Below are 282,157 nucleotides of genomic sequence, written 5' to 3'. Positions count from 1 at the left end.
TGCCACACTCCTAAGCTGCCCCCACAACATAAACGCAGCAAAACTATTAACCTGCAGCAGGGCCTCAGTCCTTTGAATGGCATCTTACACTGTGGGTACAGAAAGGGGAAATCTTGTTAGAGATGTGTGAGCATTTAACTTCTGACACTTCTGGTAAGTTTTCCAACTGATGTACTGGTAATGCGTTTCTTGTGTACATCCAAGATTTATAATCTTGGCCCTGTGATAGGCACTCTGTTCCTTCTAATCATTTGAGCAGGCTGAAGGGTTGACTGTTGGTGTGAACTGTGGGCTCATGTGTTACCTTAAGCTGTTTTTAATTGCAAGTGTTCCTGCCTAGAATGACATGCTTGTGTCAACACAAAACAGGCTTGGTGCAAGACTCACAATGGAATTTGAAACACTCTGTAGTGCAGAAACATGGGAATCCATGAGCTTGATTTCAAATCCTTCCAGGCAAATGCTTTCTGAGAAGCCTGCATCTGGTTTTCTAATCCCCCTGAAGTTTGAGAGTGTTCAGATCAAGCTTTACATCAAGCCCGTGCCCTAACACGCAGGGCCAAGTTGATCAAAGCTGTATTTGCCAACATACCCCTAGAGAGAACAGTGCACCTCTGCTGCAAAATCCTGGTTGTCCAAAGCTGGAGGGGGTGGTGTCAGTTTTACTTTTAAATGGAAACTGAAAACAAATCTTTACAGCTTACTGTCACTTAAAATACAAACGGCTTAGCAAAGCACCCATTCAGTACAATTTCTCCTCAAATAGTAAGAACTTTGAGACAGACAAGACTGATCGCAATTAAAGGTACAAGGTAAAAAAACACCTTGATTTATAAAGTGCATGGAAAATGGCTTGAAGAGTCAGGACTGACGGAATTTTGGAACTGTACAGGAAGAAAAATCATCCTAATCGGCGTTATAAAGACTTTTTGGTTATCCTTATAAAACAATTCTACAAAGGATGGGTTTGCTTCCACAGAATTCTATTAGTTTCATCTTTATTGAATACAGTGGGATATCTCCCACAAGCATAGTAAAAAAAATATATATTAAGCCTGAAGTCAAGTGATGTTCTTCACTCAGCCATGGGAGAAATTTTTCAGTCCAGTAAGTATAACTTCAGAGTGAAATAAATAAAAAAAGAGAAACTAATCAGGGCCATGAATCAGCCTCACTGGGGAACAACAGGGCTATGCAGAACTCTATCTAAATTGCTGTCAGTGTTAGAAATCCAGCCCGGGGAGCTCACACTGCTAAGCACACACCGAGCAGGGCAGACAATTTTCTGCTGCCCTCTGCAGGAAAGTCTTGGGCCTTGTCACCCACAGTTGGGCCTGCACAGGATAAACCGGCTCACTAAAGAACCAGGGAGTTTTCAGAGGAATTTTTATTATTCACTGGTGTATTGTTACTTCAAAAGTAATCTGCACTCAATTTATCTTTATGAACACTGCATTTATAATTGCAAATCAACCTTTTCACTTGAGATGATGAGCCAGTTACTGGCATAACTGAGGAAGTGTTGATAGACATATTAATCCCTAGGTTACTCCATCATATGGGACTAAAAGACCAGGCCCTCTTTTTTGCAACCTTAACACTACGCTTCCACTCTGCTTTGACTGCTAGGTACCAAAATATAACCAGGAATTGAAAGCTAGCCAAAGAAAAGCTCCTGTCTTACAAGCTCTTGTCCTCCTGTGCTCTCTAGGAAAATATTAAGGAAACATCACTGTGACATTCACTTCCTCTTTCTAAACTAGTGCATGAATTATTTTGGTCCCATACACTGGATGATTGAAAAAAATAACCCAAACCAAAAAACCCAAACATTGTACTGTGCTCCAGTTCAGTGTCTAAACAAAAAGCCATGAAAATATTTTTGAGATAAAAGCGATTAATGAAACATGAGCATGATGAAGGTTATTTTTACTCAGGTGATCAGCCACTCAACCCACTTATATACTTCATTTGAGAACATTTCCTTTAACTCCAGAGCAAAGGTGAGAAGGATGTGGTTCTCGTTGCAGCTATTCTCTTAGGGACTCTGTGGAGGTATTTTGTGTTCCCATCTCCTCATTTGCCACAACACAAACAGCAGAACAGCATCAGGAACCTTAATTCAATACTGTCTGCAGGACACAGAGATTATATACTGCAATATATATATATATATATATATATATATATATATAAGCAGAGATATTTTCTTTGTCACTGCACACTTGATGTTGCATGAGAATGTAAGAAAGGGAACTGTGGGATTCTAGGGTAATATGCCCATACACAAGAAGGTCTGACATGGAGAAATCTTTGTTGGGAGGCAGCCTTAAACACCCAGCATTCCTACTAGATGAAGCAGGCCCCCCTATAAATCAACACGTGTATTTGCAAAATGTGTATCGTTTGTAATTCCATTATGCTGAAATACACAAAAAACACAAAACAACTCCTTCTGTACTTGCCACAGCTAATTTTGTTAAACAGCAGTATCAGAATCACAAATGGACATTAGAACCATATGGAAATACAACAGAGAAGCTTGAAGGAGGGAGAGTTTTTAAAGCTATCCAAACCAATCTGACAGCATCAAAATGAAAAGGAAAGAAAACTACAAGTTACACAGAAACACAGGGATCAGCATGTCAAAACTGACAGAAGCCTGGCAAACAAGCTGAAGTTTAGAAATTAAATATTTCTCCTCAGGCAATTAACTAGTAACATACAATACAAAAAAACCCTCCAGAAATGCAGTGACTCCTTACAGCCAGCACCCGCACTCTTGTCTCCAGGGCAAGGGTGGTCAGCTTGTGAACAGCTCAGAAACAGTCTAAGCAAAACCTTGGAAATGGTGTCGCATTTCCGGCCTCAGGCCCAACTCTGCAAAAAAGCCAAGGGACTTGACACAGCTCAATAGGTGAGGAACATAATCCAGCTCAGAAGCCAAATTTATTTCTGACCAGGGTCAACCTCATTCATCAGCATCATCAAACTGGCCCTTCTCAACTGTTCTAACTTGTGGTGGAAAAGCAAAGCAAGGTGTGTGGTGACAGTCTGGGTTGTAAAACCAATCCTCTTTCCATACATAAGAGCCGAAAAGATTATTTTCCTCAAAGCTTCCACAGGAGAGACCATCAGCATCTAAAGAAGATAAAATAAAAGGTTTAAACCATGGGAGATACTCAGGAAAGTAGTGGTGTAGTGTTGCAGGTTATTATGGAGGTCTATGGCATCTTCCAGTTCATTATTTCAATTTGATCTGCCAGCATTCATGAATTAGACCTAAAAAAAAAAGCAAACAGAAAACTGAATTTGTCAACATCTTCATTTTAAGGAAGGTTCATGCCACACAGACAAAACAGTTTTCCAGAAAGTTTAATGATACACCTGGGACTCAGAATGTCTGGCACCAGCTCTTACAAGGCATGCAGGTTTTTTGCATTTTCCCTGGGAATAAAAGGCTCATAAACCTATTACTTTTATTTGCCCTCCCCCTCCCTGCTGTTTTCATAACACCATCCCAATGAGGAGTCCTCAAAACACTTTAAGAACTGGGTCACTGGACAGAACGGGAGGGTGGGGTCCTGTAAAAGCTCACTCTGAACATTTCCACTAGGCCAGAATTAAGCCTAATGGGCCTGTATTTAACCAATCTAGCACAAAAATAGGGCAAAGTGTTTTAACAGAAGCATAAAGATTTCTAGCCAGCAGACACTGAGCAAAGAAAAAGCCAGAGCATGAGGAGGAGAGGACTCAACACAATATCCCACATGTCAGCCTTCCAGCAGTACTGCCAAACAAGCCACCACAGCAAGATCTTAAGACACTTTAAAAAGCTGTAAGATGACCAATCAAGCACATTTTTGTATTTGTAGCTGTTAACAACTCAGACACTTGTACTCAGTATCCTTCAGAAGCACCTGAATCCAACAATCACAGCTGCCTTAATTTGTGAGGATTTAAAGAGCTACAGGTGGGATGAGCAAGTTCAATATAGGGGGAAAAAAAGAACTTGTGACAGTTCCAGTACAAAATTCAAAAGATTCCATAAATTTGAGCATATAAGAGATTAAAATGAAAGCTCAGAATGGAAGAGAGGGAAAACCTCCAAAAATGGAACAGTCTTTTTCTCAGATTACCCGGTGTAAAAACCAACACTGTATTTCCATTTTTAAATAAGAATGGTTTTATAGAAAGGCTGCAAAAACTTTCCCACTTTCTTCCATTATCAAACAATGGAATTTAAATACAAAAGCTTATTTTAATTATGGTATTAAAATAAACAGAAAATTCATATTTCCTAAGCAAAGAAAATAGTATTAATTACAAAAAGATACACATTAATGAGAAGAAAATGAAAATTGTACTATTCTGCATCAACAAAGACACAGCAGGTTATCAGTGACTGCTGGCTAAACTCTGTCCACCCGTTCTGTGCTAACAACCAGCCTGGCCAGTGGGAGGTTGAGACTCTTTAACATGTGAGTCACCATAAAAACAAGTTACAAACTGGAGGAATAATTCAACTCTAAAGGTGTGAGTGAAACTCCTATTCATTGCCACTTTTGTCCATGGGACAGATCAAGTGCACAATCACTTAGGAGGATAAAGCTTCAAAAATCCAAACAAAGTGAAACAAACAAAAAAACCCTCAAAAAAACTACAGTAAAAGCAACAAACCATACTCAGAGACTGAGCACTGTTCCAAAGAACTCTGTGCTCTATAGAGACATTATAATGAACAGCCTTAAATTTTCTTGAAGAATTTTTACACAAAAAAAGTTACATTCCTGCACACCAGGTACTCTTCTCTTCTGCTTCAGAATAACAAAGACACACCACTGAGAACTTGCTTCACCAGAGAAACTCAACAGAAACACGGCATTCTCCTCCTTACCATGCCATTCCCTAAGAATTCAATTGAAGCAAGAGTTTCACGTGAACTCCACAACACCACCTAAATTCCGTATTTGACAACAAAACTGTGCATTACATATCCATGACATCAACACAAGAAGAAATTGCTTCCCAAAATAGAACACAGAGTTACTAAAACACATTCTCCTGCAAAGCACCTACCTCCAACCACCTACTACCCAAAACTCAAATGAAGCCCAAGTAAGTGTGTACTCACCATAAGGACCATATGTAGACTCCTCCAATTCTTTATCCCAGTCCTCCACCTCATACTCAGATGCATCTTGCTGCCCTGGAGACTCAGGTACATTGGAGACTTCACTATCCCACACATCCAGGTCAGCATATATATTGTACCAACCATTATCAGTAGAGCCACTGACATCACCTTGATTGGGAGAGGTAGAAGCAGATTCACTTTCTTCAGACTTGCCATCAGGAACATTTGGAATATTCTTCACCAAACAAGCTAAAACCAGTAGAAAGTGCCAACAGATACACTCAGAAATTAAACAAGAACAATGAAGTGCTCAGCACACAATAATTCAGAGAGGTACACAAATGCACTTTGTGACTGCTAATCTTATTGTAATGCATGCAGTTTCCTATAGATATAATATACGTATTATATGTAATATCACTACAGAGCTGCTTCACATTTCAGATGCTTGGGAAGAGTAGACATAGCCTTGCACCACAGCACCAGCCCAAATCAGGATTTTCCACAGACTCCTGTTGGAAAATAAATCTTTAAACTAGGGCCAAGGACCCAGCAGTCTTGTTTCACATCAGGGATTAAAAAAAAAAAAAAATTGAAAAACCATGGTTCTAGTTTAAAAAAACCTCATATTGATTAAGTATCTGCATGGAAATAATTTAGTGCAGTAAGTAAAGAGGCATTTCCCATCCACCACCAAAAGGTTTTAAGTATATGTCTCAAGTAGTGCACAAGTTTCAATATTCACGACCTGCTTTGTTTTGTCCTACCTTTTCTGGGCTTCCAGATCATAGTTTCTCTATTATTAGGAAGCTGTTTCCCCCCAGAGTTTGAAGCCTCAGTGACAGCAGCCATCACCTATGAGAGAGTTTTAAAGAACGCAGTAGCACCTTTCATCGATTGCTCACGAAACAGCTACCACATTTTGAGTGTTCCCAAGCCCCTCCATTTGTTCCGTTGATGAATCAGAGGTTTAAAAACAAACAGGCTTTCACTTTAGAAGGCAAACCTGCACAGATATGGCTAATTCTGCTGCTGCCATTGGTCACCCCTAGCATTAGCCAACACAGAACAGCCCATCTCCTCACTCACCCCCACAACCCCAACCCAAGACGTGCCCCTTTGGGAACCGCATCACACTGTAAAAGCATCAGAGGTAATGAAGACACAAAGAACGGAAAAAGTACTAACACTGAATCAACCACTCTGTTGGAGCCCACGCGCCGAAGGGAAAGGAGCGAGTCGGACCCTCCAGCAGCCCTGCGGGGCTGGACCAAGATGGATGGAGAGCAGAAGGAAACCCTCAGCTGCTCTGAGGGGCGCACAGGGAAAGGGACGGCGTCTTCTCCTCTCACTTCCACTGAAACAAGGGGGAACCAACGGTGGGTGCGGGAAGCCGGGGCCCGCAGGGGCCGCGGCGGTGACGAAACCCAAGCCCGGACTCCAGGCGAGCCCTTACGGCAGCCCCGCCGCCTCCGCTGCCCGCCCCACGCTCCCCAGGACCCCCGAACCTTCGGAGCCGAGACCGCTACCCCGCCTGAGGGCACAACTGACCGCCCGGCCGTCAGCACCCCTGGGCGACGTCAGGAGGGCGGGCCCGCGGCTGTGCCCGAGGGCCTGGGTGCGGCACCGGGGCGAGAGGCTGGGAGGGACAGCTCCCGCTCCAACCTCCGTGCTTGCAACGCCGCGACCGCCCACAGCGCCCAGCCGGCGGAGCCCACCGTGCACAGCTTCGGAATCACAGACGCACTTAGGCTGGAAAGACCTCCGAGATCATCGAGTGCAACCATGACCTAACACCACCATGTAGTGGAGACTGCACCCTGGAGAAATACAGACAAAAGAGCTCTGAGAAAGGCCCTTTTCATTCAAGAAATTGTAAATAAGGTATCAATACCTCTCATGGCTGGGTGGAGTTTTGCCCTTGCCAAAAGATAACAATTTCCTTCCGGCCTCGTGGTAGCAGCATGCTCAAAACAGGAAGAGACAGGAAGCACCGTGGCTGAACAGCTGTGGCAGGTGTCAAGCACATGTGGTTGCAGGGAATGCATATCCCTGGGGAGAATGGCAAAGTTCTGCAAGGAACCAGAACAGCTGAAGAAAAAGGGCCCACTTTCTGAAATGATGGAGTTACCAGCTTTGTTGGACTTTAAAAACTCCAAATTTTGCATTTAAAAGCTTTTAGTTGTGCAACTGAAGAAGCAAGAAGTGGTTCAGGAGAGGGAGTAACAGTGTAAGGGGCAGGGAGAGTATAAGTGATTATCCAGTAAGAAAATCTCAGTGTCAGACATGAGGTGGGAACTAGTGGAGAAGGAGATGGCCTGGCTAAAAGCTTGGTAAACACAAAAGCAGGATGTACTTCAGATCTGGTCAAAGAAGGAGCAATCTTACCAGACTGCTGCTCCAAACTTTATTCCCAGCTAGTTAAGTTACTGGAATTCATTGCTTGAGAGGAGCTGCAGTTTCTACTTGAGTACAAAATCAAGAAATATTTCCCTGTATTGTCATTATGTCACCCTTCTGTCACCGGGAAATTGCACAAAAGAACACTTGCAGCATGTTCTTGTACTTTCCCTACATTTCTCTATTGGTCCAAGGATAGCATTTATGTTGATTTCTCAGGTTTGTGGCTCTGTAAACAGCCAAGGGCAGCACTCTTTCAAAAAACATTACCCGTTTTTTAGGCATGGTGGACAGAAAGTTGCTTTCTGCTCTCACCTCAGGGACATTGCTAATGGATCTCAGCTCCCCTCTACACTTCATCACTCTCACGATGCAAACACCAATGCAAGGTGGCTGCAGAGGCTGTTTCTCTTTTTGTTGTGAGGATGACAGATGATTTCAAGGCTAGGAAGCAATAAATACTGTATTTTTACTGATTTCTGATTACCTAATGAAAAGCGTTCCACTCTTCTGATTCAACTTCGTAAGATAAAAAGACACAGGTGTAGTTTCCATGGGGTTTGGTTTTGGTTTTTTGCATTTAGGTGCAACATTAGCTTTCCAGAGTGTAAAAACTGATGCACTAGAACTATCTGAATGTTTAAGTAGGATGAAGAGTTTGCTCTCGGAAGTCTTGATGAAAACACCCTCAGAGGTTCTCTGACTGGACTTGAACCTGCCCCTGGCAGAATCAACACTAGAAATTACTGCAACAGAGATGATTCTTTTTTGTCACATAAAATGTGAAGAAGGTAAACTTTAATAAAATCCAGGAACATATTTACCTTTGTACAAAGAAGTGAAAAAATGCAGAGTCATTTTATAACTATGTCTAGTTTTTCATAAATGTCCAGTTTGCAATAAAGTGTATTTAGAAACAAAATCTTCCACCAGGTCTCCTTGCAACATCTTCATAGCTCGCCAGTGAATGCTCCCACAGTTTTGTGGTTTGCCTTTGGGATGACTTAGCTCCTCCTTGATATAATCCAGCCAGAGGTCTTTAAAAAAAAAAATGGAAGTTCTGGTTAGATTTTGACTAGATATTACTTAACAAACCAAGCCTAATACCAAGCCTAACTAGAAACTCTCTTTTTCTAAGTGTCTTGATATTAATGCAATAAGGTTTACTTTGTGAAACTACAATCTCTGCACCTTGAGGAGCAAAACCCTGGGTTCTATTCCCAGCTGGAACAGTCATGTCTTCAGAAATAATCCAACAATAACTGAGCTGTGTACTTTCTTAAAAGGAATATTGCAGAAATCTTGATTATAAATATATAGCTCCATACTGTTCATAAATCCAAATTAGAAGTGACACACATCTCTTATGCCAGCGTCAGAATCTGATTTGCTCCTAGTTGTGCTGAAGCCATCCCACTGCCAATGATGCTGGGCTGACAGTGAAGGGTCTCTGCAGTGTCCTACACTTAATAGCACAGAAGAAATAAGCTCCACTCTGAATGACAGCAAGCACAAGGGCAGAACAAACAGTTACCTTTTGAAATGGATGGAAATAAAAGAGGCAGCAGTGAATAAATGAATAAATAATAAAAAATAGAATCCCTTTACCAGTATTTGTTGAACCAAACTCCCTCAAGGCACGTTCATAGTATTCTCTCAGATGAAGCATTTTGCAGGATTCCTAACAAAGGAAGGTATTAAAAGGCCATTTATTTTGTCCAGAAGTGAATCTGCAGCGTGATTAGATTCTGACAAAGGAAGAGAGTCATGGCAATTACACGCACACACTGCTGAAGATTTAGTTACCATGGAACTTGGGTTTGTATCACATCCTGTGAATCAACTACAAACATGAACTGACCACAGACTAACACCACTACTCTGCTTCCTATTTAAACCCCAAGTTAGAACTGTATTTTACAAATACAAGGCACTAATTGGATAGTCAACAACTTACTTGCTCCTTTTCTATTTGGATCATCTTCCTGAAGAAGTCAAGTGAAAATGGATGATTTTCACACAGGCTGAAATAAAATAAGTGACTTTAGACTTAAGGACTTTTAACATATACCCTAGAACAATCAAGTCTGAAGATTTTAACTTTTACCTGGTAAAGAGTCTTTTAACTTTCTTATAACCACCATTTCTGTAAGTCCAGTCGAGATACATTTCTTTCATAGTCACAGATTCAGCAGGTGTTGTGGCATGTAAGGATCTCTGCAAGTTTAAAAGGAAAAAAAACCAAAACAAAAAATAAACCTATCATATAACCTACAATTAAATGGCCCAATTAGTGCTTCTCCCTAGTTAGGCATCTGAGAGATGGAGATCTCCTAAGTCTAAAATACATTTCTCCTCCAGTATTCCATATAGCTGGAATCTAAAATACATTTCTCCTCCAGTATTCCATATAGCTGGAACTGGCATTTCCATAAACCCATTCATGCAGAGGGTTTCACAATACTCTACGAACAGCTGTCAAGCTTCCACCTGAAATATATGTTTTATGTTGTAGATGGGAGGGAAAAAAAACACAATGTAAAATGCCAGGCAAAGAGGAAACGTTTTGCCCTATGCTGCTGAGGAAATACATAGTGAGATTAAAGTCCTGGTTCTGATCTTGACTTTTCTGTAACAAGACTGATGTTTTCACACAGATTGGAAAATTCTCTTTTCCATGTTCAGATAGGTATGTGAAAACAGAGCAAAAATTCTAGACCACAAAGTAGGAGTCCGTCATTGGTTGTGCTTACAAACATCCATATGCCTTAGAAGCATGGGAATTATATTTGTGCCTGTAAGTCTATGTCCAACTGGTTTTTTTAGCAAACACAGTTTTGCTTGAAATGTTTGATATCAATACATCCATGAAGGAACTTCATTATAAAGCATTTATTTCATGTTCCATCCACATTGTTCCATTTTTATTTACAGACATAAAAGTAGATTTTGATTAGCCGAGTACCTGGTAGAGAGCTTCTGTGTCCTCCCTGCTCCTTTTGCCCTCACTCCATTCCACCCAGAGGGTCCACAATGGCAAAGTACCCTATAAGGTCAGCAAACACATCAAATGACTGAAATACAGTGACACTGATTTACAGAAACAGACAGCAATAAGCCATCAGGTTCTGTACTACCTGCCATAAAAAATACCCTTTAGACACAGCTCTTGGAAAGACAACTTTGAACTGAAATCACTTCTCATTTCCTTCCTAACTTACAGGACAAATCATCCTTAGCTGGACAGCTGTGTTGCAAGGGATGAGAACCAAGTTTTGCATCACTGAGCATTGAAGTACACAAAGGTGACTTCCAAGAACAAGAAGGAAAGAAACCTTCCTCTTTCTTCACTCATTGTGCCCGGGGTTTGAAATGGAACAGAGTAGGAGAGCACACATCTAATCAAGGCTGGAATACCACACAGGCAAATGGTGTATCAGGACAGTGAAGAAGGGGAAGCACATTTTTCCTTAAGACACAAATACCAGCTCACTGCTAGGAGAACATGCAAAATGTCACCTGTAAGCATTCAAACTTTAAACATGTGAATTTTAAGTGAACTGACAATTCCCTAATACTCAAGAGTGCAATTTGCATGTGAAACATCAAGTTCTTATTTCTGACCTTAAAAATGGTTAAGGACTTTAAATGCCTTGTAAACAAAAAACAACAACAAAAAAAATCACACCAAAACGAACAACAAACAAACAAAACTAAACAAAAAACCCACACAAACAAAAAAACCAAACCAAAACAAAAAAACCCGTAACAACCAATCATCAGAGGTTTCTGGCCCAAGACTAATGCATGCAAGTCCATTAAAGCAGCACAGACCTTAGATTTCACATGTTTAATGGCTTCTTCAAAACACTGGGTCACATCATCCCTCTTCAGCTGGATCAGCACCTGCAGCCTCATCTGCCACATTTCCACAGACTGGCTGAAGTGGCTGGTTGCAGCTTCTGCCACCTCCACAGCCTTCTCAGAGAGGCTGGAGTCCAGCAACAGCTGAAGCTACAACACAGCAGACACAGCTTTGTTAAAAAGCAGGGCTTTGAACCAATATTGTCCCTCTTTGTGTCTACTCAAAATGGCAAAGACAGGCACACAAACAATGCAGGAAAGTCTCAGCATTTATTTCTTCTGTATCAGTTCTTACCCAGTGCTTATAGAGAGCTTCTAGCAGCAAACTGGACTCATGGGCTTTGCTGAACACATTCAGTGTCCTCTCCAACCTCTAGAACCAACAGAGAAGAAAAAAGAAAACAAGCATTATTCCTATGTATACCAGATCCCAGCATTTCAAGAAGCCCACTGAATTGTGTCATGTCATCGAACTACACATTATGCGTCTAATGTTTTAGGTACCTGCAAACATTCCAAGATCAAGTGGAAATCTGAACATTTACTTCTCTTCCTTAAGGAGCAAAGAACAACACTGCATTGTTCTTTTAGTGTAATGCTAGGGAACCAAGCTGCACAGGATAATTAGTTAATTGAGTCATACCTAAGCAGAGATGCATAATTAAATTACCCTCATGCCAGCACCAAACTTTGCTCAGACTTATTTGCAAAAGTCATTTTAATTCACCCTTTTCTTTGAACAAGCACAGGTTTGAAGGACCTGTCAGTGAACTTTTAAGATCCTTTTCAACCCAAGATATTCTATGATTCCATGACTAACAAGTCTGCAGTCTTAGCTTTCATCCAAAGAGGTCACTGCACTTTACTGGCAAGGCTGATTTATGCCCAGGTTAATCATGTTCAGGCAGGCCATGTGTGAGCGTGGCAATAACAGTGATCCCCCTAGATGGACACTGAATATTTTTAATGATGGCCACAGGTAAGTATTTTTGATAAAATGTCAAAATATATTTGCTTCTTGTCTGAGGTATTACAGAAGTCAGTAAAAATAGGGATGATTTGTTTAGTATTATTTCCTAATAAACTTTTACCTTTTGCTTTAATTCTTCACTGTTGGTTTTTCTGTTGTACCTCTCTAAGCAAAAAGTGATGTAGCATTTCCACATGTCCTCTGTAGAAGCAAAGGCATAATATCACACTTTACAGAACCACAAGAATAAGAACAAATATTTGTCTTTAAGAAATACAAAGATACAAATGATACAAAGTGTTAATGCTAACTTTGTTTTAAAATGTTGTATTACAAAAGAGGCGCTAAATTTATAACATTAACATTTTTAAATGGCTCCCCAGTCCAAGCCGCAGGCAGTAACTCTCTGTAAAGAGCATCAAGCTCTTAGTTCAGCTGAGACTTTTAAAGATCCCTTCCAACCCAAACTGTTCTATGGCTTTAAAGGCTATACAGCAGTAAGTTTGAGACCACTCCACAAATAGCCCCTCAACAACCTCTTTTCAGAGTAAGGACAATGCCAGATGTTGAAGCTGGATATCCACTCCACTGGCAATTCAAAACCATTGCTTACAGCTAACCAGCAATATACTCGCACTTTCAATTAAGCAGCTCCTTCAGGAGCATAAATGCATTGGAAAATAACCCAAATAACACATAAAATAGATCCCAAGAGGTAGCATCTAAAAACTGCTTGCATTCTCTTAGGTATGGTAGAGCCTGCCATCACTTTCTTCAAGACTTTTACAAGCTACTCAAGTACCAGAAATAAATGTTAAAATGCAGGCAGAACATTTCACCTGTTGGGACTGCTCTCACAGCTTCGTCAAAGACTGCACAGCACTGTTCCTCTCTCTGGGCCATTTCTGAGACTTTCTTCTGTTTTGTGGTGTGTTCTGTGGGCTGCAGGGACCCCAGCTCCAGCTCCCGGCGGGCCATGTAGTCCCATGTCAGGGGATCATCAGCATATCTGGTCTGCAAACTAAACACAACATGCTTGTAACAGCCCACAGCCACCATTCTTCATCTCCAGGTATGTTTAAGAAGGTTGTTATATTGGTATAGAAATGTAGTTAATTGCTAAGTAACCAAATGCTGGAGAAAAAACCATTTTACCTTTCCACAAGAGAAAGACAAAATATTAGCTTTTAAAAAAATACTATTTAATATGGATATTTTCCAGAAATAAAATGACCCAGACATTAACAGGGAGCTGTTAAGAGAGATCTTTCTTTTGAGAGGAACAACTGGAGAAATAAAAGATGCAAAATCCCTATGAAAGTACACTAGGAAAATCCACGGTTCCTGCAGTGAATTTACAGAAACTAAGTGCAGTAATTATTCAGTGACAACTGTATTTTATTTAAACTTTTCTTAGTAGCTTTTTAAAGCCCTTTCTGAAGTTAGATACAAGTATCCTTTTCTAAAGATCATGCTTGCTTTATTTTTTGTTTTTCTTAAACGACTTTACATAAGTCTTAACACTATTTCCCTAGAGGAACAGCCTTTAGTTCTTAAAATCCTGTAATCCACTATAAATCAGAGACATTATGAGAACATGTTTCTTAAAAACCAAACCAAAATAAAATAAAAATACAACATAAAGCCACAACTCACCTCTCAAGGATTTCTTTTTGCAAATCTTGGGTAAAATCAAAGAGCTTTGCAATAGAGAGCACAGCCAGCTGGAACTCAACACCTACATTTTAAGAGGAGAAAAAACTATGAAGTGGAGTATTTGCTAAATTCCTCAACATATTACATCAATTGCACTTTGCATTTCTGTAGCTTGATTTCACTTGCAAATTTAATTAGCACCTCCTCTACTCCCTCACTTGACTCTGCCATGAAAACACAAAATGCTCCACACTCAGGACAGATCTCTCCAAAGCTGCACAAAATACGTGTCCATGAATCGTGTCCATCTTGTATCTCCAGAACTTACCTTTGAAAATGCCAAGTGACATGACTTGACATATTCAGATCATTGTGAACCCCCATCAGCCATTACTCACACCCTACTATTTTTAAGTGCTTACAAATCATTTGTATGCTTATTTTTTCCAGTATTTCTCCAGCAAATTAAATTAAGCCAAATCTTTCTGAAATTTCCTCTAATGTCCTTTTCCCCCACTAATTTTCAATGTTCATTATTGTATTTTGCGCAGTCTTCTAAAATACGTCCCTCTATCATGATTTCTCAAAGATATCTGCTACTAGTTTGCAGTTATTTTACCCAATTCTCTCAATAAAATAGCTGAGTCTTATCAAGCCTGCTTAATTTAAAATAATTTAATCTGGTTTATTATTAGTCTGAATTCTTACTTCTTTGCCACTAGTTGTGATCTAATGTTCAGCAAAGTAAGAAAGGTGTGTAACTCTGAAGTGTCCTTTGTTTTTCTTTTTTAATCAAGTTTTGAGACTGTAACCCAGCACTAGGCCTCTTCAGCCCTAAAGCCATTGTGCTGGAAGAGATGTCAGCCTGCAGGAAAGACATGGAATCAGAACTACCAGCACCATTAATTTATACTCTGCATTATATAGGTTCTCCTGAAGAAATGGTGTATTTGAAGAAAGGCTCTTAGTGTGTGCATTGAAGCTAAGTCTATCAGCATTGCCTACTGCAGAACTGAGTTAAAGATTACAATTTTTTCATGAATAAGTACAAGAAATGTTCATTCACCTTTAATTTTCTGAGAAGCATCCCTATAGACTATGCGAGCCATTTCCCCATTGAGAATTTCTTCAGAGTAATTGAATTCCCCCTGAAATATCAAGCATATCATTGAAGAAATTATTGTCCTTTCTCAGCCAACATTTTTGCAAACAGGGAAAGAAAAATCAGAAGATATTAATGTTTTTCTTCATGCAAGTCTATTTTTATGTAATTTGCACAAGTCAACTATAAAGAAATGAGATAGGAAGTTTGACTATTTACTTTTCAGAAATTACTGTTAATTTTAAGACTGGGGAATGTAATAAAAGATTTTCAAATGCAAAGAAAAAACAGATGTATGAAGTATATGAGCTGAGCATCAGCAAATACTTGAAAAGCTCCACACAGGTGCAGGACAGGAACAAAAACTTTCTCTAAGCCACTGTCAAGTTAACCATTAATCCAAAACTGTGAATTTCAACATGTAATACACAAGCAGACAATATCTCGTAAGTAAGTTTAGTTGACCTACCAGATCCATCTTTGCTTGTTCAAATTCTTTCTTCTCCTTCCTCTGTTTCTCAGCGTGCATAAGCTCCATTCTGAAATACTGCAAGAGTGACAACAAAATGAAATTACTGTGGGGATAAATCATAAAAATCTAAGTCCACAAACAGGGTAAAACAAGCTCTGAGGAGCTACAAATAAGGACTTTGCCACATCCCACATATGTCCTAGAGCCTTGGTTTTTGAAGGCTTGTGCACCTACCACTATCTGCCCTGTGTATTTGCCCAGAAATTTCCAACAGGTAGCAGTGATCATTTTTTAGTCATTCTTTAAACCTTAACTTGCCCCCAAAGAAAACCAAGTTCCTCAACAAAGACTGGGGATGCCAGACTGAGCCTGACAACTATGTTCTGGCAGAGTTTAACAGCACCGTAGAAAGGAATTTTGGGGTTGGTTTTATTAATATTTTTGACATTTTCCTGCTGATGGAAAAACAAGTTTTTCCAGTTGTGTCAGACAGATCTGGGAAACGTGCTGAACGGATTTGCTCTGATTGATCAAGTAAGTGGTCATAGAAGAAAAACAGGAACTCACTTCTTGATAAAGTTTGGGGCACTCTGGATGGAAGCGCAAAGCACGAAGGAACAAGTGCCTGGCATTTTCTGATGACAGTCGTGTCTCCATTTCCCACTTTGCTGCCATAATCCACAGTGCTGCAACAGGTGACACAAATAAATTTATTTAACCTCTCAACATGAGCTCAGCACCAGAATAAGACTGATTATCTCCCATGCAAAACTGTAAAGCAGACAGGCAGATCCAGGAAGTTTAATCTGGTCTACAGATCTAATGATGTCTTCAAAAGCCAAAAAGCAGTCATGAGCATTCAACATCTCTCACTTCTGATACATCTACTGAGTCCCCAGTCCACCTGGGAATTGGTCATTCTGACCTGCTTCACATTCTTCCCATTGCTCAGCAGAACCCCTGTCAGAGCCCTCCTCTCTGAAGCAGCAGCAAGGCAAAGAACAGAGAGTAGGAACTTCAGCCCAACAGCTTGAACCGAGATCTACAAGAACTTAAACCAACACCATACAATCTATGCTGAGGCATTTATTCAGCACTCACCATTTATTTTATTTACCTGGTTTATTGGAATGAATGGCCAACATGGTAGAAAACACCTTACTGAGTTGATGTTTTGCATTCTGTAAAAGAAGTAGTTTTGTTTCACCCACTCTGGTACTGAATTGAACCCCCAGCACCGAAGTTTCAGTAGGAAAGGTTACTAGCTGTAGTACAATTGCTCTGAAAAAGATGCTTCTCTGCTACTTTATCTTCAGTAGAAAGTTTCTCATACTTACTCAAGAGTGACCAGCATTTAAATGTCACCAGATTAGAGTAGCATGGCTAACTCAACTTTTCTGAACCACACAGCAAACACAAATGTTGCCTAAGTCCCAAACCCATTGTCTCACTGCCCCTTTCTGAGATACAGATTGTATTTTCTTTTGGCCACCTTCACTGCCATGCAAGGTCACCTTCTTCAGTACAGAAATGACAGCACTTGAATACTGGTAATAACGTGAAGCCTTGCACAGATAAGTGTATCAAGTACAGAACCGCCAGAATTAGACTTTCCAGGATAGCCACTACAATAAATATTTGGAACAGAATCACAATTCACAGACAAGTGAGTCACTCATTCCAGAGAAGGTATAACCAATATTATGGCTCTCACAAACCAACTGGTACGCCAGATTTAATGCAGTTAGCCTCACCTTTGCCCCTGCAAGCACCAAATTTCATACTAATTCATTCTCAGTCAAACTCTACATTTACATACATCAGTGAAAATCCCAAGCAGCTCCAACAATACTATCAAAATTATTTCAGTATTACAGCATGTAGCAGTTAAGTTTGTACCCCTATCTTTAAATCAAGTTGTAGATGTGTGAATAAGCACCAATCCAGTATCTCAACCTGGGTAAGATCAGGATTTGAAAACTCACCCACTGCTTGCAAAATGCAACATGCGAAAGCCAGAGCTGGACATCATCCTGTTGGAAATCAAAAGAAGAAGAGAATCAATCTCACAATGTACAAAATCATTTGTACATTGACAAGCAAACAACACACCCTTGGTACAATGACCTGGTGTGAAGAAAGAAAGAATTCTGAACCTCAGTACGAATAAACTTACTTTCCATTTCCCTGTAGCTCGGTTGAACAGGCTGTGGACTCTATGCAGAATAGAGTGCTCAATTTCATCCTTCTTAAATGGATATCCAATGCGCTACGAGGAAAAAAATACTAATTTTATTGTAATAGAAAATTTGGCATAAAGTATTTTGTACTCTTAAAGTGACAAACTTACTGCTCTTCTTTTCTTGATCAGTTCCAGCAGATTAACTTCATACTAAAAAAAAAAAAAAAAACATTTAAAAGCAAACGATGAGGCACATAACAGTAAGGCATAGTAGTATAAGTAAGTATAGATGATCAGGTGAACAATAAACATTACAGTCAGGAACACATAAGCCATAATTTTTGGCTGGGTCACTACATTTCGAAGACTCCTGGCCCTGCACAGGGAAGCCCAACAATCCCACCCTGTGCCTTAAAGCATTGTCCAAACACTCCTTGAGTTCTGTCAGGCTTCTGGCCATGACCATTCCCTGTGGAGCCTGTTCAGTGCCCAACCACCCCTTCAGGAACCTCGTCCTAATACTGAACTTCTTAATCCCACTTAACTACAGTTTGCATAGCACATCAGGGAACTGGGGGGTCTATATCCCTGGAGAGACAAGAAATTACAGGAAGAGGTCACAACACGAGAGAAGCCTGACCCCAAACTCAGGCACCAACTCCTGGCTACGCTTCCTGCTCTGGTGCCAACAACCGCTCACAGGTGAACGACCAGGTGAGGAGAAGTCTCCGTTTTCTGATCTGTTTGCAACGTGGGTAACTACACAACTAGCCGGGTCTAACTGAGCTGGGTCTGCATCGAGACTCCTGCCTCGCTCTGCCTCTCAGTGAAGCCTACCTGGATGTAATTAATGAAATCCTCCTTCCGCAGCGCTCTCCGCTGGATTTTGTACTCTAGAGCCGAGGCTTTCCTCAGGACGGCCCTGCGGGAACGGGAGATCAGCGCCCAGAGCGCTCCTGGACGCACCACGTGCGCTCACCTACCGGCCCCGGCCCCGCTTACCGGATCTCTTTGCGTGTGAAGAGCCCGACCCGCTCCAGCTGCTCGAGCTCCGGGACGCGGTCCTCCAGCCGCTGCTCGATGCGCTCCGCCATGACCGCGGGGGTTCTGGTGTGTCTGGCACGGCACGGCACGGCACGGCCGCCGCCGCTTCCGCCTGCTGCCGCCGCCGCTTCCGCGGCCGCTGCGCCGCTCTGCCGCCCCCTGCCCGGCTGGCGGGGCCAGAGCTGCAGAGTCTGTACAGACTCGATCGGGTTGGAAGGGACCTCTGGAGATCGCCCAGTCCAACCCCTCTGCCCAGGTAGGGTCACCTGCAGCAGGGGACACAGAGGTGGGTTTGGAATGTCTCCAGAGAGGGAGACTCCACGATCTCCCTGGGCAGCTGTTCCAGTGCTCTGCCACCCTCCACGGAAAGAAATCCTTCCTCATGTTGAGGTGGAACTTTTTGTGTTTTAGTTTATGACCATTGCTCCTCGTCCTGTCGCTGGGCATCACCTCAAAGAGTCTGGAACCATCCTCTTGGCACCAGCCGTGGAGCTGAACACGATGGCATTGACCAGGCTCAGTGATGGGACATCAGCCTGGAACTGCTCCAGCACTTTGCTTCTTGGTGGGATTCCTCCAAGACAGATGGCTCTTTGTCACTCACATGGTACCGTCCTTCTTTACACCTTCCAGATTTTTAAGAAAAAATCGTCTACTGTGAGGGTGGTGAGATACTGGCACCAGAGAACATGTGGATTCCCTATCCCTGGAAGTGTTCAAGACCAGATTGGACAGGGCTTGCAGTAACCCAGTCTAGTGGAAGGTGCCCTTGCCCACAGCAGAGGGTTGGAACTAGATGATCCTTAAGGCCCGTTCCAACCCAAAACATTCCATGAGTCTATGATTCTGAGAAAATTAACAATATAACCAGGCAACAGTAAATTTTTGTTTCTGAACTTAGAGATGTTCCAGAAAATAAAAACTGAGATGGGAAATAATTTATTGAGAGAATTGCTTAAATGCATATTATCCACAGCAGTATCTGTTGCTTATGCTTTGCGTTGTCACTGCTGTCACTGAGCTGGTCAGCCACAGTGCCAACCCCACCTCTAAACCTACCCTGTCACAGCCATTGTTCCCTCCTGGGGGAAAAGGCAGGAGTTTGTCTCTGAAAAAACAAGTACAAGGGGAAGAGGCAGCAGACTAAGGGCAAGAGGGCTTCTGGCACAGAATTCATACATAATAGCAAAAAAAAAAAAATTAGTGATTTTTCCCTTTACAGTCGAAAGTTTTAACAGGTGTTGCCAAATACAGAGTGAATACTTGAGCAATTGGCTTTTGTTAAAAACACAGATAACACTTTACAGGAACTATCAAGAGCAGTGGTAATTTTTTTTTCACCTGCTGTGACTTGGATTTGTGGTGGCTTTTCTCAATTTTGGGACCAATTAAAAAAACCTAATTCTTAGTGGAAGAGGTTTAGCAACTTTTCACTTTGACAGGAAATAGTGACATGATTTTCCAAGAAGTAACCAAACAGGAAAGCTACCAGGAAATGGAGAGGCACCATCCAGTCACAAGACCAAGAACTACAGGCTAGTGCTGCATTCAGAAGCTGGTGGCCTAGGCAGCTCTGGATTGCAGCTTCCTTGTGTCATGGGACCCCTTACACACCCCACAGGGACAAAGGCAGTTCCTGATGGAGACTGTCCTCCTTGGAGACTCCCTTGTCCTACACTGAACCACCACAGGTCGGAGGGGGATTGGCGTGGCTGTCCCAGCACAGCCATCCCCACTGGTGAGCCAAAGCCTTCAGTTCCTTGGGACCTAAAGTTCAGTGAGTTCACCTCCCATTGAGTTCAGCTTTCAGTAAAGCAGCACAGCAGTTCTTCTCAGTGGCGGTGGAAGAGTGTTATTCATAATCACCAGTAACTTATTAATTATATTTGGTTTGATATTTTGATATGCACCAGCTCAAGCTGATTCTTGTGCAAGTCCACAGATTTTACTAAAATAGCCCTTAAGGAGGACAGCACCAGGCATCACTGAATTGCTGAGCAAGAGTGTGATTGGATTTACTACACTGGATTTTCATTTTGTTTGAGTATTTTTGCGTCTGATTGCATGATTTTATACTTTATAAAAACATTCTGTACTTAGAGCTAGTCTGTCATGGTGCATGTAGATCCCAACATGTAAATGAGAACACCACATGCAGTGTAGGAGTTACGAATTGAAAAGGTAAATGTCAGCCATTACCCAAAAACCTCTAGAAAATTCTATTTCTAGCTTTTTGCTCTCCTCTCTCTTCAACCATTCAGCTGAAAATCAGCAGTAACTGCAAAAGAGAGACACTAACATAAACAACAGAGTCTTCTGAAACTTTGATCATTTGGTCAGTCTGAAAATACTGTTTTCTGTGATCAACCTACAGTGTTCTGCCACCTGCAGTCAGTCAGGGACTTTGAAGCTCACCAAACCATCCATGACTGTTCTAATGTAGATGGTAGAGAAGTGTGTGTGCCCTCAGAGGCCACAGCAACCTCCACCTTGAATGTGTCTCCAGGAGAATTCAGTCCCATGCACAGATCTACCAACAGGTCTGAGAGTTCCCCACACAGTGATAACAATGGGTGTCCAAAAAGGCCTCAGAAGGCATTAAATTTCTTGCTAGCACTTGTCAAAGCACCACAATATCATCCCATAGAAGCACATAGGCACAGCACAAACCACTCTGCAGGACCCATCACTGTGGGACTCAAAGGATCAAAGAATGGTGTGCACCAAAACAATAGACTCCCCAAGTTTCTAGTTTAGGGGCCTAGTACTTCCCACTCAAAAACACACAGAGTGAGTAACAATAAGATTTAAAATACTGAACTTCGTTGATGACCTCACAGGATTATTTACAAAAAAAAAAAAAAACCAGATCAAAACCCAATCAAAAACATTTTCTGTTCCCCCAGATATCCTTCCTTTCCTGTAGATGGAACAAGGACAAAAATAAAAATGCCTTTCCTTTTCTTCCCCCAGCAAAACAATCCTTAGAACAATTAACATAACGGACTGTCAAAAGTGCTCATACCAAAGTGACAAATGCCATGAGTGGCAGGCAAGCCCAGCCCGACCCACCAGAACACTGCATGCTGGATTTGTCATGCAAATCAAAATGGAACCTGACATGCTCTTTGTTCATTTCCCTTTCATAAAATCTACTTTAAATGCCTCCCATGTGCCTTGTTTTGGAAGCTGACATTCCAAATGCATTAGTGCAAATTAAGGAGGGATCCATTACCAATAAAGACATTGTGATACAGAGAGTTTCAACAAATCTTATTGGGAAAACTGGAGAAACAACTGCTGCAGCTGGCAACTGTAGGGTCCTGCAGTTTGCTGCTTTTCTGAAGTCTCTTTAGAAAAACTCCATCAGTAGGTCCTTGCGGAGAAGTTCTGGCAAGCTGTCACAACTTAATATTTATAGATTATGTCTGCAAGCAATAGATACGTTATGAATTAGGAATAATCACAGTGGTTTTCCATTAAGTTTTGTCTATATTAAAACATTTAATGGTTAATGTGCATAAGACAAATATTACAGATTGATTTATATCTATCTTTTTTATTTCTGCTATTTTACTACCTGAGTGCAGAAACAATTATATAGCTTTCTAGAAGATGCCCCCAGATGTACAGTATTTTACAATTAACAGGTACTTTATGAAAATGCCTTTTAAACAATGAAAATCATGTTATGACCTCATGAAAAGAATTGGGAAGCTTCCACTGACTTCAGCTGAGCCAGTGGTTCATCCCCTCGGGATATATTTTTAACAAAGCCCTCAAAGCATTTACTGAGCCTGTGGGACTTTGGTTTAAAAATATATGAGCACATCTGTTAATAAAACAGTTTGGAATTTACTCTCAAAAATAAACTAACCCAAACTTTGGACTACATTAACTTCCTTAGTTTTGTAATTAAAATAATTTACATGATGATTTGGTTTCACCTCTGCCAAAACCAGCAGTCAATCTGAATAAATAGTGGTTTCATCACTGCAATTCCACTCTGAGCATCCAAAAATTTAGATTTAAGTCTTTGCAGTTGGTCAGTTGGACTATTCCATACCAGCATTAATCCTGGTACATGTCCTAGACAGATGTTATTTTTTCCATTCTGATAGAAAATTGCTTGTCTTTGTGAATGCATTGCTTTACTCTTGCAGCTTGCTGGCACTTACCCTGTGACTTTACATCTGAATCCCTCCTGGAATTTCATTCACTCACTCTTCTCTTTTTTCAGCTAAAAGTGGTAAAAAAACCACAAAATCAACAAATACAAACATTTTCGTTTAATGCCTTAACAGAACTATTATCTGATACTTTACATATCTCTTTAAAAAGGCAAAACCTTTACTTTCTTCTCTGCATTGGCTCTGAACTAGAATTTTTATTAATCAGATTTTTCCTCCTACTTATTTTGAGGCATTCTGTTTTGCCCCAAGATCTGAACATCTGTACACAGGGAATTTCCAATGAAGGGGAATGATGCCTCTGGAATTGTTTCCTTGCCAATTCACATCTGGCACTCAGTATAAGATCCATCTGCTTATTCAGGATCTCCAGGGGCTTGCGCAGTAGTGGCTATGAGTGTGCCTTTTAATTTGATTTTGTCATTTGGCTGGTTGGTGAGTAGCTGACAGTCTGTCTAAATGCAGTAGGGCAGTTACAACTAGTCAGTCATCATGTCCTAGATGCCAATTCATAACCCAGTGGAATGCCAGTCATATTTCAACAATTTAAAACTATATCAGTCATCTCCCCTACACACTCCCAAAATGTCAACACTACAAAATATATTGCTTAATTATCTTTAATTTATTTCTTGTCTTGTTGCCAGAGGTCTGGAGAGCAAAGTCATGCTAAGCTTAATTTACCTCACTAACCTGTCTAAGTTTGAAGGGTAGGTGAAATTGTGGCATGGTCTTTGGTGACCTATTCCATAAGTAGCAATTTAGGTAAAGATAGAACTTCCTCAGAGCAAAGCCTTGTATCTTTTAAACACAAGCATATTGGTGCCAGTGCCAATTATACTGGTACAACAAAAACCATAAACTATACCACATATAGATTTATTTCTCCTTCCAAAAACTGGGATTAGGATTGGTCACAATTTGCCTCCTACTGTGTTTCGCACATCCTTCTATAGAGATGTTTTTAGCATGGTAAAAGTACTTTGACCACAGTCATGACAACAACCAGTAAAACTACCTCTGGAGTATGGATAATTCAGATTATAGTGTGCAGAATCATATCCTCCCAAGCACCATTCCAAAAACAAGATAAAGTCTTGTAAAACACTTCTGAAGCAACCTCTGGCATATGAAACCCCAGATAACTCTCCTATGAAACACCCAGATAGGTTTTCCCATGTGTGAATTTTGTGTTTCTGTGCTAACTGGGAAACACTAGGAAAACAGATCTTATCCTTTAAGTAACTGGTGATGATAAAATTCCAAATTCTCACTTTATTAACGTGTACTTGGTTCAGTCACAAAAGAAAGAATTGGTCCCTGTTAAAACTTATCCCTTACTTAAAGCTGAAATTAATTTGCTAACTAATTCAGTTGAGGTTTTATTTTACTATCTACTGACATGTTCTTTGATCCTCCAATATTTTTCTTTTTGAGTGATTGAAGATTTCATTCTTGCACTGTCAACAGACCTTTTGTTCAGAAACTTCTATTTACATCTGTAACTGACTTAATTTTCAGATCTTCCCACCAGTTTCTCTTTGATCTCTGCATTTCTGAGTTTAATCATTAAGTTTGCATCTGAAGTGTTTCAGTTGCCATATCTTTCACAGTTTCCGGGACTCAATTAAGAGAACACAAATCCTGAAAGTTCACTTAGAATAATTTTTTCATAGTTTTGCGTACTACACATACTGCATCTCTGAAATTACAGAATGAACTAGAATGATTCCTGTCCATTTCCATGTATTAAGTATTTAAATTTCAAGATTTAGCATGGATTTTTCCTGTGTAGTGTATATTTCTGCCTTTACAGTTTAATCATCTTAAGAGATGTCCTACCTTTCTAGAACGAATCAATCTATTGGGCCCAGGCTTTTCACAATGCTTTTGAAGCAAGTAGTTTTAGTCCACTATCTCAATTCTAATGACGAACACTTCTGCTAAAAAGCCACCAAGCAAAAATAAATCATTAACTGAAAATCAGGAAAAAAAATTTCACTGTAGAAGAGTCATGAAGAATACAATAAAACATCACTAAGAGAACTCCAAGAAACAAGTCCTAAGCAATACTGACTACTAATTATCACTGATTCTTCACCATGTGAAAGCAGAAGGCAGGTGACTCCCTGGTGCAAAACATCCTGTGCATTCACTTTTCACTCCCTGCAATAACTCAAGACATACGAGCAACCTGCTGGCTGAAAGCTGTGCATTGTGGGTGCATTAAGATTCCCCGAGGGCCAAGTTCCTTGAGTGCTGTGCTCCTGGAATACATTTCAGCAGCTCTGTACAAAAGCAGTCCCCAGCCAAACACGCGAATGAGAATCACAAGTGGCTGCTCTGTCAATCTCACACACACCATTCATGGCTACACATCAGAACACTTGGGTTGCTGTGTAGGATCCGAGCTCTTCCCTTTGCCATGCTCCACAGTGCTTCCCTTACAGGAAAGTTTATTTTCTCTTTGCTGAGTTCCCTGCTTAATAAAGCAGGGCAGCACGTACACTAATATGCAGAAAAACAAACTGAAACTGAGAGCTTCCACTCCAACAGCAGCATGATCTTGCCTTCACCCGTTCCTGTGCTGTTACTCAGAAAGCTGGAACTGCTCCCGTGCCATTACCCAGAAAGCTAGAATTGCTCCCTTTCTCCAGGTGCAATATTATGTAGCCTCAGTTTACAAGAGTCTGGGAGAACACTTAGAGGGAGTTGACTTTTGTTTTCCAAGCAGGTAGGGAAGAGTAGCTTATCGAATGAGTTCCATGGCCAGTTACTGTTGATCTACATCAAATCAGACTGAAAATAAAGAATATGAACTGAAAAATGAATTAATAACTATTGCAGATGAAGTGAACTCAGCACCTAGTGAAGTTTATTCATGTAAGTGAAAGAAAGGGGTGCCACTGAAATGGGTCTGGTTTTGGAGTACAGTGACATAGATGGGACCTTCCCATCTACACACAAGGTTCTAGAGCATTTGTGTGTCCTCACTTCTCTCATGGAAAACTTGGGTTTGGGGACAGGGTGTGAGAAGGAGAACTTGGATCCATGAAAACAACAAGAAGCAAAGTTTGGATTTAACCAAAGAAGTGGAGTGTATAAAGTCTTTTCCAAAGTGGATGCCCTTGAATCCCACTGACTGTGCTCATTAGCTCAAGGCCAAAATAAAGAAACACAGGTACCCAGAACAGTCACTGTGGATTTGTTATTCTCAACGACACCCTGAACACCCAACTCCAGTGCCTTACCAGTGGGGCATAACAATGCTTCCTAATAAATACTGACCCTGGATTTCAGGATGGCCCAAATCTGGAACCAATACTTAATGAAGACTGACTAAAATTTTATATTCAGCTCCTAAGCACTCTTTTGTTCCAAAGTTTCATGTAATACAGATTTCCCAGAAGATAAACTGATCTGTAGTAGTATTTAGTTAGCTACTAACCATCTATATAGACAGATCCATATTTAAAGATGTGAGGAAAACAGTATAAATATACTGACAGAACCTTCATTTATACTGAGTTCCAAGTACACAAGTATTTATTTCTGCTTTAAAAAAAAGGATTTTTGGTGAATAGTCTTGTGCTGAGACACAGTAATTTGGAGGACTGGAAGCTGGAAAGTTAAGTAGTGTGGCCATAGGGGTACTACAGGCAACCAACAAAATCATGTAACTATGAAACAAAGCAAAAATCCATAAAGTGCTATAAAATATGCATGTTCTTTTACATATATGTCTGAAGGGGCAAAAATTGCTGCAGTTCATCCATTAAAAATGACAGGAATGCTGGGCACACACAGACTGCAAAAAGCTGTAGGAAAAAAGAGATTTACAAGTAGCATATTCTTTCAGTCTGCAGGAAACAAATCTGATCTTTTGGATATCAAATGCAAATCCCACTAACAGGATGTGAAAACAAGAATGGATTGACCATCTCAAGACTGAAAATCTGACATAGCATGAAAGCCCCTCTGCCACCAACTTCTGCTTTCATTTCAGGGTTTTATTCCAACAGCACTCCTGGTTTGCAATTGATTGTTTCTTCCATTTATCATCTTAAACTTATTAAACTGCTTTTTTTTTTTTTCCTCCATTCTGTTAGGATACTTTTTATCTTTATGGGGAAAAGATACAGTATCATAATCTTCTACTGTTTTGATTTAATGTATTTATGTCAATTTCAGTGAGGTACACTCTATTTCCCTGCATCTTTTTCAGACTACTTTATTAGAAAACACATTTTCAGTGCCATTTGCTAAATACGGCCAACTTTCTGTTACCTGATATAGATGTACACAAGAAAAATGTTTTAATTTTTTGGGTTTTAATAAATGCATCTGTAAAATCTATAGGGGTCTATATTACCTGGCAGATCAGGGCCACAAGAGTCTCATGCCATAGCTCATGTCTTCTGAAGACACTGTTATGATTTCAATCTTTCTAAAAAGAAATCATTTCTTTTTCTTGCTTTTAATTGTGCAAAATTAATAAAAGTTACTTGCTATTTTGTGCCCTGTGCTCTTTCTAGCCATGCATTCTGTGAAGCTCCAAACATAGAATGAATCACAGAATCATAGAATGGTTTGGGTTGGAAGGGACCTTAAAGATCATCTCCTTCCAACCTGTGCCATGGGCAGGGATGCCTTCCACTAGACCAGGTTGCTCTGAGCCCCATCCAGCCTGGCATTGAACACTTTCAGGGGTGGGGAATGACATTTCAGAATTTTTGAGGACTGTACCTCATGGATACTCTGTGCTCCTTAAGGACATACGAACAGCCCAGGGCAGCAGATCTAAACAAGTTTAAAAATGAATTCTCTTTACCAACAAAGAAAAACAGGCTCAAGCTACCAAAGCTCTCCTGTTTGGCAGCCAGTCCTACATTTCCAGAGGGCTCAGACATACATGTGGAGTTGTACTGTCCTGTCTTACTCAAGGCAGGAGTCACAGCCCTGGTTCCTCTGTTCACAAGCAGATCTAACTCAATGCCAGAGATTAATTGCTGAATTATCTTTGTTACTCCTGCTTGGAAGACTGCCCTCTGTCTCCTCCCAGTTCTGAAATTTAGAAGGATGAGACACCAGAAGCATCAGAGGCTTGGAAGCAGTTGGGAGGAAACAGGAATAAATTAGTCAGTAAACAACTTTCAAGGACTGAATTGCAGTTATACAACATTGAGGAGCCTTTCTCACACATGCTTCAATATTGATACATTCTGTCATTTATAACAGGGTGACACTGACCTCAAGCTCAATCTCTGATCACCTAAAGATACCCATAATTTGGGATACTCCTGCTCTCTAGCCTGTAAGTCCAGCCTGGCAAACACCAAACATCAGAAACATCACCGAGAAGTCCCAGGTATTATGAGCAAAGAAATTACACATAAGGTCCTCAAAAATGTGCAGTGCATCAAACACTGCTGCTGCCAGGAGTGAAATACTGGCATGAAATGAAATATTCAGCAACAACAAGTGGCTGTAGAGAAACTGAGTAGGAATTAGAAGATAAAGAAGCTGGAATACTAAGCAGAGACAATTATGATAAGCAGGACAAAACGTGTAACAGTATTGTTTAGAGGAAGAAAACACAACATAGGCAAAGTGGTGACAACAATGAATTTATAAAAATGTAACAAAATTAAGGCTCAAGCAAAACACTGAAAAGCTTGCAGGTAAACCATCAATGTCTGATGAGGGAAGGAGGGGGAAAACAGATAAGAGCAGAAAAGATCTTTCCAGAGCAAACATGGAAGATAAATAGTGCAGCAGAAAAAGCAAAAAGAGGGGGATAGTAGTCAACAAAGACTTGTTTATCTTAATGTTTGGGGTGTATATACATATATTTTCTTTAAACATAATAAGGTTAATAATGGACAATTGAGACATCACGTTAGAATCCCCCTCTATTGATAATGCAAGGTACATTTACAACATGACTGACTTTGATACATGGTTTTCTTCTTAATATTTATCACTAAGTTCATTTTTCTTAACACTAGAAATTAGAAGATAAGCGGAGATGGTGGAGTCCCAGTACGACAGCTGGATCTGCTATCAGAATTCAAGGCTGTATTTCACACATAGACCATTCTTACCCTACCCTGTACAATTACCCCGGAGAAGTTTTGCAAAGGAAAGCAAACAGAATGGAACGGCTGCCGAAGCCTTTTGTGTATGAGCTGCCGCACTGCTGATAAGGACGTGATTAAATGGAGCCGCTGTTGAATTTCCCCACGGCGCGGCTGGACTCGGTGTTTTCTCACACACGAAGTGCTGCCCCGAAAGCCGGCCCCGAGCTCGGCGCTGCCGTAGCTGTCAAGGCTCCGGCCGCAGCCACAGAGGCATAACCTGCACTTCCCTGGGGACAGAGAAAGGTCGAAGGAACTCAAACACTTTACCTCAGAATTCAAGTCTCTCTGCACCTATGGGCAACTTCTTGTGCCATCCTCCGAGGAAACCTCACGGTTAGCTAAGGTTAAAGCTACAGGATAGCAGCAGGACCTCATGGCCGACCCAGTATAACCACTTCTACCACAAAACCGATACCGATTTATACCCGAACTTCTATTTTGACAAATTTAGCTCTTGAGCTCTGCGGGAGGCCTCCCAGGCGACAGGAGCATCAGCCACCTGTGCGGCCGCGGGAGGTGGCATGGGCAGCCCGGAGGAACACGCAGAGCCGGGGCGGCACGGAGCGGCGGGGGTCGGGGCAGCCCGGGGGCTCGGGCGGAGCACTGGCGGCGGGGGGCGGGGTCCGGCGAGCAGCCCCTCAGGCCGGCGAGGGCCCCCCCGTCCCATCATGCCCCGCGCCGGAGCGCGAGCGGCGCTTTCCCGCGAATTCAGTTCAAAGGCGGGGGTGGGGGGGCGCGCGCCGAGGGCGCGGACCAACCAAACGCTTCCAGAACCATCCGCGCGTCATGCGGGGGCGGGGCCGGCACTGGCCAATGGGACGGCGCGGCGCCATTCCCGCGGCCAATGGGCGCGCGCGGGGGGCGGGCGCGCGGCGGCGGTCGGGCTCGGCGGCCGCGGCGCTGAGGGGAGCGGGGCGGAGGAGACTTGGCGGAGTTGGAGCGCGGCGCGTCCCCCCCGCCTCACGTACCCGCCCCGGCCGGCCCTGCCTGCCCCGCTCGGTCTCCGTCCAGCCGGGGCCCGCCCGGGGCCACCCCCATGGCTCCTCAGAAGCACGGTGGAGGAGCGGGGCCCAGCTCGGGCTCCGCTGGCGGCGCCGCCGGAGGAGGAGGAGGAGGAGGCGGCGGGTTCGGGGGTTCCGCCGCGGCGGCGGCTCCCGGCGGCAAATCCGGCGGTGCCGCGGGCGGCGGCGGCGGCGGAGGAGGCAGTGGGTACTCGGGCGGCTCCTCGGCCTCCTCGGCAGCGGCGGCGGCGGCAGCGGCGCTGCCCCCGGTGAAGAAGCCGAAGATGGAGCAGATCCAGGCCGACCACGACCTTTTTCTTCAGGCCTTTGAGAGTGAGCACCGGGTCGCCGGAGGAAGTGGGGGCCGGGCCGGCGGGACCGGCCCGGGCCGCCGCGGAAAGGGCGGGAGGAGGAGGGGAGGGCTTTGAGGAGCGGGGGCTTCCGGGGGTAAACACGGTCGGGGGGCGCAGGGGGGGAGCGGGGCCGGGGGAGGCGAGGGCCGGCGGGGCCTGGGCGGAAGCGCGGGGAGCGGGGCCGGTGTGCGGGAGGGCGGCGAGAGGCGCCCGGGGCCCGCGGGGCGGAGGGCGGGGGTGTGTGTGTGTGTGTGTGTGTGTGTGTGTGTGTGTCCGCGCCCACCGATGAACTTGGTTCTCAGTAGCACTTCCCATCAGGCTTTCGGGGCGGCTGGTTCCCTTCCCTCCTCCAGCAGCCCTTGGAGGCTCTGGGCAGTGAGGGGCGAGGGGGCCCTTTCCTCTTTGGCCTCTGCCGTTCGAGCTCGTTTCAGGGGCAGGACGCGATTAAGACTTCACTGTACTTGGTTTTTCTTTGTCTGGCAATAATTTTCCTGTAGTCGAGGTTTCGTATTGGAAATTGACCTTTGCGACCCAGGCATCCCCCCTGTGGCAGTTCCAGATAGGAGGGGAATCCCCTTGAATGCACTAGAAAGTTGTTTGTGAAAATCTGGTTTAAAAGCACAGTGGAGCAGTAAACTTAAATTGTACTAAAAGATTTCTGTGCAGTTGCCAGGCTTTGAAGGAAATTTTTAATGCCCTACTTGAAGACATGATCCTGTTTTGGGATTGGTGCTGTCAATGCTCACACTTGCTGTAGACAGTGACAGTGTTGGAGTTTATGGTGTCTCGAATAATGTGTGGCCATTTGAGTCTCAGTCCTTTTAACAACACTCTGTGTACAGCAAATACTGTGCTGCAAATGGGTCAAGTGGCAAACTTAAGTTCTAAGAGGTTTTCTCAGTGTCAATGCCCGAGGTGGAAAAAATTCTTCTGCCCGTGGCTCAGTGTGTCAGATAATGAAAGCACAGAGCTGTGGAAGTGGGGGTCAGGAGGAAGCTACAGTGTAGATGTACGTATTTATGTACGTATATGTTAACCCTGTAGTGCAAATATCATGGGAAAACTGCAGTTAGTAAATACTGTATTTAAAAAATCCTAACACGTGTAGTATTGAATCACATTCTTCCTGACTGTTTTTGTCCCTTTTCAAGGTCATATGCTAGGAAAAGATAAAAGATTTATTTTAAGCTTTTGCTGAGTAATACAGACTTGTGAAATGTATGTCTCTGCAGGTTGAAGAGTATTTCAGAATTTTTCCACTTGGGAAAACTAAAGTTGAAGCAGCAATGTGTTGCCTTTAAATTAAATTACATCCTCGTGAATGTAACAAAATGTTTTCATACATTAAGAAATTATAATTATGTCATGGGGGTTTTGAGACTAAAAAACCTGGGATGTGTTTTTCAAAGTTGTGACTACTCTGTATTTTCACTTTGTGGCAAAGTGCACATTTCTTAATTTCTTTCTTTTACCTTGATTTGAAAAATACAGATGTTATTATGATAATTTGCATTAAGCAGAATTTTACTGGCTTTCATCAGCCTTCTTAAAGGAAATACTGTGATCCTTTTAAGATTTCGTTCTCTATCAATAATACACCTCTTTAATAATGGATTCTATGGGGTCTTACATTCATAACTGTAGAAATAAGGCTTAATAATATCTTTTAAAAGGGGTAAAGGGTATAAAAAACTGTCCTTTTCTACTTCTAATTGCAGAATAATACAAATAGCTGGAAACAACAAACTTTGCAGCTATTTGAAATAAATGTTTTGCAGTCATATGAAAAGAAAATTATATATTTCTTTAAAAATAAACTTTGTTTTCTTTTTGTGGGAAATGGAGACAGCGTTACCAGCCTTAGCATGGTCATCAATACATTGACCATTCTTTTTTCTCTCCACTTGATGTGTATTACCAAGTCATTTATAAGTTTCTTGCTGATGTTACTTAGTGAAGTTGGCTTTTATTTCAGTTTAAATAGGCTGTATTTCAGCTTAGTTTGGAATTCTTGTTAGAAATAACCTGATCCAGGCAAAACCCTTCTTGTCATGATTTAACTGAATTGGTTAAAACTGAACCGAAGGTCCTCTTCTTGTCTGTAGGCAAGTCTTGATCCTTTGAACATTAGTTCTCGGACCTGTTTGAGGTGATGCTGTGCTTTAGTGTCCATTTTGTGAACAGCTGAATTATCTTCCCTCCTTTTGCACTTGGAAACAGTAGCTGCTTTACTAAAAACAACGTTAATTTCCCACCTTAGAATGATCTATAATGGATCATAGTCAATCGGCAGTCCCTGTTCTTGTTTCAGTACCTGCTGCAAGTGACCTTGGTATTTGCCAGAACTGTAAAGCAGATACCAAATTGTCTGACTGTGTAAATGTATTGTGCTATTTTGGTATCATAGCAGATGGGTTCATTAACTTCATGAAGAAAACTTGCCTATATGACCATAGGTTGTGATACATTGAGGTATTTATTCTGCCCTTTCATGATACAAGGCCTGTAAGAAACACATTTTGTGGAAAGCAAGAGCAGTCAGAATTGAGTTGTGACCCCAGATTTGTAGTACCTTAAACAAGAAATTGCTTTGTGTTGTAGAGTTGGTGAAGTAACCGTGAATGTAATAACTTGGAGTTACTTGGACATTGTGATGCTTCACTTAATGACTTTTGTGATAATTATTTCAAAGTAATCACCATACTAAGTTAGATACTTTTTATCATTAGAAGATTGTCTTTCTGGAGGTGTAAGTTACATTGGATAACACGTGTTCCTTTTTTCTTAGAACCAACACAGATATACAGATTTCTACGCACCCGAAATCTAATAGCAGTGAGTAATTGGTTTTATCACTCCTTTACTTTGCACTTGTAGAAAATTCTAATTAAAGGATAACCATTGTCTATTTTTTCCCCCCTGCAGCCAATATTTTTGCACAGAACTCTCACTTACATGTCCCACAGAAACTCCCGAACAAATATCAAAAGGTAAAATTGTTTTTGTAAAGTAATCCTAAAATGTTCACCAAGTAGCACAAGTCCAAAAAACAGTGGAGGGTGATGTCCTGTTTTCTTTTTGAAGAACATTAAAATGCATACTTCAGTGTACAGTTGATTTCTGAGACCTAAGAGATTTTTTGCAATGTTAAGTGTATGTGTAGCTTTATCCATGTGACTGCTGTCAATACTGGAAGTATTCAGATGTGGAAAACTATCTGCAGAATCCTAACTAATTCTCCCATGTTGGTTTTCTCTTTTGGAAGAGAACTTAACTAAAGAAAAAAAAAACTAAACAAAACTGTATTACATCCCAACTCTTGTAATCAATGGTGCCTAATCATAATCACATGAAACATTGTATTTTAAACTGTAACCTAACCACTTGTTTTTGAAAAAACCAAAACCCAAATACAAAACTATTGGCTTTGTTAGTTAGTCATGAAAGAATCCAGTAATTATTTCTGTAGTTATTTTAAAAGCTGGAAAATAAAGGAGGTCTGTTTATAGTATTTTACAAGAACTCCAGCAAATACTTTAAAAAGGTTGCTTTGAACTGGATACACCTGAGAGATGGGCTTCAGTTTTGATACTGCAAAATAGTCATTCCTGTCGTGTGAGGTGCTACAGCTGCCTGTCAGTGGACCTGGAAACATAGAAACACTGCAGAGGGACAAGTGCAGTGTACATTATTAGCAGAATCACAAGGCCCTTCCAGTTACTTCCCCTTCACTGAAAATCCTTTGTTACAGTTTAGATTTTTTTTTTTTGTAACCTGAACATTTAGTTTAAAATATTTTAGCACCAAAGTTCTTATCGCTTAGAAACAGTTGCTGTGGGACTTAAGTACAACAAATATGCAACAAAATGTGATTATGCAGACAATTCTAATTTAAATTTGTATTTATATCTAAGGGAAGTAATATCTGCATGATCTGTAGATCAATAGAATTTGCATATTTTTATTTAAATTAGAGGAGCTATTTATGGCATTGTTTGATCTCTTGGATATTGTTGAATGTTCTTGCTATGAGTTTTAATGCCACAATATAACTGCTTCTTAAAACTGAATCCATAACATACAACTTCATATACTTAGGACAGGTAATGATCAGGTTTGGGGTTTTTTTTAGACTTGAAGTTGTAGCTTACTCTTTCTTATAAAAGTTACCAAAATGAATTTTTTGCTTATTTTAGAGTGAGTCAGAGCAAAATTTAAAGAAATTATTTTCAGGGTGTCTTGTTTTTTGTGGTTTGGTTTTTCTAACTAGAATTGTACTACAGGAAGTTCTTGCTTATAATTTAGATTAATTTATTGTTGATTAAAATGTGTATGTTACTTGAAAGTGTTCTGTTGGATATCTGCTGTACTTGCTGGGAAGCAAGAGACAATTCTTTGCCTGTGCATTGTTAGCCACTGTTCCAAATTCCAGTTGATTCAGCTGCACAAGTAATGCTTGGTTTCTGTTGGAAATGTACTGATTTTTACCAGTTCCCTTAATGTTTTGTGTTAGAACTGTGAGTTTAGCTGGGAGATGTTCTAATAACACAGATTACAGCTGTTTCTCTCAATAGTTCTGACAATGCTGACTTACTGAAATCATGCTGGTAATCAGGTCTGGGAAGATCAAGTAAAATGTTTTGGTATGTTTTCTCTATAAAAACACAATAATGCAATAGAAGTGAGCAAGCATAGTTGAAAGGGAAAAAGCCAGAAAGTAATTGTGAAGTGTGTTCCCCCCTGGGTTCTCTCTACCCTTTCCATGCTCAGTTGGTACTGTGGCCCTTCTCTTTCAGTGTAGTTAAAACCACAGAAGTTGTAATTTAAAGGTAGTTTGGACTGAGAAATTGGCAAAAGAGTCTGAACTGCACTTCCCGTGGGGGTTAGCAGGATCCATGTTTGCTGATCTGTGCTGGTAAATACTTACAGATATCCACAAGATCTGAATCACTATTCTTCATTCAATAGAACTAGTTAAGATCTTGTTGTTTTGGTGAAAAAGAGACTTTAGAAGAGGGAAAATATCTGAACTAGAGAAGATCATCTTGAAGTTTATATTAAAAAAAAAATCTGTGTTCCCGGTTTCAGTACTGTGAAAATGTTAGTAGAGTTCTTTTTGCAAAGAGGTCTGTTCTGGAACTGCGTCACTATTAGCCTGCTTATGTCGACTATACGTGTATATTAATTTGTTCCCCTAGAACTCCTAAATGTTGCCATTTTTAAATTGCTGATAATTATTTTGATGGCCATTTCAGTAAACAGTTTATAAGTAAAATATAAAGAACTAATCTCCAAACTTTATAGAACTTATTTAAAGAACAACAGTAACTATAGCTCTGCATCTTTTACCTCCAGCTCTATGATAGTCTGAGAAAAATGCCAGACAAATTTATCACTTGGACTTAGGGAACTAAAACTGCATTTTCACAAGGAAATTATCTATTGATATTGCTCCACATGTTTAATACTAAGAAAGTGTTTAGAAAACCTAGAATGCTTAGATCATAGGAAAATGGTCATAAGGAATAGTTAATGGCCATGTGTCAATCTGGGCTAAAAAGGTATTGAAGTTGTTGCTTATTGGAGAGGTGATGGGCTTTGGTCAGCTGATACTTGATGGAGAGCTGAACTGGGCTTTGTGTCTCTGGGTCTGTCTTCAGGTGTTAGTATATTATTAGACCAAATGATGGTGTTGGAAAGAAGTTACTAACTGTTAATAAAATTACTTCACATACAGTATTTGGAGACAGTATTCACATACAGTATTTGGATAAAGGAATAATTGGCAAAACAATGGCATGCTATGATGTGACTTCTAATACTTTGCTAATTATTACTTTCCTTGTCTGGAATAAGAGTGGGTGGAGAAAGGAATGCACAAGATGCACATACTTGTTACACAAGTAAATGCTGTCTTGAAAATCCTGAGTGTGAGGAATGGTTATTACAAGAACTTAATTTTGTCTGTTTTGCATGGGAACATGGTAAAATAAATAGTAATTAATTTTAAAGGAATTTCTGCTCTTACAAGTTAACTTCAAAGGCAAATGTTTTTTATCAGTTGCTATTTTTAGTTTTTCTGGAAGATTTTTTTATTAGCAGGACTCTCGTGTTTTGACTAACCTGAGTCTGGATTTAGCAGAGGTTGTGCCATGTTCTTTTTTGGATCAATAATGGTCACATATTAAATACAAGTTGTGTCAGATGTTAGTATCTTTTATGGAAGATTGTTAACTTTCCCCCATTCTGGGATCATGTTTGTCTCCTAGCTGGTTTTTGGCTCGTATTCCAATCATGACATAACTTTGCTCTAAATCTGTTTTAAGCAATTCCTCAGTCTGCAGAAAGCCCTCTAAACTTACTGTTCTGCAGAACAGTGTCTGATTTTGATGAGCTGGAGCAAACTGCACGCAGAGACATTTTTACCTTCGAATCAGAAACTTTTAATGAATTGCTCTGTGCTTAATGTCTCTTGATTTAAAGCTGAGGACAGCAATGGTCATTTTAATAATCCCATGTTTTAGTGTAGGTGAGTCAGTTCTTCAGTCTGTCATATGTGTGAATCTTGGGCTGAGTAGAGCTTTGAATCAGTGATTGTTTATTACACAAATCATAATTGTTTTTCTCCTTGTTATCTGAGTGCAGCCCTGTAGTTTTTGTTGCCCAGTGTTGCTGTTTAGTCACCACATGATGTGTAACTCAATCATTCATGAGCATTACGTGCTGACTGTGGACAGAGTGACATCAGTGTTTCTTCAGTCAGGATATTTCTGTAGACAAATGCTTCCCACTTCCCCAGAACAGGGTGGTGTTGTTCCCTCTGCAAGAAACCCAGTGTTCGGCAACTGTTTATGTTCTTCTTACTCCATTTTTCTAAGGTATAAATGTAAAGGAAAGATGCCCTCAGATTCTTGAGTTGTCACTGTAGTCAGGTGCAATTTTGTGGGCATCTAGATCCAAGGATTAACTTGCCTTTAATGAAAAATAGAAAGACTGTTTTGTAACGTGTTGAATAACTTCTGCTCATGAGTGAGCTTTATGTAGCAATGAACATGAAATTGTATGTATGGTAGAACAGGCTGAACATACGAGCATGAACAGACTGATGTCAGAATTACAGAGAGGAATGATTTGAAGCGATTATTCTCTATGACATTTTTGTCATTGGTTGTCATTGTTCCCTGTTTCCTGTGAGTGTGCTCCAAAGGTAGCTTCAAAATTCATTGCTCTTTGCATTGTGTCCATTTAATAGAAATGTGTTGAGAAGTGAGGTTTTGGGTTTTTAATTGGGCTTTTAACTCTTTTGTCCTACAAGGTTTTAAGTGTTTTTCATTATTATTATGACCAAGATTAAAATAGTAATGACTGAAGGGCTGACGCCTCAATTCCTGGTTATGTATAAGTGTCACTAAAACAGGAAGATTTTCTTTGACAAAACTGAAATGTGGTTAAACATGTTCATTGCAAGGATTTCAATATGTTGCTGTTAAATGAAACTTCTTATGGCAGTAGGATTACGTTTGCAAGGTCTGGGTTTAATTCCTTGTGTTATTTTTGATAGTGCTTGAGAAGCAGTTGTGTCGCTTATAACATGACCATGATACTAGGTCTGAAGAAGTATATATGTGTCTAAAGGGTGTTTCCTGAAGAGAAGGCTAAAACAGTATATAATAGACAGTTTTAGATGGAAAACCAAGTCAAAGCTCGGGCTGAATAATTGTTTTTGCTGTTAGTTGTGGGTTATAGTGGCTGTGTAAAACTGTTCTTTTTGCTTTTTCCTTGCAGGAAGACATTCAAAGTAGATGACATGTTATCAAAAGTAGAGAAAATGAAGGGAGAACAAGAATCTCACAGGTACTGTCCTTCTGTATATTTATGTGTGTGGGCACAAATGAGCACATGCATGGGCTAAATCAAAAGTACTTTCGACTGATCAAGTGCAAGTGATAAAGAGTTATTACTAGAAGCAAGGCACTTACTGTTTGAAATGTTGCTTCCAGAATCTTAAAATGTGTGTATGTATGCTGGTCACTTAACTTGGAGAAAAGCAGTATTGGGATAAACTTTCAATATTTGTTGTGGCAGCTCTTAAAATGTGTATAGAAACTTTAAATAGGTATTTGCCTTAACTTTGTTTTTAAGAGTGTCAGTTGTGTCAGTAACTAATCTGTGTGCGTTGGAATTAAAAGTAAAAAAATGAGGTGGATTTGGGAAAATATCATAAGTTTTATTACTTGGGGTTTATGTTGTTGTATACTTGCTATTTTTAACCTTTTCCCACAGTGTTTACAAATCATTAGACTGCTGCAGAGGCAGCTGTGCTAGATACAGTGTAGTCTGAAACAAACATAAGTTTTGTATTCTAAGAGGTTTTATGGATTTACCATGTATTATTTTTCTTAATTATATTTTGCTCCATGTATTGTGGTTAGTTGCTTTGTTGAAACAACATAGAGTATTGATTTGTGTGTGTTGTTTTTTGTGCTTTCAAAACTATCCAAAATGTGCTTTAGTGTGGAAAAGTAACCTGGATGAATAATGCAAGTTGGTGTAGATATAGTCCTTTGAATGCTCAAGCTGTTGGGCACTTACATTGATCATCTCGGAGCTCTTGGAAATGTTTGTGTTAAAAAATAAGTGTGGAGTGTCAGGCTGTATCTGCCTGAGAAATGAAGGTGCACAAAATTGTGTCTGGTGGTGTGGTGGGACAGATGATGTTTTGTTCAAAGTGTATTTCAGAAATACTAACTGGTTTTGAGACAGTTTTTAATCTAGGTTTATAAATACTTGCTTTAAACTGAAATGTGCTCTGAATTTTGCAATTTGAAGTAAGATGGGTCTATAGTCAGCAGAATAGGTTGTGAAACAAACAGATGCAATTATTATTTTGATTGCATATGTTATGAATTATATAGACTTGATGTAACTGATAATCTTTATTTCTAAAGATGAAGGTTCCCCCTGCAGATTCTCATTACCAAGATTAAAATACTTGTTGGTTTGGTTTTGTTTTAATTTGTACCAAGCCCATGGTTCAGGGTGAAATTCTAGACAATTCCACCAAAACTGAACTCTGTTGCTGATGAATGTCCAACAAATGTGTTTACATGCCTGTGAAGGCAAGATCTCCTGTCTTCAGGCAGTGTTTTTCTACTGTAGTGTTAAAATTTTTTTTTAACATAATAAGTCATAGAGTACCCAGAGAGAATGAGTCTGTAAAGAGAAAACTGGTGTTCAGTTCTGCATCAACTGCAACTGCTGTATCCAGGCAGTTTCCAAGCTAAAAGGATGGACTGAATCATTAGAGTTCTGTACTGAACATCAGTGAAGTGGTAGCTGTGAGAAGAAAACACTTATTTATTCTAACATTTCCTTTTTTTTTTTTTTTTTTTTCTATTTAGCTTGTCTGCTCATTTGCAACTTACATTTACTGGCTTCTTCCATAAAAACGGTATGTTTGCCAATTAATTCATTACACTATTAATTCGTATAACACCTTTGAAATTAGTAGAGATACGTGAGGGGAATATTTGAATCTTTTTAATCTCTGCTGTTTGGATGCAGGCTTTAATTTACTTGTTCAGCCTGTCTCATTAGTTATAATTCAGTAGTGCTTTAAAAATGTTGTACTGTAATTGTGATGTTAAGAAGGTAAGCCTTCAGGGTTTTAGTCAGAACAGTGATTTTGAGAAATACTTTAAGTCATTATCCATTCAAACTGAAATAGACCTTGAGGAAAGTGATTCTTTCCTGAAGAATGTCATTTTCTGGGAGAGTATGTCTTTGATGTTTGAAGAAGCTTTAAAAAACCCCACAGCCATCATATAGTTGGAAGATTACATGCTAGTTTAAAACAGAAGTGTAAAGAAAAAATTTTGTCAAGTCTAGAAATAAAGGGAAGGCCATGTCAATGATTATAAAAGCCATGGAAATAATAGTTTAGTGACTTGAAGTCATTCCATGGTGTCTTTCAAGCATGTAAGAATTTGCCTCTCAAAATCGGAATATCGGACTTCATTGACCAGAATGAAGAGTTCTACTGCTCTGAGAGCAAAAGCTGTTTGTCCATTAAAATAAAACAGTATTTCTAATTTTTTGGTTGGCATTGCTGGCAGCAGCTACCTTGAAGATTCCAGGCTCTAGGAAATTTATTGTGCAGTCTCTGAAACCAAATCTTAGTTTCTAAGACTTTTTTTCAGGTTCTTTCGAGAGTCCTTTAGCAGCTATTGTGCATATATTTAACTTTGCATAATATTTGAGGTTGAAGGGGGGTAATTTTGTTTTATTTTCTTATCTGGTAGCATCTAGATCTTAAATTTCAGGTTTGCAACCTGTAAAGAAGAAAATTGGAAAAAATAATTTGACTCATCTGTAATTAGTGTATTCTGACTGTCCTTAAATCTACCCATAACATTTTTCTCTGTTATAAAACATAGCACACTTGCTCTTTCAAACTTTAGAGATCAGCTATGCCTTTTAATCTGCTAATATGAGAATAATTAGGATATATTCTCAAGTGGAAATTTGTAGTAAGTTTGGGGAGAGTTGAAACTAAGAATGTGGTTAAAGGTCTTTGTACCTGGGAGGTGCCTGTGGTTAAAAAGTAATTATAGATGGCTTTATATTGTTGAATAGATCTTCACTTTTTCAGAATTGAAAATACTTTTCTGTTTAGATAAGCCATCACAAAACTCAGAAAATGAACAAAATTCTGTAACTCTGGAAGTACTACTGGTGAAAGTTTGCCACAAGAAACGAAAGGTAAAAATTATTTCACAAACTATTTATATACATTAAAGCAAAATGTTTACCTGCTTCTGGAATATCCAGGTAACATTGCCATATAGTGATGCCATATAGTTGAAATTAGTCTTTAAATTTAAGAACTAGTGTATTCAAGTTGATTTCTATTGGATTTTGCACAGCTTTATGAGAAATGAGTTTTAAAAAGCATTTAACTTTGTTGATTGAATTAAGCTTGTAAATCACATCCACTCACTGTGAATTTCAGCCACTCCTGGTTTTACCTCAGTTTTTGTGTGTCATGTCATTAAACTGTTCATTCTGTTGTGATGTCCAGAGGCTTAAGTAAACCAGGCAATCACAAAATCATAAAGTAGTCTATGCCTTTTAGAGGTTAGGAGTAAAAAGAAACAAATTGTAATTGTTTTGAATTCCTCAGTCATCTGCCAACTCTTGTATCTTTCCTTGCTTTTTCTGTACCTGTGTTTTTTATTTTGATCATTTCAATTATTGCAGGTTTTAGCTACCATGAATCATAAGCAATTTTTTATTTATTTTTAAAGCATCTTTGAATTTGCTTGCAGTTTTAGCTGTGCTTATTTCACATCAGTTGGCAAATTATCTTCCCAACTATGAGAATATGGGAGGCTCAGTAATGCTTCAGGTTTTTACCAGAAAGGGAAAGATTTGCAGTCAGAACTATGTGTTCTTCCCTAAGAATGCTAGGCTGATTTGACATGTTTTTAAGAATTGATGTTGGTTTTTTTTGTTGTTGTTAATTGTTATAGTATGGATAAATATGGTGAGATCAGGAGGTGCTGATTGTTATTCCAAATGTTTTGCTTCAAGTTTCATATTTAGGCCATCTTGTCTTGTTTTCCCAATTCTACACAATGTTCGATGATCTCTTTGAGAGGTACTGAATATAATAAATCCCAGATGAGTGCTTCTTTATCTCACAGATAGCACAAAGTGCATTTTGAAATATTGCAAGGAGAAGATAGGAAGCCCTTGAAATATATATATATATATATATGTATCCTAAACATTTAATTTCTTCAGGTAAATAGAATTAAATTAGTATTAATGACTGTTTAACAATCTAAGTGCCTCATGTTAGTGTTACTTTAATCACATAGAGAAAGATGGCTGCTGCCAGAAGGAGTTATAGAATGCCAATTTTATTTACACTTACAAATATCTGGGTTTGCATTTAAAATCTGGGATTGCTCCAGATTTTTTTATTTATACCTGTTACAAGGCTTATTTTCAAAAGTTGGCAGAACAAGTACGATTAATAAATGACGTCAATTTAAATAATGTCTTTACTTTGAAGTCTAAAAACCCAAACCTTATCTTTCTTGTTTTGCTGCAGGATGTCAGTTGTCCGATAAGACAGGTTCCTACAGGTAAAAAGCAGGTGCCTTTAAACCCAGACCTCAGCCAAATAAAACCAGGCAACTTCCCATCACTTGCAGTTTCCAGCAATGAGTTTGAACCAAGCAACAGCCATATGGTGAAGTCTTACTCATTGTTATTCAGAGTCACTCGCCCAGGAAGGAGAGAATTTAATGGACTGATCAATGGCGAAACTAATGAAAACATTGGTAACTTCAGCCTTTAAATCTGCTTTTGCAAGGTTTATCTTGTAAGCACATATAGAGTCATCTTGATGTGCAGTGTAGGTCACAGTGTGACAAGGGCCAGTAAAAACTGAGTGATTGAGCTTTTATTTGTTTGCAGTTTCTTTTTAGGGGCTGAAATTCAGCTGGTAGCTAGAAATTGTGCTTCTGGTTTTTGTAAATTTAACACCAGTTGTTACTAATGTGGTGGTGAAGGTGTGAGGCAACACTGTTAAAAGGTGAATAGTGCAAGAGAGCCCTGTGGTCACTGAGAGTGTCATTATTCCTCTACCAACACTGGTCACTACTGACTCACTGTAGGTGCTATCAGTATCTCTCAGCAAAACTAAATGACAAGCCAATAGAGAAAATACCCCAATAACAAATTTTTAAAAGCTATTTTCTTAATCTTACTGAGTTGTATTACAACACAAATGTTTCAGCCTTGGAAAGTGCATGTAGAATGAAAAACTTTATCACTATTTTATAGCCACAAGAGGAGGAAGATCAAATCCCAAATTCTTTATGCTGACAGAATAATAGGATGAAACTATAAATACATGAGATCATACCTAAAATATGATTACTGTTAAGCTAAGTGCTCTTTTTATTGCATTGTCCTTCTCTATTGTATGGCACATCTGACACCATCAACAGCCATATTTGTGCATAGAGACTGTCTGATCTTTTGAATCTGTGCTTATATAATTATTGAATACCATATTTATGTGCAGATGTCAACGAGGAGCTTCCAGCTAGAAGAAAAAGAAACTCTTCAAATCGTGAAGATGGGGAAAAGACATTTGTAGCACAAATGACTGTTTTTGATAAAAACAGGTGATATTATTAAAAACAATTCTATTAATCATTAGAAATTTGTTTGATAATAAACTTAATATGTTCTTTCTTACAGTGTAGGTTGTATTTGGCTGCATTTTAGTTGTTATTTACAGTAAGAACTTCAGCTTGTTATGTTTTTTTAAAAAACCTGCAGGTTTCATAACACGTTTTATACTGAAACCCATTCAGTGATTATTGTAAATAATTCCCATCTGTGAACTTGAATATTGTCCTGTTAATTTGCATCTGTTTGTCTGTTCCTTGCCAGTTTTTGACAGATGTACTTTCTGGTGTTCTGTTAAAGATCAGTGACAGCATAATTTAAAAGAAAAACAAAGAAAATGTCTCTGAAATACCCTTACTGCTTACATTCTGTTGCGTGCCATAATTTTCTCCATGCCCAGACCGTTGCTGATGTAGTCACAGGTCTCATTCTGCCAGCAGCTAGAGAGGATGTAAGTTCTCCATTACTACAGGACAATCAAACAAATTGTTAAAATTGTAACAGGCTTACTCTGTCATGTAGTTTAGTTATTTATTATCATGATACTACTTAAAGTATTTCAAAGAAGGTGGAGCGGGGTGAACTCCTGTGTCAATAGCTCCGAGCACTCCAGATCTAGTTCAAAAGATAAGGACCAGACCATTTCCTGGGTGGACATTTTGGTTGTTTGGTTGGTTGTGCTGCAAAGGATCATAGTGCCAACAGCCAAAATACAGTACAATGAAAATAAGACCTCTTTCCATGGCAAATGCAGGTCTCAGGTAAACGTAGGTATTTAGATGATTTCTTTATCAATAAAAATGGAGCTTGAAGAAAAAGCTGCTTAAACCAGCTCCAACTAATTCTGACAAAATGGTTATTTATCCAAATAGGGTTTTAGAAGTATATTTTGAGAAGAGTTTGGGTTTTGGAGAAATACCCTTTTCTAATATGTATCTTAGAAGTCTTGACAATATTTTGTTCTTTTCTATTACTTAATTCTACTGGAGAACTTGAATATGTTAAACATGATACAAACCATTAGATGGTTTTGTAGTGATGATAAGCAAGGACATTCTCAGACATGCTGTTGTATAAATGAGACTGATTTGCAGCAGAACCAAATCATGCATTAAAATGTACATATATGTTTGGTTTAGTCTTTAACATTTTTCTTTGTTATGGATGATGTTTGCCTAAGATTCAGACCTAGTCAAATAAATTTGCCCGAAAATACGCCTTTAGGTTCATGGAAATTTAGTTACTGTGAAATAGTGCATTTTAATAGGCAAACAATAAAAAAGAGCTTTTTTGCACATAATGGGTGTTTTGTCTTGACAGACGCTTGCAACTTCTGGATGGGGAATATGAAGTGGCCATGCAGGAAATGGAAGAGTGTCCCATTAGCAAGAAAAGAGCAACATGGGAAACGATTCTGGATGGGAAGGTATGGATTGTTTTAGTGGCCAAGAGACCTGTCTTCACAGGAAATAATTATCTTTGGGAATGTATGGACATACATTTTAATTTAGCTCTCAGTTTAGAAAGCTTTGGCTACACTGGATCCTTAATACAAGTAGATGGCAACTACTGTAAGTATGGCAGCTGTTTCTTTTCAGTGACTTCTGAATTTCTGACCTAGAAAATCAAGCAGTTTAAGTGCTATTCTAACAAGTTGGACATATCAAAAAGGAGCAAACTGCAGAATATTTAAAGGGGAAGAAAGAGGAACCCAGACCTTTCACAGGTGTGATTTTATGTACATACCTTAAGAGAATGCTGATAAAATGTAGTGATGAAGAGGATGTATCAGTGTAGGAGGAAAGGTTGAGAAATTGTTGACTGAGGTGAATCAACAGTCAGTGACTCTATGTACTTACATAGTCATGCTCACATATCCTGGGAGAGTATGAGTTGTAAGTGATTGAAGAGAAGAAGATTCCAGATAGTTGCAGAGTATTTGTATCTCACCATGATCTTATAATTACAAAAAAAGCAGAGATGATCCAAATAATATAGTAAAAGTACAGTTATAGGCTCAATTATCCTGACCAGCCTTTAACTGGATTAAAATAAATTACATCAGTCTACATTTTGTGAATATTTTCTCATTGTTTTTGTGAAGACACTTACTCTGCTGGTGTTTTGGTTTTTTCTATTTCCCTCACTCTCCAGCGGTTGCCTCCATTTGAAACGTTTTCTCAGGGACCTACGCTTCAGTTTACTCTTCGTTGGACAGGAGACACAAATGATAAGTCTACAGCTCCTATAGCTAAACCTCTTGCAACACGAAATTCTGAAAGCCTCCCTCAAGAAAACAAGCCCAATTCTGTTAAGCCTACTCAGACTATAGGTAAGCAAACTTTGGTTTTGCTGCTGAATAATCATCTGCTTAGCCCTTGTTTGCTTAGGGCTCATTGGTGCAGCTGCTTCAGGTAATTCTCAACAGGAAAAAGCAAAATTGAGTGGGCTTTGTTGTATCCTGTATTTTGTAAATTTTTTAAGGTTAAAAACTAAACATCAGAACAATATTGAAGTGATTATATACAATGCTGGTAAATCCTGCTGTGAAATACATTGGGAAAAATCCATCGGTAAAAATCCATCAGTAGGATTTTTGGGATTATCTGGTTTGCCCTACTCACTCCAGTTACTGTTCGTAAGTTTCTGGATTTATAGGTGCCCTGGTTTCAGGCAGAATACAGTTAATTCTCTTCTCAGTGGCTGGTATAGTGATGTGTTTTGGATTTAGGATGAGAATAATGTTGATAACACTGATGTTTTAGTTGTTGCTAAGCAGTGTTTAGACTAAGTCAAGGGCTTGGCAGCTTCTCACACCACCCCACCATCAAGGAGGCTGGGGGACACAAGGAGCTGGGAGAAGATACAGCTGGGAAAGCTGACTCAAGCTGTCCAGAGGGATATTCCAGAACGTACGGCTTCATGCTCAGTATAGGAACTAGAAGGAAAGTTAGCCTAGATGCCATTTTTATTTTTTCTCACTCCCAGTTGTTTGTGACTTTGAATTAGAACCTGGTGTTGGCCGGTAAAGCTCAAGGACATCTGGAAAACTTAAGTTGTACAGAAAACAAAGGCTGCACCTGTTGTTTCAACAGCTATGAACACATCTAGGCTCTGGATTGGCAGCCAGTTCACTTCAGAGTAATCAGCATGTCCAAGCTTGTAACTAGATTGGGACTCAGATTAAGGAATCTTCTAGGTCCCTGTTGTAGAAGTGATTATCTGGAGTGCAGTGGTTCTGTCCCCAGGCTTAGTCCTCTGGAGTGTTGCAGTGAGGCACTGCTAGTGAAGAGTTGATAGTGCTTTGGAGAACTTGTCCAAAATGGCATTTCAGTCTGAGTTTGGTGAAGTTTTGGAGCTGGAGTAGTGACAGCAAGGGAATTATTGTTATGAAAAAAGCACTGCTTTTCCAAGCGTAGTTTTTATGCAGTTTTGTTGCAGTAAATGTTGAGAAACGTAATGGTGAGACTTCCTAAGAGTGGTGATTCTTTTAGATCTTTAGTGTGATAAAAAAGTGAGAGCAAGAAGAATTTTACCCTACCTGTGCAGAAACCCATGTCTAGAATGATCCCTAATATCCTCAGCCAACCTACAGGCATCTTTCTCTTTGGAAAGAGTACAAGAATATTTAAATAAGACTGATTTCTGTTTCCTGAACCAAGTATTTTACCTGAGCTAGGGACTGCAGACACTTGGGTTTCTTGCATTAGGATGAATGGCTGACAGTGAGTACAAACATGAAGTAGTTCCAACAGAACCTGGGAGGTCTTCAAACATTCGCTGTAGAAATTGTTCTGCTTTCTCTTTTCTTCCTTGTACCAGGCTTCCTTGTGTTTTAGAGTTTCTTGGAGACCTGTATTGTAATTTGTTAGGCTGAGGTTTTATCCTCAGACTTGCAAAAGAAATGAGAGCTGAGTTAACTAACTCTAGAAGGCATATGGTAGTTTACTGTTATAAATGTAGAGACAGTAGGAACGTGGCAAGACTGCATTGCTAATGTAACCTGGAACCCACTTTTTCTTCCATCAGAAAAGCTAAATATTCCAGTAAATTGATAAAGTTACAGCCAGAGCAACCTTCCCAAATAGTACAGCCAACTCTTACACACAAACATACTGTAGTGTAATGTGCAGCATTGTAGGGTATTTATTATGGTTCTGCTGTTTGCAATGTCTGAATACCACAAGAGTGAAAACAGTAGGAAACTTCTATCAGAGATTCTGATAAAGACCCAGTATTTTCCCAATGGTACATAAATTTGGTCTTGTCATTTTTTTTTGGCATATTTCCCAAGGCAGACCAGTGGAATAAAGACATCAAAGACTTTCTAAATATGGCAGCTTAAACTTTGCTGTAATTACAAAGTTCTGAAAGTAACTGAGCCATGGAATTGGGATTTCTCTGATGTGGTGCAGGCTAAAGTATCAGACCTCCTCTCTACAGAAAGAAGATAAAATTTCCATTCTTCTCCAAAATACTAAATACAAAATAAGTGCATCTTCTAGAAGTTAGGTTTTCCCATCTTTTTCACAACTCAGAAGCAAGCAGGGTCATTGTTTGGTTTCTCTTGAGGGCAGATTTATAAACCTGCTTAGTTATGTGGGGTTTCTCATTGATTATATGAAATCAAATACTATTACATAGATTAAAGTGTACAGAAGAGATTCAGAAGCAACTGAGCAGTACCATTACACATGCAAATAGTAAGTGTTCAAGGGTTAAAGTTTCAGTTAAATATTTTGTGTGTTTACTTACATTTCTGCTGTCTGTTAAGAGATTGGTGGAACTTCTGAAATCGAATTTGAGTGATGTGTTTGAATGCAGCAATCTAAAGCAGGGATGGTTTTAATTTCCCAGCCACACCTGCTTTTAGCAATATATAAAGAATTCTCTGCTTAAATGGAGTAAGAAAAAGGTTACTTTTTACCTGACCATTTTTAAGTTCTTCGAAGGATTCTCCAACACTGGAGATAACCTTGTGTTAGAAGTGGGTTTGCCTGTAGGTTTGTGAAGGAAGCTGAGCATCCAGACTTCCTTGCTGCTGTTAGGAGCTACTTAAATCAAAGGACAATTGAGTAGCCTGTGTCCTTCAGCAGCAGTGCTCTTCTCAGATTTCCATACTTGGGTAAGAAACAATGTTTGTCTGTTCCTCTGCACCAAAGAAATGTGTGTCTACATGTGGTTTTTTTCAGCTGTGAAAGAATCCTTGCCAACAGACCTTCAAACAAGAAAAGAGAGAGATGTTTTAAATGAACCTCGACAGAAGTTGCGAATATTTTACCAGGTATTGAAAATAATCATTAGAGGGAAAAACTAGAATCTAAATATTGTGTGGAATTAAAATGTTTGCTTCGGAGCTGGGTGGAAATTTCCATTTGCCCTTTTAGTGGATGCCTTAAAGAGTCTTAGATTCACAGACCGAAAGCCATTCCACAGACTACTCTTTCCAGAAGTATTTTAGGAAACTAATCTTCCTGGGGGCACATCTGATGTTCCGAAAGACAAAGGACATTCCTTGTTAGACATCTGGAGGGAGACAGGTGGGTCTCCTATAGGAAAAAAAATTCTTGAAATACCAGTGTTTCAGTACACTGAGCTGATGTAGTGTTCCTAAGATCTAACTATTGCTGTCAAGGTCTCCTGTAATGATGTCCAACTTGGTTTTGAGGGTTGGAAGTTGATGAATGAAACTCATTTGGTGCTAATTCTGCTCTGCCTGTTCCTTTGTTTGCATCAGTTCCTTTACAACAACAACACGAGGCAGCAGACTGAGGCCCGCGACGACTTGCACTGCCCCTGGTGCACACTGAACTGTCGGAAACTCTATAGTTTACTCAAACATCTTAAACTCTGCCACAGCAGATTTATCTTTAATTATGTTGTAAGTAATTTTTTGTAGTTTAGCACTATGAAGCACTGTGCAGTCTGTCACAGATACTACAAGTGCAGGGATTCTGTTTCCATCTTAGTAAGTTGTAGGACTGTATCTACAGGTTAGAAGCTGCTTTCTGTGAATGTTTTTGTGTTACGTGGAGGGGAAATATTGTGGGTTTGATTTTCTTTCTTTATATATATAAAAGTGCTGACCACTGGAGGCTGAATTCTGACTGTAGCTACTGCTTTTGCATCAATGTGCTCTTTGATGTAGAAAGCAATGTAATTAGGTTGGAAGTCTCTTGAAGCTCTAGGAAGTTCAGAAGTGTACTTGCTAGCAATCTTTTGCTGATATTTTCCTTAATTTTGTAATTAGTTCTGGGTGGTTTTATATAAAACAGTAAAATAGTACAGAGCAAGGAAGCTTTAGTATAATTTGCTTCTAGAGATTAAAAATTATTTGGGTGTTCTGAGAGGAAACTTGGAGCTATATCAGGTTATTGACAGGTGATATTTAAGGTATTCAGAATTTAAAGGTTACTTGTTTAAACCTCTTCATGCATTGTCATTACTGTCTGAGTATTTGCAATTGTGCTTCAGTATCATCCAAAAGGTGCTCGAATAGACGTGTCCATCAATGAGTGCTACGATGGCTCCTACGCAGGAAACCCCCAGGACATCCATCGCCAGCCTGGCTTCGCCTTCAGCCGCAACGGGCCCGTCAAAAGAACTCCAATCACACACATCCTGGTTTGCAGGTAGGGAGCTGGGAAACAAGCTCTGTGTGGGGATCACAGAATCAGCTAGGCTGGGAAAGACCTTGGAGATCATCAAGTCCAACCTATGACCTAACACGATCAACTAATCTATGGCACTGCGTGCCACATCCAGTCTTCTTTAAACACCTCCAGGGAGTTTAAACACCTCCACCACTTCCTTGGGCAACCCATTCCAGTGCCCAACTACTCTTTCTGCAAAGAATTTTTCGGCCTATAAACCAGATTTGTGAATCTGTAGGTGCATATACACAGTGCTAAATTTCACTGTTATGAGTAACTAAAATGTAACTGAAGAATGATAATGTCACCCATGATTTTTCTATGTTTTTCCAGATGAGATAGCTATTCATAACAATGTAGCTCTCTTTAACTGCTGTACCCTAAATCTTTTCTTCCCCAAAAGGTGAAGTTGGAGGGTTGGGTCAGGAGCTGTTGGGTTTTTAATGGGGATTATTTAATTGCTAGAGATTTCCCCCCTCCCAACATTTTTGCAAGCTAGAGCTTAAAATAATTTGTATTAATCACTTACAGTTCTCAGTATTTGCATCTCTGATGTGATGGTGACAGCAGTAATTTCTCCTTTGCCAGGCCAAAGCGCACGAAAGCGAGCATGTCTGAGTTCCTGGAGTCTGAGGACGGAGAGGTGGAGCAGCAGCGGACGTACAGCAGCGGGCACAATCGGCTCTACTTCCACAGTGACACCTGTCTGCCCCTCCGCCCCCAGGAGATGGAGGTGGACAGTGAGGATGAAAAGGACCCAGAATGGCTTCGGGAGAAAACCATTACTGTAATTATTCCATTTGTACTAAGTTATTTTAAGTGGATTGTGGTTTTTAGAAGATGATCTGCAGTTGTTTAGGGAACAATGGGGCATATGTTGCAAAATTTCTGCATTTTAAAAGCAGAAAATTTTGCTGGAAAACTGTTGATGGAAATAAATGGAATCAAAGTTTGTTTTTTCAAGTATGCCTTCAGTTTGCAAAGTTGGTTCAGTCCCCTTGTGTTCGAACAAGTTTTCGTTGTTTGTGGCTGCTTTTCTCCTTCAAAGAGGAGATGCTGAAATCAGGAGCACACAGTTTGGGCTATTTATAATAAGGATATAATTTATCATCACAAATCTCTACATGAAAAGACATTATTTTTAACTTTTTTGACTGCAGAACCTGAATTTTTTTATATGTATTTTTGTGTATAAGTTGAATTTTGGGTATGCTTTCACTACTTGGCAGCAGACATGCAGTTCTGATGGGTGTGTTTGTTTCTTTTCCTATCCTTCCTCCCAATCTCCAGCAAATTGAAGAATTTTCTGATGTTAACGAAGGAGAGAAAGAAGTGATGAAATTATGGAATCTTCATGTTATGAAGCACGGGTATGTTATTCTGCTTAGTTTTGATACAAATAAATTATAGGATACATTTGGTTGATCATTTTGCATTGCAATTCACTAAATACTTAAAATTTAGTTGTCTCAGTTGTTCAGGAAAAGGTCATTAAAGGATAATTTGTAAAGCTTTTCAGAGTTTAAGCTTTTAAAGAAGTTCTTGTGCCTAGTTGCCTTTGGGTTTTGAAAAGAAAAAATATTGGACTCTGTAGTAGCTGCTCTCTGCAGTTACATTGATAAATCATGTTGTAGAGTATCTTTTTGTTTTTGAAGATGTTCTACTTGCATAATGACGGTTGTCTTATTTGACAGGTTTATTGCTGACAATCAAATGAATCATGCCTGTATGCTGTTTGTTGAAAATTATGGACAAAAAATCATTAAGAAGAACTTGTGTCGAAACTTTATGCTCCACCTGGTCAGCATGCATGACTTTAACCTCATCAGCATCATGTCCATAGACAAAGCTGTGGCTAGGCTCCGAGAGATGCAGCAGAAGTTGGAGAAAGGAGAATCCGCCTCCCTGACGGATGAGGAATCTTCCGAGGAACAAAGTGGGACAGCAAATGGATACAGTGAAAATACCATGAGAGAGAGGATTTCAGAAGTGGAAAGCATCTCAGGTGTCACAAAACAGAGCAAGAAGCAGAAGCTCTGAAGTCAAAAGTCAATTGTCATTCAACGGACAAGCATTGAAGTGACATTCTAGGGTGCATGAGCTCTATAAAGAATTACACACAGAAATACAGAGATTCCAAACAGGCACTGCTGGATGGAAATAAATGATTTCAACAAGGATATTGTTTAAACAGGGTTTTTATTCAGTTACTTATGCAAGTACTACATGTATATTGGTTTTGGTGATGTAATGACAATATTCTAAGAGTTTGAGCATGAAGAGCAATATAAAAATCTTTTTGTAATTTTAGTGTAATTAGTGTCTTAAGAACTTTATGGAATTTACATAATTTAAGTATATGTAAAACCGTTTTTATATTAAGATTTTTGCATCTGTATCTGGCTGGTTTTCCTACCATGAAGTTGTGAAACATTAGGGAAAGGGGATTGGGATACAGTTTCTGCTTTTCTTATTTAGAAATTCTCCAGTTAGCTTTTTGTGAAAATAGCGTCTGACTATTTACAGTTTAACCTTGATCCTTGTATTTGAAATCATTTATCAATTGATCATGTTACAAATCAATTTTTTTTACACTAAAAATTATCAGAGTTGGTGAACTTAGCACTTCCTTAGTCATGTGCCTGTTTGGAAAAGATCTTGGCTTTTCACGTTCCAGACACAGTGAAGTACCACCTTGGCTTTTTGAGGTTAACCAGCAGTTTGGGTTTCGTGGATAATTCTGATGTATTGATCGCCCAGTGTACCATTTTAAACTTGAACATTTAGCTCCTTTATATTTTTATTACACATTTACACAGCTACAGAAAGGATTTGGGTGCAGCCCCTCATGTGTGGGGTCACCCGTCCTGGGGTGCCATGCTAAGGCCGGAGCCGCATGTCCATCTGCAGGCACTGTGTTGCCAACTTCCCGGGAAGTTCTTGCCTCAGCACAGACTGCAAGGCCAGGCCGTGGGTTTAGCTTTGGCTTTCAAGATGCCACTCTTGAGGGAAAAATGCACTGTAAAATTGGACCAGAAAATGTGTTGCACTTCTTATGTAAGTATTCTGTGATGTATTGTATTCAATACAGATACTAAGATGCTGACTAAACTATATTTGAGCAGTTTTGCACTGCTGTTAACACATTTTATGCATACGTTTACAGATTTTTTCCAATGGAAAGTGGTTTCACTACTGGTACAGTATCAGCACCGAAGGGTTTTATTCCAGCAAGCACTGTGGTTGAGTGACATCACCTCAATTTTTTATTATCCTTAAAATATTTCATTTTTCATATTCTTTATTTATAAAGGAACAATGCTGCTGTAAATACAGGTATTTTTTGTTTTTTATTTCATTCCATCACTATGAGATGCAGTTCCCTATTTGTTGAAGGGGTATATAAGCTTTCTAATGGTGTCTTCAGAAATTTATAAAATGTAAATACTGATTTTGATGGTCCTTAAGATGTGTTTAACTGTGAGACTATTTAACTAATGGTGTGGATGTGATTTGTCATCCAGTATTAAGTTCTTAGTCACTGATTTTGTGTACAAAATAGGAAAGAGGGAAAACTGCAGCTTTTCATTACAAACTTCTTGAATTGCCAGCTCTCTGAGTTTTAGCAAACTCTAATTATGCCTCTGAATATCATCATGCATTTCTCTCTGGCTTTAATTTGCTAAAGCTGTGCACATATGTAAAAAAATAGATTATTTTAGGGGAGAAGTAGTTCTAGAATTATTGCTTATGTCATTTCTTAAGCAGTTATGCTCTTAATGCTTAAAAGAAGGCTAGCATTGTTTGCACAAAAAGTTGGTGATCCCCCCAAAATAGTAATGAAATTACTTCTGTTCAGTAAAGTTTGTATGTCATGTCAATTTATAATAAAAGCTGAAAAAAAACCCTTGTTTTCTATTTATAAAGATGCCTTTTCTATTTGTACCTTTGAAGATGCCATGTAAGCTGGTTAAAAAGAATTTGAACGGTACAGTAGATGTAAAAACAAAAAAAAAAAACCTCCCCCCCAAAAAAAACCCAAAACAAGTTAAGCTGTTTAAATGAACCATTGTTTTTCATTAAATGTTTTATTTGAAATCAGCTTTTGTACATGAAGTTCAGTAATACAAAATTTGCCATGATGGGTGTCCAGTCATTCCATGTGCAGAGACCTCAAGCAGCACCTCTATAAACTCTTTGCATGACTTTTAAAATTTGGATATATGTTCTTCCTTTGCCAGATTGTTACAGCTCTATTTAAGGTATCTCCATAAATTTCCTGGCTAAAACCCTGATTTTAATAACTTTCATTCTCTTTTCTTGGGGTAGAGCTGAATACCTGAGATAGATGTGCAAGTTGTACTTTACTGTGCAGAACTGCAATTTATGGAAGTGCAAGTGACACATACCACTTGTGTTGGCAGTAACAGAACTAAGATGTGGTTTTACATGCAAGTGGCTAATTTTTCAGACATTTTTAAAAGTATTTGGCTTATATGAAGTCAAGTTTAAATTGGTGTCAGTTTAAAACCCCATTCATCTGGGACTGCAGAGGATGGATGCTCCAGGTATTGTGGGACAAAACAAGTCAGGAATTGCATTGCTTGGCCAAGTAGTGACTGTGGAATGGCAGCCACTGGAAACCTTTTTCCATGTTAGGATTCAGATCCTGAAATGCAGGATGTGCCAGCTGGGCTCTGCAAACTACCACAGGCTGCCATTGAGCTGTGTGTTCTTGTCTCCAACATTGTCCAGATTCTCCTAATCTGGCCTTCAGTGTGCTCACGGGAGGTTTTAATGTTGTTTTGCAGTTGGTGATCACAATGAGTCTGTGAACCCCAACTTGGAACCTAACATGATTTCAGTATTAATTCAGTGCATTAACTACTCTATTCAAAAATAGGTGAATTGTTAACCTTCAGCCCACATTGCTTGGAGTATGTCTTGAATGTAGCCCTTGAATTTTGAGGGGTGGTGTAAAGATTCACTGCCTGGAATGAAGCAGTTACCCATGATTTGAACTGTTCTAATTTACCTAATCAACAGAACACAATTCCCAAACCATACAATCCCCCAAACCAGAAATTTGATTTCACCTTTGGGAATACAGGACCCATTCTGTGAGGGCAATTTTGACAGTGTTGTTCCAAGTTAAATACTTCTTCATTCACAGAAGTCTGGTGCCATCATTGACAAGTGGAGATGTTCCCTGTTACAAATCTGGCTGTGGTTTCATATCCAAGAAAACAACGGCTTTGGAGTGGGTAAGTCCTCCCTGACTAACCTGCAGTTTTTAGGCTGCTTGATTTGAGAATGACACTGCAGCTCTGGAGGAGAAACACTTGGCATCTTGTCATGAAGAAAGTTCATGTGAATGGAGTATTTATGAGAGAAAGCTGCCAAGTCAGCAACTTCACTTACTGGTTTCACAAGCTGTTTTTCCTTTAAAAGAGACCAAAGAGTGGGAACAGGCTCCAGGTAAAGCAGAACTAAGGGAACTAAGTAAAGCTGTGTGTTAGTCCAACAGGGACTTCATTTGAAGGTGATTAAATACCTCTGCTGCTGGCCAAAAACTACAGATGTGTAAGAGTTGCACCAATGAATGCACCAGTAAGAGATGCGAACAGTAAAATGGAGATGAGACAAATCAGCCATGATGGAATATTGAGGGAAGTAGTTCATAGATGCTTTAATAAATTTTATTAAAAGAAAGGGAAAAATATTTTTGTAAGATATGTCAGTTAAAATCTGGAAATAAAGGTAAGTGCACAGGTGGGAAACCTGGAAATAAAGTGTTTGGGACTTCTGAGGGACAGAAGATTAAAAAAATGGGGAATAAAAAGGGGCTAAGCTCTTAAAGATGGCTGCAGTAGTCTAGAAAACATTTCCTTGTATTATTAGACTGCTGTAGTTCTCAGTTTTATGCCCCAATAAATAATTTCCTAGACCATACACAGTTGAGGGATAAAATTTTTATTTAAAAAAATTCAAATTTCTCTTGACACGCAAGTCTTAGTTGAGGTAAGTGGATGTACTAGTTTAGGAAAACAACTTTCAGGATTGGGTTTCATAAGCCATTAACACTGTTGCTTGCAGGAGGCTCCAAGAGCTATAGGTGCAAATTGTACAGGAAGTGTCAGGTTTTCCATCCAGCTGAACGCTGCTGCAGAAGAACAGAATTTACACCTTTTAGTTCAAGCCTCTTCCACTTCTTTGCATCCTTTGTTCCTTTAGTGCTCAGGTCTCTTGCCCTGAGACTCTTCACTCCTCCCCCATTCACAAGGTGCAGCAGCTCCAAGAGGTGGCTGAAAGTACCTCATTTGGAATTTGGACAGCGAGGCTTGTGCCAAGTTCAAATAAAAAACAAAAACACCACAATAACAATGAAAGAAAGATTGGCAATCTGCCCTCGTTCAACACACAGCTAAAGCTTGAAGGCAGAAAAACTTCTCTTGCCCTCCTCAGCTCTCCCAGGCAGCAGTAGGGGTCTCCCATGGCCCTTCACAGTCACCTTCAGCTGCTTTTATGTATATTCTGAACAACCTGACATGGCATTGCCACCTCTGTAAGTACCTGGATTCAAGGTTTAAGCTTTTTATTTTCTAATATGTAAGTATCCTGCAGAATCTACAGTCTGACCAGCCCCTCCAAAATAAAGGGTACCTGACCCGTTGGTACCTCAGAAATGTGGATAGTCACAATTTTAGTTTCCATATCATAAAAGTACTAAGTTACAATTAGTACCTGATACCTGAAGTGTGTAAATAAAACTGCCAGCACTACTATGTGGAGCAAGATTTAAGTTAGCTGCTATCTGGAGTGCCAGCCTGACCCTCTGAACAGGACTGACACTTTCATCTACTGAACCTTATTGTAAAAGTACTGAAAACACTCTTCACAGGAGAATTAAAGTAACATTGAAAGCACAGGATAAGATAGTATTCTCTTTTTCCCTGACACTGAACTAGTGAAGCTTGAAAAACTGACAGTACTGCAGGGCCTTTGTTGCTAACAGTGGATGATCTGACCTGCAGCAGTTCAGTCTTCCTCACTTCATGTCTTACAGCCAACTCCAACCTAACTCTGCCTTGTGCAGGTTCTTTGCAGCACCCATCTAAATCCACACGCATTTTTTTTTCTTGTAAATGGTATAAATACCAACAGCCATTCTCCTTGTCTGAAGTTCTTGTACCCCTGCTACAGCTGCTTGGGGAAAAATTCAGGCAGGATGGCTGATGTACTGACAGTGTGAGTATGGGCAATGTTAATTAATTGTAAAATAAGCTTTTATGCTTTAAGCTTATTATGGTAATATAGAGGGCTAATGTAGCACATTGCCACTGAAGGAAAGGCAGTATGATTGTCTAGGCTTTATAAAAATAATGCTATTCTAACATGATAAAATATATTTAATTTTAATTGAACATGAGGTAAGAAACCCCTCAGTGAGTGTTGCTTTTAAATATTCTTTAAATCCAGTAGCATTGCAATCTTTTGACCAGGAATAAGCTCTCTTTTGAGACTGAGCTTATCCATTGTAGTTGCTCCTTAGAGGAAAAATATGTAACTTTATATAATTTCAGAACTCCAAGTCATTTAATTCACAATATTTTTTATCCTATCCTATTCTATGGAGACAGCTTAATTACCACCCTCTCTTCAATTCTGACTGCCCCAGGTTAAATCTGTGCAGGCAGGGTCTGCCTGAAGCCCACTCCCAAAGCCCATCTCCCTTACTCCAGGTGGAGCTCCAGCAGCAGGCACAGCTGCGTCAGCCCAGTCTGTCTGCAGTACTGGGACCATACACCTGCACTGACTGCACAGCGTTCCCAGGCAGAATTTGGGATTGCCAGGAATCCTGCATATCACAACAGCCCTTGTGTTGTCAGACAGTAAGAGAAGGTTGTCTCTGCATGTTAGGAGGGCTCTGAGGAATCACAGCTGCCAATCCACAGGTTGAGGCCAGGTACCAAATCACTGAGACTGTCTCTGACACAGGATCCATGTGAATTGTAACCAGGGAAGACATTCAGAGAGGTTCAGGATAATATCCTGTGCGGGCTTGTTGGTCTGCTTGAGGCAGCCTTGCACCGTTGATGTAAGCATCACCATGCAGCTACTCTAGAAAACATTCCAAGTGACAACACAGAAAACAGTTCAAGAAGTATTGAAATAAGGCACTTAAGTGAGACAGGAACAGGCTGGCTCAGATGTCCCTGCTCCGGAGGGACAAACAGTACCGTGCGCGGAGGAAGCGGCTGCCACAGGTGGGCCCCACTGTCCACTCAGACTCCTAAGGCAGAATCGTGCACAAGGAAGCAGAACAGAACCTTGCTGCTCTAAATACTGTGCTCTGAGTGGTATAAATACAACTTTGGTCCATTACCACCCCTAAAATGCTTACAGAGCAGCAGTTTTAAACAAAGTTAATTCTACACAACGCACGTACCCTGAGACGAGTACAATGAAATACTGACAAAAATCAAGTCTGGAGGAAAAAAGGGAAAGGTCTGATGGACTGCTTAAATTAATTTGCCTACACAAATGCTTGTGTCTAGCTTTTTCCAGAGTAACAAATCCAATGTTTCACAATTATTGTTTAAATGAATCCAGTATGAAGTACAATACAGTGGAGTTCAAGTACTATAAAGACAGGGGTTTGTTACCAGATTGTTGTCAAACAGCTGGAAACTCAGCTTTTAACATTACAGCAAGAACAAGAAATCCCTTTACTCACTGCTAAAACACCAAAACCTTCCAGCCTGGGTATGAAAATGAACATCCAAAATACAAAGAGCCACAGCATTGATCAAGTACCCAGTCAAAGACCACTTCTCTGTTGTTAGAGCTGATGGTTACTCGAAGCTTGAAGTTTCCTCCCTCGTTGCTGCAGGGTCCCAACTGCACAACTTCCATGTCAAATGTCACAGTCGAGCCAGAAGTAACAGCAGGCAGCTGGTTTGTCATTTCTTTTCCATTTACAAATACTGCCCCTGAAACAGCCAACAGATCTACCAGTATTTCTCATTTTCTGCATGTACTAACAAGCAAGATCATATCTCCCCATTTTTTGCAAGTGAATAGGGAAAAAACGCTGCTGCATTTCTTTTGTCGCATGGAACAGGCTGCAATAACTGCAAGCAGGAAGAGGAGATCTGTGATCTCACCAAAGATTTTTAACTGCACGAGCAGCACATACATAAAAGTTGTTCATATGTTATGCAGGGATCTAAAGCGCCAGGGGCTGTGGGGTTTGGGGGGGAATTCTGTGGTTCAGACTCACCATTTGTGCTGATGCACACAGCTTTGTCCCGCTGCAGGGAGTCGTAGCCATTCCGCTGCTCCACGCACACTCCCAGGCTGTCCCGTCGGTCTGGCTGGCCCACGGTCTCAATTCTAACAAGCAAAAAGTTAAGTCAAAACCTGAAGCTTTAAATCAAAACATACCATGAAATCCAGACAGTAATAACCTGTCGCACCAGACCCCTGTACTGCATTCCATGGCTCTCAACAAATTCATCCAAACTTCTGGGGAGATCCCCAAAATTCCTACCAGCTTTCCCAAGAGCTCCACTGAGCAATACTCTGTTAATCTGTACAAAATATGAACATGCTTCCTGCAAACTTCCAATGGTATTTAATACTATTCTCCACTGTCACATCCTAGAAATGGTCTTTTGAAATGATTTCCAGTTGTCTGAAGCAGACAGTGTGCTCAGCTAGCCAATTAGCTATATCAGATTACTGGTCAGCATCATGTATTATGACAAGACAGCAGTAGTTTCAGCAGGGATTTAATAAGCATTACCAAAATAGGTTTTTTGGGCCCTGCCATGTTCTGCTGTAATGGGATGAGGATGGGGTGTTGCTTAGGGGGTGTGTTTGGTTTGGGCTTTCGTAATAAATCAGCTTGGTGCAAACCAAGCAATGCCTAGAAGAGCATTTACATGTCTGGCTCAGCTGTATTTGGAGTTTTAGTCTGGGGAAAGAATCTCTGAAGAAAATGCAAACAAGTTTTGCAAATGACCAGGGACTCAGTTCCCTTTGGGCCCCAGCAGAGGAGCGAGGCTGCACAGTTCGTATGCTGAAGGGCTGTTCTGGACTTGAGTCCTTTCTCTAGTACTGCCACCTCTCAAAGGTACTAAATCCTGCTTTACAGAGAGCCTGAGTGACTCAGGAAATTCAGATGGTCTTTCCTAGAAAGTAAAGCAGTTGCTATTTTCATTGCAGCTTGAGAGAAAGAACAGACTGATACATGGTTGTTGGCAAACAAGGGAAAACTTCAGCAAAGCTTTCAAGAACCAGCAATTAAAGGAGGCAGTGGACTGGCACAGAATGGGTTAACTCTTTTGAGGCAAACCAGGAAGATAAAATTGGAACCATGTTTTACTTTTGCACTCCATTAGGTTTTTCAGTCCCCTGGGAATGTCACTAAGAGAGCAGTAGCCTTGCACTGTAAAGCGAAGGGAAAACAATTATTTAAATCTCCAAGAAGCTTTTACTTTGGAAGGGATCCACAATGTTTTCCCAAAGCAACTTTAAAGGCAATTTCAAATTGATTTTGGTGCACAACAAAAATGCCACACAACAAAATCTCTCTGCCACTGCAGCCCAAACACTGAACCCAGTGAACCACCACCAGTTTCCATTTGCCTCAGAGCACAGAAAGGTCCATCTGTGTGGGATCACAGGCACTGCCTCACGGTCAGCTGTCAGCAGAGTTGTGCTGGGTTCCTGACAAAGCCAGTGTGACCACCACAGGGCATCTGCTGGGTGAGCCCGAATCACCAGCCTGGCCAGAAGGACTGTGGCTCCCCACAGCAAACAAAGCTTAAGAGATGAAGGGCAGGTCGCTGCGGAGAAATGTTCCCATCCCTAAGGGCAGCTCCCTGGAGGCTGCAAAGAAACAGGAGATTTGACCTAATGCAGTGATGTTTTCCTACAGCTTGGCCAAATGCTTCACCTCAGGACAACTGCCACAGTTTATCTTTAAAATGTAGATACAAACCACTGTGTTTATCACAGTTTCACTTCTCACTGACAAGCTGTGCCTGGGTCCTGAACACAGAGAACCCCCAGAGCTGCTTGTGAATAATAACTTGTGTTCCAACAGCTGGAGAAAGTCAAGCTCCAAGTACTACATCTCCCTGCTCAGGAAAATCTCTCACACTTCCAAACAAGAAGCTACTCTTGGACCTTGGAAGGGGAACACAACCAATTCTTGAGGCTGTCTTCAATCTCAAGATTCATGTCACGATAGTTCTTGTGGACACGTCCTCTGCCATCCTGAAACAATCTCCTCTTGGAGAGAAGTCCATAACCAAAATGTGAAGTAAAAACATTTTCATATGCTACCAATAAAAAATGATAAAAGGCACTGGACTGAGAGAGAACCTCAAGGGAAACCTCAAGGTTCTGCCTTTAATTTCACAGGCATTGCTGAGCCAAGAGAAGTAAAATCTAGCAATAGATTTCAAATGAAAGCTTTAGATCTTTTTATCTATCTCAGACACGGCAACTGAATACATCCTCACACTGAAACCATCTGAAGTTAACATAATCTGTTATCAGGAAGGGTTAAATGAAACACCATGGAATAAGTCATGAAAGTATCATGAACAGCCCTTTTTGATTGCCTTTGGGGGTTGCTTGCTGTACAGCAAGTAGTTTTAGTTAACCAGGGAAAAGACGAAACAAAGCTTCAGAGTCTTGAGGTCTGTAATTACAACAGACATATCCACAAGGACATTCCTCATACCCTGTTAAACAGCATCATCTCAGGGATAGGACTACAGGCAGAAAAACTGCCAAGGTTTTTAATCATGTTCTGTGTCAAATGGAAAGCTTGAAATTCACAAGATCCCTTCTCCACTCTGGATCTTCTAATGCCAGTTTCAAGCATTAGTAGTCTGACCAGCACTATTTATCTCAGATGTTAAAGGCATTGCTGCCAGACTGTCATCCCCACAGCCCATCCGTGTTTTCATGTCCAAAGTCTTCAGAGCCAGTGAATAGTCTGGGAAGGAAAGTAACCCCTGGCCCAAGGTTAAAAGGAACTGGAGGCAAAGCGCCACTGACCTCAGCCAGTAACAGCTGCTACAAAACATCAGGAAGTTCAACATTCCACAGATCTGATCAGCATGGGCTATATTTTACCATCCCTCAGGAGTTCACTCATCTCTTTTTTATATTTTGCAGGTCCTACAAAAACATCAGGTGTTTTCCTACAAAGCCAGGAAGCAGAACTAAAGGAAGGTCAGATGCCACATAGAGACACTACCTTGACTGGAGCTGAGCTGATTTAAAATTCAAGCACGCCTCAGGTTTACACACAATTCAGATGTGACAGCTCACAGGGGATGCACCAGCCACCAGCCACCCAAAAAGGACTTGCCTGAATGTTAATGTTTGCCCACAGAAATAAGTAGGAGCTTTGGAGTAGAGCACACCACACGATTGAGAATCATTCCGAAGTGCTATGTTTCTTCGGCTGCTCAAGCTGTAACCCTCCAGACCAGTTGTCCATTCTTCAAAGAAAACAAACAAACAAGAAAGAAATTGTGAACCTCAACTCGCTCCTGTCTGTGCAAAATCAAGCCAATCCCAATGTCTACTCAGTCCACCTCAAGCTATGTTAATAACAGGGGCTGGTTTTGCCTTTTTCTTATGGAGAGATTTGTTTTTCAAATAAATTGCAATTACAAAAAGTATTTTCCAGCTCAGAGTTCCCCAGGAGTTCACTCTTTGCTGCAATCCCTGCCAAGTCTTATCGTAGGCAAAGAAAACCCTTCATTACCCACTGCGCTTACAAATTTTTAAGTTAAGAGAAAATTTAAATTTTTCTCTCTCCAAGATAAGAGCTTGTTGTGAGCTGTACATCATCAAAAATGCTTACGTTGTGGTGTGGTGAGGGAGAAGGGAAAAATAATGCTTTTCTTCTGGCTCACATGCTTTCCAAGGCTAAGGAAGCAGTGAGCCACCTGTGAAAGGTTCACTGAGTGTCTCCCAGCCAAGGAAGAAAAGAATGAATTGTAGGACAGAGGAACAGTTCATCACATGTCACATGCACACCCCATAGCTGGAGACATCCCCCATCACACAAGCACAGCTCCATCCAGCTGCAGCCCCCCCGGAGTGCTGATGAGAAGCTGAGGGTTCAGGATGACCAATACCGTGGGGGACCAGCGTGGTGCGGCCAATCTGGGGGACACTCCAGGGGCTCCACTCCTGCCGCCCGTCCCCGCGCGCGCACACCCGGAACTGGTAATCCACGTTGGGATCGATGTGCAGCACTATGAACTCTGTGTCCGAGCCCACATACACATCCTCAAAGTGGCTGGCAGTGCTCTTGCGGTACTGCAGCCGGTAGTCCTGGGGTATGAAATCATCATCCACCTGCAGGAACATTTACTACATTAATAAGGATCCCCCTGGTTTTCCTCTTCTCTCTAAAGGGGCACATGTTAGGACAGCACTGCAGGTGATCAGACTCACAAGGTATTTCAGAGCAGAAAATGTGCCTTGTAGAGAATAACATCAGTGTCTGAACTAACATCAGTGTCTGAACCAACAAAAAGATGTATCAGAATTATTACAGCTAAAACATACCTACAGAGGAAGAAACATTCAACAGAAGGCTGTTCATTCTAGCAGAGATATAAAAAGATCCTTCAGCCAAAAGCTGAGAACAACTTTGCAGAAGAAATTCTGTGCCAGTTTTTAATAGCAAGGGAAAATGACTGTTGTCCTTCATAAACTGTTCCAGGGAATGATTTACAGTTCTTTGATATCTCTAAGTCCAAAGATATTTACACACACACACCCCCCCCTCAAAAAAGCCCCCTTCATTATCCCCCAGGCACAACCAAACCCAGGAAATTCGTCTATACCACAGTAAATCAGACCCCACCTGAGAGCAGTGCCTATGGTTTAATAACCTGAGTCCACATCCTTTACAAGTCAAGGGTGGCCAACAACGACTGCAAGTTGCTAGAACAACAAAAGTTTGTTTGATGCTGCCAAGGAGGATAGAGCTGTCCAACAACAACTAAACCACATCAGATCACAGCAGTGGTTTACTCAAAAATAGTCTCTGTGTGTCAAAGAGAAAAGCTACTCGACTAGCTAACACCAATATAATAATATTTTCTCTTTCAACCCACTGCATCTCCCTAGGAACACAAACATGCTTAGGGGTAAAAGCATAAGAGAGCAGGTCCAGCCTCATCCTGGATCTGCTGAAGCAAGTGTCACTGCCAGGCAGACTCAAACCCCAGCACCAACCACACCGTCACCGGGCTACCTTGCCTTTAAATGACACCATTACCATAAAAAGCTCTTCTCAAGTTTCTAACTCCACACTGGAGTGGACTAGTCCTTTGAAAGCAGTAGAGAATTCAGAAAGAAGGTGGATTATTTGGGTTCCTTTAGAAAAAACCTCAAGTCTAGAGGATTTTCCAACAGGATATTTTACCTACCTTACACCATCGGACTAAAATACCTCCAGGCTTTTCCACAAATTCCTCCAGCTGTACAGGTGGGCGAGATGCCACAGTTCCATGTCTGAATATTTGATTTTTCAATATAGTAAGGAGGCAGTCATCCAGCTGGGCAGATAAACAAGGCACATCAACCAAGGAGGGCACTTCTGGTAAGCTGAGAAAGGAAAGTTCACTGCAATGAGAGGGGCCAGCTTCTACAAATTCATATTTCATCCATACACTTGAATCTGTGCAGATTTGCAGAGAGAACAGCTGCAGAAATTGGCACGTGCACTCCAAACTTAAAAGACTCAGAAAACATTGTGTTTTCAGCCCTAACCAGACTGCCTGTTTGTCAGTAAATACTCTGAAACACAGGCTGTTCTATGGGGAGTGGCTTCATCCTTTGCAAATAAACAGCCTTTATTTCCACAGAACATATGGAGGGTGAAAATCCCTTCCATTCTCTAAGTACCAGCCCCAATAAGAGTCTGTGAAACAAACAGGACAGCAGCACCTCAAATGAATCTTTTGAGGCAATGGAGTGGAAAGCATTTGTTTCAAAAGAGAAAAGATCCTCTTCAAAGAAGGGCACATGTGCCACTGCCTCAGATCACCTCAGATTGTTGGTGTCTTACCTATCTAGCTGAATATGTAAAGCTTTTTTTGTAAAGTTGCAAAGTTTCTCATTCTGTGTTCCCACATCTCCATCGACTGCACTCTCTCCTGCAACCAAACAGTAAAAATATTCCTAATGAGACAACGTCCACAGAAGGCATTCTTTGCTTCAAAGAATAACCAGTTCTGACACGAACAACCAATTAAATGTGAAGCATTCTCAGCACTTTTGCTAGTCTTAGCTAGAAAATACAATTACAGGTAACAATATAAAGCCTATCTAGCAACTTTTGAAGCTCTCAAAGCTACCTGTAGACACACCCATAACAGATGTAATAATTTGCCTCAGGTCTCAGACAGGAGCAGAACTGGGGTCAGATGATGCCAAAAGTCAGGGTTAATAATCCCTTCCTCCACCAGCTTTAAATGAAGAGAAAAGCAAAGTACCTTCACTGATCAGAAAATAAAAAAGCAGACACTTGAAAGCAAGAAATAATTTCAACCATTGTTCTATTTGCTACAATCAAAATGGCACTATTGTCACAATGAAGGAAATAATCCATGCATTGAAGTGTGGAGATAAATACGAACATTTTCCTAAGCTTTCCATATAAAGTAGCATCCCACACTTCATCTTACAGAGACATATGCTCCAGTCTCCTGACTTTAGGATAATTTACAACTTCAGCAAGTTCAGTCCTTTTCCAAGTGCAGGATTACGCACGTTACAAATCTCTGAAGGAAGGCACACATCATAATTGGCAGCAGGAGATTTAATAACCACGGAGGCTTAACTCCTTTCTGACTTAGCTGCAATGTGTGCTTGTCCTGCCCATAGCACTCAGTGATGCTCCAACTCAGAGCACCCAGGGGATGGGAAGTGCAGCAAGTCAGCTTCTCATGAGACTCCATAGAATCTCACACAAAACACAGGCAATCTTTGCCACCACCCTGACTCAGTAAGGTGAGACTTAAAATAAAACCAAGGTGAATACAAGCTGTCCTAGAGCTGTGGTGGTAGAAAAAAACCCCAACAAATTAATCCTTTAAACACTGTCCCTGCTCCTGTGAGCAGGAGGCACTGAGCTCCCAGGCCAGCACAAAGCTCAGGGCTGAGGAGGAACTGGGAGCTTTCCCACCGCTGGGACATGGCTCAATGTGCTTTAGCTCCCAGAGCTCATGCTGAAAGAAAGTTAAAGTTGAGACACGAGAACAATGCAAGGAAACTGCCAACACACTCATGGCTCAGACATGCCCTCAGTAGGTTCTCCAGGCTGGGGAAAACAGGCAAGAGTGACATTCCTTTCTGCCGAGATATTTAGCATCAGTTGGGTATAGTCTGGCCCTTGCAGTAATATTCCACATGGCCATTTTTGTCTGCCTCATCTTCAGACTTCTTAGAGAAATTTTCCCCATACAGTGGCCATATCATTCCTCATGTTCCCCACCAACAGCAAATATAATCACACTTAGGAGGACAATTTGTTTATTTCAGCTGCTATTTCAGCAAGACAGAAATAACTTACTTCACCAAAATAGACACTTTGCTATGGTGGATACCACCATATATTTTATTTCAAAGTAGCCTGACATACTTTTCTGTCTACCCTGGAGAGCTACAGAATGTCTCTGTAGTGAAATAATTCCCAAATAGGTACTTCCTGCCTTTTAGGAGAGGCTACACTGACATACATACAACCTAGGATCGGAGTGAAATGTTGAAATACGGATTTGTAGGAGATAATATTGATCAGCTCTTCACTACATCTACCCAATTCTTAACATTTAGTTTGAGATAAGTCCAAAATGAGCCAAACACACTGCTCATAATTCCAGACTTTTGACAGACCCACACTGGAAGGCAGAGCTAAGACTTAGCACCAGGTCCTGCCTCACCTTCCCGGAGCAGATCATCAGCCGTGCTGACTCCGTGCTCTATCAGCTTCTGGCACTCATCCAGGGGCTTGATGCTCTCTTGCTCTATGACATCCACTTCCTGCAGTAGGGACATCAGTCGCTCATCCAGAAGCTTCTTTAGGGTCCCTTTCAAATCGCTAAAATGCTGCTCAAGCACATCTCTGGTCAATGTTGCACTTTCCTTGATCTGAATTCAGGTAACAGGAAAGAAGGATTCAGGATAAAGGCAAAGGCCATACACATCTTTTATTTTTCTGAAGCATCTCATTTGCATTTGCTGCAGTAAAGCTGCAAGTGGAGTCTGCTTTAAAAAATTACCGCTGGCAGTTAACAAATTAGTGAAGTCATTTTTAGTAGATGTACAGCAGGGAGGGAGGCAAAGAAACCAGCCTGGACGAGGGGAAGAGCATATTAACTAAACAAAATACAAACTGGATTACGGGTGCTTCAATCAAGGAATTTTTCTTGTCAGAAAAATCCAAATGCTTTGTAGATCTCCTCCCTGCTGCCCCTCAAAAAAACCCCACTGCTGTAATCCTTCTCAAAAACCACCTGCCATCATATACAGGTAATCCCCCTTGCAAACAAAAACCTATCAGACTTTTTGAAAACTATCTAGGACCACTTTTCCAAGCCCTATCAGTTCACTGGATTTTTAAAATCCTCGGCTTTCTTTTCAATTTTGTTCAAACAGCCCCCCTTGGTGACAGGACAGGCTGAACAGCAAGTCTGTTTTGATTCCGGAAGAACCCGACTCCGGAAGGTTCTACAAGTGTTTATTAAAATGTCAGCAAACTTGCTGAATCTGACTTTTAGGGAAGAAAACACACTTGAACATCCCTGAGCTAAAGATGCAAAAATCAGAAGTAAACATCTCCCTGTGAACAACTTTTCTAAGTCACACACACCAGGAAATGCTGCAACGCGCTCATGGCCTTACACGTAATTTCTAGATCTTTAGAAGTACAGACAACCAACACAGGAAGTTCTCTGGTTAGGTAAAATAAATTTCCTCTTCAACTAATATTCATGAAGCTCTGCAGCTGCCACACAGCTCTGCTTCCCCTTTCTTGTAATTTCAAAGCTTGAGGAAAAAAAAAGAGGAAGTATTTAGCTTTGTGAAGGGGTGGGGCAAAGGAAGGCAGAACAGTCACTTCTCCAAGCTCTTTACCTCCATTACAGGCAGATACAAATTCAGCAGCTCAGCTCCAGGATTAGATACTGTTCATCATGCAAAAGAGGAAATGCAAGTCCCTGAACACACAGAGCTCGGTGCAGTTTGCAAAAAATCATGTCCCATTGGTCCAAAGGAAAAAGATGCAATGTAAGTGATCCAGATCTATCACATCTGCCCACCAGTCCCCAAATAATAAAGCTGCCACTACATGAACCCCAGTCTAGCACACTCAGCACTTTGGGAACACAGGGAACTCTTGGATGTGCACAAAACAGCAAGTGGTCCTGAAGATGGAAAGAGAGAAAACATAAACATGCACACAGTAAAGAAATTCCCCCCGAGAGGAAAAGGAAAGGTGAGCTAACTACACACTCACTGCACAAAGGCACATGGGCTGCCTCTCACTGCACTTGGAATTGCCAAGCAACACTTTGAGATGACAAGGTTTGGATTAAAGACAGCCATGAACAATTCATTTTCTTAAGCAGCCTGTGGTTTCAATGCTGACTAATTAAATGTCCAATGATCACCCACATGCACGTGGGAGCAGGACACTCTCCTAGCAGATTTACAGCAGGTTTCTACACTAACGGGATCTGCTTCAGAAAAACTAACAGGTCAACACAGAAACACTTGCTGAGTTTGATTTTGTTTGGGTTTTTATTTATCCGTTGCAGAGCTGAATCAAAGACAGCAAGGCATCACTTCCAGTCTGCAAAACCCCAAATGCTGAGAGGCTGCCTGAGCAGAGGAGCCAGCCCTGCACTATGGCTCTCCCTGCCCACACTTGCCTATCTCCTCCTGCATCTCCCGGCGGGTGGGTCACAGTCCCAATGGAAACTCTCCTCTGGCTCCAGTGCACAGCTGCAGACAAACCAGCTAACCCGGAATGCTGGCAAGCCTCCTGCCTGACCCACGGAGTACGTGACCCAGGCACTGTGGTGCATGGGGACAGCAGCCTTCAGCACATCATCCAAACCAGGGAGCAGCTTGCCCAGGCAGGTATCCGATGCGAAGATGGGTATAACATTCCCTATTAAATCAGACTTAGCATCCCAGCTACTTTGGAAAATGTAGTTCCTTAAGATTTTATTCTTGCCTGGGGAACCTTCCTGTCATCCCAGAAAATGAGGCTTAGCTCAGTCACAGACTTCAGCTCGCATCCCCCTCCTCCGACATGTCCCACATCTGCCCACTCCCTCGCCCTCCATCTCCGGCACCCAACGAGACCACAGGCCGGTCCCAGGGCTCTCATCACCCCTCGATTGGGCGGGGCTCCCCCTCCTCCACCCTCCCCACACCTGAGCCCCATCCCGGCTCTCCCAGCGGACAGGAAGCACGGACAAACACCGGGCCCCCGGAGCGGAGCGGCCAGGGCCAGCCGCCGCCCCGAAGGGGTCCCTGGTGCTGGGCCCCCCCCCACCGGCCGCGCCTGCGGGCACCGGGCGTAGCCCGGGAAGGGCTCTGGCCGCTCGTCCCGGGACAGCTCCGGACAGCCCCATCCCGTCCTACTTCCCCACCTGCTCCCGCGCCTGGTGCAGCCCCCGCAGCCGCTGCTGCAGCTCCCGCCGGTAGCTCCGCGCCGCCTCAATGCTCTCTCGAGCCTCCTGCAAGAGGAGGCGCACCTCGGCCTCGGCGGCGGCGGCCTCCATGGGCAGCCGCGGCGGCAGCGAGGCGGGGGCGGGGCGGGGCGGGAGGACCTCGCCCCCGGAAGGGCCGCGCATCCGCGGGGCGGGGCGGGAAGCGCGGCGGGACTGGGAGCGGGGGGTGGCCCCAGGGCACGGACCGGTGGCCGGTGACGTCAGCGAAGGGTGACGTCAGGGGCGGGCAGAACACGCGCTGCCCGCGTGACGTCACGGCCGTGGCGCGAAAACCCGACTGACAGCGCTGAAGGCGGGAGTGGGATCAGAAGGGGGCGTGGCCTCGGCGGAGAAGGGGGCGGGGCGAGCTGCACCCGGGTCTCCCGCATCACGTGACCGGAACAGACGGGCGGCCGTTGGGCAGCGCGCGCGGGTCACGTGGGAGCGGCCAAAGGCCCCGCCCCCCGCCTTCCGCGCGGAGGATCCGAATCTGGTCCCGCGCGCGCTTTTACCGCCCGCCCGGCGCGCGCGCCCGTCAGGCGGCGCCATTGGGGCCATGGCGGCGCTGCGCGGCCTCCGCCCCTGAGGACACTGCCTGGGGCCCAGAGCTTCGCGCCCCCCCCACCCCGCCCCGAACGATCCGGGAGAGCTCCGCGCCCGCAGCAGCCGGGGCATGGTGGGCAGGGTCACCGTGGCCGCGGCGGCCGCCTCCTCCCTCCTCCCCGGGAACGACGGCGACGTTCAGGTGGGGACGCCGGCCGGGGGTCGCGCTGTGAGGGTGGAGAGAGGGGGTGCAGCTGACGGGCGGCGCTCCTTTGGCGATCACTCCCTTTGGCGTTCGCCCTCTTTGGCGCTCTCCCCTGACACGGCCCGTCCGGTGTAACCAGGGGAGGTGTGAGGTGCCGCCCGCCCCCGGGCGCTTTTGACGGTCCGCGTAGCCCCGTGGCCCGGGCTGTCATTAAACGCTTTCGAAGGGCTTTGGGAAGAGGGGTTTTCTGCTTCAGAGGGTGTGATTTCAGAGCAGTTCAGCTTCTAGTAAACTAGGAGTTATAAAAGTCTTTATAAACCAAAGTCTTTCTTGGAGCTGTAGAAGTAAATGCTCTTTTATGGTTTGAATCATTATACGAGATAAGAGTTCTCTTGTGTTCATTTTCTTTAAGTACTCTTAAAGATACAGTATCTTCCTAAGATACGTCAGATATTTACAGCAGGATCAGACCTGTTTAAGTGATGTTGGAATTCCCTCTTAAATGCTCAACAGATGCTCTGGGGAACATGTCAAGGTCGATCATCTGAATTGAACTAGACTTTCAGACTTCCAGTATTGTGAAATCTCTGCAAAGCTATTCTGAAGATCTTGTGGTCCCTTTCAGTTTTGACCATCTCAAGGTTTCAGAACAGGATTTCTATTTATTTGAAACAGCAGAATCTTTATTTCAGGCTTATATGGCCTTTGAAAGCATGGAGATAAAGTTGAGGCGTGCACAGTCTGAGCACATTAACATGAATTTTTTGTTTTCTGAAAAAGTACTATATAAGTCATCTTAAGTTTTTTTAAAACTAAGATTCATGTTGTACCTTTTACAGCCATGCAAGAAGCGGCGAGAGGAAGATGCTTCTGTAAAAACAATCACAAGATATTTTTCACCATTAGCAAAACCAGTGGATAAAGCATTGTCATCACCAAAATCCAACAATATCTTGGATTATTTTAAAAAGACATCTGCAACTGGGAATGCTGCATTCCCAGTTGGAGCTGGAGAAAGTAAAACACTGTTGGATGCTGATGACAAAGAGTGTAAATCATCTTTCAAGCCAACTTTAAAGCGGAAGAGAAAAGGGAAGAAAGTTAATTTAAATAATACGCTAAAAGAAACAAAAGAATCTGAGAATGACCATGAAATAGAAATTAGTAGTGATGACAGCGGAATAACTACAGGACTGCAACGAGACAGTAATGACTTTATTGCTTCTTGTGCTCTCGTGGACCAAAAATGTGCAAGAGAATCAGCAGAAGATAATGTGCAAAGAGAGAACTTCCCAAACACTGTCCCCCCCAGAAAAAATGCAGAAACCTTTGGTTGTGAAACAAAGGGATCAAAAAATAGGGTAAGAAAATCAAGGAAAAGGAAGCACAAAGTAAATACTGATTTGTTTGAAAGCTCTTCATCAGAAAAACAGGTGAATGAAATGTGTAAAAAGGAAACTGAAGAGACAAATACAGTAGCAGAGTGTGGTGATGCTATTGGTGATTCCAGTTTTGAGGTTGATATGGATGATGGGACATCCCAGGTAAATAATTGTACAATAACAGTGTCATTTGAGGACTTCTTGAGAAGTCAGGGAGAAAATAATGTTGAAGAAGACACAAAGCCAGCAATGGACACTTCTGGTACAGCAAATGAAATGGACAAAAGTGATAGTATTAGTGACCCAGAAAAGTGTGAGGAGTCTCAACAGCTGCCATTCAGAACAGTGACTGTCCTTGCACAAGTTCATTCCATTCCCCCCAAATTACCTCCATTAAATAAGGAACAAAAAGGCTCTAGGAAAATAGCTTCAATTTTTTTGAAGCAGAAGGGACGTGTAGGGGAAAAAGAAAGCAGCCCACCCCTCTTGGACACTGATCAAACTGAACAGGTGGCTCAGAAAAGAAAATCCAATGTCGTTATTGAGGAAGAGGAATTGGAGCTGGCTGTACTGGAGACTGCAGGATCGGATTCTCTGAAGCCAAAATGTACTCTGGAAGAAAAGCATCAGTTTATGAAGGCTTTTAGACAACCAGCAGCAGATGTAACAAAAAGTGGAGTTAAAAAGGCACCTGGAAAACAAAAGCAAGCTGCTGCTAAGTCTTCAAAAGAAAAAGAAGGATCTGAAGATGTCATTCCTTCAAATAAAGGATTGGAAAGTGGGATACGAGAAAATTATGTGGACAAACACACACATTCTAAACCTAAAAGCAATAGAACTAAACCCAGAAGACCTAGGAAGGTTCAGAAAAAAGGAAACAGACGGAAGAAGGCTTCAGAAACTAAGGAAACTGATGTCTCAAACACTAGCAATTATAATGGAGAAGAGGATTCAGGTGCTAGGGTTATTACTGTGGAAAACATCTTAGATGTAATAATTCCATCAAGTCCAAAAGTGAGTGAGTTAAGGAGGAGCTTAAGGCAGCAGAAAACCAAAACATCAGCAGATGTTACACCTAAAAAGCCCAGGGCTAAAAGTGCCTGTTCTGCAGATGAATTAGGTGGCTGCCCATTAGAGACTTCCACCCCAAAAGCACGCAGGCAATCCTGCAAGAAAAGCAACATGTACAGAGCTGAGGTGATTATTGTGCCCTTTGATGGAAACAGCCCAATAAGGTAAACGTTTTAGAGTATATTCTACCATTTTGCCCATTAATTGTATGCAAATATTTTGAAAATAAGACATAATTATAAATTGATTGTATACCAAAGTCGCATGGATACTGATCATGGTGGGTAAAAATAGAGAAGAACCAAAGCTGACTATAAATGTTTGCACTAAAGACATCCAAAAAACCCCCAACCAAGCAACCAAACAACAAAAAGACCTCAACCACCAGTTAGGGGCTTGCTTCTGTTTACAGCACTGTATTTTTAGAGGCTTTTGAAAATGATATTGAGAGTAACATTTCCTTTTATTAAACAGTACTAATTTCATAATACTTTTTTCCCTAATTAGAATGAGGTTTACACGTATCAAAGCAGCTACAAAATCAAATAAAGTTGAAGCAATGAGAAATGAAGAGTCTCGCTCCAAAAACACAAAGGTAATTTATGTAACCACTGGTGTCAGTCTTTTGTCATTTCCTAAATGGGTATAATTGTGGTCTATTCAGTATTATGTAATAGTCTAATGTAATACAGTATGACAGTTCCCAGCTGCTCAGTGGAAAGGGAATATTACTCTGATTTATGATAGAATTTGCGATAGTTTCTTCTACTTTAGATTTTAAAACGTTTTATTAGTAAAAATCCACCTTTCATAACAGAAAAATCCCATAAAATAGCATGCTCCTGTGCTGCACGTTCTCAGGATGGGATGTAGAAACCACTGGACGTGGCACTTTGTGCCATAGTTTACTTGACAAGATGGTGATTCGTCAGAGTTTGGACTTGATGATCTCAGAGGTCTTTTCCAACCTAAATGATCCAGTGATTTGTGATAGTGTTTGGGCACAGCAGAGCAGCTGGGGCTTAAGAATGTCACCGCCCATATTTTATTTGTTCCATGGACAAATTGAGGATCTGCTTGCAGGGCTCTCACTCCCTTTTGAAAACTGTTGATATCATCTTGGTTTGCTTCTCCTTTCAATTATTTAATTTTCTTTTTGATACCAATGAAATTTTGCAACGATTACATACTTACATGAAAGTGAAAAATTATGTTTATATGCAAAGTACTTAGGGAAGATAGCACTATTAATTGGTATTTCAGTTCTTTTGTTTTTTGTTAACAGATAAATTCCACTTCTAAAAACATATCCAAAGCAAAGCAGCTGATTGAAAAAGCAAAGGCTATACAGCATAACAGATCAAAAGTGAATGAAGACTCAGCTCCTGTGAGGCGCTCGTCTCGGCAGCGAGCTCTTGCTGAGAAGAAAAAATTAGAAGAAAGAGATGTAAGGCTATACTGGGGGGAGGGGGAATATTTTGATATATTTGTGATTGATTTAAGCTACACAAATGATTTCTACTTGATTCTTTACATGAAATGTTTGCAAACTAAGGTAGATATCTGCAATGTATTGTTAATAAAGGAGGAAAAGTTGTGTTTCTTTTCTTATTTGGTTTGCTTTCCTTCTAGGAATCAGTAATAATTCTAGATTCAAGCGTGAATAGTGTCACTACTACAGAGCAGAGTGTGAAGGAAAAGAAACTTCGGAGCTTAAATGATGTTTTGGGGAAGAAGTCTAAAAACTTGAAGGTTGCGAAGAATTCTAGCGGTAATTGGGTTTTACTGAATGTGTTTATTTTTTATTATAGAAACATTTAATACTATTGATGATTGTAACTTTATTTTATAAAGCTGCCTTTTTGCAGTACGTTCATCTTTTCTTCTGATTTACCTGGATTAATAGTGCAGAGGTTATTTACATGTGTTGTTTTGATTTTTCTTCATTCAGGGAAAACTATTTGTTTGAAAAACTGTCTAGTATACCATGTTTTGTTGTCTCTCCTTTTTTTTCCTAATTTTAGAAAATAACATCCATACTAAGGAAATAATTAGAAATAAAGCTATAATGAATTTTGTTAAAATACTCAACTTTCCCTTAAGAAAAGGAGATTCCCTGATGTTAAATGGAACATACAGGTGGTGAACACAGAAGCAAGGTTAGAATCTTGTATCAGTGCTAATCTAATTTTTTTTTTTTTACCTTTTTAAAGGGAAACTGAGATATCCACCTTCCTTCCTAGGCAAAAATGCTCAAAACTCTGCAGGTGAACCAGTCATGATCTTTGATGAAAGCAGGTATGTTGTCAAGTGTGCAGTTACTTAAAAATCAAAATACATTTCAAGGTTACTTTACCATTCTCTCATTTGACAGATTTAAATACACTTACTGATGTGCTATAAATATTCATGACTTTTATACTGATTAGTATTTTAATCTGCTTGCAAAATTTTAGGGGTGTTTTGGAGAGTTCCTCAACCATTTTAGAGCCATATTACATGTGTGGAAATGTAGTTGATGATGGACTAAAAAAGGAATCTAATTGCATATAAAAATACGAAACCAAAGATAATTTTTTTAGATTAAAATTTTTAACACAAAACTGAGAATTAAATTCAAACTAATTACATTAAAATAAATTTTAGCAGTTCTAACAGACTATTTTTAACTCAGGTGGAAGAGAATGTGATTAAATTCAGCCTTGCATAGCTGGAAGTTCTAATAATTCTTTCTTTTTTTTTTTTTTCTATTTTCATTAAAGCCATGATGCATCTGAAAATTCTCAAGATGATGATCAGTTCAGAGCAAAACGTGAATTCCTGATGAGTGGATTGCCAGAATCACTGAAAAGGCAGATTGCAAAGAAAGCAGCAACAATGGAAGCATACTCTCTTGCAAGTTCCTGTTTTAAGACTGTTGTCCATGTACAGCAGAAGGATGACTGTAAGCCTTTTTTATGCTTTTGGGTTTTGTTTAAATGTATGTAATAATTTGAGGAATTTGTGCAAAAAAGAAAAAACTTGAACAGCTTAAGACTGGAATAGGTGGGAGTTTCCTCTTGTTTTGTGTCTCGGTAAGAAAACAAAACTTAGAAGGTTCAAGTGAGATGTTTTTGAATACAAAATGTACAAATTAAATTGATGCTAAAGTAGTCTATACATACACGGGTAAGGATGCAAAATTCTTAATATTTAGTAAAAAGAAGTTGATCTGTTAAGTTCCAATTTGGAGAATAAAGATTGTATTGGACTGATTCGGGCAGAAAACATTTTCTTCTGTCAAGGCAAAAAGAGAGAAGACCAGCCTATTTCTTTTCCCTAGAATAGAAGCTAACTCTTGTTTTGTTTTTGGTGGGGGTTCTTTTGTAGGTTCTCCAATGTGGAAACTGCAATCACCATCATGCCCTGTATTAACTAAGCTGAGGGAACTGAGTACTGAAGTCACCAACATCACAAAAATCACACTCTCACTTGGTGAATTTTCCACTGTGAATTCAAAACGAACTGGAAGTTGTTCTGCACCTGTGGTTAGTACTTTAAAATTCAAGTTGTTTTGATATTTGTTTGGAGTTACATTTTTAAAAAACCCTGTAGTTTGAATCTGTTTCAGTCCTGTAATTTGTTTAATTTTTTTAAAATTTCCTTGTGTGTGAGTTACCCATTTTGCATCTTAACATCAGACAGTTCTCATCAGTTCTTAACAGTTTCTGTTAATCTCTGAATTTAACAAGACACTGCCAGTTTAAATTATGGAAAGCATTCTGTGTAAAGTTTTTGAGTAATTCTCTGTGTGTGTATTCCAGCTTTCAGGCCACCGACCAGCTTTTCCTGATGTATTCAAGAAAGATTTGCTAGACGAGATTGTGTCTTCTAATTCTCAATTTCCAGTGAGAAAATACTACTACAGGTTCCTGAAAAAGCAAACGGAACGCTTGGCTTTGGAAAACAGTGCACAAGGTTAGGAATCTATGTAGGGAAAAAAAACACTCTCACTCTCACTGGCATTAAAAAACAATGGGGAATTTTAAAAAATACACTACTGAAGGAATACTGTTGCTGGAAATAAATTGATCCTCACATTTTAGGTTATTTTGACCAAATTCTTCAAATATGGCTTAAACAAATGTATAGTAGTAAGGGACATAGCCTGAAATTTTAAAAGGATGCAATTTCTTTTCTTAGAAAGCAGAGATGGCACTGCAAATCTTGATGTAATTCAGAAACAACCTGACAATTGGAAGGAAACGAAGAGGAAAAGGAAGGAAACAGAAGACCGCAAATCAAAAAGAAGAAAACAACTTGAAGGTACAGAGACAGAAATGAAATCAAGAGTTCCCAGGAACCTTATTCCTCCCATATCTGGAGAAAAAAAAGCAGGGACAGGACAAGCCACACATTTGGAAAAAAATAAGACCCAGAAACCAGATGGTGTGACAGAAGACACTGAGTGTTTATCAGATCCAAGTGTACCTTCAGGTAACTGCATTTCCTGTCTCATTTTAATCTTTGCACTGGGGAAGTGTATGTGTGATGTATGTCAGCTTTCCACTGTGATGCTAAAATCGTATCTAGTCCTAGTACTTTGCTAGACTTGATCGATTCTTTTGCATGAAGAACTATTTAAAAATGGATATTTTTTCTGTAGGTGTGGAAAAGGAAGACATGCTCTGGACAGAAAAATATCAGCCTCAAGATTCCAGTGAACTTGTAGGGAACAAGAAAGAGATTGAAAGGCTACACAGGTCAGAAGTGGGAACATGGATCCATTCTTAAAATAACTCAAAACCTCATGTTACTTGATAATGCTCAAGTACTGAGAGAGTAGTACTTGTCTGTACTTCCCTACAAGCATCCTAGTCTGACCTTGCTGTACTGCCTCTGCTTTTGACAGGAATTTAGCACTGAAATCCACCTAATACATTGTGCTTTCAGTTAAATTTTCTGTGTGGGCTTAAGTTACTGGTGTGGCTCTTACATAGAATTTAAAGATCCATCTGACAAAACAACACTAAATTATGAGGGATTAAGTAGTTCACCAAATGACTTGTTTTTATACCAATCAGCTAATAGAATGGAGAATGAAAAAGGAAACATTTTCTACGAAATAATCAAATCCTGAACATTTTTTTGCTTTTATCTGAAAGGACTTGATAGGTTTCTGTGGGATAACAAGTGGCTGATGTCCACTAGTTTTATATTCTGTTTCATCTTAATCTGGTTTACTCAATTCACCAGCAGTTTTTATTCTTGTTTCGTTCCTTCCTTTTATATATCCTTGTTTCTTTCCTTCCTTCCTTTATAGTTGGTTAAAAGAATGGAAAAAGAGAGCTGATTTGGAAGAAAAACGAAATCAGAAAAGGGAAAAGGAGGACAAAGAGCAAGAAGGTACTGATAGAATTAATACAGCTTCTCTTTTGTTAAACGTAGGCAAAAAAATAACAGTAATCCTTTCTTTTCTTTTTAATAATTCTACAGATTCTTTAAGCAGCCTTGACTTTAAAGATAGTAAATCTGATACTGAGGAAGAGATAACCCTTTGCAATACAGTTCTGATAACTGGCCCACCAGGAGTGGGGAAGACTGCTGCGGTGTATGCTTGTGCTCAGGAGCTTGGGTTTAAGGTTTGTGGAGTTGTTTCCTCAGTGCATTTTTCTTATTTATAACTAATGATACAAAAGCATTTGTAATATAAGATGTTTACACTTTAATTTTTTTTTTTTTTGTAAATTAAATACCACTGCAGATATTTGAAGTCAATGCCTCTTGCCAGCGTACTGGGAGACAGATACTGTCCCAGCTGAAAGAAGCTACTCAGTCTCATCAAGTGGACAAAAAAGGTGTTAATGCACACAAGCCTTGCTTTTTTAACAGTTGTAGCACCAAGTCACCAAGTAAGTCTCACGGTTCTTATCTGGGGTTCTTTGTTTGCTTTGAATTATGGGGTGGGTTTTATGGAGGGGAGGAGGTAGTTAAAGACTGAATTCCCCAAACAAATTTTAGACATCAGTTGTTTTTAAAAAGTTAGCAGATTTACCTTATCTGGCCATAATGGTAAGAAATGCTCTGTTGGTTAACACAACTACAAACCAAATTAAATAATGACTTTATTAAAATACTAACTCTTGATTACATTATTTCTGCAGTGGTGGAGTAAGTGCTGTGGCACTTGAATAGAAAGTTGAACAGAAAGCTTTTCCAATAACAAGAGAAAAGGAAATTAAGCAGAAATCAGCTGTAAACTGTATCAGTAAACCTGTCATTTACTAGATAATAAATGAGTTTTACTTGAAATTTTTTTGAGAAATATCAGTTTGACATTGTATCTCCAGATGAAGTTAAATATTAAATTTATCTTGCAGAAAAAATGTATTCTCCAAAGAAAGTTATTTCTCCAAGAAAACCGCCACTGTCACCAAGAGGAGTAGGATTACAACAAAGCTTGCCCCCTAAAACACTTGCAAACTACTTCAAAATTTCCGCCAAACATAAAGGTAATAATGAAGAAGCAACATCTGAAGAAAAAAATAGAGGTAGATATCCCTTTTTAATAATTCATTACCTTTGGAGATGGAAATGCTAGACTGTGTATGTGGAGCTGTGTGGGGAAATAATAGATTTTCTTAAGCATTTGATACATGGGGGACTTTTGAAGTCAGTACCTGGAAAGCTTTAAATGGTTTCACTCTTCCTTCCTGCTCAATTATTCATCCATCTGCAGGAAATACTCAGAATTCACTGGAAGTAAAGAAAGATGCTCAAATTAAGTCAATAAACAAAGAAGAAGGAGGAGAACACAACAGGAAAAATGCAACATCTCTCATTCTTTTTGAAGAGGTAAAATTCACATGAAACATAGTGTGATTGTATTCACAGCTTGTAACTGCTGTTCAAGCTATTGATACTTTGTTTTCTGTAGGTGGATATAATATTTGATGAAGATGCAGGATTTCTAAGTGCAATAAAGACATTCATGGCAACTGCAAAGCGACCTGTAATTCTTACCACCAATGGTGAGTAGTGTTTGTGACAGTAATTAGGCTTTACAGACAGAAGAGCCACTTTTAATTAGAGGCTGTAAATGGTGATGGTTGAATACTGCTCCTAAATGCAAAATTAAATGAGTGGGGACTGTAAAGCAAGTATTTTAGTGTTTGAATATAGCTACTGGCTGCTCTAATGGTTAAAGGAAATAACTAGGTTTGAACATAATGTCATGACAGTTCACTGATATTTCTTTATAGACCCAACATTCAGCTTAATGTTTGATGGCTATTTTGAAGAAATCAACTTTAAAACCCCTTCCTTGGTAAGTCTGTGTCTGGAAATGCGGGTACATCCTAAACAAGTAATTGTCAGCTGATTTCAGTTTGAAATTTAAATGTTCATGTAGGTTTATACATTTCTGATGTAATATATCTATTTGATCAGATACAGACATGTCTTTGAAGTTTATGTAAGCACGTGTAGGATGTATTTATCTTTACATGTAGAAGCTGTTTTACTATCATGGAAGATTTATTTTCCAAACAGTTTAGTGGTACTGAGAAGTACAATAAGAACATCACTTAATCACTTCATTTAGTTTTTAGAATGTAGTTAGATAAATATCTGATAGCTCTTATCTGAAGGTTGGTTATGCCAGTATTGGTTCATTCATTAAAAAGTATTGGAGTTATTTTAGAAATATTATGGGTTATTTCTTTAATGTGAACACTAGTGTTCTGTGTAGCAAATAGTTTTATTTGCAGCTATGTATTAGATGAAAAACCTAAAAAAATGAGAATCAGAAGGACATAACTTTTGAGAAGGGGAAATTGGTTAATGTGAAACTGAAAACCTGTTGGACTTCCAGGCAGTTGCAGAGTTAAAGGAAAGAATGGAAGAAAAACCTTTAATATAGTTCAGTAAAAGCTGATCACTGGTGATGAGAAGCAAGGTGTAGGTAGTCTCAGAACCATAAGCAGAATGTGTTTGTGTGTTTGTTTTAATCAGCTGGATTTCTAAATTGAACTTAATTCTCTGACATAAGCTACACAGATTGGGTATTTTGCTTTTCTGTAAAGGTTTTAATCTAACTGTAATCTAATTTAATAAACTAATCTTCTGTATTAAAAGGCAAAATGCATTGCTAGCATAAATAGAATAATTTGCTCCTGTGTGACTTCCTGCAGTGTGATTGGCAGGACTTGTTTCAGTGGTCTGTGTGTAACTCTTGTTTAGATAAACTCTGTGAGCTATCTCCAAGCTCTGTGCCTGGCTGAGAACCTACGGACAGATGTGAAAGACCTGGCTGCTCTCCTAGCCACAAATAACTGTGATATCAGACAAAGCGTTCTGTACTTACAATTCTGGGTTAGAAGTGGAGGTGGATGCTTGAAAAAGAAGTGTTTGGCACCTTGTGGTATGTTGATTTAATTTAATCCTAAATAAATATCCATCTAAATTTGAATTTGACTCAATCGAAGCATTCTTAGATGTGTATGAATAAATGGTAACTTCTTATAAGACTCCTAAATATTGGAAGGGGGAGGGGATCTAGTATTTTTTAGCTACTTCAAAGCCTTGTATTAATGCATAAGGAACTAAATTTTCAGGGTTTTATTACTCATCATTATGGTACTTACTATCTCCCTTTCATGTTCTGAGTAGCAAAACAGGGCAAAGAAGGGAACCAGTAGTAATTTTCCTTCAGAGTTTGCAGTTCTTTATCCATGTAGCTGAGTTGTAGGCAATTCATGTAGAAGAAACAGAGCTGAAAAGGGTAAAAATGGGACAGCTGGCAAGCAGGCAAGGGTAGGAACTTGATCCCAAAGGATTCAGGAAGAGTTTAGGAGTGTGAGGGAGTGACAGGGAGAGATAAGTGAGGCACAGCCTCCTTCAAACGTTACTTGGGAAGCAAAAGAGCGGGTTGGTAACACTGCCAGCAGTGAACTGGGCATGGGGATGACTCATTTCAGCTGCCCCATTCCTCCAGCACCACAGCAAGAGGTGACAGTTACAGCATCCTTTGTGACAGGAATTGAGGAATTGAAATCAATTTCACAATGCAGTTGTTCCCTTTCAAGTAAAGCCTGTTATCTTTGTGCAGAAGGAGAAGGGACAAGGAATGCAGATAATGTCATTGATCCTGCAAAGTGTAATGATTCCAAGGCGGATTTTTCTCAAGCCGATGACGCACATCTTCAGGAGTTTCCAAAATGTGATACAGGCTGTGTAGAGACGTTGCTTGGCCTTAAGAATATCCTGTTGCCTTCAGAAGATTTGTTTACATTTCTTAAGGTATTTTTGTAGTTGACTAGTTAATACTTTTAATGATTGCCAGATAACTGAGCGTAACCATCACCAGGAATAGCATCATCTTAGAAGCGAATCTTTGAAAAGGTTTGTTGTAGAAATTATAGAATTCCATGGTTACTAAGTACAATCTGAACTGGGATGGTCTCCTGCAAGCAAAGCAGTCCCTCACCTCATAAGCACAAAGCCAGGAGTGTGAGATTTTCTGTAATAACATTTTTATTTTTAAAAAAATATATTTATATATATTGATAAATCTTTCACAATTATTTTACAGCACAAAATCACAACCATGGAGGAATTGAATAAATTGATGCAGCTTCTCACAGAATTCCAGATGAAGCATGTGGATTTTGTATATAGTAATCTTGACCTTATTCTTCCCTTACCAGTGCAAGTTCTTTCAAACCAGTCTGACGCCTCAAAGCCTATACTTGAAAGGACTACTATAGTTTCTTCAAAAAACAGATCTACTAAGAGTTCTTGCTGTGGGAAGAGTAGCCCTGGAAAAAGGTCTAAAAAGACAAAGAAAAGACTTGAGATATTGGATGATAGTGACTTATTTGATACTGAACTGAACTATTCAGCTGAATTCGTAACTTTGCCATCAGATAGTCCTAAATCATGTGCTGAAATGAATAAAAAGGAATCAAAATTGTTGGTGCATAAAGAACAAAAAGAAGTTAAAACCTCAGCAAGTGAAAACAGGTCTGCAGTTGTTTTTCCGTGTCTGAATTCCCTGACTGAGTTTGTGGAAAACATGTCTTTCCTGGATTGCTGTGTAAACACTAACACCAGGGAACCACTGGAGTTTTCTAAAAATGAAGAATTTCATTGGACAAATGCCAGAATCAGAAATGGTCTTTGTGATGAGTTCAGTATAGAAAATACTGATTGGTGGAGTTCCCAGAGCTGTAGTGAAATAAAGGCAGCTATTGAAGCACTCAGCTTCACCAAAACTTCTGTTAATATTTCACAAAACTTGGAATCCTTTTTGAGTACCAGTAAAACACCTGAAAGTGATCCGCTGACAGGACTTACTTTGCCTGTCTCAAACACAAGGAATGGAATAGCCTTCAGTCAGTCAGCTGATTCAAGGTAAGACTTTGTTAATATTTCTGGAGTATAATGCAGTTACTTGTCCAGAAGAGCATTTCACAGGGTGTAGGACTGTTTCAGATTTGATGTATACACATTCATATCACTATGACTGTTGTCAGTGTGCCTCAAAACACTGCAGTATATTGTTCACTGTGCTTTTACAACCTTAAATTAACTTCTTGGCAATCTGCAAAGAGTGACTTTTCTTGAACAGCCTGACTCTAATGTTGTTAAGGAATGGTGGCCTTAGTCTAGTTACTTTAAAAATGGACAAACACCACCACCACCCCCAAAAGAATAACAGAACCCTAAAGGAATGGCTTTTTCAAGACAGATGGGGTTAAATGGATTCTGCAAGTACCAGACATGCAAATTTGTCACCTGCTCATACTGAACCTGTGTTAAGTGTGGTGGTAGGTGTTGCTTGATGAAGACCTAACAAAATCCAAAGCAAAGTCTTTGTAGTAACTTATGCTAACAAAGAATAACCTTTAATACATTGTAAAAGATCAAAGAATGCTATCAAGTGTGGGCATGAAACATTGTTTTTAACATAAACAAGTCATCATGGGTAAAAATGGGCACTTAAAGCCCATTCAGGGGTCTGAACAGGAAAATGGGTTAGAGCCTTTTCCTGTAAGTCAGTACCCAGAGGAGCAATGTCAGAATGGATCTGACCATCCATCCTGCAACCAGGTTATATCATGGTTAGACACTGGACCTGACACTGATATTCTGGCAAATACCAATTGCATAATGCTTTTTATTTTTGAAGACCACAGATGCTTTCGGTTGTGGTTGTACTGAACCTCACATCCGTATCTCGACTGAAGAGCTCCCCAGATCAGACTCCTGATTAAGACAAGAGCATTGGCCAAACAAACTGCTGGCCCTCCTGTTTCTGTCCAAGTGCAGCTTTGTGATGCTGTGTAAGCAGCACACAGAAGCTGCAGACATCTGATCCATTGGGATGCAGATTCCCATCAATTTAATGGAGTTTTAAACCAGTGGCTTTGATCCTAAAGAAATAAAATCATTGCTACACATTCTTGAATAAGAAACAATAAAGCGTCATTCTCTGTTTCAGCACTCACAAAAAAGCACAGAAGAGGCTGGCTGTCATCAAAACTGTATTTTCCAGAAGTCCTTTAAACCTGGGCAATAAGCAAGCCAGTACCCTAGAATACCTCCCCACTCTCCGCAGTATCTGTAGGTCTGAGAAGCTTAAAGAGCAAGGGAAAACTAAAAGAAGGTAGGTTTGGGTTTTCCTAAATCTTGCTACATTTCATGGCAGAAGATAGTTAAGGATTTAAATAAAATATTTTGTCACATAATTATGGGCAAGAAAGGTGGACATTTGTCTCTCAAAATAATAAAAGTGTTGCCTTACATTTGGAAATAACTTTGTTCCCTTAACAATCATTTTTACTCCTTTTTTTTTTTTTTAATAGGTTCTTGCATTATCTTGAAGGGATTCATCTCGAAATACCCAGACAAGTGATAAATGGTCTATCTTTGGACTTCCCGTAAAATTACCAACACCAGAAATAGTTTGTGCCTAATGGTGGTATTCTCGCCATAGTTTGGTTATTTTATTTTTTTTAATTACCACATTATTGTATATTCAGATCCATTTGTATATTAAATTTTTATAAGTATTTAAAATAATGTATATATCTACTGTCATTATACTGCTCTCCACAGCTGAAATGTGAGTTTGTTTGGTGCTTGTCCAGTAAGTGCATTCATAATAGTAAATGCACAAACTATTCAGTGGGGACTTCTTTTTGCTCTCTTTCTTTCTAATTTGTGGATCACATAGCAAGAAGTCCTTTTGTAACAACCAACTATCACCTTCCACAGTAAAGTTGCTTTTTTTCTGAGGACTGTTTTGTTCAAATAAGTTGGTTTCTGAATTTGCAGTTAAGTGATAAATAACTCGAGGTAGGAGGGGCACAGAGGGGATGCAACAAGTCTTCCAAAGTCTGAATGACTAAAAGCCGCTCATCACTTTGACCGCAGGGAACAAAGTCCTTACAAAGCACTATGCCTCAATGTACATATATTTGTATACATTCCTTTCATTGTTTACAGCTATCAGATCTGCACGTTAATCTCCTAAAAAGGTAGAGAAATTACTACTGTAGCTCAGCATGGTCTCGAGATTTAGGCAAGATTTTGTAAATAACAATTATCCCAGTGTTACTTTGGATTCAGGAATATTTAACTACTTCTAGTCTTGTATATTGTGTCCTATTTTTAAGCTTCTTTTTGTATTTGACAAGACTTGAGTCTGATTATTTGTGATTGAATCCATTTTTATATGACAATAAATTTGTGAGACTTTGCTACAATCAGAATGTTTCTGTTTCATGAAGAGTAAAACTCCTGAAATGTATTTTTTAAAGGATTTTAAAACTGGAATTAGTTCAACCTTGTACATTTCTGCCTTTTTATTGCAGTTGAACTGTTCTGTTCCTCAAACTGAGTCAGACTACTGCCATGCAGTGGTGCTCCACTTACTTCAGTGTCTCTGTAATAATAAGGAAGGCCATTAAGTAGTTCTGGTCCCATCTTACATTTTTCATGTCTTAAAGATGTTCAGGAATAAGAAATATTTATGGAAACAGTAAATTATTTTAAGCTTCTGCACTGTAGATCATCTTTATAGTTTACTCTTTCCATAATCCAGAATTACCAAAAAATTAAAGTGGTCGCTGTTAAAATCTTCATGGCTTGATTTTTTGTATTAACATTCTGTGCTTCTCCTGTACGATTTGTAAAAATAAATAAATACACATTTTAAATTTTTTTAAAATAATAAAGTAAAAGTGTATCTGTTCACTGCTTTATAAAGGCACTATCAATCTAACTAGATTACAGTGAGAACCTACATAAATCAGAAACAAGTCCTATAAAGTAGTAGTATTTTAGGAAATTCGTGGGTAATTTGAAAGACCCAAATTAGAAAGCAGTGAGAGACAATTTACCTTCTTTTGAAGTAAACTCTCTGCTTTTAATAGCTGCCTTAAGAAATTTACAGAATCTCCTGTGGTGTCCACAAGGTAAGGTAGAATTCAAGTATTTCACTTCTTGGTCAGATATTTACCACATGAAATTACCTCAAGCTATTCTGAATGAAAAATAATCTGCATGTGATGATTTATTTGAATTCTGATAAATTAGCACCTTTGGATTTTTGTGTATCAGGTATGAGCATCTTTTATAGGCTAGAATAAAGCAAGTTTCCAGGAGGGATAGGCTTGAGGAAAAGGGAGCTGGGGCTGGTTCTGATTAACTCTGCTTAGAAGGAAATGCTTCACAAGCTCCATTCCAGTACTGTGAAATTCGCCTACTTTTGAAGCTAAATATTTTCCTGCCATAGTTTGGGCCCTGCTTAGTCTTTTGTCTACTGCCTCTCGAGCTAACTTCTGTCTCTTGAAAATAGAAGTAAAAACAACCGTGGAGTTTCACAATGGCTCTCCCCCATTTAAGCAGCAGTTATTAGTAGGTGTATAGCAACTTAAAACCAAAACCAACAGCCTTGTTCTTCTTGGTGGAATCTCAACCAAGTTTCAAGCTTTTCTTTCTTTTTACTGTCATTCCATTTTTGGTTTCCAGAATATAAGTGAGGGTGACGTTGTTCTACCATCCCACGAATAATAGAGAAAACAGCAGTTATGGTTGCAAGAACGAGCCAAAAGCTTAGGCTGTGTTAATGCTACTGCAGAACAGAAGTGGGAGGAGGGAAGGATCCCTTCAAGAGCAAGACTTTCTCAAGTCTTTGTAAAAGATATATATAAATAACCACTTCCCAAATGTCATACAAAATCATATTTTATCTACAGGAGTTGTAAGGACACTACAAAAATTAGGCTAGCAAAAAGGTTTGGTGTATGGCTTGCAAGAAAATTCCCTGGGGAAAATTAAATCCACGCTTACATTCCAGTATGGAACAGTTCCTAGATGGTAAGTGCTGAAAAGAGATTCTATGTGGGTAGTTGAACAACTTTTCAGATATTCCGCTGCTATTTATTTTGTAACTTCACAATATTTACAAATAAATAAAAGGTACAATACTATTTAGTACCTAGAGATGGAAAAAAGGTTTCAGTATTTGGAATTGATAATACATGTCTAGTGTAGTGTTTAGTCATCTACAAAATTACAGTGTTTTTACAAGATTGTAGATAAACAACTAACGAAGCATTGTGTATTATACTTCACTATAGCAATGCAGATTAGCAATGCAAATTAAATTTAATCTGAAACTAGAAAAATACTTGAGTACCTCTTAATCTTTTTCCGAGTGAATTAACCTTGAAAATCTTTTTCTCAAATTTTTCTTTGTCTTTTCTCTTGTCTTAGATAAACAGAATATTAAGTCACAGGCTTTGTTGCATTTGGTTTATCATGAAAGAGGAACATTTTCGGTAGGACTGAAATGCTGTATTGTCTGTGCTGAGCTATGTGGGCAGCGTTTTTCTGGCACCACTTGGTGTCGGCGAGCTCTCTCAGAGCCTGTGCTGAGCACTCGCAGCGGGGCAGAGCTGCGCTGGGAGAGCGGGACTCACCTGCCCCGGCGGTACCGGTGCTTTGGTCGATGTCTGGGGCATGACTGCTGTTCTGTTATCCAGCAGGCTTTGTAAATTAATTTTTTTAGAGAGATGAGGTTGAGACAAACTTGGAGCTGCGCGGACGAGCCCTCCTAGGCACAAGCCACCTAGTAATGAACTTTCAGCGCAGGAACTTCCGACTCGTTGCGGGAAAGCTGACGCGGGCAGGGGACCGGGACAGGACGGGGTCGGTGGGCGGGTGCCCGCGGGGCGCGGGCCGAGCCGGGGGAGCCGCACCCCCCGAACCGCCTGTAGGAGGCGGCCCAGCAGCGCCTGCCCGGCCCGGGGCGCGAGAGGGGACGGGGCGTCCCGGGCGCCGGGGCCGCTCCGGTTCCTCATTTCCAGGCGGGGCCGAGCCTTCCGAAGACTCCGCGCCGGGCACCGGGGGCGATGGACCGCGATCGCAACAAGGCGCTGCTGCTGGAGCTGCAGAGGGCGGCCGGGACCGGTAACGATCGCTGCGCCGACTGCGGAAACCCAGGTAGGGAGCTCCGCCGGGCGAGGCCCCGCGCCCCTCGGCCCCCGGACCCGCTTCCGAGCGAACAGCGGCGGTGACGAGGGGCCGGCCGCCCCCTCAGGCTGTGGTGCCGTCTGGGTGCTGCTCGTCCCGGCCCGCAGCTGTGTCCGCTCGGTCCCTGCGGGGGGCCGGCCGCGCCCCTCGCTCCGTGTCGCGCAGGGCGGCAGCGGGACGGTCCCGGGGCGCTGCCCGCTCCGGGACACGGCTCTCGGGGAGCCCCGCGGGGCCAGGGGACCGCAGCAGGGGGCAGGAAACGGCCTCAGCACCGGGTGCTTTCCTGGGTTATTTGTGGACAGGGCATGAGGCTGCAGGTGGGAGGAAGAGGGTGCGTGGGGTGGATTTCCAGCTCGGGGAATGTCTCTGCGCAAGGGTTGGGGCAGAGAAAGGCACCAAGGAAAACCCGCCGGAGACCCCACGCCGTGCTGGCGCCAGTGCCCGTTCGGGTGGGTCAGTCGGGAGCCAGCAGGAGCTGAAGAAGGCGTCAAGTAGCTTCTGCTTAGTGTGATAGGGAGAAGTGGACGGTGGCACAATCCAAGGGAATGGTCTTGCCAGAGCAGTCAATGCCTATACGGATGCACTTGTCAAAGCTGTTTCAGGGGATGTAGCAGCAGGCAAGAGCACGAGCCTTCACGGGCAGCGGACAGAGTCCTCGCTGTAGATGGCTGTACTCTGTTGTACTCTCTGTAGTGCACACTTTCGGCACCTTCCTTCCCTTGTTAATTCAGCAACAGCAGCTTTTCATGCAGACCTAAAAATTAGCTGAGCTTTTCCATCACCACTCACCTGTCTGCACAGTCACATTAATTTTAAAGCAAATAGTCAGTAAAAAAATGTACAAATGCACTGGGGAAAGCAGGTGTCGTTCTGCTGAACACAGTGAAGTGACAGCCATAAACAGTGGGGTGGGGTTCGAGGTATTTATAAGGTATGAAGCCTGGGCTGTGCATCAGATGTGGTTTTTCACCCTTGCCAGTGGCTGTACTTTTTCCTGTGTATTAATCAATTCTTTGTGGTTTTATCTAGATCCAGAGTGGGCTTCTTACAAACTTGGAATATTCATTTGTTTGAATTGCTCTGGAATTCATCGTAATCTTCCTGAAATCAGCAGAGTCAAATCCCTTCGCCTTGACTTTTGGGAGAGCAATTTAATAGAGGTACAGAGGAAAAAGCAGTAATTCTCCACATTTCATAACCTCCTCTGCCATGTAATTCCTGTGCCATCCACCATGGGCAGAGCAACAGAGCTACACAGAGCCAAGTTAACTCCATGGGTAACTTCAGGGGTATTTTTATGACCTGCTCAATCAAATTACACTGATAGGTGACCATGTTCCTAACTGTCTGTGATGTGTATTTTTATATACACAGTAACTTCTCACTGTGGTTTAGAAGCTCACAGGTATTTCCAGGTAGTATGTTCAATTCAGAAAGCAACATACTCTTCTTAAATATTGGTTCAGCCTCTCATTGTTCAGTTGAATTGTGTTAATAATACATTCACAGTTAATATCTGGGAGGAGATGAAGGAATAAGGACATCATAAATTTTCTCCTAATTTTCTTTTGTTCTTTTCATCAACAACCACAGTTTTGTATTTCTTCACACATGATTCAGAACTGTAAATACTGAAAAAGGTACATCCACCTAAAAATAACAAGCTATAATGCTAAAGGGAATTTATAAATGTATATAAGTACATGCTGAGTTACGGTGAGACTGAGCAAAAGTGCAGTGCTTCCTTTGATACACATCTCATTTTATGTTCTTGACATGGTGTTGATTTATAGTGGCACACCTAACTGTAGTTTATTTTGTATTTCAGTTTATGAAGAATCATGGGAATCTCTGGGCCAAAGCTAAATATGAGGCGAAGGTGCCTCCATACTATTACATCCCCAAGTCCCGTGACTGCTTGTAAGTTGATGGTATATTCACTGCTGCAGACCTTTACATCTCCTTCCCTTACAGGTCTCCCTGGCTGGCTGGTGAAACTAGAGTAGAGACAGACCAGCTTTATCCATGTTTTCCTCTTTCAGGGTTTTAAGAGAGCAGTGGATTAGAGCTAAATATGAACGTGGGGAATTTCTTGACACCCAAGTCTGCCAAGATCCTTGTTCTGCAGGTAAAAGGATTGTCAGGGAGGTCTCAGCCTCAAGGCCAACAGCACAATGTTCTGTTTGCAGCTTTGGAGATCTCTGAGGTTGGCTTGTCACATTTGAACTGCTGGATGTGCAGTCACTGCATTGAGTCTAGCTTTGAGAAGGAACTCTAAGAAAAGGCACTTACACGAGTGCATGGGTATATTCAGATCTTACCGTTCTCTAGTTCTCCACTGATTTTTTCCTATGAGGTGAAAATTCTCAGATGGAGAAGAGACTTGAAACTGTGCCACATCACCCTTAGCTAAAAAGTCTCGCCCTTGTGCTATCGTTCCCTCGTTCCCTGACAATTATCTGTCTGGTCTGCAGGCAGCCGTGAAGGATGCCTCTGGAAACTTCGGAAAGGACGCAGACAGTTCCAGAAGAGGCAATTTCTCCTATCAGCAAGGGAAGGGGTGATGAAGTACTTCACCAAAGAAGTGAGTTCCTCAGCCAGAGCTGGCCATAGATAGCAGGTCAACACCTACCCTCAGACCTTGCTCTTTGTGGGCAAAACCCAGCACAAGTAGCTTTGTCTCTAGTTTTGCAGCCAGCCTGTGCTTAGAGGAGTCCATGTTTCCCCATTAACATATGTGATATATTGGACAATTTTGGATTTAGCTCTTTTCCTCATCCCTTATCTCAACCCTGCAGCCTCCTTTTGCTTAGTGAACAAAGGAAATGGGTACTGGCAGTTGAATAGCAAGACAAAGAAGAGATCTGCTGGTGGTTGTTACCTCTTACATTACCAAAATATCTTCTCATCAGCTCCTGCAGCAGGGTCCTCAACATGTCTCCTTTCTGTGAGATACTGTAGCTAATTATTGTCTAACTACAGGGCTGGAGATAGACCTATCCCTTGCAGTGCAGACCCAGCCCTCTTAAATAGTGACCCAGCATTTGTCAAGGAATCTTTGTAAGTGGTTTTATGTTGCATGTAATTAAGGCTTTATGTTTCAGGTATATCCAATATTCAGATACTTTAGGATGTCTGCTTTCTCTTCAGTAGGGATCTACATCTCATACCACTGATCTGTCCTGCAGTACATTCGTTGAGAGCACTTTAATACAGTGATGCTTTTCATTTCACAGTCCAAAGGTCCAAAAGCCGTTATCAGCGTTGAATCTCTGAATGCAATGTTCCAGGTGGACAAAATAGGACACATTCATGGGCTGCAGATCACATACACCACAGATGGTCAAACAAGGAACCTTTTTGTCTATCACGAAAGTGGAAAGGTGAATATCATGGAGATTCTGGAGTAAGCAGAATAAAGATGCTTAGATGTTTGATCCGTATTTTGGAAGAGTTACCGTGTCCACAAGATCTGGTTTTATTTGGCATCACTAAGACTTGTAGAATATAGGAAGTTGCAGAATTTGATACTCCTAACAGTAGCATCTTGTTCCTTTTCTGTTGGGGCATATATTCAGTCTCACCCTTTGGATACTCTTAAGTGGTGCATGGATGTAAACCTCTGTAAGGTAACTGCCTCTGGTTTTACACAATTTCATGGTTAAATTCTTGACACGCATAGAGAGTATTGTTCTATATTATTTCCAAGCCAATAATGTAATTTAAAAAAATATCTCTGTAGATATTGTTAGACTTCTGTTTCTTCCTTCAACAGAGTTCTCATGTCTTTCTAGGTACAGAGGTTTTTAAACAACCCATAACTGAATCAACTGAAAAAGCCTGTAAAAGTGTATACAAACTTGGGTGATTGTCCATGCTGAGAATGTCTAGGACCTCCCAGGAGGGCCATTCTTAAATTATTTTCAAGGGTCAATGTTTTTCAGGTGCCTGGGACAAATCACTAACTCTCTCTGCCCCTTGGGGAGAAAGTACCTCTTTACAAAGAGGTCACAAGGAAGGAGAAGGGCATTTTGGAGAAGCAGTGCTCTTACTCTTTTTGTTAATTTTTGTATTTTTGTTTGCTGTTTTCCCAGGAGATTGTTGACTGGTTCAATGCTATTCGGGCTGCACGTTACCATTATCTCAGAACAACCTTCCCAAATGTCCCTGAGCCTGAGGTGAGAACTGAACAGGGCTTGAAGCAGTCTAGACAAACATAGCATGGGAAAACATTTCTCACTACTGAGAGTCAGGTGCTCAAAAAGCAGCACTTGGGTCCAGGGAATGGACAGAAGAGGTAGAAGGAAAGGCCACACTGAATAACATGCAAAAACTTAGTCAGCATTTAAGGCCTAAAAGTCTCCATGTGATCCTTATAAAGTGTAATCTGTGAAAAATGTTATGTTCCTTCTTACTTCAGACTTCCTTTTACCGAGCAGCCAAAAAAACCCCAGACCCCAAGAGCCACAATTGATGGTGATTAACTTTGACAGAAACAGAACAGAAGTGCAATCTTGGATGAGGCAGCCTGTCCTGGTTTCAGCTGGGACACAGACTTTTTTGTGTTTGTGCTCTCCTAGCTCATACCCAGGATCACAAGAAATTTTGTCAAAGAAGGCTATATGAAGAAAACAGGACCAAAAGTAAGTGCATGCTTGGCATTACACAAACAGATATCATTCCAGATAGACAATATTTGGTAGTTCACTGATGCTGACTCAAAAGATTTGCTCAGTGACTCTCTGCTTCCTGGATTGATAAAAGACATTATATTCAAGCTTGTCATGTTCTTTGGGATCACGTTTTATTTTGTGTGGAAAATAAGATCGGGAAGAAGAATCCTTGAAGAGTAAGCAAGATGGATTAGCTGTTAATGGACATGCAAAGTGCTGTTACACAACCCCACATGGATTGCTGTATCTGCTAACTGCAGCTCCTGCCACAGAAGAACATTACGTGCTGACCCCTCCTACTTCTCTGTTTCACTTAGAGTCAGTTGCACTTCAGTCACATCTACTTAAAGCAGCAAAGTGTCGTTTGAGCAAATTTCTCTACAGTGAAGCCAGTCAGTTGGTTTGTTTTATTGTAGGAAATGTTTGGGCCAGTACTCTGAGAACAGAAGAGTGAGGTTTTGGACACTGCTGAAGGAGGAGATAAAGATCTGAGGTCTTTTTTGAACACAGCCACTTCTTGCCTTGCTCTCCTTTGAGTGAGCCATGAGCCAAGTCCCATTATAAAGTTCAGTGGTGCCGTGCTGATATTGAATATGCTGGGGTTTGGCCCAGCTTGTGCCAGTGTTCCAGCATCTCTTCCGCAGGTACTTGCACAGAGCATGAAAGATTTTATATTTTTCTCCTGAGGCCTAAATTCTGCTTAAACTGAGGTGAGCCCTAGAAGAGGCCTCTTCAGTTCAGCATGGAGCAATTAATAGCTCAGGAATGGTCAGATAAGTGTAGCTGATGGAATTAGCACTTTAAAAAAAACAACTAGTATTGTACACCCAAAATTCTAGGGACAGCCTCCCTGATCAGATTGTTTTGGATTCATTGGAATTGATTGCACACTCTCTTCACTATCACCACTGGCTCAGGGGTTCTCTGCAGTGCTTTCAATCCATTTCATGCAACTTCCTTAATCCTGTTAGTTTGATCACTTCCCTGCCCAAAGGATTGTCATTGAATGTAAATCTGTAGTTTGAGCCCAGGGAGAAGAGAGCTGAGGGCTGCACACAGCAGTCACTCACCTGTTACCAGTTACAGGGATGAAGGAAACTGAACTCCAGCTCCAAGTCATTTAATCAGTCCTGGCATTTGAATAGAACAAACTCCACTTCGAGACTTGGTCTTTAAAGAACTTCTAATATTTCCTCGCAGCAGAAGGAGGCCTTTAAGGTACGCTGGTTCTGCTTGGATTCTCAAGAAAGGAACCTGATATACTTTAAAAATCCACTGGTAAGAGGAGTGTTCTTTGTTCCACAGCCCCTTCATGAAGCAGGTGGGGAGGAAGGGTCTGTTCTCATCCACCTTTTCCAGTGGCTATGCCAAACTGGAGCGGGCCCAGCCTCAAGCGCCCATCTCCCTTGCCAGTGGATGTCTCTGAAGCTGAGCTGGTTGGGAACTCTGGCCCATACAGAGGCTGTGAAGAAGATCCAAGTCTTTTAAAAGTAACTGCTACTGCCTGTGGTGTTCATGCCCCCTCTCCCCCAGCACTAGTGCCTCTGTGTCTGTAACCTTAGCCAAGATGAGCAATATTCCAGTATCAGGGGCTTGACAGCCCCAGTATCCAGCTTCCTAGCACAGCTTTAGCTATGGGAATGTCCTTCCCTGCCCCGTCTGAACACCCACCAACCAGCTCTGTAAGGGTGGGGCCCTGCCTCCTCTTTTTGAGAATGCCTGTGTGTGCATAATACCCCTTTGTGTGTTCCCTGCTGCTGTCACTAGTCCATGTTATCAGTTCCTCTCCATGCATCCCCCGATCCTGTTCTGTGTCAAAGGATAGAGCAGTGTCTGGTCTGCTGGAGCTCCACTGTCCACCGACTAATGGCTGTCTTCTGCTTCCTTCTCTCCAGGATGCATTTGCACAGGGCCAGGTTTTCATCGGAAGGAGGGATGAGGGATATGAAGTACGAGATGATTTGCCCGAGAGAGTCTGTGTGAAAAAGACAAAACCAGCGATCACTCTGGTCACACCAGTGAGAGAGTTTGTGTTTCTCTGTGAGAACGACAGGAAGCAGAGGGAGTGGATGGATGCCTTGAACGGAGTCATCACCCAGCTCTGATGTCCACAGGGAGGAGCAGTCAGGCTGCTACATTCCACCTGGCTGCAGCTTCTGGCCACACAGGGACAGGGTTGTTTTCAACAGAGTGGGGTGAATGTCTCTTATGGCACTACATTTCTGGCACAATTAAAAAAATACAAGCCAGGTTTAAGTTGTGGAGGATACTGTAATGGAATCACTCCTCTGAAGGAATCACGCAGATGCTCCTAGCACCTTGCTTTGAACAGTCTCTACTGTTTGGCTTTTATGTGAGTGGCAAATCCAACATCCAATGTATTTTTTCCAAAGCACAACCCCACCCAGTGCCCCAGTGAACACATTGAGGGTACAGGATGAACATACGCTGACCTTTCTCACCTAAGAACAAATGAAGCTTAATGAGCTTGATTAGACTGAACACTGAAAGGCAGAAACAAGTTTTAAAAGTGTTTTCTTCAGTGACTTGCTTGCAAACACTCCATGAAGGAGGACTGGTGTTTAGTGTTGGAGGGGAGCCTTCTCATCAGGTACCACTGTGTGCAGGAACTGATGGAGACTTGCACTGGTTGACACAGAGCACTGTGTGTTTCCATGCCTCAAGACCAAATCTGAGATCTGGTTTTACCAAGCAGCAAATCATTCACACATTTAATTCTTCTTTCCAGATAGCCTTAGTTTGCAAATCAAGAGGAAGTCTTGCAGACCAAGTTTCTGGTGAGGCTTCCACCTTTTGCTGACAATTGCCAGCTGGTCTTGAGATACTCGAAATAGTTCTCTTTTGCAGAAATGAGAAGTGCCAGTACTTGCAGGAATTAGTGACACTAATGGTTCTTTCTTCCCCCCCCCCCCCCAATAGTGCAAAGGAATTGAGTTGGATCATCGTTCTGCTTTTCTCAGCCAGCTCGTCATCCAGCTCTGAGCAATCTGCAGTAGTTTTGCTTGTTGCTATGCTCCCATGAGCTTCCCTGTGTTCCAGGCTCTCCCCACACAACCCCATTCATTCTAGCTCACATGGTGGTTCAGCAATTCTATTGAAGAGCCTAATACTGCAGCTCCTGAAATCAACAGAAAGCAGCTTTTGACTTGTACGAGGAACAATGTCACTCTTCATTTGTTAATTGTTATTTTGAGATGACCTGAGTAGCTCGGGATTACCTCAGAACAGTTCAGTCCTTCCAGTAGCCTGACCTTCAGTCAGACAGGATCTGCATTGTGCTGTGCTGTGCCACGCCACTTCTCTCCCGGCTGGCTCAGCAGACTGCCCATGTCAGCAACTCTTACTATTACAAAATCGGGAAATTCACGGTGGAAACGAAATAGTGGGAGATAACAGAGACTTTTTTGAACATTCAATAAAAGTCAAGGCCGAGCCTTGGAGAGTTCTGCATCACAGTCCATTTCCACCGGCAACCCAAATCCTGGGACCAAGGCACGTGAGAAGAACTGAGCGGAACAGAGCGGGGCAGAACAGGCGCGGCCCGGGGCGTTCTCGGCACCGGAGGAGGCGCCCGGGGAAATCGAAACTCCGCTCCGCTCCGCCCCGCCCCGGGCTGGGCCATGGCCGCCGTCATCGAGTTCGAGCGGCTCCAGCGCGTCCTGGAGCTGCAGTGCTCCTGCTGCCTGCAGTTCTTCGCGGAGCCGGTGCGGCTCACGGGCTGCGGCCACAGCTTCTGCCGGGGCTGCATCCTCCGGTACTGCGCGGGGCGGCCCCGCGCCGCCTGCCCGCTCTGCCGGCGCGGCTTCGAGCTCCGCCACCTACGGCCCAACCGCGAATTGGCCGCGCTGCTCAGCCTCATCCCGCGGGAGCCGAAGGAAAAGTTGGAAACACAGGATGGGGCGGAACCCTATGGAGCTGCTGCCTGCAATGACCAGAGCTCGGCGGGGCGGGGACCTGGGGAGAAGGTATGGCCGGAGGCTGCCCGGGGCTCCATCCCCGACATCCCAGAGCTCCAGCCCCCGATACCCGGGAGCTTCACCCCCCGACATCCCGGGGCTCTATCCCGCCACAGCTCGGGGCTCCTCCCCGCGACACCCCGGGACATTCCGGAGTGACATCCCAGGGCGATATCCCCCGACTCCCAGGGACTCCTGCCCGCGACATTGTGGGACAGTACCCAGCGGCACCCTCGGCACAGCCCGGGTTCCCATCCCATGGCATCTCCAGTGTAGCCCGGGGCTCCATCCCACGGCACCGTAACACATTGAGCAGATGGGTTCAGCTAATGCAGTGTTTGGGGCTCATTGGTAATGTCTGATGCATTGAGAGCTGCATAGCTGATTTAGAAGAACTCATACCTGTACATAATTCAGCTGACTTACAATAGTAGTGACGACTTTGTGCTGCGTGTTACGTATTGCATCAGCATTGCATTGGAGACTGGTGACAGGTAACATTATTAGACAGTGCCACAGCTCCACCCAGCGTCATGGCACAAAGTGGGACCGGTTCATGATCTAGGTCTGCTTAAAACGACTCCCAGAGGAGGAGATAAGAAAAATCTGTTTACCTTCATTATTTTAGCACGTATGTATCTTCTTCAGTCAAGCTAAGAGCTGAAGCTCACAATTACAGTTGAACATGTAATTAATCGGTGACTGTTGCATGTTGACTTCATTGTGATTACTCCTGCTCAGAATTGTGTCTTTTAGGCACCTCCTCAGCTAGTCCAATGCTTAACTAATGTCAGTGATGCAGGGAATTTTATTATCCTACTGCTTAACCTAGTCATGCTTTCTCTGAGGGTTATATAGATAAATAGTCCAATGTGTCACTTTGAAGGAAGAAGAGATATGGGAGAGCTCCAAGCAAGAAGAAATAACTGCAGAGACCATCCACCTTTTGAGGAAAGATCTCAATAAAACAAAGGTACACACTGTACATTCATCACCTGCAGTTACCTTCTGTTTCCCCTGTTCTGGACCGGAGATGTGATTGACTGCAGGGTTGCCTTCCAACCCAGAGCAGCAATCTGCCTTTTTGTTGCCTTCTTTTCTGTCACAATTCTAGTTTTACTGATGAGAATGAATATATGGCATCAGCTGCATTAATTTGTGTCTTGGCTGGCACAAAGGCTACTGGAGTTGTGCATGGTTGCATTTTTCTGCTTATTCCAGGAGTAGCCTGAATGTTTCTGGTACACTCAGATGCAAATTACAAATCATAAGAGGGAATATTGATCTTTCTGTGTTGTGAAGCAGAGTCCACTGGCCATAAAATAGTCATGATCCTTACCATGCCCCAAATCTCATTGCAGGTAATGCAGGATAGTGTCAAATATATTTTATTCCTTTGAATAAAGTCTTCTGGTCTGCAGGGGTCAGTCAAAGATTATGTTAGATGGGGCAGTAGCTTCTCGTATTGCATACATCTTTCCTAACCACACAATGAACTCCATACTTTCTGCCTTTCAGGAATATACATCTCAGATCAAAAGCCAGATTACTAAAGATTTCTGTTGCATGAAGGAATATGTTGAAAGACAGGAGAGAAACACACTGATGTTCATTGAACAAGAGCAAAAAGCTGCTCAACATAAAATTGAAGAGACTATTCACCAGCTCACAGACATCAGAGCCCAAACTGTAAGTGATGAAATGAAGTGGCAGGGCAGAATATGAGTAGAAACTCTCAAGCTCAATGTCTGGGATAGCTGAATATGTACAGAGCGCCTTTGAAGTCCCCACTGCACTATTCTCATGGAGACAATGGTGCCAATCCATGGACATTGCTGTTAGCAGGGAGAGTTGGGAGTGAGAAATTCAGAGGAAGAGAAGTACTAAAAGAGGCACAGGCTGGGGATGTAATTCAGAACTAAATTTTTTTCCAAGGATATTGGTGAGCTGGAATGAAGTGGGAACTGCACTGCTAAAATCCAGTCCTCGGTCAAATCTAAAGTAGAGATCCTTCATGATCTTATTTTCCAGAATTTGTATATACACATAGGGATGCAAGTTAAAGAACTCACATAGTTATTAAATATTGTGTAACAACTTTCTCGGGGAAAACATATCAAGGGCCCTCAAAAGAGGCAGTTAAAGCACTTCAGATTCTGTAGAGCCCATTTTGATGTTGAAAACAACAGTGCCAAGTGATGCAAGTAAGCCAGCAGGAATTTAGAGTGCGGCTCACTGGGTCTGGCAGTGCCATGAGACAGAATTGGACTTCCAGGATGCAGGCACAGGTGCCCACATTGGAATTCACCTGATCCAGTGTCCCGTTACAGGCAGTGAGGAAGAATGGGCACTTTCAGAGTTATCTGGCCTACTTGAGATATCCACCTGCAAAGAAGATTAATCCAGCCTCCAAAAGGCTGTTTCCTCCTACACACTGTACACACAGAGAGCAACTTCAGATGTAGATTTCCACAATTTCTAAATTTAGGCAAACTAGGTTTGCCCTTTCCTCACACTAATACATTTTGAAACTTTTGGTTTGGGTTTTAGAACAAGAAGGAAGTTTAAAAAGAGTAAGTTTGTGTATTCATATGAATGAAATATGAAAAGAAAATTGTAATATATATATATATGAAAGAAAAATTAGTTGCAGTCTCAGTTTTCTTAGGGAAAACACAGTTTTAAAAATTTTTTTGATAAGAATATCCTTCCCTATTTTCTGTAAGATTTCAGGTTGGTTTGCTCAGGTAACTGTCCTATAAAGGAAGCTTTTGATGCAAAGAATAAAATTCTTGGAGAGATCACTGCTCTTTTTCCACTCAGGCTTTACATTATAATCTGATCTGCGAGATGAAATAACTGCTATTGTTTACATCTTTCCCTTGATCCCTTTGTCATTATCAGAGTAACTTACCTGAGAGGCAGAGGTACAAAGGCTCACCTTCAACAATTAATAAAATTACACTTGATGAGAAGCTTAATGTTGTCAGAAGTGCTGTAGAAGATCTTAAGAGAAAGTTGGAAATTTTACTCTTTGAGACTTATGCTCAGCAGCTCCCATCAGGTGAGTTTTCCTTATTTTGAAATCTTTTTCTTAGAGGCAGTGGATCTAGCAAATAGAGTAAAAAATTACTTTGTGCTTATGAAATGCATCTGCAAATAAAACAAGAAACATATGATAGCAAAAAAATAAAGAACACTGTAAAAGTTTTTAAGACAGAAACTGCTTTTTCTGCATAGAATGCTCCAACTGCTTTCCCCGTCTCACTCCTCTGACAGCTCCCTTCTGACCACAGCAGCATACAGTGTTTGTTAACTTTGGGTTAAAATGTTTACTTATTCGTCCTTTGTAATTTATACAATCAAAAAAAGCAAGTCCTTGTTTTGTACTTGAACCACTAGCTGGGTTTATTTAAGGTGTGTTTTCCTTTAGAAGCTTAAATACTTCCCATGTACATTTTGAAGAAATGCCTTAACACTTACACTTATTTTTTTATTTAGTGCAGCCTCCAGACTCATATCAGGAGCCAAGTGTCTGCTCCTCATCTCCAGAGTCTGCAGCTGAAAGTCCTGAACCAACCATTTCCAGGCAGTTTTCTCAGTGTAAGTATCCAGGCCAGCAGGACTCTTAACAACATCCAGGTCACTCTGAGACTGGATTTGCTGAAGAAAACTGTCCTTGCCAACATCAGCAGGCAATGTGGCTGTTTACTGAAGCATGGAAACACAATGGAGTTGCCATGAATGAATCAGTTACTGACACATATTGTAACACTGTACCTGACTGCAGATGCAAGATAAAAAAAGATAAGAAACCTGTTTCATGGAGGTGTGTGTAAGCTGTGTGGCAGCTTGTGCTGGCTACAGTGTGAGCTGGTGTACAGGCAGTTACTGCACCTCACTGATCTTTGTTGTTAAGCTGTAATTACTCCAGATGTTACTTGAATTCTGCATCATTTTGACAGAAACATTTTTACAGTCAACACACTGTACTACAGCTGTAGCTTAACACAGAAAACAAATGTTTTTACTGATAAAATATGTAAGAACTTGTCCCAGTGAACAGATGACTGTAAGCTTTATTAAGGTGAGCATCCCATTTATTATTGACAAAAAGCTAATTTTAAAAAAATATTGTGGCTAGGAATAAAATCCATCTTGTAGGGTGCAAGGTACTTTCACCTTTGCACTGGAGTGCATATGAGTCTGTCATGGATATTTACACAGTTGGGCCTGTTACATGTTTCAGTATGCCCAGGATACAGTCGATAGTGCTTGGTTGAGGATTCTTGAACTTTGACTCAGGTTTATTGTATGATCATTTGTTTTCATTTCTGTTCTGGAGCAGGAATGCACCTGCTTTCTTGTTGCCTGCAGGTGAGAATATTTTCCTTTCTGTCTTCCAGGGGCAGATGATGTGACTTTTGACCCCACAAGAGTACACAAGCACTTGGCACTCACAGCCCAGAACAGGAGAGTGATGGTTTCCAGCCACCTGACCAGTTACGAACATTCACCCAAAAGATTCTGCATCAGCCAAGTGATGTGTTCACAGGGCTTCTCTACTGGGTGCCACTACTGGGAAGTAATTACCAAGGACAGTGATGGATGGGCTGTTGGAGTTGCTCATGAAATGATTGGTAAAAGGGACAAATTGGGAAGAACTGAGCATTCCTGGTGTGTAGAATGGCTGGGTGCTAAAAAACAGCTGTCAGCATGGCATAAGGATCAAGAAACATTATTACACAAGGATAAACCGCTGAAGGTTGGAGTTTTCCTGGAGCTACGAAAGAAGACCGTGTCATTTTACTCAATCACTGACAAAGAAATGCATTTGCACACCTTTGAAATTATTACCTCAAATCCTCTCTACCCTGCTTTCTGGCTGTACAGTCTAGAAAGAAATGGATCTTTAACTATAAGTCAGCCAAACAGGAGATAAAGCCTGTTGAGAACAGGGCAATTTTGCCAATGACTGCAGAGTTTCTATAAAAGCCTCAGTGTTTTACACAGGAATGTACCAAGGAATGAATGCATAGCTACCCAGGTTTTCCTGGGAATCAGAGACTGATACTTCTGTCTGCTGTGCTCTGGTCTAGCCATACTGCATTGAAGTGATTCCAGCCTATGCTAAAGGCAGTAACCACCCCTGTGGGAGTCAGGTGGATTTCTCAAGCAGCTTTAAGTAGTCCCAGGATATTCATAGGAAAGAATGTACTAAGGAAGCTCTAATGTTGGGAATAAGCCTTTCGCATGGACCTCATTTCTCCTACATTGATATAAAAAATACAGGAGAACAGATGATGCCATTACTTTCTGTCAAGTGAGGTTTTTTTTTTAGACAGATCTGATTGATTAAAGAATGCTCAGAGGGTAAGAATGTTAGTGATTTTAGGTATGAAAATCTTTCCCTTTAGGGTAGGCATTAACTAGGAAATAGGCTTTGTATTTGAAGACCTGGCACTTCAGGGAGGTGTCCCAGAAGAACATAATCTCACTGGAGCCATATATTAGTCTTGCCCAAAGGGTTGTCAATCCTGGTGGTGGTGTGACCATGGGAATGGTTGTGGAAGCAGATGTTCAGGTGTGTTTATAACAGCTAATCGTGCGGTCACTACTGCTCTTTTAAAGGGCCTGCAAACAGGACTGTGTCATGGCAAGGACCATCTGGTCTTGTCAGGGAGCCTGAGACAAAGCAAGAGGTTCTCAGTTGCCTGTGGGGGGGTGAAGGGACCAGAACTGAGGTCCTACAAAACCTATGGACAGCTTGATTTCTGAGAGATCCACTGCTTCATGCAGGCAAACTGAAAACACATTCACAAGAAGCAAAAGCTTTTTCAGGAAGACTGTGGCATTCCAGAATTAACAAAATAAATAGTTTATTTTGAATAGAAGTGGGATTCAGCTATCTCATTTAGTGGAATGGAGCTCCTTGGCTTTTAAGGTCATTGACAGAACTGCTGCTCACCTTCAGAGTTACTCTCTGGTGTCACTGAACGCTCTGATGGACTAAATGCACATTTGTATGATCCCAGGGGTCCGTCTGTCAGCATCTCCAAGGCAGGGGTAGCTTTCCTGAGATAGCCAAAGCCACTGCCTTGTTAGGATTGAGGTGTCCTTTGCTAGTTCATCTGGAAAAACAACAGCTACAGCATGAACTCACTGGACATCCCTAATTTCCCACATACGAGTTGCACCGTAGTGCCCAGGGGCAGCAATTTGTTATGGTTTGGATCACAGCAACAACACACATAACAACACACAGTGCAGATGGTAACCCACTGTGTCACTACTTGAACATTAGGAAGAATTTCCTGATTAGGTGATTAAACATTGGAACGGGCTGCCCAGGGCGGAGTCACCATGTCTACAGGTGTTTAAGGAAAGACTGGACATGGCACTTGGTACCACGGTCTGGTTGACACGGTGGTGTGGGGTCACAGGTTGGACTGGATGATCTCCGAGGTCTTTTCCACCCTCATTGGTTCTGTGATTCCCGGTGTGCTCCGACTGCCTCGAGCTGTCCCTCAGCGCTCGCTGCGCTCACAGCCGGCCCGGGCCGCGCTACCCCGTGGAGCCGCCGCCTCCCGCCCGCGCCCTCAGGGGCTGCCGCCGCCCCGCGCAGCCGCCGCGCAGCCGTCGCTCGTGACCGGTCCCTCGCGAGCCGCCGTAGCGCGCTCGCTCCGCTCTGTGAGGGGAGCCCGGGCAGCCCAGGCCGTAGCGGCGCCGCCGCCGCCGCCCCGCCCGATGTGAGCGGCCCCGTGTCGGGGGCAGTGAGCGCGGCCATGAAGAAGGACGTGCGGATCCTGCTGGTGGGAGAACGTGAGTGCCGGGGCAGGGTGGGGGTCGCCGACTGTCACACCGCCTCCGTGCCGCGGGGCTCAGCCCGGCCCGGGCAGGGAGCCCGGGGCAGCGCCGGCCCGGCGGGGCGGGCAGGGGTCGGAGTGTGCTAGCCGTGACCGATCGGAGCGCTGGCCTGGAGCTGCTCGGCTCCTTGCTCTGGGTACCGAGCACGGCCGGCACTTGGTGGAGTTGTACGGCTTGGACGTCCCTGGAGACGACACCGGGGTGAAATTCTTGCCCGGTAATTGGCCACGGCCTGTTTAAACTTTTGGTTTTCTTTTTCCTTTTTTTCTTCTTTTTTTTTTTTTTTTTTTTTCCCCCTCTTTTTTTTTTCCTTTTTTTCCTTTTTCCTTTATATCCCTGTGAAAACCACACTTGCACGTTTCCGATTTACTGACTTTGGAAATTAGTGGCCCGATGTGCTCCTAGTGGTTATAGGTCGGGTGTTTTGAGTTTGTGGCCAGGACAGGGCCAGGGAGTCCAGATCCCTTTTTCTGCTTTTAACTTTCTGCGTGACCTGGGATAAACAGCACACACGTAGGTGCATGCCAGAGGTACTGTGGGTCTGGATTTTTTCATGTGTTCCTAAAATTGTGTCCTGAAGTTCACACTTAGGTACCCAAATAATTGACAAGGCTTGTGGAGGCTCAGCTTCTCACCAGTATAAATAGCAGCAAGGAGGTTCTGTTAGTTTGCAAAGCGAGCTTAAATTCCTCAAGGGGAAAGAACACAGAGTAATTATCAAGTGTTATTAGAAAATTACCTAGTTATACTAAGAATGTGGTACTACTGACAAAGCTTTCCTGAGGATTGAATGCTCCATATATATTTATAGTGCAGTTTATGCAGTTGTTTTATAGTGCAGGTTGGCTTTGTCTGTACTGCATAGAAAGGCTCTCTGTGACTTTTCTAGAGAGGAATCTTGAGGGAGCTGTAACTGTGCAGAAAGAGCTAACTCATTAAGACTGTATTTGGTTAGTTTTCCATGACTGTGTTTAGGAATTGGTGCCTTTGAATACAGAGTTTAATTCCTCTTTAGAATATATGCCTGATTTACCTCACTGCCTTTGACAAGCCTGTGTTCTGGGCTGGCTCAATGCAGTGGTTTCAGCACAGGTGTAACAGGTGCTTTGTTTTGGCAACAAGGTTCACAATGTGTCCAAATGGGCATTTTAAAGATACAGGTCTCTTAAATACAGCAATGTGTAGTACATGGCACACATCAGAGATTGTGAGCATCCCTATGTTACACTTTTGTTTGACTTGTAGTGAGGAGGGGGGAGAAATTTGTTTTACAAATTGGTAGAATTTGTCAGTTATAGTGTCAGTGCTGCTTTGTGTATGTGTCTCGTGTATATTTATTAGTCTGAAACCACAAGTTAGTCCAGACCATCTAAAAACTTGTTAGATGGTAACAGCAACCATCAGGTTTGGAATCTGAAATATGCCAAGAACTCTTTATTGTAAGCCTGTTCCAAAATTCAGCCTTTTTCATCCCCAGTGGTCCACAGTTTAGGCTTAAGTTGGTTTAGTCCTCGTATCGAGGGTGCAGACATCAATTTTTAATAGCCAGTAATTTTCAAAATACATTCAGCACATTATGTAGCATGATGTAAAAGACTTATATATGAGGAAAAAGACAAATTAGTTATCATAAAGTACTGTGCTGCTTTCCTTCATCCCAGTCAGCTGTTTAGGTTGTTACTTCTAAGACTATAAACAGATTGGGAAAGACAGAGGGTTGACCTAGATTTGAACAAAATAACCCAAATCTCTACACTTGAACCTATGGATTTTCATAAATCTCAAGGAGACTAGAAAGTGTATCAAGAGCTTCTAAATACTGAACATTTACTCACCAGCAACACATAATCTTCTATTTTCAGTCATTAGAAGTGGGTTTCTATATCTGCAAAGCCAGTTTTGTCACTGTTTCAAGTTGGAACTGTCTTGGTCAGGTGCAAATACACATCACTATTTTCACTAGTTAGTAACTTTACTTACCTGTAAGGAAAGTACTCATCTTTTTTTCCTATGGAAATAGGAGAGCTTCTGAAACTCTTTTGATTCTGTCAGAATTAAACTTAAGATGCACTTGATCTAGGAGGATGCCTGGCAGTTTAAGTTAGGATTTTAGCTCATGTGAGTATCTTTGATGGAAACACAACTGCATTGCTGTTAGGAAACCTGCAACCTGCTGCTCTACAGGGAGTACCTGCTGCTCTGCAGGGAAAAGTTTACAGCTGTTGTTCATAAGGAAAACAGAAATCTTCCTCCCCAGAATAGCTTTTCTTTGCTTTTCATAATTTTGTTACAACTGCTCTTTAACTTACCATGATGAAGAGAAGGTTTTATTTCTGGATGTCAGAACATGTTACTATACCAAAAATAGACCTAGATAAGTTGAGGGTGCTCTGACTGGATCATCAGTTCAGTAAGACAAACTCCTGCACAAAATCAACCAGCAGTACAATCATACCTCTTCTTCTTCTTCTTCCATATTCAGAATTATTTGCGATTACATAGAGCAGTGTAAATGCAGTGATATCAGCTGAACACCTTCTGTCCCCTGGTGACATTTTCTGTTGGTTTCAGTAGGAACAGTGACACAGGCTCTGACTGGTGGTGATCAGTGCCTTGGTTGGTAACACATTCCTGCTGGCAGAAATGCTGTTACATCCAGGGTGAAATAGTGTTTTGCTTGAATTGGGGGCTGTTGGAAATAGTCCCAGAAGGACATTTGAATCTGAACATTTTGGTTTTTAAGAAATGTCTCAAAACCAAATAAAGCAATAAGAGTCTTATGAGGCTTCCAGAGGACCAGAAAGTTCACAGAGGAAGGGGTTTAGTGAGAGTGGAACCCCAAGATAAGTTACCAGCTCTTGGTTTTAAATGGTCATATTAGAGCTTCTCAAAACCAGGCAATTAAATTGTTCTGTCAGAAGCCTAAACTTTGCAGGTAGACAGAGTCATTTATTTGATTAAGTAGTGTTGGGTATTGAAGCAGAGATGATCACCTTGCATTAAGAAAACTGTGACTTTGGAAGCATTGGTGATTTGGGGTATTTTTCACTTTTAGTGGGGGACAGCTCATTTGTATCAAAGGGAGTAAGCTCTTGCACTTTAAAAATAGTCACAGTGGTGGAGACTTCATTCATGTTCTCTTGTCCAGCCTTATCCTTGGTATTTTAGGACTAAAGTGCAATCATCATATCAAGAATACTATAAAAATAGTTAATTTCTACATGTTTTTCTGTGCATTTTGTTTCTATTTCTGAAGTTTTACTAAAGCATTTCTAGTTTGTTTTGATTATTTGTTTGTTTAAGTGCTCTGTGCTAAGGTTAAAACCTGCTAATTCTTTTGTGTAAGGCAGAGCAGAATTCGCTTTCCCTTCTGGAGGAAATCCAGAAGTGTGAGATGGATCCCAAGTTTTTACAGTAAAAGAATGATGAGAGAATTGCTGTCATTCACATTTAGTATGATTATAAAAGCTTTTAATGTGGTGAATTGGAAAATGTTTTTTAAATCTTCCCATTTTAAGATGGGGTTCAACTATTGAGTATAACAAAACAAATTACCTAATACCTGTTTTTAATGCTTTTGCAGCCAGAGTTGGGAAGACATCGCTAATTATGTCTCTTGTCAGTGAGGAATTCCCAGAAGAGGTAGAGCACTTTCATTTGTTTTCTAAGTTTTATTTCTATCCTGTCATATAGTAAGTTAATAGACTCTGCTTTAAAGTAATGTTTAAAAATAAAATAAAGTTTAAAACTGCAAAGATGACTTCAGGAAGAGTGATGTAGGTAAGTTTAAATGTTTCTCTGCATGAAGATTAGAAATTTAAGTTTTATGTAAGTTCCTTCCTTATTTTTCACGTTGTTAATTAAACTTATTGTTTTATATGTGATGAATGGTAGGTTTTTTAAGGAGCTGTAATTGGTCCAAACTGGCAGCATATTTCAACATATAAATGGGAAGGTGCTGAAGGAGACAAGATTATCAATTGTTTTGGGGGGGTATTGCATTTAAAGAGCAAGTAGACTGCAAAATGATTGAGAATGAGGAATTAAAAAGTCACATTGTATAACTTATACGTAGCTATTTTTTGTAACTAAGCAAGACATTGCCTTTACTTCTGTCTTTGAAGAATATTTTACTGACTCTTGAAGTAAAAACTGCAGAAAAAGCTAGTTGTACCTATTACTCCTTTAAAAAGGCAGCACATAGTTTTCTTTATACCATAAAAAGAAGCACAGCTGCTGCAAATAGTTAAGCTTTTTACATAGAAACATGAATGTTTATTTCTTCTGATCACAGGTCTTAAAATAGACATCATGTGCTGTTCTTTGAGTCTGCTCTTCTCTGGGTTTAATGCAAATCAGTAGGTTACCACAGTTCAGGAGTCAAGATTGGATTGTAAACATAACTGAATTTTGTTAACGTAATTGAATTTAGTTCCTAACCTTGCAGGTAAAACGGAGGTCTGGTTCCTGTTCTTAAAGTTCTCAGGGACCCGTTCCTTTGGCAGGCTGTTTGTTAGTGTATTTAGTGAGTTGTAGTCTTCTGTTCACTTCTCAGCTTCTTCCTGCAGTATAACCTAGAATATTTCTCTAAATTCTTGTGTAGAGAAAAAGCATAATTTATATATAACACAAAACCTCCCTGAAATTACAAAAATAACTTTTAGAAAAATACTGCATCCTATAAAAGCTGCTGAAAGAGACCTGCCCAGTTCCTCAGGCCAGTCAGGCAGATCAGAGCAACATTATGGGGTCTAACAGGCACATCAAGCTTGAAAATAGTGTTTAATGTACAGGGTGTTATCAGTAATCACTCTTGAAGGAGATCTCAGCAGAGCCTGAAGCTTTACAAAGAGACATTCTAGTGGTGATTGACTTTCCTTTTTCCCTTGTTTTACTAAAAGTAAAGTATCATGAAAATTCAGTGTCAGCAGGTGAAAGGCAATAAATAGATGTGCAGGAGATTTTCATTAAAATTAGGTTTAAGTTACTGAATATGGCTTAGTGTTCTCTGGAAAAAAGGGCTATCAGAGTTTACAGCATTTTTCAGAATAAGCTTTTATTAGTAGCATGTTTTGCTTTTCAGGGTTTTCTGAATTTAATGTTTTGCATTGTCAGAAGCAAGGATGTTGTCAGGTTACAATTGTGTAAAAATTGAGACTTGTGTTTTGTCTGTCATGCTTGTTTAGGCATTGGATAGAGTGGATTTAAGTTTTATAGAAGCATTAACTGTATGTATCCCTGTCTCGGTTTGAAAGACAGGTGTCTGCTAAGGAAGGCAGAAGCCTCCCTTGGAGTGGCAGATGTAACCCCTTTCCCTCTGAGTTATTATAATTTTGAAATCAAGGGTCTTTAGGCAAAGATGTGGGAAAATAGGAATAACAGTTCTTTACTATATATATATATATATATATATATAACTAGTCAAACAAAACAACAACAACTATGGCAGTAACAGCAAACACAAACCCAGTCCCAGCCTTCTCGGCTGTCAGGCTATTTCCCCTCGGGTGCAGTTCCGCTTGCAGCCGACAGGGATCGCTGGCGGCTCCCGGTGAGCAGGGCAGGTGCGATGGTTCCCCCGCGGCTGCAGGGGGCGCTCCGGAGCGAGCTCGGGGAACACGCGGCTGCTCTGGCGCCCTGGGATCCCGGGGAGGGGTGGAACAAAGGAGCTTCACAAACCGGTGGGCAGCTGGTCCCGGAGTCTCGGAAACAGCAGGCTGGACTGGTAGGCTGGAGCGGCAGGCACAAACACAAATCCCGGGTGGCAGACGAGATGTATCCAAAAGGGGAACCCCCCGGGGCTCCAGGCAGGCAGGGCAAGCACGGCTACAGCGTAGCGAAGGCTCGAAGCAGCAGCGGGGTGGGCGGCCACAGCCCCAGCCTCCAGCAGGGCAGGGAAAGCAGCCCTGGGATCCCCGGTGTTGTTCCCAGCAGAAAGGAAAGACGCCGAAAACGGGAACCAGCAGCTCCTCAGCTCCTCTCTCCGTGGCTTCTCCCTCCAGACGCTGAGAGCGAACTGAACTGCCCGCCAGGTGAAAACAAAAGCCTGGCCGGGCCCTTTTGTCTTTTCTTAAGTATGGCTATCTCCTCTCAAGTATGGCCATTTATCTCCTAGCAACATGCTATGGGAAAAAATTCCTTTAACAGAAAAAAAACTAGGACTAAACTAAAACCCCAACATTATCCACCCCGAATTTTTTTCCATACTAACATGTTACATGAAACTTAACTTTTTAACCATATAAATACAAGCATCACCTAAGTTATATACATATGTACATGCTGATACTGATACAAGTACAGAGCCATGGGTAGTTCACCCTAAAACAAGGTCCCCTTGAGGTATGCATCGGGTCTCTCCATCCCTTTGCATCACCCACCAGGTACAACCTGGTCCCTGAGCAAAAACAACCCCACGGATGGGTTTGTCTTTGCTCAAGGCAGACTTTACCCAAACAGTTTTTCCAAGCATACCTCTCATGTGCACCACTGGAACCTTATCCCCATCTGTTGTTTGTAGGGGTTCGGATTGGGCAGGGCCAGCTCGGCTGGTGGAGCCTCGGGTGTTAACTAACCAGGTGGCTTTTGCTAAATGCACCTCCCAGTTTTTGAAAGTCCCCCCACCCAGTGCCTTCAAGGTGGTTTTAAGCAGTCCATTACACCGCTCAACCTTCCCAGCTGCTGGTGCATGGTAAGGGATGTGGTACACCCACTCAATGCCATGTTCTCTAGCCCAGGTGTTTATAAGGCTGTTCTTGAAGTGAGTCCCATTGTCAGATTCAATCCTCTCAGGGGTACCATGCCTCCAAAGGACTTGCTTTTCAAGGCCCAGGATGGTGTTACGGGCAGTAGCGTGAGGCACAGGGTAGGTCTCCAGCCATCCTGTGGTGGCTTCTACCATTGTGAGCACATGGCGCTTGCCTTGGCGGGTTTGAGGCAGTGTGATGTAATCAACCTGCCAGGCCTCCCCATACTTGTATTTGGACCACCGCCCACCATACCACAGGGGCTTCACCCGCTTGGCCTGCTTGATCGCAGCGCATGTCTCACAGTCATGGATGACCTGGGAGATACTGTCCATGGTCAGATCCACCCCTCGGTCTCGTGCCCACTTATAGGTGGCATCTCTGCCCTGATGGCCTGAGGCATCATGGGCCCATCGAGCTAGGAACAACTCTCCTTTATGTTGCCAATCCAGGTCTATCTGGGACACCTCTATTTTCGCAGCCTGATCTACCTGCTTGTTATTACGATGTTCTTCATTAGCCCGGCTCTTGGGAATGTGAGCATCTACATGACGGACCTTCACAGATAGCTTCTCTACTCGAGCGGCAATGTCTTTCCACTCCTCAGCAGCCCAGATTGGTTTTCCTCTGCGCTGCCATTTTGCCTTATTCCACCTTTCCAGCCAACCCCACAGAGCATTGGCTACCATCCATGAATCAGTGTAAAGGTAGAGCTTTGGCCACTTCTCTCTTTCAGCAATGTCCAGAGCTAATTGAACGGCTTTGAGTTCAGCAAATTGGCTCGATCCACCTTCTCCTTCCGTAGCCTGTGCAACTTGTCGTGTGGGGCTCCATACAGCGGCTTTCCATTTCCGGCTAGCGCCTACAATTCGGCAGGAACCATCAGTGAAGAGGGCATATTGTCTTTCACTCTCTGGTAGCTCGTTATACGGTGGGGCTTCTTCGGCACGCGTCACCTGCTCCTCTTCTTCTTCAGAAGATAACCCAAAAGTCTCACCTTCTGGCCAGTTCGTAATTATTTCCAAGATCCCAGGGCGACTTGGGTTTCCAATTCGGGCGCGCTGCGTGATGAGGGCGATCCATTTGCTCCAAGTAGCATCGGTGGCGTGATGCGTGGAGGGAACCTTTCCTTTGAACATCCACCCCAGCACCGGTAGTCGAGGTGCCAGGAGGAGTTGTGCCTCAGTTCCAATTACCTCTGAGGCAGCTTGGACTCCTTCATAAGCTGCCAAGATTTCTTTCTCTGTGGGAGTGTAGTTGGCTTCGGACCCTCTGTAGCTTCGGCTCCAGAATCCCAGCGGTCGGCCCCGAGTCTCACCAGGCACCTTCTGCCAGAGGCTCCAGGACAGACCATTGTTCCCGGCTGCAGAGTAGAGCACGTTCTTCACCTCTGGTCCTGTCCTGACTGGGCCAAGGGCTACGGCGTGAGCGATTTCCTGCTTGATCTGGGCAAAGGCTTGCTGTTGTTCTGGGCCCCAGTGGAAATCGTTCTTCTTGCGGGTAACCAGGTAGAGGGGGCTCACAATCTGGCTGTACTCAGGAATGTGCATCCTCCAGAAACCTATGGCGCCTAGGAAAGCTTGTGTTTCCTTCTTGTTGGTTGGTGGAGACATCGCAGTGATCTTATTGATGACCTCAGTGGGAATCTGACGCCGTCCATCTTGCCACTTCACTCCCAGGAACTGGATCTCTCGGGCAGGCCCCTTGACTTTGCTCTTCTTGATGGCGAAACCAGCTTTTAGGAGAATTTGGATTATTCTCTCTCCTTTCTCAAACACTTCTGTTGCGGTGTTCCCCCACACAATGATGTCATCAATGTACTGCAGATGTTCTGGGGCCTCACCCTTTTCCAGTGCAGCCTGGATCAGTCCATGGCAGATGGTGGGACTGTGCTTCCACCCCTGGGGCAGTCGGTTCCAGGTGTACTGCACACCCCTCCAGGTGAAAGCAAACTGGGGCCTGCACTCTGCTGCCAGAGGAATGGAGAAAAATGCATTGGCAATGTCAATAGTGGCATACCACTTTGCTGCTTTGGACTCCAGCTCATACTGGAGCTCCAACATGTCCGGCACAGCAGCGCTCAGTGGTGGAGTCACTTCATTCAAGCCACGATAGTCCACAGTCAATCTCCATTCCCCATCAGACTTGCGCACAGGCCAAATGGGGCTGTTGAAGGGTGAGTGGGTCTTGCTGACCACCCCTTGGCTCTCCAGCTCACGAATCATCTTGTGGATGGGAATCACAGCATCTCGATTTGTCCGATACTGCCGGCGGTGCACTGTCGAGGTGGCAATTGGCACTCGTTGCTCTTCCACTTTCAGGAGCCCAACTGCAGAAGGATTCTCAGACAGTCCGGACAGGGTGTTCAACTGCCTAATGCCCTCTGCCTCCACAGCAGCAATCCCAAACGCCCACCTGAGTCCCTTTGGGTCTTTGTAATAACCATTCTGGAGGAAGTCTATGCCCAGAATACATGGGGCCTCTGGACCGGTCACAATTGGATGCTTTTGCCACTCCTTCCCAGTCAGGCTCACCTCAGCTTCCAAAAGGGTCAACTGCTGTGATCCCCCAGTCACCCCAGCAATGGATACAGGTTCTGCCCCCACATGTCCCGATGGCATTAAAGTACACTGTGCCCCAGTATCAACCAATGCATCATATTTTTGTGGCTCTGATGTGCCAGGCCATCGGATCCACACCGTCCAGAAAACCCGGTTCTCCCGTGCCTCTTCCTGGCTAGAGGCAGGGCCCCTCTAGCCCTGGTTATCATTCTTTCCCTGGGCATACATACTAGAGGTACCTTCGAGGGGATCTGACATATCATCCTCCTGTCTGTAATACCTGGCAGCTCGGTCACGGGAGGCTGAGGCTACTTTCACCTTAGCGGAACCCCCTCGGTTAGTGCCTCCCTCCTTGAGTTCACGCACCCGCGCTGCCAGGACAGAGGTAGGTTTCCCATCCCACCTTCTCATGTCTTCCCCATGCTCACACAGGAAAAACCAGAGCTCAGCTCGTGGGGTGTACCCTCTCTCTCTAGCAGGGGGACGACGGGCTCTGACCTGGGGGCCTGTGACTCGCACTGGTGCCACACTGACCTTCCTCATCTCCTCCCTTATCTCCTTTATCTCCTCTTTGAGGTCCTGGACCACAGCAGAGACATGAGTTTTCAGTGGACCATTGACCATGCTATCATAATTCCTGAGCTTGTTGGCAACAGAGCCCACTGTTTCTCGGTTATTGTCAGCATCAATGGTTGCAATGAAGGTGGTGTATTGCGATGGCCCTAGCCTTGCCAGGTTCCACATCATCTGTCCTGTGCACCTGACCTTATCGGGGTCATTACCGTGCTGTCCATCCCTCCCAAAGAGTACCTCTAATACTGCCACTTCTCTTAGCTGTTGGATCCCTTCCTCAAGTGTCTTCCACTGCATTCTATGATGGTACTCCTGCATTCTCTCTTTGTGAATGAACCTTTCTCTCACACTCATTAAGAGCCGGTCCCAGAGAGAAAGGGGTCCTGGCTCCCTCACAAATATCTGGTTCACACCTGGGTCCTGGGTCAACGATCCCAGATACCTTGCCTCACCACTATCCAGTTGCACACTTGTGCCCATGAGGTCCCAAACCCGAAGCAGCCAGGTGGTATAAGGCTCACGCCCCCTTCGCACAATGTCGTCTCGCATACCACGGAGACTGTCGTACGACAGGGACTCAATGATGATTTCTGGCTCTGGCTCCCCTGCTGGTTGTGAGGGCCCTGGTTCCCCATCATCATTAACTGGTCGTACTGATTTGGTCTTACACTTCCTCCTTTGCACAGGGGCGACTGCTGCTGGCTGTACTTGTCCTTGGGGTTCAGCTGAAACCTGGGCGGTTGTAACATCCGTGGGTTCCACTGCTGCACCGTCAGACTCACCCTTTTTGGGGCAGGGAGAGGTTTTTTCACTAGCTGAGGAGGTGTATTCCCTTAGCAATTGGCATATCCCCTGGTGCACCTGGCCCATCTCCTGGCGCATCTCCTGCATCCCTTTCGCCAGTACCCCCACCCATTTCGGGTAGTCCATTTCTGAGGTGGGCTGTTGGGCGGTATCTGGCTGTGGGGCAGGGTCTCTAGTGTCTGGGGCTGTGTCAGGCTCTGGGGCTGAATCAGGCTCTGGGGTAGGATCTCTAGTGTCTGGGGCCGTGTCAGGTTCCGGGGCAGGATCAGGCTCTGGGGTAGGAACTCTACTCTCTGGGGCCATGTCAGGTTCTGGGGCAGGGTCAGGCTCTGGGGCAGGATCTCTAGTCTCTGGGGCTGGTGTCTGGGTAGTTATCCAAGCCAATCTCAACTTATCCTTGAATGCTAAATAGAGTAGGCCTACCAGCAGCAGGTGGTTAGTATTCAGAAGGAATCTAAACCCTTCAAAAATTGATGGGGTGGGTCCAAATAACTGGTTGAGGGGTTGGGGGAAAACTTCCCCTGGTGTCATTTCCTCACAGAAGGTACCATTGTTAACATAACCCCAAAAACATGCGCTCAGTGTGTGATAGCCATTTATCCACGTGCCCACATTCCGGAGGAAGTTAAAAACCCATGAATTCCTCACCTTCTCGACCCACAGCACAAGCTGGATAACAGCAATGGTAGCCTTAGTGAGAGGACCCATATTCAAGTAGGGAGCTGCAAAGGGGAAGAATATAGCCACGGCCACATGCCACCCGAACCAGGGCAAAGTAGACCACATAGTGCTGCCTACCAAGGTTCCTATATCCAACACACCGAATTAAGTTATCCAGGAACTGTTATTCCTTTTTCACCTCTCTCTCTTAATGCCCTCAGGCCCCACGTTGGGCGCCAAGATCTGTCTCGGTTTGAAAGACAGGTGTCTGCTAAGGAAGGCAGAAGCCTCCCTTGGAGTGGCAGATGTAACCCCTTTCCCTCTGAGTTATTATAATTTTGAAATCAAGGGTCTTTAGGCAAAGATGTGGGAAAATAGGAATAACAGTTCTTTACTATATATATATATATATATATATATAACTAGTCAAACAAAACAACAACAACTATGGCAGTAACAGCAAACACAAACCCAGTCCCAGCCTTCTCGGCTGTCAGGCTATTTCCCCTCGGGTGCAGTTCCGCTTGCAGCCGACAGGGATCGCTGGCGGCTCCCGGTGAGCAGGGCAGGTGCGATGGTTCCCCCGCGGCTGCAGGGGGCGCTCCGGAGCGAGCTCGGGGAACACGCGGCTGCTCTGGCGCCCTGGGATCCCGGGGAGGGGTGGAACAAAGGAGCTTCACAAACCGGTGGGCAGCTGGTCCCGGAGTCTCGGAAACAGCAGGCTGGACTGGTAGGCTGGAGCGGCAGGCACAAACACAAATCCCGGGTGGCAGACGAGATGTATCCAAAAGGGGAACCCCCCGGGGCTCCAGGCAGGCAGGGCAAGCACGGCTACAGCGTAGCGAAGGCTCGAAGCAGCAGCGGGGTGGGCGGCCACAGCCCCAGCCTCCAGCAGGGCAGGGAAAGCAGCCCTGGGATCCCCGGTGTTGTTCCCAGCAGAAAGGAAAGACGCCGAAAACGGGAACCAGCAGCTCCTCAGCTCCTCTCTCCGTGGCTTCTCCCTCCAGACGCTGAGAGCGAACTGAACTGCCCGCCAGGTGAAAACAAAAGCCTGGCCGGGCCCTTTTGTCTTTTCTTAAGTATGGCTATCTCCTCTCAAGTATGGCCATTTATCTCCTAGCAACATGCTATGGGAAAAAATTCCTTTAACAGAAAAAAAACTAGGACTAAACTAAAACCCCAACAATCCCTTAACAGCGCTGCTTTTCTGCAAAGCATGCAGGAAGTTCCTTATGGAGTAAGTATATAGTAAAGAATGAGAAGATAGCAGTGACTTTCAGTACTTAAAAAAAAAGAAAACCAAACAAATAAAAAACAAAAGTACTTGAATAGCTAAACAACTTGATCAACTAATATTAGTTGCTCTGTTTTAAGCTAACCAAATGGCAGGTGTATTGCAGTATATGACTTTTTTCACTGTCAGAATTATCTTGAAAGTCTCTTTCTTGCTGTTCCTTTCAACCCCAGGTTCCACCCCGAGCTGAAGAAATCACCATTCCAGCTGATGTCACTCCTGAAAGAGTGCCAACTCACATAGTAGATTATTCAGGTAGGGACCGCTCAATATTGTCACTGATGTGGTGTGGAATTGTTTGTCTGACTCAACAGCCCCTGTAACAGTCAGACAGGTCTGGGACCAGAGTTGCAGGTGGGAGAAGTCTACAATAAAGTAGAAATTTTCTGAATTTCTAAGTTAGGACACCTCATAATTTTGTGTCAGTTTATTCTTTTGTATTTTTTTCATGCATTTTAATCTTATTACTGAATAGATGAATAGGTTCACTATGAAGGTTCATGTGCCATCATAAATCTGTGCAACTGTTGCACAGCTAGAAAAGCCCTTCTGCCATTTACTGTGGAAGCCAAGAGTTAGGCCATGTTAGCAGGTACCTTCCTGTCTTCTCTCTCCCATCACTGCTGAGGAAATGTCTTTGATGTGTTTAACCATCTGGAAGAAGAATGCTTTGTTGTTGTTGGACTTGACATTAAATTTATGTGGAGTGAGTTTTTCTTTCTATTGAATGAATTTTTCATAGATTCAGTTAACAGAAGCTTGGTATCACGAAAAAAATCATCACCACTGTAATAAAATTAACATGTCATATTCTGATGTAAAAGTTTACATTATAGAAGGAAGGGGCTGTTGAGAAATGTAGAAGGATGCAAACTGTGACTTGTTCCAAAGAGAACCTGTCTACAAATACAATTATTCCTCTTCAAAATAGCTGTAAAAAATTGATGTGCAACAGACTGTTTCTGTCTTACAAATTAATGGACCAATTTCATTATTGTTTTCGAAGGAGCACTCATTAGAGTATTTTTTAAAAAGAAGTTTAAATATCAAGGCTTTGACAAAGCTGTCTCATAAGCATTCTGAAATACCCTAGTTCAGTTTCAGAAGTTTTTTTATTTTGTTTGCAAAAATTTTAGTATTAATGAATAACTTACTCTGTTGAATGCAGAAGCAGAGCAAAGTGATGAGCAGCTTTACCATGAAATATCACAGGTAAGTGTATTTTAGTGTTTGCTAGAAAATGGTTTTGGAAAAAATCTTTCCTTTGAAGTTTTCTGCATTAGATGGGTTTCAGTTTGAATTGAAGAAAAAAACCTTTCTTACTTGGCATTTTACTTGTTTTGTTTTGTTGCTTGTGCTATAGGAAAGATTTCTCTATTTAAGAAATCTTAAATAGAGAAAGTAGATACTGGCACTGTGTTGGTGAATTGAGCTTAAGCTTTGTCCTTCCAAGTGAAAGGACAGAACCTAAATATTCTTTTATCAGCAAGCCAGTTTTGTATAAATAATTCTACCCTGAAAAGATCCATTTTGCTTCTTTCTGTTATTTGGTGACTTTGTTTTTGGTGACTTTGTCATCCCTTCTGATTCCTATTTTCTGATTCTGATTTTCAGTTCTTTCTGAGCACCTTTGCACATTTTCTGCACAGTCTGTCATGGTGTTGTGTTCCATTTCTGGCATTTAGTTCAGTGCTTCAGTGGAGGCTGCACATCATGACTCTTCAGTTTGGATTTCCGGGTGGCACAGGTCTCTGCAGACACAAGCTGTGACTATCACACTGCAAGACAGGCTTTTTGGCACTTCTCAGCATATAAGTTCTTTGTTTTAATCCCTTGTTCAGGCTCCAAGTAGCTTAAACAAGTCAGGAACAGAGTTCTAGTTACGTAGTTCTATAGTTTACTCTGATGTTATTATGTATAGTCTTTAATTGTCTCTGAACCGGTGGAATTCCATGCTTTTCCTTTCTCTTCATTGCAGGCAAATGTGATTTGTATAGTCTATGCTGTTAATAACAAGAATTCTATTGATAAGGTACAGTAACACAGTTTATCCCATTATTGAGATGTAACTTGTGCACTGCTCATTGATATCAAGATGAAATCTGGATTAGACACTTTAAATGCCTGAGATGGAGTTTGAGATTAGTTGTTAAGAGACTGAACAGATGTGGTTTTGCTTCTGCTCCGTTCCGACATACATGAGTTTTTAGTCATTTCACTTATCTGAGAAAGTTGCTCATTAATCAACTCCAATTTTTGTTTCCTCCTTTGTGGGTCAGTATGTGCCTTTTTGGGAAAGAAGCAGTAGCAGTTGTAGTGAAACTTGTGCATGGTTCAGTCATATTTAATTTGAATATGTATTTTTCATGTCTGTTTTTAATCCCACTTTAGGTAACGAGTCGATGGATTCCTCTCATCAATGAAAGGACAGACAAAGATAGCAGGTGCTTAAGTAAAGATGAGAAATGTGAATTAGGCTGCATGTCAATGGGTGTCAATGAACATTGTTGAGGATATTAATTGTTTAAGAAAATCAAATTCTAAACTTAAAGTTTATTTAAGAAGTCCAAGCAACAAGAGATTTGAAGTATGTAGGTCTGTTACATGTGCCAGCAATGTTGTTTATTTTGAATTTCATGGCTAGCTTTTACCAGGTGTGTTTATATTGGCTATGGTATAACTTGCTTTGCCTCTGTGGTCTGTATAGCTTTTCTACTGATGGTGGTTTGGGTAATAACAATGTGATTAGTTGCCATTGTATTTAAATATGTGGGTTTTGTAAAATCAACAAGAAATACATTTATGTCTAAGTGTATATCAAAACACTTATTTAAACTGTTGCCGTTTAGTTTTGCCCATTGCCTCCAGTGGTATTTAATTACATCATGAAAATAATACAGTGGTTTCTGGTGGGAGATAAAATGCTAAATTAAGATATTTTATCCATCTGTCTTTAAAGCTCTTAATACTTTTTTGTTTTTAGGCTGCCTCTTATATTAGTTGGAAACAAGTCTGATCTAGTGGAGTATAGCAGTATGGAAACTATCCTTCCCATTATGAATCAATATACAGAGATAGAAACGTGTGTAGAGGTATGCAAGACTTTATGAAGTTAAAGCAAGTAACAAAAAATACATTCTTGCCAAGCATGTATGGCAACTTTATAGTCGAGAAAGGGATTTTTTTTTCCTAACTAAATATTTCAAACGTGAGTAATTATAAAAATAGCAAGTTTATATGTTATCTTTCTTTAGGGAAGATTGCACTATTGTATAATCAAATGTGTCAGTCAAATTCTAATATTTAGAGCCTCCTCACATCCTTGCCTTTAATAAGGGTTTAAATTTAAGCCAGACAGTTGTCTGCAAAGTATTCAAAATTGATTTAATATGTGTGGATTTGTCTCTTTTCTTTTCTTTTTTTTTTTTTTTCGAAGTAGAGACAGCTTTTTGATTTCTGTTCTTGGTATGACAGCAAATTGTAGTGAAACTTCATTTGTTAATTAATTGAACAGGTACAGGGGCTGAATGTCTTTTTTCCAAACCAGTCCTGTACCTACTGGAGGGGACTAAGTCTTTAAAAATGTGATGCTTACTTAAATTTCAGAAGAAATCACCAAATAGTCAAGAAACTAGCTCATCAATGTGAGGATTTCTCTTTCAGTGTTCAGCCAAAAACCTGAAGAATATATCTGAACTATTTTATTATGCACAGAAAGCTGTTCTACATCCTACAGGTCCTCTTTATTGCCCAGAGGAGAAAGAGGTATTTATCCATAGATTCTCAGCAAATAATTTGGGGGGAATGAATCACTTTTCTGTTCTTTCCTTTTTAGTGGATTTTGCATCTCTTAGTGTATTCTGTTACCAGCACCCCACCCCCAAATGTCAGGCATTGCATCCCAGAACCACGGGGGTTGTTCAGTGATGTATTAACCTGACCTGTCTTTCCTCTTCATTCAAAGCGGTGAAGACAGTTTTTTGTTGCCCATGTGAACTGCTGAGTAAAGCGAGAAGCTTTGCTAGTGGCTTTGAGCCAAATGTAATGTGAACCAAATTATGTCTTCAGTTCTCCTTCAGATGTACATTTCACAGTAACTCCATTTATTTCAGGGAAAGCACTCTAGACTTGGCCTGATCTAAGAGAATTTTTTTTCTGAGAATCTTGTGAAACTTTGGCAAAAGGGATTATAAACAAGTAATGTGGCTGGTTTTTAGGTATCAGGTGGTTAGCTGAGTGTATTATGAAGGAGTATGTTTTTCTAAAAAAACAATTTCCTGGGCAAATACAAATAGAATCTCTGAATGTATCCGTTTAGTGTTGGGCAGTAGGAAAGTTGCTTCAGCAGTACTTTGTTAAGTTGAGAATCAGAGAATAACCTTGTTTTGATTTCTTCCATCAGAATCATCTATATGAGTTAGTAATGTTGTGATAAAATTGTTGTGCTGAAATCTTTTTGGTTTTCCGAAACCAATCTCTATGCAATCTGTGTGACCTCTGTGAAGAGAAGAGTCCATCATCACAGTAGTTGTTGGGAGAGAATTACCAGTGTCTGTTTTCCTTCACTTGGAAGGTATCCTAGCAGTTCTTTTGTCCTAGAGATAGTCCATATGCTCAATGCTTTGCCTGGTAGATGAATGAGCCCTGTGAAGGTTTTCAGTATTTGATGTTTGAAGTGAGTTGGCTGTAGTTCTAGACACATTTAGTTTTGCAAAGCACTGGGATTTTAAGGTGTTTTTCTTTTCCCCACCAAAAATTGTTTTGGGAAAAAAAAATGTATTTAGTTGTTTCTCAAAGTTTTCTATATCAATAAGACTGAATTTAGAGAACTGAGTTTTATTTTTTTTTAATGACTTAGTAGTGCCACCTTCAGCTTGTGAAGAGCTTGAGATTCTTCTAATAATTGAATAGAAAAACATTTTGATGTGGAATAATTGCTTTAAATTTATGGATATAAATTTGCTAAATCAATTTTTTATTTCCTCTTGCTTTTTACTTTTGTGTATATGTGAATGAATGTCTCTGTTCTGAAACTGTAAATGAAGACTAGTGTGTGTTTCCATGTGATTGAGCTGCCTGATGTCATTCAGTGTAATCTTTTTATATTTAAGCCTGGAGAGATACTGAATTTGCTTTTATTCCTTAGATGAAACCTGCCTGTATTAAAGCACTGACTCGCATTTTTAGAATTTCTGATCAAGATAATGACGGTACTCTCAATGATGCAGAGCTCAACTTCTTTCAGGTACCTTGCTTATTCTTCCACCATGCTTAAAGGTGAACTATATAACTCTAGAAAAACAAGTGATTGGTTTTGAATAAATATAGTAAGGTAAACTGTAAGGGAATCAGGCCTAAATATTAAGCCTCAACTGTGGCATAGAAGAATGGATTTGTAAAAACAGAAATGAAATTATTTCTAACCATTATTCAAGTTTGAGTTCAAGAGCAAAATTTAAAAATCTATTAATGTTCTTAAAAATAAAATACAATTTGTACACCTTAATTTCCACTAAGAAATTGCATTGTCCTTAACTAGCTTATCAAAATGTTTAAGGCTGTATTTCATACAGGATATGCTGTTTGTCCAGCTCAGTAGACAGTGGTCATAACATGCTTTTTTTGGGTTTTGTGTTAGAGAATTTGTTTTAATACACCACTGGCACCTCAAGCTTTGGAAGACGTAAAGAATGTAGTCAGGAAAAACCTAAGTGATGGAGTTGCAGATAATGGATTGACGTTAAAAGGTGAGTGTTATTTAACTCTTAAAAGATGTGTCTTTATACAATTGATAATCACTCTTAGGTGGAAAAGGTGATCTTTTGGAATATGATCTCTGTCTTGATTCTTTCAGACTGCAAGAGCTGAGCTTACTAAACAGTGATATCTCAATGTTCTTAAGCCTTGGGAAGTGCTAAACAAAAATCCTACCCAGTTATTTTGATACAAGAAAACTAAAAGCAGTCTTCCATGAGACCCCTCTCTAGGCAACTCCAAGCTAAAGCTTTCTGGTTTAAACTGTTGAAAATATTTGGTTTATTTTCATACAGCTGAGTTCTTCTAAAATGCTGGTACTGAAAAAAGCAAACAACAGCAGAAAACCAAGTGGATTGTTTGAAGGAAACATGATTTCTGAACATTCAGTATGTGTAGATAATGCTGTAAATATCACCCAGGAGGTTTAAAGTTTTGATGTACATTTTGAGCTTTTTTGTTTTCACGTCTGATACTGATTCTATTGAAAACACTTGTAGCAGGTAAAGCACTTCAGGGCCTTAAGATTTCACCATTTTTGATTTTTAGGTTTTCTTTTTCTACACACACTTTTCATTCAGCGAGGAAGGCATGAGACAACTTGGACTGTTTTGCGTCGCTTTGGCTACGACGATGACTTAGAGCTTACCCCAGAGTACTTGTTCCCTCCGTATGTATCACTGATTTCAGCTTTCTAAGCTTGAGTTCAGTCTGTGCTCCTGCTTTGGCAGGATGAAAGGGTTACTGTAGTGTGTTTATTTAACACGTTGTTACATCAAGTACCTCCCTTACTTTATGACCACCCAGCCAAAACCATCATGTGACTAAACAACATGAAGGAAGAACTCTCTTGTGCCAAATCATGTTCTGTTCTCTTTCTTCACAAGAAAGGTGGCAGAAGAGATTCTTAATACAAAACTGGAACATAAATCTGAGCAGTTGCTTATTGTATGTGGCATCAAATTCTAAAAGACTTGTCAGTATTTTCGTAGCATTTGAGACCTACTGAAAATCCCCAAATTAAAAAGTTAAGAGATTGACCAATTCTGTGGCTTCTATTAAAAAATGTAACTGCATCATTTTTTGTTGAAAAACTCCAAACCCCAAAGTACAAAAACAAAGCAAAACAACAAAAATGTAATTATTATAGAACTATATATCATAAAGGCACTCACTCATCATTTTAGAATTCCTAATAAAAAGTATGTGCTTTGATCTGTGTGAAGATAAATTGTTAAAGTTAAGTGCCAGGGTCAGATACTAAATGTTACAATTCATAAAGTATGTATTTTGAGTTTCAGTAGTCTATACTTCATAAACAATTAATGCTTCTTGTATTTGTTTTTGTTTCCAATAAACAGCCTAAAAATTCCCCCTGACTGCACAACAGAACTAAATCATCATGCATACTTGTTTCTTCAAAGTATTTTTGATAAACATGATTTGGTAAGCATTTAATCCGAGTGTGTGTGTCCTTATACTTAAGAGCTTTAGTTTGCCAGGAGTTTTGCTAACAAAAAGGTGTTTTTATCATTATGTCATTTTATTCAGAAACTGGCTTTAGCTTAACCTATGGAATCAGAACTAACCTGCTGCTTATGATTGTCTGCAAGGAGAGTTGGCAGGCATAGTTGTAATATCAAATTGTTTTTACCTAGCTTATATGTTTAATCTTACTAAAAAACAAGGAAAGAAAAATTATTAAAAAGGAAACAGCTCAGTTTCTTGAATCTTGCAAGTATACAGCAAGAAAATACCAGTTTAGAATAGACATGAATTAAATTATGTCTGATACTGTATTTTGTTTCAGGATAGAGATTGTGCTTTATCTCCTGATGAATTGAAAGACTTGTTCAAAGTCTTCCCTTACATGCCATGGGGACCTGATGTGAACAACACAGTTTGTACAAATGAAAGAGGATGGATCACATACCAAGGGTTTCTCTCACAGTGGACGTAAGTGTGATACAGGACATTTTAGTAGTTGAGAACTATGGGTATGATGATGTGTTTATAGATTCCTCTTAAAAAACTGCTGGAAAGAGTAGAAGTTTAACAGTTGAAAATTGACCCAAGCAGCCAAGTTTCTGTAGCCATCCAGTGGCCTGATCTTCAGACTGTTATAACCTGTTCAGGATTTGGCCAGTATTTAGTGCTAACAATGAAGAAGTGTGCCTTCAAAATGTGGAAATCTTTATGATCCCTGTTGAAATGTTATTGCTATTGTTCTACTCTTTAGAGACGGTTTGAAAAATGGTGCTTAATAAGGAGAGGGTTTTTTTCCAATTTAAAATACAGAAAATGAGAAAAACATTATTTGGAGAAATAAGAAAATACAGTGTGGGTTGATAAGCCTCAGCAAGTACTGCCTTGGTAGTGTTCTGGTGACCAGTAAGACTGATAAAGTTATCACCATTTATTCTCAGAGACTTTAGTCCTTCAGTACTGCATAGTGTCAGGAATGTTTCTATCATGTCAATCTTAAGATAGGAGATAAGGATTGTTTCAGTACTATAAAGAATTGGTACCACAGATGGTGACAATTGAAAGTTCCTTTTGTCCCCTCTGCCAGACTAACCACATACCTGGATGTTCAGCGTTGCCTGGAGTACCTGGGTTATTTAGGATACTCCATACTTGCAGAACAAGAATCTCAAGCATCAGCAATTACAGGTAATAAAAATTTGATACATCAGAGAAATTTAAATTTAGAAATATACTAAAGAGTAAATTGTCTAATAGTTCATCTATTTTTATTTACTCCGTCGCTTTCTGCTCAAATGAAACCTTTGATTTAATATTTTTGAGAGATTGTTTTGTGTGCATTTTTGTGTTTTCACATACATGCATGCATTTATATCTTGTGAAAAATATTTTTGTTTTTCTGAAAGTGACAAGAGATAAAAAGATAGACCTCCAGAAAAAACAGACTCAGCGAAATGTCTTCCGATGCAATGTTGTTGGAATGAAAGGCTGTGGGAAAAGTGGAGTTCTTCAAGCTCTTCTTGGAAGAAATCTGATAGTAAGAAACACGTTGCTTATATTCACCTATATATGCTCTTGAGTTAAGATTAGACAGCAAAAGTGATTGATCTTGGAACTTTAATGGTTGTTACTGAGTTTGGAGAGTTCTTTGAGGAAATACAGAATTACTAAGGAGGAGTTTGGGTTTTTTTGGTTTTGTTCTATTCTGGCAGTAGCTATTGCATGCAATAATGACTTGTACATCATAGATTATAGCTATGCATTTCCTTGCAAAAAATGCCAAAGATTACTATATTTTTCATTCATTAATAAATAGACTAAACCAGCTGTTCAAATCTAACTTAAAGGGAAAAGTTGCTGTGATGTAACATGAAATTCTGCCTTTTCAGAGACAGAGGCAAATACGTGCAGAACACAAATCTTACTATGCCATTAATACAGTCTATGTATATGGACAGGAAAAATACTTGCTGGTAAGGTTGCCTCATTCTTGTTTGCCTAAGACTGGTTAATGTTAAAATTCTGTGAATTATTCAGAGCCTTCTGCAACAAACTAGTTTTATTTCTCTCTTCTTCTTAATGGGAATTCCCCCCAATTATTTTCTGTCCCAGATACCTTCTGGTTTTTTATGTAGATAATTTAGCTGAACCTGTTCAGAACCCGTTATTTTTGAAACCTTGTCCTGAGTTGTACAAAACCTAGTCCTTTTATGATCACACTGCAGGGTATCAAGTTATAACATGTGATAAATGATCAGCAGTCAGTCTACCTATTCAGTGAGAAGCTTCTGTCACATGAGGTGATTAGAATGCCTACAATTAGTATTCAGTGGGAGAAATCAGTTCTTTAAGGCTTGTTCCATTCTAGTTTTCCTTTATGATAATATGATCTCTTTCTTTGTTTTCTGAGATCTAGTCCTCTGCTCTGGTTTTTCTCTGTAGGATGAATGCCGATTTCTGTGGGTGCCTAAGCCTTTGTTTTAAAGTAAATATCACCTTTTTATGCTGAGGTGGTAATTGCCTGCAGATGTGATGTTAACAGCTCACATATGCTGGCTGCATGGTAAATTCCTACTATTCTTTTTCATTAATTCTGCCTATTGTCAGTCCATTAGTTTGAAGGATACATAAAAATGAGCCATAAAAATTATGAGACAAGTTTTAAATTCCTTTAACTGCATAATGACAAGCTTTTCTTCCTCTGCAACCATCTTCTTTTCCAGCTACACGATGTCAGTGACTCAGACTTTTTAACTGATGCTGAGACCATATGCGATGCTGTCTGCCTGGTATATGATGTCAGTAATCCTAAATCCTTTGAGTACTGTGCCAGGATTTTTAAGGTTTGTAGAGTTTATATTTACAAACCTTTACATTTATATTTCTTCTCACTGACTGAATAGTCAGTGTCAGTTACCTGACCTGTACACTGGTTCTAGTGCTTAAAAGACATTTTATTTCTAAGTGCTGGTTATATATCATGATGCAGTAGCAGTGATGCAGTTCTGTTACTCATGCAAAGCAAACATCTACTTTCCTATGTAAACTACTCTGCTTCTAGAAATGCCTGACTTCAGTGCCATGAATATATCTTAATGCTGCTGCAGCCAGTTCAGTACAGCCTGTTCCAGGTTGAATGTGTCATATACTGTTTCTTTCACTTTTTTTTTTTTCTTTTAATTTGCAGCAGCACTTCATGGACAGCAGAATACCATGTTTAGTGGTAGCTGCCAAGTCCGACTTGCATGAAGTTAGACAGGAATATAGTATTTCTCCTGCTGAATTCTGCAAAAAACACAAAATGCCTCCACCCCAAGCCTTTACTTGTAATACTGCTGATGTGCCGAGTAAGGATATCTTTGTTAAGCTGACAACTATGGCAATGTATCCGTAAGTACCGGAGCTGTTCTGTTTTTCGTGTGCATGGTCACACAGCACCACTCACTGCATGCCATCGTTAGCCACAGGATGGAAGTGCCTCACCGAGCTTTAGCAACAGAGAGACATGAATGACCTGAGTAGAATCTTTATTTCAAATTGAGGAACTTGGCATATATCCAACACAGAAATCAGTCTCAGCTGTTGTTGCTAAGGTGTTTTTTTAAAGAATACCCTAGTTCATCCAACTCAAGATGCAAATTCCAATGAATAGGGTTCTGTTTGGTCCTTATTGGGGATACAAAAAGTGTATCAATTTTCATATCTTGGTGTTTTTGAGATATTCATGAGTGAGCTGTACTGTAATCGTTGTTGATAGCTCAACTTGACAGCTGATTACAAGCAATGGCACCTTAGTGCACAACAGTTCCCCGAATGTACTGCTCAAAGTACTTTTTGTTTTCAGGGTGTTTATTACTATGTGCTTTAATTCATTCATCTAATAAATCTTATCATTTTAATAGAATTTTTGTATAAACACCTTTGGACTTCAGGTGCAATACAGTTAAGCTCAGATTCCTCTTCACTACACGTCTCACTGTTGCTAAACTCACTTTGCATCTCTTTTTTTGGTGGGTGAAGCTTTTAATATGGTGATGAACTACACTAATATTACAGCAGATGGAGTCTAGTATGACAGCTGACATTTGCTTTAAAATAAATAGAACTAATGTCACTTTCACCCAAAATAATAGGGTATTTTGAATTATTTGAAACTGAATTTACTGAATTACGTCTGTAAAGCTTTAGTTTTGGTTTTGATTTTTTTTTTTCCTCTTCTGTTCATTTTGTAGCACTGGAATACTGGGAAACCACTAAACTGTAGCACTGACCAAATGTCTTGTCATATCAATATTCCTGCTTCTCCCTTAGTTTTCAAGCATGTGTGTTTGGTAGGGTGGGAAAAATAGAGGCAACGCTCACCCTGTAAAGAGGGCATTTGAAGTGGTAGAAAATGTGGCTTCCTTTCCTTTGAAAAAGGGGTGTTATCTATTGCTGTGCAGACATACTCAGAAGCCTTTAAATGCTTCCCTTTTATGGGAACTTGTATAAATTCAACAAACATTTTCATTCATGTTTGTGCTTTGCTGTTAAGATCTGTATATGGTGGTAATGCCAAAAGACATAGAACCTCTAACCTTTAAATTCTGCACAGCTGTAGTTGTACCCTTTCTTCCCCAGTGTATTTTTTTTCTCCTCTCCTTACTCATTCAAATGTACCTTTTATTCCTAAATCTCTCTCTTGGTTGTGGCACAGTCCTAATGTGCACTTGATTTGATGAGCAAGATTTCAACTCCTGTCCTTCTGTGTGTTTTCGCAGCCATGCCCGGTTACGCTGTATGTGCGCCTGCAACAGGTGTACATTTTGCATCTGTCAGAACTTCCTCAACTCAGACTTGCTGCAATCTGTAAAGAACAAACTCTTCACTGCAGTTCTTAACAGGTCCTTAACTTTATTTACTAGGTACCAGGTGTGCTTTTAAAATAAAGGGTGTCTTTGAAAAAGCAATTGGTAACCTTATATACTGCAGATTTTTCACTCCATATCCACTAAATAGGCCGATACTTTAATAATTGTCATAGAATTATCAAACTTGGTTTAACTTGAAGGTTCTTTTGAGCTTAGTTCAGTCATTTTTCTGAAACATTACCAATTTGGTTGTTGATTCAGGCTCTTTGTGAGAAATACTGTGCAGGAATTAGGACTATGTTTTTAGGGAACTGCTAATAGACATTAAGTAGTGTCTACAAATCTGTGTAATGTTTCTCACTTGAGACATTACAGGGTTGTTTAGTATTGATTAGAGGTAGTGCCTTTGAGATATCAGTTACAGAGATACTTTCATAAAGGCACAGCTTGACTTACAGCAGCATCGTGTAACATATTACATGTTTATAATTGCTAGTTGGATATTTGGGAGTTCTTAAAATTTCTGTGTGTGTATGTTATGCTTGGTTTACACAGAGTGAGCATTTTGTGTTAAAAAAAATAATCCAGATCTTTTAACGTCCAGTTCCTCTCTGAATGAAATGCAACGTGTAAGAAGTGGTAAATGCTTAAACATTTGCATTTCCAGACACTTTTGGAAAAACAATTGGTAAAGAGAGATAACTGGTTTTCAGCACTGAAAACAGTACTCTAGCTTATCCTGTGTGTACTGCACTGTTTTTGACACACAGGATTTACTAACACTTCAGCACTTGTCATCACACACAAGCAAATGGGAGTTCAAACCAAACAACTGTTGCAGTGCAGTGGTTCCATCATCCACAGCCTTCTTGGAGGTTTAGATGGTAAATGTGTTTATTTGAAGGCCATGGTTGGAATATCCTGACATGCTGCTGGTCCATGTATGTTACTACTTGTTACAGGTTTCAGATTTAGCTGCTCCATGTAAGAGTGTCTGTCTCCTCTAAATGCAAGTTACACACATGTAGGAGGTCTGCTGATACACCCACCTACAGGACTGAGCATTTTCCTTGTGAAATACCACTTTAATCCAAGATACAAGTGTTAACCACAGAATGAGAATTCAAGGAAGGGTGAAAAACTCATTAGCTTAGGAAAAGACTGAATGACTGAGGCTCTTCATGTTGCATCTCTTCTACAGCAGTCATCCCATAGACAGAAATCCTTTGAAACAGCAATCTCCTTGCATATTGTCACTCTAAAACTTCATTAAGCAGTCACTACTAGAAGATCCCAGCTCTTCATTATTGAGGCTGAAATCATCTGTAACACATCTTCATTTTTTGGAATGGTTTTGGGTTGCTCCATTCACTGTTGTGGCTTGTTTTTCTCTTGTATTGGTTTTTTTTGAGTCCTGCATTAGACATTGAACTTCATTCCTCTGAAATATTGTCAGGGTCTCAGGGTACTGAAATCTTTTAATGAGGTTTGGGATGCTGTCATTCCACACCTTATCACTAGGGAGTGTGGAACAAACATAGGAATCCACTACTGACTAAAAAGTCTGTAATTCAGGGTAAGAAGAATTCCTCATAGACACTTCCCTCCAGAAAGAGGAATTATTTGCTAGAATCCCTTTGTCTCTCAGTCACTGGGGTTTGTTGCAGGTTTCCAGCATGCTCACTTCATCTCACCAACTCCCTAACCATTTTTACCATTCAGCACGTGAGCTGCTACATAACTGCACAAATGGTAGAGCTGGGATACCGATAAACAAGAGGGAATAGCTCCTAGTTGTAGGTGTAGGAGGGTAGAGATGGATTTCTTGTATAAAAATCATACATCTAATGATGTGTGATTAGATTAGAGAAAGCATTTGGATCAAGGACTTTCTGATTCAGTTAGTTTCTATAACTTTTCTTATTTTGCCTTCACAAGTGCTTACCATTAGGTTAGATAGTTGGGCTGAAGTTAGATAACTGATGAAGGAAGGAGGTTTCTTGAGAGTACTTTATTGTCCCGATCCCCTCCTATTTCTTTAGGCTGTGGAAGCTTTTCAGGTAAATTGAAATTTTTCACACTGGACTCGCAGTGCAATGTGTTGCTACATAAGACCTAAACACTGTTACCAAGGCATGATATCAGATGATGTTTGAATATTCCCACCGTAGTAATTAAAGGAAGAACACTGCCTCTGTGCAACTGAGAAACCTGTTCATGCCCCCCCTCAGTTTCTCTTCTGTGGACAAACTTCAGAGGCTCCCCTGAGGGTTGCAAGGCTGTCAGAAAGGCAAGTTCAGCTTGGAGATTGCTGTGTTGGTTTGAGCTACCCAGGGTCACACTTCAGTGGTTCTTTGAGGAAGGAGGGACAGCATTCAAAGCACTGGACATGCATGTATGAGACTTGCTAATATCCTGAAGTATTTTTATACTTAATTTGTTCTTTCCTTCAGGTGTTCACTTGTATTTGTCTAGCTGACACCTAATCTCTTTTTGCTACATTGTTTTACCAAAAGCAGGATTTCTGCTTTTGTCATTCTAACCCTTTCTTTAATGATGACCTTGGATTTTTTGGCGCTTTTTTCCCCCTTGGTTTCAAATCATCCATGTTGCCTTTTTCTTGTACAGTAGTGGCATTTTTCTGGCTAAGTTAATTTCAAAATAAGACGCTTCTAATGCATGAGAATTCTGTTGTTCAGCAAGGAGACTTCTCAGAGGATGTTTTTCTTCTAAAGCTTTTAAAACATTGTAGAACTGAAGTGAAATTCTAGTTCCATATGAAACCTGGGTGTTTCAGGAATTGTTAGTAAGGTTTTGCTTTCTGTGAAAACCTTCCTTCTGTGAAATTAAAGATAAGACAATACATTACTATTAGATTTTCCTGTAATAAGGGGAAAGTTCTAAGAGTAATCCAGGATGTGCAGGGTATGCAGTTTACTTTTCAAAACTTGTGTATTGCCATTAAACCTAATTGCAGAAATCTATCTCTACACTTAAGTGTCCCTCAAATTAGGACATTGCTAAATGACATCCCAATGTCATTACATTAGGGCATTAGAAATTGCTAATTTATTTGCCTCCTCTAAGCTGTTCAATACTCCAAACTGCATAGGAATTTGCAAAGCTGTGGTGCCTGATTTCTTTCTAAATAGAGTGTATTCATTTGGCATTTTACATGGGCATTTTTAGGTTTTATGGATACTAAGATGCATTTGGAGCTTTGCACATTTTAGATGACTAATGCATGGGGGAAAATTCTAACTGCTGGACTTAGTTTGCATCCTGGGAAAATACGTGCCTGAAAGGAAGCTGCAGCAGCTCGTGCAGGTTACGTGATGCTTTTGGAATTCAGTTGCTTATATTTAATGGTTAGAATCTTTGTCAGAGCAGGTGGCTGCTGCTGCTGCATGAACTTGCTTAGAGTTCTGGTGTGAGTAGCCATGTGAGCAGCCTGTTGGCCTCACCACTGTGCTTTTTAAATGCTTTGGAAGTTACTATAAGAATGGTTTTGAACTTCTGTATTTAAGGATAAACCTTCCCAGACCTGGGAATTATTCTGCTGCTGACCTAGGGAAAAGTGTCGGCATTGGCCCATAACTCAGCAGTTTTCTGTGTGTACCCATGGCAGGCATGCTCAGTTAACCTCTTGGTAAGGGCATGTGACAAACTTCTTGAGAATTGTTAAAGTCTCTTGAGAAAAAGACTGTTCAGATTTCAGAGATCTTATTCAAAAAGTGACAAGATACTTGACTCACTTTTAAAGGTAGGTTGAATTAAAATATGCCCTTTTTTCCCAAAATGTGCGTTAAAATCTGAATTTTGTGCCAAAGGTAAAATTTCTAGACTTTCATATATTTGTGGAACTAATTGTATGATTAAATGCACAGAGCAGCCTGTCTGGAAAGTTTGAAACATCATTTTTATTACTAATAAGCAAGAGTTCCAGTTATGGCTTCATTTCAAATACAGCTTCATTTATGGAGTCCTGACTTCTGCTCTGTGTGTGTATAAGTGCACATTTATATAGATGTTTTACCCTTGGAGAAAATATTTTTTCTAATTCAGGGTTACTCTCTTACAAGGCAGTATATAACAAGGCAGTCTGTAACAAGGCAGTAATAATTTCCACCATTGGTGAAAATTAGTTTCATAAGCACAACTAGACTGAAATAAAATTTGAACGTTATTTTTTGAAAAGGTAGAAATTTTCAGTGTGTATTGAAAAAACTTGTTGTGCATTATCGGCCACCTTCATGTCAAAGAACCTGTGCTAGAAACAAATATTGATCTTTTTATTATCTCAGATTTTTTTTGTTCTGTTAATGGCAGCTAAACAATATTAGAGATTAAAGTTGTAAAAATTGATTTTATGATAGCGTGAGGAACATTGAAAGAAGAAAAATTGGGTGTTTTACAAAGTTGTAAAGCAGTTAGACACCCATAATGTTCTGAATTTCAGTAAGCGTTTTTGAACTTTAGATTTTCGGGCTGAGACATTCAGAGTAGATTTCCTTGAGGCTGTAAGTCCCTGTCTCGAATTAGTTCCTTATTTAAATGAAAGAGTCTGCTATTGTTAGGCTTAGAAAAGGGATCAAAGCCAATTTAGTCTCCCTTTAGACATTACAAGAGGATTTTATCATGGCTGAGAACATATTAATTGTTTTTAGAAGGATGAAGCTGTGCTCAGCAAGTTTCTTGCATACCATTAAATATGGACATGTGCGAAACAAGGCAAATTATAGATAGGAATCAGAAAATCTAGATGTGAGAGATAGTGCTTTATGAGGCAATGCAAAAGCATTAATTTGCAACTTAAATATTGATTTGCATATTTAAGGAGATGGGGTTTAAAATTGTACAAATAGTTGGGCATTTGAATTAACCAAATTAAACTGGAGACTTGTTAGTTATACAAATACTCATCCAACACAGCTTGTCATGTAATCTGTTAAAATCATGTTACCTTCAAGTGATTTATTTTACATACACAGATCAGTTTTATAATTTACAGATCAGAAGACAAGGATTTTATAGCCTTTTACTAAGAAGTAACCCCAAACTACCACTGTAGTGATAAAATACAGTCTTTGAGTTCTCAACAGTAGTGGGATCTCGTCAGTTTTAGGGTTGATGTGTTGGAGTCATTCCAGTGTGTTTAGCACAAGTTCTCCAGCTCGTGCATATGGTGCAGGAGTATTGCAGTGTCCTGTAGACAGACACATGGAAGCTCAGGCTGTGGAGGTGAAGTGGGAAGAAAAATCCAGTTTCTTAAGAAGGTTTCTTTGTCCTTAAATGAATGGCATTTAGCTACATGAAATCATACATTTTGCTTAGCTTATTAAAAGCACAAACTCGATTTGTTTCTGGTTTCCCCAAGCACTAAGTTTTTAACAACTGCACAAGGATCAGGGGCTAGGTGTCTAAAAATCAGAAATTCTCTGGGCTTTGTGATTTGAGAGGGTTGCTTTTGTTGAGCCATGCAATGAACTGCATTGTGCATGTGTGTGAAAAGGTTAAGAGCCTACCTAGCTGAGGTGGGGGCCGTGCTGTTAGCAGATGAGGAGAGCAGGATTATGCAGCAGGTGCACGCCGTTCACTCTGTAGAAGATTCTGTCTTCATGGAGTCATCTCTTGGCCCACGTTTGCTTGAAGACAGGTAACAGCAGCCAAACCCAGGTGACCTTGCCATTGCCTTTTCCCTGTCTTCCCCTCAGCAAGCCACTTGACATCTAGTTTGCAGAGATTTTGTCAAAACTAGCTGTAGAAAAACTAACGCTTGCAGGAATTCTTGGATTTGGTGTGTTCCATAACCCAGCAGGACATTCTTAAATAAGATCAGGATTTTTTAGACTAAAGAGCAGCTGTGTGTGCACCAAAAAGCCTGTTCTTCAGCATGTGGTATGACAGAACACTGGTTAACTATCTGGCTGATACAGCTCCTGCAAGTGTCTACTAAAGCATATCCAAAACTGGTTTTGTGTGTTTTGATAGCAAGTAGCAATTCCTGCTCTTATTAAACAGCTTGAGCTGCAGCTCTGCAGTTCTTACTCTATGAACTCCTGTGTGTGCTTAGGATCTCTGTGCTCCTTTACTTAGCCCTCCTGCAGCTTCATTGAGTAACCCATGGTGATGTAGACTAGTGAAGTTCTGTTCTATCTTTAAACCAAGCAAACAAAAAAATCAACTTTACTATTGTTTAGGAACTTCCTGTGCTTTGAATTATGGCATTTATGATAACTTGTTTTAAATGGTAGCTCCTGCTTCCTGGTAAGCTGTCATACTTGAGACTGCTGTCACGGGTGGCCAGCTGTGTTTAACTGAGCATGTTCACAGACTTTTGCAATATTTGGGAGAGTTGGGTCATTGCCTGTCTCCACTGTCATGTGAGATGTGGCTTTTTCTGTCATACAGTCACTCCATACTGTCTCTTTCTGTTGGTGCCATGGTCACTGCTTGTTTCACTCACTCTCTCTTAGCTTTCAGCTTGGTGTTGGATGACTGTTTCTGTTGCTGTTCTTGTGACTGCTGGGAAGAAAGGGATTTACAAATGGTTTGATTCTAGCTTTTGGAAAAATATTACTTGATACTTGTCAGTAAACTTTTTGGGGGGGAATAGAATAAGTAGATATTCAACAGGACTGGGAAGTTTTTCATGGAAAAGCAGAAATACTAAACTCAACATTTAGAAAAAAAGGAAAAAAAAACGGATTTTGCTGGACAGAGTTGTTCCCACTATGAGTCATTAATTATTTGTAGCTATTTTTGTTTGCCTTTCCTGAATGCTTGCTGGTACTCTCAAAGGAGACACATCCTCACATCTGCTCCTGCATTTCTCCTCAGCCATCTGAGTGCTCTGACTTCAAGGAGATCAGATGTGATCAGGGGCTGCAGATCAAATCCAGAGCTTTAAGAAAAGCAAAATGACTGTAAAGTACTTGTAAGGCTGAATTGTGTGCTGTTTAGCTGTGACAAGTGTAGTGATGAATTTCCAAAAGCAGAGTAGTTTAGCACAAGTTGTCTGGAGTTCCTGTCATGGAATTAACCTGGTTTTGTATGTGTGTTAAATTTCAGGCATGTGACACAAGCAGACCTCAAGAGCTCAACATTCTGGCTCCGAGCAAGTTTTGGTGCTACTGTGTTTGCAGTGTTGGGTTTTGCCATGTACAAAGCACTACTAAAGCAGCGATGATCTGAGAAGAAGCACATCTGGCCCTACCAAATAAATAAATAAATAAAACACTTTTATGTACATTCTGAATGCTTTAAATTCTGCTAGAAATATTTATATATGCAGAGTTACTTTATTAATATTTGTAATTCATGCATAAGATTATTTTAAATTATAGCTCTAACTACAGTATTGCGTAATGTGTGGAAAAAAAGGAATTGCATCTTAATAGCCAGCTGAAATGGCTTAACTTGTGAGGCCAAAAGGGAATTTGTTGTAAATAACCTGTACATATTTAAGCAAGTAAGACATTGCTTGCCAAAAACCTATTCAAAATACTGTTCTTAGATGTTCACCATGGTGACATTCTAGTGTATAGGTGAAATTAATTTTCAGTAGAGTAGACTCAACTCAAGGATCATACTTCCTCAAGGACTGCTTATTTATTTCACGTTCATCTGAAGTGACTTCATCTTTTTGGACTGTAAGCTATACCAGGCAGAATTTGTGATTTTCATTCATATTTTTAACTGATGAACAAATTTGCCCCTCTAATAATGTATTTCAGGAAAGAGTCATCTTTGCTGTCCTGGCCTTTGATTTTGTATTTTACATGACCAGTGATATATTTAGAGTCTGGTCTTTCTTTTAAAAGGAAAAAAGTAAACTTCAAAAACTGCCAGATCAACTTTATATGCTGTGTGTAACCCCTGTTTTTCATTTTTCACTATGTTGTTCATGAACCAGACAAGAAAAATTTGTATAATTTGGAAAGTGTTGCAATTTAATTTTTCACATCTGTCAATCCTACCTATTGAAAGCTGTGTATAAGAGAAAACTACAATAGTACACAGTGCCTATTCTACTGTAGTATATTAGTTGCATGGATCACAGTGCATTCTGTAATGGGCTAGAATTACCTATAGACACAGCTTTTTTAATGATCAAGTAAACCAAACATTAAATTCCTCATGACAAACCTATTTTTCCATTGCTGGCCTTTTCAAGTCTTTCAATAAAATAACTGTGTACTGTGTCTGTGTTTATCTTTTTATTTCCCTGCCTGTGCCCTGCAAGGTGGAGTTTAACAAAACTTTGTCCTTTATGTCAAAGGATGCTTTCGGTGCCCTCACTTGTTGGAGGTTACATACCTTGGTGGTGCAATTTCTCTGATCTCTCTCATGACTGCATTGCCTCCAGTTGGTGTTTATTTCTGATTTCTATCAGAAAACCAAAGTGCCTTCGATGATACTTTAAAGCTGAAGTGCAAATAGTCAAGCATGAACTTTGTATTTACTGTCAAGGACAAAGAGTGGGAGAAAAGATCAAATAGTTCAGTGGGGTTTAGGGAGTTGTGGGCAGTGAATTGGTGAATATCGTGTTGATTAAACAAGCTCCAGCAGTGCGGCGTTCCCGAGGAGCTGTGAGAAGGAGTCCTGGGATCCTCCCGAGGGCAGCCCTCGAGGGACCTCCGCCCGGCCGGGAGCGGCCGCCAGGGGGCGTTGGCGCCGAGCTCACAGGGCCGCGCTGAGCCCAGGACCAGAGGGAGCGGGAAACGGCCCCGTCAGCCCGGCCCGGCGGGGACGGCTGTTCCCGGGTGGAACGGCCCCGTCAGCCCGAACCGGCGGGATCGAGAGAGCCTGCACGGAACGGCCCCGTCAGCCCGCGCCGGCGGGGGCGGCTGTTCCCGGGTGGAACGGCCCCATCAGCCCGGCAGCGGCGGGGAGCGGGTTCTGCTGCACCGCTGAGGGAGGCGCCCCTGCTCTAAGGCGCTGCCCGCCCGCCCTCACGGCCCGAAGCGGCCAGCGCAGGTGAGGGACGGAGCGGATCACCGCCTGCTCATATAAAACAGGCCTTCCACAGTGGTTTGCGGAGAGGAATTTTCTTACGGAAGAGCACACAAGTCCTAGTATCCAGCTCTGTTGTGGCTCCATCCGGGTGGGTGGTTGGTGTTCTCTGAGGGACCCGCGGTGCCACCAGATAAGAGTCATGATGTCCCCCTGCCACTGGCCAAGCCCTCCCGAATCCCGTGAAGATTAGAGTTACCGTGAGGGGAAATTCTTTTTCTCATGGAGTATATGATGAAGAATGTCCAAAAGTTAGCTACTGCAGTTAAGTGCTGGGAAGAAGGTGCAGCACTCCAGTCCACTTACTCTCAACAGTGATTTGTTTTCTTTCCTCTGGTGCTGTCAGTTTTCTAACAACTTCTTTCATTTTATTTTCCACAACCAGACTCCATTTCTTGCTGCTCAGTCTGATGCGTGAATTGCCTGACCACGGTGTCAAGTCACTGAGAGGACAAAGACCTTGATTCATCTTAACTGGAGACATATCCTTCACCCCTCAGCTTTGACCTCTTGTCTGAAAGCTTGTCAGTTCAAGATTAATAGTAAGCATTAATAGTAACCATTGATTTTGTGCTGGAAATTAACCTTGACTGACTAATTGGTCTCCATTTCAAACAATTCTTTTGTTTAGGAATGACCTTGTGCTGTGATCCCAGCAGGTGGCAGGTAAAAACAAGCGGACACACCTTAAAATACCACAAGGTTGACCTGATATGAGAGCTCCCTTTTAAGACAACTGCCCCAAAAAGGGTTAATTGCAGATTTAAGTATTTCCCCAACTATAACCAAAAAGACAATTTGAACCAGCTGCAACCAATAACAGCTCCTGTGGCAGAAGAGAGCAGTAGATGGAAGGACTAGAGTGCTTTTTCAGTGCTGGACTTGGAAAGTTCTAAGTACAACATGGAACAGGGAGGGTCAGAAGGATGGTCTTTCAACACAAGTTAGAAATCACAGGAGAGGTTGGACTTTATTTTTTCCCACTATTCTTTCTCTTCAGGAGGGAGAGAACCCATGAGTCAGGGGGAAGCCAAAAGGCAGCACATATAGTCAAATTCATATTGATTCTGTGAGGTAAACTTGCATTGTCCTGGCACAGGGAGTATTGCTGATGCTGGAAGAGTCCTTTGCCACTGTTACGTTTTGGACTTGAGTTTAAACCCCAGTCTCAAACCATCTGTGGTCCTTAGAGGTTTTTTAGCCATTTTCATGAGTCTGAAGGGGTTAATCTGACAGGTCTGATCCAGTCCCAGCTGTGTATGTGCTATCTAATTTCCTCTTAAGGTTGTGTTTGTGTGCAGCATTTTTGGGTTTTGATCCAAAATGCTGCATTTTCCTTCGGAAGTTGCCTCCCAAGTCTGGCCAGCTGGCTGAGCTCTGGTATGGAAATCAAGCTGGGTAGGTTGCTCCACATAGTTCCAATTGTAAGAGTTGGGAAGTTTTGTAAAAGCCCTTTGGGGCTACTTTGGGTGGAGAAAGGACCCATGAACAAACTGTTTGGATTTGTTCCAGAGGGCTTAGCTAACAGATGTTGGCTGGGTCCCTACTTTGAGGTGGGTTTATTGCATATTCATTAGCTGACCTTTTGAGCCACTTCCAATTCAGGGAGGGCGTACATCTACATTTTGTTTGCAGGATTTGGACTATAAAAGTTGGGGTTTATTATCTCAAGTCCTTTCTGTCGGTGTTTCTTCTGAAGCCCTTCCATGTTCAGTCTGCACCTGCTTTGGGGTGGCTTACAACCTCCCAGTTTATCTAGGCAATTACTGTCTTCCAAGGTAGAGTCACTGGGGTATGCAGTGGGGAGAAATGACATTCTAAATTAAGAGACTCTCACACACTTGCAAGATGATAATTTTTCTGTAACAAAACTCCTCATTAGAATACTGTTAATTTCCTTTCTGTGACAATTATAGCACAGCACTAGCTCATATATGCAATTGCAGAGATATTTCCCTGAAAAAAAAAAAACAACCCTATGATTACCACTAGTGAAAAACAGTCCTTAGAGGAGAAAAATGAACTTGTAATTTTGCAGCAATTTCCCAATTTAGGGGGAGTTTGGTGTTGAGGTAAGGAGTTTTGGGGGTTCTCCCTGTTGCTGATTGCATTCATGTTAGACTTCACATTTGGCATTTTCCCACTAGCATCTGAAATCAGAGATGATACAGTCCCCAACTGAGTGGAACCTGTTACCCCTGAAATTCAGCTCATTTATTCTCTCTTTACTTTAAAAACTTGCTTTCCTCTTCCCTACAGACATCTTTAAATGACTGCTGTTTCTTTCTGTTGGCATAGCATATTTTTGCTTATCCATCTGTTTTAAAGTTTTGATGAGGTTTAGTTTTTCAATCAAAAAGAGATTGTTTGTATAATCGCTGTTTAGTGCCTGGAATATTTTGGCAGGAGTGGTGTTAGTATGAGTGAAGGGGGTTAGTGCTTCTCAGAATTTCTGGATTTGGTATCCTGTTCTTATGCTTCAGGAGAGCAGGCTGGACAAGCTCTAGACCAGCGAGAAATGGCTCAAGGAATTACCTTTAAATGTGCAGAAGATCTGCTCTGTTTCACCGATGTCATTAAGGGGACAGAAGCCCTCCTCTTCATCAGTGGCACTGAAGACCTCAGAAGAGCTTTTATTTTGTTGTCATTTTCCTACTTGAATCCTGAGATAGAAAAGTTCTGTTCAGGTTCAAGGGTCCTGGTTTTACTTCTCTGCTATATGCTCTGCTACTGCAGGATGGAAGATCCTACTCCTTTTCCAGAGGTATTCTAGCTGGATTTGTTATAATATTTGTTGTTGTGGTTGGTTTTTAAACAAACTGTAGAGAAAAGAGGGACTTCCAGCTTGGTTCTGTACTCGTGCCTGAGGTGTCTCTGATCTGGTACTGGAGCTTTCATCAAGAAAACCTGGCCTGTGGTGCTGGACTCTGCTCTGACTCTGTGTTCTGTCTGGCTTTTAGCAGAAAGCAGAGGCACTGGCACCATGTGGATCAGCCTGGCTCTGCTCGCCCTTCCCCCTTGCCAACCTGCTATTTCTGTACTAGATTGGAGGAAGCTAAAACTGCTGGATTTTTGCCGGCAGTAAAGGCATTCCTCAAGTTCCTAATCCAGGCTCCAGATGGTTAAGTTGCCCATCCTGACATATAGGAACAATTATGGTAAAAGACGTAAAACCGCACACCAGCCCCTCACGGTGAGACTCCGGCACGCAGAAGTCGTCTGCAGAGAGCCCCGATGAACCGGCACTTCTGGTCACCTGTCCGCGAGCAGGAGGGCAGGGCTGGAACCGGCCGGGCCCCTCTGCAGGGGCTGCCTGGTGCCGGCCATGGCCGAGTCTCCGAGGGTCACCCCTTGGGAGGCGGTGCCGGCCGTGGGCAAGGGCCACCCGGCGCTGCTCCCCCCGCCGCCGCCCAGCCCGCATCCTCGGACGTGCCGCAGCTCCGGGCTCTGCCTCCGAGAGCCCCCGGGGCTCCCCCGCGCCGGGAAGGGCGGACCCCCGTCCCCGGGATATGGCTCGGGGGAGGTGCCGGCCGTCCCCGGGATATGGCTCGGGGGAGGCGCCGGCCGTCCCCGGGAGATGGCTCGGGGGAGGCGCCGGCCGTGCCCGGGCCGGGGGCACCGCCCGGCCACAGGGGCGGGAGGCGGGGAGGGGTCACTGCCCTGGCCGGAGCACGGCCGCCGGGATGCCGCCCGCCGGCGCTGCCCCCATCCTTATTGGATGTTCCCTGGATGGAGGATTTCCTCCCCTCCCGGCTGCGGGAGTCATGAAGGCAGGCTCGGCTGCGCTTGAAAGTTTGCCAAGCAGCAGCTAGGTTTAATTTCTTTAAGGATCTGGGGAGAAGGGGGGAGCGGGGGCTGGAGGGGGGACCGTTTCCAAGCATGGGAGACAAGCTGCCGGAGCCTCACGCCAGCCCTTCCCCTGCTGTGGCTGCCAGCTCGGAGGCGGAAGAAATCGAGGTGCTGGACTCCGAGGATGTCCTACCTATGGCCGCAGAGGATGTAAGTTTCCTTTGCTCGGTATCTTCCCCCCTCTCCCCCGGGCCGGGTTAATCGGCTCAAGCTATACATAGCTGAAGCCCGGGATGGGGACAGGAGCGGAGCCGGTGACCCTGCGGGGCGAGGGAAAGACGCCGTCCCCGCCGCCTTCCCGCCGCCCTACGCGCCCCCCGCCACTGGGTGTCTGCGGGCTCCAGTAGCCACCCGGCTGGCTCCGTCTCCGGGGCCGCAGCTCCCGGCCCAGGAAGCCCCGGCGGCCCGTACGGGCTCCCGGTTCGCTGGGTGCCCGCGTCCGGCGAGGAGATGCCGGTGGGTTGCGGCTGGCCGTGCAGGGGCAGCGGACTGCTCACAAATGCGACTCTGGAGCCTGGTGAGGGGCTGACGCCTTGGCTCGAGGGGCCGCCAGGGGACAGAGAGCTTCTCCAGCGTCACAGCCACCCGGAGGGTGACAGATGTGAAATGCTCCCGCTCTCGGGAGCTGCCCTCTCTTCCAGTCCTCGAGCAACAAACAGTCGAGCAAGTTTTGTCCTCGGCTCGACAGGGCTGATGGCTCTCTCCACCCTTCGAGCTCTGATAGCACGTGAGGGTTGGGATAAGTTGGCACCGGCTCTCTGCCCACCCAGCCCAGAAGGACGCGAAGGGGTCCTGCGCACTCCAAATCTGCTCCTGCTATGCTGAGCGACAGTGCCTGCAGAGCTGAGGCAGTTGTTCTGCATCTGCCGGACCCGGAGGCAGGAGCTCGCCGTGCACCTGTCTGGGAGGGAGTGAACGTGAGAGATCCTGCATTTCTGGTTCATCTCAGGACTGTTCACAGCTCTTCTTCCCAGCAAACTCGGCTGGGATGAGAACTGCAAAGTGTCTGCTCAGTGTGCAGCGGTAAGTGCAGGGTCTGTTCCTGCCTGTGAGACATAAAGTAGAGATACTAAATGTCTTTCTGAAGCGGGCTCTGGCTCGGGTCTTGCACCAGTATGAAGGGGACGCTTGGGAGCTGAGCCTCCATCAATGGCGCATCCTCTTGGCCCTCTATCTTTTTGACGCTGCTGGAGGAAGCCACCCGGGCATGCTTAGGGACAGAGCCTGCTCTTCACCCCCCAGCCCTTCCTTCTGAATCACCTAGAATTCGGTTGCTGTTGGATTTTCCTCCCAGAGGGTACCGGAGGAAGTGCAGCTGCTTGCTGGAGCTGCATTCCCCAGTCTGTATTCCTGAGCACAGTGCAGTAAGGAGGAAGCGTGTGATGCAGTTTGACCTCTGCTACAACACTGCCAGACAGTCCTAAGAGGAGATGAGTGACTCAGGGGCGTGTGTAGCTTTGACTTGGAAAGTGTGGCGTTTCAGGAGCTTTCACAGTCCAGGTTTCCAAATCCCAGTACTTGCTGAAATCAGACTGTGACCTTTTCTTCTCTGACAATTTTTTTGGTTGTCTGGATGGTCCTACAAGAAAGATTTCCTGTTGTGATACACGTGGGCCCCTTGGAGTTCTTCCATTCTCTACAAAAACGTATCCATTAGCAATTCAATCCTGCCAGGGGGCCCAGGAGATGCTGAAGTGCTGAGTGCCTGGCAGGATTGGGCTCCTAGGACAGGAGTGGTCCCTGGTGAAGTCTAGATCTAGTCTAGAAGTTCTCATCCCAGTTCCACAACTGCCTTGGTGCTTGACCTTGAGGTAGGACAGCTTGGGTCAGATCCAGCTCGCAGTGTCTCACCGTTATTTGCATTGTTATTTGACTCTGGTACCTTGTTTTCTATAATCAACAAAACTAAAGCCTGCAGCTGCACTGGTTATGGGAAGCTGCTGAGACCTGGCTGTAGATGATGTGACAGAAGCCTGAGGTATCATGTATCATCTGCAAGTCAGAAAAGCAGGAAGTGGTGTAAATGCCCTCCTTCTCCTCCGCCAAGATTTCCTGCTGAAACAAGCAGGCTACAGAGCATCATCTCTGAAAACTTCAACTGCTCTGTGCTACTCTGTGCCCCCTGAGACCTGACTGGGGGTTGATTTTGTGTTGTTATTACATCTGAAAGCCTGATGGAAGCTCTCTGGCTTGGCCAGGAAGAACTGACACAAGGTCCGTTCTTTATGTGTTATTAACCACAAAAATATAACACAGTGGAGGTTTGGCTGTCACCGCCTTGACAGTGTGTAACAGCTTAGCTGTGATGTCATTGCAGCTCTCAGAGCAGCATTCCATAAAGCCAGGATTCAGGCAGTCCCAAAGTGTTCTGGTTAAAGTGCTGGGCTGATTTATGATGATAAATGGGAGCTTATAAATGGAGAGAGACATGGGGAGGAGGGGAGCTAACAACTTAAACAATGAAAAGGAATTCAGTGGCCTGATATCCCACTGTCTCTCCAGTCAATTCTGCGTTAGATTTGCCTACCATGTAAAAGGAAATGTTCTTCCAGGACTAGATAAGACTCTTACCAGACTTCTGCTTTGCTAATAGCACTGTGAGGAGATTTACTTCTAAGAGTCTGATGTTTGTTGTTTTACTCAATTTGTTTTTCTCTGGGAAGGGGAGTGAGGCAGAAAAAAGATGTGCTGAACAGCACTTCAGACAATGGAGCTGGAAATGAGCAAATGTTCAAACTTTTCTGGGAATCCTAAGCCAGTGGTTACCCCAGTGCTGCCTCATGGAAGTTGCTGTCTTCTCAACTGGCCCCTAAATCCAGGATACATGAGAGAGAGCCTTAAACAATTCATTAGGAATTTCCTCTGTTCCGTGGGACAGTGAGGCAGCAATCTGGGTCAGGGAGGTGACTTGACATCAGTCTCTCTACAAAGCATAAATCAGAGCCTGTTTCCAGTTTATTTTTTCTGTTTCCAAGTGACAAGGAGTTGTGGAGTGTTCACATGGTTGTGAGCATTGAAGTGGAGCTTCCTCCTATACAGAATTTTTAAGGCAGATCTGATAGAACAAAAGATGTGGGGTAAATCCTTGCAATGGGCTCTCTCCAGCCTTCCACCCTCCCACCTTGCACAAGAGGAATTACCTGTTTTTCAGATGTGGACATGTGAGGTTCAGAGAACTGATGGGTTATCAAAGAGCCTGCAGAAAGCCAGAGTCAGAAGCAGGCATCAGACAGGGCTCTAACAACCCAGCAAGGCAATTGATCAGTCAGTGTTGGGCCACAGGGTCTCAGAAAGTGATCTGGAAAAACATTGCTAATTCCTCCCTTCCCTCAATATGCACAGAGCTTTCTTGATCCCTCTGAGTAAAAACCCCTTTTTTCCTTGCTTGCCTGCAAATAGACAAAGTGGGAGAAAACAGAATTACCATGTGAATGTTTCGAGTTCATCCTAATTTGGATTTGTAAATGAAAACTGTTCTCCCTGTGTTTGGTAGATTCCCCTGCCTCCCTCTCTGGAAGGGTAGGTGATTCTGGAATGAAGAAGGATGTTGGAAATGGCATTAAATCATTTGGTTATTTCTCTGTTAGAATATACTTCTACAGTTTACTGCATGTTAATGTCATTGCTCTTATACCTTCTTTTTATTCTTTTTCCTCCCTTATGCATTGCCTCTCAGCACTGGAAAGCCCTATTTGATCAGGTATGTGAACAACTGATATATTGTCTCTGTCTTGTGAGCAAAGAGCCTAACCTCTGGTTAATTTCCTCTATACTGGCTTTTCCCTGCATTTAAAATACAGCCTAAGAGTAATGTGCTCCATGCTCCCAGTTCCCAGGATGCTGGTATGCAAGTCATAATTATCACAGCTGCTTTGGGCCTTTCTCTCAGTTCCTCTTCAGAGTAGCCAGGGACAGGAGTGAGCCCATCCCTGGCGGCACAGGGGCTGAGCCAAAGTGCTGCAGCAGGTGCTCTGTTTGCTGCCAATTGTGCTGTCCTTGCTTAAAGGATCTTCTACTCTTTCAGGCGGGCAGACTAAGACCTGTAAAACCGGCACTGTGTTCTTTGAAATGGCTCCCCAGGTGCTAAACTGACTTCTGCAGGGTTACATCATCCGGGGAGGACCTGCTGCTTTAAACTTGCACAAGATTAGCAAAGAATCTGCTTCTATACCAAAGACTGTGGTTGTGTCAGATAAATGCCTTGGGTCAGATCTGTAGCCAGCTGAAATGAGCACAGCTCTGAAGAGCTTCGAGCTACAGCTGCTGAGATTTTGAGTTGTGGGTTCTAGTTTGTAAATTATGCTTTTAGCTGTTTTCACTGACACATTTGCTTTGTGGTATCCCTTCCATCTGCCAGGTTGAAATGTGTAGCAGCTATAAACACAGGTATTTTTCTAGGTTTGACTTGCTTCTAAACTGCAGCACTCTCTTGATGTCATAAACTTTTATGCTGTTGTGCATGCATGCAAATGTCACCTTCTGTAAGGGAGCTTGCTCTGATGCTGGAATTATCCTGGCAATAAAGTTTGGATGGGATTTCATCCCTGCTTTATGAGGCAATAATCTCGCCTCTGTGTTTGGCTGAACTACAAAGCCAAAAGCTGTGGCATAGCCTGCAAAAGGATGTCCTTGGTACCCTGGGGGTCCTGTTATCATTCAGCTACTAACTGGGACTGCTTGTTCTGATGAGTGCTCATTTATACCCGGTTAGCCGTGACGAGCTGCTATTCCACGTGTCTGGACTGCAGCACGTTGGCTGTGTTACAGTCAGCTGGCAGCTGGGAGCTGGGAGCTGGGTATTATGATTGTTGATCACACCTAAATCGTGTGGTGTGTTTGAATTTGCTGGGGCTCATAGGGGACGCTGAAAAGGTGGATGCACAATAAATTGCTTGTGGTCTGGGCTGAATGTTTGTTCCAGCCACTTTGAATTCTTCTGTCTCCAACACTGGCCTTAATTTGGAGTCTTATTCTGCAAGCATCCTTTGAAGTCACTGAGTCCTTGTGGGATGGGGCTGTTGGCTGGTAGCTACCTCAGGCTCAAAGAGGGGAATCTGTAGTTTCCCATTGGACTTGCTTGAATAGTAGATGGGGGGTTTTCCTGCTTTTTTTTTTTATTTTTAAGGGAAGGGAAAGTTTGACTGTTGGATTTACAGAACATTAGCCCAGTAACAATGGAATGGGCTGCAAAGGCAGACCTTCGATAATTAGCTATGTTTCAATTAGGGCTGCAGCTGAATTTTAAACATTGTCTGTAAGGCTTTATTATGAAAGAGAATGCAACCTGTGACAACTACACATAAGTCCTGAATAAATCAATAATGTCCTTGTTGCCTGCAGGCAAAGCTGACGTCTTCCTGGAGCATTATATCAGCAAAGCAATGCAATTAGTCCTGCAGTGAATTGCAAGATGCTGTTTGTCATGGAACAAGGTTGCTATTCCCAGCAGCAATGTGCTAAGAGGAGAGGGGAGCATTTTGTTTAGCTCTGATTGGCATCCATGTGAAACACGAGGGCAGTCTTAATAACTAGAGAATGCCTGTGTGTTGGCACTGGGAACAGTTGCAGCTCTCCCTGGGAGTCAGGACCTGGCTTGGAGGTGTACTTGGAGTGGAAATGGGTGGCCCCGGGTGCATGTGCATTTGTGACTCATGGGCTGGGATTGAGGTTTGAGAGCCATCCTCTCAGCTGAGGCACGTGGACCTCTGCACTCACCACCTCCCAGGAGAGCATGAGAAGGCTCTGGAGAAAGTGTTAGAGCAGTTGGGAATTTGCAGGCTGGGAGTCTGCAAGTGCCTTATTGGTGTTATACTCCATCATCCCAGAAAACTGTGAAGGAGAGGTTAGTGCACACACACACAGCCTTTGAGAGGGGAAAGAAATTATTATTAATGCTTGCTTTTTTTTTTTTTTCCCTCTGAGGAGGAATTTTAAAAACTTTTATTTAAGTTTACTGACAAAAAAAGCAGCAGGTTTCTGTTTAAACATACAAAATTTAAGGGGTTTGGTTTTTTTATGATCCCCTCCCAACTTAAATTAAAAATTCAAAACTTCTTGATGGAAAAATTGCTGCTCAGCCATAAAGCAATGCTTTTTGCTTGGTTATTTTGGGAGAGAGGAGTGACTGACCATGTGTTCTGGAGGAATTTTTTATTTGTTTTGATCCAGCTCTAGTCTGCCACACTGGGAACTATCAGTGACTCAAGCCAAGATCTTCAGCCACTTGCAGATTCTTTTTAAGAAGTAACAGAACTTAAATTTGACAAAAAGTCAGACCCAGAACTGCTTCCTATGCTTTGAGGTTCAAAGAAGCCCCTCCCTGGACAAAATCCTGACTACACTGAAGCAAGTACCAAAATTCCTCCTGGATTTAGTGGGGTCAGCACTTCACCCAAGAGCTGGGGAATAGGTAGACTCACAGCTCTTCAGTGCTGCAGCCAGCCAGTTACAGTTCAGCTGCTGCCTCATACTGTGCTTGCAAGATGTGGTTTTTATTACGAGACCATGGCCCGCGGGCAGCTCTAACTCACTTTTATATGGGAACTTTTATAGGGATTCATACATTTATTTATTGTGCTCATAAACACCCTCCACCCCCACATACACATTAGCTCCGGATCTGCTGCCTTCTGCAGAGCCTGCATGCTCTGTGCTGTCTCCGTGTAGAGTCTGAGCTCTGAGCAGAGCAAGCTCTCTCCATCCCTGAGCTCTGAGCAGAGCAAGCTCTCTCCATCCCTCTGCAATCACCTGGGGTTTTCTTCATTTGTTTTCAGTGGTGAAAGCCCCATTTTTTTGGTTAATTTTCTGGTAAAGTTAAAAATGTGACAATCCCAGGAGCAGCTGCTGACAGTTTCCTGCTTCTCTGTGCTAATAAGATCCGTTAATTGCCTTGCACTCAGACATGAGAACATCTCTCAGTCCTTGCTGAAGCCAAGCTGCCTGATGGTTGGAGACTGACTCTGCAGATGAGTGTCCTGAGAGGCTGTTCCTGCATTGCTATGTCCTCTCTAGGGCCTCGGGTGCAGTTCTTTCTCCATGTCCCCAGTGCCCCTGCTTTGGCAGTGACTGCAGCTCATTGGTGTTATCCGGCCCTTGGCTGGGCTGGGTAAAAGGGGCTATCTAGGACAACAGTGTTTGTTCTTGGGATAGACCTGTCTTCTGAAGGTGGCTTTTAACCTTGTTAGATGTCAAGAGCTTGTATCATCTTCTCTGTTTCCCCATCCCCATGGCTGCTGAGATTTTGAGGGTTAATTAGCATTATCAGCGCTCACTGTGGAGTTCTCACTTCTTCTTACCCATAGCCTGGTTTGTAGTCATGACAACAAACTTGTTTTAAATAGACACAAAACTCTCCAAAAAGACCCTCCTCACTGGCTCAACACCTTGATCCTATTGCTTGTCAATCCAGGCTGTGTTTTTGTTGCAGCTGCTTTAGAAATCCTAGATTCCTTCCTGAGACTTGTACGTGGGTGTGATGGCAACAGATGAACAGAGTTTATGGGGAATGCAGAGGGATGCCAAGTTACCCAGTCTGTGTAGGCAGCTAATGGAAAACTTGAGCTCAGAAACAAGGCTGTAGAGGTAGATATTCACTTGCCAGGAAGAGTTCAGTTGCTGAGACTACCAGCAGTGGGTGCAGCTGAACCTGCTCTGCCATGGTCTCATAAAACATTAAAATATGCTTTAAAATATGCTGACTTTGCAGCTGCCTTAAATCCAGGGCTGGTTCCTGCACGATTGAAATTGCAGAGAGATCATAAAATTGGGGCAGCTATTATCATGGTTGGTGGTAACTGAGAAAGGGAATTATTTTGAACCTAATGATCTTTTATGTTAACTGTCCCTTTTCTCTGGGTACCCTTTAGCACAGGCAGGCAGAGCTATTTCCCACACTGTAAAAGAAATTCCAGTTTGTTTACTGGGGCACTGTTGAGCTAAACGTGACCCTTCACTTTGAAAACTTTCCTTGCCTATTGTTGCTGGCAAACCTCTGCCAGTTGTGGCTGCAAGACCTCTCCAGGCAGGTCTCACTGAGCTGTAGACAGTGGTTTGTGCCTTGAGATTTCACATCTTTCTCTGACAAACAACTTGTGTCTCACCTCTGGTTTGTTGGATCACTGGGAACAGGTGGAGCACAAACTGCAATATAAGGAATAGGAAATGATGGCAGTGATAGTGGCCATATAGGCAGGAGGGTTGAGCCCTGGGTTGTATTAAGCTTCAAGTCCTTGCATGAATTTTGGACTATTTCTGGCTTTTTAGTGTTCATTGGGACATCTGACCACATTTAAATGGAGTGGTGCTGCAAAGAGGAGGCTATGGGAACTGGGATGAGGAAATAGTCATCGACTTGTTACTTCATCTGCTAAGGTGACTGAGGAGTCTGAGGTGCTGGTGGGAAGACTGTCCATGGTGATAACAGATTAGCATCCAGACCCTAAACCAGCGTCTGCCTTGTCTGCCATATCAGACGCTTCTGAGAGCATGGCAAGAAATGTGTCCCCTTCTCCCCCTCCACCAAGCTGTGCATTGTAAAGGGGAGAGACATTTTAATATCTACGAGGGTCTCTTGGCAATGCACAGAGGGGGTTCTGCATCTGCCCCATGCCTTGAAGTCTAATCTCATTTACAGTTGTCAGCGTGGGCTGCTGGAAGAGATGAAAGGCAGAGGACAAGGAGGGAGAATAGATTAGTCTCGAGCAGAGGGCACTGGGAGTGCACCTGCCTCTGTCCCGATACCTTGAGGAGGGGCGGTAATAGCAGCTAGGCATGTGTCATCTGCTGCTCTTTGAGGCACCCAGCCATGGAGCACACGATTAATGTCTCACGGGGCTGGGCTTTTGTGAGTGATAAAGCCCTGGGATTTAGGCCGGGCTCTCAGGCCTTTTCTCTGAGCAACACCATCACTTTTCATTTCTCAAGTGGTGTTGTGGCAGTGAGCTGCTGTCTATGGCCACAATGCTTCCCTTTCTCCTCTCTCCCCAAACTGGGCTGACCTTTGTCATACAGCATTAACCCTTTGACTCCTCCACTTTGGGTTATGGGGTCGGGGAAAAAAAAGAGTCCCTTCAAATTCACTGCCCTGTGGACAGCCTTGAAAGCAAGAAAGGGCTGTTAGGAGCTGTTTCTGCTGGAGATTGGTTTGCTGATGCCCTCTGGATTATCAACTCCTCACTGCCTTCAGGCAGAGGCTTTTTTGAATACAGCCTGGGAAAGGGGAGGGGAATTTATCCTTCCCTCAGTCAAGGAGGGAAACTGAGGCATTGAGCAGCAAATACATGTCCAAGAGACTATTTCCTCTGCAGGATAATGTCTCTTACCACGCCTGGATTAGCCTGTGTCCACCCCCAGTGTTGTTACAGTGGATGGCAATCTCCCAGCACTTCAAGGCTTATACCCAGATTTGTCTGTTACCCACGATACCCTGGAGTGATGGCTCAGCATGAAAAAGCCACATGGAGGTCATTAATGATCTTCTCGCCTCTTGCAAGACAAACAGCAAAAATGCCCCAAGTTCCTCCTTAATCTTCTAATACCTCTGTACACCAAGCACCAGCCAGCCCTTAAGCTGAATGTGTATCTCTCAGATTGTATTTACACCTTCCCTGCAGCGTGAAAGGTTTGCGATCAGCTACCCCATTTCTCCTTTCCCTGGCTATTTGGACACTCCTCTCTCCAATCCCACTGGCCTGTACACAGACGGTTGACTCTGACTACTGCAAAAAGTTGGGAGTAGCAGCCATCAGTATGAACCAGATATTGGCAGCATAGCAAACACAGCACTCTTAAGCTTGTGCCAGTAAAAGCAGGCATCTTCTGAAATGTTTCAAGGAGTCATAACAAACACACCAAAAAACACATGGAGGCTGAGTCAGTCTTACACAGCTCATGAGTTACTGGCAGCTTGATGTCTCTAGATTTGTAAAAAGCTTCAGGAGGCTTCCTACTCATTTCACAGTTGTGTACCTTCCATGTAGGAGCCTAGAAACCTGCATGTTGGAGTGCAGTGTCCAAGAGGGACGTTGAGCTATGTCCAGAGCTGTGTGTCTCTGCTGCTTCCTGATCCCAGCTGCAGCGGGGGACTTTGGAATCTCTGCTCTGCTGTTTCAGCTGAATGTGCGGGACGGGATTTAGGCACATAGATCCTTGCTAAAGCATTGTTCTCAAATCCTGTCTTGCACATAGAAAATCACTGAAGCAATAAAAACATTTAAGCCTGCATGTTTAGAAAGAAAGGGGAGAAAAAGCCATAAACACAGAGTGGATTGATGCTGTTTTGCAAATCAGCTGGTGCATTGTGCTCTGTGGCTGTGTGCTGTCATGACAGAGAAGGGGAAGAGATCATCTCGTCTCCAGAGGAACAAGCCAGCTGCTTAGTGAGTGGAAACAGTTTGGAGGTGCTTTTCCACACCATCATCACTTATGCCTGTAACATTTACAGGACTTTTTAAGTTACTCTCTATCAGACCTAGAAAACAAATGTTGCTCCTCTGCAGTAGGAAGTATGATGTTCCCATTGCTTCCTGGTATTTGCAGTCAGTGCAAAAGTACTGGGGCACATTTGAAAATTAAATGCAGCAGTGGGACTGTTTGAATTTGACAGCAGCCAAGGGAGCTGTGATCTCCTTCTGCCTCCTCACTAGGTGTTGTACTATATGTTGGTCTGAAATCAGTTTGGTACCAACACACCATGAGGCAAAGTTGATGGGGTTCAGTTGATGGGCTGTTTTACTGCACTATTATAGATATAGACTCCTGATTTCTGAGTGCCCTGGATTTTTGTGTGATTCAAACCTTGTAGTGCTTGCCTGTTCAAGCTGTAGCACTTGGGAGAGTCACTTCTTTCCCTCTCCCAGTCTCCTGAGTGGTGGCATCAACCCAGATTTGGCTGCTCAGGGTGACACAGGGAATATTCTGTTCACTAGAGACAATATGTCTTGGTGAAAAATGTAGCAAAAGTCCTGCATGTTTGTGATCCCTCTGAGCCTCACTTGGACCTTGGATTCTTTCAACTTTAAAAGTAAAACCCCACGCTAACAAGACACAGACAATTTATGTGTTCTTAGTGTCCGTTCCTGTTGCTTAGGAACAGCTATCTGCAGTGACCCTGTGTTGTTGGTGAGAAGAGTAACAATGTATGAAACTGATGTTAGACAAGCAAGATCAATCTTAGCCCTAGGAACTGTTCTTCATCATCTTTGATACTTGACATACTTTGTAAGTAGCAAATACTCTGGAGTCTCCTGAGTTGCATGAGGAAAAGATGAATGAGACAGCTGAAGGCAGAGCTGTTTGTGACTATCATCAAACCTCTGGTCTGATGCACTTCTTCAGGGCAGTGTTCCCTGAGGAAATATCTCTGCCTCAGTGATCCTTCACTAATAGATACCAGTGGTGATGGGGTCCCTGGTTTGTGTGGCATACTTATTTGTGATGTACAATGGTAGTGGAAGTGTTTGTTGATGACAGCCTGCAGCCAGTGAGATGTAGCCTTGTTTGTCTCTTGGCAGAGAAAGGGTCAATATTATAGAAGGTGAAAAACGGGAAGTGTCACAAAAGCTATTGGAGGACCTGATCCTGAATGCTCTGACTTGGTTTAGCAAAGCACTTGAAAACAAGTGTGCCAATTGTCCTGGATTGTTTATGTATCTAACATAAGCTGTATGTTTTGCTGGGGTTGGTATCAGAATGGGGTGTTCCCTAAGGAATTTAGAGAGCAAAGTAGGTTTTTAGTTCTTCCCCTTGGCTCTAAGACAGAGCCAGATGCTTGTCTTCCTGCCACTCCTCTCACGTTTACCCTCACACTGAGAAATAATGGGAATTGGGACTTGAGCATCTTTTCTCACTGCTGGCAGTGGCCTCCATTGAATGATGTTGATTTTTAGCCTTGTCATTTGCACTAGGGAGGAAAATCAAAGTGTTTATTGTGGTTCCTTCTTCCGTTTGAACTGCTGCTTCCTCCCTCAGCTACTCCCTCTTGGTTGCTGATAGAGGAGTTGCTTTTGCACACAGTCCCACTATCACTGGATTTCTATTTCTGGGTTGTTCTCCTTGTCAACAGGGAAGGCACAAACATTTCTCCTTCATGTGTCCTCTGACAATAATATTTGGGTCTTGGGGAAATGCTTATTTTTGCATGGATTTGTGCATTTAGGCAGCCATTTTGGGGGAGACTGCTGTGGAGATCATGGGAGATGGTCCTGCTGCTGCTGTCTTTGGTTTCTGAACTGTGCCTGGAGACCATGGCTGGAGGAATAACTTCCTTCCAACCTAAATAAAGTGTCTGAAGAACTTTTATTAATTTGTAAGTTTGCTTTATCACACTTGGACTTGCCAGCCCTGGGAACCATTTGGGCAGGTCTTGTGCATATGTGTTGTGTGCAGGATTTTCCTTTGACGTGTTAAATATTCTGGTGTTGTCTCCTCTAGGGCTTAATGAACCAAAGTCCCCTCCAACAAGACCAGTGCTCTGGATGGCTTGTCCCAGGGTAGTGATAGCCAAAATTCCTCCCAAAGCATTGTTTTAATGTATCTAAAACAGTGTTTTCCATCTTGATTCCCTCTGTGCTCCATGAGCTGAGAGCTGCCATTGCTGCATTGATTTATGGGATCTTTTAGTCTTGGTACTGTTGGCCAAGAAGAGCCAGAAAGTCATTTGCCAGCTGCTGATTTATGACCCTAGTGAACAGTTCTGAAAAGCACAGTAAGAATTTTCTGGGCCTTATGCAGTTCCAGCTGACTGGAAGCTCCAAGCTGTTATTTGACCATGTGGAGTAATAAAACTGTGAAAACTAATTAACTTTTGTGCCTACTGCAAAACAAACAAGATCATGCAAAAAATTGCTCCACACTTGCAAGCAACTGACTTTGTGGGTTTATAAGCCTGTGTTTAATGACCAAGCATGTAGTGCAATGTGTGAAGTATGTTCCGCTGACTTCCAAAGCTGAACAAAGTATAACAAGCTTTACCGATCACTGAGACTCTGAATACCAGCTTGGGATAATGCTCTTGTTCATCCTTATTAATTACGTAGCTGATGTGTGGGTGGAGGTTTGACACAAAGCTGCATTGGATGGTTTCTTGTAGTCTAAACCAGCCTGAATTACGCTGAGCTGCGGTAGTTCATTCAAGGAAAGATGCTCTCTGCAGTGTGAGTGTTGTAGTCTTTTTGAGGTCATTCTGTGCTCATCAGATGTAGCTGAATGAGCTCTTTCCCAGTGGAGATACCAAGGTGTTTTTCTTATGTTAGCAGGCAAAGAGTCAGCCCTGCTCAGGACCTGTCTCCTGGGGTGGGGATGCTCTGTGTGTGCCAGCTGTGATGTTGACGTCAGAGCAGAGATGTTTCCGAGTGCCCTGGTATTGTGTTCCTTGCCACGCTTACCAACATCGTATAGATGATCCAGCCTCTGTCATCCAACATCAATTCGGAGGGAGGGAATGACTGGCTCCTCTTCTCCCTTACATTACTAAAGTAACCCTCCTTCGGTCCCATCACTTCTGCATTACTCAGTAGCCCCTAATACTGGATGTTAAACTCCGTGTTGTTAAGAGTCAAAGCTGCTAATTCCTGTTGTCCTTTCATAGGATCTATCAGTTTAGCCGAGATACTTGTCATGATTGCTGATACAAGAGCAGATATTTGGAAATTGAAAGAGAAATCATCCTAAAAGCAGGAAAACTGTGATGTGATGAGATTTTAAAAAATTATTTATTCTCTTTCTGATGGATGTGCTTGAGTTGTCATGGTACTCAGTACCAGCCAGCATGGGTCTGTCTCAGCTTTAGTTTTCTCTACAAAGCTAAGTATTATTGCAGAGCTATTATTAACCTAAAATAAATGTGAGTGCATACTCGCTGCTATAGAATGGTTTTTCATGCATCAGATCAAGTCCCTGTGGATTTTCACCTCCCTCCCAGATCTGGCAGACAGTGAAAAAGGGAGCTATTTTTAATCTGAAATGTTCTGTGTTTCGAGTCCAGAGTATGAAAATGTTTTTCTCATGACAAATTTCATGGATTATTGCTATAAAGCTTCATGTCTATAAAGGAAGCATAAAACTTCCTTCAGGAAGGGTGGAAGTTCTGATTTTGGGGGTTACAGATCTTAGTTCCTTTGAGAAACTGAAAACCAGTGGCACTCGTATATGACACTCACTGTCCTTGTATTAAATAATTTACTAAGAAGGAGGAACAGTTTATCAGAGGAGACAAGCAAAGTCTTGTGTGGTAGAGTCATACCAAGAGACCCAGTTCCCTTCCAGGGGGAAGATGGTGGTCACTGGATTAGGAATCATTTGCCTGACACAGTATTTCTGGCAACCAGAGAGACTAGCATCACTGTCAGAATGGTGCTTACAAACCTTCCATCATCTTCTTGCTGTCATTACAGTTCTGTCATCCCACTGGAGTGCCTGCTCCACCCCCTGAAAGGCTGGCATGTACTGTCCGGAAGAGAAGATGAATTTCCAAGTGTACTCCCTGCCCAGAAGAAATGGATATAGAAAAAATGTCTTCCTTTCCCCACTGAATGTGCCTGAGTCCAGTCTGATGGGCCAAAGGGGAGGTCATTCTCCAGAGCACGTCCATTCTTCCATGCTGAGTGTCCTGCACCCAGGGGTGTGGTGATGGGATAGCAAGTTGTTACCACCAGGGTGCAGATGCTGGTCTCAGCAATAAGGACTGAGGCCACTGGCTTCTTTTTGCCCTACAGGGAGGAAGAGGGAGAGAGGCAGAGCAGATCTGACTGCACAGGAAGGCTTGAGTAGGGGAAACTAGAGTGCCCAGTTTTGCAAGGTAGCTTTAGGTCAAGACTTCAGGCCAGGCAGTAGGCAGGATACCTTGGATGCGACAGGAGCAACATTCCTGTGTCAGCACTGAACCGACACTGGTGGAGCTGCTTCAGTGCAAACCCCAGCTCAGCTTTTTTCTGGCTCCCAGTGCTGAAGGGGCTGTTTGTGACAGTCCAGCTGGTCTCTGTGCTGGTGCCCCTCGAACTGGGACAGCCCTCACTTGCCCTGCTGCAGCCTTTTTACACAGAGTTACAGCTAATGAAACACAAGGTAAGAGGAGTTCCCTGCAGTTGTATGGGCAGAACTTTTTCCTTGCTGAGTAAGTTTCCACCCTGGTTTCCACCTGGCAGCACCTGGTAGGCACAGCCCTGGTCTTTGCTGTAAGGGGTGTCTAATGAAGCCCATCAGTCACAGTGTCCTGGCACCTGGTAAGGCTTAAGGGGACAGCCAAGCTCTGAGCTCAGCAGCTCTCCCACGGGGCTGCCCTGCAATGTGCTCCTCTCTTTTCTCCCTGATGGAGCAGAAAAAGGAGGAGCAGCACTTGTCTCCTGGGGCTGGCTGGGTCATTGGTGTTTCTGCCTGGCCTTCCTCTTGCTGGAGTTGCTCACCAGATATGTCTAAACAGCAGCATAGAGAGACCCAGTGGCTCAGATCTGATTAACCTCTACAGCTTTATCCTGTGTCTTAGTTGGATTAGCTGCAGGGGGGTGGTTTTGCTCTTGTTCCTGTTTTTTTCTTAAACAGGTACTTATCACACATCTGATGGAAGCAAGGAGTTCGAGTAGCAAGACCTGTGAATAAACAAGCAGTGTTTGCTTCTTCCCCACTGCTCAACTAAAAGCTCCTGCCCTTTCTTCCTAAGATATTGCTGTAGCTGATGCCTGTGAGATGGCTTTGAGCAAGCCCTGCAGTCAGATCTCTTGGGAGGTGTGGGCTTTGCCTAGCAGCCTGAACCCAGAGTCCCTGATTGGTAAGTGCAGTTCTGTCACTTTTGGGAAGGATTTCTGTTCAGTAAATGTTCAAAGCAGTATTAACTTTCCATGTTCAGTTTCTTTCATCTTTTGTCTGAGCTTTTTAGTTTCCTTCAGAGCCTGACTCTTCTGCACCTCAGAGTTTTTGCATGTATCACCACAGGGGCTGTGGGTTGTAGGGAATTGGCCTTATTCAGCATTGCAATAACCCTTCCTCTTCCAGGCCTTCAAAGCTTGTTCTCCAGTATCAGTTCATTTCATTTCATAGGTGGGAAAATGGAATAAGGAGATCAGTGATCATATTGAGTTGCGATAGGGAGCTGTCTGCTCAGACCTGAATCCATTTGCTTGTGGGATTGCCCCTAATTCATCAAGGTGTTGTCTACCTGTGTGGTGCCCAACTGAAAAAAGGTGAACCAGTTTACAGGAGTCTTTCCCCCATGTCCATCCTTCTACCTGCAGCACCCAGTTTCCTTTTCAAGAAGCTTAAAATAGAAGCCTTTTTCTTTGTCATATCTGTAATTGGTGCTGGATTGGGCACTGGAGAGGTGATGGAGGGGGTACAGGCTGCTGAGAAGCTCTCTCTTGGATCTGTTTCTAGACAGCTGTGCACAAAGAGTGAACTGTAGGTGTGATATCAGGCCACGGTTCTGTTCCAGGAGGAATAGTAGATGTATCAGCACCACTCTGGCTGTTACAAGATCAAAAGTGCTGTTACATTAAAGCTGGTCATACTGCCTGGCTTGGCAAAAGCCTGACAAAGTGTTCCAGGGTTTTAATTGTATATTCAGGTAAACTATCTTCCACAGTGAGGCTCAGGCCTTTGAATTTAGTCCATGTACAATAGCAAGGGGTTTAGTGACTTGGTAAGAAGGTAGCTCCAAGGAATTCCCTCTTTGTACAGGGCTTGAATGTAATTAATTTGTGAACACTGCGTGCAGCACAGTTACAGTCTCAAAGCAGAGGGTTCAGTGCTTCTTGGCACCTGGGGTGCCTTTGCAGGGTGCATGGTTGTCAGCCACGGGCTCTGCTGCTGCTCCTAAAGAAAACATGATCATTGAGTTGAGTTATAATGGACATTCGTTTCCTTTTTCAGATTTAATGTATTCATGTATTTTGTGTCCACTGGCCCCTTGGCAGATCACAGGCTGCATATGTAAATTGGTAGCTGCAGAAGATGACTGATCTGTTAATAGGTGGAATTTGATGCTCATAAAAATGAATGCATTTAATGTTGCATGGCAATGGTTTGCTTGAATTTTTAAGTCTCCTGAGGTTCTCTTACTTGGAATTCTATGGCTCAGACTGTATTTGTTACAAAAAGCAATACAAATGGAGAGCCCTGTGGTTTCTGAGGGTTGGCTGTTCTGTTGTCTGTATCACTTCAACCTTTTCTGTATCAAATATTATTCTAAGGAAGCTGTGAAAATGGGAAATGCAGTGATATCTGAAACAAAACACTGCAGTCAAATTCACGGTGTCCATAGAAATAGCTGTCTTTGGAGATCTGCTCAGATATTATTTTTCAGGAAAAGCCAAGTTTTAGTAGATAATTTTTCATTATTAGGCTTTTATTGAAGGATACAGAGGACTAAGAAGATTTGGTGGGTCATTAAAATAAGTACAGATCTGCCACTGTGGGGTTTTAAACACAAAATTAAATCCTGGCCCCTCCAAAGGGGCCTCGCTTGCTTCCTTCGGGCCCCATGCTAATTTCATTACTGGTTTCAGAAGGGTAAGGACTTCCACTGATTTTAATTTTACAGTGTTTCTTTTAGCATGCAGACATTGAAATATTCAATTTCGTTTGCTGAGGGTTTCATGAAAGGAAGCTGCGTACCCCTTCCATGGCAGAGCATTTGTGTGATAAATTGCATTTTACAAGCACATGCGGTTGTGATGATCCCTCAGATATTGCAAGGCTACATTCTGAAAACATTGGTGCTTCTTGTTTTTCCCTTTAGCACTGTGAGACAAATACTTCAGCTTTTCATCACTTCCACAAGCCCGGGCTGAAGGGGCAATAGCAAATATGCAGGGACAATGTTGTGATACACACCATAAAATTGTGCCAAGGTGAAAGGAATATCCAGGCTCAAATGATCTCTTCCCCTGAGGCTTTTATGATTTATTTTAATATTTTCTAAGGTGAAGTATTGGATCCAAGCCTTGCTACCATCCAGCATCTTTAATGTCAGGAAAAAATCTTTTACTTGTTTCATCCTTGGCCACTGCTCCTCCAGATACTGATGATTTCAGCACAGTAGAGTTTGGCTGTGGAAGGTCTATCACAGCTGTCATAATGTGCTGCTCTGTGGGTACTACATCCACCCCTTCCTGGTCTGTTCGCAAGGGGTGTGTGCCAGGGTTACACTGAACAGTCTCTCAGTTTTGCAGCCTGAGGAAATGACCGGGGTTTGCTGTGTTTCTGCGAAGGCGATTGAAAGAGCCAGATTTGCTATGTGGGCAGCAGGAATAGAACCAGGGTGAAGTACCAGTGTGGAGTGGCTGAGAGTGTGGGTGGCACCTCCATGACATTTCTTTCTGTCATTGTGACATTTGAAAAAACTCCCCCAGAGGCAAGAAGGGGTACCTGGTTATGATGTCTTGGCTCTGAAGCTGGCTGGTTGTGATTGCAGGGATCTGCAGCCTGCTCTGGGTTGGTAGAAACACATCTTTCAACTTGTAAAAAACCTGCTGTGTTTCCTTGAAGGATATCAGCAAGTATGTAGGCAAACCTAAGCTGCTTTTCTTCTGGAGGCTTGGTCTCTCAAGTAAGGTTCTCGTGAGTCTTTTCTCAAGTCAGTGAATTCAGTGGCAGCTGAAGATATTTGGCAGCTTTGGGTACCAGTCACCCCTTGGGGCTGCAGAAGGCAGCATTGCACTGTGGACAGGTCACTGTAACCGCCAGCTCTGTGCCACTGAGCACTGGTGTCACTGAGCACTGGCTGGCGTCAATTGGGCTGAGCTCACAGCCCTGCACACAGCTCATGAGGCTCAAGGGAGAAGGAGTCACGAAATGTGGAGGGCTGAAAATGACATCAAGAAATTTCCCACCTTCCCCATCAACCCCCAGCACAGATCAAAGTTATCTAGAATGTCCCTTTTCCTTGGTGTAGGAGGGATTCTCACTTCAGCTTGTCTGAGACCAGGACCACAAGGCCTGGGAAGGGAAGAGTGAATGGAGAAACTACTCATCGGGACCCTCTTCTTCTGGTGACACCAGGTGGCAGTTTCTGAAATAATTTTTACTTTAGCTGCCTCCAAACTCTGTAGAGTTGAGAATTGGAGCAAGCAATGCTGGTCAATTAAAATGGCTATATAATTTTAATTGACATAATAAAGACTATAGTATAATTAATTTTTTCATGCAATAAAATAGGACAGGAATTAATCTCAGCTGGGTAACCAGTCTGTTGTATTTCCTTACTTGCTACAATGAACATTTTTCCATGCAGTGAGATTTTCTAGCAAAGAAATGCAGAGAGAAGAGGGTGATGGCCATGGACTTGCTTTCTAGCTGTCCCAAGCATGGTGATGTGTAGTGCTTCACTGAGGGCTAACCAAAACTAAAAATCCTGTCTGTATATCTCCTGTCCAGCTCCTCTAAGTCACTCAGTGTGATGAGCAGAGCCTGGTTATATCAGTTCTCCATCTGTCCCTTCCTCCGTCATCTTCGCTATCGTTATTTGTTAACGTCTAGCCTGAAAGATTGCCTCTTAGCACAGTGCTGATGGCATCTTTCCATGAAGGATTAAGGCTGGAGCGGATTGACAGGAGACAGTATCTGTGCTGTGTGAAGTTTGCCAGTTGTGTGCAAGCTTGGTGCTGGTGCTCTTCCAGTTACTTCAGTTCATATCTGGACATGGGCAAGGGTCAGTTGCAGCTCCATGACCTCTGACCAGTACATCAGGCCAGATATGATCTGGTCTGGGTTTGGGAGAGGCGTCCTGCACACAGCTGCTGCACATGGCCTTCGAGGAAACTTTCTGTCTGTTTACATCAGCTGCACCATCCCATGGCAGTGATTTCACACCTGGTCAGGTGGTTTCCACCGTGTGGTCACAGGGCTTTAATCAAGGCTGTGATAACAGTAGCATAGTGTCTGCACAGGGAGCATGGGAGTATCCCATGGCATTTCAGAAGGTTAGGAGTTTCCCCATACCTGGTTGGTCTCCTGGTCTGCTCCTGAGAAGCCCTTTGGAAAGCCTTGTTGCTCTTTCCCAAAGGTGGTATGTGTCCTGCAGTAACCAAAAGGTATCTGTTACCTTGCAGGGGCAACCTGGGGCCTGGAGGCACAATTACTCCTGGCTGTCAGTAGCACAGGTGATGACTCTTTTTTTCCATATTCAGGGAAGACTGGCAGAAAGTTTCTGTGCTTTGAAGCTATCACACCAGCAAGGGTTTCCATGTATGTTTTTCCATGGGTTCCATGTGCTACAGCAGCTTTGCTGCAGTTGCAAAAAGTCTTGTCCCAGTCTAGAGGGAAACCTTTGTATCTACTTCATCTCAGACTTTAAATTTCAAAGATAGCAAAGTAAAACTAGCAGAGTTTGCACCGAAGGGGCTCAGTTTTGTTGGCTCCTTGAAGGGAATGTCAACAGATGTTCTCAGGGTTTAGAAGCATTTTTGGATTTATTTATTTATTTAGGTATGAAAATACTGGCTGGTATTCCCATGTCCCTTTTAAGCCATTTGAGATGACATTTCTTTTGTTTCTTTCATTAAAATTATTTTTATCCTGGCTCATGGGACTGTACAAGTAGAAATTAAAACACTGCTTGGTATTTCCTTGCCCATCTTATCTGTTCTTCATCCCTAGCTCCTTTCAGCTCTCCCCAGATCTCCCCCCTTCCCTCCCCAGCTTGCCTTGAAGGGCTGGGAAAGCCGGTGCTGGCGCATTATGTTGCCTGTCTGATTGTTGTGGGGTTGTGTTTGTGTGAGTAAGGTCACGAGACAAAAAGACCACCAGGCAGGGGTGGGTGGGGGGTGTTCAGTCCCTTTCCATTCAGGCCTTGTGGCAATGGTGGGAAGAGTCTTGTTTGCATGACAGGATTTCAGGGGGCAATTGCTTTTTGTTTAGGTTTCTTCCACTGCTGCTGCAATGGGCCCTGGAGGGCTACAACCAAAGTAGAGCTTATAGATGAGATTCATGGGGCTGAAGCAAAGCTGTCAGTGCAGAAGTGACTGAGCCTGACCAGTCACTGTGCTCTTGCAGCCTGGAGACTGTCAGCAATTGCTCTGGCTGGGGTGTTTGTGCCACGTCCACTTGTGGCTCTGGTGGGAGCTCTGCCTCTTGTGGGCTGAGATCCTTAGTGGGATGAATGCTCTGGAAGTGTTCTGTCTGTGGAAGGAGGGTCGGAATGCAAGGGGACAGTTCCACAGACCTGCCACAGTGGCTATGCTTCCCTGAGTATTTCTGAGACTTCCAGCCAGTGACTTTTATTTGCAGCATCTGCTTCTTTCCTTGCTATCAGGTCTACATTTTTGAGAGCATTCTTGTGTCTAAAACAGCGCTTACTTCCTCATCATCCCTGTGAGAAGCTGAGCTGCTGTCCCTGGGTGTAGCTCTCCTCTCACCCCATCCTTAGAAAGCAGCTCAGTCTATATTTACCACTGGTGTGCACAAAGGCAAACATTGTCAGGGACTCATTGTAACTGTCCCAATTACCCTAATTTCATTTGCATAAGAAGATTGACCAGCCTGTGGTAGTGGCATTGCCTCTGCTGTCTGATATGGGACACTGTGATTTGGGAAGCAGGAAAGAACTGGAGTACCCAGGCTGGATGCGGGATGGGGAGAGGGGGGCTGTTTTGATCCCTAACAGCACAGGTGCTACAGCAGCCCTTCGTGGAAGGAGGATTACTTGTCAGATCTCAGGCACTGCAAGTTCCTGACCATGTCTGATTCAGATGTAATAGCTGCCGGAGATGCAGATTCCAGGCACCCCAAGCACACCTGAGCTTCTGGCTGTCCCATATGAGTAAATCCTTCCCCTGCACAGCGTGTATGTGTGTATTTATCTATTTTTTTGTCGGTAGGTGTTGACCCTTCTTGAATGCTTCTAGACTAAGCAGTGATCTGCTGTGTGTTGTTGCTTCCCTCAGGCACATGTAACCTCTCCTCCTTGTGTCTGGATTTTTTCCAGAAAGCTAGCTGTTCCTGCATGCAGGTACTAAAGCACGAGGAAAGCAGCTGGGATGGAGCAGAAGTCAGGAAGCTATGAAATGCTATGATCTCTTGACCCAAAACAATAGCTAAGTGCTGGTAGGACTTGCTTCCACTGCAGCAGCTGCACAGCTCTTACTCCTTTCACCGGACTGAGAATGATTCATATTTCCTCTCCCTTCCCCTTCCCCCCTACCCCCCCAATTGCCACATGTAACATGATCTCCCTGTGCTCAGGCTGGCAGCTGGAAACCCAAAACACTCTTCTGGTCGCAGTAATGGTTCTTCTGGGCTCAACTGGCCTGTGAAGCTGCAGTGTTCAAGTTTGTGAGCTTTGGCAGAACAGCCTTTCCATCCCCCTGCCCCTGCTGTGTGTGTGCCTGCACAGACCCACATCCATGTGTTCATCTCCCTGCTGCTTCCAGGAGAGACTTTCACTCTTGGCTATCTTTCCTTGTTGCTTGTGGATATCACCAAGCTTAGTGTGCTTCATAGAGATGCTTTGACCTTTGCTCCATCTTACCCACTCCTTCAAAATCCCCCCTCTTGTATCTGGCAGTTTTGAATTTTTATTAGTTAGTTATTAGGTGACAATATGGGAGTGTGTCATGGAGGTGGCTGGAGCACAGGCAGCTCATCTCAGCTACAGTAGTTCTTTAAGGTTCTTGTATCCTTGGGTGAGTTACTTTGTCTCTCTGCAAATTACTTTGGTAATTCATAATTTGGTAATTACTTGGGTGAATTACTTTGTCTGTTTCCCAATTCAAAAGTGGAACTCTATGAGGTGGTACCACTGTGAATCATAAAGAGCACAAATTATTATTTCAGAATGTACGATGTCCTAGAGACCTGATTATTAACAACCAGATCCCAAGTCTCTGCCCTTATATTTTTGGATCTCTCTGAGAGGGATTGATGATCCAGCCCAGATTTCTCAGGAATTCCTTTGTTCTTTCTTTGGCAGGACATGGAGCAGAGAAAGAAATCCTTATGTGTTTTCTCAGATGAGATGCTGCTTGTGCTCTGACTCCAGGACACTCACATTTTTTGCCTGAAATTACCCACATTGGTATTGTTACATTTGCTTGGCGCAAGGAACATCAAAAAGGAAGGGGTAAAACAGAGTCTCAAGTTGAGGCACAGATGGGGTCCTCATGGTTCCTCTAGCAACCCTTTAAAAGCCAGTTTGTATGTTTGACTTCCCCGATGCGTTGAAAAGGCAAAATAGGGTCAAATCTTAGATTTAAATGTGGTTTCTTTCCGTTGTGTTTGTTTTTGCAGGGAGTGTCCTGCCTTCTACAATGTTTCTATGACCTCTCATTTTAGCTTATGTGTTAGTGGAGTCTATTTATGAGCAAGCAAAACATGTGCTCCAGACACTGAATTAGCTTTTAAATGGTTGTTCCTAACAAATATGAAGTGAAATACTATGATTTAAGGCCTTACACTATCCCTTTTAAGCTGAGTCACTGTATCTTTTGCTTTGCATTGGAAAAACAGCTTTGGCACATGTTCATGCAGGGGTGACTGATAGACCTAGGAGGAAACCAGAGACATTGCCCACCCAAAAAGGATGGGAGGGCATCCAGTTTTCAGCTCTGCCAGTGAGGCTGAAGTAATAAGATGTGCCCTTTTTAAATGCTTTGTTTTCCCCAGCTGTGCAAAGGGAGGAGGTGGATGAATAATGATACAGAGAGTTTTGTTTGAAATTCACCAAAAGGCTGGGGAAAACACTGTTTGTTTCTTTTCTAGCAAAATATTTAATTTGCTTTGAGCTGAACCATCTGGGCACTTTGAATAGGAATATAAATGACAGTTTTTAAGGAAACATTTTGAAAATGGCAATATCCAGTGCTTTGGCCTTTTAGAATCTGAAGGAACTTCTAAACAATCAATATTCAAATCTAAGGCAAATTCTCAGGAAAGTCTTGGCATGATTGAAATCTCAGGAAATCTCTTTGCTTAGAAAGTTTTGTTTTGAAAAAAATTGTCCTTGCTTCGTAAGTGGGAGAAAACCCCTGAAAATAACACTGCTGATAAATAATATCATGCATATAAACTGCATCTTGTCCCACCCTTCGAGCAGTGTTACACTTGCATCTATCAGGCTGCTGCTTGTAATTATCCTGGTGCTTTATCCTATCGGCCGTTTCCATGTCACTGGTTCAGTTTTGCTACAGCTCCCTTTGATGGGGGTAGTCTGACCTTTAGTGGCTGCTGTTTGATTTGCTCTGGGTTCATGAGAATTTGTTGGCTGGGAGCAAAGGAGGTGCCCGATGGTGGAGGGATTATACAGGGATAGACGACGGTAGCACTGTCTGCTTGAGGCAGCTTTTCTGCTCCCGGATTAGAGTTCATGCTGTTTTACTTGTCTGTCTCTCTAAGGCCTTGTCAAGTCCATGTGGGAAGCTGTTCTGTCTGCACTATTTCGTTTTGTGCTGCTCAGCTCTCTCCCTGCCTCATTTCTCCTCCCTCTTTCCCCTTCCATTCAAGCGGCACCTTTCAGTCTTCCCCATTCAAGGTCTGTCTTTGCTCTCTGCCCTGTGTAGAACTTCCATGCCCTCCCTACCATTCATCACCTCTTGCTCATTCACCTCCCTGCTTTCCTTTCTCCATTCATCGGGGCTTCCCCTCAGCCACTCTGGGCTGCCCTCTCCTCCTGCCCCTTCCACAGTCCTCCTTTTGTGTCTTTGCACTCCCTTCTCCATGACTATCCAAAGCTCAGCAGTCTGCAGTGTGCTCTGTGAGGATGCTCTGCTAGAAGTTGGCCCCAACTGATGAGCTAATTAATCCTCCGTGGAAGCCTGGTAGGACTGTTTTGGGTGGATTTGTCTCTCTAGTTACCCTGCAGGTGAGAAGATTTCTTTTCCCCCCACTTCTGGAGATGCAGCATGGTGCATGAACGGGAAGAGTATTGCAATTTCCTAACCTTTCTGTTCAGTCTGGTCTTTCTGTCTCTCCCTCCTGGCTTGTTTCCCCTTTGTTTGCAGCAGTTGCAGCTCTCAGGTGACTCTTCAGGAGGTTGTTTGGATTTCCTCATTCTCGAGGAACATGATGTGAATGCTCTTAATTATGCTGGCTCTGTAATTATGGTTGTTGCCTGTGTCTTGTCTGCTTCCTTCTTTTAAATCATCTACTTGGAGGCTGTATTAGTTTCGTCAACCCATCTCTGAGCTCGAATGTGTTTGAAGTGTTCCCCAGGAAACAGAGCTTGTGAATTGCATTAGCCAGGACTTGTTGTTTCTGGGTCTCAATGCAGCCATGACCCTATGCTTGTGATGCAGACACAGGAAATATGGACCACAGTCTCTGCCAAAGATTTCCCAGCTTGTTGAGCACCTGGTCCCCTGCAGCTCCCACAGTGCCAGCAGTGTGCAGACATCACCCCATGCTATTGATGGAGCAGGTCTCTGTTGCAGTGTGGCAGGAGAACGAAGTGGGAGGTCTGCTGGCCTCTGGATGCCCATGGCGGCCTTCAGCTTTGAATGGTTAAACTGTATTCAAGCCAATCTGGTCAAGTAAAAGGGGAGTATTAGAGCTTGGGAAGAGTGGATAGGCTTGTCAGAGGAAGCAGGTGCTCTGAAAGCTTGTGTGAGCCCTGTGCATGTGGGAAATCTGATCAGCTCAGTAAAGGACACAGAAATAAGGTGGAGACAGGAAAGGAGGGGAGTTCTGTGAGTGTGTGCAGGTTTGACTGACAGTACAAGCTCTCTGTTGTGTGGGAGGCTGTGAAAGGACCATCCACTGCTGTCTTATGAGGCTAAAAGGAGGCCCTGATACTGCTTGGCAGGGCCAGGCTCTGGGAGGACTTGTCAATTCTCTGAGAAGGACCCTTTCCCCTCCTAACTGTATCAAAGGGGGATTTCAAACCCTGCTGTGGTTTGTTGTCAGGCTGGTGAGTGTGTAAAAGGGATTCCCTGTTAGTTGTGCTTTGGCCCCACAGAGACATTGACCCTCGCAGGGCACATCTAGCCCCAGGCCAGTCCTGCATCTTGTCACCTGCAGGCAGAACTCTGTGCTCCAACAAGGCTTGGACTGGGAACCCTGCATGAACAGCACTTCTTCCTATGAAGTTAGCTGCACTCCTGTTGTGAAGTTTATTTAGTCATGATTTGCTTTAAAATGTCAGACACATTTTCTTTCTGTTTGAAAACTTGTGGCAGAGAGAACTCTGGGAACACTGTCCCTTGTCCCCAGTAAGAGCATATAGGAATCCAAAATGCAGCTTGATTTTTCTGATCCATGGTTTTGCAACTTTGGCACTTGGACAAATCTCTTCTACCCTTAAACCAAAACATATTTGACATGGCAGACACTGGTAAAGTGCAAACACTGCAGAAATTACTATTGCAGTTCAGTGCAGGGAACCTGCAGTCTCAGTGTCATCCAGGAATGATTCAGGTAGATCACTTAAGAAACAATGCAAACCACTACAGCTTCCAGCAGTCTGGCTCCTTCCTGCAGCTGTAACTCCTGTGATCACCCTGGAAAGATGCAAGCCAGGATTTCTTGCTCTCAAGTGTTTAAATGGTAGAAGTTAGAATGCGCTCAGTTCCAGGTTGCATTTGGAACCAGCCTATCTGTAGTAACTTTGAGATGGTTATGTCATTGCAGTGCAATGCCAGTGCCTACAAGGCATTGCAGGGAATCATGTGGTACCTCTGTCTCCTCTTCACAAGGCTCACTTAAACTTCTGCTCCAGTTTAGCTTGGAAAGCAGAGGAGTGTCTTTCGTAGCTTCTAGTCCCCATGACTGAGCAAAGCCAGTTGTAGGACCAGTATGAGTTAAATACCTTTCCCAGGCTGTTTAGCAGGAGTTTTGCTATGTGGTTGTTGCTCTAACCAGAAGCATGGTTTGAATTCCAGTATAGGTGAGTCATTTTTGGCTACACAGGTGCTATGGCACTTGTTAACTGGAGCTTTAAATGCATCTGTTTAGCTTGAGCTTTTCTGAACCCTAATAGCTTGCTCTCAGGTCAGAAGAGAACTGCTGGGATCATCTAGTCTCCTAATGTAGGCAAGAAGGTTTTTCTGAGTGATCTTCTGCTTGACCTCAACCATACCTCATCTCCTAGGAGAACTTGCCATTCAATTGTAAAACTTCTGGTGAAGTTAGTGAGATGTTTCACTTGTTAATGGTAAAAATAATCAACTTACTCTAATCTAAAGCTGTCCAGTTTTACTTCTATCCCCTAGATGTGATTATACCTTTTTATTGGTGGACAATCCTGTACTGCCAAATTTCTGTTTCTCTGGACAGTGATCAAGTCATTGATTAACCTTCCCTTTCATAAGAGTAGGAATTGAGCCTGTCAGTGCAGCCAGTCAGACTGTACCAATAAAAAGTGCTAAAGACATAATGTCACCTCATTTACAAACCTGCAGGTTCCATTTCCTTTTTTGCAGGCAGTGTTACCTTGAGAGCACTCAACTATAACAAGCAAGGACTTTTTTTTCCCCTGCCAGGAGTGGCAGCTGCTGAAGATGGCATTTCCCACCCTGTGCACTGGCTGGCATTCTTGGCTTCTGTCCAGATGTCTTTCTATTTATTTTTAATGTAATATGCATTGTTTCCAAGTATCCAGATTTACCAAAAGACCCAGCTCATGCTTAGTAAGTTGCTGCTTTAACTCATCTGTGAGCACAATGCAGGCTTTTCGTAAGTTTGCTCCAAAGTCACTAATGAGAATTCTGTAGGAGGAAGAATGAATTCTCATGGGACCCCATTAGTGGCATTGCCATGTGATGGTGGCTCTATGACTTAGATTTATTTCTGAGGCCTGTCAAATAGCCAGATTTCAGCATGTTCAATGTGTGACAGCCTGAGTTTGTGTCAGCAAATCCTCAGACTCAGGGATGTCTGGTGATATCAGATGCCCCGCAGAAATCAGTCCTGCCCAGCAACCTTGTCTTATGATCTGCACCAAGTTTGTATTTTCATCTAGATAATATCAACTGGACATAATCTGTTTTCTGTGGCCTATTCTGACTGATATTAGACCAGTCCTCCTTCAAGTATGCGTTACTCAATACCAGTCATCTGTTCCTTTGCTGTGGGTTGCTGTTAGGCCTACAAGACATGCTGTATCCCATTAAATTCATGCCGGGCAGTTTAGGGAGCAGGGTGGGTGTCTGTCATTGTGACAGGAGTTTTGGAGCCAGGGTTGGAAGGGCTACATTGCTGATTCAAAACTGGAAGAAAGGTAGCAAGCAGATCTTGATGTTCTTCCAGTTTTCCCAGACTTGCAGAAAATCAGTACTTGTAATGACTTTTTAAAATCTTTTGGATGAAAGTTACCTTGACCTGCTGATTCAAAACTAACATCACAGCTGCTGTGTAACATTCTCCAGAGTTACTGCTGGGACAGAAAGTGCATCATCATCATCGTGTGATAGAGATAATTCATTGGGCTTTTGTCCACATACAGAACAGAAATATTTCACCTCCCCTCTTTCACACTGATGCCACCTATGCAACTTTTTCCAGATAATATCAGACCAAAAACCTGTTTTGAATGAGAAGATTCATGTGCCTCATCTGTACTAGCACAGATGAAGCTGTGACAGGAGACATTATCCACAGCAGTGAATTTTACAGAAATCTTATGTATGATTAGCTGACCTGGGGGTAAGCAGGGATCTGACTGCAGGAACTTGGCCTGAAATAGAGCCCCCACTGAACAGCTCTTCTCACTGTTGTGTGTCAGTTTCTGGTTTGCTTTGGTTTTTATTATTACTTTATTTGTGGCAGTAGTGGTTAGAGCCTGTCTCCCAGTTGTGAGATTGACTATGCATGCTTATGTCTTCTGTTGAGTTATGTAATCCAAATCAATGCAGCATCTCACCCAGAGTGTGTTGCATTTTGGATCTGAATGAAATTACTTACATATTATGTCCCTTCATGATGCAGAAGCCCCAAGAGATGATATTAATACAGAATTTTGAGATTTTCCAGTCAGACACGTCTAAACCCACATGAACAATAATTATGTGGTAGTAAATGAGAGTATCATGTGTCGTATGATACTATGGATATTGCTGTTTTCAGCTTTTGATATTTCATGCCTTACACCATCCAGATGAAAAGTGGGGTTTATTTTATCTAGACTGCAGAACTCATTGCTTCAGGAGATTGTGGAGGCCTAAAAACCAGAGCAATTTTAAAAGGAGAGCAAGAGATTGGGCATTCATACATTAAGGATGTTGGGACCAGAAATGAGAGATAGCACCAGAGCTGGGCTGGTGCTGTTGGATACATCATTTGCCAGTATGGGTCATAGCCTGCCCAGTCTGTTACTGCGGCTGAGGACAACTACCCATGCAGGAATGTGCAACGTGGCCAGTGCTGGATCAAGATTAAAAATAATACTTTCACCTAAAAAAACCCACCTGCGACTTTTTAGAGTGCCTCAGCTTCTTTCCATTAGTCTTAACGCACTGACATAAATAATAAAACAGGAAGAAGCAGAGTTGGAGAAGGCTCAGTCTATAAACATGTCTCTTTGCATTAAGCCTTGCGGCATAATGGAGGGCATCTCCTGCCACCTTATGCTGTCTCATTACTCATGTAATTATCTCCCTCACTTTCAGTGCTGCGCCTCCTTCCCTGTCAGCACTGCTGGTAATGGAGCTTCTATTTACCCTGGCTTCTTTCTGGGGAGCGGCTTTGGTTTCAAAGCCAGTACAGTGGTATATTTTGAATAATTTAGTTCTGGGTGGCTTGAACACTGTGTGCAATTCCCCAGCTGAGACTAGAGGCTGATTTCTGGAAGTATTCTGCCAGGAGGCTGATTTGGAGAGAGGCAGCGGGATCACTCAGAGTGGTGGGATGTGGAGGTGGCCGAGGACTGAAAGTCCGCTCAGTGGGTCATGTGAGTGCCTCTCAGCTCTGTCATCTCTCAGTGTCTTAGCAAGGACTTGCAGCAAGAAATCCACAGGCAGAGGAAGGATAAGAAAGAGAGTTGTATTAAAAATTAGCATGGAGACAGAAACATGAATTTGGATACCTGGCTGAGCATGATAGGCTTCCCCTGCAAGCTGTGGGTCAGAAATTACTGGGATTTCCAAGTTTAGGATTTGCTTGGCCTATGGTGCTGTTGGGGTTTTAGGAGTTCTCTTAGGTTTTTTTTCTGTTAAAGGAATTTTCCCAATACATATTGCTAGGGGGACAAATTGCTGAGTACTTAAGAAAAAGAAAAGACCTACCCACTGAAGTGGGGTGCGTCTGGCTACTCTTTTGTTTCACCTGGGTGTGTGGACAATCAGTTCCCAGCATTTGGACAGAGAGAGAGGCTGCTCTCTTCAGCTGCTTTTCCTTCTGCCAGAGAAACCCCGGGATCCCAAGCCCACATTCCCTGCCCCTCTGGGAGCCAGGCCATGGCCACCCTGCCCCCGCCATTGCTTCGAGCCTTCACCACGTGGTAGGCCTGCTCGCCCTGCCTGCCCAGACCTCCAGGGGGTTCCCACCGCAGCTCCGCAGTTTGGATACATCTCGTCTGCCACCCAGGATTTGTGCTCGTCCCTGCTATTCCAGCCTGCTATTCCAGCCTGCCGTTCCAGCCTTCTGTTCCTGAGGGTCTGGCCGGACACCAGGATCGGCTGCCCAGGGCTTTGTGAAGCTCCTTTGTCCCATCCCTCCCCGGGATCCCAGGGCACCAGAGCCGCGTGCTCCCCGAGCTCGCTCCGGAGCGCCCCCTGCAGCCGCGGGGGAACCATCGCACCTGCCCTGCTCACCGGGAGCCGCCAGCGCCCCTGCTGGCTGCGAGCGGAACTGCACCCGAGGGGAAAGGGCCTGACAGCCGAGAAGGCTGGGACTGGGTTTGTGATTGATTGCTGTTACTGCCATAGTTATTGTTGTTTGTTTGACTGGTTATATACATATAGATACATAAGAGTAAAGAACTGTTATTCCTATTTCCCACATCTTTGCCTAAAAGCCCCTTGATTTCAAAATTATAGTAACTCAGAGGAAACAGGAGTCGCATCTGCCATTCCAAGGGAGGCTCCTGCCTTCCTTAGCAAACACCTGTCTTTCAAACCAAGACAGGTGATTATGGACCAGGGGTGTGACCTCTGTAGAGTCAAGGAGTTCAGTGTGGTGTCCAGCTGTCACTGGCTTTGGAAAGTTTGATAGGTTTCTGTACCTGAAACCTCAGAAGGCCACCTCTGTTCAGAGTGCTTCTTGGCCTGGTGGCTTGGCAATTGCCCTTTGCCATTGCAGCCATCATCCAGCCACACTCTGAGTGCTGCACAGCCTTCACTGTGCTGGATCACACAAACACAGGTGTGGTGCTTGTGCCCTGTAAATTGGGAGGTCACAACACCACACAAGTCTCTGGGCTCCCTTCAGGACTCTTGGCAATACCAAAATCAAATCTAGTCCCAAGCCCTCTTTCTTGTCTACCTCAGAACTGAGTGAATCTTTTGATTCTCTCATTCTTGTTGAACCTGTGCTTCCGCTGTCTGCTTAGATGAAGTGCTTCTGCAGAAGGTAACAACAGATGGTAATAATGTAGATTCCTTCCTTGTCTTTATGCCTAAGACAATAGGAGAAATAAATTAGAACAGAAATGCCTCTATAGATTGGCCAACTAGCTTTGAATCTGGTCTTTCAGACTACTCTGCTCTTCAGGGAAAAGGGAATCTTATACCAGCCCCCTCCATCTCCACTTTGCCATGTGTTGCATGCAGAGACACTCTTACCCAAATCCAGGTGACAGGCCCCCTTCTCTGGAATGCCTCCTGGCCTAGGTGAGTGCTGAGCTGGGCAGCTCTGTGCTCTCACTGCAGCTTTCCTGGGAGCAGGTCTGTCTGGGAGCACTGCTTGGTGAGGGAATATCCTCTGTGCTTAAAAGCAATCTGGCTTTTGAGAGCTGGGTGATGTTTCTAGCCCTCGGGTTCACCTCAGGTCAAAGCAATCTAACGTGCCCTAAAAGTACTGCTAGACAGCCCTTAATCACTTTATATTGTCTGGGCAGTGGTGAGTTGTTGCATATAGGTAAAACCTTATAAAATGAAGGCCTTGTTGCCTTTGTAAAATCATGGCTCAGGCCTGTTACTTTGGCTAAGTAGAAAAGGACTGTGGGAAAGAGACACAGCTGAATTAGGGGTAGAAAAACATGCTGTGTGACTGCCACGTGCCCACAGCATGGTGTAGGTTCGTTGGTTGAATTGTGTTTGTTATGCCTTAAAACTATGTAAACTGATAACCAGCTAACTGCTTTAAAAGGCCGGGTTTTTGCAAAAAGTGGCTCTCCTTTGCACCTGTCTGGGGAATCTGCGTCACTTCTTATTGCAACAGTGAGTAAATCCATTATTTACAGGGGAGGCAAGTGTGCGTCACTGGAGCCAGCACTAATGTTTTACCACATGTGTTCAGGCAACTCAGATGAGGTGACTTTAAATGCTAGGAAGCTGTATTTCAAGGTGGAGGGATATGCATTTACCTCCGACTGGCCTTCCTCTCTGCTGGATCAGGGTTTCACCTCTCACCTTTGGAAGAGAGAGCAGGATCATTAAGCGTCCCTAGATTGCAGAGGCTATGCCACCTAACAGTCTGAGTTCCATCCAGCAAAGCTTGGAGTGGTTTCTGAAATCCTTGGTGATGAAAAGATGTTGCATGCAATTCACTCCCCCTTTCCAGTGGAAAAGGGCCTACATGTAAATAAGAGACAGGCCAACTATTGAGAGCTCCTTTCTGGTGGGAAATGAATCAGGAGTTGTCATTTCTATATAATAGGGAGGAGAAGCTAAAGCTCAGAGCAATTTCTTTCTAGAATCTCCTAGTCTGGAGCGGAGCTGGGGTCAGTGCCAGGAGGCCTGATACTACCAGGCCAGTCTCTCCAGCACCCGACCTTAGAATGATTTAGATTTTAAGGAACTGGTCCAACTCAAGGCCAATTTCCAAATTAGATGAAGTTGCTTGGAGCCTTGCCCTCTGGAAAGACAACTTGTGGCTTGGGTGATGCCAAGACAAAGCCCTTCAACGAGGAAACTATGGATGGTAGCTAACTCTGTTCCTGCAATCCTAAAGCCAGCCAAGGATCCTCCTGTTGTGCCCAGTTCAGCTGTTGACTCTCCAGCTGCTCTGATGCCCCCAAGGGCTGTTTGCCATGGGGAGAGGAGCAGCTGGCTGCACTCTGTGAAATGTCTGAGTTTTCCCAAGATACCCATTGTCTGTCTGCAGCACCAGCCTCCACCCTACTTGCTCACTCAGCCGTGGCTGATGTGTCTTTAATTAAAGAAGAGGAACAATTTGAGATTTCATTTTCTTTCCTCAAGTGAATTTCTATTTTCATCACAGTTTATGAGGCCCCCTCACCTTATTTTTGTCTTGTAGTTTTGTTGTGGGACCTTTAGTTTGTGGTGTGTCTCCTCCAATATAAAGAAGAAACAGGAGAAAAACAGCTTGTTTTGGGCCAGGGAATTAAGATCCTGGGTCAGATGGCTGCTACGGTCATTAACATATTTACATTTTTGGTTAAGAGCCTGGTTGAGGATCAAGGGAGTTAAGGGTGATTGTCATTGAAATGCAGAGAAAACCTTGCATGAAATTGCCATTAGTGTCCTGTTGTCTGGGGGGATGGGGGGGGGCAAACGGCTTCCTCATCCCTGATCACTTGTCTGCCCAAGTTCGTGGACAGGCAGAAGGAACTGTGCTGAGGGAAGGCACCGTGGTGCCTGTGCTGTGGGAGCTTTGCTCCCAGTGGGGCTGGAGTCAGGCACAGCACAGCCCTGCTGCTGCCTCCAGGGTGAGACAGCCCTGCTGTCTGTCCTCGGGTGAGACCCTGGTGCTCGGCTGGGCTTGTGGGACAATTGGCCCTGAAGGAGATCGTCATGGATAAATGCATGAAGCAGCTAGCAAAGGTCAGTTGCCTCTTTTATAATTGATGGACCTGAGTGTTTTGAGTCTGCTGTCACATGTTTTTGCACTGGTGCAGTGTCACCTGGAGTGCTGTGTGCAGTTTTGGGCATCACATTATAAAAAAAGACATGAAGCTATTAGAGAGTGTCCAAAGGAGGCCACAAGGATGATGCAGGGTCTTGAGGGGAAGCTGTGTGAGGAGTGGCTGAGGTCACTTGGTTTGTTTGGCCTGAAGAAGAGGAGAATGAGGAGAGACCTCACTGTGGTCTTCAACATCCTCATGAGGGGCAGTGAAGGGGCAGGTACTGATCTTATGACCAGTGACAGGACTCAAGGAAACAGCTAGGGCTGACTCAGGGCAGGTTTAGTTTGGATATCAAGGGGTGGTTGTGCACTGAAGCAGGCTCCCCAGGGCAGTGGTCACAGCACCGAGCCTGTCTTGAGTTCAAGAGGCATTTGGACAACGCTCTCAGGCACATGATGGGATTCTTGGGCTGTCCTGCATAGAGCCAGGAGCCAGACTTGATGAACCTGATGGGTCCATTCTAACACAGCACATTCTGTGATTTTATGTTTTGCCATGTGTAGGACACAGGATATGCAGGACCTGCTCAACCACTTGATTTTTGTGGATAGCAGAAACAGTGTTTGAAGTATTGTGTGGATTTTGAGTGGCGACAGATGAGATTTTTTTATGCTATTTATATAGAATTGTTATACAATTAAAAATTGTCTAAACATAAATAAGAGGACTTCCTTACAGCTGGGGTTGACAGTAAAACATTCTGCTCCAGGTTGTGGAAACTGTGCTCTGACCCTGCTCTGAGGTATTTTAGTTCAGATGTCAGTTGTTCATTGTTTATCTCTTACTCTCATGTTGTTCAAATCCACTGTTTTACTTCAAACTTATTTCTAATTAGTATCATTAACATAGTGCCAAAAAATAATTATATATAATAACATGGAGGAGAAGTGATTCCCTAGCCCAATTACACTACAGAAAACACCAGCTACCTTCTGCCACTGCTTTGATTTTTGTGGAGCAAGCAGCAAGACTATGAGCTGAAGGAGGAATGCTGGTGCTTGTTGGTGTGAGAAAGAAGTATCCTTGGAGTGGATTCCCTTGTAGCCACCAGACAGCTATAGCTTCAGCTGTGCCTTTGGAAGCCAGCAACCAGTAATAGCAACATCCTGAGTGACAGGATGTATCAGCTCTAGCACTAGTGAGTCTGAAGTCATTAGTGTGTCCTTGTGGGCTGGTCTGAAGCTCTGAAGCCATTGTGTAATTTCTGTTCTTGGTTATAAAATGCTTCTTTTTGAAAGTCTTTAAAGCAGAACAAAGTCTGGGAAAAGTGGGTTGTGATCTCAGCAGCTCTTCTGTGCTCTGGGGGCCTGTGTGCTTCGGTTCTGTAACTCATCTGCCCTTTGAAGGAATACTCATGTCCCATGTGGCTGCAGCCCTTAGTCTTTCCTACAAAGTCAAACAGTGAGCACACAGCATGGGGAGAGTCCCACACTTTGGGTGCTGACCCTGGCCCTCAAAGTAGGGAGGTACTTAAGGAGCAAATAGTTTTGTCTTAGACAAGCTAGGTTCTGACATTTTAAATGTCAAGATACAGTTAAAGTGGTGCAGTTAAGTTCAATGTTGTTTAGGTCAAATCTTCTTGGGATGAGCAGAGCAGTATCTATGGGGTTGTAGATCTTAGAGTCATTCACTGAATGACTCATCTCCCAGCACCTACAAATTCCCCTTGAGAAAGGTCATCTCAGGTACTGTGCTAATAATACTTCGTTTCCTGGGTATATGTCTGGGACTGGGTACCACAAACAGGCTGGCCTGAGAGTCACAGCAAGAGCCAAAACTCATCAGAGCTGGGCCCAAGTGCAGAAACCCTGACTTTTGGGGTTGGTTTTAGAGTTTGATCTGTTAACTCAAAGCATCAGAGTGGGCCAGAGTAGGGGAGCTAAGCTTCTCCAGGATTAATATTAAGCTTTTGTTTAGCACTAAACAGCTGATGAAATCCACCTTTGGCTCTGAGTGCCAGCTGTCAGGGAGGTACATCCAGGCCACCTCACAAGGGCAGGACAACCTTTGGCAGAGAACGGGAGAGAGTGCCCAGCTCTGACTGTCCACAGGTCACTTGGTTTATCTTGTTTTGTGTAATCCACTTGCCCCAGCAGCTTCCTCACAGAGAGGCTGCTGCTTTGACAAAAGGCAGACAGCCCTACTCCAGCAAGGAGCTGTGCCCTCCCCTCCTCAGGTTAGGCAGTTCCTCCTCAGTCAAGCAGCTGGGGAGAGCAGAGCAGTGGTACAAAGGTGCTCGGGCCAGAAGGAGATGGAGCCAGATCCTCGCACATGGGCACTGCAGCCTCCAAACAAGCTGCCCATGACTGAGGCTGATCTGTTTTACAGCTGTTCTGCTCACTGCAGAGCCATGCTAGCCCTGCTGCTGGCAGTCTGCATCCTCTGCCACATCCTCCTTCCCACCTCCTCCCTTGCCAAGGCAGCCTTTACTCCACCATGTCTGATAGAAGGCCCGGCACTTGTTCAACTTTTGTTCTCCATTAGGAAAGAGCGAGGATTGTCAGGACCTTTTTGGCTCTGCCAAGGCCCTATTATGTCCCAAATGTTTCCATGAAAAGACTCCCTCCTGACCAGCCTGCCCCCTGACAGCCATTCAATCCAGCCAACAAGCTTGATATCACTACCTACAAAAGGAGGCCAGCAAGCACCGGGATTCTCACAGCCAAGTTTGGGAAATCAAAGGCAAAACCTCCCAGCAACAGAGAACTGGTAGAGATCAGACTGCACCAAGGCTAGTGCAGGCTGGTCTGGCAGCTTGCAGCCACTAGTTTTCCAAGCACATAAGAAACATGCTCGGCATGGTGCCAGCACTGGCTTTGTCAGGCTGGGGCTGTGCCCTGTGAGCTGGCAGCCCCTCACAGAGTGCCCTAGAGGCCACTGGATCAGTCATAAGTTTGGACAGCTTTGTAAAGGTGTCTCTTTTCATCAGTGGCATTTTTAGGAGATCAGCCACTTAGGCTGAGGGAAAACAGTGATGTTTTTGGTCAGAGTGGGATTCACTCCAGGTCTCATCTGGGACTTTCCATCTAATGACTCTGGTTTACGTTCTCAAAATGGTATGTGGCTGCCTTGTCACTTTTAGTTTGACATGGTGTTCATCTGCTTTGCTTCCTGTCCAAAGATTTTCTTTCCCAAGTGTCTTAAAATAGCTCTTCAGCAGTGAAAGCACTTACCATAGTGAAGGCATATGTAGAGGTGATCTGGAAAGGTGACTGTCAGAAACACTGAGCACAGAAAGGGCTTGAGGAGGGATGGCATATTCCTGTGGTGCAATTGTGTTAGGAAATAGAGGAGTAAAGCTGTTTTCAGTGCATTTTATCTCACAAACTGCATCGCTGGTTTGCTTGATGTTCCAGATAGAAAGAGACATAAAAAATAGACAGGGGAAATGATGATGCAGAGGGAAGGAAGGTGAAGGGAGCTGACATAGCTGAAGCTTGGGTGGAGACGGGATGGTGGTGTGGATGATGGTGCCTGGACTCACCCCACTCTGCAGCAGGGTGCTTTCCAGCCCCTGGGTGATTGCAGGGCAGTGTCACCAAAGCCTAGAGCAGCCCCTGGGTCCCTGTGGGTGTGCAGCAGGTGATGAATGCATAGGAGGACAGAGTTGTGTGTAACATGGAATTGTTAATTGTGGCACTTTCCCCTCCTATCCCAGTTTGATCCTGACAACACTGGCTACATCAGCACTGAGAAGTTTCGCTCCCTTCTCCAGAGACACAGCTCGGAGCTGGATCCTCACAAGCTGGAGGTCCTGCTAGCCCTGGCAGACAGCAACTCTGAGGGGAGGATCTGCTACCAGGATTTCGTCAACCTGGTGAGTGCTCTGGCTGGCAGGGCCTGTCAGTCCTTGGCTCTGCTTATGGGCTGTTGATGGACAGTGTCTCTCTCTCTTTCCCTCCCTCTATTAACACCAGTGTTTGCCACATCACATTCTTCATGGACTTGCTGAAGCATTCAGTGGTGACTGAATGCTTCAGCAAGAGTCAAATTGCTTCTGATTTTTCCAGGGAAACAAATTTGCATGGGAAGGAACTGTGGGAGCTGTAAAAAGATCATGAAGCAATGGCTGCTGCTAGTTTAGATATTTTTGCTCTCAGTATCAGTTGCTAGCTGCTACACTGAGCCATTTGTTTGCAAGCAGAGGTATGTCAGTCTGAATGTCTCCTGTTTTATCTAGAGATTGCACCACTTCCAGACAAAAATATATAGATAACGTTGTGTTGAGGTGCTGGGTGGTGTCATATTGCACTGCTGTAGGCATCAACAGCAACAGGGAAAAAGTGTTTCTAGGTCATGTTCATTTTATCCCAGGTGAGGTGTCTCAGAGTGCATGAGTCATGATCTGGATGCCTCTCTATCTCTACTAATGAGTCAATTAGTGAAGGGATCACTTGGTTTCTTGTCAAGGCTGTTTGTTGAGTCAGCACAATTGTAGACGTGTTGTCAGATGCCCAGGATAGCTTACAAATGTTGTTTGCAAGACATCTTGGACACTGGCCATTCAGGGGCTTTGCCTTGTTCTTGCTCTGTTATTGAATGCCTGAATCCCATCAGATTTAGTGCAATATTAATAATAATAAGCCAGGGTGACAAAGTCAAAGAGCAATGGAAGTTGGTGACATCTCTGAGGTTTCTCTGAAAGCTGGATGTATCCTTGATGCAGAGTATAGTAATTTGCATCTCTGTATGTTCTGCAGACAACGTAGGTATTTGATCCCTTCATTTGTTATGGTCACTCATGTATGTGTCCTTGGTTTAGAAAGAAAGTGTCTTCCATATGTCCTGTTTTCACATTAATCAGAAAAGTATGATAATATGGCCCAGCTGTCAAGGACCCTGATGGTGGCCTCCATCAGGCTGTGGGCAGTGTAAAGGTGAAGTTACTTTGATGGAATGACAGAAACCTGCTGTATCTAACCAGGCTGTCTTGTTAGCCCCTTGCCTATGTCGAAGTACACAGTAAAATAAATACAGCAACTCTTAAACAGATCACACAGTATGAGGTTTTCCTCATCTCCAGTGTAACAGTGTGGTCCTCAGTGCTCAGCAGAGTATTTATAGTAACAGCTGCTGGTTCCACAGTTGGGGATATTCAAAGTACCATGCAAGCATTCACTAACTGGGCTGCACAACACTTAGGTAGCAGGAAGAGGTATAATCGAATTTCTTTTACAGAAATGATGGCCTAGGGCCAGCTAACACATTGACAACAGGCTTAGGAATAGAACTGGGCTTTTTCCTCTCTCCTCGCTCCACAGGGCTGAGGAGCAGCACAAGCTAATGAGAGGTAGGTGGGAGGTGAAATGCTTGGACATTCTCCTCCTTTGGGAATAGGAGATCGTGCCAGTTCACTCCCAGCTGGTGTGATTTCTGCAGAACAGCAAATTTCCTTCACTACTATGGAATGACTCCTATAAAGAAGCCATTGATTCTCCTGTTATCAGCCCCTCTATCCTTGTCTGCATTTTTTGCACTTTCTAATCAATAGGCAATGCAAATGCCAGAACATTAAACTACTTACAAATGACATCTCTCTTCTCACTTCTCCTCTAATTTCTATTGATTTCCAACATCCAAACTTTTTTTAGGGCTCCTTCTCTTTTCTCTGCCTTTTGAACTTTCTTTTGAACTTCCTGATGGAAAGAAACAGCACAGTTGACACAGAATCACTGTGAAATTACGGAGTTCCTTCACTTCATAGCTGTCAATCCTCTGTGTGGTGGTGTTTAAGTGCATGTTTGTGCTTGATGATCATTAGCCTTCTCTGCTTTAAGCTCAGGTTAATTTGTCTGTTTCAGTAGCTTAGCAAGAATTGACCTGCTGCCAAAAATGATGGTGCTGGGTGTCGTGATGGAAAGGCTGATCTTTCACTATACCAGAGACTGTACAAGCATGGCTCTCTGTATGTATGGTTTTCCTTTTCTCCAGCATCATTATGAGCACCAAGAACTCTGCCTGCTCTCTCAAACACTGTGATCCCCAGCTAAAGGACTGCTATTGAGCAAAGCTGTGTTATCCTCTGATGTCCAAAATGTTTTGTGAACTTCTAGATACATCAAAAATGTAATTAGAGGACTCCTCACCTTAATAATGACACCCATACATGTGTCTGTTCTCAACTCAGCAAAGCAACTTAAATTTATGAAGTTGGAAGTTTTAAAATATGGGAATAGACCCCAGAAATCACTCAAGAAATAAATTGAGACATGAATAAGTTCAGGGAAGATGAAAACTCCTGGTGTGATCTGCAAACAGAAAAGACACAAAAAAAATCAGATAGGCAACTCATTGGGAATTACGTCTCCTCTGTGTGTATGAAATTCAGCTCATGTAGTTGTAAAACACAATGCTGCAATCATATCCATTTCTGTTTCTGCACTGTGGTTTGTAATAACAGCAGAAAGCAGTTTCAGATGGGGTTTCTTATGCTGTGTCTGAGACAGTGCAGAGTAACAAAAGTGTTTCCTGTACAAGTGGAGACATCTCAAGCATCTCTGCTGTCTGGTTGCTTTGCAGTATTGTGAAAAGAGATGCAAAGTGAAAATTCTGCCTATGAACAGCATGGGCCACAGGAGGAGATAATGAACCAAGGTGTTTAACTAACTTTGCTACTTTTAGAGAAGAGACAAGCCAGGAGGTAATTACACTTGAGATGTTATTTGTTGGAATTCTTGCTGAACAGCAGTTGCTGTTGGCAGTCCTGGATTACTTCACATAATATCCTGTGAGCTATAGTAGAGCTTGCAGTAAGTAGTAAGCTCTAAGACAGAGTTCATGTGACTTGGGAAAAACAAAACACTGCTGCTTCCAACAGAAATGTTTAGCTGTAGCTTTGTAGTAACTTGAAGCTGATGTAGCATCTCAATAATTAGCTAATTAAATGCACATCCTTTGTTTTCCAGATCAAGAATCACCACCTGCTTTGCTCTCCCTGGCCTTGCTGGCTTCTAGGAACAGGCTAATTCTATCTCATTTTCAACAAAAACCACATATTTTTGAAGCACTATGTGACAATAATCGGGTCACCCTAATCCAAACATTTCTGGTGCCAGCACACATTACCCTTCAGAGAAGGATTTCCTTTAATTTTTGTGATTCCCTCTCTGACTTGCCAGGCTGTAAATCCTACCTCTTCAAGTAAAGAAATAAAACTGGAGAGGCAGGCTGAGAAATCTGCAGCCTCTGCTCTTCCTCCTTGAGAGTGCCAGATCCACAGTTCTGTTGGCCACCAGAGAAGGTGAGAGGAAGATCTTTGCAGGAGTTTCTTACTTCATGCAAGAGGCTGGAACATGATTAAGTGCTAGTGGAAGGTGTCTTGTGCTATGTGCTGTTGAGCAGGATGTTCAAAGGAGCAGTTACTGTGTCAAAATATTGCTGGAGTCTTAAAAATAAGATAAAATACAGGGGGTGAAGGAGATGAAGTGCCTACCCAGAGTCTTACAGTGTGTCTGTGCCACTGGATGCTGTAGATACACAAAGGTTAAGATTTAGATGCCAGCTCTTCTGTCCTGGGCAGGGGATCTCATTGGTGTTGGAAGAAAGAGTGGGACTGGCTGAAGGGATAAAATACTTTGGGATCATGTTACAGTCAACAAACAAAAACAAAAAGTCCAAAGTGGATCCTGGAATGTTGTAAGTGGAAAATAAGCTGGTTCAGTGGAGGGTTTAACTTGCGTTTTACAGCTTCATCAGTCTATAGGAACTTACTGTATGTCTCATGCTAAAGAAAAAATGTAGAAAAACAATGTATCTCAGTCTAGTTTTAACACTTGCCTAGACTTGTAGGACTTTGTAATGCAGTATAGAAAGATACATTAAGATGCGCTCTATTCAAGGATGATTAAACCTAAATCTATTAGATATTGGTTGCAAGTAGCAGCAGAAGAGAGAACTTTCTTCCAAATCAACTAGTCTGTCAAATAATCTTATGCCAAATAAAGTGGAACTTACCATAGAAATTCCCATCCCTAACCTGAACTGTTTTCCATCACATACGGTTGAAACTTGAGGAGTGCAATATCAATTTAAATGGTTGTGTGCATATCTAAAATGCACACATGAGTAAGAAATGTTATAAAGATTTTTTTAAAAAAAAATTGTTTCACAAAATTGGATCTGGATTCATTTCATTGGTGGAATCCTTCCCAGCATCAATGGAAAATGGAGCAGGTATAGAGGGTTTTCAGTTTCCAACTCACTGTGTTTTGACACAATATTATTGGAACCACGATGTTAGTCTTGTCCTGCAAGCAATGTTCTTTCAAGTAACCTTGAAATTTGAAAAGTGGTTTACTTTTTCTATTGGAAGTGCTGGAAGGCCTAAGCCTGGCACATTTAATAGGAATCGGGAAAAACCTTGAGCAGGGATAATTTATTTTGTCTCTCCTGCCTCTTTCTTTGAATCCCCAGAGTAAACCACTGCTTGGTCAGACCAAATCAGAATGTTGGTATTTGGGTTTTTTTCCCTTTGATACTGTTCGGGAAAGTGCTACCAGGTTGGCTCAGAGGATGTGAACATCTGTGACAAATGAACTTGATGCTGAGATATGCATTTTTGGAAAAGCTGTCTCTACCCACATTAGCATTTTGTAGAAGTGTGGGCAGAGGGAAAGAAATAAATGGGAATCTTGAAAGCAAAATTGATTGAAGAGGTTGCATTTGTAAGTAAAGTGGGTTATAAAACTGGAGCTGGCAGAGGCTTTTAAAAAGCTTGTGCTAACTTCTGATTTAGTGTTCTGTGTCTTGGAGGATCAGAGTTGGGGAGGTGAATGCATTGCCTGTCACAGAGCTGTATGTGTTTAAAAATAGCTCAAGACCAGTCTCAAAGATGCCAATACATAATGGGCAGAAATCCATGTTTTTCAAAACCTTCTGAGTGAGGCTGAATAAAACCATAAAAAGGGTACTGTGCCCCACACAAGCTCTGAAATTGGAGATGGGGGAAATATGACATGATTTGTCTACTGATTATCTGAGATAGTTACAGTAGTACAGATATCCAAGGAACACAGAGGAACTGGTCTAGCGGTGGGAATGGACAACTTCCTTTGCAAGTTGCAGATGATCCTATAGTAATTTTAGAGTGCCATGTATGCTAAACAAAAGCAGGTCTTTGTACTTCATCAAAGTTTGTCACTGTCCTACACTAGACAGTAAGGACTCATCCTAAATGTTGACGTTTTCAGTGTTGAAGACAGGTTCAGATTTAAGTAGGAAAAAATTTTCCTTTTGCACAGAGGTATCAAACCCAGCCTTTTAGAAGAGCTGTAACACTAAGCTTTGGTTTGTTTTGGTATGGTAATACCAAAGGGCACAGGTGGCAGCACCTGGGTACCAGTCAGTTCAGCTTGGCTGTTTTGCAAGGGAAACTTCTTTCTCTTTGCATAATAACATTTTGCAGGCATGAAGGACTAAGGGAATATGTTGTTCCCCCTTGTCGCGGGTTGTGTTTGTAACCGGGCAGAAACACCAATTTAGTGTAGTGGTTTGGTCTAAAATACTCATTACTGTTTATCTTCTGTGAGATAAGAATTAGGAGAAATGCAAAGCAGGCACCAACTTGAATGAATATAAAGAAGTTTATTAACAGACTCCCTTCTCCCACTGACAATGTAAAGACAACCCTTAAGATGTTCAGTCTGTTTACCACTTCCATAATAACCTTGTTCAGTCCATTTAGAAAGAGAAGTCTCTTTTTGCTTGTGCTATGAAAACAGTATCACACCGAGACAGCCACCCACTTCCAAATATTGTTCAGTCCATTCAGGAAGAGGAGTCTCTCTGCTTGCGATGTGAGTCCCTTCCCCCGACTTGCAGCTTTTCCCGCAACTGCTTTCGAGGGTCCACTCTTGAAAGTTTTCTGGGGTACAATTTTAAGGTTGAGCTGTTCAGAAACAAAAAAAACAGAGGCCCTCCTCCTTCCCTGGGAGCAAAGGGTCATCTTCATCTTTAAGACTATCTCTGGAAGCATCTCTAGGAATTGAGGTTTTTCTCCTTTCCTCTTTGGAGCAAAAGTCCTCATCTGGTTCATCTGGTTCATCTCTCTCTGTCCAAACTTCTCATGAAATTACAGCTGCGGCAGCATCTGCCTATTGCTTATGACTTGAACACTCCACCCCCCATATCTTCATGAAATTACAACAGGATACTCTGATATATCATAGCTTCACAACAGACTTTCAGCTTTAAGCATCTCCTCTCTCTCTTCCCTCAGGTTTTCAGCTCTTCACAGCAATAAAAGGGTTAATCTCACCTCGGCCTTGCAGCTGGAATGTGGCTTATCGCTGTTGGTCACTGACCTCTGCCGGACAGAGGTGCCGCTTTGCTGAAATCTTGGCCGCAGTGGGGGGGGGGGGGTTCCGAGCCGCTCCGGCTGCCCACGGCAAGGCAGTGGGGGGGGGGTTCCATGGCTGGAACAGGCCCATGGCTCCAGGCTGGCCGTGGCCCGGCCCGGCCTGGCCCAAGCAGGGCCTGGCTGGGCCTGCTGGCCCCCGCACGGGGCCTGCAGCCACCTGTCCCAGCGCCGGAAACGAGAGAGAGCTTGGGTGGGAGTTTGTCTATTCTTAAGTGTGTATCACAGAGGCGGTCACAACTTTAAGTGGCTTAAAGAATTGTCCATATTCAAACTGGCCAGCTGATAGGTTCTATCAGGTCCCAGAGGAAGCTGTAAGCACCCCTTAGCAAGGATATCCCTTCCGGGACTATGCTTGCTAACCTATGACACCCCTGCTACCTTTTCTCTACACATACTGTTTGCTGTACTCATCTGCTTGCAGCTTTAATATCACACTTACTAAAGAAGTCCCAGATCGATTGCATGAAGAGAAGTGGGACGGGCTGCTCTGGGCTTCTGGAGCCATAGTAATGTGCAGGCCAACAATGGACCTAGTGTTCTTTCAGCTGATGATTAAATACTTGGCTCATAAATACCAATATTATGTAATTCCAAAATCAAGTCAGCAAATTCTGACCATATGCGAGACTCTGTTTGGGATGATTTGAGTCTTCCAAAGTCAGTCTGAGGAACAAAATAGACTGCTCATCAAGAATGGGTGAGAGCAGCAATAGTGACTTAATCCTCTGTCTCTCCTCATGCCCATCTCCTCCTAGCTTGATTCAAAGGCCTGTGGGGCTGTGTAAGTAGGACCAGGACTTCTGTGTTTGCTTGAGCCCTGGCAGACAGCTGTGCTGTCTCTTTGGAGATCATCTCCTCCTTGGTGCCATGGGCAATGAGTGCAGGTGGGGACCAACAGGATGTCTCCTTCCTGAGAGGCCTGATTTTATCAAGGGCTCAGTACATCCACTTATGCACATCTTGTTGGATTGTGGGGGCTTTTCAGCACATCTGGTACACTCCTGACACTGTGTCCCTGCCTCATTGGGGTGTAAAACCATGCCAAGACTGCGTCATGTAGAGGGAACCTGGACCTTCTTTCCATATCCTTTGCTCCAAAGAAGATCTGGCAAATATTTTCATGTCCCTTCCATGTTAGCTTCTGTGTGGGGTGTGAAAGGTCCTGTGATTTATTTTCCTCTCTGGAAGAAGGAAGGCAGAGCTTCTGCTGAACAGAAGTCCAGTTTCCCACCTCCTAAGGAGAGCCAGTGGAGGCTTTAGTCATCTGAGGTGTGATTTACAGTGATCCTGCAATATTTTGCTCTTAAATCTAAGACTTTTCCCGTTTTGTTTTTAGTATGTTGAGGAACACCTTCAGAAACACCATGGTGATGAATTTGCAGTGCCCTGGCTGTTGTCTGGGCTCCATGGGCAGCACAAGCATTATTGCAGAGAGGACACTGGACTGATGGGGCTGTGCTGAGTTCAGGTGACTGAGCCAGTCCCTTATGTCATACTAAACAGTAACAGACGAGTTCAGGGGTGCCTCTGTTAGGATCCTCTGCTCAACATGATGCAAGGAGATCTTTGTTATGAGCCTAACCATGGACATTAGCAGTCTTTGGAGTTTCCTGCCCATCTCCCTCAGCAGTATGTGCAATGATGAGGTGATCATCTGCTGAGGGTGGTCAGCACTTCTTGATGCTGAACTGCAATGATGATTTTCCTTGACTCTGGAAGTCATTGTATTTTCCACTGAAGTGCTGCAGCAGGGAAAAGCACTGACCGTTTTGTGGTAGGCAGGAAGTCCTATATATCACTGTAATTGTAATAAGCAGATCAGCAGCTCCAGTCAACTGTCTGGTATCTTCAGGCAAGTTTATAGATTCAGTGTGAAATTATTCTTGTCCATAAGAGGGGCAAATCGAGAGAGAACAGAATGAACTTTGTGAGGGAGTTTAACGGGGGGGGGGGGGGGTTCCGAGTGCAGGGGAGCCGGCCAGAGTCACGATATGAACACCGATACAATTTGAGCATCATGCTCTGCTTTATTGTTTACTTACACCAACTTATATCTACTTTACAAAGATTCACGCCCTATTCCCACGGGACAGCCTCTAAGCAGCGGGGGGGCCGACCAGTGTATAACTTTGCCAAGGATTTTCAAGACTGCCTGCTGCCAGGTGTCTTTCAAGCCTGTCTGCAGCCTGAGGCCCCTTCAGGGGTTCTTCCCTAGCAGCCCTGAGTTGCCCAGACTGTCCTGGGGTATCATATGCCCCTGTTCCACACGGAATCCCTCTACAAGGGAGCACGTGCAGAACATATCCAAAAGGCTGCTCTGAACTAACCTGAAGTGAAGCTTTCTTCTGTGGGCACAGTGAGGTCATTAGGTGGCTAAAAGTATCTTTGAAACAGAGGTACATCTCTTACCTACCAAAAGGCATTTCACACATGCCAAGGAAAGCCTTGTACCTGCTGGATGTTTCTCTATGAAAATAATGTCTTTCAATATGAGCAGGCTTTCTTAATGCAACAGAGGACCACCAACAATTTTTTTCCCCTCATCTTCCCTAGTTTTAGATACAGACTTTTGGACAATAGACTTGAGAAGACTGAGAGAGAGAGACTTGGTGGACATTTTTTTTTCTTCTTTATATTTTCTGCTTTTTTTCCCAGAAATGTTCTTTTACAAGTGTTTTCTGGATGAACGAAGGAAAGAGTGACCAAAGGAGAAATACCAAAATTGAGAGAGTTGTTAGGGTGAAACATCTCACTAAAACAGCTCACAAAGAACAACAACAGCAACAAATTTTTCCCCAGTTTAAAAAAAACATAAGAACATCGAATGCCTGTCAATGCTCCTCTGTGTTGGAGGGACAGGCTGCAAATGAAGGCTAAGGAGGAACGGGCAGAGTGGGTCGCACTGCCGTCACCTCAGACGGCCCCTTGCCCTCCTCCAGTGATTAACAGGAGGTGGCTCCCTGCAGTGATAACTGTGTTTAAGCAGCTTGGTCCAGCTTGGAGCGATTCCCTGACTGCCTGGGCATTGAAAGCACAAGCTCTGGGCTTTGCTGGCTTTGGGATATCAGCTGAAACCAGCATGATTCAAGACAACTGGAAGCCAACACTGTTGAGTGTCATCTCTTGTTTGGTTCTGAGAGGCTGGAGGTGCTGGTGGTTTGAGAGCAGTTAGCAGTTCTCTCAGAAGAAGGACCAGGCTGTCATGTTTGCTTTGCTGCCTGTTACAGTAGAGGGTCCCCCTGCAGCAGCCTGTGTACGCAGTGAGTCTTTGGAGCTTCCTGCCAAAGATTCAGCCACTACAGACAGTGGCTCTAATGCTGCAGGTTTGTTTGACATCGGGGCTAATTAAAAATTATCCAAATCTTGGAACAGGCTCTTTCAGACCTGGTTTGTTCCACCGCCCCCAGCAGGCTGAGCATAAAATTCCATCTGCCTAATTTGCAAATGCAATTGCTTTAATGATGCATCCAAACTGGGAAAGTGTATGCTCAAAAAGATAGACAGCTAAATCTATGCATGTATGGTGATAATGCACATAGAAATTAGCTGTAAGCCTGTGCCATCTCAGAACCTGCCCCCTCTGAGGATAACTTATAAAAAGAAGTCTTGTAAAGACTTGCAAGCTTACAGGAGCTAAGACAGCCTGTCAGCTAAGACAGCTGATTAATTTGTTGTTTGTTGCTGTTGCTCAGGCAGTTTTGTTTTACACAAAGTGATAATTTTCTTTGCCCAGAGCTAGCTCTTGCCACAAGGGTTAGATGTGCTGTGAAAGTTCCTGCTGCTACATTCGAGAAATTTTCTGCCCCAAGAGTGCAGGGAAGTGTGGTAGAGCAGGGGGAGCAGAGGGAAGGAGGACACAGGAATATGGGTTGTGATAACCAATGGTGAAGACAGTGCATGGAAGGCTGGAGAATGGGCCATAGAGTCAGCCAGGTGCATCAGCAGCCTCTGCTCTGCCTTGCCAGAGTTCTGCCCTGACCTCATTTAATGGCATCATAATGGCAGACCCTGGTACTGGTTTTCCTTGCACTACAAGTGGGTCACCCTGTGATTGTCCTGAGACTTGGTTCCTAAAGCTCAGCCTGATGGTGGCTCTCCTGCCTGCCTGGATCTGGTGCTGCCAAACTGGCACTATTCTCCCTGATGATTGTGCCAGGCCTTGCTTTGTACTCATGGTTTCTTCCTTTCCCTTTTACCCAGATGAGCAACAAAAGGTCAAACAGTTTCCGCCAAGCCATCCTCCAGGGGAACAGGAGGCTGTGCAGCAAGGCCCTGCTGGAGGAGACAGGACTGAGCCTCTCACAGAGGCTGATCCGGCACGTGGCATATGAGACCCTGCCACGGGAGATTGACCGCAAGTGGTACTACGACAGCTACACCTGCTGCCCCCCGCCGTGGTTCATGATCACCATCACTATTGTAGAGGCAAGTACCCTCATGACCTCCCTAGGAACCTCCCCACTCTGCCAAAGGCTCTGCTGGGACACAATCAAGGGTTAGGGAGGGACTCATTCAGACCTGCACAAGGACAGATGTAAAACTGGTGGCCATTTTGGTTGCCTGTTGAGGTGTGTATAAGTGGAGACTGTGATGCTGTCATTGGAACAGTTTGTATATGAGACTACACAATTTGGGAAAATAGAGAAAAACTTTTTGAGGAATGGAAACAGGACAGTTCTAGAGAAACTGATAAGTCAATGGAATTAGAAGAGAAATTTCTCTACAGCTACCTCTGTTCTGTGAGTGGGGAGAAAAAGGACATGAGAGAGCCTCTGGGTTAAATATTCTGACCTGCTCATGTGTTGTCCAAATGAGATCTTTGCACATATGCTGAGTCATGTGCTCAAGTAAGTACAGAGGAGGATATAATGTGACACTGATAGCAGTCAGGTGCTGACTGGGAGCAGGTTCCTCTGACTCAGGGACTGGTGTATTACAGAAGGCCACATATAGAGTTATATCAGTGTGTCACAGGTGCCTCAAAACAGGGAATATTCATGCTGTGTGAAGTTGTAAAATGGGAGAAAAGTTTTTGTATATATGATCTTTTTCTCCATTATTTTGAGCTAAAAGGTACTTTTTGGTGAGGAAAGGCATCTGCTAACCAATGAATCTCTTTGCTCTTCTAGGTTGCCTTTTTTCTTTACAATGGAGTGGTCTTAGACAGATTTGTGCTGCAAGTCAGCCACCCCTTGTACCTGAAGAATGCATTACTGTACCATCCCCAGCTTCGGGCCCAGGCTTGGAGGTACCTAACCTACATATTCATGCATGCAGGGTGAGTACTTACAAACTGGAGATTTCCCACAGTTCAGGTTCCCCAGAGAGAAAGAGGAAGTGACAGAATCAGCTCAGAATTAAATTTTTAAAACTCAGTTATAAATTGTGTGTAAAAATCTCAAGAAGTTGAGGAGTGTTGGGCAATGAGGCACAAACCTTCGCAGCTCTCTGAAGGGACAAGTGTAGTGGTTTTGGTTCAAAATATTCATTACTTACTTATTGTCCTTCTGTGAGATAAGAATTAGGAGAAAAGCAAAGCAGGCACAAACCTTAAACAGTTGCAGTACAATGAAAGGGTTTTATTACTAATTGAATTAAAAGTAAAGAGAAAATAACAAAAAAAAATTAAAGCAAATTCCCCCCCCCCCTTTCCAGCACTTCTCTCCTTTCACCCAACTCGCACAAAGGGTAACAGAACATGGGATGTTAGTCAGTGTTCCAGTTCTTGAAAAGTCTCTCTCTTATGCTTAAGGAAAAAAGGGTTTTCTTCAGTTGCACGTGGTTCCCAAACTGCCACCAACAGCAGACCCGCCCGGAAACAATCAATCTGCTGGGGTGTAAAACATCTCTCCCATGAAAAATCTCACAGTTCCTTCACACTGCAAACCATGGGCCATCACATGGGGTTATTAATCTTTTTAAGGATAAGTTATTTTGGCCTGCACACAAAGGCTTTTCTTCGCCACAAGTCTCTAAAGCCTCTCACTGCTTCCATATAGCCTGGCATAGGCACTCTTCACAATCTTCACAGGCCACACGATTCTCCATCCCCCCCATGTTCTTCAAATGGATTAGAGACAAACAGTTTGTGGTATTACAGTTTCTTACCACGGCATGCAAGAAGGTTTTTTAAGCTACGCGCGAGAATCGCAGCACCGCCCTCTTTTCTCCCGTCGCCATTTCCAGCTCCGTCCCACAGGACTCACTTTCTCTTCTCTCTGACTCCGAAGCCGCCACGTTGAAGAGTGTTCTTGTTCAGGCTTTACGGTGGAGAAAGCCTCGCTCCCTCTGTGCTGCTGGCTGCATGGTGTCTTCTTCAGTTCAGCACGAAGTGTGCTGGCTGCAGAAAAGAGGCTACGCCGGCTCCCGTTGACTCCGCCGGCTCCGCATGGAGAGGAGAAGGACCCGCCTGTCCCCAGAAGCCGCCCTGGATGGGTTTAGCTCTGAGCAGTCCATGGCTGGTTTTAGCTGCCTGCGGCTCTGGGAGAGTCCTCCACAGCGACCCAGGGTCCGTGCCGCGGCGTTGGGAAAGGGGGGAAGGGGCAGTGGCCCCGGCCCGGCCCGGCGGGGCCTGGAGGCTCGGAGCCCCCCCCACCTTCCAGCAGGCGAGCCCGACAAAAGGAAATCCCGCCTTTCCGTGCGGTTTAAAGATGTAAATTGTGAGAAGCGTCATTGGTCTAAAAGACTGTCCATCAACTCAGGTTCAACCCAATACAACAAGGCAACATAAGGAACTTAACAGGTGCTGCCCTTCTCCTCAGTAGTGTTGGGACCACACTTTCGTCTTACTGTGTACTTCCCAAAACCAGCTCAAAGCCCAGTGTTCCACTAAAGGAGCTGTGCAGTTGCTAAAACAAGTCTGCAAAGGTGCTGGACTGGTATTTAAAAACTACAGGGTGTGTTTGAGCTAGGCTTCCTAGCTGAGGTTGGAAAAGTCAGTTAAATTCTCTGTGCCTGTGCCATGTCATTACTTAGTAATATTGTCCCTTCTGTAGGGACTGAGATAATGCCTAGAAGCCTGAGTCAAGCTTAAACTCCCATTTTGTACACGCTGTGCAAACACCAGTGTTCCTGAATACCTGACAATCTCGATTGACCAGATGGACAGAGAGTGGTCCATCTCATGCAAAATGAAGGTGCACAGTAAAATTAATTCTCTTTCCTCCCATGGGAGGTATGTAGCAGACTTGGGAAGAATATAGAAGGCGTGGGGATTCTAACTCTGTTCTTCTCAGCTGTGCTAGTCCTCACAAAATTCAAAAAGACTTAATTGTGTGATGTTTGTGATGCCATGGTGATAAGTGTCACTGGAAAGTTCATCCCTGTACAAAGCACTCTACCCCCTCTGAGCAGTTTCTCAGATCATTACGTTCACACATTCCTGGCAGATAATTGCAATTTTCTTTAATTGTGTCATTGAAAAATGTTAGCAACAAGACTTCTAGCAGTAGTGTAGAGTTTGAAACTGCATAAGGATCCTTTGTTCTTAAATAGAAAGCCTATATTTCCATCAATGTTCTTCTATGAAAGGCCATAAAGATCAAGTTTATCTTTTCCTTTTTCCATGTCTCTGATGGAAGATGTGCTGATGATGTCTCCTCCCTGCCATGGAATAACTTTCTTGGTGTGTAATTGCCCTGGAGCACTAAATGTGCCCCAGATCTCTGCATAAAAACAGACTCCACACAAGGGAAGAGTAGGAAAAAGTTTTTAGAAGAAACTTCTGAATGTGGCAACATCTGTACTCTGCATGCTGAATCCCTCCAAAGAGCCCATTTTATATAGGTTTCATCCTGCAGGTTGGAGCTACTGGGCTTAGACATGAAGCTGGTTATGTAAAAAGAGAAGTGGAAATTTCCATCACTGAGGATATGAGGAAAACTGGGCTTGTAAAAGGAAGAAACACTTGATTTTAATTAATGGTAGTTAATTCGTATTTGGGCTTTCTTTTGATGGTGGTGGTGGTTTACTGTATCGCTTCTATAACTACAGATTGCTTTAGGATACATTGGAGGAGAAACACCTGCACAAGGAAAATTTTTTTGGCATGCTTTCCTAACCTGTGCCAGGTCACCTTTGTAGCAGGCAGTTCTCTGGTATTCTTCACACTCACTGGATGAAAAATCTCTCAGTTTTATTTCACCTCTGGCTGGCTCAGAGTGGAACAATGGAAGGTGGTGAGCAGGGGACTGTCATGATGGATTCCAAGTCCTTTAGCTACACAGCCTTCAAAACAATGGAGAATCTCACTGGAACAAGAAACCTCGTGGTTTTTCTGCAGTATCTGGAGTTAAGCTAAATGTTCCTTTATTTCTAACTTCTCTGTGTTAAGCTCCTTTCTTGTGAGGAAAACAGATAAATCTTGGAAAGGTAATAACATTTTTTAGTGGACACCCATCATCCTCCTCTCATTTTCATATGAGAGGATAACACAATGCCATGGGTCTATTGTTATCCTGTTTCCAGCTGAGACTTTTAAATGGTAATGTGGACTGCTCCTTAATTTAGTGCACTCGGTCTTGTTTTGAAGAGCAAGTGGCAGCCGTGTTTGAGAAGGCAGCAGTTGCTAAGGCTTGGCTGGCTGTGCCTCTAGAAAGATTCCAAAAATGTACAGGCTGTGTGCTGGTCCTGATGGAGGGAGCTTTGTTGAGGGCTGAAAGGCAAAGTTGTAAATTCTGTCCTTCTGTTTTCATGGAAACCAGACGTTGATATCTGAAGCCCACACATTTGTATCACTGCCATAACTAATGACTTGCATTGATGCTCAGTCCCATTTGTTTGGTCCCAGGGAAGGAGAAAGTCTTTAATAAATCAATGAAATTGTCGTTTCAAGAATGACACATTCAGCACTGGCAAAGGGTAATTATATTTTATGGGTCGTTATTGACTGTGGTGCCTTCAAAGCTCTTACCATGGTGGGAAAGAGAAGTGAATGGGATTGCTCCTGGGAAGTCTTTTAAGAGCTGCTGTGAATCAGAGTAGTCACTTCAGAGTCCAGGATAAACTTTGCTGAGATCTTACAAAAGCGTCCTTTGAAAAATACGACCAGTGCTTTGTGTGGAAATGTCAGGTGCTGCCTCATGATGTTGACTGTGTGCCAGCCAAACTACTTCTCTCCCCTCTGTGAAAGGGCATTTGGATGTTTTGACTTGTCTCTGTGATCTCAGTTTGACCTTTGCTGTTTGTCCCTAATTTAATTCCCTGTGTTCTGTGAGCATGCGGAATCAGAATGAGTGCTGACCATGCCCAGTGGCTTCAAAAGGCTCGAGGAAGGTAATAACTCAGTGGCATGCAGCAGTTTCCTATGATGAAAAATTGCAGTGCTGAGTGTATTGTGCAGGAGGGAAATTTATCTTTGGAGAGAAATTCAATGGAAACAAACTTATTGAGATATCAGGAGAGGATTGCTTCCTGCAGTATTAGTTCTCACACTTTTTTCCAGTCCAACTTTAAATTCTCATTTATAAGACTGTTCTGTCATTACTGCATTTCACCATCAGTGTTTTTCTCTGCTGTATATGGGAAATTGCTATGGTAACATGAAAAAGATCAAAACAGTGGAAACGCATATAACTTAAACCAAAGTTTGCTAGTGCCTGCCTGTGAGCAACCCTTTTCTTGTATAAAATGGGATGTATATTTTCAAGGCATTAGGTACTTTGCTCTTGTTTCTCCAAAAGATGCTGGCATTCTGTGTTAAGGGTACCACTGTGTCATTTAGCTCTATCTGTTTTGTAAGCAGGCTCGGACACTCTTCATACAAAAATCAGGATACCCTTGGCTCCAGTGGGATGTCACCATTCAGTGAGGTCACAGCCCTGCAAGCCCAGGGTAAATCTCAGATACTAGCAGAGTGTTGAGGACCCTGTTCAGGGCCTGGTGCTGTTGTTACCTCACTGGAAGATCCTGCAAATGGCAAAGACACTCATAAATATCTGTGTAGAGCTTTGAAAAGTGGCAGGACAGTTTTCTTAAGTAGTATTGATTAAAGCAACAGAGAACTTGCCTTGAAACTATTGATTCAGCTGAGGGGAAATCTGCTGCACTGGAGTCTTTACCCAATATGCATATCTGAGCTGCCACACTCTGCCTGCAGACTGTAAGTGGTACTGCACAGTGTGACAGTGGGGCTTTCTGCAAGAGTTCCCTCAGCCCAGCTTTTTCCTTTGTGTTCAACAGGAGTTTTGCTATTGACTGCAATGGGAACAAGGGTGAGTGAAGAGAGAGCATCAGTGAGTATACCTGAGCACCTGAGCAGAGATCAAAATGCCCTCTGCTTCCCATTCTGCCCATTGATGTAGGCACAGCAGAAAAGGGTGAGGGTCAGGCAGCCCATGATGTAAAGCAGCATTATGGCACCAGGAAATAGCAGTTCTCTTGGAACTTCTGTGCTCACCTTGTTCTTGACTCAACAGCCACTCCCCATCATGGCAGTGTGATGTGTGCAGGGAAAGGCTGAATCATTAAGAGGGGTGAAGAGAAGAGCAGGTCAAATTTCTGGCTTCTGTTCCAGGCTCTGCTGCCATCTTGCTGCTTTTTTTTTTTTTGACAAGTCATTTAACGAAACAAAAAAGAAAAAATGTCTGACTAAGAACCAAATATTGTATGAGGTCTTTGGCTGGAAGGATGTATGTAGATACGAAAAAGATAAAAGCAGCAAGGAGGGAAGATAAATTGCAGCTCTGGGTCAGATTTTTTCTGGAATCCCTGTTTTCCCCACCGTTAGTCTACTTACGTGAAGCAGGTGCTATTTGATTTTCTTTCCAAGATATCTGTGTCTCAGTGGTAGAGAAAGGAGATGAAGAGTTGGAAAAGAGGACAACTGTTGTTTTTCCTTGCTGCAGGATAGAACACCTTGGGCTCAATGTTGTCCTTCAGCTCTTGGTTGGGGTTCCTCTGGAAATGGTGCACGGAGCTGCGAGGATCAGTTTTGTGTATGTTGCAGGAGTTGTGGCAGGTAGGTGACACCTCTGCATGCCCCAGATGGAGAAGCAGTGAAAATGGTCTGTGCTGGCTTTTGAGTAGGAGAAATGTTTTGTGATATTTGGGATTAGGAGAGGAGCATTCACTGATCTTCTGTGCATTGAAATCCTTTGGTGGGCTGGACATAGGAAATACGGTACAACTTGACATCTATTTCTATGTAGCCATAGACTCTGTGTTTAGGAGACCTGCTAAAAATGCACCAACTACCTGTTATTTTAAAATAGCCTTGCTTTAGATGATCTTCCTGAATGTGGAGTCATGCTGGTCCTGTGCCAGTTCTTCCTCCATTTGTCCTGTCTGTCACCTTTCTACAGCCTAAGTAAGCAAGAAGTATTTGATTGTGGATTGTAAGTGCACAGAAATCTGGAAAATTCATTTAATCATTAAGCCATGGTGTCTGATTGATTTTTAGTTTGCGCAGAATTGCTTTTATTTATGTTTGGAATTTCCAGCAGTGTGGAGGTGATGGAAGTTAGCTGACAATAGATCAACATCTGATTAAAACAGGAGTGTGTGAAAACAACCAAGAGCTTTACAGTGGAACTCAGACAGTGACTGATTGCCTTAGTTCAAGATTTATAGTGTTTGTTTGGTTTTTTCCAGCCACATAATTATTTTTTTTCCATAATAAGCAGATAAACCCTTTGTAGAATGGGCTGCATTGGGTACTAGTAAATCCTGCATTCTGGGAGAGAGACTGTGGAAAGAATAATTGGACTAGGACACAGGACTAGGCATGGTACAAACACTAACACTTTTTAATGCAGAGAAAGGAGTTGGCAGATCAGCTCCACTGTCCCGACTGTTATTTTAACAAGCACTGACAAAAGTGGTGCCCAATTTGCAACTTTCCAGACATAGCTTTTCTACACAGATACACCTACCAAACCCCAGGGCTTCATTGATATGTTAGCCAGTTATGAAATATTCTTTATTCTTTGTCATGTGCCAGGAGAGAGGGAAATGGATATATTCATGCTGAGGCAATATAAAGATAACTCAGCTCCTAAATAATCAGGAATAGACAGTAAAATGTAGTTAGGCCACAACTTTTGTGGTTCTTTCTCATTGGTCTGGCTTTACTAAGAAGACACATTGAGACTGGAAATTGTGGTGTCTGAGGACTTAACTACAAGATCGTATTACTCATTCCTTTATTTCTCATTAACTTTTTTCTTAATGGCAGTGTTTAAGAGCTGAGAAGTCTCAGGGCCATACAAGGAAGGAGGGAGCTATCAGCAGAGTTGGCTGGTGGAATCTCAGCATTTTCTTGACCTGGAATCGGTTGGGCAATTAATAGAGAAGTTCACTAGATTCTACACTACCGAGGACTCTCTCAAGATTTGCCAATGTGTCTTTCTCCCATTCCCACTCATCACAAAGATCTTCATTATGCCTTTCTTGTGACACCAAATCTGCCTTTCCCTCTATCGCTTAAATTATTCTTAAAGTCAGCAATGAAAGGAGCTTTAGCAGATCCAAGCCTCCAACTGGGATAAGAAGAAGCAATGTCTTTGTTTGGCTGTATTGTTATGAGTGGTGCGTTTATATACTTGACCTGTCATTCTGCTGTCACATGCCTACTGCCTCCATCCAGGTTATTTTTAACTAGTTTTACTCTGAAATGTTACAAGTAATAGGCTGTGCTTTGATCAGAGGCCTGTGCTAAGTTACAAGTCCCCAGTTCCTTCTGCCTGTGCAAATATTTTTCTTGCCAACATGGGAGCTACTTCTATTTTATCTTCAGGTGAGAAATAAAACACAGATATTTGTCTGTCTCCTGCTTCCTTGTTCTTTCAATCAGGGAACAAATGCCTTTTTGCAGCACAGGTTTAAAGACACATTGCTGCCTTGCTTTGCTGCTTTTAAAGTAGGTGCAGAGGAATCAATCAGTCACTGCCTTGACAGGACTAAGTTGGCTTCATGAGTCAATCAATTTCCCCCTCCTTCTCTTTCTGTATTCCTGACCTGCATCAATTAGCACAAACAGGCAGTAGCAGGGATGTAGGGTACGGGAGAGTGTATTTAATTGGCTGGCAACTGTCACAAAGCCTTGTTGTTTCCCCCAGGGTCCCTGGCAGTGTCAGTGGCTGACATGAGAGCACCTGTGGTGGGCTCCTCTGGAGGTGTGTATGCTCTTGTCTCTGCTCACCTGGCCAATATTGTGATGGTGAGTACCAGACTGACCGTCTGACCTCTCCGAGTGAGCCAGGTCTGGTGGCCCAAAGGGGCTGGAAATAAGGCCTGACCCAGCTGTTGCTCATTCAGAGCTTGCCCCAGCTAAGAGTCTTGTCTCAGTGGTGTGGTCCTGGAATGGAAATATTACCCTGCATTTGGTGGCTTGGTACCCTGATGACTGGTAGCTTGTCAGGACAAGCTAAAGATGTTGGTAATCCAAAATTTATCAGTGTTCTCCAGGCTATCAGCTCTCCACACAATGGCTGACGAATGTTTGAAAAGCAGACTGGCTCTGCAGAAGTGTAGATCTGTTTCTGTCTGCATGTGCCATTAATTTTAGTGGGTATCTAAGGAAATTTAGCATTTGGTGGATTCATGTGCAGAATATTCCTTATCTCCATTTGTAAAACCCAGACTGAAGCTGAACCCTGGGTGATCTAGTGATGTATCTTTTTGCTGTTTCACCTAATGAAATACTTCACAAAGGTGAGTAAATGCCAGCATTGTCATTCCTCTAAGGCTGGAAATAGGAGCTCATCCCCAGCCCTCATCTAGGTGGTGGCAAAGCCCAGCACAACTGCCCACGGGACTCCTCAGCTGACACCGGGGAAAAAAAGACTTTGCTGATAGAAGACTCGTGTGGTGGCATGTCTGTCCTGTACCAGCAATATCAGAGCAGAATAACCATAAAAATGAGGATAATGCTCCTCCCCTGGGTCTGAGTGGGAAGATAATGTGGGTTGGCTGCAGTAGAAACAGAAGATCTGTTATATGGGTGCTGGAAGACATGTGTGGGTGGTGGTGGTAGAGTCAAGCCTAAAAGAAAACCTTGTACTTGATGCTTGTCTGTAGTGAAGTCAGCAGGCTCCAGCTGCGACCCACAGTGGTGCTGCTCCAGACAGCTTTGTAACAGCTGGGAGATGGGAAGTGAGAGATTTCCTGAGCAGAATTGGTCTCCTTCATCCTCTTCAAGCTTTTCAGAGCATGAATGAGCTGAGGCTGATGTCCAAATTAGACAGTTGAGTGGCTGGCAGAGAGGTAGGGAGTGGAGGAGACGGGCTACCCCTATACCACAGGGTTTCTGCTGGGGAATTGCATCCTTATATATAGTTATTTTCAGTGTCATTTGTGTTCCCCTACCACTGTGCCAAGAGAAGCAGGAGGGAGCTTCCTCTGTCTCTCAGGGTGGTAACGCAGACATAGGGGTTTTTTAACACCACAATGCACAGGGTTAGAGGGGGACATTGGAGGAAATTTTGGTCTGCTTTACAGGAAGAGGCTCTGCCAGAGGTGTGTGGAGAGTCTTCAGCAGTTACCTTTCCAGACTTCTTAAACGTCACAAAGTGGTCTGTCATTTCACTACTCATTGGCCTCCTCCAAATCCGTTTAGCAATTGCTACCTTAGCATCTTTATTTCTCCATTATCCACTGCCTCTCTTCCCATCTGAAATTATTTTTTCTGCCTTTCCAGTTCTGGTGGAGGAGTTTCTTTGCTTTTCTTTTCCCCCATTGTCTCTCTGTGCTCACTTGTTACCTAGGTGTGATGCTCCCGCACGCTGAAAGACGCGCTGGCTGTTTGATGGCAAAACTCAGTCTGGCACAGCTGGGGAGAGCACAGGGACTGTGGCAGGGAGGGTCTCTGGAATCTTCTGTTCCCTCGTGCCTCCTGGTAACCAAAGGAAATGGAAACATTCCTGCTTGGAAAAATAAGTATTATTGGAATTAATAATTAACAACCAAGCCTGAAGACAGAGGAGGCCAAGTCCAGGTTTTCTTATTACACTGTTTCCTTGATATGCTTTTATTGAAGTCTTTGTTGTTTCTCTAAGCTCTGCCAGAGATCTGAGCTGCAGAATTTCAGTGAGCCTGAGGCACAGAAAGTAGCATTGAAAAAGCACAGTAGGGCTCGAATGCACTGAGAAGTTGCCTGACAAGTGACAGATCTAAATGTAATATCCCTTCAGGTTTGTGTGCAGCATTACTTTGTTTTCCTTGTCTCTTTTCCAGAACTGGTCAGGAATGAAGTGCCAATTCAAACTGCTGCGCATGGCTGTTGCCTTGATCTGTAGTAAGTACCATACAATGCTTGGCACACATGCAGCCAGTCCTGTTTTGTTTGTCCTTGTCATAATAGTTCAAGCTGACTCGGAGGGTTTGACTTAGCAGCAGTTTTGGTAGGAACTTGCATCTGGACCTTCCGGCAGCAGGAACCACATTGCTCTCCACTGCAGATTTTGGCTTTCAACACAAGTATTTGGAAATAAGGATTTGTCATTAGCTAGCATCTATAGCTTGTGGTGTTTGTGAAAGAATTGGACTTAAGCATCTTCTCTTTGCAGTCTCAAACATGCAGTGCTTTCATAATGATAATACTTGGGTTTCCTAGAGCACGTCCTATCTGGGATGGTGGAAGCATTATACGCACACTGATGAATTCATCCAGCCATACCACCGGGGGGCACAATAAGGGAAACCAAACCATGTATTCATCACAGACAACTGTCTTCAAATTCTAACTCATTTTTGTTATGGTTTTGGTATAAATTTCAGGAGGCAAATACTCCCCAACCTATCTACACTCCCACAAACCCAGATCCCTTTCCCGCCACTGGAGAGACCTCGTGTCTGTGTGCCACAGCCCTGACACAGCTACAGCTTCCCTGTGCTCACCATACAAGGCAACTTCTCCCTCTCCATCTCCTCAGGAATGCACTGCTGTCTGCAACATGGACTTAAGAAGGGATAACCTAGACAATTAATTTATTTTTTATTCTTTGTTCCAGTGAGCTTTGAATTTGGAAGAGCTGTGTGGCTGCGATTCCACCCCTCTGCTTACCCGCCATGCCCTCACCCCAGCTTCATGGCTCACCTGGGAGGGGTGATGGTTGGAATCACCCTTGGTGTCATCATCCTGAGGAACTATGAGCAGAGACTCCAAGATCAGACTTTATGGTGGATCTTCCTTTCTATTTACATCATTTTTGTCTTGTTTGCCATCTTCTGGAATATTTTTGCCTACAGTCTGTTGGATCTAAAGCTACCTCCCCCTCCTTGAAAACATGGGACAGAAAACTGGAGAGCAGAAGTCATCTGTCAGCTGTGTTAAATGAATGAAGATGAAGAATCTATTTTTGTATTTAACTTAGGGGAGGATGATTCTTCTGAACACACAAGTGTGCTGAAGGAAGTGCTTAAAGATCTCATTAAAGAATGGGCTGATCAGTTTGTTCACAAATTCAACAGGTTCTGTAACTCTGGCTGGCCATGCCCTGCAGTTTCTGCCCTGCACCTGGGCACTGACTGCTTGGGTTGTTAGCACACATCAATATTTTCTATGAGATATTTGTATTTTCAAATACAAATATCAGTGCTGGAATTATGACCAATTGCTGAGTGAATTTCCTCAATGTTACTGAACACTAAAAGGGAAAAAGAGCAGCCATTTACTAATTAGAGACTCACATGGTACTCACAAGGCAGCTTGAGTCTGGCTTCTTTGGACACATCTGACTGTTCAGCTGTACCAGTGCCACTGTCTAATTACTTGAATGGTTCCTAAGATGTTTTAGCCTATGGTGAAACTTGTCTTGCACAACTTTAAAAGGAATCAGCAGAACTTGATCACACAAAGTGATGGAGACTGGTCTTCAACTACAGGTCAAATGAAGTTGCACTATAAACATTGGGAATCTTAGTGTTGTGGACACCCAGCCAGAGGTGACTTTTACTGTGCATGTTTAACTTGATTTTAATTAACTATTCCCCCCCCCTCCCCAGCCTACTGTGTCTAGAGGGTGTGGATGGGTTGGTTTGTTTTTTTGGGTTTTTTTTTTCTTTTGAGGGATGAAGAAAAGGAGGGCAAATGTTCATTTGTGGTTTTATCAGATGACAATCAGGTGCTGTTTTCTTCTCACTTTTTTTCTGGCCACACTGACCGAACACTTGGCCTGCAGTGAGCTCCTAGCAAGGATCTCAACTCTTCCAGCATGTTCTTTGTAGGAAAGTGGGACCATGATCACCTCCAGCAGCCCAGGGTAGGAACTATCCAGTCTTTAGAGCCATACAGTCCATTTGGGGTCTAGTCCACTGAAGGCAGTGGAGTTAAATCAGTTTGTATGTAGCACTGGTTTCCCACTGAAGTGGAAAGGGTGTTATTTGCTAGTGATCATTGTGAAATGGTTAAAACTGGTTTTAAGATGACTGCTAAATTTTGAGGGTGCCTCTTCCTGAAGCAATGGATGTTCAGGAGCTCCAAACAACAGTTAGTTGAAATGATGCCTTTTTCTTTAATGCTGTTCAAGCCCAGATTCAGGCAATCTGTAACTGGGCTATGGCACAGTCCATACAGTTGCCTGCACGGACCTGGGAACCACATGGCGACATCGGTAGCACAAGCAGTGCTTATAGGTACTCTTCTCTGTAAGGTTCTTATTTTGCTTGTCCCTTTAGAGAGCTGCCAAATTACAGCCCAGGAATGTGGGTGCCCTCCTTTTCTCTCCCCTTTACCCACCTATTCGGTTGTCTGGATAAAGCAGCCATAAGACTCTCTCCAGACAAGCTCCTCCCTTCCTTTTTTCTCTTTCTTGTTGGTGCCCAGGCACCAGCCACCAGAGCCTTTCACAGCATATCCCATGGGTACTATAGCAGTTGTGTTTGCTCTGTAGAAAAATGTCTCTGTCTTGGGGGCATTATTCTCTCAGCTGTGCTATCCATGCTGCCAGATGATACCACAAGCTAGTAGGAGCCTGTCCTAGATGGGATATCCATAAGTGCTTATCAGCTGCCCCCTTCTTTGCCTCTTATGGAAAAATATCTCTGGGTTGAGGGGTGAAGTTCACTCCCACAGGATGCACTAGTAAAAGTTCTCTTGCTTCAGAAGGAGGGGGGAGAAAATAAGTGTTTCTACAGCCTGGAATAAGCCTTAGCTGCAAAAGAAACAATTTTTGCCACCTTTGTGCACAGAAATGGGATTTCTGAGGATGACTGCACTTTTGTTGTTCTGCATGGCCAGTACATTGCTCATGGGCCCTCATCGAGGACCAAGAGGAAGGGATATGGGCCAGAGCTCTGTTCATTTTGAAGAAGGGACTGGTTCCCTGTGCCATTTTACCTCTGCAGTTTTGGTCCAGATCACAGCCGTCACAAAAGTTCCCATATATTGTAGCAGGTGCTGGCCCAGTGAGTGTCATAGCCATAGATCCCCCTGGGAGCAGCAGGCAGGAAGGAGAGCAGAAGCTAGCAGAGTTCTGACATGGTAACAAGTAAGGAGGACATTTCTTCCCTCACCTATTGCTAAGTCTTTGTCATTACAAATGTCTTGAAAACAGAGGTGACCAGGAATGAGAGTTCCCCTTAAGTTTTAGGAGAGCTTTTAAAATTTTGACAGAAAATTTCAATTGCAAAACAACCCCAGATTATTTTGCCTATAATTTACCAGAGTGCAATATGCACCAATTGACTTCTATTTTTGGCTTCTCAGCTGAAATCTACTTAGTGCCTATAAGCTGCTCCCCAGCAGAGGTTTCCATGCCTGTCAGTGTGTGCTCTGAGGTGAAGCAGCAAGGTACAAGTTGAAGAGCCACCAGTTTCTTGATCAGCTTGATCATGGCAAACACGTCTTTGCTCAGCTCAGGAGCAGGAAGGAGCTGAACAGAGGAATCCAGACAGCCTTCCTTGGTCCTTGTTCCATAGATGAATGTAGTTTACATGAACTGGTTGAAAACAGCTCTGAAGATGATCTTATGATTTGTTCTTTTAAACTGTTGTTCATCTTTCTGACTTCCATTCTGTTTCCCCATACCCTGCCTGAACAAGTCTACAAACAACCCTGGGGATCAGAAAGGCCAGACTTTAAGGCAGTGTTAGATTTATTGTAGGTGAAAGAATGCAACCCTCTCACAGTCCTGCTCATCAGAGCTGAAATCTCTCCCCATACATGGAGCAGTTTGTGCACAGAGCCTGTTGTCTGCTAAGAATCAACCAACTCATGGAGCCAGAAGCAGCACGAGGTGCTTAAGCTTTTAAATTATTTTTTTAATCATTAAAATTACAGTGTGAAAACTTGCTATGTTTTTACAGAGTATCATGAATTCCAGTTATGTTATTTTCTAACACACCCATGAGTGCCACAGTGCTGCAGCACCACAGACCTAACAGCAGCCAGGCTTTTCTGTTACCTCCAGATGTCCTTGAAGCTGCTGGCTTATGTTGGAGATGTAATATTCTCCATCCTACTCATTCGTGGTTCCAACCTGTCACAGTCAGTAGTGTGTTCCTGAAGGAGCATCCACCAAGCGACTGGTTTCAGTGATTAGTTGTGGTTTTATTTCAGCTACTGCCAGGATTTTCCATCAGTCGGATAAAACATGAATCTATTGAACCTTATGACTGTGCAGTGCTAGAGCAGAGGGCAAGGACTGTCACCAGTGTACAGGTTTGAACAGTGCACTTCGGAGCAAGTTATTTTATGCTGTGTCCTTGAGTGAGGACACAACACCTGGGGGAGAAAAAAAAAAAAAAAAAGCAGCCGTTTGTGTGGTGGATTTGACTTGCAGTGAGTTCATTACAGCAGTGGTCCGGGAGGATTAGGGGCAGTGCGGCAGGCGGGGAGCCGGCGGTGCTGGATGCGGAGCTGCCAGGGACACCTGCCGGCGCCGGGCAGTAGCACCGGCCCGGCTCCGGCCGCCTCCCGGAGACGGGCGGGACAAGTGGCTGCGACAGCCGTGAGGAAGAGGAGAAAAGTGGAGAACCAGACAGATCAAAGTCCACGGGGACCGCAAATGGCACCTTTTATTCCTAGATGCTTGGAAACAGGTAAAGATTAGTTTTACACACAGCGGTAATAACATAGGAGGGAGGAGGGAGAGAGTTGTCATGCAGTGATGGGAAAGGAGGTTACCAGAAACAATCTCTGAGTGAGTTGTAGCAGTCATAAAAATGCTGATGAATTTACTTTTGCTGAGTTTTTAAGACAACATCTTGTGTCACTGTTTCCCTGTCAGTTGATGAGGAATCTTAGCACTTACGTGGCGTATTGTGGTTTTTCACTACTTGCTCCTTTGGCAGTGGGAAGTATGTTATCAACAGGGAAGGGGGAAGCTAGAGAAGCTGTTACTAGAAATAAAGCTCAGGGATTCTTTACCCCAACACCTTGCTCCTTCTGATGGATTATACTGCCCATGTGTTTTAGATCAGATTGGGCCCTTTGAGTGTGAACAGGGCTATGAAGGATGGAATCTGACATGTTCAGAGCTTGTACTAACATGACAGCTGACTGCTGACCTCACAAGGCAGCTGCTGTTCTGTGCCAATATTTAGTCTCACAGGATCGTGGGTAGGACTTTCACACATTCTTCATTGAGTAAAGAGCTCAAAGTCTGTTCGCATAAATTCAAGCTCAGCCCAGTTGCTTTGGAACACCCATCCACTGGCTTTGCCTGAAGTGGAACTGGAGAATGTGAACATGGCAGTTCAACACCAGCCACCTCTGGGGGCAAGCTGGGACTAGAGAACCCAGACCAGCACCTCTGAGTGTTGCTGCTTCCCTGCTCCTCTTACAGTGGTGGCTGCTCTGCAGTGCTTTGTGTGGTAGAACTCAAAGATTCCTTCTCTAATCACGGATGCCAAGAGCTGGTTATAAAGGACTACAGTGCATTTTGCAGCTCTGTAAAAAAGAATCACACTTAAGACAGAAACCAAGCTTATTTAAAGGTAAATGTATTTTAATCACTGGCTTTTAATTGGAAAAGCTTTCTAATGAGGTATTTCTGAAATGCCAGTAGGAGTACAGAAAATTTATGGTTCGGGGTACTTTACAACACAGAGCACAAAATACTTTCTATGATTTAAGTAGCTAAAGTACCTTATTTTTAGTGAGCTTGATAGACACATTGTCACTGATTCTCTCCTGACTCCCACAGTGTCTGTTCAGTTTGCAAATAAAGCCAGATTTATGCAGCTTTTCTTTTAGTTACATTTCTAATGCTAACAACACTTCCAAGTGTTAAACACAAAGCCCTAAACTATGTAATTTTCTGCCTTAAAATACTGAACAAATGGTACTTTCCCTGTGAAGGGCTAGTAAAACAAAATGATATTTGCAAGGTAAGATGCTATTGTATGTTTCCAAATATTTTTGTATTGTGTACATTCTGTATATTTCTGTTGTGAAAATATTATTTGAGCGCAGAATCCATTAAATTTGGTGGTGGTTTTTTTGTTGTTGGTTTTTTTCTGTTTAATTTTTTTATTTTTTTTGTAATAAAATTGAGTTGTTCTATATCACATACCAAAAAACCAACCAAGAAAGAACTTTCAAGGACAGTTTTATAAGTTTGTGTACAGTTAACACAGTATTTAACAAAAGAGCCCTTGGTTTGGAGCTCTGCCATCATAATCTTCTAATAATGATATTGGTAACTCAATTTTTATGTCTGTCTAACAGATAAAGGGGAGAGTGAACTACAGCTTCATTTCTCTCCATGAGATCTAATGAGCATGCAGAAATAGCTTGGAACTTGTATGGAAATTCAGGTGTTGTCCCACCTTTTGGCAACTGTCCCTTCAGTGCAGTTGTGACCTCAGAACTGCAGGGAAGTTGACGACCAAGTACATTTGAGTAAATTTTTGTACTGGGGAGGAGGGTTGTGCTCTTTTAACGTCAGGCTCTACTGAATGTTTTCAAATCTCAGAGCCAACACCCATCTCTTGAATCAAGAGTGGAAACAACATATCCAGAAAGTTCTGCAGTAAACCTCCAACTGGTTAAAATAAAAATCCTTCTACCAATGTGCAAGGGGGAGGTTTATTTTGAAAAATAAGTTGTGTTTTTGTTGGGAAACACTGGGTTAAAGTGTAATTTATAGGAATGAAGATGTATGTAGGAGCAGTTCCTGTCAGATGTGCTACTTCCAAGGGAGGCAGATCACTGCTACCATGTGTAGGACTCAGCTCTTGCTGTCAGTTCTCTGCACTGAACTGAGCTTTCCGAGACACTCAGATCTATTAATTAGCTGAGGACTTTCAGCAAGAAGGTAAGGTGGGTTTTGTCAGTTTTTGTCAATTAATACAAAGTATTATTGCCTACTAGTACCCTACATTTTTCTTGCTACCTGTTTTTCACATCCAATTTATTTAAGCACTGAGCTCACTCTTGTGTCCTGATCAGCCAAAAAACTGAACAATCAGTGCTCCAACTTTGCTAGAAATGTACAGGAGCAACAAAGGGTGACATGTTTTACTGAGTGGTGCTCACTCATGAAAAAAAACACTTGTTACTTCTCAGAGCTCCTGCAAATGATTGAATGAGGAGTTTGTTTTCTTTCACACTACTTTTCTTTTCTTGTTTGACCTGCCCAAATACACCACCGTCTGTCACCTTGGCTAATACCACACTTGCAGCTCCTCTGCATTGAGGGATAAAGGGTTTTAAACAGGAGACGTCAAGGACCACACTCACTGACAATTTATAGGTACACTGTTGTGGTTTTGAATGTGTTTTATTGTCATCCTTATTATAGGTTCAACGTGATGGTGTCACAGAAAAGCAGCAACTTCTGCCATCACAGTACAGAGCATCGGCACAAGTCACACTGAACCACGTTAGTTACAGTCACTGTTTCAGGGGGAGTTGTTCAAACACCCTCTGCTGCAAAGGGAACCACCAGGGAATTTTGATTGTATCAGGTTTACAGAAATCATCCTCTTTCTGAGGTTACTCAGAGACTTCGTGAGCTTTTATTCCAGCTGTAGATAAAGATTTCCTTCAGGTATTCTGCTGCTTATGTGTCCCATGATGTGGGTTAGAATTCATTGCTGAAATACAGAGAAATGTTTTAAAGTATGAGTAATTAAGTTGGGAAGTTAATTTCCTTCAAATTCTGAAGAGGTCTTATTATTAGACGTGGAAACTTTTTTGTTTCTTCATGATTGAAAAACATACAGTAATTTACAGTTATGCAAAACTGTAATAGAAGAACATACAAAGAAGGTCTTGATCACACTTCAGACTAAGGAAGAAGGGGGTACATCAAAGAGCCTGGGAGTTTCAGATAGCTGTTGTGTGTATGTATGCATACATACAGGCACATACAAACTGATCACTGCAATGGTTCAGTCTTAAGGCAGCTCTGTTCCGTACCAATTAACAACTTGTTTATCCAGTGGCAGCAGAACAAACCACTAGTTTGAAAGCAGAAACCAGCTATGGACTTGTTACCTAGGTTCTCTTATCTCAACTAATATGATTAATTCATTTATTATCTAGATCTATCCAGATGTTTGTGCTTCTTTATTAAAACACAGTAGCCAGATAGAAATTATTTTTAAAATACTTAAAATATTTAAAACAGTGAAATGCTTGCCAGGTAAGGGATTGGGGTTTGGTTTTGCAATGACTGTAAAAATCAAATGTCATTATTTCCTCAGAACAGGAGCAAGTCAGCTAGAGAATCTGAAAACTCTGCAGGAGTTTATATTATCTGATATTTACACATTTAAAAAGCTCATACTGCTTTGTCTAAAAACAAGAAAAGGCAGGTGAAACTGCAACTAAGGTTTCAGTTGGGCAATACTTTTAAATATAAATTAAAAATCCTGCAATAGCTGCACAGAAGAAATTATTTATACGTAAAATAATTTTAAGCCACTGATGTTTCCCTCATGAATTCCTCCAGGACAGTCACTACGTTCCTGGCTTCTGGCATTTCTGCATGTTCTACTTTCACAATCTTCAGCAGGATGTCTCCACTGCCACAGTTCTTCAGGAACAGGTAGCACTTGAACAAGGCATAGTGGTTCATTTCAGCCTGGCGGATAAACCTCTTCAGGTTGTTAATGTCCTGGATAGCCTGAGGAAAGAGTAACAGAGCATTTTCTTATCCTCCTACATGGAGGATAAGAAAATTTTTAATATCATTTAAAATAATTTATTTTCCACTGTTGTGGAAAATAAAGGACAAATAGCATGAGAAGCAAAAGCATTTCCAATAGAAATTTTGTATTACTACTTAAGAGTAATGTAAGAACTGAATATTGTCTTGGATGCATATTATAGCTTTTACTGTAATGATGCAAAATATGTGGATACAACGTGATGTGTCCAACTTGTAGCAAGAATTCTCATGTTATGGCAGCTCACTTAAGAAGTGTTAACTACTGAACCCATGGTACCAGTTACATGAGATTGCGTGTGCAAGGCTCAGATTAACAGTATTTTAAGAAAACAAACGACAACAACAAAAAAGGTGGATCTTACTTTAAATTTGAGAAAACACCTTTGGAGCATTCACTGAAGAAACTTTCACACCACTTCACAGCTGTTCTTGTCAACTACAGTAAGCCAGCCCTCAAATTAAGCTTCAGAGTTAATCAGTTAATGATATATAGACATCATAATAATCTAAAACTTTTATTCACTACAAAATAATATTTTGCATATAGTATTTGCTCCCTCAGTAACCCTAATATCTTCTTCAAGTCTTTAATATATATGAACAGGTACCTTCAATTTAAAGTTCTCCAAAATCTGCCGGAAAAGAAATGGATTTGCACCTTCAGCACCATTCACAAAAGCCTGCATCCAATCCTCACAGAATCTGTTGCTTCCTGTTAAATGTTCAGGAACACAGAGAAGAGATGAGAAAAAACAAATGAGCTCAACATAAATATACCGCTGCATTCACCTGGTTTAATCACTCTCACATAACAACTGATAGCAATATACCTGGGCCAGGAAATAAGTCTTAAGGAAAAACAAGATATGTGGGAAAGAAAGGCAAACACAGCTACAGGGATTACACAAGACTGGGTTCCAATTGTTGAACTCCTTTTCCCAACATTTGTCAAAACCACAACAGGAAAAAAAAGTTTTGCAGATTCCCTGAAATGTACAAGTCATACTTTCATGGTCACAAACTAAATGTACTGTGGGTTACCAAGCATTTTCAACCCAGGGTTTCAGTGTGTCTGGTATAACAAACTACTCTGGTACCTCGCAGGACAACAGGTGTTCCTGTTTCCAGCCAGAACCCAAACTTTCTGGGCAGGAGCCTATAAGCTTCTGCATATCCTCAACTGCCTCTAATGTCACAGCTCTCAGCAGCTGATGGATCCAAAGGAGCAACATGAAGTGTGCACAGCTGTAATCTCACCTGCATTATGCAGCTGGGGCTGAGGTCCACTACAATCTATAACCATGGACTTGTGCTGTTCCTCTGTCATGGCAATACACAGAGAGGTCATTGTGCCTTCCTGGACAAGTCCTTGGAGGCTGGCAGCTGCCAGGAACCTGACAAAGAAAGCTCTTGTCAACTGTTTGCTCTTTTACAACTCCTGGACACCAAGGTGACTGTCATACACAGAAGCCAAGTTACTCAAAGGTTCCTTGGTCTCAAAATATTTTTACCTGCTGATGTCCTTTTCTGTTCTTTCATCTGCATTTTTGACTTCTACAGGAGTGTAACTCAGAGCCTTAAACAAAAAAAGAAACAAGAAGGGGGAAAAAAAGGAAAAAGCTGGATGCAACTTCAGTATTAATTTTGTTGATATTGCAGTTCCAAGCAATAAATACATAATGTGGTATTTTAAAAATTGTTCTTGTCAAGGCAGTACTCTGTATTGTAGTCATTGCAGCTGGTTTCACACTTAGAAGACATTCAGCAGTTACATTCTGTAAATTATTCTATCCAGAGCCTCCTCAAACTTGGGGACTAGAGCTAGGATTAGTCTCTTTTCTGTTTCCAGCGAATTACACACGGCACATACACAATGTAACACCGCTTTTCATTCAGAAGAATTATAGCATGGACAGCCTGCTCATGCTGTTTCTAATTTTCTTATTCTAATTTCAGCATGGACACCATTAGGTAATTGTTTTTTTTTTAATTGATAGAAGAAATTGTTATGTGCTTCCTTAGCAATAAGCAGGGGAAAAGTACTTGCTCTGAATTAAAAAAAAAAAACAAAAACCAAAGAAACAAAAAAAACACAATCAAAAAAAGGGGGGGAAAGGGAGTTTTCATTTACTCCTGCTGGGAAAGCAAATACAAGCAAATACATTTTAACCATGCTAGAGTCACTGAGATGCCTTCTGGAGGTTTTTTAGCTACCCAGTTTTAAATACACTTACAGCATGTAGCAGAGAGGCGAGTTTGTCATGGAAGAGCTGCATGACCCTCTGAATAGGGCAGATGGCATCCTCAAACCAGCTCCTCAGGTAGGGGCTAACATAGGTTTCCAAGCTTTTTTGCTGTAGCAAGTTGAAACATTAAAAACTTTAACTACAAATTAGATTTCTATGCAAATAGAAGCTTTATTAATAATCTACTCAACATAAGATATTTGGATGTTGGAGCCTTCTTAACCTCAAACCACAGTGAACTTAAAATAATGAGTTTGACATTTAAAGACTCACTTTATCAGCAATGAAAGGCTTTGCATTTTAAGAAACAGCCAGAACTGTAATATTACGGTATATATTAAGTGAAGGCCATGCAACAACAGATGGGATGACAAAGAGACTTAAAATGCAGAACTTCCACTAGAAAAATGTGACAAGAAACCCACAAATGTCCTTTCTTAACATTCAGAACTGGTAAGAATCGAGGTGGACATTGATAACTTCCTTGCAGACCATTACCTTTTATTAGTTATTCTTCTCTCCAAATTTAACTGTAAGTGACCTTTAAGAGATTTATGACTAACACAAAAAAGTCCCCCCTTTGTTTTTTTCCTTTTGACTTGTGTGGCTGATAGCACCTTAGACATTCATTGTACAATAGTGAGTCAAGTACCTCTCCCAGTGTTTCATACTGGTACTTGAAACACCTATTTTGTCTTTATAGAGTAGATCTTCCAGATTATTTTAGCAATTAATCTGCATAAATATTAATTTTTACAACTTAAAAAAAAAGTTAGGCTTTACCTCCAAATCAAGATTTATCTTCAAATTTTGAATGTATTTGTCCAACTCAAGTCTGAAAGTATCTTCTTAAGGAAAATAAGATGCCTCAGTTAAGACCTGCATTTTTTCCTTTCAGTATATGGCTGTTACTGACATTTTCAGTTACTGGAAGGTGTGCACAAACAAGCTGATTTCAAGTAGAAACAGACAAAATGACAAGATAATTTTTACATCATCTCCCTCTCCATACAGGTTAAGAAAGTTAAAGGTAAGGATATAGTTCCAGACCTTTCTCTGAGCCACCTAAGAAACAAACCACAAATTCTGGAGCATTGATGTCTGATTCCAATGTTGCCATTTCCAGAAGACTTTCTTGTTGGAAACGACAGTAGTAACAACCAACTTTACCTTCTGGTATGCTATAAAAAAAAGAAGAAAAAAGAAAATAATTACATTACTTTCTTCCAGATACGTCACAATAAGTAAATGCAAAAAGCAGACATAGATGATTTCTGAGGTAATTTTAACCACCAGCATTGGTGGCTCCTATGGCCACATGTAGAGCTCTTAGATCTTCTTTCTTCTGTCTGATCAGAGGAGTTTAAAAGGAAATAATCATAAACTATGTAGTATTTTTCAAGTATTCAAACAGTAAATAATTTAAAACAATATTTTTCTCAAAGCTACCTAAAAAAGGAAAGTGCCATTGTGTAAGGCTGTTATTAACGGCAGCAATAGATTGAGAAAATGGAATCAGGATTAAACCTAAGTGCAGCAGCAGGCAGGCAAGATGTGCAGTCCTGCCAGTGTTCCTTACAGCTCTCATTCACCAATTATTTCAAAAATTTACCTCAGCCCCACTGATGCTACATTCCCCATTCCTTCAAACAGGGCTCCTTTAGTAAGACGCTTAGCAATGAAATTGCGCAACTCCGTCTCTGCTTCAGCTGGTAAGTTGGTGTCCAGCAAGGAGAGGCTTTAAAAACCAGAAGAAATCATTACCAAAAGTCAAATGTTTTTGTTTTGTGTCTCTCAACATGTGCAGAACCTGCTTCTAGCACTGGGGTCCCTGCGATCTCTCTCTCTGGTGACAGTTAAGGCAGCTCTGTGACTTTTGGCCCATCATGAGCAGTCAGTGGTTTGCCCACTCACCAGGAGTCGGGAGTTGTGATGTCAGCTCAGGCTGACCTTCCCAGCAGCTACGGACAAGATACTGTCCTCTTTGTTCCTATGTTTCCCAAACTGTAATACAGAGTGTAAGGAAAGATGTCCATTGAAAATTAATAAATTTTTGTTATATGTTACCTACATGAAGAACCAAGTCAATACAGCAATATCAAGTACTAGTAGCAAAGAAAAGAGAGTTCAATATCAAGTACTAGTAGCAAAGAAAAGAGAGTTCAACTCAAGGACGATAGTTTCTGTTGAATGCATTATTTAAGCTCTATATATGTGTCCATTCCCCAGGTATTCCAGAAGTGCCATGGGGACTCCAGAATGCTTTCAGGGGGGGTTATGTTTTAAAAGAACTTAAGAGGACTTAACAATGATTGACAACAATACGGCAAAGACTTCAAATCGGGGTGTTCCCGTGATTGTGCTGTTCTGCCGGTCGGCTTTACCTGAAGTCTTCAGTGGAGGGTGTGTGTGCCACGGCGCCGCCGGCACTGCCATCCCCGTCGGCGGCTCCCTGCTGCGCAGACCTGGAACCCAAGTGATTCCCGGGAGTGAGTTTACAGCCGTGATACGAAACAGGGAACAGGGGCTGCAGCAGTGAAAAGGCACGGCCCGAGGGCGATTAAAAGCAGGAGAGAGGAATCGGTGCATTATGGGAGGGAGAGAATCTCACTGGGGGGAAAGAGAGGGGTGGAGAAATAAAGGGAATTCAGGGAGCTGGAAATGACCGAGGCCTGGGCACGGCCTCCCCGCGGGGGGACCCGGCGCCTCACCTGCGGTAACCATATAGGCCGTGGTAGGTGCAGCCGTGCCGCTCCGGCCGCCGCTCCTCGCCCGTGCCGCCGCCCTCCTCGCTGCTCTCCAGCTCCCGTTCATCGCCGTCCGGCAGCACCGGCAGCATCGCGGCCCCAGCCCCGCCTGTGCAGCGAGGAGCCACCGGGCTGCGCTGCCACCCCGCCGCACCGGGTGTGCCGTGAACCCGCCCCGGGGCCCGGCGCTGGGAGGAGCTTGCGGAGCGTACGGGCCATGTCCTCACGCCACCGAGAGCAGTATGAGGTCCTGCAGAAACGGCTCTGGCTGTTGCAGCTCCTCCGTTTGTGTAATGCACAGAAAAATGCAGTACAGGCGCCGCATTGTCTCTGTCAGTACAAGTAATCCTTCAAAAGCCGATCACTCACTTATTGGCAGGACCTGCTCAAATCACATCTCAGAATCATCGAATGGTTTGGATTGGACGGGGATTTGGCAGGATTAGCCATGCTGTCAGTTTTTAAATACAGTTCTGCTTTTGAAATACTTTGTTAAAACAGGACATTTGTTAGCTTGGCCTTGTAGCTACCAGGTAGTTACAGAGTCACGATCACAGAATCGTTGGGGTTGGAAGGGACCTCTGGAGATCATCCAGTCCAACCCCCCTGCCAAAGTACAGTCACAGGGAGCAGGTGACAAAGGAACACATCCGGGTGGGCTTGGAATGTCTCCAGAGAGGGAGACTCCACAATCTCTCTTCTGTTGCTCTCCCGTGGGGAGCAGCTGTGACCTCCAACTGCAGCAGGGCCACTGCAAAGGGTTGGATGTGGCTGGTGGTTGGACTTGATGATCTTAAGAGGTCTTTTCCAACCTTAATGATTCTGTGATTCTCTTCTAACAGCTGGTGGACCTGTGGTGAGCTCGAGAGCCGTGGGAGTAACAGACACACACCCCGATGGATTGTCACTGCAGAGGGACCAGCCCCCCCGCCAGGTGCAGGTGTAGCTGAGGATAGTGATGGCTCAACATAATTCAGTCGGTTTTATTGTGTTCTCGGGGTGCCGGGCTCCCCCACATGCCATGGCCTCGCTGTCAACACCCAGCAACACAGGCACAGACAGCACAAGAACACTGTGCACGTTGGCCGGTCTCAGCGACACCAGCTTCTTGCCCAGTAACATTTAGTGAGGAAAACACAGTTTCTCTGTGACATTAAACACGAAGACGAGCAACAGTTTAGATTAGGAGGAAGCTCTTTGCTCTGAGAGTGCTGAGGCCCTGGCACAGGTGGTCCAGAGAAGCTGTGGCTGCCCCATCCCTTGAGTGTTCAAGATCAGGTTGGCCCGCACTTGGAGCAACCTAGTCTAGAGGACGATGTCCCTGCCCATGGCAGAGAAGTGAAACGAGATGAGCTTTAAGGTATCTCCCAACCCAATTCACTCCGTGACTCTCTTACTCTGTGACACACACAGGTCCTTCAGGCGAAGCACCGCCATCCCCGACTAGACAAAATGGCGGCGACGCCCTGAGGCTCCACGGCGCAGCCCGGTGGGGACGACCGGGAGCGCGTCACGTGGACGCCCCCCAACCCTGCTGGCGCGGTGTACTCTGGGAGTTCGGAGGCGGTAGCGGCGCCTGAGGGAGCGCAGCCGCCATTTTGTGCTTCTCACTTGGCGCTGGGCGGCCGCGTGGGCTCTGCAGCTCTGAGGGAGCGCTCGGCTCTCCTGCTCTGTAGGTCGGGGCGACGCTGCTATGGGCCGTAAGAAGAAGAAGCAGCTGAAGCCTTGGTGCTGGTATCCTTCTGTGTGGGACGCGGCGGGTGCGGAGAGATGGGGGGGGGGGAGGTCAGCGGCCTGGCGCGGTTGGGGCTCGGTCCCTGCGTGGTCCCGTTCCGTTTCGTCCTGAGATGGGGCTCAACCCTTCTTCCCCCGCCCGTTACGGTTTGTCTCGGTGCTTGGCCCTGTTCCGCCCCTGTACTCCTCGGGATGGGGCCCGGTCCGTGCCCTTCCTGTGCTCCCCACCCCCCGCGCGGCCTCAGGCCCGCTCCTGTCTTCCTCGCCGGGGCCGCGGCCTCCCGCCCGATTCCTAAAGCTGGGACAGTGGGAAATGGAGAATGGTCTTTATCCCCCGTGAGGGAGGATGTTAAAGGGAGAAAATCCTGCTACTAATAAATACATTTATTCACGGAGGGGGTATGGATGTGGTTAAAATAGAATATTTTGAATTTTTTTTTTCTTTGTGACGGGGGGAGCTTTCAATTTGTAATTGCTGCATCATAATCAGGTTTAATTTTTCAGGATCCAGAAATACTGGTGGATTTTCATTTGATCGCTCGTTCAGAAGATGCTCACTCTTCTGGAGTGATTACAAATTTACCTTTTATCTCTCTCTAATGTTTCTGTCCTCTAGAATTGTTTAAGAAAGAAATTTAGAAGGTGCTCCGAGGTATTTTAAAAGCATTTTGTCTTGAAAGGCATCTGTGCTTGTTTTAGATGTTAATATTTCACGTTTCGGTGAAAGCAAGGGATACATTGTGTTAGCAATGTTAACATTGTGTCAATAATAAAAGGCAAATACGTATTTGTCTCACCTAGGAAAATGTGTGAACCACAGAAAGGAAATGCAGTTTGCCTTTTCTGTTGCCTAGATGACTAAACAGTTCTTTGCTTAAAATATTTCTTTTTAAAAGCAGAGAATTCTTCATTGACTGCAGCAAATTATGCCATGTCAGAAAAATTGATAGCTGGATAACTGAAAGAGGAAGGGAATTTTAAACTAAAACCTTTGTTCTCTTTTATGATTGGTAGTTTCTAGTAATTGATTAAAGAGGCACTTCTGAGTAATTTGCGTAATTTCCCTTTTGCTGATTTGAAGTCTGTTTCTCCTTTAATGCTTTAGCAGCGTTCACACCCTTGAAGAGAAAAATGGGTAGAACTTGAAAACCATAAGTCAAACAATATGGAATCAAATGATGATTCTGATTGCATGCAGACACCTTCCCAGTTTTGTACCTGTGTAAAGAGGGATGTGCTGGACTGTGGGAGGGTGTTTGGTTTCAGACATGCATGAAATATTTATCACACTTTGAATGCTCAAAGATGCTTCATGTGCCTTTCTTTTGCTTCAGGAAAAATCACACTGGTGCTAATTATCTTAGTTCTATCTAGAAAATCACTTCTAGGATTAAATGTTTCCTTAACAGTCTTCAATAGGTATTGTAATAGGGATTTCGATGATGAAAAGATCCTTATACAGCATCAAAAAGCAAAGCACTTTAAATGCCATATATGTCATAAGAAACTGTATACAGGCCCTGGTTTAGCTATACACTGCATGCAGGTAAGGAGTTTTAGATTTACATGAACTTTTCTTTACAGTATGTAAAATTTAAATGAATAGTGACCTTGTAAAGGTGGGGGCTGGGGGCTTCCAGAGTCTTTAAAACTGGTGAGAAAAAGACAGCAATGGCCTGTTTGCAGCACAGCAGTCCTGCTGTGTCAGCAGTCAGATGGCCACTGTGCAGCAGAGATCTTTGCCGGAAGTTTTATAGGAGCAAAGGAATTGTGCTGTCTTGGTTTATGTAAGCTGGTTTTAGGGGTAATAGTAGCTACTAGAGATTAGGAAGCACAGATCAAGAAAATGCTTGGCCAGAGAGATTATTCCTATGAAGGATGTTCCTTTTCTGTTTTGAAACTGCCTGAAGAACGCTGAGAATTTGCCCTGAATTGTGGTCAGCAGGATTTGTTTGGTTTTTTTTTTTCTTTAGGTACATAAAGAGACAATAGATGCTGTTCCAAATGCTATTCCTGGAAGAACAGACATTGAACTGGAAATTTATGGGATGGAAGGCATTCCAGAAAAAGATATGGAGGAACGGAGGAGGTTACTTGAACAAAAAACTCAGGGTAAGGTGTAATGTGGCTGGTTGTTTTTTATTTCCCTCGTCAGCTCCTGACTCAGCTGTGGCATTCAGTGAGGGTGGGATTTAATGCATTCTCTGATGGCAGTTCCAGGCACGTCAGAGGCTGGGAGGGATTTTTCCTTTTCTATGCAGAAGTAGCTTTGGGCCAGAGCAGCTATAACAATTACCTAATGAATATGGGCATGGTGATCTGTTTTTGAGGGTAAGAGGAGGAAAGGCCAGAGGTAAAACTATCCTGATGATTCCCAAATGCTTTGGTTTTGTTGCTGTTTAAGTATACCTTTGGTTGAACTGCTTTGGTTTATGCTGGACAGCATGACATTGACATGAGGGTAGATCCCCCTGTGTGTTCAGGGTCATGGCAGTGTGAGTCATGTTCTATCCCTTTATTTGTGGCTATAGGTAGGCTCACACAGCATTCTTTCTTTGTATTTCTGTGACTTTGTGAGCACTGATAAGGTTTGAATTTTGCTATTGCTGTTCCACCTAGAATATGCCAGGTAAAGTTAATTTCACAGAATATAATTTGTGTTTATATGTGTTGTACTGTCTGCAGAGAGCCAGAAAAAGAAACAACAGGATGACTCTGATGAGTATGAAGATGATGAATCTGCAGCTTCAACTTCATTTCAACCCCAGCAAGTTCAGCCACAGCAGGGGTACATTCCCCCAATGGCACAGCCAGGTTTGCCTCCTGTGCCAGGTGCACCAGGAATGCCTCCAGGTGAGAGGGTGTGTTAGGTAGTTACTGAAAACCTCAGTAGAAACATGGAATGCTGCTTGTATACTGAGTAATAATCTGCCTTTTTAACATTGGGGTCACAGAATAGTTTTGGGAGGTGCAGATAAGCAGTTTCTTCGTTTTCCTCCCCCTGTTCTGTGCATGAGCACATCTTCCTTGGTGGACTAGATTTAGATACCTAATGCTGGCATGTAGATTGAAGACATGTGGTAGTTAAGACAAATAAGTGGTTCAAACAGAAGGCTACCAGTGGTGTGTGTTTGTGGTATTTATAACAGGATTTTGGAAACAGGGCAGAAAGGCTGCTGTGTATCTAGAGATTGCTAACACAGAACAGGCCATTCATACACAGGCCATAGATACAGTGAGGAAAGAATTTTGATCAGTGAGTGAAAAATGGTCTCTTCTTGTAATAAGATGTCTTCTTTGGAGACCACTGAGAAGATTCACGATCTTGCAGGGCTGAGAACAATCAATCAAAGTCAGATTTGCAGATAATATTTATATTGCATTGTTTGTAAGCAATATTGTTTCAAAACCCAATCTTTTAGATCTTCCTGTAAAGCATTTATCCAGTGTAAACTTACTAGATGACAATTGGTAGCAACTGTATGTTATCAGAGTTGTTGAAAATATATTTTTCTTTTAAGGTATACCACCATTAATGGCAGGTGTTCCACCTATGATGCCTGGAATGCCTCCAGTTATGCCTGGAATGCCACCTGGGTGAGTAGCAAAAAAGATTTAATATTATGTGTTCATACTGTGCGTTTTAAACTGTCACAAAAAAAGTAAAGCTAATTAAAAAAATGTACATAGGGATGGTGAACTCTGTAACCTAAATGTTAAGACTAACCAAAGAACTGGATGGCTGTAAACCAACATGTAAAATATGGCTAAACTGAGTTTATGTATAAAGTATGTTGCCTTTCTCCTGACTTAATAATTAAGTAGTAGTACATTAATATAAAATTTTGTTGTGTTGGTTTAGAGCCTTCTGTGAGCCACTGTTCCCTTGTGTAGTGCACATATGTTGTGCATCTGGTTGTCAGTCACCAACCTAACAGGAAAAAAAGTACTGAATAGTTTCTATTTTTCTTGTATTTTGGGCAAGAGATATTGGTTTTTGTTCTTGTTTGGGGTTGACACCCTACCCTATCACAATGTGTTTGGAAATTCACAGTTAGATTTTTGATTTTGTCATAAATTTTCACAGATTACATCAGCAGAGAAAATACATGCAGTCATTTTGTGGTGGAAACATGTAAGCATCTCATTAATGTAATTCTAGGTACATTCATTATGCCATTTTATGTCATGTTTTTGATAAGCTGGAAATTGTTTTACTGAAAACCTTTGAATATTGCCTAAGAATTTGGGGAAGGTGTCTAGCTAGGTTTTGATACTGTATTATATGTGAAGTTTTTATGCTTTTATCTAAATGAATATTACAAAACTGTATGTGAAATGCATTTTACAAAATATTAACCAAATAGGCCCTTAGAGACTTAAAGCCTCTCTTGAACCAGAGCTTGAACAGCTCCATGTGCTTCATCCTTTACAGTGCAGGACATACTGCAGGAACTCAGTCTAAACTTTAGAGTTCACTGGGGTGAAAAGTTCTTTTCTGAGACATAAATATTGAGTTGACAATCCTTGAATTTAAAAATTATATTGTAGCTGAACATGGTGTGGATGCTCATCAGGACTTAAGCTTTTCTGGGTGGAAACTCAACAGAATTTAATCAGATTGTCTGGCACTTAGTCCTCATTAAATTCCTTGTTAACTTCAGGTGCATGTTATGTCACCTGTAAAAACACAGATGAATTTGCCAAAACTTCACTGCAATTCCATTTAGGAGGAGAGGGTGGTGTTGCATTATGCTTTTTGTCTATTTTAATCTAAAATTTTGCGTACTTAACCTGATTAACTGTTGTTTAAAAATTACCAAAGAAGTAGGAGACAGGAAACAACTTTGGTTTTAGTGTGACACTAGTTCTAGCACTGTCTGCAGTTTCTCAGGCAGTCATTCTTCTGGGGCAGCAAGCAGTGAGCATCCAGCACTTGTTTTGGTGTCTGCTGGGTGGCAAGACTGACTTTGTCTTTTCCAACCAAAAAAGGGGTGATGGGTCTGTGTTCCCAGTCATTGCTGCTTCTGCAGTGGTTGTTCCCTGTGTAGCAGTGATAGATGACGTGAGAGCAGAAATTAGACTATCCAGAATGAGTTTTCACGTGATTTGATCTGAAAACAGCAGTAGTGAAGGTGTCTTGATTCCATCATACAAACAGAAACTGCTTCTTAGTGGGGTTTTGGTTTGCATGTGAGTGCTGCAGATCAGCTTACTTTGCTCACTAAAGTAGTAAGCATTCCTGTATTTTGTTTCCCTAATCGGTTTTTCAATGGTTGCAAAAAATTAAGCAAACTTAAGCTACACTTGTTTGTTCCCTGTAAAGGGCTCATACATATTCATCTAGGAAGAGAAACCAAACCTATTCTTAATATGGAGAAAAAGTATGTTGCAATGAGGACTTTTCATATTAAAAAATCAAAATCCCACTTTATCATTAGTGTATGGAGTGTTTACTGTAATTGAAACTCCAGAAGCGTTCTTGCCCTATGATCTCTGCTTTTGTCAATATTTTTTGGATAGTTCTACAGCTTTGGGTTTTCTGCCAGTTGGTCTTACTGTCAGAGAGGAGTAATATCAGATGAACAGCAATTGTAGTGTGACTGGATCTAGCTGGTTTTCCTATGTTCAGATGTCATGAGTGTACTGAGATCAGATTCTTGGAACACACTGTTGCAGCTAGTAGTCTTGAGAGAGATTTCGAGGGACACCAGTTCTGGAAATCTCATAATAGAGGAAGTGAGATCTTGAGAAAATAAAGTTCAAATAAAAAGTATTTGGGATTTTGGGTGTTGGGTTATGTTTTGGTTTTATTCTTGTGGAGTCATTTGGTTTGGAATTGCCTCTGTTGAGAGCTTCTTGAAATTATTTACCACTATTTTTTATCTAATACAGGCATGTGCCAGTTGTCTTAACAGTTTATCTTGAGTGCTCATACCAGTGCTCATTTTCTGTTTAATAGGATGATGCCGATGGGTGGAATGATGCCTCCTGGGCCAGGAATCCCACCTCTTATGCCTGGTATGCCACCAGGTAGGTCAGGGTTGTCGAACTCATACTATGGTGAGAGTTAAATTATATTTATTTATTTATTTCCACTTAAGATTTAGGATTTATGTAAAGAACATAGAGACTTATGCCACCACCCACCACCTTGATGTGGTTGGATTGCCACAGAAGCCACTCTTGTGCAGACTGGTTGATTTATGGCTTCTGATTAGAAATAATTTATACCATTGTTAAAAAAAATAGAATATAGTTTTTTGTTTTTATTGCACTTTCTCACATTGTTGTGTTGCTTGGTCTCTCTTCATCCCTTTTTTTAATGTCTGTGGCTGCAGCTGGGAAATAGTAATGATTGAAAATGTGGAAAGTGGGCAGTAATGTTGGTCGTTTACCCAGCTAATGAGCCTGCAGTGTGAATAAACTTAACTGAAATTTTGGTCTCTTACAATAGCTCGAGTTTCTTGAGCTTGTGCAGCTCTTAAGCAGCCCTAAGTTCCCTGGGTGTTCCACCTGACCAGCAGCTGTGTGGTAATGAACTGAGATTTGCTGGTTTGCTTGATGGAACCCATGGGAGCTGTTAACTTCCCACCTGACCCTCGTCTAGAGCTCCATGCACACAAAGTGCAGGTGTTGTGGTGACAACACACAATGTCCCAATCCACTTCACTGGTGACCCCAGCAAAGCTGGCAGTGTTTTGGTCACAGTTCTGGTACTGTTCAGAAATGGTTCAGAGTCTCTTTGATTTTGTAACTGTGTCATCCATGCTCTTGGCAGTGTAGGTGTGGTGTGTCAGAAACAGTTACTGCATTAATTGTAGTGGTTTATTGAAAGCATAAACTTCATTATTGAAGATTTAGTAGAAAACAATCCAGCATTGCTCTGAAGTGTTTGAGGTTACTGCCTGTGCATGGACATTGACTGGTGACTGCTGGTATTACCCTTTGTCATGTTTTATTTTACTGTTGCCTTAAAAACTTTGTTCTAAGGAACACTGGGAACAGGATTGTTGTAAGGAGTATTTGTGCTTCCTGGAGCCTGATCCGTTGCCCATTGTTTGTGGTTTGTAGGGATGCCCCCACCTGTTGGGCCTCGGCCTGGCATGCCTCCAATGACACAAGCACAGCCTGTTACAGCTCCGGGCATTCTGAACCGGCCTCCAGCTCCTGCTGCAACAGCACCGACCCCACAACCTCCAGTTACTAAACCACTCTTCCCAAGTGCGGGGCAGGTAAGGCATCCCAGAGCCTGGAATCTCTCATTATATTCTTCAAATTGTCACTTTGTCAATAGTGCCTATTTATTATTGAGGAGGCCCAAGAAATGACCAGTTAAGTTTTTTGCTTGGGTTGATGTTTAATTCAGTATAGTGCTCTAATAAATTTTAAAAGATTCTTTTGTTTGTCTTAAAACAGCTGTGGAACCAGACAGAAGTTCTGTAAGGACTGGGGAAGAAAGGAGTAGGCGAAACACTCTTTAATGCCTTTAGTTTGTTGTTTATAAGGGAACTTTGGGTGGGTAAAGAGATGTATTAGCTACAGGAATCTGATTGCATAGAACTCTATCTAAAATTTCCAAATTAAAAATCTTGACTTGTTCTCAGCTGTTCTCATAATGGGCTCTTTACTGATAAATGGATGAATTTGTTCTGTAGTCTTGTTAAACTGGTTGAACATTGCCTGAGCTAGGGTTTTTTACTTCAAAAAGTTTAGGAGTAAGTCAGTGTAGAGAAAAGTTCTTTTCAATGTTGTGGGGAGGGGAGTGGGGAATTGATAGTGGCTTGTGACCTCTTCCCTTTGAATGCACTTGTGTGTAGGTCCTGGAGTTTTTACTTGCTTTCAGGTATGTTGCAGGAGCCTTTGTAGTGTACTATTTGTGTTTTGGGCTTCTGCTGGGAAGATACATGTTTACAAAAATACATAAGAAAGGGCTTAGTGTAAGAAATCCTTTCATCTGGATACTGTCCACCCATTTGTTTGGAGACTTTTCACTGTTTCCTTTCTTTTATGCTACAGATGGGGACACCTGTCACAAGCTCAAGTGCAGCTTCCTCCAATTCAGAAAGTCTGTCAGCATCTTCTAACGCTCTGTTTCCTAGCACAGCACAAGTACGCAGGAGGTCACAGTTTAAAACAAATTGCTTTTCAACTTAACCCTTTGGACCGTTCTGTAAAATCTAAAATTGACTAAACATCTTCAGATAATTTCTGTTATATTCCTGATTATGTTTAGCTGGTAAAACTGCAGAGTCCTTGATTATGAGTTGCATCTTACCAGAAACAAGCATGTCAAAATGCTCGATTTTTCTTAGTGTGAAAGAATGAAATGTTATATCATGGTTCTAAAGGGTTAAAAGAGCATGAAAGCAGTTAAATGCATTTTAGTGGGCAGTGGTTAGCTTGATGCATGGTGAAGGCTTTTTAGTTTTCTGTTGTTTAATATGGCACATCATAATGTAGGGAATTTTTAATTTGCATTATGTGCAAAATGTTAACATTTTTTGTTTTGATGGGGAAGTTCAGATAATTGTAAATATGCAGTGACTAGAAACAAAAGCATTCTCTCATAACTAAGGTTTGCTTTGGAGATTGCTGTGTCTTTAGAGACAGCTTTGTAGAGTAGGAGAGATGAAATGTTGGAATCTGTAGTTCCATTGATTCTTCATTCACAAATAAGATTAGACATAGTGGACAGACATAGTACTTTGTGAAAATACTGCAATGTGTTAATAGAGAGAACGCTCTCTCAGAGCTTTCTTAAAAATTTGCTTTAAATATTTCTTAAATACCTAGTTTTAATGTGTACTAGCACTTTGAGCTGTACTCTAATCTAAGGGTTGCTAAAGTATGTTAATTTAGTGAAAGAATAATAAATTTATACTTAGAGGCTCCTAAAAAATAGTGGTTCAGGAAAGATTTACACACTTGCCAAATTCAGTATTTGAGATAAAATAGTGGGGTGGTTTTTTCTTTGCTGTTCCTTTGTTGTGGTGGCTTTTGACCAGCAAATTTTAGACTTTGTGTGTGTGTGTGTGTGTGTGTGTATGTGTACATACCGGGGTTTATTTTGCCTTGTTTTCAGTTGCTCTAGTATGCAATAAGGCTGAACTTTACTTTTGTCAAGCTTGTTATAGTTATGTATCTCACTGGAAGGTTTCAGAGGTCTAACAGACATCATTTAAGCTTTCTGATGCTTTGAGAAATATTGACCTGCCTCTGTGTTTCACAGGCTGCAGCAGCTGTGCCAGGGCCAGTTGGTACCGATTTCAAACCTTTGAGTTCTACACCTGCAACAACAACGGAACCCCCCAAACCAACATTCCCTGCTTATACACAGTCTACAGCCTCAACCACTAGCACGACAAACAGTACTGCAGCTAAACCAGCTACATCTATCACAAGTAAGCCTGCTACCCTCACAACAACCAGTGCAACCAGTAAGTTGATCCATCCAGATGAGGATATATCACTGGTAAGTTAAAATGTTTTCATTGTCTTACTCAAAAATGCGATTTGTGCTGATATGGCAGATTAGATGGAATTTCATCTGTGCTCTACATTGTGTGTATTTTAATAATGGTGTGAGTGCAAACTGTGCAGAACTAACATAACTGAGAGAACAACTTTGATTGTGAAGTGATGACTAGCATATTGCAGTTATCTTGCTCCAGTCTAAGCCTTAGTTTTGGTGGTGGTGGGAAATCTCTCAACCCAAAATACAATTTGGATTTTTACTTCATGTGACTTAAACTTGAAGTTAACTAGGTCTGGGTAATGAGTGTAGAACAAAAGACTGAACAGTTTGAAGTTGTTTTGATGTTCTTACAGCAGTTAGAAATACAGAGTTTATGGATAAAACAAAACGAACCCTAATTACAGTTCAGAGGTATTCAGATTTGTGTTCAGTTTTGTCTCAGCTTTTTAAGAGAAAAGGGCTTTATTCAGCTGGGAGAAGGGGAGAATTTGAGTTCCATGCGGAATGCTCCATTGGCCTGTATCAAGGCAGAAAGTCTGCAGAAAGGGGGGAAAATCCAAGTGCTACTGTGTAATGTTACTAGTAGCCTTTAAATTAGTAAGGTAGTTAAAATAGTTACTCAAATAGTACCTCAAATCTACTTTGTTGCACCTTATTTACTTTGCTTTTGGTGGGTTTTAACACAATGTGTGTTGTCCCTTCTGATTTTAGGAAGAGAGAAGGGCACAGTTGCCTAAATACCAGCGCAATCTTCCTCGACCAGGACAGGCTTCCCTGGGTAATCCACCAGTTGGACCAATTGGAGGTATGCTGCCACCACAGCCAGGAATTCCTCCACAACAACAAGGAATGAGACCTCCCATGCCACCTCATGGTAATCATAAGTTTCCCCAGCATTCTGTTTTTGAAAAGATTTGTGAAGTTGCCTATGCTGGCAGGGAGGGGTGAAGCTTTTCACAAAATGCACTTTCACTATTTAAAAAAAAAAAATAAAAATTATTCTTTGCATCTTAACTGTTCTGTTTATAGGTCAGTATGGTGCTCATCACCAGGGCATGCCAGGGTATCTTCCTGGAGCAATGCCTCCATACGGTCAGGGACCTCCGATGGTGCCCCCGTACCAGAGTGGACCTCCTCGTCCTCCGATGGGAATGAGACCGCCTGTAATGTCGCAAGGTGGCCGCTACTGATGCTCCTACTCACGCTCTAATAGGTTTGGAGATTAAACCTTTTCTCATCTTGTGCTGTTAATATAGCTGAGCTTCCATCAGTTAAGGCTTCATTGTGACTTTAAGAAAAATAAGTATCTTCCCACATGCAAGGAGCTATTGGACATTCTTATTTTACATGGGAAAAATTATTTGGAATAATAACAGGAACTTTTCCTGATGTTGCAATTTATACTGTATGGCTTCTTTTTCATGTTTCATCTAGGTTTTTAGAAGTGAAGTATAGTAAATATGGTTCGTTAAATTGTGAAGGCGCTGGAATTACATGAACATACCACCTTAAAGGCAAGTTCTGTAATGTTATGTTGCTATTTGTGAAATGATGCCTTCACAGCACTTTAAGTGCTGTTGGACTTCATGTCCCCAACATAGTTTGGTGAGGGCTGTAACTGTTCCCAACTACTTGTACATTAAAGTCTGAACTTGTAACAATATTTAATGTATTCAGAGTTCCTCCTGTTCCAGGGTTTAAGTAAACTGACCCACTAAGGTCATGTGACTTTTCTGTACTGTTATAAACTTCGTTGTAATAAAAGAGGAGAAAAATTTATATGCCTTTTTATTCGTGACCAGCTGTGGACAACTGCCTGAAAGGTTTGTACAGATGCATGCCATGGTAGCCATTGGTGTAATGAACACAATTATTGGTGCTGTTTTGATAAAGTCTGAATTCCTTGTTCTAAAAAGTCACTCCTTAGCTGTACGTCTGAGTAGACAAAGACCTGTACACTTATTAACTGACTCCTCAAAACTGAGGCCGCAGGAGGCACATCCTGACTCCTGGTTGTAACTTCTCTTAATGCATATGCTTCTTTATTTGTGCTTTCTTGTCCTCAATAACTTTTAAATGATTTCTAGTCCTGGCACTTGCTTGTAGGATGTGAAAGTGCTCCAAGATAAAGCCTAGTGCCAGGTGTGTCCCATTAGTTCACTCTGCAACTGACCCTTTTTATTGTGCAAATGGAGATTAATTTTAGGAGCCTTTTAGGTGAAGATTTCTAGAAGCTTAGGTGCATAGCACATGGGTGAGTGACTTCCAGTTGATGTATTGAAGTTGACCTGCAAAAGAGAAAGAGTAGCCTAACTCTCTTAATGCACAGAAGAGGCAAAGCCAGCAAGAGTAATATGTTATATGCTGTGTTTTTACTTTAAATGTTCAGAATTTCATGTTTTGACAGTCTCTAAAAGGTGAACCATTTGTAACCATCTGTTGTGTGCTATGATTAGATGTTGTCTGAGATTTCTTGAGCCATTCAATGAAAGTTTCTGGAGACCGTTTTATCAAATAGAGGTCTTCCCTCTATGAATTAGTCCTTTCTCTGTTTGTAAGAGTAGAGTGATAAGTTCCTGTTAAGGTTGTAATTCTCTTAATGTCTGATACCGTGTGTTCCTGTGTTATACCTCTGATGAGAATGTAGAGGGAGACTTTCTGGAGGGGAGGGAAGTGAGAGCTTCTCCCGCCTCTTCTTAAGGGGAAAAAAAAAAGTGGTGAATTTTTTCATTTGCAGGTCAACTTTAAATACATGTTCCAGCCTCAAGCCTTATCGGCAATTTAATTAATGGGGATATCGCTTCTTTAGGGTAGAGTAGAAAGATCATCAGCATTTTTGTGTCATTATGTTCATAGATGTTTTTGTAGATGGTGGAAGTTTTTCACTTAATTATAATACTGAGCATTATGGCTCTGTTTCTCAGAAGTCTTGGGGATTTTTAGCTGCACTAAAGTAGTTCATTTGGCTTTATTCTGTGCTGTCTCTTAAAAGTGCAAAAGCACAGTACAACTAAAATACTACATTGTCTCAGCTTCTGACCTGGGGTCATGGAATTTTTCAAAAGCACTAGAGCATCTAGTTTACATCTAGTTACAGCTGAATGGCCTTAGTTTAACCATTAAGAATTGCCAGGCACTTTTTTCTGAAGTGTTTAGCAGTTTTAAGACCATAACTCCAAGCCTCTGTTGAGAAGCAGTTCTCCCTGATCACTGAAATCTACTGATCACCTGTCAGATGTGCAGTATTTGGCTTGCAAATGTGCTGAGTGGGCCTTGATGTCAATTGTTTTGTTAGTTCTTCATCTTGCTTTAGACGTAAGTCTAACAGATAAAACTTGTTTTGCTGAGGCAATGCTTTTATACTCTGGTTTTCTTCTGTTTACCTAATAAGGATAATTACAAAACACTGGAGAGATTTTTACAATGTCTTATCTTTGTCCTTTTTGTAATATTACACATAAAATTCATACATTATAAAGTGATCTTAACTACCGCTTGTAAAACTACAGAACTTCTTGCTTTTTCTGGAGATCATATTGCTGCTCGAAGGATGCTTTGCCCTCCTGCCCCAGTCAAGTGAATTCCTTCTCCTTTTGGTGTCTTTCTGTAACTTTCCATATGTTGTTTTCATACCCCTACTTCTCCTGGGATAAAACCTTATTGCATGTACTGTTAACTCAGCCTATTCTGCAAGTTGTATTAATTAAGTTTCATTTTTTTTAACAGTGAATGTCTTGTTCTGATAATGGTACCATTTTGTAGCTAACACTGCATAGACTTCAAGCCTGAATGCATTTTGAGATTGGTCTTTCCTTAGTAGTAATGTTATGAAAATCCCTCCAGTAAGTACTGCCACATATATTTCATTGATACTTGCATACAAGCAGGTGAAAAATTTTTCTGTGATTTTCATGTGGATACTTATTTCCTGCTTCTATCATTCCTGTGCAGTAAGAGCTGTGATGTGGCTGCCTTTAGTCTTCAGTTACTCTTGTCTCTTGTGTGATTCTTCTGTAAACAGGCAGGTGTTTCAGTACCTGTGTTGTCTGTTGGTCCCTGCCTTCATTTCTTTTGGATACTGCTTCTTAATGTTCAGAGAGTTGGATTTATGGTGCATTTACCCAAAACCAGTAAAACTACTTTGAATGTAATAGTTGCTTGTATAAAGACTTGGTTTACAGTACCAAGTGTAATCAACATAGCTGTGCCAGCAAAATCCCCAATGTAATGCAGCCATGAAAACAGGGTTTTGCTTTAGTTAATCTCTCCCTTGAAAGAGATTGCAGAAACCTTTATGATTACAGAAAAGCATATCTATTATAGTTGTTGCAGGACTCTAGTGATGTGATTACATAGGCAGAAGCTTTGTTTTTCAGTTGTTGCCTAAATTTGACATGGCAGATCTTGCAGTAAAACTAGAATTTGCAAGTGCATTTTGACCAGTCTTGAAATTTGCAATGTGATGCAAATGTTGAATACGAAAGATTAAGCTACAAGAAAATTTCAGACACAGGTGGGAAAATGTGTTTTAAAAAAAAAAAAGCCAGAATTTGTAGCATCTAGGACTTGTGTAGAAGGTTCAAAATTACTTTATGCATGGTCTCACAATATCATAATAAGCAGCTGATTTTTAGGGCAAAATGGATGAGACTGGCATGAAAGAACCTTGAAAAAGCCTGGGTTAGTTTTTTAGAAGTCTTTATACGACTCTTTTATACTGCCATTAGAGCTTTCTGCCTTTGGCAAAGTTGCTTTAAATAAAATACTACTTAGCTGGCATATGTGGACTGAAAATTTCTTCTGAAACTTTTGGATTACTTTTTTTTTCTTCCACAGATGAGATTTTAGGTGCTGATAATAAATTTGAGGCTGGGCTGTATATCTATCTAATAACCGTGGATAACTATTCCTCGCTCTGTGCATGCATGGGAGAATATAAACAAGCTTCTAGAAACACATTTCAGCTGCATCTGCCTTCTGTGGTTACTTGCCAGTATTTTAGTCCGTGGAGCGCCTGAGCAATCCTTACACAGAACTGGATAACTTACTCTGTTAAAACGTGGATAAAATTGAATGGGATAGACAACCTACAGTTACTTTATAGGAATCAAAGAATTCTGCATACAAGATAAAAAAATAAAATACCAAGATTACTTCAGTTTTATGAACAGCAAGAAGGGCATTATGATCGTCAGTTAAATTAAGACTCTGATATACCAGTCCATGAGCTGGGGCCACAGTTCAAAATGGTAACTGATGACACTTCTTAGTAAATGTCTTAATAATTGTACTGGTCTAGTTTCTACATAAACACTAAGACAAGGGTGAACATTTTCAGTGGCTGATGGAATCTTTTAACTCAACTTTTTGTGAACTAGTACAACAAATACTATCAAGTTATGGGAAAAATGCCCCAAGACAACTGACTGACGTTCCATTGATCAAGATACAAAGCAAAACAAACTGTCCAATTCAGGAATAGCTACCAACTACAAAAAATACTGTTTGGGCCTAACAAAAGAGGTGCTATAGCAGTCATTTTCTTTTGTTTGCTTGATCACTGGAATTTTGTTAATTTTGATTGCATGTCTTTCACTTAATTGGGTCATGTTTTTTCTAAAACTTAAATTTTTCTTCTTCCTATAGCCCTGCCATAGGACAGGCTGAGGCAGAGTCTCAGTGTTGCCCTGTTCAGTCTGAGGCAAGTGGGATTTATTTTATTCATTCTGGGGGCTTTCACAGCTTTATGGCTGTTGGATATTTATGTCCCCAAACTTGCAGCAAGTTTGGTGAAGGCCCCTAAATTTATTTTAATTTAGGTTTTTTTATTCTCTTTTGGTAGATGGGCTCTATATTAATATTTATATTTTTATTATCACTGTATTTTTAAGAGTCTTAAGGGGAGGGAACCTGTTTTAAGATGTGTGGGTACCTTTTCTCTTAATAGAACACCTTTCCTTCGAGGCTGCTCAGGTAGTCCTTAAGCCACACTGCCCCTCCCCATCTTTCCCTGCATTGCATTTGTGCTGTATTTGTTTTTGGGCTTGGTAGTGTTGACTTTGTGTAGTCTCTGAATTAGTGGCATGTAAATACCAATTATTAATGTTTTCTCTTCTGGGGAGATGTATCTATTGAAGAGCTTAAAGTAGGTTTTAACTAGTAAGCTAATTGCTACAAAATTGTGTAGCCCAAATTACAGAATACAGTTTCTTTGAAGAACGTTGCAATGTTAATACTGCTGTGTGTGTGAGCTGCACCTCAACAAATATTAATGTAGAGCCCTGGGAAGAAATAGAGATCAGATCCAAGTTGGTAACAGAGAATAGAAGTGTGAGAAATCAAAACTGCAGATTTTTCAATTCGCCAGTTTCAGGAAGAACCTTTTCCTCAATCTCTCAAATACTCTGAATTTGAAAATATTTTGACTATTGCAACAATAGTAAAAGTTGAAAAACTTTTTTTTGAAACCTTGTGAAATTCTGTTGCATATTCAAAATTTGCCTTGTTATGTTTAAGTTCCCTCTTTCACACAGTGACTAGCAAAAATTTCTACCCTTTGTGAAGAAAAAGCTGCTCTCTCTGTTGCAGATCCATTGGTCTTGAATGCATGAGGTTGCTTTAAAGACAACTTCAGCTTCAGAACAGCAGGTTTTTCCCAAGGAGGTCTTGCAGCATATCAACAGTGAAATAGTAAATAAATACATGTGGCAGTCTGGTTTGACTTTTTAACTTTTGAGGTATTTTTAAAGTTTGTGGTGGGCTTTTTTTATGAGCATAGACTGTTTCATTTCTTCAAGATTTTGCTAAACAATGACCCTTAATGGGATTTAAAGTAATTTTAATTTGAGGATAGAGTTGTAATTAACTTAGAAGAGTGGATTGCACATTCCTGTTGTACCCTTTGTTTCTACTCTGCCCTTTGCATTTTTCCTGTAGAAGACCCCCTCACCCCCCAAATCCCTGTCTGACTGGAAAATTGACATGTCCATGTTAACTGTTTCAGAATGGTTATTGAGCATGGTCTTTCTTTGCTAATTCTTGTTGTGGTGCTCCCCCTGATAAGTGAAGATGAGAACAACTCTTCAAGATAGACCACTGGAACTAGTATTTCTTTCACTTGCTTAATGTATAGGAGCATTTGGCTTAGTTCCTGTTTCCTTAGAGTGTCTAAATACATGGTGGGGCTTATACTTCTTGCTTTAAGTATCTGAATCTCTTACAGACTCAAAAAATAGGCAAATTTCAAATGCCTTTTTATTTTGAGGGACAAAGCGTGTTCTTAGTTACATTCCAGTATTGCAGTTCTCATTGCAGTAGTTTGTGTATCACAAAGTTGTACGTCTTGCTGTTAGTGAAGTTTCTTTACTAAAGATGACAGTATTTCAGTGACATGACTTTCATAGATACCTAAAAAAATTAGGTTTTGCAGTTCAGTTTTTTTAAGCTTAAGTAGAGGCACATTACTTTTTTTTTTTTTAAGGAGCAGGAGTTACTGATACTCTGCTAAATTGGGTAAATTTGCACCTGCTATATTAAACAAGAAAAGTAATGTGGGGATGTGGTAAATAAAGTACATACCACACATGAAGAACTTTTTAAAAATCTGTATGCTTGCCATCAAAATAATCAGACCAGGGAAACAGTGGTAGTGAGTGGGTTCTGTAAGAATGCAGCTACCAATGACTGCTGTTTCGTCTGTAATGGCTGGGCTAGGTTGGAAGTAGTTTAGAGTAAATAAATTTTGGGACAGCCATTTAAGGGATCAAGATGAATCAAAGTGTTTGTGAAGTGTAATGTATATAAGGTTCTTTTCAAAGTTCTGAAAAACACTTGGTAAGAGGTTTCAGGCACATTGTAAGCAGCAGCTTAGTGTAGTCTTGATTGTCAGAGCACAGATTGCCAGTAAGGCTTTTTTAAAAGAAATGTGGTTTTACTGCAGCCCTGTGAAGGTGGGGCTGAGGGGGCTGAGCATGGGAGCCTGCTGCTTTGGCAGCCAGCCATATCCTGTCCTGAACCACAGGATCCAGGGTGTTATCCTCAAGCTATTTGTTCCTGGCATCCTGGTGAGTCAGTTTTGACTGTCCCTGGTATGAATAATTGTGAGGCTTGGTATTTTTATACCTGGACACTGTTGTGAGTAGTGAGGCCCTTGTACCTTCTGAACAAGTTTACAATAACCTCTTAAATTCTTATGGGCTTTCTTGCAGTAGGGACAGTCGGCAACACTTCTGTTTTAATGGTAGCGAATTTAACTTCTCCATAAATACTGTCTGGAACTTACTTACCTTAAGGTTTTTCTTTCTTGTGGATATAAAGAAGTGAAAAAGTTTTGAGAAAGTAGTAGAATTTTTATGCCAATATCATCTTAACTAAAAGCAAAGAAGCACACGACATTGAGAGCTTGAAAGCTTCCTTATAAATTCTTGTTAGCAGTTAAAGCGTATCTCTCTGATAGCCAACTGCCTTAGACAAGGTTCAAGCTTCTGATATCTCAAATTTTTTTCCCTTAAATTCTGTCTAAATCTTTACCATATTCCCAGGTACAGTATTTAGAAAGGGGGGCATGGGTTGTAGAATTTCAGCTTCTGCTGTGCTTAGTAGCCAGTATCTGTAACTGGCTTTTGCTAACAGTGATTTTAATCACCAGAAATGAATGCAATATAACCAAAGGAAGCTATTTCACCATCTCCCAGCTTTAGGAAATTATGTAATTCTTTGACATAAAGATGTCATGCAGAGCTTTTTTATTTTCTTTTTTTTTTCCTTGAGTTACTTGCACTGAATTCTTTAGCTTCTTTCTCATAAATTTAAGTGGAAAAAAAGTACATTTTGCTCTTTCACTTGTAAAGTCCAGAATAAGAAAACACACTAAGACTTTAATGAAGGAACCTGGCAATGTAAGTATTGTAATTTCCATTATGTTTGTAGTAGGCAACAGGTGACCTTGTTAAACTTATGGGTTATGTATGAAAAATCAGAAGGGCAGATTAAAAGTAGTTTTATAGTTGCCTTTACTTCATATGCTTTTTTTAAGCAACAAATTGCAGTAATTGAAGTTTGGCAGTTTTGTTTTTTTTTTTTTTTTTTTTTTTAAACTATGGGTTAAACACCTTGGTTTAATACAATTTGTGTTTCTGTTAACTAGCAGCAGAATTTCAGCATTTGCTACTTACTGGTAGAGAAGAAAAATTCCACAGAACTGCCAGTACAGGTTAGTTTAATCTGTAAGTACCTGATGTTCCTATTTGAAATAATTTGTTCAAATGATACCACTTAAATACCTGAGGGGAATTTTGGTCTCTGAAATGTGATTGTTATCTACTACTGATTCCAGTAGTGAGTGAACAGACTAGACTTATAGTCTTGGAAGACTTATAATGGATTTAACTATGCTTGTGGACAGGTAATAATTATCTGCAAGCACCTTTAAGGAAAATTTAATACAGAATCTTGACAAGCAGCCTTTGATGTTACTGAAAAGTGTGAAGATCTAAAGTCAAAATCACTTCTGTAACATGCCAGTTACTAATGAGGCTGTTTTTTATCAGCAAACCAGCAGGATCCTGTGTTTGTTGTGTTGGGGATTAAGCCTTTCTGTTTGTAAGAATCCATAGCAGTTTGTAATCTTTCCATTTTCTTTAGCTATTGCTAATCACCATTTCTTACCAACAGATTTTTACTTTATTAGGGTGGTAAGCCAGGAGCTTGTTCTTCTATGCTTTTTTAATTATTACTTTTGCTAGTTCATTTCAGCACTTCAGAGGCTACCTACAAATGTGGTTTTGTCCAGCTGTTTTATCTTACTCCAGAGTTACTGCTCTGCCTCTATTTTAATTCTGCCCTATTCCATATTCTCAGAAATTTTGGTATTTTATTTCTATTGTACAGAATATTTTACACCTTAAAATAGGAAAGATTCTTCATGAATGGATAAAAGATGCAGCTTTCTCTGGAATGGCTGCATATACTTATTTCTGTTTAGACTTAGTGTATATCATCTCTATATATCAGCAGAAGAGAGGAAAACTTCTGTGCTGTAGCACAAAGCAGAGATCCACAGCTGGATAGGCTGTAAGGATGGGATGTGCTTTAATTTACTTTTTAAGGCCATGTTGTCCCACTCTGAACTTGAGGGGCTTTTGACATCATTGGTGGATAACTACTTAGTGGGTACTGGAAAGGTCATAGTTATGTGGTAGCTGAACAGACACTTCAGTTTTACCAGCTCATCTGAAGGGTCTAGAGTGGGTTTATGAGTGACTTGCCACTTCCAGCAGAATTGCTTACTTTAAGATTCTGAAGTCTTACACAGTGCTGCAGAATTCATCATACAAACATACAGTTTCAAGGCAATTGTATCTTCCCAGGTTTTAGAATAGTTACACTTGCAGCCAATTGCCTGCCATCTTCTCTACATCAGTTCTTGGTAATTCTCACGAAATTGCTTTGTCTGCAAAATGAGCTACAGGCAAATTTCTGACTAACGTTGCATAGGTTTTTCTTCCTAGAAGGGGAAAAAAAGTCATACAGTAATATTTATAATTTAGCTTTGTCTCTGCTTAATCTTAATTGCAGGTATGCAAGAATAAAACGGATACCTTGTTGTGAGGCCATTACTCTGTTCACAGAATGTATTCATATTTCTTACACCCTTCTGTGGTTAACCCTAGCTGATACTTAATGCAGTGCTCAGTACTAAGTTGGAGGGAGTAACTGATTACTTTGGGCTGCTCAATTACCTTATCAAGTCCTGGTTTTGACAGTGGTTGGATGCAGACCTGCACTACTTGTACACTGACCTGGCAGTCAGTGGGGATAACTAAAGGGCAGTGTGTTCCATAGTGTCTTAAGCGAAAAAAAAGTGTGTTTGTCCAGGACAGATCATAGTAGAACTCTGGAAGAACATCATCTCTTTGTGAAACTTTGAATGGCAGTTAATTATGGTACTTTTTGGTAGAATAAAGTTTATTTTCTTTTGAGATAGGACCAAAACAATACTGGAAATCTGAACTTTGATGACCAGGTGAGCAGTGTTAAACTGTAGCTCAACTTTTGACACACCATTAGAGCCAGCTGTCCAGTGTAACATGGTTCAGCAGTCTTCCCTCCCAGTTCTGGTGCTGGATATTTGGAACAGTTTGTCATTTCCCACTATTTCCTTGGACTCCATGCTGACTCCCAATTGCCCTTTTAGAGTTTCTGGTCACTGTGCAGCAAACCCAAACTGAGCAAACTCCAAGCTGGTTTTAGTACCTTCATAAAGGACCTTTAAGCACATGAGTGAATAGTGGTAGCAGTATGGCCACAGAAGTTAGTGTGTTGTGAAGGGGTTTTTTCTGTAACTTGATACTGCTTTTGTGTAAGTGGTATGAAAGGTCTGGGATTACTGATCTTTTTCAAAAGACAGGTGATGGCAAAATACTGATGTTGAATTTAATTCAAGAAAGTGAGAGACTGGTAAGTATGTGCATCACTTTAATGCATGCAAATAGTAACAATAACAAGCTTAATTTTATAGCATTCAGTTTACAAAGAAGATTGAAAGAAAATTCAGAGCTAACATCATTTGCATCCACTGGGAACCTTCTATGAACTGTGCTTCAGGAATGGGTCATTGCACATATAGCCATTTGTAATGTGTAATCATTTTGTAACAGTCTCTGATTAAACAGAAGTGAACCACTGTTTGTGCATTTTTTTCTCTTATTGAAAACCTATTTAAATTATTATTGCAACAAATGTTATGGTGGGAATAACCTGGTACTGGCTTTTTGATTGTAAGCTGCAGAGACTCATTTGTGTGAGCTCTAACTTAAAATGGAGACAAACAAATGAACCCTAACTTCTTAACCTGTACTTCCTTTTACTTTTGATCTACTGTTCTGCTGCTAAGCAGACTATACAAAGCTATTGAAAGAGTCAGGATATGGAGGAGAAGTTTCTAACGGTGTTTTCATAAAAGTTGGTGGCACAGGCATGCTGGGAGATACTCTGTTCTAAACCCTTTTGGAGCAAAATGCTGGAGAGATGAGGTAGCTTGAAAGATGGGTATCCTTGTACCTCCTGTGTACGGGATGAGAATGGATTACTGTGCTAGGCTGGTTGGTCTTACTTAGCTACCACTGTTCACTCGTAGGTTAATTTCTGAGAGGTGGTAAAGGGAAGATAAATGGCTATTTTAATGCTATGACATGGACCAGTTGGAGGCATTTTGAATTGGGTATGTGTGACAAGGAGGTGCAGTAGAGGACCCTTCAGGGAACACTGCTGCTGTGCAGAAGCTCTTTATGAGCATTTGTCCTCTGGCCTTTTCCCCTCCAGGGGAATCTGAGGGGCATTTGAGAACTACTTTGTACTAAAAGCTGGTTAGAGCAAGGGCAGTTGTGTGTTGCCTGACAGGTTGGAGCCCCGCCAATGTGAACATGACTGGTAGGAAAGGTGGGTCTGTACTTGCTGCCCTTTGAGCCTTAGCTGGTTGTTTTTGCAACGTGGGACCCGACCCCAAGATTTAATCTGTAAGTTTACACTTTTTCTCTAAAACTTGTTTCGGGTTTGTTTTTTGTTTTTTTTTCTGTAGGGCTGGGTGGGATGAAGTAAAGAGTTTGAATCTAAGCTTTTAATTTCTTAGAGGTAGAAGTGGGCATATTTGAAAAGCAAGACCCCTATTTATGCCTCAAAGACAAGACTCAAGCATATGTGGGTTACAGGGCAAAGCACTGCTATCTGCAGAATCTAGTTGGGTGTGTGCAGGCAGAAAACAAGTTACAAGACAGACCCTCCTGGCCAAGGTGGCTGTAATTTTTCATCATGGTAACAGTTTCTTTTTAAAAACTAAGTCTCTGCTTCTGCTACAGCATTTGAGCAGGCTCTACATCTGGTGAGCAGTCAATGCTTTGCTTTTCATTCCTGTGCTTTTCAGTAAGTTTGCATATCCTGTTTCTGCTGTGTTGAAGCCATCCTAATGCCCCAGGCTAGACTTGGGAAAGCTGCCTTTGCCCTTTTCAAACATACTCCTGTCCCCTGCATTGGGGCTGGGGAGCAGAGGGGGATTTCTCTGATCCTTCAGCTCTCTTGCTTCTGGCAATTATTTCTGCTACCTGAGGTCAGAATGTGAAGGCTTGAACTAGACAATAATCTTTGGTTTCATCCTCTTTCTTCTGAATTCACTATGGCTTGCAATTCCTTTTACAGTTTTTGGCTGTGCCCAGATCTTGGCTGCAGGTGGAAAAGCAAATCATACCTAGCTACTGTTGGAAATACATCCTCAGGAAGGGTAATAAAGCTCACAGAGAAATGGTAATTCTTCATAAAAGATATTTATTAGATTAAAACAAGTTACATGATAGTTTTTTGGGCAATTTTAGTCACAGTATCATATCAAACAGTGTGAAACTCCAACAACAAGCACTTTTGCTATTAGAAGCTGAATGTGACATGGTTGCAAACACCGCACTGAAAAATTTTGCGTTTTTCAAATCATCGATGTATGTTACAGACAGATTTGAGTTCTGTACTCTGGCATTCCTTGGATGACAATGCAAAATCGTTTCACCAAGTGCAGGAATTGCTTGGACTATGAACACATAACAGTGCTTACAAATAATTTTTTATGTCATCCATATCTCTGCTCACAGGTCTCTGCACCCCACCCTAGATACAAATATGTCTACTAAAGTAATGTTTGCACAGAGAAGCAATGGAGGAGTTACACAAAATTTGAGACCTCTTTTTTATCAGTCCTGATGTTTGCAAAGGCAGCTGTAAAATTGCTTCTATACTGACCCTGGCTTTGCAGTTGGTAGTTGTATTTCATACATGGTGTGTGTCAGAGAACGAAGTATGTTACAGCCAGAGCTGCATATGTGGTGTGAGTTCACTTTTCTGTTGCTGATTCAGAAACAAAAATGTAGTTACACTGGACAAATTCTTTTACTGATCAAGACTACACAGAAATTAACCACAAATCCTAATCTATGAGGTGAGAAGAAAGGGATCGATTGTTGTCTTTGGTTTGAAACCTTGCTTTCTGTGACTCCAAAACTATCAAAGGCTTGGCTCTAAGTACACTTTTACAAGTAGTTTCAAAATTTTTTAGTTATTTTGTCACTATTATAGTTGTTAACTCTGATTTTCTTGTTGCCTGGTGTTTACCCAGGGCAGTCCACTTTTAGTTTTAAATGTGAGAGTGGACAGTTCCGGTGCTGTACCTTTTAAGAGCACAGTGCATATGGTAAGTTACTGCATACCTTATGTTCTTCTGATAGCTGGATCATTTTCAACCTCAATATTGAAAGCAACAAGGCCATTAAATGAAAAGCCTAAATAAAAGGTCACATTTTCATTTCCAGCGGGCACTGATTCATGATGGAGTGGCAAGATACGAAGCTCCTTCACGTGACCACGTATAAATAAATTTCTGTCCTTGGTCCAGCCAGAAACTCTTTTGAGATTGTCACGAATTATGGAAATATTCCATACAGTTCCATGCAGCCACTTCATTCTCCTTTCATCTAAGGATCCCACCATCAATTTATCAATTTTAGTTTTGTGCACAATCTTACTTAAGCCATAACCTTTTCCCAGAAAAAAATGGGTGTAGATTCTTTTCTTTCTGGTAGGAACATCTTTCATTTTGATGTCATATAAGCGTTTCAGGGTTTGAAGGGCTGAAGTTAAAATTTCATCTTTATCTGGATTAGGCTCTTTATCTAATGCCTCATCTGGCCAGTACAGCAAGGTGAGCAAAAAAAAGGCACTTGCTGGAAATGGTCGTTTTCCTTTGAAGAATCTTAGACTGAGCTCACGAAGAGTTGGCAGTGGAAGGAGTTTGGCTGATCCTGGTGTTAAGCAGGCTAATGTGATGTGGCTCAAAATATAATTGATCAGATCGTTGTCCTCTAGCCTGTTCCTTAGCGGGTTTTCTGGATAGAAACTAAGGATCCTTTCTAGCTTTTCAGCTGACCTGTTCTCTTTCTTATCTGTTAAGAATGACAGGATATTGGTGACATTTCCTCCACCACTCCTATAAATATTCATACGTCTCATGAGCTGAGTTTCAGGACCATTGTTGCTGTCATCAGTAAGTGATGTTGAGATGAAAAATTTAGCGTATACCTCTGACTGTCTTTTCAGCCATTTTCTGGGATTATAAATTTGTTCTTCCTTATCATCATTTTCATCATCCTTCTCTTGGTTTTTATCTGTTTGGAAATAACTTAGTTCTTCTGAAATCCATTCTAGAGCATTGTACAGGTTCTGGCGCAAGCCTTTTAAGCGGGAGTGAAGTGTTCCCCATGTTCTTTTTATGTCTTCAGGAATGTAATCTGTAGTGAGGTATTTCACAAGGTCAGTATATTCCCCTTCTGGACTTCTGTGGAATACAGGGAGTGTGGACAAAAATCGAAGAAGGCGACAACCTACTTCTACTTCTCCAAAATAGCCAGCGTTGTTCATAATTTCACGTTCTTCCTTTGCAGCCCGCTGTGCAGCCCTGAAGCATTTCATAGCTTTAAGAGCAATCTCTATCTTCTCAGTGATCCTTTCAGGGGTGTCCTCCTCTGTCATTTTATCCACAGTGAAGCTAAACCATTTCCTGTAGACTTGACCTTCTGTATCCAAAATATAAGAATCAGTTGGCAAATGAGATTTTGCGACCTGTGCCCAGTATTTTGCATCTTCAAATTTTTCGTTGCTGTAATTTAGTCTGGCAAGCTGCTGGGCAAAAAATGGATCTTTTCCAAGGAGTTCATATGCAGCTTTTAAAACAGCAATAGCTTTTTCACAGTCTTCAGCTTCACACACATGTTCAATGAATGGGGAGAAGAGCGTATCGGTATTGTCACCCCTGCTTCTTTTATCACGTCGAATAAACAGATGTCTGATAAACTTTATGAATTCTTCACGTCCAAATCTGTTTTCAAAGAGTATCTTTTCCTGAAGAAGAGTTGTTGCAAGTTGACTTAGTGATTGATTCCCTGAAAGCTGATGCAGAATTTCTTTTGCAACCAGGCAGTGTATTATCCGGACAGATGAAATATAAGTAGTACTTTCCCTTAGCTCAATAAAAATCATTCTTGCTTGTTCACTCAAGCGATGTTTGAAATCGTATGCTCTTGCTTTACTCTCTGTATATGCCCCCAGCCCCAGAAAAGCCTCGCAGTGTGACAGTGAAACGTATGAATTGGGTACATAACAGTTGAGCAAAGCCACGTAACGCATCAAGCAGGTGTCACGAGAGGAAGGGTCGATGCCATGCAGTATGTGTGCTACCAAGTCTGACACGTACGTTTTATTGAACTCCTCACACATCAGCACAAATGTAAGTATGAATTCTGGTTTGACATCTTTCTGCTTCAGTTTTTCAAGTTTAGTGTTGAACAGATTTTTCTCTGACTCTGTCAGCTTGTGAGTGACAGCAACTGTGTCCAGTGGAGAAGCCTTGCAAAGCCTTTCAGGGTCATTGCATCGTCTACAGCACATAAGGATGGAGTAAGGTCTGGAGGTATTCATTTTCCTGGTTGCTACAGCCTCCATTAACTCAATCTGTAGTTCTTCAAAGTACTCATCATCATAATCTTCGATCAGGAGCAGCACAGGAAAACAGTGAGTGATTTCCTTTTCTTCATAATCTCTAAGTGCAAGCACATGGTTACAAACAGTTGAAGGTGAATATGAGGTCTTGATAACAGCACATCTAAAACGCTTTCTGCTTTTCCATAGAACTTGCCGTGCTATTGTGCTTCCACCGCTTCCAGGATGGTGAAATATCTTTAGTTTAGCCACAGAATAATTTCGTCCACTTCCTCGCAAAATGCCGTCCAAGAGTTTGCTTGCCTCCGTGCATGCTTCACGTTCAATGATATCCCCACAGAGTTTTTTATCAGCAAGCCACAAGTTTTCCCACATGATTTTTCTCCCGCGGTAAAAATTTTGTTCTATTTCTTGTTTTTGTTTTTCAGTCCAAAGATTTAATTTGATATCATCACATTGGTCAGCACAAAGGATTTCTAGGGAATACAGTTTCTCTTCTTCCCGCAAGGGAAGTATACACACCCCTCCAGTGGAAGCTGGCAGGTGTCTGGGTTGGGCTGTAGAAGGCAGCATTGATTGGATGGTGGCATCTACATGACTGAGCTTCATACCCACAATACTGCATTGTTCTAGTGTCTCAATGCTGCAGGATTCCTGAGCTAGATTAGCCCACTTTCTGTAATTTTCTCTGGACTCTGCAATGCAGATGATGTACTCCATGCCATTCATCTCTGTATAGAATTCCTGAAAAGTGTCCACAAGTGGTTTCTGCACTGGTGATAGCAATAGAAAAAGCACAATGAAAGAGCGCTCTGGCAGAATTTCCTCACAGATACAAGTAATTACTTTCTTCAGGTATTTTTTTTTTGTTCTAATCCATGTATTTTCATCACAAGGTTTTTCATCCCCAAGGAAGTCACTGCGCCCATTGCAGAATATCCAGCTGGTCTGATCAAACAGTTTCTGAGAGGGAGAATTATCAGTCTTAATTTCTTTGAAAAAATCCTGTAAAAAATAAGAACTTGTTTCATGGTGCTCTTTGTACTTGCTGTACAGTCCTGACACATTAGAATGTTCATCAAAGTCAAAGACACAGAAAATATTCAAGTGCATTAAAAAGTTGATGTAATTCAGATTGTCCTGTTCACAGCTGTTTGTGACAAGGATGTACCGTAGGGAATCATCCATGTAGCTTTTGCCATCATTTAATAGAATTGATAACTTTCTTCCTAAATCTTGAGGTATTTCTGTAGGTGCTTGTTTGCTGGAGAGCTCAGCTCTTTCTCTTTGAGTGTCCCTGTCTGGCACAGCCTGAATGAAAGCAGTGAGTTTGTTGCGCTGCACAGGTTCAGACTTTGCTCCTAATCTCTGGTAGAGAGCTGGTTCTTTGGTCAGGATCACCTTCTGGCTGCTTTCGCTGTATTTTGGCAAATAAACTTCAAAACAATTCTTCTTTACCAAGCTGAATGTTGGTTCAACGTCAACCTCCACTACAAATCTTTGTTCCTGAGAGTCTTTTGAAATCACTTCAACAAACACAGGTGGGTGAATACATTTTCTTGCAACTTCTTGTAAATCGTTGCAAAAGCACTTTTCTATATAATCCAGTGCATCAACAAAGTCTTCTCGGTTTTTGACCTTTATGCCAACAATCTGTCCATGTTTCCAGCCCTTGTCCTCAACACTGTCCATGACACCAAAATGGATGGTGCCATTTGTTCGAATGTTCATGCAGGCTGAAGCGAATCGCATCACTTCAGAGGCAAATTTTGATTGCAGTTGATATTTGTTCAGTTCTGCAGCAATGGCAAAAGATTTGTATTCATGGCAAGGAATTATTAAATCACTGACTCCTGATTCTGGAGCAAGAACTGTATCTTTCACATATTTGAAATCGGTATCCTGACTTCTAAATGGCCGACAGTTTCTGAGCTCTAAAACTTCATCAGCACTTTGAAGCTGGGATTTCTTGCTTTTTCTTTGCCTCTTGCCAGAAGTAGGAGCTGTATTCTCGCTGCTGGTTGTACCCGCAGCACCAGAGCTGCCTCCAGTTGCCGTGCCCTGGGCGGGTGTGTTGCTGGCTCTGGCTGGGCCTGTTTGTGCATCTGTTCTGTCGGGTGTTTTGCTGCTGGAGTCCTCGGCTTGCTGTGCCTTGTCCTGGAGCTGCAGAAGGTCATCTCTCTTGTGGATTAAGATTTGGATTTGGCCTTTCTTCATTCCTATGTCTTTGAGGAAAGACTCATCCAGTTCTATTAGTGCTGGGCCTGTCACTTCTTCTGCATATAGTTTATCTGCATACTCCTTCTTGATTCCAGTAGACTCCAGCCAACATTTTACATGGTTCTCATCCCATTCATTCACAGGTAATGTTTTGTAATCTAGAAGTTAAAATTACATATAACTAATACAAACTAATCTTTGTTTGGCCATGCTGAATGTTAGATTATTTTCTTTCTACCAGTCACAGTGAGAGGTCCTAATTTCTCAAATATGTCAGTTCTGAGGACAAAGTATCCTTAACCTTAATCAGAAGCATTTCTAAACAGTGGTGCAAAACTAATAAATCAGCAAAGCAGGAAACTAGGAAGGAGACTTGGAAGGAAATTATCCTCAAAGGGAGCTAAGGAAATAACTCAATGTTTTTTTGCAGGGAATGATGTGATAAGGTTTATGGGAATTGGCAGGACTGGATTCCATAAACTGGACACGTGTGGGTACATTATTTACCCACTTGAGTCTGATTATTTTCTGCTAAAGGAAGATAGCATCAATACAAACCCTAAGATGATGATAGGAGTACTGATTAGTTCCCCACTAGAGATGAATCCTTCAAATGCAGATATTAAAAAGTAAATTGCTACATATAAAATACAAATTTTCTGAAATCAATACATACCCATTGTCTTTGGTGAGGGAAATCCTGCTGTTAGTGAACAAAACCCTAGAGGGGGAAAAAATAAGTCTTCAGATTTACAGTTAATGTTCCTGTGTTAGTTCAAGCTGACTTTGGTATTCTATTTTCCCAACTTCCTCCCCACCTTTTTGGTCCAAGGTCATTTCTGTGCCTCTAAAAGCCTGTTCTTGCCAGCTACGCTGTTTCTGTGTGCCTATGTGAAGGCAGCTGCTCCTGCCTCTGACACACATGGATGTGAAGGAAATAGGGGGGGCTTGCTGGAGAAGCTTGTGCTGACAGCTGAGCCCAACAGCTCTTTCAACAGAAATATGAACTGGAGAAAAGGAGGCCCACCACCACTGTATCCCCCAGGTTCCATCTCTTGCATTTTATTGCTTTTTCTCACTCTCCCTGCCTTATGTTCCTTCACACTCCCTTTTCTCACTCCCTTCTTTGGTGGGTATAGTCTCCCCTGCTCCTTCTCTTTTCCCACATCTGTTCTGGTGCCTACCAAAATTTCCAAGAAGCAGTTCAACTTACTGCCCAACCCAGCAGAAGGTTTTCTGTTTAATGGGGTGTCCTCGCCTGAGTTGTGACATCCTTCTTGTGCCCAGCCTCCATTTCAGGGGTTGGCTGCAGGGACAGCCAGTTCAGTACTGCAAGAGGAATGGTTTAAATACACTGCTCAGTGTGACAGAAGAGATATGAGACATTCACAGTCAGCAATAACCATCCACGAGCCATGGCCTGGACACCAGGGGTCACAGTAAAAGGTGCACTGTGATGGTGGTGTTTCTTTTTTTACTGTGGTGTGGGGGCTCAGCTCTCTGGTTCAGCCGGTGCAGTAGCTCAGCCAGCTCCACCCCTGCAGCTTGTGGTGCTAAACAGCGCTCTCAGCAAGTGTAAAAGGAGCAGCCACCAGTGCAGCTGGTCAAGGTCTCCACAATATCTGCAAGTGTAAAGGTGGTTACTGAGGGAAGGAGATGAGTGCTCAGTCCCTGGGACTATGGCTTGGCAGGAGGTGAGCTACGCAGAAGGTAGTGGTTTGGGGAGATACTGGTTCTGGGAGAATAGGGTATGCTGGAAAAAACCAACAAGTGCACATTAACCTTTTTTGCACCTGGTCAGCCCTGTGTAAGCCTTGGGGGGCTGAGGCACCAGCATGGCTGTAACTTTCGTGTGAGCAGGTGGCTCTAAGGGGGAGCCTGTTACAGGACTGCCCTGACGTGCTGTAGGTGTAAGACATCCCTCAGGGTAAGTGTAAACAGGCTGGTTATAAAAAGGGTGGGAGACTGATTTCCATTGACACTTGCTGCAGCTTTCCCCGAGAAAGGGGGCTTAAAATGGCTCTGAAATTCTGGTCTTTTAGAGCCTTTGGCCGCCTCTCAGGGCTGGGCTTGTACAGTGGGTCGACTTGTGGTGAATCCCGTTCCGCGCTTGTCTCTCCACCCCAGCCCGCTGTAACAGCTGACGTCAGGAAGCGTTTCGGAGCAGAAAGCCTTGCCGGGGAATCGAAACTGGAATGGAGGCTGAGCAGAGCGGGGGCAGGGCTGGGGAAGCGCGGCTGGAGGGGGCCGGGGGTCGCTGATCCCTCCTGGTTCTAGCAGCAGTCGGGTGCTAGTCGGTGGCACCGGGTTTGTGCTCCAGTGGGCTCTGGCTGCTCTGGGCTGCACGGCTGGGCAGCGAGGGGGTGCAGCTGCGGGGCTGGGGGCAGAGCTGTCTGCGCCCCGCTCCCACGTCTCTGAGCTCTCAGACAGTCCCATGTAGTGCTGCCGAGCAGCTCCCACCCCACTGGGGTGGCCGGGGGGACAGCTGGGCGGGTGGCAGTGGAGGGACATCCTCACTTTTCGTTGAGCCTGCTACCAGTAAAGTAACCCGCCGGGCTGAATGGCCCGCAGCGCACGGAGGGCTTACCTTGCCGAGTGTCTCCAGTGCTGTCCTGCCTGCAGGGTAAGGGTTTCCATAAGAGGAAGGGAGGGAAGGTGCTCCAACACCTGGGTGCCAGGCTCTGCAAGGGCAGCAGTATGAGCACTGTGGGTGTTCTGCAGCTCCTGCGGGTCTCTTGAAAATTATTCCGGAAATAAAAAAGGGGAAACTGCTTTAGACAAACATTTCTGATGAGCCATCCAGTCTCCACCCCCTTCGCAGCAGTGCTTCTGCTGCGTGGTGCTGCTGTTACAATCCAGCAGCCCTAGCCTCACCAAAACCAACTAAGTGTCAGGATGGAGTGTGGGATATATATATTCTTTTTTTTGTATTTTAAACTTTTAGATCCACCTCACTTACTGTCCTCTGTATTAGCTACCTACTCACTCCAGGCCTCCTCACCAAGTAAGGAGTGGAGAGGTTGGCAGGGTAGTTAATAGAGCACAAGAGGCTCCTTAGCCCAGCCCTCTGCCACTGGGGCCCAGGAAGGCTGTGCTGCACACAGAACTGTCTTAGTCTTAGTGACTTTCTGTTTCCTGTAAAACACGTGATCTGTTATCAGCTCAGTTTCATCAAAACCATTTGGTTTGATCTTTATCTTAGCAGCACAAATTCCTGCCATTTTATCTCACTTGTGCACTTGCCTCAGCCACCAGACTGGAGGTGGCTGGTGCCTGGGGACTGTCAGAGTAACAAACGAGGCTCCTGGGCCTTCAGGGAGGCTCAGTGCTCCCCCCCACCCGAACAATTCCTGCATCCTCTGTTGGATCAAGAGGCAGGCAACGAGCTGAGTAGGCTCAAAAACCAGGCACCAAAAACCAGGCCCATGTCGCTTCCCCAGGGAGGCAGGACACGGGGCTGCTGCAGGCCTTGTCTCCTCCCCCACTCAGTTCTGACAGCTCTGAGAGCACCAGGCCTGCTGGGTTCCCTGGACACACATTGTCACTAAAAGCAGTGGGGTACAAGTCTTTATTTAGTAGATTTATAAAAGACCTTTACATGAGAAATACAAAAATATTAAATAGGCTTTGAATCTTTTTAGGTAAAATTACCATTATGTTTTCAAGCTCTAGAAACGTGTAACCTGCGGAGTTTGGCATCTTAGGTAAATTCTCTCACACTTCGTAAAAGTAGGAAAAAAACATCCTGTAAAGTATCTCCAGAAAAGTAGCTGTACATACCCCATCATACGTATTACTGGCAATAATTTATTTAAGACACAATGGCACAGTTATACACATTCCCACTTTGTAATTTATCCTTCAATTCCATTGAAAGATGCAGTATCACTTTCCTCTTCGCGTTGTTATCTGATGATTAAATATAAACACAAAACTGATTAAGACTGATTTGGCATGCTTCATACTTGTACCACTTGGATTTGATACCACTTTGTAGTAAAAATTAAATAAATATAAATACATTAAATAAATATATTGTAAAAGAACACCCCAGCTACATTAGCATTCAGCATTTCTTCATCCTAGCACATGTGATGCTTTGTCACAGCTTCATGGCCAATGTAAAGAAATACTGCATCTTTAACCACACAGGCTCCCGTGGATGGAATTACCAGCCCACACATACAGAAAATGGGGTTTTACAGCTCTGTGGCACCCCTTAAACACTGCCCTGATTTCACTTCTCTGGACAGCTCTTGATTCATGTCCTTTTTCCCAGGACTGTCTCACCCCTGGCCCTGTGGCTGTGGCCTTTTCTTACCCCTTGAGGGACATTTGCAGTTGATGAGTCACAGGCAGCTCTCAGTTGCCATTGGTGTTTGCTGCAGGTACTTGTGCAGATCTGTTCTCATACTGTGAGTTGAGGACTGTTCAAGCTCTTCTGTGAATACTGGTTGATGTTAAACAACAAGGCTTATTTTCAGAGTAGGTAAACCTTGACGATGTTTCAAGTCAGTATTTTTTAAAACCATTGTTTCTGCTCAAGTATGAGGGACTAATTTTCCAGGGTAGCACTGATTAAACAGAAATGGTACTTTCGTACCATTTTTTGGATAATTGTGAATGATTCCCTTTACAATCACTGTGGTGTGCCTAATGCCTAATGTGGCAGCAGTGCAATGGCAGGTTCGGATGATTTGCTACAACCAAAGGGCTCCTTTTGCACATCCCAGTCCCAAGTAATTATATTATTTCAATCACTGAATTAGAATTTTTTTTTTTTTTGGTAGTAGTAAAACACATCCATTACAAAATCACATACAGTACAGGGATATTGGGTGATGGTTATATCCAGCTTTTGCTCTTCATTTCCACAGTCTTGAAAACTTGCCTTGGAGTCAGTAACTCCATCCCCAGGGTTCAAACTTTACCACTCACACCCTGGGCTTCACTATGTCCTGATCCAGCACAGGCACAAGTACAAGGCACTTTTTGGAAGCTTGGTTTCTTCAAAGAGAGAGAATTCAGCTCTTTGATCCCACTTTTCCATGCTAAGGGTAGGCCTGTGCTTGGAATGTTGGTCCCAGAAAGCAAGCTCCATCCCCTCTCCTCTCAAACCGTCTCTCCTGTAAGGCTCAGCTCTGCAAAGTCCTCAGCATAGTAATGCTGGAAGAGTCTTTCGTGGCAGCAGATGTGCATAGCGTGGTAGGTGTGCAGGAGCAGGCGAGGGAAACGAGCTGTAAAGTAACACACAAAATCATCTGGGATGGAGCCCAGGGTCTCCTGCACTTCGAGAGGCAGCTCCCTGTAATGGTGCTTCTGTGGAGGAAAACAGAAGAGGAAAAGCTCAGTCAGAGGGTTTGTTCAGGAGCCTCTCGCAAACAAAGCTGTTGGTGTTCCTGGACACAGTAACCTCCTACTGGTCTCTGGTAAAGGAGTTCAATACCCAAACCAGGGTCTGACACAGGCTGGCAACAACAGCAGCCAGAGGCGGGACTAGAGAGTGCATGAAGAAAAGACTCCTTTACCTTATTTCTCATTGCCCTCAGAAGGTCCCGGACAGAGCCACCTTTATAGGATCTGAATTTTCGAAGATCTGCAAGAGAAACAAGGGTTTTTTTGTGTTGTGATGCAGTTTTAGGTGCTGGGGTGTGTGTCTGCAGCCACAGATCCTAGGTGTGTTTTAGTATATAAACACGTACTTGAATTTGAAGAAATGCTTTACTGGCAAGTAACAGTGATGTGCCAAAACTGAGACAGTGTTATCCTCACTTTCCTGTCCCAGCAAACTGGGAACAGCAGGTAATTCCCACTCTGATAAAATGTTGTCCATTACCTGTCTGAAGAGGAACAGTGATGTGCTCTCTCCAGTCCATTTTCACCACTTCTCTTCCACCTCTTTCTAATTGCTTGACTATTGGACCATCTAAAGATTCTTTCTCTATCCGGTCACTAACATCCTGGAAGAGACATTATTTCTAGTTTTATTTCCAAGCTTTTCACAATATTTTCAAATTGCTGCTTCTGGCCAATTATTTATTACCAGCCTGTCCTGGTAATAAAGTTAGAATTGCACTTCACTCCAAGACAGTGCTTGGGAATGGATACAAAAGTTTTCGAGATTACTTGTTTCACGCTTTGCCAAAGCCTTTTTAGCACAGAGAAGAAGGTAAGGCTAGAAAGGATCTCAAGTCCTCAGCCACTTCCCACCCCACATCAGGATTGAGTGCATGTTCACTCCTGTTCTTTAAAACCCTCCTGGCCACGTTCTCAGTGGGTACTGCAGCTGCTAGAGGAGACCTTCTTTTCACCAATGGACCTTGGTAACATCAGTTCTGGCCCCCTGGGAAAGATCTGCTGTAAGACTAAGCCAATTGCTTAGGAGCTACACCCAGGTATTACAGCTGGGTTGCCTCACTCCTCACACTAAGGCTGTGGATTCTATGACCTCAAACAGGCACAAAAGAGAGACTGAATTCAAGACCCGAAGAAAGTCTACAGGAGCCCTGAGATCTGAGAGGAGAGCAAAGGTCATCACAAACCTGAAAGAACTGGAGCTGTTTTTCTAGACTCCAAAAGAAGGGGTGTTTGAGAACACAGCTGGCAGATGGCCGTTTCTGAGGGTCCATGTTGATCATCTGCTCTATTAAATCATGAGCAACAATGTCTTCTGTAAGGAAGAGGGTGCAGGGAAATTTACTTCTTTTATTTTCTCTACGTTCTTAGGCTGTAGTGAAATGTAAAATGTTGTGATTTTGTAATTCAGAAATTCATTATGGTCTCTACTTCCTCCTGCCCTGCTAGTTCAAGTGCTGCGCTCACAGATGTGCTGGGCAACCAACAGAAAGAATATCAAAGACTAAGAATATCAAAGTTCAGCTCTCTCTCACCCTTTAAATACAGGAAATAACTTCACAATCAAGATTGCAGGGTTCCAAATTGTGTATTCCAGAAATGCTCTGGGGCACTAACTCTGAGAACTTTAGGCCCTCTACTTCAGGAGGACCTGAGGAGTACAAGTTTCCTCTCTTGTGGGCCTTGTTTCTGTCCTTGGTGTTGTTGTTTAACAGGCTGGATCGCTCACTGATCCCTGCAGTGCAGCCCTTACCATGCCTCCCTGCATCCAAAGCCTCCAGGCTGTATGCTCCCAGCAGGATGTTGGCTTGCCGCTGCAGGGACTTGCCAAAGGGATGGCCACCTTCAGACACCACATAATAGAAGACACAGCCAGCTGAAAAGATGTCCACGGTGTACGTCTGCAAAGAAACAGCCTTCAATAGCAGTAACGTCTTTTCCCCCTGAAAGCTCTGATTGTCACAGGGTGGTTATTTTGCATCTGAGAGCAGAAGGAAATTTTCAGACTTGTACATCTGAGCAGCAAGGCAGCCTGGAGGCCCAGGCACCAAGTGCTGCCTATGGTAGGATCTGGCCTGCTCCTGGGCAGCCTGGGAAGGGCAAGGACTTACAGGGTTCTCTTTGCAGTCTTCACTCAGCATCTCTGGGGCAATCCAGCCTTCGGTGCCCGGCACACCCGAGCGGCGGCTGAAGCTGTGCCTGCCCACGGCCAGCTTCTTGCACAGCCCAAAGTCTGAAATCATGGCTTTGACTTTCCCATGAGCATTGGGCATTGAGATGAGGATGTTGTGGGGCTTCAGGTCCCTGTGAACTGTTACAAACATCCACTTATCCACTCAGGCACTCCCAACAATCTTTGTAAATTTTTAAATGAACCTTTCACAAGGCTGAACTACCATTCATTAAACCAAAGGCATAACTTCCAATGATTGTTTTTGGTAGAGGCTCATTTTTTTATTCCATCATGTTTTATATTACTCCTATCTAAAAACTTCAGCACCCTGCACCAACAGTAAGGACTTGCTTTAGTATTCTGGGGCTGCAGAATGTTGCAGGGACAAGGCCAGTGTCAAATCATAAAACCATGGAATGGTTTGGGTTCAAAGGGACCTTAAAGACCGTCTCATTCCAACTCCCCTGCCATAGGCATGGACGCCTTACAAGAGGCCAGGTGAACAGACCAGTACCAGGCCAGTGTCTCTTCTTTTTCCAGTTAAGAAGATGTAGTCCTCCCTCCAGTCCTGAAAGGAGAGGCATTCTTACCAATACTCAGGGAGTGCAGGTAAGCCAGCCCAGATGTTGTCTGCTGCAGGAGAGTGATGGGTTGTAAGCCACGGTGGCTGAAGGCCTTCTGCTCAACATACTGCAACAGAGAACCAGGAGAGTCAGCCACAGCACTGCTTAGAGGCTGCATAAATCATAAATCCATGCACTTCACCGTCCCAAAAAGATGCGACTGGGTAAGATGTGCTAGCTGGTAATACACAGCAAAGAGCCTTTTTTTGGCTGAAGGTGATGATCTCTGAAGTCTCATTCAGAGAGAGAATTCTGTATAGCACTGTGCTCCAGAAAGAACAGAGTCTTCAAAGTCTGCATGGTAGGAGGGGGAGGATGACTAGAAGGGAGTCCTTCACAAAAAGTTAAAATCAAAGGACAACAGCTTCTGTCCATAAATCAGTCCAGGGTTAGGGATGTCTTCCTAAAGGTCTGAAAACACCCCTGTTCTAGGATTGTGTAATTGTTACAGAGGTGGCAGTGGGAGTAAATAGAACATCTCCTGCGTCAGGCACTTCAGCAACTTAAGCTCAAGGGAAGTGAAGGCCTTCCAGGGAGAAGATGTTCCCAGCTCTGTGGGTCACCTCCTGTAGGGTGGCAGCACACAGCTCAATGGCAATGTACTGGAACTGCCGGTCCCTCTCCGTGCAGAAGTAGCGGATCACGTTCGGGTGCTCGTCGGACTCGCGCAGCAGCTGCACCTCCCGGTCTGCGAAGCTGAAGCACTCAGGGAGAATCCTCTTCACTGCCACATCGCGGTTATCAAATGAGCCCCTGCAGCCAGGGAGGGAAGGCACAACAACCCTTCACACTCTGGAGCCAAAGCATGTACAGAAAACATGACAACAGAAGCCATTGTAGAGCCTAATGAAAGCAGGTACATGGAAATGTACCTGGAAACAGGTACATTTGGCCAGTAAACACTTCTTAGGGAAGTAAAGTAGTTTTTGCTAGTGAAGAAAATGCATGAAAATATTCCAGACACGTGCAAAAAGTTTCATTTCTGTTCATAGTAGATGTGAGGGCTTTTATAAAAAAAATGAATTAAAGGGACCTAATACAAACACAACATTGGTCTGTTTAATGCACACATTCTCTTCTACCTGTAAACAATTGTCCCTTCAGCTCCATGTCCCAATACGTCTTTAGGGTTAAACGAAATCTTGCCAACAACCACTTGGTTTGCTTCTTCATCTGAACAAGAAAAGAAAAACAAGCACTGGTTTAGGATGGGGCAAAGCAGCTTTTTAAACTGCACAGACTTTGGGGCCAGTCTGTAAAAGTCTTTTAGCTCATGTTTAAGTTTAACACACATATGATCAAAAGAAATTAGTATGTCCACATTGGTACTTACCCTGAGTAGGCAAATACCCTGTGGTGACCCAGTGAGCCAACATCAAGAGTCAGAACACATTTACACACATCTCCTGACGTAAGGTCTGGAAAGATTATGGCTCACAGCTGTGAGAAATGAGTGGTTCTCAGCAGCCAAATTCTTTCTAAAAGTTTATAGATGTTGAATTAAGGAAATGCTGACTAACAGTTATGGAAGCGGGTTTAACAGCCTTTGAAGGGACAAATGAGTGCACAGGAAGACCAGGCAGGAAGGTTGCGCTGCCTAATCCCCATCTCTTGAGTCCAGTTAATCATCTTAATACACATTTCTATCTGAATTAATATCTCCCTAGAATGGCTACAAGTGACAGGAACATACTGCCCTGGAAAGTACAAGCCTTCAGCTGGCTGTTACTGTAAAGCAACAATCCTGCTGAGGGTCAGGGCATGGAGGCCTGCCTGTGGTGTGCAGGGCTCAGCCTGAATGAGGACGATGGTTCTTTTCATCTTGCTGAGCTATAAAGTATCATCAGTAATATTCTCCTGTACCATCACAAAGACTGGGGAAATAGAGACACAATAAACCACACTGGGTCAATTTACCTCCCTCTTCTTGCTCAGTGGAGAGGCAGCTCCCAACATCAGATGTGGAGACATTGGAATAGGCAGAGTGGTTTGATGCTCTGGGGGACAGGTTTGGGGTGCTGGCAGCTGAGCTTTCCATCTGGCCATATGACGTGTCCAAGAAATCTGCATCGGGTGGGAGGTCACTGGGAGCACCAAAGGACAGCTTCTGCTGCTGCAAGAGCTGGATCTTCTCTTCCAGCTGATGCTGCCTCTGCTGCTGCTGATGGACACTCTGTGAGAAAGGACCTCAGTGAAGATTTGGCAGTCAGGTCATGCAAGGGAACTCTACAGCTATTGGGGAGCTACTTCTAAAAGGTGGGAGCCAAACTCTCCTGCCCTGTCCCTGCCAACCACACAAGTTGGGGAATGTTCACTCACAATTTCTATTTCATTCTGGACTTCCATTGCCAAGATGAGAAATCACATGGCTTGGTTAAAAAAGCTCTTACTAGGTTGACCAGGTGTGTTTAAACCATTGAAGGATAAAGGCTTTGATCCAAAACCTGACAGTGGTTAAGGTGAGGAAGAGAACAGTAAAGCCAATAATGCTAAGATCATGTCCAAAAAGAGTAATACCTACAAAACCCACAACTGGTGGGTGGTGAATGGAAAAGAAAACCTCTCCAGAGTTGGCACATATGGCCAGAGAAATCACTGTTAAGTCAAACATGTGCCTTTTCTCCCCAGTGCACATCTGTGAAGAGGGAAAAATCCCTAGAGTGTGTCATTAACTCCTGTATCATTTCTGGGCTCTACAATGTTCCTGATTCTCCCAACACTCAAAAGCACATCAAGCCAGGTCAGCATTACCATTGGGTAGGTGATGATAAAAGCCACCCAGCCCACAAGCAGGAAGGTGCTGAGGATGATCGTGGCCATGTCCTTCAGCATGGAGTCCACCGGAGTCTCTAGCCGTGGGATGGGCCGAGCAGGAGTCTCTTCAATATCCTTTGGAGCAGCTGGAGGCCCTTCTGTTGAGGAACCTTCAACGATGTCAATGACCTGAGGCAAAGAAAGCTCTGTTAGCTCAGTATCTCTGGGTAATGAGGCATTTATAGCCAGCCTTTCTGCTACATCATTTTTAGTAATTTCTAAACCTACCAAAGTTTAAGTTTTGCATGTGGAGAAACAAAAGCAGCGGAAAGCCTTAATTCTGAAACAAGAAATGACACTTCCTCATACCAGTGATTCTATGTGCTAAATACATGAACATCTGATACAAAAAATGTGAAGTAATTCCATGCAGCTTTCCTTCTGTGTCCTCCCCCAACTTCCACTCCTTTTTATTCTTCTATTATGCAGTAAGAGAATAATTCTCATCACAAACCTCTTCAATAGTGGCTTTATCAGAGTCAGCTGGAATCACGTTTTCAGGCCTCTTCGGTAGGTTGCTTGGGAATTTCTCCAGGATCTTTGTGGGGGCAGATAATGGTGTTTCATGGTGCCCTTTAAATAAAACACACTTGTTGAAACAGAAAGCTGTCCTTTTTTAGGACAGATATCCTTGATTGCAGAATCTTTGCTGAAGAGTGAGAACATCACATAACACAATGCTAATGTATAGAACAGGAAAGAGAAAGGAGAGGGAAAATGGAGGGCAGAGGTCACTGAGAGCTGCAGAGGAACATGAACTGTCTACCTGACATACTGCAGGAGGGAGGGTATTAACAAGGAAAGGGATCATGGGAAGAGAAAGGTGGCACTTAAAAAAAGCTGGAAGTTGCACACTGTCCCTGCCCCAGAGCTCCTGTCATATAAATCACTCAATTATCACCAGTCATCACTTAAAACTGAACTTCAGACAGTTCCTCATTTTTGAAGCAGAATTGTAAATGCACTGAAAAGTCAATTCCAAAATTCAGGGACTTGGGACACACAGGATAGGCTGACAATTAATAAACATTATCTTCAGCCTCTGTGTTTTAATCTATTTACAAAATGGAGCAAACGTGACTGTCTGATCCATATGATGAGAATTAAGGTAACTGCATGCACAATAAAAAAATCCAGAAGGACTCAAATACAATATTTACTGTAAATAATAAATTACTATACCCCGCTCTGAGGGAGGGGGCAAATAAGCAATAAGTAACTTTCCACACATGGAGCACTTCACCCTGTGACGGAATAAGGCAGGAGCCTTGAGAAAACCAGAAGGCAGGTGGATATGTAACACATTAGTTTATATGCAAATGAGGATGAATTGGACACTATTACTAGAATTCAGTAATTATGGCCAGACAGGGCCTCCCACACCTATCAGCAGCCAGTCATTCCAGTAGTTGAGCTTGTGCTTTTCCTTCAGCCTGCCCGAAAATTTCACATCAGTGCTGGGCGTGATCACGCACTCGCCGTTGTCTTCAATGGTGACTCCTTTTGTTTTTGGACCTTCTAGCAAGGGAATGGCGCTGCCACGGGGCTACAGAGAGATCAGTGTTACAATTACTGTTACTGTGACCTTAGAATATTTAAATAGGCAACTAAATTAAAAAACTGGAGGTTGAAATGGATGGGCAAGCAAAGATTACTGGCAGCAAAGTCACTGTGAGTAAACACGGCCATTATGCCCTTAGCAGCTGCTTCCACAACCTTGGACATTGGACCTTTTCAGGGACATGTTGCCTGGGAGATGAGATTACTCCTTTTTTTTTGTTTTCCCCTAAAGTTAAGCAGGATCTGTATTTCCTACCTGGCAGCCACAGTGAGCAAAACAGAACTATGATGCAGTTTCCTGTCTATGGGGAGTTACTTTGATGAACAAACAAGCAATTTTAACACGAACCACAAAGCACCAACAATAGCAGTAACCTCCGGTCTGCTTCTGCTGAGCCTGCCTGGCACAATTTCTGGGGAGCTGCACTTACTGCTTTGCAGCATTGGAAATGATTACAGAAGTATGGTCATGCCTTCTGGGGTTTGTTGTTAATTGTTTCAGGAAATACTTAATTTGCTATGCTTTTCTTGATAGAAATCTGCAAAACCCTCAAGTTTCTGTAGATGTACAGTCTTCAGTGTTTTATTTTCTACTTTAATTTAATATATTTTTATGCATGATTCCATTTCAACCTTTTTTCCAAGCCCAAGACAGCACTGATCCCATAAGGGTACTTTCCTACCCAGCAGCTCCCCACTTACCACGACAGTGACTCCCTCGTGCACCATGGAGGGCGATGCGTACAAACTCGTGGAGTATTTCCCCACGTACAGGGTTGGGCTGCAGAAAAACAGTCACTGTTAGCAGCAGGCAAATGGATGTTTTACCATCCCAGCTAAAACCTGGGCAACACAGCCCTTCAGAACAGTGCGGGAGCTTCCCAAATCATAGGTATTTGTATCTTGAAAAGCCTTGATCCGTAAAATTATTTGAAGTACTGCTGTACTATGAAGCCTTTTTTTTAAAATTATGAAAGCACTGTCAGTTCATTATTCACAGAACTGTTGCTCATTTGATAAAATTCATGTCCTATTTCTGCATTTTTCAAAAACTGGCATTTGCAAAAATGCTGTGCACCATTTTCATAGTGTGTGTGAAAGGCTTCACATAAGGAAAACCAATTTAATTCCACATTCTGAGAAACTATTCAACACAGAACATCTGATAAAACTTAGGAATACACACTTCCTACATTTATAAGTTTTTTTGTTTGGTCTCTGACTTTACACACTAAAAGATCAAATACTATATAAAAGAACACCTGGAGAGCTAGAACTGCTTTTATGCATTCTTTTCACCATGTTGCAACTTGTAGCACAACCCTTAACTGTTTTGCTTAATGACAAAGCTCTGTCAAATGGACGGTGAGAACAGCAGAATCTCAAACTCACGTCAGTTTGCTCTTGGTCTCTGTTTCCTTTGGGAAGGGATATTTCCACTTGGTGATGTGTCCAACCTCCCCAGACATGAAGGTCAAGTAGCGCAGGGTCTCGATGCCCACGTTAGTGTGCAGGACTTTCCTCAGCCCCTCTCGCTGCCAAATGTAAAAGGCCACCACAGGGGACGCGTAATTCTGGATCCACAGCACGTCGCCGGACTCACTGTCCACAGTCACCACCAGCCCGTCCCCATTGGACACGAAGTGGGACATTTCTGCAATGCATGGATGTGTGGAGATTACCTGCATTCTGCAGCTTTAATCATACACAGGAACAGTTCTGCCTGCAGTCACCATCACACCCTTCCCTGCACAGCAGCTGAGCAGCAAAGCTGTGGCTAGAACTGGGCTGATACAAGTTCAGCTGCCATTCAAGAGTGTTGCAATCAGGTTGTGCACCACAGTTCAGGTTTGCTGCCTCTCCTTCCATTTCTCACTGATTTTAAGGAATCACACCTTCAAGAGCTGCACCCTCCTGGATTCAATTTACCTGAAGCTACCTAACAGGCTTTAGATATTGCAGTATGTGATGGATAAAAATGGGCAGAAGTACATGCACTGCACAAAAAAATCAGAATATTTTTGCCTATATACAAAACCCCACTGCAGGAGGGAGACAGCAATTAAATTCTTACTGTATTTTATGTCTTCATCAGGCAAAGTAGCTGCATAATCAAAATAGGTGGCATTCCATCGCAGCTCCTTCTTTTTGGTGTCATACATTGTGATCGTGTACTCTGTTAAAAAACATACAGTCTGTGAAGCAAAAAAACCTATGAGAGAATAGAATCAATCTTCTCAAATCTGAGACACTCCTCAAACACTACACACCACTCACTGCTGTCAGCATTTCATTTTCCCAACACTATCCCACTTAAGGAACACATTAATAGAGAGGTTAAGGAACAAGTCTGTGACACTTATTCCTGTTTCTAGTCAGCACCTCCATGGTGTTGGTCTAACTTTACCAGTTATATAGCACACTACACTTGTGATGTCAGTGGATCTGCTCTATTTTCGTCTTCTTTAAACAGTTTTTTAAAAGCTGTATGTTACAGAGCAAACAGTTCTCAGCTGCTTCTGGAATACACCATTAATTACAATACAAATGCCACTTAGTCAACAAGAAGAATAATGGACCTACTGCCAAAGTTTAAAAACCAGTATCTTTCTGCTGCTACAGTTAATAATTCTTCTATGTACAGTCTAAAATTGTAATTTACAGAAGTTTTTCTAAGAAATAAACTTGAAAACCTGAACTGACCACAGGGTCATTTGTTATAAGCCTAAACTTTAAAAAACAGAATTTTCTTTTAAACTACAGGAAAAAAAAGCATATGACCTGTTCTCCCAAGATACAGGAGGGATGTTGACGGGCAAAGACTTTCTGCAAAAGAGGAAGTCAAGGTCTGCTGTTTCTCCCCAGTCATGAGGTCAACCACATACCAAATATCCTGCTTTTTCCCTGAAATCATAATTTAAGTTACATTACCATTCAGCTGGAAAAACTGCACTTTCATTCAGCTTTTCAGTCTTCTTTTTTCTTTAGTAGACTCATGGACTTAGCACAAATAAAGCATTTTTAATAAAACAGTTTTTCATAGTCAGACTTAGTTTCATTTAGCACTACTGGCCAATCCCAAATACTTGCACTAGTGACCGCAAACCCCAAACCCAAATACAGTATTTAGAACAGTAAGTACTATTGGCTGAATGATTTTTTCACATATAAAATCTAATAGTGCTCTGAGTGCAGCAGATCCTGTGAGCTCTCAGATGAGGAGACTTGAAGTGCTCATGGTGAATGATAGGAGGTGGGGGAAAAAAAGTGAGGGTCTACACCTATCAAATTGCTTAAGCATTGTAATCCAAACATCCCATTCAAGACTTTGTGAGCCATGACCTTAAGAATTTCTTTGAAGTTAGTACAGGTATGTCATGTTTAAAAGCTTCAAATAAACATTTTTTTCTCATTTACTGGCAAGACATGAAGTGAAGAACCAGAAGTAGTATTGGCCCTTCAGGAGATTTAAAAAATGCCAACACTAAGATCACTCTAATCTCCACATATTTTACTGTTGTGATAAGTAACACTCCTTTTCTCCTCCCAAACCCATCTGCAATTAGAATGAGTCAGGACAGTGAGCCAGAAATTTATTATTTGTATTATAAATGAACTGACTGTACCTCAGACAATGGAGGATGTCTAACTGTGGTGCAATGGGATTTCTAATTTTATCCTAATTATCAGGCAGTCAATAACATTTATAATCATAGAAGATTTTAAGTAGAAATCACATTTTGTTGAGAGACTGCATCTCAAGAAACCAAAAAACCCCATACAGGCATGCCACTGCTTAGAATAGGAATTTTCTCCTTCAGGAAAAACAATTGGTATTTAATCACCACACAGTAACTGCATCCTGTATTAATCAGATTTTCTGTCATTGGAAAGATTTACAAAAAACCATAATTAATACCCAAAATTTCCTTCAGTCTGTCTGGGAGTCTCCACATTTTGTAGCTGCTGAACATCTTACAATCTAAAAGAGATAATATTTGAGCTCACCCATGTACAGGATCCCATCAGAACTGCGGCAAGGAGATGCCTGCACCAGCTCTGGGATAGTAAATGGAAGTTTCTAGGGGAAAAACAAACAAACAATAAAAGCTCATCCATATTGATGTGATAGTCTTCACATCTGTTCACAGAAAAGGGTGACAGTTTTTTTATTGGTTATTTCTATTATTACAAAACCTGGGAATTCAGCCAGAGTAAATACTAAAAATATTTACCAATACTGAAGTTCTTAAGGGAAATCATAGCAGCTGCCAGAGGAAAAAAATCTTGTAGAAAGCCAAACATTTTATTTGAGTATCGCCACAAAGTTTAAAAATAAAAGTCAAGCATTAGACAGTAGCTGTGGCCTACATGACTAATCTGAAATGTTCAGCATTTTTGCTTACTAAATCCTATAAAGACACCTTCTAAAGGGGTTAGCACAGAGCATGTATTAATCCTGCTTCTGGCAGATGGTTTTAGAAATGCAAGTATTTGGCTGGGAGTGACACATCTGATTGGTGTTATTTCGGGTACACCTTTCCCATCAAATCACATAGAGATTATTCAGTATTTGGATAACAAAACATAAATTTTATTTGTAATTATCATTACTTTAGCAAGTTACAGAAAAGTCATACAAGGAGACAAGATATGGTGTTGATATTTTCAAGCAGAAATCAGTTCCTGACAATCACAAGGTGGCAACATTCTGCTCTAAAAAAATATGTTTTCCTTCTGCAAAGGCATGAGGCTGATCAGGGCACTTTTTGGGAGAGAATTTAAAAAGTATACTTACAGTCAAGCCTTCACTGTTCTTGCCACCAAGCGTGTACAAACTGCCATCATTTGGGTCTGGAAGAAATGCTGGCCTACGATTTAAGCAGCAATTATAAATGATAAAAAACGTACTGTGCTTCTCAGAGAACAGGAAAGAAACTGTGGTCAGCACTGGCTTTACAGAGAACTTCATCTGACTAAATTTTTTGAAGTTTCATTTATTAACTGTGAAAACTGAAAAATATAAGGAAGTTTCAGAACTGATAAAACTTAAGACCACTAACGTATTTGAATACTCAAAGATCCAAATGTGGCAGGCAATGACTCAGATGAAAGCTTTTAAACTAAACCTACAAGCTCTTTAAATGACACAGAATTAGAACAAAACGAAACAAATAAACAAAACCAGAGAGCATAAGGAAGGCAAGAAACAATAAAAGAGTTGCCAAAAGTAAATTTGAGAGGTAAAGAGATCCCTTCGCCCAAGCTACACAAAGACCCCCAAACAAACTCAAACTAATGTCTATGATTCTATGATCAAAAAAAGAAAGGATGTCACCACTGACTTCAGAGGCAAAGTTAAAGCCCCAAATTTTCTAGCTAAATGTGAGGTTGCTGCAGGGACCAATCTGAAGTTACAGCTCAAGGGTGTCATTTGCAGGTTCTGGTTGCGGTGGTGATGGTTGGAGTTTCCTGTGTTTCACTGTTCTTAGTCTCTGTTTGAGGGGAGTAAGTACAGCACCCAGAATCAGTCCTGCCTCTGTCACTTCACACCTGTCACTCGTGGCACCGTTCACAGCCCTGATGTCCAAACCCAGCAAGGGCTCCAGAGAACAGGCTGCAGACAGGATATTTTTCTTAGCTATCATATGTAGCTAATTCTGTCCCTCTATCTGTTCCCCAAACCACCTTAAATTGCCTCCTGTAAGTGTGCAGCTTGTCTAGAACACAGATGGGTTTGGCTCAAATTAAACCAAATTTCAAGACATCAAAGAAAGTCAAATAAACCATAAATGAGATAAAGGAAACAGACTTACTCTTCCACATGGATCGGCACCTGGAGGACAGGATCTGCACACACAGAGAAAAAAGATGCCAAAATATTGGCAATTAAATCCCTTGAACTCACAAGATACTATTAAAAAATGCCCTAGGGTATATCACCGTGTCCCGCAGCCGTAGGGAGGAGGAGAGAAGATCCTGCAGGCAGGAATTGTGCAGAAAGATTGATTTATTTAATTATTTTACAAACTCTTTTATAGACTTTTTTCTTCATAGTCTAATTGGACAAAGGATCAGCCACCCCTTGGGGTGATTGGCTAAAACTGGCTAAAATCCTAAAACATCCATTGTAAAAATATTTTTCTACTATACCATAAACAAGACTTTTCAAGGCTGCAGGTGTTTCATTGTTCACAGAACTCTGCTACTGTCTCTGTGAGAGAGAAAAGTCTCTCATGGACTTAGAAAATAGCAAGAAAATTCTTGCTAGCAGCATTTTTGTATCCACAAGATACAGGATTAAGTCAGGCCTGCAACATCTCACTCCTTTTAGAAAGGCTGATGCACAGATTGAAAATGAACTGTCAGCAGCCTCCTCTTGTTCCTGGAACTTGGTTCATAAAATGGGAAACTACAAAGCACCTGAGAAAGTCTTGTGAAGTTCTTTGCTCAGTTTTACAAACACTAAATACCTCAAAATTATTAAGACCTTACAAAATCCTGAATCATGGGATTTTCACTCATGATGCCAACACCACAGAAGCATCCTGATTTATAAGACATAGTCTACAATTTCCAAAACAAACGTGCTTATTAATGGGTATATTGGCAGAAAATACCTCAGAAGCCAAGAGGATGCAATCCTCAAAGTATCTCTACTTCTACAGGGAAAATCAAACTACAGGGGAATGAGTCTGAGTAAGAGGATGAACCATGACCAAGCAAACATTGTTTTTTCACCTCTTCTGTCTCTGTGCATACATCATGATGCAACAGGAAGGAAATAAGAACAAAAACAATGATGTTTTGAGAGCCTCTGATTGGGAAACTGGCACAGATTCTGGGCAGCCTGAGTGTACTGGGATATCTGCAGAACTAAGCAAGACAAGAACAGCAAATTCAGGGTTCAGTACACGGGGCTTACAGAACCTGTATCACTCTGCAGGGCATGGCACCACACCAACTGCTGGGTTTGATGTTAATGGCCTGCAAGGATGACCTGGTTTTACACAGATTAAAAAAGCATAACCCCCAACCCAAACAAATCTCTGGCTGCAACACAGCTGAAAGCAGCAGCCACCCAAAGATGCACAGTTAATGCCAGAGACAGAAAGCAAGCAGGATATGAGGGATAACAGTACAGTTATCTTTATTTCATTGATTTCTTCTTACAACAGCGAGCAGCTTTGTTCAAAACATAACTATATGTCATTTTTTTCTCTTTCAGCTTAAATAATGCTCCAGGATACATTCCCAAAGGTGTCAAAATAAACTCCATTTAATTCACTGAGAACCCAAACACACATCAAAGGCCCTAAGAATAATTAACATTCAAACTAAGAAGCTTAGTGACTCATCTGTATCTGTCTCTACAGACCAGGCTGCTTAGTCAGACTTTTATTCCATTAACTACATCAAGCAATTCAGTTCTATCCCTTGTGTGAAGAATAGTTTCAGGATGTGTTGGGAGGGACCCCCACTTGCTGATTATACGTCAATTATTTCTCAGTGTTTGCTTCAAGCATTCCACAAGCTTTATAATATCTAATACAACACATGGTGACTTACATCATCAGCTCCCCATCTCTAGAGAAAAGCAAGAAAAAAGCATTTGCTGACTATCATATAAAGTGGATTGACTCCAGTCGAGCTGCTGGGTTGAACTACTAAAAGCAACCAAGTCTATGTACTCAGAGTATCCCTAAGTCTGGGTGAAATGACCCAAAAGAAGAGAGAGATATTAAAGACCAAAGGCAAGAGGTTTTGTAATCACAAATGTTTCATGGGAAGGGAATACTCAGTTTTGTGAAAGAAACAGCATCATGAATCAGAGCAAGTGACACCTGGCTCAGTTAAATAAGACAATGTAAATGCTACAAGCACTGTTAAAGGCAAAAGCCAAATAAACTTTGTAAGTGCCTTGATGAACTGATTACACAGAGAGTGTCTCACTTGGTAAGAAAATAAACTCTCACCTGTGGTGACAGCGACTCTCACCTGTGAGACAACAGCAGCTTTGCCACAGCACTGGGGCAACTCTGTCCTATCCCTAAAAATCTCCTCCAATGATCATTAGGAGTAACAAAGCTGCACAACTTGTTTTTGAAGTGACAACTGACTGTATATTTATTGTTCAAGTACAACAATGCAGATTTTCTATAAAATCACTTTCTAGTCAACCTGGACAAGACGTAAGACTAACATAAATAGTTTCTTGTCAGAATAATCTTCAGAAACTTTTAATTTTAATAAAAGGACTGTTTCTTCTCTGAATTAAATGGTAAAGTTGTTATATGAAATCATAGTATAAAACTTCTACTTTGTGAATCAATCTCCAACTTTTCTAACTGCACTGTTACTGACAGGACACATCAGCAGAACATGGAGTGTGATTGCCTCAAACACCTCAGTATTTCAGGGGTTTTTTCAAACAACAATCAGGAAATCATGAACAATTACAGGAAATTTCAAAGGTAGATTATATCCTCTAGCAACTGATCCTGGTTTGTCCATGACATTTGCAGGAGAGTCTGGTTAGTAATGCTTTCCTATAGCTCCCTCTCTGCCCTGAAAATACGGTGGAGAATAGTAATATGGCAAAGCATTTTTGGGCTAATAGCTTGTTTTCACTTAATTTTCTAAGACTGGGCAATCTATTTTTATCAACCAAAATAAAGTGTTCCACTCTGCTCCAGTTATCTCAAACATCTGAGATTTTTTGCATGGTTTTATTGCCAACATAGTACCACAACAGCGAAAGGACACACACATGTATCTATGAGCAATAATTACTCACATTCAGCTTTTACCCCTAAGCTTGTATTTCTGAAAGCTGTTGGGAAAATGTCACTTATAACAATTACCAGTGTCATCAATAAATGTCTCCTACACTTTAATAAACAATGCCAGAAGTCCCATGAATGTCTCTATGCTTTGCAGTGTTTTTCTGAAGCACTCCTGCGTATCAGATGACATGAATTAGTCTTATGGCAAATCCCAAGCTGTTCAGTGTGTACAGAAGCATCATTCTCATGAAAGTCCTTGAACTTCTCTTTAGTACCCTGTCTTCAACATCATGTGCTTCATCAGAAGTGAAAAAGATCCTGCTTTTACTTGATTTCTTAGTAACTGAAACTCAATTTATGAGCAAAGATTAAAAAGTGGTAGATGGAACAGATTAAGAAGTTATGACAAAGCAGTAGAAATTTTTTTAGTACTTAGTGGCACATGAACCAAAACACTGATTATTCTGATGGCTTCCTGCACATTGAAGTGTTGTGAATGAATTGTTAGAAAGCATTTATGGATTTTTGATTCATTTCCACACATGAGGCTCTTCCCAAGGATGGAGGAGTTAATTTTCTAAAGTGAAAGGAGTTCTCCTCTCACTACTAGCACCATCCACCTGGAAAGACCAGCTGTGGAAAGCCATTTCTCTTCATTTTTAGTTACTGAGGTGATGTAAATTTTCTCATTTTCTTAACACTTTCATGATCTTGAACTCAGGTTGTGGCTCTGCAAAGATCCTTTGAAGACAGACAATGAACTCTTCACATTCACTTTCATGTGGTTTGGGACCTGTTCCAATCTCTATTTCAAAGTTTATTTTGAAATAAGAACACTTTTACATAAAAAGACAATCTTAAGTTCAATTAATTGTTGCCAGGTCTTACAACAGTTTTCATATGCTTCCCTCTTGTGACTGAAGTCATCTTTTGCTCCATAAGGGGTCTAACAGAAAAAGTTCTTGCAAAAGTCAGAGCACTGAGGCCTTCTCTCCTCTCCAGCTGCTCCCCACTCAAGTGTTGACATGCTGTGACTGGAACCACGTCACCTGCTTTCAAAATTCTCTGAACTGCAGTTCCCTGTAATTAGGCAAGTCCGTCTAACAGACCTGATCTGTTCCAATACCAACAACAGTGGTCATAAACAATGAACAAAGCAGCAACTATTCTATACTAGAACGAAAGCTTGACAGAGATAATGTGATAAAACTGTGATAAAAATACATCTCCCTCTCCCTCAGGCTTCCATTCCACGTACCAGGGAAAAGCCAAATTCTTGCAAAGTCCTATAGAAAGCTTTTTCCACTTTCTAGACTATGAAAACAGACATCAGAACAACTCTGGAGCATAGTGGGGGTGTGTTAGGAAGCAGGACACCATCCTGTAAATATCTCCAGTGCTGGAGAGAAGATTGAGTTTTCTATAGGTATTTCCATGGGTTTCCAATTTGTTTTTCCTACAGCCTCCACTAAGACAGATTATGTTACTGATTCCTACATTAAAAACCTACAATTCAGCACACACCAGCTTCTGCTTTCTGAACCGGTAACCCAGCCTCTGTTAGCAAAAAATGTGTAAAATAACTTTAAGGAAAAAATAAATTAAAGGGAGATTGATCCTGCATCATAAAGATTTATTCTAGAACTCCAAGAGTTTATTCACAAGTACAGCAGTTATTAGAAACCTGTTAACATAATGTCTGTCCAGTAATTTGGTAAATTATTTGACTCTGTTACACTTCCCCAAAATTAACATCTTGACCTGGCAGCAGGCAGATGTCTCAACCCAGTTTTGGTTGCATCATGGCCAGAATACATTTGTGAGTGGGCAGAAGTATATGACATGTTTTGGATGGTTCTGACCCACACTTTGCATACATATATGGAAAAATGCCTTTTGAAACTGTAATCATATGCTAAATATAATGCATTTGACTTTTCTCCACATTTCACAAATACCTAGTAAGATAAATTTGCCCTTTGACCAAAATCTGAGTATTTTTTAATGTACAAGATAAAGTTGCATGTTTTCATCACTGTAATGTGCCCTTAGAGCCAATGACTGAAAAGGAGAAGTGGGAGACTGAAACTGTGAATAAGTCACTGCCCCACTGGAATGAGTTGGAAAAACAGTTTCCTGCCCTGAGGCCCTACCACAAGGTCTGGGCTAACGGGCCAATTTAAACCCATGTCATCCTCATCTGCTGCTGCAGGGACAGCAAATGAGGCTAGAGACACAAACTGTGCTCTGGAATTTGCTGAAAACAATACTGTTCTACAATTGTTTTGTTTTGACAATCCCTATTAATTTACAGCTATGCACAAAGATATTCTTTCTTGCCTGGGAAAAACCACTAAAGCAGCACCTACAGACCTCAGATTTGCCCTTTAAAATCTGTATATTGGATCCCATAAATAGATACAGTCTTTGTATCTTTGTCTTATCATGAGAGCCCACTGAAGTCTACAGGTTATGAGTAAGGTGTTGGAAATCAAAACCTTTTAAATTGATTGTGGGCCATCATTTTTTGACTGCTACAGAGAACTGAAGATCATAACAAATTTTCTACTGGCTGTAAATGAGGATCCAAATCTGCACATATTAAATGTTCTTCTGGAAAAATACTTTGAATTAGTTCTTAAGGGAAAGCTTTTAAGGAGCTGGTGAGTGAAAGAAAAAGAGATCCCTTTGAACAGTACAACACGACAGAGGGAAGAACAGAGGAACATCCTGTCCAAGAGTACAGTTTGAAACCCTGCAGCCTTAGCATCTCAAATTCAATATTATGTTCAATAAACCAAGCTCTTGAGTTAACAGAGACATACAAGGTGAGTTTTACAAAGATGTGACAGAACAGGACAGTCTGAAAATCACACTCTTAAAGCTCACACTAAAATCAGAACTGTGAAATAAAGTCTGACAGCAAAGAGGAAAGCTCTCCCCAGATTCTACCCTGCCAACAGGTTCTCAGAACCATCTCTTTTCTCTGTCTACTTTACTTGCATGTAAACACAAATCTAAAGTGCTGCATCTCTGTACCTTTCAAAGAGGTCTGTAGAAAATGACAGAAGTTGGTTTATTTCCATCAGAAAGAAGTTTCATCCTAAGAAACCTTACTGAGGACCCTCACTAAGGATCTTGCTAGTGGCAAGTGCAGAAAACGTGGGAGCCTGTCCCACTGTCACTCACGGCTGACAGCTCCTTGTATTGATCAGAGGTGGCACCAAGAGCCTCATTCAGCCTCTGATGTGAAATGTGAGCTGCAGCCTTTTAAACGAGTGCCTTCAACACCAGGTGTTTACGCAGGGCCACAGCACAAGCAAAGGTGTCTCTCAGAAATTACAGGGGAGGAGGAATATGGGTTTTTCTCTAAACTTTCCAACCACTGCCAGCTTTCCAAGGCCCAGGAAATGAGCAGCATCAGCTACCTGTTCACTGAAAAATCATGAGAGCTGTCAGAGAGCAAGACCCATTGAAGCCAACAGGAAATGAAGATTTTAAGCATCCTCAACAAGTAAGGCCACAGTCTCATCAAACATAACTGCAGGGACACAGCTTGTTTCTGACAGTGGAAAGTCCTATTTCTAACTGACCTATACTTTGCCTGCTTTATGGGCAGCACAGGTATTCTGACTGCCTTTCTTGCCAGCACTCCATGAAGACAGGAAACCCAAACATGTTATTGTGGTGATAATCATTGGCTCATTTACTCCACATACCTAAGATAAGCTTCAGTGCTAAATTAAAACAAGCCACACATGGCAAGATATTCATGTTTGTTTAAGCACTGCCTGATAATGAACATGGCCTTGTTTTTTTTTCCCCAATGAAAATAAAATGTACCTGAATTGCCCTTTGTTAAATACCTTGCTGCTCAAGTGCAGTAATAAAATGTTCCCTTCCTGGTGAGGGCCACTGCAGCACTTCAGGTAACCTCCACAAATTCTCAAAGCACCTGAGCTACAACACACGGTTCATCTGCTGTAATCAGGGTAAAATGGCACCTGCAAGAGCACTGCCTCTCACCCACAAGGTGACCACCAACAAATACAGATTTGCAAAAATAAATAAACCCCCTCCCATTACAAATTAATTCACCAATTTATATGTATAGGCCCTTGTTTCATGTCCACTTATCTAAGTTATCTCAGGAGGCATCTTGGAATAATGATATCTACCACTAGGTTGGGTTTTTTTTTATTTGACCCTTGTGTGTTGCTCTATTGCACAGAAATAAACTAATGAGCAATAACTGATTTGCAAAAATCGAGTGAGCACAACTCATGCACATAACATGCAGAATAATATATAGTTAGCAGCAGAGAGAAAACAAAAAGTCCCATAAAACTGGATTATCCAGTCTGGCAGCGCTACAGAACTGACAAGAGTTTTGCAACAATTTTTTTTTAAACAAGGGAAGTTCCTTGAGCAACACACTCTGATCAAGATCCTTTTCATTACCAAAGTGTGTTCATTTCTTCCTCACAAAACCTCTTGCTACTTACTAAGTGTGGATGCAAAGCAATGCCAGTTGTGATACTCTTCTAGACTAGGACTAGGTAGGGTATGTTCATGTCAGTGGAATGACAAAGAGACCAGCAAGTTTTTCTTAGCCTACAGCAACACCAAATGAGGAAGCTGACAACTTGCTTTTAGGCAGGGCTGTTCAGGAAAAGGAGGGGTCTAAATTTAAACAGGAGATGAGAGAAAACAAAGATCCTTCAAGAAAATAGTAAGCTTACCCTTTCTACTCTAAAAAGAGCTACGAAAGCCTTCTTTGTTCATTTAAGAAGTTAACTTTTTCTCTGGTAGATCTGCTTTCAAATACAAATGGCTTCACAAAGAAGAACAACTGGTTTGTACTGCAGACACCAGATATGCACAATCCATTTCCCACTACTTCAGCTCACCTATTAAATTGTTGGATTTAAAAACAGAGGACAGAATGATGCAGTCACCGACTCCTTCCATTTGACCTTCTAATTTATTTCCAGAAGTGAAGGGAGAGTACTACTATCACCTCTGCCATACATAATCAGAGTCCCACGCAACAAAATTTGCATCAAATACCAAATTTTTCATGAAGACAGAACTAGCTCTGCTCAGTAAGTAAAATTACAAAATCACTTCCAGTCACTGAACAATGTTAAATTTCTTTACACAAGTGTAGTTCTTTTATTTAAAAAACTCTGCTGTTCCTAAACATCTGTTATAGAAAAAATCCCCGAGGTTTGCACGATGTGCACTGTACCAGTGAATGTAGGGTATTCCAGAGACAGAATCATGCAATCCCTTTGCCTTCAGTTCTACAAGCTGATACATCTATTCTGTTCCATGTTTGCCTATACTGCACTCATTCCCAAAAAGCATGGTACCTACCAATTATACCACTACAGCTTAAACATTCAGGGGAAAAACCAAAACCCCACAAACCTAAAAAAACCTCACGTAAACCTGGAAAATACCTACAAGTGGAATTATGAAGATGAACGTGACTCCAGAAACACTGTAGCTTCATTCTGGAACAAGAGCAAAATTAAAAAGGAAAAGAAAGTATTTACCTCATCCTAGAAAAGTTGGAATTGCCAAATAATTTGACTGTTATTTCTGCTATTGAGTAGAGGGCATCAGGACACCTCCTGCTCACCTTCTTTTAAAGTCCACTTGATTGCTCCTGTCCTCTTGCTGACAGCGTGCAAACTTCCATCCAGGGTTGAAACAAACAACAGTGTTTCTGGCACAGTTACTGAGCTGGTGTTCTGGAAAAAAAATACTCATATGATGAATATGGTTTTTTACTACAGAGTTTACTCGTAACTGTCAGACAGTACATGAGCTAGAACATCCCTTCTTTTAAAGGCACAGACTGAACAACTTCCTTGTCCCTTTGAATTCAGTGATTTTTAGTTTAATTCAGTTTGCTGTTAACACTGTGGATCTTACTGTGCTAAGTTCCTCTAGAAACAGAAACTGGGATATGCTTTAACTCCACCTCCATTTTCAATTTGATATCAAAGTCTCCTTGTACTAGAGTTAGGAGAGACCAGAGACAGGGCTAATCTAGGAAAGGACTGACAAAAAGACCATGCAGTAAGTTATGAAAAGTACGGAACTTCAGAGCAGCTCAGAGAACCCACATGTCTATGTCAAACCCATGCTCCTCCAACGTACACAGAACATACTCTGCCAGGCTTAGTCACCTAGAAAAGACAAGACACAGGCTGGGTAGAACCTGGATAAATACAACTGAACAATGACCAATATTCTACTAGGCTGGCTGTGGCTGAGACAGATGGAGCTGCAAGCATTGTCAGCTGCCTCTGAGGAAGGGCAAAATATTTAGGATGGAAGCAGCTTAAAGGCTGGAGGAGATCCATACTGTTAAACCTCCTAATTTTGTTTTTATACCTCACGTCTCCCAGTATTGTCTTTCTGCAGCACAGAGTAAATAACACTGTTTAAGGAATATGACCCATAAGTATGAGCACATCCACAGGACCTCTGAGAAAGCAGCTGGCTGCGAGGTTCAAATCTCCATTTCACATTCCAATTTATTCTGCCCCTGGGGAACAGTTTAGTGCCACTGTCCTTCCTCCAGCCCAAGCAGCTTTTGAGCCTGGCCATTGCAGAGCAAGGAATTTTATTAAAACGGCATCACACAAACATGGAGGACTCTGAACTATGCAGTTATTGTGAGAACAGTGAGGCTAAGTCCAAGGTGTTCCATCACACAAAACAGAATAAGCATGTTAATTTAATGTCTACTCTTCTCTTCCTGCCTAAAGATGATCCCAGACATCCTAAGACTGACATTTCCATTTCCCAGGGCTCAAGTTTTCACTCAAGTAACCTGTCATTTGTAGGCTCTATCTGCATTGCTCATCTGTGTGACACCTGCCACATTTCAAAGTTTCACAGCTAAATGTAGTTCTTAACCTACCAGATGAAAAGAAAATGTATTCATTTTACATAATTAACAATGTCTTCAATTAATTATATGGTAAAAAACAATTACCGGTCATGTTAGAATTACTGCAAAGCAAAATACTTAATTGCCAAATTAAAACACATGGTTATAGGAATAAATTTCTTTGAACAACTATACATTTTAGTGCAATCCAACGAAAGGATTATACTTTCAGGCAAAGCACAGAGCTAAAAGGATAATATAACACAGTATAACTAGCCAATGCTCAGGTTGCACCTATAAATATTGTACATGCCTCTTTCCAGTCATAATCAGCTGGAGGAGACAACAGTAAAACACACAGTGCAGAAAAAATGGAAGTCAACCATACACAAACCACAGATCAGGAATAATTGCTGGAAGGCCAGAAAAAGAATGGGAGAAGTATCTTAAGACATAAATATAGTTTTCATTACCTGACATTGTTAAATTATGCAGGCTGCACAGCCATCTGCACTTAGATAAAATATTTACATCTGGGATTAAACTTTGCAGTGTTTGTTCAAGCAGGGACAGTGTACAACAGTTCCTCTCACACTGCCCTATAAAAATGCAGCTCAAGATGTTACTGGTCAGAACTGAACTCACAGTATCTTTCAAGCCTAATAACCTGACTGGGTGTAAGAGAAAAGAGGGGCTCTGTTGTAAAGTTATGAGATCTCAGTCATTTGTATTATTACTTTTGTTAAACTACTGTAGCCACTGTATCAAAGTAATTAATGAAAATTTTGTCCTTTAGGTCTTTTTGTACACAAATTCCCCAAACATCTTAGGATGGTGTAGCTGATTTATCATCATTAGTCCAGTTTTCCTTAAATCAGCATTTAACAAGCCAGATTCACTGATTCTGCAACCAGAGGGGGAAAATATGACCCACACTCCACTATCACAACCCTTCAGGGCTGAAAACCATCTGACTGTGAGGCTCAATTTAATGAAACTGCACCTAGAGTGAAACAGAGTAAGTTGAGCAAGAAAATACAACAGTTAATGACAGGAAAATAAAACTATTGAAGTTCCTTTAAATTGCAGGTGAGAATTTGACACCCAGAAACCAGCACAGAGGCACTGGGATTTCTCTGACAAGGAGATCCTGGCACATACATGCAACATTGCCCTGTAAAATACTGATGCTTTCCCTCACCTCTCTGCTAGGTCCATGTTTAAGTTTCACTGCTTCTGAAGGGCTTTCTTATATTCAACCATCAAAGTCACATTGATGTGGTCACTGCAACCCTGTCTGTTGAAGATATCATCTCCTTTGGGGGAAAGACTGAATACAGGGCAGATTTCATTAGTTGTTACCTTACTTCTACATTTGTATTTGAACACAGATGAAATACATAAAATGACATTATTAAAAATCTTCCATTCACTCATACTTTTCAAAGCACATGATATCATGCAGTTGACATTACCCAACTCAGTAGCACACTGACCCTGCTGAAGCATTTGACCTAAATTTAAAAAAACCCCAATGACTCCGGATTTAGCTATGCAATATTGTAAATTTATTTTGTTCAATATCTATGGCAGTCACTTGGAAAAGGCTAGGGAGTTAGTATAATAGTATGGAAACAAGGTTTTATTCTTTCAAATTATATCAAGCAATAAATACAAAATTGAACAGATTATAAATAATTACTTGTGTTTTACCCAGACTGAGAAATTAAAAACGCTTTCTCTTGATTTTATTCATGACTTTTATCAGTAGCAAGAGATTGAAGTATCAAAGTTGCAAATATTGAATAGATTTTATTTTGAACACGAAGTTTTATAATTACTTGGTTAATGGATTAATTGAAGCCTGGGATTAGCACTGCATTGAAATGCTACAAAAATTATAAAAATATGTATGTACAAGACAAACTTGTTTTCATTTTTGTGTGAAGTATGTAAGAGATTTCTCCACCACAAAAAGATTTCATAATCTCAGTCCTGAGACAGATTATAAAAACTGGTAACACAGATCCTGTCCTCCCACCCTGCAATGGTGAGGTCTCAACTGTTGTGATGCAATGCAAATTCTTAAGAGACTTTTATTTCATATTACAATCTTATTTCTAAGGAGATACAACTGACTCCAAGATAAATATGTCAGGACATGAAACAAGTAAGCAAAAAGAACTTAATTTAGTGAACAAAGAAAATTAGATAGAAGGAAAACCTGGTTTAGTTCTTCTTTCATTTCATCTGAAACTGCAACAGCATCTGTTTTAACACCTACCCTCTTTGGAATTCAGTAAGAACTTCAACTGCCTTGACAGTCTGTACTCATAACAATCTTCCACATCAACAGCAATATGAAGTTAAGGATTTACAGTATTTTGAAATTACTTGGGGATTGCTTTAGAATTCATTTTATTAATTTAATTCAAAAGACGAATTTTCAAGCTCTCATTGGATTCAAATTTGACAAAAGCTCTAAAGCTAACTGCTAATAATCCATAACAGCCTAAAATTTGTGGCTAAACAGAAAAAGCATTTTTAAGCTAGAATAGAAATATACTATCTAATAGAAAAAGAAAGTAACTTTATATATACTAGTTAAGTCTTGCATAAGAATCTTCTCTTCAGTCTAGATCTGCCATATCTTTAGACAAAATGTTTTAGAAATCCAAGTAACTAAATAAAACAATTCTGAAGGACCCAGCAATTAAGCAAAGGTCAGTGAAAGCTGTAGAACAAGAACTACAAGATGTGTGTGTGGTGCAGTTCAGTGTCAAAGGTGATAACATCATCTTTCACCCCAACAGCTCAAATTTTTCTAAGGGTCAGCAAAGCAATCAGAAAACAGATCCCCACAGCAATAACTTTGTCCATTAATTCATCTGCTTAAGAACACCACTTTTGAAATTAAGGTCATCATGTAGACAGGAATCCCACTGAAGTCAGTGGAAAAAGCAGATAGAAAACCAGGCCACTGAGTTCCTTGAGGTTACAGCTCTGCAACCCAAAAATACGTTTTGCTGCGGGGGTGATACCACGAGAGGTTCTTCAAGTATGAATAAAGAACAGGAAAACACTTCCAGTGACCCAGGATGGGTGATGGTGTGTGCTGATTTCAAGAACTGTTACTGATTTCATAGCAATAACTGTGTGCTCATGAGTAAACAAATCAGTGTCATGTCTTAGCAGGGAAATAATTTTCTCTTTTCTGAGTCTGAAGTAGGAATACATATGCACCAAGATTAATGTGTTGGGCTGATAGATGATAAAGGATGGATGGTTTGCTAACTGTAACAGCCCTCTATTTTCTTTGATAATACCTAGCTTACCAAACCAAAATGTGACAAGATACAAATTATCACTCAAGGAAAAAAAACCCTATATTCCTCACTCCATAATTAGCCTCATATACATCAGGCTGTACCTTTGGATTTTACTAAAAAACTATTAAAAGCCAACTTCATTAACACCACCAGACACTATCCTCACAATAACAAAAGGCCTATACCGTAATTTATGCTACTGGAACCACAGCTGGTAAACCAGTTAAGGACGCAAAGGAAGATATTCTTAGACATTAGCACACACTGCAAGCACTTGGCATATTCATCACACATAGCCTATGAATCATTACCCCGGTTTTGACAGCTATCTCATTACACTAGGCTGCCAGGCTACAGACTAAAACTCCCTGTGCATAATAAAACCAGGCCATGGAGAAAGTCTTTGTAAAATTCAATAAACTACTGGGGGGAGTTTTCCAGTATAACTGATAATGAAGTTAAGATATGAAAGAGAGTTGACAAAAAATACATTTTATCTTCTTTAGAAAGCGAAATCAAATCTACAGATGTTTTAATCTTAAACTAAATTCTAACATGTCTTTGTTAGCCATTTCTCATCACGCTGTAACCCAGTTCAGTGAGCTCTCATTCATACACCCATTCATCCTGCAACAGAAAAAACTGAGAAGTATGGGAGGTCTACTCCAACTGTTCTCTGCCTGGACTCACCTTGGAGTGGTCTCTCCACCAAGAACTTCCTGCTGAGCTTTCACATTTGACTGTGTAAAACCCTAATGTATTTCAATAGCCACACGAACACCAACAACCCAAATGAGCTGGGTTATAAACACATGAATTTATACTCCAGGAGAAAGTTGTTTATGATAATTTTAAGTGTGCAAGACAAATTTACATTTCCCTCCCCCACCAAAAAAAACCCCAAACCCTATCATACTATTTTTTGGAGCAACCAAGGAGATCTGCAACTCAAAATACAACATGTGTTAGTTAACACAGTACTTGAACATGTCCTCTGTAAACCTGCTGTTTTCCACAGGTTTTCACACCTGTCAGTTCCCTGGCCAAACACCTCACGCTGAGATAAAGAACACATCAGAAGAAACAACACCTGGGTGAGGCCAGGGTTTTTCCATGTCAGGTGCAGCCTACACCATGTAAGCCAGTACTGAAACCTGTCCCACTGGCTGCAGGAGGAGACAGACCCATGTTCCAAATGCCACTTTAATCCCAGGGAGGTTGGTACTTTTGAGTTGCACTGACTCCACGTTAAAAGAGAAACAAGCACAGTTTGGAACATCCCAAGGCTCAGGAAAACAAGGGATTTTTCACTCTAAAGAGAGCTGTAAATCATTACTGTGTAATATTGATGGCAACTGTAATTTACTGACAGCTCTAATGCATTTCTTACTGCTCTGAGATTCCGCCCTTTTTAATGTGCTCCCATCCATTGGAGGGCAGTTCCAAGAGCAGTAAACTGTCACCCAAATAGCAAGAAACAGCATTTTCCTCTCTGTAAAGAGCAGACAGGAAAGGAAGACCTTGTATAACTTACACAAACTAAAAAAAAAATATTAGAGTTGGGATATTAGGTAACAAAGAGTACCTTTATCAGCCAAAGAAGTTATAGAACAGCAGATCACCACCACTGCTCTTAGGAGAAATCTACAGAAAAAAACAATCTGCAAAATCTTTAGGCAACCTCGTGTTTTTAAGTAACCTCAACACCGAGAATTGTGTGCCAGTCTTTTTCATGGGAATTTATTATTCAAGTGACATGAATAGTTTTAAATAAGCTTCCACTGTTAAATGGGTAAATCACAGGTGAGATGACTGGGACTAAGTTCACGGAAATGAAAACTAGTTCTAAAAAGGGACTGAAGTACAGAATAGATTTCAACCTGGAAGTCACGGTGAGGATCTACAGCTACAACACAAAGACCAGGGTAAGAGCCAAGAAAATAAACAGAAATGGAGAACTCAGACCCTGATCTGAGGTGAGATGGCAGGGCAGGAAAACCAAGGGAAGAGGGAAATCTAGAGAAAAAATGGGCTGAATTCTACCAGGGCATGAGTCTATTTTTTTGTGACTATGCAAGTAAAATTATATAAAATGTAGTAATAATCTGTTGATTAAAAATATATTTTAGGTATTTAAAAATATTTGTTTTCCTATTCAGGCCTTTTTAAAACTTAATGAGTTGCAAATCAGTATTTTTCTTGCAAAATATGAAGCCCAGGCCTGTGAGGACCATGAAAAGACATCAGTCCAGCCTTGCAGTCCAGTCTAAGACAAACCCATTAGCACTCTACAGTAAAGATTGTAAAGTAATTTTTGTTAACAGCCTGCATTTAATTTTTTTCAGTTTCCTAATGAAGTAACAACACTAGGTATGTTACCAGCTTAACTACTAATGTGTTTACTTTACTTCTAAAGAAGGGGAGTGGAGCTATTATATCCCAGGTGAGAAACAAAGCCTTCAGCTTTGCTTAACCTGAACTAGAACCCCATATATTACACATATATATTAGCTTTTTCAGCTAACAATGAACAATCAATCAAAGAACATAACCTAAAGCTTTCCTGTGCTACACTTGACTGTAATGGAAACGGTGAATACCAGATGGCCTTTTCATTGTCTCCTCATCTGGAGAACCTGCAAACAAGAGCACCTTTCAGAAGTGAATTTTTGAAGTTAGCTATCCATCTCAGTACACGCATAGCAGATACCATCCACTGTTAAGTACACTGTTTAAAATTATTACCTCTGTAAAAATAATCTGCTCAGCATTCCATCTGCTTTGCACCAGTTTCCCTATTCCATGCACTTTTATTGCTCCACCTATTGCAATACCTTATAACCAACCTGATTATTTCTTAAGAGGTTTTGTAGGGCAGTGAGTCATGCACTTTGTCTTTCACCTTTGAATTTAAAACTGTGGGTTTGGATCCCAACCAACCACATGTACATTAATGCATATTGCTGCATTTGCTCTGGAAACAGAATGATCAAAATGACATGACAGTATAGAGGGTATGTAGCCAGCCACTTGTATTTGGTTATCAACACATATGCAATGTGTGGGGCTTTTTTTCCAGAAAGAAAACAGACCCCCCCACTTATTAAGGGACAGAGCAGACCTTCTAGCATGTCTCACTGGTTCCCGATCCATCTACATAGGTTCAGGTTACAAAAGTTTATTTGTACTACTGTTTCAAGTTTCTCTGTGCTACTTTTTACAATTGCTTCGTGGGAAATTAACTGTATTTTTATATTTCGAGGATTATGATATACTCTAGGTTTCATGCCAGGTGGGGCACAGCTGCAGGTACACGGCTGTGGGGCTGGGTCAGGCTGTGGGGCAGCAGCCCCTCGCCCTGTGCACACAGGGCACACGGCATTAGCGACAATGGACCAGGTGATGTGTTGGCTCGGCGGACACCTCCGGGCTGCGGGCACCCCCGGCAAACCTTCATTAAGCGCGGCGGGAGCCCCCCCGGCTCCCCTCCCCCGGCCCTCCCCGTGCCCCGGCTGCCCCTGCCCTTCCCCAGCCCAGCGGGCCCGGGCTTACCGCGAGCCTCGGCGGGAGCAGCAGCAGCATGGCCAAGCTGAGGAGGAGGCGGCGGAGTGGCTCCATGGCTGCACCGCAGGGCCGCTGCCCCCGAACACCGCTGCCTCCGGAGCGGCGCGTCCGGGCGCTCCCCGCGGCGGGCGGGGCGGGCTCAGGGACCGCCCGGCAGGGACACTCACGTCAGCCGCGGGCGGACGGGCAGCGCCGGGGACCGCGCTCAGGGACCGCCCGGGCAGCCGTCGGGCCGGAGGGCCCGGGAGCGGCCAGCGGTGCCCCGCGGCTTCGCGCCGCTGCCGGAGCCTCCCCTTTCGTGTGCGCCCCGACCGGCCCGCCGCCCGCGCCGCGGCTCGGCCGGCAGCCCCATGGGGAACCGCGGGGTGCAATGGCAGCTGGCTATTGCTGCTTTGTTTTTATGAAAAAATACCTAAATTCAGGCAGCACCAGTAGCCTCCCTCTCCCTGCACCACCCTGCCCGGAATAATTGGGTGGTCAGGCGATGGAAGGGGCTGCCCAGGGGAGGTGGAGCCACCATACCTGGAGGTGTTTGAGGCATCTGGAACTGGCAGTGGATGATATTTAATGGTTTAGGGGCTACAGTGGCAGTGCTGTGTGGACGCTTGGACTTGATGATCTTAAAGGTCTCTTCCAACCTTGATGACTCTGTGATTCTTGTTTTCCTACTGATTTTGTACTTTCAGAACAGATCAGGCCAAATTTATTTGGCATAGCTCCTGCCTTTGACAAACTCACTGTTAACCCTGTGCCTTGCAAGGCCTTAAATAAAAGCAAAAAAAAAACCCAACACGCCCCTTTGAACCAAAAAAACAGGTCCAGGCTTCTCTGAACAGATAAAAATAAACACAAAAAGTATTGAACCAAATGGAAGAAGCTTTAAACAGAAGAGAGTCAATTTAGAGTGCCTGGTAAAGGCCCAGTGTTCAGCCACCTATTTATATAACAAAGCCACTTTGTCCTTGTACATATTGTTTGATTTTTAACAGTGATATCACTAATGGAGCTGCAGGGCACATGCAATTCTGGGCGTGCCATATGCACACACCAGCTCCCACAGTGAGCCTGCCTTTGATGGTGGGCAGGAGATGTAATAATTACCCAGAATCACAGAATATCCTGACCTGGAAGGGACCCACGAGGATCATCAAGTTCAACTCTCGCACAGGACACCCCAACAATCCCACCTTGTCCCTCAGAGCCTTAACCTAGTGGTGACTTGACCTGCAAGTCGGAATACATGAAAATATGCTGCAGCTGGAAACCCTGCTGTGATTCCAGTTCTCCGATGCGTTTCTTTATGGTGGCCTTGACTTTTAAGAATTTGTGCTATGTGAGAACAAGCAAACCCCTAAACACACTGTATGTGCCGTGGCAGCAACAGCCTGCTACATTACAGGAGGAATTTATCAGTAGCTGTACAAACGCTGTAGTGTGCCAGATCCTAACTGGAGTTATATTCACACGAGTGTCTCCCACAGCCTCACAGGAGACAGAAAAAAACCCTAAAAGCGGCTGAGGTAGGAGGGGAGCCGAGCGTTGGTGAGTGCGCTCTACTCCTGGCTGCTCCCCTCAGGAACCACCTCAGCATCCGCTCTACGGGGAGAGATCTAACCGGGACCTGAGCTTTTATATTTTTAATACTGAGCCCTATTTCTTCACAGCAACAAAACGCTAGAGCAAAGTAGAAGGAGCACTACTGTTCCTGAAAAGGCGAAAAGTCGCCTCACACGCCGGAAGCGACACGAGACAATCAAGCTCCGTCAGACCCTCCGCTTGACCTCCCGACGCCGCCTCAGCCCGCCTCAGCCCGCCCCGCCCG

General features: G+C 42.3%; 12 protein-coding genes and 1 long non-coding RNA gene across 44 annotated transcripts; 8 read left to right on the top strand and 5 right to left on the bottom strand.

Moving 5' to 3' along the window:
* Nucleotides 1-2,225: 2,225 nt before the first annotated feature.
* COPRS (coordinator of PRMT5 and differentiation stimulator) lies at nt 2,226-7,432 on the bottom strand. 5 transcript variants are annotated; one of them, XM_069032596.1, is made up of 5 exons: nt 6,646-7,015; nt 6,326-6,494; nt 5,905-5,992; nt 5,135-5,386; nt 2,226-3,141 (listed from the first exon to the last, which is right to left on the bottom strand). In XM_069032596.1, the coding sequence occupies exons 3-5, from the start codon at nt 5,987-5,989 to the stop codon at nt 2,972-2,974; spliced, it is 507 nt and encodes a 168-aa protein (XP_068888697.1). In that variant the 5' UTR covers nt 5,990-5,992; nt 6,326-6,494; nt 6,646-7,015; the 3' UTR covers nt 2,226-2,971. The 5 variants fall into 5 exon arrangements, with proteins under 5 accessions (XP_068888697.1, XP_068888699.1, XP_068888700.1 ...); XM_069032598.1 differs by lacking the exon at nt 6,646-7,015 and adding an exon at nt 6,594-6,609; XM_069032600.1 differs by having other exon boundaries at nt 3,050-3,282; nt 6,646-7,018.
* Nucleotides 7,433-8,318: 886 nt separating this feature from the next.
* UTP6 (UTP6 small subunit processome component) lies at nt 8,319-18,913 on the bottom strand. The gene is made up of 19 exons (XM_069032595.1): nt 18,786-18,913; nt 18,621-18,705; nt 17,952-17,993; nt 17,778-17,870; nt 17,587-17,634; nt 16,719-16,782; nt 16,169-16,287; nt 15,599-15,676; nt 15,094-15,175; nt 14,028-14,109; nt 13,211-13,392; nt 12,493-12,572; nt 11,697-11,774; nt 11,372-11,551; nt 10,503-10,583; nt 9,645-9,754; nt 9,495-9,561; nt 9,146-9,218; nt 8,319-8,574 (listed from the first exon to the last, which is right to left on the bottom strand). Exons 1-19 carry the CDS (start codon nt 18,875-18,877, stop codon nt 8,417-8,419), a joined length of 1,794 nt encoding a protein of 597 aa, XP_068888696.1. The 5' UTR covers nt 18,878-18,913; the 3' UTR covers nt 8,319-8,416.
* An 11,130-nt stretch (nt 18,914-30,043) lies between these two features.
* On the top strand, nt 30,044-53,519 carry SUZ12 (SUZ12 polycomb repressive complex 2 subunit). The gene is made up of 16 exons (XM_069032891.1): nt 30,044-30,491; nt 33,300-33,346; nt 33,437-33,501; nt 38,297-38,365; nt 39,913-39,962; nt 41,187-41,272; nt 42,630-42,861; nt 43,611-43,713; nt 45,041-45,146; nt 45,875-46,052; nt 48,913-49,004; nt 49,458-49,601; nt 50,195-50,352; nt 50,962-51,160; nt 51,664-51,743; nt 52,068-53,519. The coding sequence occupies exons 1-16, from the start codon at nt 30,194-30,196 to the stop codon at nt 52,411-52,413; spliced, it is 2,253 nt and encodes a 750-aa protein (XP_068888992.1). The 5' UTR covers nt 30,044-30,193; the 3' UTR covers nt 52,414-53,519.
* Nucleotides 53,520-56,334: 2,815 nt separating this feature from the next.
* CRLF3 (cytokine receptor like factor 3) lies at nt 56,335-70,258 on the bottom strand. 3 transcript variants are annotated; one of them, XM_069032893.1, is made up of 8 exons: nt 68,560-69,344; nt 67,368-67,575; nt 65,492-65,579; nt 64,851-65,028; nt 63,546-63,768; nt 62,768-62,900; nt 59,657-59,769; nt 56,335-59,366 (listed from the first exon to the last, which is right to left on the bottom strand). In XM_069032893.1, the coding sequence occupies exons 1-8, from the start codon at nt 68,563-68,565 to the stop codon at nt 59,113-59,115; spliced, it is 1,203 nt and encodes a 400-aa protein (XP_068888994.1). In that variant the 5' UTR covers nt 68,566-69,344; the 3' UTR covers nt 56,335-59,112. The 3 variants fall into 3 exon arrangements, with proteins under 3 accessions (XP_068888994.1, XP_068888995.1, XP_068888993.1); XM_069032894.1 differs by lacking the exon at nt 68,560-69,344 and adding an exon at nt 69,357-69,658 and having other exon boundaries at nt 56,338-59,366; XM_069032892.1 differs by lacking the exon at nt 68,560-69,344 and adding an exon at nt 70,086-70,258 and having other exon boundaries at nt 56,585-59,366.
* Nucleotides 70,259-70,818: 560 nt separating this feature from the next.
* Nucleotides 70,819-86,532, top strand: ATAD5 (ATPase family AAA domain containing 5). The gene is made up of 23 exons (XM_069032679.1): nt 70,819-70,890; nt 71,733-73,510; nt 73,854-73,941; nt 74,632-74,793; nt 74,979-75,117; nt 75,560-75,644; nt 76,109-76,290; nt 76,716-76,873; nt 77,150-77,303; nt 77,529-77,822; nt 77,992-78,088; nt 78,649-78,731; nt 78,822-78,967; nt 79,090-79,237; nt 79,706-79,876; nt 80,065-80,180; nt 80,263-80,356; nt 80,588-80,652; nt 81,567-81,747; nt 82,435-82,625; nt 82,918-83,738; nt 84,829-84,993; nt 85,193-86,532. Exons 1-23 carry the CDS (start codon nt 70,819-70,821, stop codon nt 85,269-85,271), a joined length of 5,469 nt encoding a protein of 1,822 aa, XP_068888780.1. The 3' UTR covers nt 85,272-86,532.
* A 2,131-nt stretch (nt 86,533-88,663) lies between these two features.
* ADAP2 (ArfGAP with dual PH domains 2) lies at nt 88,664-95,803 on the top strand. Of its 3 annotated transcripts, none has more exons than XM_069032509.1 (10): nt 88,664-88,838; nt 89,898-90,028; nt 90,697-90,788; nt 90,911-90,996; nt 91,343-91,452; nt 92,105-92,251; nt 92,963-93,046; nt 93,449-93,511; nt 94,742-94,819; nt 95,437-95,802. In XM_069032509.1, the coding sequence occupies exons 1-10, from the start codon at nt 88,748-88,750 to the stop codon at nt 95,644-95,646; spliced, it is 1,092 nt and encodes a 363-aa protein (XP_068888610.1). In that variant the 5' UTR covers nt 88,664-88,747; the 3' UTR covers nt 95,647-95,802. The 3 variants fall into 3 exon arrangements, with proteins under 3 accessions (XP_068888610.1, XP_068888611.1, XP_068888612.1); XM_069032510.1 differs by having other exon boundaries at nt 94,742-95,031; nt 95,437-95,521; XM_069032511.1 differs by lacking the exon at nt 93,449-93,511 and having other exon boundaries at nt 95,437-95,803.
* Nucleotides 95,804-97,097: 1,294 nt separating this feature from the next.
* RNF135 (ring finger protein 135) lies at nt 97,098-103,412 on the top strand. Its single transcript, XM_069032508.1, has 6 exons — nt 97,098-97,527; nt 98,405-98,491; nt 99,037-99,207; nt 100,423-100,582; nt 101,020-101,121; nt 101,925-103,412. The coding sequence occupies exons 1-6, from the start codon at nt 97,183-97,185 to the stop codon at nt 102,458-102,460; spliced, it is 1,401 nt and encodes a 466-aa protein (XP_068888609.1). The 5' UTR covers nt 97,098-97,182; the 3' UTR covers nt 102,461-103,412.
* A 751-nt stretch (nt 103,413-104,163) lies between these two features.
* On the top strand, nt 104,164-136,361 carry RHOT1 (ras homolog family member T1). 4 transcript variants are annotated; one of them, XM_069032294.1, is made up of 21 exons: nt 104,164-104,340; nt 107,969-108,027; nt 117,197-117,278; nt 118,192-118,235; nt 119,002-119,055; nt 119,415-119,467; nt 120,007-120,115; nt 120,687-120,788; nt 122,170-122,268; nt 122,662-122,770; nt 123,327-123,447; nt 124,139-124,223; nt 124,588-124,733; nt 125,350-125,450; nt 125,669-125,799; nt 126,152-126,235; nt 126,986-127,105; nt 127,450-127,652; nt 129,023-129,145; nt 134,625-134,768; nt 136,184-136,361. In XM_069032294.1, exons 1-21 carry the CDS (start codon nt 104,304-104,306, stop codon nt 136,299-136,301), a joined length of 2,124 nt encoding a protein of 707 aa, XP_068888395.1. In that variant the 5' UTR covers nt 104,164-104,303; the 3' UTR covers nt 136,302-136,361. The 4 variants fall into 4 exon arrangements, with proteins under 4 accessions (XP_068888395.1, XP_068888393.1, XP_068888392.1 ...); XM_069032292.1 differs by lacking the exons at nt 134,625-134,768; nt 136,184-136,361 and adding an exon at nt 135,313-136,177; XM_069032291.1 differs by lacking the exon at nt 134,625-134,768 and having other exon boundaries at nt 104,166-104,340.
* Nucleotides 136,362-137,825: 1,464 nt separating this feature from the next.
* On the top strand, nt 137,826-141,473 carry LOC138120100 (uncharacterized). 2 transcript variants are annotated; one of them, XR_011155739.1, is made up of 4 exons: nt 137,826-138,091; nt 138,513-138,669; nt 138,759-139,525; nt 140,611-141,473. It is a non-coding gene; the product is annotated as an uncharacterized lncRNA (long non-coding RNA). The 2 variants fall into 2 exon arrangements; XR_011155740.1 differs by lacking the exon at nt 137,826-138,091 and adding an exon at nt 138,119-138,218.
* A 533-nt stretch (nt 141,474-142,006) lies between these two features.
* Nucleotides 142,007-207,577, top strand: RHBDL3 (rhomboid like 3). Of its 3 annotated transcripts, none has more exons than XM_069032730.1 (9): nt 142,007-142,126; nt 145,653-145,676; nt 179,512-179,670; nt 190,411-190,635; nt 191,340-191,488; nt 197,055-197,167; nt 199,266-199,366; nt 201,382-201,442; nt 202,158-207,577. In XM_069032730.1, the coding sequence occupies exons 1-9, from the start codon at nt 142,007-142,009 to the stop codon at nt 202,427-202,429; spliced, it is 1,224 nt and encodes a 407-aa protein (XP_068888831.1). In that variant the 3' UTR covers nt 202,430-207,577. The 3 variants fall into 3 exon arrangements, with proteins under 3 accessions (XP_068888831.1, XP_068888832.1, XP_068888833.1); XM_069032732.1 differs by lacking the exon at nt 142,007-142,126 and adding an exon at nt 142,921-142,999; XM_069032731.1 differs by lacking the exon at nt 145,653-145,676.
* Nucleotides 207,578-208,852: 1,275 nt separating this feature from the next.
* Nucleotides 208,853-215,433, bottom strand: C18H17orf75 (chromosome 18 C17orf75 homolog). Of its 2 annotated transcripts, none has more exons than XM_069032663.1 (10): nt 215,224-215,427; nt 214,897-214,977; nt 214,125-214,250; nt 213,553-213,693; nt 213,296-213,353; nt 212,501-212,620; nt 211,778-211,842; nt 211,524-211,660; nt 210,875-210,978; nt 208,853-210,221 (listed from the first exon to the last, which is right to left on the bottom strand). In XM_069032663.1, exons 1-10 carry the CDS (start codon nt 215,349-215,351, stop codon nt 210,012-210,014), a joined length of 1,170 nt encoding a protein of 389 aa, XP_068888764.1. In that variant the 5' UTR covers nt 215,352-215,427; the 3' UTR covers nt 208,853-210,011. The 2 variants fall into 2 exon arrangements, with proteins under 2 accessions (XP_068888764.1, XP_068888763.1); XM_069032662.1 differs by having other exon boundaries at nt 210,104-210,256; nt 215,224-215,433.
* Nucleotides 215,434-216,815: 1,382 nt separating this feature from the next.
* Nucleotides 216,816-228,250, top strand: ZNF207 (zinc finger protein 207). Of its 8 annotated transcripts, XM_069032884.1 has the most exons (13): nt 216,816-216,993; nt 218,413-218,539; nt 218,967-219,105; nt 219,679-219,846; nt 220,515-220,590; nt 221,081-221,128; nt 222,956-223,056; nt 224,068-224,228; nt 225,013-225,105; nt 226,226-226,468; nt 227,183-227,345; nt 227,501-227,684; nt 227,906-228,250. In XM_069032884.1, the coding sequence occupies exons 1-12, from the start codon at nt 216,953-216,955 to the stop codon at nt 227,659-227,661; spliced, it is 1,521 nt and encodes a 506-aa protein (XP_068888985.1). In that variant the 5' UTR covers nt 216,816-216,952; the 3' UTR covers nt 227,662-227,684; nt 227,906-228,250. The 8 variants fall into 8 exon arrangements, with proteins under 8 accessions (XP_068888985.1, XP_068888984.1, XP_068888986.1 ...); XM_069032883.1 differs by having other exon boundaries at nt 216,817-216,993; nt 227,501-228,250; XM_069032885.1 differs by having other exon boundaries at nt 216,818-216,993; nt 222,956-223,026; nt 227,501-228,250.
* An 11,521-nt stretch (nt 228,251-239,771) lies between these two features.
* On the bottom strand, nt 239,772-280,442 carry ERN1 (endoplasmic reticulum to nucleus signaling 1). 10 transcript variants are annotated; one of them, XM_069032899.1, is made up of 24 exons: nt 280,324-280,442; nt 272,180-272,291; nt 263,563-263,596; nt 262,545-262,617; nt 261,755-261,827; nt 260,528-260,650; nt 259,821-259,922; nt 259,139-259,400; nt 258,449-258,527; nt 257,570-257,732; nt 256,641-256,759; nt 256,124-256,315; nt 255,290-255,545; nt 254,455-254,545; nt 253,936-254,125; nt 253,340-253,439; nt 252,688-252,887; nt 252,330-252,477; nt 251,764-251,891; nt 251,058-251,181; nt 250,750-250,817; nt 247,809-250,540; nt 246,435-246,550; nt 245,898-245,942 (listed from the first exon to the last, which is right to left on the bottom strand). In XM_069032899.1, the coding sequence occupies exons 1-22, from the start codon at nt 280,387-280,389 to the stop codon at nt 250,334-250,336; spliced, it is 2,910 nt and encodes a 969-aa protein (XP_068889000.1). In that variant the 5' UTR covers nt 280,390-280,442; the 3' UTR covers nt 245,898-245,942; nt 246,435-246,550; nt 247,809-250,333. The 10 variants fall into 10 exon arrangements, with proteins under 10 accessions (XP_068888996.1, XP_068888997.1, XP_068888998.1 ...); XM_069032902.1 differs by having other exon boundaries at nt 251,764-251,864; XM_069032901.1 differs by lacking the exons at nt 245,898-245,942; nt 246,435-246,550 and adding an exon at nt 245,385-245,402.
* Between the last annotated feature and the right edge of the window lie 1,715 nt (nt 280,443-282,157).

The sequence above is a fragment of the Aphelocoma coerulescens genome, chromosome 18 (genome assembly GCF_041296385.1).
Source record: "Aphelocoma coerulescens isolate FSJ_1873_10779 chromosome 18, UR_Acoe_1.0, whole genome shotgun sequence".
NCBI classification, from domain to species: Eukaryota; Metazoa; Chordata; class Aves; order Passeriformes; family Corvidae; genus Aphelocoma; species Aphelocoma coerulescens.
Note: the sequence above shows the minus strand (reverse complement) of the source record. Positions and strands in the feature narration are given on the sequence as shown.

Excerpts from the sequence above, each read along its gene's own strand:
- RHBDL3 (XM_069032730.1), top strand. The coding sequence starts at position 142,007 with ATGGGAGACAAGCTGCCGGAGCCTCACGCCAGCCCTTCCCCTGCTGTG. Across the intron at positions 191,489-197,054 it reads TACATATTCATGCATGCAGG|GATAGAACACCTTGGGCTCA; the intron begins GTGAGTACTTAC and ends TCCTTGCTGCAG. Across the intron at positions 199,367-201,381 it reads ACCTGGCCAATATTGTGATG|AACTGGTCAGGAATGAAGTG; the intron begins GTGAGTACCAGA and ends TCTCTTTTCCAG.
- SUZ12 (XM_069032891.1), top strand. The coding sequence starts at position 30,194 with ATGGCTCCTCAGAAGCACGGTGGAGGAGCGGGGCCCAGCTCGGGCTCC. Across the intron at positions 39,963-41,186 it reads TGGCTTCTTCCATAAAAACG|ATAAGCCATCACAAAACTCA; the intron begins GTATGTTTGCCA and ends TTTTCTGTTTAG. Across the intron at positions 46,053-48,912 it reads TAAGCCTACTCAGACTATAG|CTGTGAAAGAATCCTTGCCA; the intron begins GTAAGCAAACTT and ends GGTTTTTTTCAG.
- UTP6 (XM_069032595.1), bottom strand. The coding sequence starts at position 18,877 with ATGGCGGAGCGCATCGAGCAGCGGCTGGAGGACCGCGTCCCGGAGCTC. Across the intron at positions 11,775-12,492 it reads GTGAAGAATTAAAGCAAAAG|AGGTTGGAGAGGACACTGAA; the intron begins GTAAAAGTTTAT and ends TGTTGGTTCTAG. Across the intron at positions 9,562-9,644 it reads GTTAAAAGACTCTTTACCAG|CCTGTGTGAAAATCATCCAT; the intron begins GTAAAAGTTAAA and ends ATTTTATTTCAG.
- RHOT1 (XM_069032294.1), top strand. The coding sequence starts at position 104,304 with ATGAAGAAGGACGTGCGGATCCTGCTGGTGGGAGAAC. Across the intron at positions 118,236-119,001 it reads TTTACCATGAAATATCACAG|GCAAATGTGATTTGTATAGT; the intron begins GTAAGTGTATTT and ends TCTTCATTGCAG. Across the intron at positions 125,451-125,668 it reads TCAAGCATCAGCAATTACAG|TGACAAGAGATAAAAAGATA; the intron begins GTAATAAAAATT and ends TTTTTCTGAAAG.
- ZNF207 (XM_069032884.1), top strand. The coding sequence starts at position 216,953 with ATGGGCCGTAAGAAGAAGAAGCAGCTGAAGCCTTGGTGCTG. Across the intron at positions 218,540-218,966 it reads TAGCTATACACTGCATGCAG|GTACATAAAGAGACAATAGA; the intron begins GTAAGGAGTTTT and ends TTTTTTCTTTAG. Across the intron at positions 227,346-227,500 it reads ACCTCCCATGCCACCTCATG|GTCAGTATGGTGCTCATCAC; the intron begins GTAATCATAAGT and ends TTCTGTTTATAG.
- CRLF3 (XM_069032892.1), bottom strand. The coding sequence starts at position 70,217 with ATGGAGGCCGCCGCCGCCGAGGCCGAGGTGCGCCTCCTCTTGCAGGAG. Across the intron at positions 63,769-64,850 it reads TTTTAGTCCGATGGTGTAAG|GTGGATGATGATTTCATACC; the intron begins GTAGGTAAAATA and ends ATGTTCCTGCAG. Across the intron at positions 62,901-63,545 it reads CACCACGCTGGTCCCCCACG|AATGGACAACTGGTCTGGAG; the intron begins GTATTGGTCATC and ends TTTTCTTTGAAG.
- RNF135 (XM_069032508.1), top strand. The coding sequence starts at position 97,183 with ATGGCCGCCGTCATCGAGTTCGAGCGGCTCCAGCGCGTCCTGGAGCTG. Across the intron at positions 97,528-98,404 it reads GGCGGGGACCTGGGGAGAAG|GAAGAAGAGATATGGGAGAG; the intron begins GTATGGCCGGAG and ends GTCACTTTGAAG. Across the intron at positions 98,492-99,036 it reads AAGATCTCAATAAAACAAAG|GAATATACATCTCAGATCAA; the intron begins GTACACACTGTA and ends TCTGCCTTTCAG.
- ADAP2 (XM_069032509.1), top strand. The coding sequence starts at position 88,748 with ATGGACCGCGATCGCAACAAGGCGCTGCTGCTGGAGCTGCAGAGGGCG. Across the intron at positions 91,453-92,104 it reads TGAAGTACTTCACCAAAGAA|TCCAAAGGTCCAAAAGCCGT; the intron begins GTGAGTTCCTCA and ends TTCATTTCACAG. Across the intron at positions 92,252-92,962 it reads TCTATCACGAAAGTGGAAAG|GAGATTGTTGACTGGTTCAA; the intron begins GTGAATATCATG and ends CTGTTTTCCCAG.
- C18H17orf75 (XM_069032663.1), bottom strand. The coding sequence starts at position 215,351 with ATGCTGCCGGTGCTGCCGGACGGCGATGAACGGGAGCTGGAGAGCAGC. Across the intron at positions 213,694-214,124 it reads GTAGCATCAGTGGGGCTGAG|CATACCAGAAGGTAAAGTTG; the intron begins GTAAATTTTTGA and ends TTTTTTTTATAG. Across the intron at positions 210,979-211,523 it reads GCCCCAGCTGCATAATGCAG|GAAGCAACAGATTCTGTGAG; the intron begins GTGAGATTACAG and ends AACATTTAACAG.
- ATAD5 (XM_069032679.1), top strand. The coding sequence starts at position 70,819 with ATGGTGGGCAGGGTCACCGTGGCCGCGGCGGCCGCCTCCTCCCTCCTC. Across the intron at positions 80,653-81,566 it reads ACTTTAAAACCCCTTCCTTG|ATAAACTCTGTGAGCTATCT; the intron begins GTAAGTCTGTGT and ends ACTCTTGTTTAG. Across the intron at positions 82,626-82,917 it reads ATTTGTTTACATTTCTTAAG|CACAAAATCACAACCATGGA; the intron begins GTATTTTTGTAG and ends ATTATTTTACAG.
- COPRS (XM_069032599.1), bottom strand. The coding sequence starts at position 5,989 with ATGGCTGCTGTCACTGAGGCTTCAAACTCTGGGGGGAAACAGCTTCCT. Across the intron at positions 5,387-5,904 it reads GATCTGGAAGCCCAGAAAAG|CTTGTTTGGTGAAGAATATT; the intron begins GTAGGACAAAAC and ends TACTGGTTTTAG. Across the intron at positions 3,142-5,134 it reads GTCTACATATGGTCCTTATG|ATGCTGATGGTCTCTCCTGT; the intron begins GTGAGTACACAC and ends TATCTTCTTTAG.